The 249,991-nt window shown below is 41.9% G+C and overlaps 1 protein-coding gene across 2 annotated transcripts; it reads left to right on the top strand.

Moving 5' to 3' along the window:
- The first annotated feature begins 8,496 nt into the window (after positions 1-8,496).
- On the top strand, positions 8,497-173,345 carry ANTXR2 (ANTXR cell adhesion molecule 2). Of its 2 annotated transcripts, XM_039541825.1 has the most exons (17): positions 8,497-9,222; positions 12,264-12,335; positions 15,230-15,301; positions 22,403-22,484; positions 23,677-23,784; positions 23,890-23,958; positions 24,888-24,968; positions 46,351-46,411; positions 48,215-48,310; positions 52,916-52,985; positions 79,940-80,018; positions 87,532-87,627; positions 96,044-96,085; positions 98,451-98,549; positions 99,829-99,996; positions 103,630-103,710; positions 171,472-173,345. In XM_039541825.1, exons 1-17 carry the CDS (start codon positions 9,068-9,070, stop codon positions 171,499-171,501), a joined length of 1,461 nt encoding a protein of 486 aa, XP_039397759.1. In that variant the 5' UTR covers positions 8,497-9,067; the 3' UTR covers positions 171,502-173,345. The 2 variants fall into 2 exon arrangements, with proteins under 2 accessions (XP_039397759.1, XP_039397760.1); XM_039541826.1 differs by lacking the exon at positions 87,532-87,627.
- The last annotated feature ends 76,646 nt before the right edge of the window (positions 173,346-249,991 follow it).

Genomic DNA, 249,991 nt, shown 5'->3' with positions numbered 1-249,991 from the left:
CATTAATCTTACGTCTGAAAGCTTTTGCTGCTGCTGTCGGGTTATTTTTCTTAATGTCATTTTGAAAAGCCCCGTTTTAAAAGAATATTGGTTTCCCTGTTCTCCTAGGTCCAAACCGCAATCACTGCATGCAGTAATAAAGATCTGTTATGAATACTTTTCTCTTAGATATTAATTTACCATAGGCAAAATGTGATTGCTTTGCATTGAAGTAAAAAGATGCCTGATCATTTCTTCCTTCATTCAGCAATTAAATTTATGTTTAAATTCATTAAACACGTGCCTAACTTTAAGCACGTGAGCAGCCCCATTGCCTTCGATGCAACTACTCATGTGCTTAAAGTTAGGCATGTGCTTAAGTGTCTTGCTGAATCAGGGCCATACTCTATAAAGTGTACAGCGGCAGGGATTAAATAGAGATGTTCAAATATGTATTGTCAAACCCTGCTAGCTAACAGATATACTTTTTCTAAAGTAGGAAATCATTAATGTGACTGATAGTGCTGGAAGAGAGAAAAAATCACTTATTCCAGTAGCTTAGCTGTCTGATGCATGAGTAGGGTACCAAGATTTTAAGTGACCTCATCCCGGTCCTGGGACTGTCAGGAAAGGACAATGTCACTGATGCTCTCCCCGCTTGTTGACAAACCACTTCATCTACATCTTGGCTGATTGTGGTTATTCCATTCTCCTGGCACTAGAACGACTATGAAACATGCAAATACACATTGGAGGAGAGAAGTGGCTCATTAATAGAGAAAAGTGAACCAAGTCTGGATAAAACATCAATGAACCCCAATCTCCTTTGCCCAGATTTAAAAAAAAACCCACAATATTTTGGAGATCTGAAAAAGTTCAGTTCTCACAAGATATCCAGCTGTGTTTTGTGGACATATGGAGTGAAACCCTGCCCATATTTAGGTCAGGGAGTTTTGCCACTGATTTCAGTAGCACCAGGTTTTCACTCATACTTGAAAAAGGGTTAGGTAAACATCCAAATTTTTGGGTCCTTATCTGAATGGAACCACCAAATCTTTTGAGTTTCACTCTTCACTACTCACAAGTCGAAATTAAACTGGAAGTTTGGTGGTCTCTTGCTAGTCATAAGAACATAAGAATGGCCCTACTGGGCACTTGTATTTCCATATAACCTGCATCCCTGTGCAGTTCCACTCAAGCCTGTTACTACAGCTGGGGTGCCGTAGGTCGAGTCAAGGCTGAGAGGTAAATGGCAGGCAACATCTTCCCACGCTGTCCCCAGTTCTATTTGTCTTTCAATGTCATCCACACAGCTTTTTTTAAAAAAAAGATTAAGCTTTTCTTCTTGCCTATAAGGAACCAAGGGGAAGAACGACATTTTAAGATGCTTTAGTAAATCACAGTAATTTCAGATTAAATCCCCGAGTGCTTAATAATCTGGGGCCATACTCAGAAGAGATGTGGAAGGTGGTATAACTTGGAATCTTATATACTAATTAAGGTTCTTTTACACTCACGTAGTCTCCCTTAGGTTAATTTGTAATCTCTCTGCTGATGTCTAAATGAGTTTAATTTACATGTTGAGGAACAGGAAGAAAGTGTATATTTATTTATTTATGCTTGAAGGCACAACAGACATCAGGGCCCCATAGTGATAGGCACTCTATAAACAGTAAGAGAAAGTTCCTACCCCGAAACGTTTACATTCTCAATGGACAAGAGGGTGGGGGAAAGGAAGTAGCATTATCCCCATTTTACAGATGTGGAACCAAGGCACAAAGAGACTGAGTGACTTGTCCAAGGTCACACATGAAGTCTGTGGCAGAACTAGGCCCTTAGTTTCAGTCAAATACTTTAACCATCTGCCTTCTTCACTTTAACATGTACCTTTTTCGGGTTCCTTGGCTTGTAAGTTGCACAACTTAAAATTCATTGAGTCTTCAGTAAACTGGGTGTTGGTAGCTATAAGGAAGTATACCTTACATCACCTTTTGCACACTCCTGAATTTGGCCCCACACACACATTTATTATGATGACTGTGTCAAAAGCCAGTGAGGCCAGCAACATTTACTTCAATTGCACTGAACAGTATGAAGTATCAGAGGAGTAGCCGTGTTAGTCTGGATCTGTAAAAGCAGCAAAGAGTCCTGTGGCACCTTATAGACTAACAGATGTTTTGTAGCATGAGCTTTCGTGGGTGAATACCCACTTCGTCGGATGCATGACGGACATGCTTCTGACAAAGTGGGTATTCACCCACGAAAGCTCAAGCTCCAAAACGTCTGTTAGTCTATAAGGTGCCACAGGACTCTTTGCTGCTTTTACTGAACAGTATGGTATTCCAAGAGATAAATTAATCTAACTTTGAAAGCATGAATATATTTGGGAACTTCTATGCAATTTCTGGGAGGGGAGGGGAGATTTTTTAATAAATTCTGGGAGTTAAAAAAGAAGTTGCTGGTCATTGTGTGGGCTGTAAAAGGAACCAAAAGAATAACCCTGTGTTTTTCTTGTGTGCACGGGAACCAGCCATATGCTTTTCTTATGTAATTAAGTGGTCATCTTTGTATCATCTAACCACTTCAACAAAACTTGTTTGACTCATCTGCTGCTCCAGCAAAAGCAAAAGAGTAAAAAGGAATTCCCACACTTGGAAACAAGAATATGGGTTTAATAAATATTCACTTGGCAGGCAAAGTCAGTATAAAAATATGGATAGTCAAATGCATTTGAAATAAGGTTTCCTGGCAGACTGGATAATATGACAGATATACTACAGGCCAGACCAAAATTCCTGGGGATCCAGGCTGGGTTCTATAGGACTAAAGACTGTTTTTTCAGCATTATTTTGATGATAATGCTTGACTCTCGTGCTCTGGTACACCAGATGTTAGTTCATAATGCAGCAGGAAAGACAAAGGCCAGCCTTGCCTCAGCATTTCTTAAATGTAATTGATTATAAAGCAGCCATCCCTCCTTATCTAAAACTTGTCTTAGTTTTGTTGGTTATTTGATAAAGCACAGGCTAGTCATTCCTTAATCCTTCTTAATGCTCTCGTGTGTCTATGGGAAATGAGCAATAGAGTTTATTTACTCTTTGTCTGGCTAGCTCAAAAACTCTATAAACTTTATGGGGCGGATCCTGAGGGAGAAGACTAGAGAGGAGGAAATTGCCATAAGGCTGCCTTCGTGCAGTGCTGTCCCTTGTTGTTCAAGAGGAGGGGGATTTACCATCTTCTGTGCAATAGGCTGCATGTCTTGTCCTGCGGTCTATGCAGACCCTGCAAGATCCACACCAATCCTGAGGGATCAGCAGTAAGCCTTGTTGCCTTCATGCCAGGTGTGAGTCTCCAGTGGTCCTTCCCCACCATAGCTGCAGCAGGTATACGGTCATTCCTGTGGAACTGAGATGGGATCGTGTGTGTTTGTGTGCATTCCACTGGCCTTCTGCGCTGCCCCATTGGCTACACATGGAAGATCCTTTGTGGGTCCAGCAACAGCAGAAGGGACAGGTCAACTTGGGGAGGGGTCGCTCCTTGCCTGGATTCAAGGGGCCATGATTGGGCCAGTTATCACTATCTTTTATTTTTTAATGAACATGGGCTCTGATAGGTTGCTAGTGGCTCTTGGACCTACTTCTGAAGTCAATGGGAGTTGTGCATGTTTATGGGAAGAGGGTATTGTGATACTAAGGCTCTATTCTATAATACTTGTGCAACCCAAACCCCTTTTAAGTCAATGGCAGTTTAGGGTATATAAGTGTGTGTGTGTGTGTGTGTATACACACTATTTTTCATTATTCTATTTTTTAATTCCTGTCTGATACAGGCACTTCATTTTGTACTGCTGCATTTGTGCTCAAACCAAAAGTAAACATATATACACACACACTCGTAATAATGTTGGTACATATTTTTCCCCCATGGTAACAGGGCTAGTTTTGAGATTGACCTATGGCATATAACGGAATACAAGGAATGATGACAATAACTTGCAAAAGTCGCTCTTTTAATAAGAAATAACATTTGTTAAAATACCTGTAGTTCATAATTTCTGTTTTCCCTGATGCCATCTTATTTGTTTGATCTCACAAGAGTGGAATTGTGCTGTGATCCCCAACAAGAACACAGTTTAAAATTCCGTGTGAAGTCCCACTGTTTTGACTATCAGTTCAGTGGGGGAAACCATTGTGTTAGAAGTGTCAAGGAAATGATGGATGTTAAAGACATCCACTTTGCCAGCTTATGGGTGGCGTGATTCTTTTTGTATTTTACCCTGTATGAACAAGAAAGATGTTAATTAAAAGACCAGAGATTCAAGGAAGATAAAAATATCAATCGATAATACAGTATATTTCTCTCAAATACATCTCAGTGACATTTATTTAAAGACTCATGATGTCAGGATTCTCTTGAGTTACATCTCCGTGTTTATGCACATAGCAGACTGGAGGTCCCATTGTGAGCACGTGCAGTAAGCAGCCCTTTTGTAAAGCCACATGTAGACGCGTGAGAGAGAGGTGTAAAAGACGAGGTTTTTTTCTTTGAACATTTTTCAGGATTACAAACAATACGCAATTGTTCTTGAACCGAAGGTGTACGATGTTTCGCAGGCTAGGCGGAAAGTCTATTAATCTTAAGGGTGGCCCCGTGGTACAGCAGCTAAGACGTTGGCCTGGTTGCCGGGAAACCTGGATGTGAGATTGTATGCTGTGTCTATCGCAGCACAGCACACACAACATCGGCCTAGGTGAAGGCAACGCTTTAAGCCACATTTTTGGCTTTGGCATTTTGGGTTGATCTGGGTCTGAAACAGCTTTAAATTCCAGCAACCCTGCCTGGGCCATCTGTGGACAGCTCTGCAACCTGGAACAGCCACAGCAGGGCTTGCAAGGGGTCCAGTAAAGGGCACTCTGCTAAGAGCCATAGCCAGCTCTGAGGTTTCTATAGCCCTTGTGTAGGAGGGCAGTAGCAGAGGGAAGAATTCCTGTCCTAGTTCTATTCCTGGCTCTGCCCCTGATCTACTGGGTCACCTTGGGTCATTTAACTGCCCTGTGCTTCAGTTTCTCCATCTATAAAATGAGCATAACAATACCTCTCTCTTTTTGTGAAGTGCTTTGAGACCTACCGCTGAAAAGTGCTGTGTAAGAGCTAAATACTACTAAATGCAAATCACGAGCTAAAATCTGCCGTCATTGAGACGTCCGTAGTACCACTGAAGGCAATGGTGTTACATAGGTTTAAATTAAGCCAGAATTTCCTCCCGTGGTTCTTAATCAAGGAGAATCTTCTGAGTTTTAAAGGGTAGAAAGTATAAAACACCAAAGGGAAAAGTTACAGGTGAAGATGGATTCTAATGAGGAAATTAGGTGATGTTACTAATTCTGGACTGGTAATTGTAGCCTAGAGACAAATGAAAGACTCATGAAAACCCAAATGGAACAAATATCATAGAAATGGAAACAAAAGGGTCAGGCTTAGAAATCCAAGCATCAAATGTTTTAGGATCTTGAGAACAAATGGAGCTTTTAGATTGCCAGTAATGTCATATCTATATGTATATTTCCCAGTATGTACAAATGGTCCATATAAATTCAATTTCATAATAGCCACAAGGCACTACAGACTATGGCTCATCGAAGACAGAGGTTTATTCACAAATGACTTATTTGACAATAGATGGAAACAAAATTAGTTTGGCAAATTGCTCCCAAATAACATCTGACGTTCTCCAGCAGGCCATTCATTTCAGAGCAATTGTCAGGTGGTTAAAGTCACTGGGCTTTGGTCTTCCATCATATATTACCATTGAGGTGTACTATATTCTTCTACAGCTGCACAGTATTGCTTATTGACTGAATGTCCTTGTATATGGAATTTAAACTGAAGATGGGATTTTGGTCAGTTTATTAAACAGTTATAGCAAATGTGATATTAAAAGTCAGTATTATAGTGACCATGCTTTGTTGGGAAACCATAATTTAATATTTTAAGAGGGAATCCTAATTTTGGGCCTTATCTAAGGGCCACTGAGGTGAATGGGTTTGGGATCAGCCCCTTTACGTCTACACCAGGGGTAGAGTTAATGGGTCTATGCTGGTTAAGCGATATGTATGTATCTTTTCATCCTTGCAAACGATATCTGTAACCCCCCATAACCCAAGCCTGACCCCAGATGTACAGTACCTTCCCTCTCAACCTGTGTATATTTCATTTTAAACATTTACTTTAATAAAATTTTTAAACCTGTACGACTTCATTGACGTCAGCAGCATTGCATCTGCATGCACCATAGTTGAATTTGGCCTCCTTTCTGCATTAAAACAAGTCAGTTAAAATGAATTTGGAGATGCATTAAGGCAGTGGAAGCAGCAAAGAATCCTGTGGCACCTTATAGACGTTTTTTGTCTGTTAGTCTATAAGGTGCCACAGGATTCTTTGCTGCTTCTACAGAACCAGACTAACACGGCTCCCCCTCTGATATTAAGGCAGTGGTGTCCTGGGAAAATGAAAGCTGTAATTTTGACCTCTTAGTAGGTCATAAGGGGCTGTGGCAGAATCTCACAAAAATGAAACAAAGAATTAGTGGTTAGATTAATTTATTTTAAACTTTTGCAATAACTTTGATTTACACAATCCTACTTGTGATTTGGTATTGTCATATGCACAGAATGTTCCATCCAGTTACACTTATTAACTCACCTGTAATGTATGCATGCTAGCCTTTAGATAATATTTTAGGACTATTAATCATGTTTGAACTTCTGTAAAACTCTGAAACCCCAGATAGAAAAATCTAAAATGTAACATTTTTTGTGGTACAAAATGATGCTTTTTACAATACTTCATGTTTGCTGTGAATCCTTTAGCTTATGGTCCAAACCAAATGTTTGTTCCACATTTAGCAGTGCAACGTCCATTTACTTTTTAAATTTGTAATTACTTTGTTATTTCAACTACACATTAGCTAGAGTAGATTGAAACTGTTTCCTTGGTACTCTGCAAACTGTAACCACCAAAATGTGATAAGTTACAGTACATAAGAATGGCTGTACTGGGTCAGACCAAAGGTTCATCCAGCCTAGTATCCTGTCTGTCGACAGTGGCCAATGCCAGGTGCCCCAGAGGGAGTGAACCTAACAGGTAATGATCAAGTGATCGCTCTCCTGCCATCCATCTCCACCCTCTGACAAACAGAGGCTAGGAACACCATTCCTTACCCATCCTGGCTAATAGCCATTAATGGACTTAACCTCCATGAATTTATCTAGTTCTCTTTTAAACCCTGTTATAGTCCTAGCCTTCACAACCTCCTCAGGCAAGGAGTTCCACAGGTTGACTGTCATCTTCACACAGCGCACAGTCAACCTGTGGAACTCCTTGCACTGTGGAATTCCAGTCTAGCACTAGTTAAATTTGATCTTGGCAGGTAGCTCTGATACATTATTTAAAGTCACGAGTCTTTTTGTTGAATTGGCTTAGATCTTGTGCTGCCAGGACATCATCCCTTCCATGAATGTAAAGGACTAATGGTCTCTGAGATCAAATTTCTACCCTTCTAAAAGGCAACACTATTTTAAAATGACTGAAAAAACGTTTTCTTTTAATTAGAGGTTTCCTAATTAGCATGGGTTTAAAATATTTCCAAAATATAACTAGTATTGCCCTCTCCTGCAATTTTAGCATGGGTCTTATGGTAGTCTCATGCTGTTCTTTCCTTTCGTCATTGTAGAACATGAGAATCATACCTTTCATTTTTGAAAAATAAGTTCCCAAGCCTCATGGCTGCAGAGCAGAACTTAAAAATGTGAATCCTACAGGCTCAGAAGCCAAAAATAAAAGAAAATAAAATTAGTTTAAAAAAAACCAACCAAACCCTCCATGATTTTTGAATGCTTGGGCTTGTCAACGCCTCTAGTGTTTTGTTCAAAATGCAGGTCAGGAGTGTCCAGAGCCTTGCTATTAAAACAGACGCCCTTTGTTATTAGAATAGAAATAAAAATAAATAATTCTCCAACTGTTGCACTCTTGATTGACTTTTTGACAGCATGAAATTGCACTGACAGCGGAGTGAAAACCCCAGATCCTTTCTGTGCAGTGCCACTTACCAATTGCAGTTCCCATTACAGTTAAGCTCTGCTTTTAAGCCTGGGTCTTGCAAGGTACTGTCCGCTCCAGGACCTGCCCTAGCTAGGTACTTAAGCACTCCCTTGCTTCAGTTTGAACACTGGTTTAAATGCTTTGCAGGATCAGGGCCACAGTGCTCAGCACCTAGCAGGATGGAGCCCTTAGAAAAAATTGTTCTCTTGGGAGTGGAAAAAAACTGACTTCTGCTTTATTTATGGCACCACTTTAAAAAGAAAATCAAGCAAACCAGCCCCCTGAGGCTGGGCTCTTGTGAGGTCAAGTTTCAGCCTGATGTGAATAATAAAAGCAGAGTCATAACTTTTTTTTTTTGCAGTCCGTGGTTTTATATATTTTTGAAATCTGGCAACTGACTCAAAGCCAGGCGCCTCTGGGATGATCCTGGAATTACTCCCTTGTAAGTCCATGTGTGTGTGTGAGTGAGAGAGAGAGAGAGGCTCAGTCACTCTCTATCCCCACCCCTTTCAAAGAGACTCCAGGAGGAGTTGGCTGCGGTTGTTTGTTTTCTCTTCCTTTCTTCCGAGGTGATCAGTGCCCCGGGGGGGTCCGAAGCGAACGGAGCCAGCGCTAGTGCACATTAGTCACAGCCCGGGGAGGCCACGGAAGGCGGCTGTTGGCCAAACACCACCCCGAAAAGTCCCAGCGCGGTTTGTTGTGGGGAGGCGCTTCGCTCTGACTCCGGCGTGGGGTCGCCATTGCGGCAGCGTGTGGCCAGGAAAGTTGGCGAGCGCCGGAGGCGGGCAGCGCCGCGCACCCGGGCAGCCCCCCGGCCAGGGAGGCAAGAGGAGGAGCGCAGCAGCTGCCAGCCAGCGCCCGTTGTCTCGGGGCGGGGGGATCCTGCCTCCTCCGGGATCCGCCGAGAGTTTCCCGCAACTCCCTTTGTCCTCGGAGCGCCCCGGGCTGCCTGCCGCGGCCGGACCCAGCTGCGCTGCGGAGAGGCGCGATGGTGCCGAGCGCGGACAGGATGGGGCCCCGCCGGGCGGCCCCGCGGCTGCTCTGGCTCGTGGTGCTGCTGCTGCTGCTGCCGGGGGCGGCGGTTCGAGCCCAGGAGGAGCCTTCCTGCCACGGAGCCTTCGACTTGTACTTCGTGCTGGACAAGTGAGTGGGGCCCGCGGGCGGGCGGGCTCCCCCCGCGGCACTGGGTCTGGGGAGAGAGCGTGGGTGTGAGCGCACGTGAGGGGGTAGGTGTGTGTGTCTCTGCGGGGGGGGGGGGTGTAGTTGTGTATTGGGGTGTGTGTGTGTCTCTGCATGGGAGTGGGGGGGTTAGGTGGGGTGTGTGTCTCTCTTGGTTGGGGTTCTGGGACAAATTGCATAGTGGGGGTACTGAGAGCTACTGAACCAATCTGTAAATCCTGGATATGATGAAATCACTTCAAGCCAGGAGGTGCTGCTGCACCCCCAGTACCCCTAAGTTCAGCACCTGTGGGTGTAGGGGTAGAGGGGTGTGTGTGTGTCTGCATGGGGGTGTAGTTGGTGTGTATGTAGGTAGGGTGAGGGTGTCTGTATGGGGTGTAGTTGGAAGGCTTGTGGCTACATGGGGTGTCTCTATATGAGGATGTAGATGATGTGTGTAATTGGCGTGTGTCTCTGTATGGGGGTGTAATTGGGGTACGTGTCTCTTTATGGAGGTGTAGTGGAGGGGTCTCTCTTTGTGGGGAGTGTTGTGTGAGTATAGGTGGGATGATGATGTGGAGGTTGGGTTTGCACTGTGTGTGTGGAGAATAGATGGTCGGTGGAAGTCTCTGTTTGGGTTGGTGTGTGTCTGTCTGGGTTGTGGGTATCTGTATGGGGTGTAGTTGGGTTGTGTGTATGTGTGTCTGTCTGTTTGGGGGTGTAGTTGGGGTGTGCATGTGGAGGTTGGGTTTGTGCCTGCTTCTGTGTGTGGAGTATAGGTGAGGTGTTGGGGTTGTATCTGTGTGTGGAGCATAAGCGGGGTTTGTGTGTATGTATCTGCATGGATTGTGTTGTTAGGCATGGTATGTATCTGTGGGTTGTTGTAGGTGAGATGTGTGAGTGGTGTTGTGTCTCTGTGTGTGGGTGAACAGGTGTGTGGTGAGGTTACGTTCTATATTGTGTGTCAGTGGGTTATAGCAAAATGTGATGAATAAACAGTGGAAGAGGGGTTATGTGTTTAGTTCTCTTGAGATTACCACAGGGTGTATGGGGAAGTGGCTGTAGATGGTTAATTAATTCAGTTTGGCATTGTCTTTGGAGGATTGAATTTGCCTGCGCTGGAAGGTGGTGAGGATATCTGCCTTGTGGCCTTCAGTGAAAGAGAGGAGGATTCTCTTTTGCCAAGAGCAGTCTGACCTCTTACTGGAAAATGGCTATCAGTAGAACTGGTCAAAGAATGGAATGTCTGTTCCATGGAAAATTCTGATATTCTGAAATTTGTTTTCAGTCCAAACTAGAACAAAAAGCCAAAATTTCCCACAAAATAAAAATTCTGAAAAAATTTGATTCAGAGCCATTGAAATGTTCCATTTCAATAATGTCAAAATACTTCATTTTATAAAGTAAACATTTTTTGTTTCAATAATGTCAAAACATTACACTTTAATACAATATTAAATACCACACACAAATATAATATTGAATTAATATTTTAACGCCATATAAAAGCATCTGTGTTTGAAGATCATGGTTTGAAAGTAAGCACAAAACAGACGGAAATTATTCAAGTAGAGAAAGAGGAAGAAGACCTGTTGATTGACGATTCAGGAGAGAAGCTGAATCATAAGAAAGAATTTGTCTACTTGGGGGAGGTGCACTTGGTGCCATCAGAGAGAGATCTGGAGAACTGAAAAGAAGAATCCAATGTGCATGGGCAGCAGGAATACTGTAGAACTGACAACTGACTAACAAACAATGGAAAAGTGTGTGCCACGTGTGTTTGGTTTGGAAACGGTGGACCTTACAGAAATGGAAGATAAGATGATATTCTATGATTCTAAGATATAGGTAGTAGAAAATAATGTACTGAGGAGAATGGCAGGCATGAGGGTAGATGGAGTGTGCATGGAAGAAATGAGAGGGAAGATGCACTTGGGATTCTCAGTGATCGATAGGCTGGAGAGTGCAAGGTTGAGGTGGGCTGGTCATGTGATAAGAATGGGAGAACGAGGAACAGCAGAGCGTGGGAGGATGAAGACAGCAAGAAAGGACGTGGAAGACCAAGGATGGGACGGAACGACTCTGTCAAGAGAAGTTTGAAGAGAAAACGACTGGAACTCCAAGACCTATCAGCTTGTGCCAGGGGCTGGAGGGAGTGGCAAAGAATCATGAGCTCCTCTGACCTACCTGGGAAAAGGAGTTGACACGTGTGAGAGAAGTGAAGTGATAACAGTATAAAAGAAATGAATTGAAACAATAATGTCAAAATGAAACATTCTTACTGTATTGAAACATCTCAACTTTGTAAGTTCTCTGGGACAGGGACAAGTCTTTTGTTCTGTTTGTCCAGTGCCCAGCACAAGGGGCCTGGTCCATCACTAAGCGCTATAGTAACATAAACAATAATGATTATCAAAACAAAATGAGAAAATCAAAGTGAATCATTTCAACTTTTCCCATTGAAAATTTAATTGAAACTGACACGTTCCCACAAAATGTTTTGATTTTTAACTCCCGGTAACTGCGTTTTCTGACAGATGACTGTGCCGTAAATATTTTTCTTTTTTTTTGGACCAGCTCTAGTTATCTGCATCTCCTGCCATCTCCTTTTTGGGGGGGATAAAGTTTGTTCATAGTGTGCCGCAGGCAAAGTGGTAAGGTAGAGGCGAGATGCAGGCCTCAATTTGCGAGAGTGAATGTCTCTGTTTTAATCTGTGGACCTGGGAATCACAGAGAAGCACATTATAGCAAAACTGACATGTGCAGCTTCCTGTATTGTGCTGTATGCTGAATGCATCATGCTATGCAGTAGATTGACAGATTGTCACAGGAAGATGATGTGGCAAAACTACCATGAACCTGCTGGAGATCATTTGAAATAATGTAGTAATGTGTTATGGCAATACCTATTCCTGTCTCCCTCCCCCTGAAAAAAATAAATGGATGGAAGTATTTAAGTTGTAATCTTTATTGTCTGCTTTCCCTGAACTAAAACATACTAATCTGTTTTTTTGTTTTCTTTTCAGATCTGGGAGTGTAGCACAGAACTGGGTTGAGATCTATGATTTTGTAAAACAACTCACAGACAGATTTGTGAGGTATGTTTTCCCTTTGGAAGCTTCTGCTTTTAATTGATACTGGGGTATGTTACAAAACAAATCCTCATGGAAGGTTATCAGCTGTAAACCTTTCATAAGCATATAAAGCATTTGAACTCTAGTGGTCAGATAAACTGAACAATAAACTCTCACTTTATGATGTCACCATGTTTACAATTTAGTAAAATGTTAATCTGCAAGCATCTTTAAATATGGGATTCTTAATTTGTTCTTATATCTGATTTGATTATTTTTTAACATTGCTTCTCCCATAAACAATATCAGTGGATTCTGATATATTATTTCTTTGCATCTATTGTTTAGCGTTATCCTAACTTTAGAGGTCACGATAAAGGTATCAGGAAATTTAAAGTGAATATGTGATCCAGACTAAAAGTAAGGGAACACTTTTGCATCTCAAGTGCAGGCATGTGTTTAAAGTTTGCACCAGTTCAATATATGCAACAAACTTTATTTATAAATAACAATTCTTCTCCTCCCACAAATGTTGCTGTTACAATTTGGCTTGTTATATTTTTGTTTAAATTAAGAAGTAGTGTAATGAAACACCTTCCTTTAAAAAAAAATAACCACCCACAGAATACAGGATGTTATGGGAGTTAATTTTTTCCTGTGGAAAATGAAATACACTAGGCAATTGTAAGCTTGGCCAGCTAATGAAGAGGACATGAATAAGGGTTGCGTAATTAAATATTGCTTCCATCCGTCTTGCTAAGGTCACATTTTATGTAAAAGAAGCCTGGGTGACAAAGTTGAAAATCATTCTGTAAGTTTAAAAAAGAGAGAAACTCTGAAGAGGCTTTGGCCATTCTTCCTTTCAGTTAGTGGTGAAAAAAGGGTGTGTTTGTTCATTACAAAGCCACTGGTGCATCCTCTTCTGCAGCCAAGTGACACTCCCTTTTGCAACAGCTGGATTAGACTGTTGGTCTGGCTGGATCAACTGAAGAACACAGAATATATGAGCCTGATTTTCTAAATGATTTACACCCATATTAAGGCTCTTTTATGCTGCCTGAGTAGTAAATAGTGCCCTTATTATACATGACAGTGAGACCCCCCCACACACTTTTTTAAATTTAAAAATATTAGTTGTGGAAAGAACAACAGAGAATTGTTTAGTAGTTGTCTGAGGCTGTTCAGTTCAGCAGGCAGTGAAAACATTGAACAGGGTCATTCTAAAAATTAGCTGATACCATTGTGAGCTGTGCATCTGTTTTCCATTTTGATTGGTTGGCAGGATGTAGGCCTGCAGCAGTAGTATCACACATTTATTTCCTGTGTTACATGCCTATGACTGTGTATGTATGTAGGTATATTGCTCCCACACATCACTCTAGAGTCTGAATGCTTGGATAGTGAAATGAAATAAAGGATGTTTGATGAAGAGGATATTTTATGTATTTCTTAATGACCGATTCAAATAGTCAAATCCATTCATAGCTCCGAGGTAACTCAAAGGACTCACATCTCAAATGAAAAGATCTCTCTTGTGATCTTCATTAGCTGCTTATGTTATCCAAAGTATTTCAGACTGAAAGCATTGTGTTATCTGCTTGACAACTGATTGTGACAACTAAATGGACTTAAGGGCCTGAGTTTTTTGTCTTTTCTCAGGTAAAACATCCGTGGAAGGACTAGGACAGTGCCTTAAATCAAAGTAACATGCTGCAGATCTGTCACATATTCACATTATAATTTCTCTGATACTTGTGATCAAACAAAAAGTTTTAAAAATTAACACACATGAACTAAAATATAATTCAAATTATATTGATGTTTATCCTTATTAATGTTGGCCTAATACATTCACATAGCCACACAAATATTATGAATCTTATAATAATTGTCAGTGTATATTTCTCAGATACATTTATACATTAAAATGTTATGATTTAAAAAAAAAGAGGTGAGATGCTGTTAGAACCCATTTTACAAATGTCACTGTGTTGGCTATCAAAAGCATCAATCAGTCTTAGGAGGGGCTAGTCTTCAAGTGATGTGTGTTGTATAATTACTCTTAACATGAGAGGGCGTTAGGAATATACATCAAGGGAAAAGATTGCTCCCTTACTAAATTTGTGTTTAGGTTGTATTGCTAATTATGGCATACATTTGCCCAATAATCCTTTTGAGAGAATTGCTTTTATCTATTACAAATATCTTTGAAGAACATTGGAACCTGCTCACTGAGAAACTGCAGATAATTAAACTTTGTTTGAAATGAAATAGCCAAATTCAGACCTGGAACAAGTGAGTGCTGCTATTTTAATATTACTAGCGTTGTGCCTTCTCACACCTGATATGAATTTGGTCAAAAGTCTTAAATTGTGTCAGGCCCAAACTTTTAAAATGTAAGCTTGCTTTTGCACAGGTCCAAAAATGCCCTTAACAGCCAGTGCATGTGCATAAATTAGAATTGCACATGTGCAAAAATGGGTGTGTGCAAATCCCTGAGTTGCATATGCACCCATAGTTAGGTGAGTACAAAAATGTACATGCATGCCTTAAAAATGTGAAGCCTCATTATATTGCAATATGCAAACTGCAGTTCTGTGCATGAATTGTTGAGGTTAAATACCTCAGTTTAACTTGTGTTTATCTACCGCCTATGATAAAGCAAGAAAGAAAACAATAATTTTGCTTCTGCATTTTGCAGAACACCAGGGCGAGAAAGGTCTGAGGGCAAGAAGTAAACAGCTTATGAGTTCCTTTTTTCTTCTGCACATTCTTGATTTGTAGTTTGAAAGTGTGTGCTTTGGAAATAGGATGATGAAAATAATGCTAATAAAGAAAGGCAAAAAGATGATGGATGGATATACTGTACAAGGCTTTCTTTTCATTTGTCTAAAATGTATTTTTCTTTTCTTTAAAAGCCCCCGGATGAGATTATCCTTCATAGTGTTTTCCACCCAAGCACAGGCCATTATGCCATTAACTGGAGACAGGTTGGTTCATTATTCCTTTTCTTTAGGGCTTTTACTAGATCAGATGATGTTAGCAATACTTTCAAGGGGCAGCCAGTATGGAAACCTCAGAATCATAAGGCAACAGTTCATGTCTGGGTTTAGTTTTGTGAACATCCCAAAGGATGGTCCACTAAGTCGGAACGAGCGAGGGAGTCAAATGATCTAGGTTCTTTGTCTCAACTCTGCCACTATCTTGATGTGTGATCACGGGCAAATCACTTCACCTCCCTATGCTTCAGTTTCTTCATTTGCAAAATGGAGATAATGATGCTTGCTCATCTTTGTAAACTGAAATCCACGGATGCAGAAGCTTTGTGTAAATGCTGCATTCAAGACAAACCTTGTTACATTAAATTAATGTCTCTGATAAATGTTACATTTGATATGGAAAAGGTACATAAAACCAAGATTTTTTTTAAAATAAAAATTCTGAAAAAAATATTATTGATTTCCAAATAGGCATTAGCTGGTATCTGCGACCACCCTGAATCAGTGAAGGTCTGATGGACCTTGTAGTTGCTGTTTATGGCCGTGAGTTGAAGAGAGGGTTGAGGAGTTGTTTGCTGCACCTCTTGTCATTTGATTTGCATATCCATGCTGGCATAAGAAGAGACTGCTTGCTTTGTTTTCAAAGGGAAGAAAAAAATGACCACCTCTGGGAAAGTCAGGGAAAGCTAGGAAGGAAAAAAAAAAGGAAACAGAAAAGAAAAATACACCATTAGAAGGCAAGACTGTTGCAAAGTGAACTAATAGAAAAAGTCACATCAGAAACAACAGGAAATCTACATTACAGAACATTGCTTCCTGCAGAGAGTCATTGCAGTGTTTTCAAGGGTCACCACTCTAGATTGCTCTCATGTCAAACTACTGAAAACTCTGATATTTTTCCCACACGTGCCTTTTTAATCATGTCAAAACAGCATGAAAAGCCCCAAAACAGAGCAGTTAAGTACTTTGAGAAAATGCTGGTGGGCAGGTCATTTCAAATCGTATAAGGAACAATTCTTGGATTATGAACAATTTGTGAAGTAATTAAAAAGCCACATACACAACTTGTGAGGGGCTGAAATGAGGCGTTCCTCTCTCTCTGCCTCCTTGCAATTGAGTCAGCGTGCTGTGTAGCACTAAGGCATGATTTATCATGTTCACTTTGTTTATTGGTTTTTATAATAAATAAGCAAGTCAAGAAAACAACATTATTGCCAGAGGTATAAGGCAAGATATGCAGAACTGGGTGCCTCAAATTATTCTTCTAAATCCATACTTTGGCAGCTGAAAAAGTGGTCTGACTTTAAAAATTGACTTGACTTGAATTTTTGGTCTATGCTATGGGCGGATGTAGAGAGGTGTGAGGTTATAAATCACAACTCTAAATTACTTCAGAGCGTGCAGGAGATGGCGTTTTAGGCCTGCTGCAGCACCTGTTGAAGTCAATGGGAGTCTCTTTCTCTTGATTTCAATGGACGCTGAATTCTTTTCAATGCCATTTTCCTTCCTGAACACTGACAGTCACGACTGATACAGTAGTTCACACTATTTTGAATGCCTAGGCAGAATTTTGGCATCCTTCCACATAAGCACAAGTGCTGTTTCAGTGAGTCGGTGTAATATGTTCTCAGTCGTGTGAAGGAGTTACAAGATATTTTTCTATGAAAATCAGTTCTAGAAAGGAGAGTTCTGGAGGAGCACATTTCGTTATACGTGAGTTCCTCTTCCTTTCATTTCTGTCATCCAATATTTCCTGAGACATTGGTGCACGCAAATACAGGAAAAAAATTACCCTTTTGTGATTCACTGGGGGTTGCGAAAGAAGATGAGGCAGATGGGTAGTAATCACAGTAACAGTACATACGTGACTGAGTAGAGAGATTTTTAATGCAGATACGCTTTGAAAAACTTTGATTCTCAATATTAAGGGGTCCAACAGCTGAGAACAACTCAGCGTCTTTGACTCCCATCGGCTCCAGCAGAAGATGAGGGGCTCAGCACATTGCAGTATCAGGGACTTAGTACCATTTAGTGACGCAGTATCTTTGATTTGTTATGAATTGTGTTTTGTTACTTGCTAATTCACAAATCTCAGTAAACCACAACGAATTTCCAGTCATTCATTCAAGTCAGTGAAGTTTGACTGTATTTTAATGAGTCGAATGCGAATCCTTTACAAAGTACAGTTCATGCTGATTTTTACAACATATTTCAACTGTATTGACACACATGGTATGAACACACCATAGAAGTAAAAACCTAAAGTTAACGGGAACTTTGTGTTGGTGAGAAGTGCCATATGGACAGCCTTGGACATTAAAATCCTCTTTAGCCACAGAACAGTATAATTTTATCAAAAACCAGTGGCTAGGAAAAGCACATGATACAGGCATCATAATAGACTTTGTATACTCCTGTGGCTGCCTTTGTGCTGCTAGATATAACTGTGGTTTCCATATCTTAGCTTCTGCCAACTATAATTAGTGTTTGACTCAGACCTTTGGCCATATGTATGGTGTGATCCTGCTGTCTTCACTTAGGCAGAACTCCATTTGCTGTTACTGAATGCTTCGCATGAGTGAGGATCACAGGATCAGGCCCCCAGTCTTTACGTGTGCTTTTATGGTATGTGCCGGAATGGGCTTCTCTCCGTATTCTGTTGCACATGCATGTCATGAATACATGCAAGCCCCAACCCAGCAAAGAATTTCTACATGTTTAACTTTACACATATTGATTTTAGCATGGAAGGTCTGCCAGAATTAAGCCGGCCAGAGCAGTATACAGACTGTTGTGCTGCACGTGTAACATTCAGAAGATGCACCTAATTTTCCAGTTACCCACCTTTTTCATACTGAGACGACAAATGAGCCCCAAATGTTGTAGTAGAAACGCATAGTATCACATCACTGAAAATTGGCCAGTTACTGCTGGAAGGGAGTTTTGTGGGAAGTTTGCATTTATTGTCTGAGCTAAGATGTGTAAAAAGCACATGTAGGTAGAGAGGTTCTCATTAATTTATGTGATTCAGCTGAGGAGGGAGATGTGCAGGGGTTATTCTAGGTAGCGCGTGGAGCATATTGTGCACAGATGTGGGATAAAAGTTCCCTGTTTTTGTCAAATGACACATTTTTTCCTTCAACAAGTATGTGTTAGTTTCCTAATACAACTGTTGGATTATAGCAATTTTGTGGCACGGCTGCATTTTGTTGGAGAAGACATTGACAATCCCTCATGCACATTTTTGGGTGATGTACTTATTGGGAATCAGAGTGTACTCTCAAAAGCCTGTTGATGGTGATGTACTCAAGCTATCCTGACTAATAATGCAAGATGCCGGAGTGGGATGGTAAATAAATATGAAATTGGAACTGGCCTAAAAGAACTTAGAGCCCCAATTCGAAAAACTTCATCAATTTTTATGAAAACTCAGGTTCACAAATCAGAGTAATCCTCTGTCGAATTTAACTTGTGTGACCTGAGGCTTATGCAGCAGACAATTCCAGCCAACGCTGACCTGAGCAGTATTAATTTCCAAGGGCAGAGCCTTTCGCTAGCAAGAACTGGCATTCAGCAGTTTCTTCAGCATATTTTTTCAGATGTGCTCTCCATCACTATCAAGAAACATTTTGTTCCATCTCTTTGTGCCTGTTAGAAATACATTTGTTCACACCAATGCAAAGGAAGTTGGTCCCTGCTACGAAGTCAGTCTGTTTCTTTTTATGTGCCATATCCCTGTAGGGGCCTGATCCAGTTGATGGAAGTCTGTAATATCCATTGCCTTTAATGGGTGTTGGATCAGGCCATGTATCTTGACAGAGTACCATCTATGGTCTTGTCTTCATTAGCAAGACTTTTTTAAAGTTGCTAACTTGTTAGCTACAATCAGAGCCCTAATGTGGACAGGCCACTGGCTGCTGACACCATTTTCAGCACTGTATCAAGGCAGGGTTACATGCACGGTGTCAAAAACAGTGTCAGTAGCAGTTGGGTTGTCTGGCCTAGGGCTTCCAGTGTTGTCAGCACCTGTTCAGCTGATAAATACCATGTAATAATTCAGTCCGCATGAAGAGTTGCATAGCTACGCTAGACCAACTAAAGAGGGAAAGTCAAGGTGTGTGCTCAGCTAATGACAGATGCTGGTATGTTGTAGTTTATTTTACGTTGGGTCTCAGTGCTTAGTACCGTTGCATCATTAGACTGTCTAGACCAAATTCTGAATTGAGTCGTACACCACGCAGTCCCAGTGATGGCAGTGCAATGAGTGCAGAGTTTGGCTCCTCTGTGAACAGTATTCTTTAAATCTTATGTCAGACCTGATTCAGCCATCCTTACTCATATTAAATAGCACCTGATTTCATGAATAGACCCGCTGAAATAAATGGGTGTACTCCTGGAAGAGTTCTTTTCACCATAAGAAAGGGAAGCAGAACTGAGACCATAGAGAGGAAAGACATGGGGTGAATGGCAGAACTCCCATTGAATTCAGTAGGGCCAGGATTTCACCGATGGTCCTTGACCTTAGGAGTTTACAATCTAGGTTAGACAAGACATGATGGAAGCCTTGTAAGAATGGTGTTACTTGCTTTATGCTGCTTGTGGAGGAATTATCTAAGTAATTATGAAGCACAGAAGAAAGAACAGACAGGGTAGCTATTATAGATTTAATGTGCCTTTTCTAAAAGACAGAGGTGTGATGCAGCACATATGCTGAATTGAGAAGAGATGTTATATTTGTAATCATTCAGCCCAAACACAGACAGGCTGCAAGGTACAGACTGTAGTGAACGGATTGATCCCCCCCCTTTTGATTTAAGTCACACCTTTTGTGTGACTTAAATCATAAGAGAGGCCTGCAGAGCTCTATAATTCATTATTATGATTATTATTTATTTGTACTGCAGCGGGGCCTAGGGACCCCAACCAGCGATCCTAGCCCCACTATGGTAGGCACTGTACAAACACATAGAAAGATTGTAAATTGTTCAGGGCAGGGAGCGTCTGAGGGCTACAGCAACAGGTACAGAACTGGGGAGAGGCGCAGACTTCTGGATAATTCTGGGAGTACGGGAGTGGGTGGGTGGGGAAGGTGATGGCAGCATGAACCCCCTTGTTACAATGCCTGCTTTGCTACTGGAAGATAGATGGTGACTTGCTCCCTGCTGTTGCAGAAGTGACAATTTTTGTTGCCAAAGATTTTACCAGAACCAACTGTAAAAAAGAGGCCTGGAGGTGCCAGAGTGTCCTGTGAGGCCTGGTCATGAGACATACTGGATAAAACTGAGCTGATTGTTCGAGAGCTATTTTTGCAATATGAAATCTGTTTCAGAAACTGGAACTTCAGCTGCTGTTTGTTTCTTGGCAAGCAGAACATTAATGCCTGTGGACATGCTGCCACTCATTTCTGGCAAGCATTAAGTATGTGGCTTATAATCTGCATTCAGACATAATCAGTTTCAAGTTGTTTCTATAGATGCTGAATGTAAAATATTTGGATCAAACAGATTGTATTGCCTTACGTAACTTGTTCTCGTCCATCTATTTAACACAGAATCTCTTCCTTTGCAATTGCAACTGTCAATATGGATATCAGTTGCTGAACGCAAATTGAAATTTACATCTACATATTGTACTTCTGGAGTAAAGCTTCTAAACACAGAGAAACTTAATCAGTGGAACAAATTACTTGTGCATGGCATTCGGACCGGGTGGCGTGCCAATTCTTTCTTTCTTTGTCTGCCCTAAGGAAGGGTTTCATGCAGTCTGGAAATACTTTCCTAGCCAATCCCTCGCTCTCCCTCATTGTCATCTGTATTTGTTGTGTTCTGTGCATTCTGGACCATATGACAGTCTCCTTACGAGGGCAAATGACTTCATTAGAAGTTTGCCCAAGTGAAAACTGACTGAGACCCTGAGGCTATGGCCCTCTTAATTTAATCCTTTGAGTTTTGCTACTACTGACTGCATTCAAAACATTTCCTTTACTTCTGCCTACTTGCTTCCACAGCCCCGTCCCCATAGTATCTGAGTACCTCACCATCATTGGTAGATTTATTCTTTCGGTTTTCCAGTAAAACAGAGAAACAATGTTGTCCCCTTTTTACAAATGAGGAACTGCAACCCATAAAGGTTAAATGACTTCCCTGAGGTCACACACACAGTCTATGGCAAAGCCAGGAATTGAACGCAGCTCTCCTGAATCGCAGTTCATTGCTTTAACCACAAGAACATCCTACAGATGCTGAAAGAATGAACAGATTTTTTTATTTTATTTAGAAAACGGACTTTAATTAATTATTGTAATACTGTTTTAGCACCTTCCGGCTCATGAATGACCTCCTGTCAGTATTTATGAAGGTATATCATTCCATTATGCTGCTTGCAGAAATAAAGTTGTGGATCTTGGTGGAGTTCGTTTTTAATTTGTGTGTGCCTGGAAGCTAAGTAAATGCAGGCAAGCAAGCTAAGTAAACTTCTAAAAGTATGACACCATTTCCAGTGAACTGTTTCAGAGTTGGTGCACAGACCTTTGTTTTTAGTATAAGCTCCATCGGAAACATTCCTCTTGGATCTGACTCTTTCTGAGTCCCCAAAGCGTAGCGTAACTTAGGCATTCCATATTTGTTGCCAAAGCACAGCTTTCGTTGTGGTTTTAAATTTGTCTCTGCAGCAAGGGAGATTTAGGTTGGACATTAGGAAAAAGTTCGTAACTGTCAGGGTGGTTAAACACTAGAATGAATTGCCTAGGGAGGTTGTGGAATCTCCATCTCTGGAGATATTTAAGAGTAGGTTAGAGAAATGTCTATCAGGGATGGTCTAGACAGTATTTGGTCCTGCCATGAGGGCAGGGGACTGGACTCGATGACCTCTCGAGGTCCCTTCCAGTTCTAGAGTCTATGAATCTATGAATGTTCATGAGCTGAAATGATTTTTTATTTTGGCATGTTTTAATTTCAGGGTCACGCTGTAGCCTTTTTATACAATAGGACATACAGAACATCAAAACATATTAGTTTTACCAGTTGTCAATGTGATTTTTAGCATAATTTATTGATTGAACAACCTTTGGTCTTGTTTTCTAATTATTTGCAGAAATGTAATCATGGAAGGCCTTAAAAATTTACGTAGTGTAAAGCCAGCTGGTGATACATACATGCACGAAGGATTAAAACTAGTAAGTGTTAATACTCTTATAATTGAAATAAAAGTCTGTTCTCCTATGACTTGAATGCCCTGTTGAAGGAACAACAAACCAATATGCATTTAAAACATTTTGCATGCATTTTTTTTGTTACTGGATCTTATATCCAATAGTCTTTAAAGGCCAAATCCCAAGGCCCTTACTCAAGCAAAGATTGTTCTGTTAGGAGAAAAAAACCCTTGTAGGAGCTTGGAAATCCTGTGAGGTTTGCCTTATAGAGTTTCTTTTGTATTGTTTCCTAGAGTCAAGAGGTGGACCTTAGTTTTCCCATATGGAATAAGTAACTAACACTGTATAACAGTTAAAGAATTGAGTATAGTAAATAACCACAGCTTTATAGTGTTGCTATTATTATTACAGAACATTAATAGAGCATCTAAAATTTTCATGTTTGTTTACAAACATAGATAAAGACAGAGGCCAAAATATTCCATAGGACTAGTGATTTTAGCTCCCTTAATGTTTGGGTATGCAGTTGGCAGTGTTGTTAACTCTTGTAATTGTATTGAGAGTCTCACAATATTTGATGTTTAATTTAAAGACCCAGGTCCTGAGGACCAGGGAATCCGTGAGAATCTAACTTTTCATCAAAAAGAAAAAGTAAGTTTCTAGCCATCACGGTTGTGGGGAAAAGATTGACACTGTGACCTAAAGGGCTGAAAAATTAGAACACAAATAAAAAGAACCCCAAATTTGTTGTTTAAAAAAAACCTTATTCTTTTAAATCTGATTTCATTATATTTTGGAGCCTGTCTAATGATTTTTGAAGGTTTGGGGTTTGCAATATTGAAAGTGAGACCCCTTAAAGGGACATGATCATCAGAAATTGCAGAGTATGAAAATCATGCCGCTTTAAATGTGTGTCTGTTTGAGGACCCAAACACTGGGGCTCTTAAAGTCACTAGTAACTTTGGAAAATGTTGGTCATGCTCCTTAGCCTAAACAAGTTACAGTCCAAGGCCGTGATTCAACTCTGGTGTAAATTAATGAAAGGATGATAGGTAAAGGGGAGACGGGGGATTGATTGAAGAGGTGAGTTCTAGGGATGGATTTGATCATTCAGTCTTATTTGGATTATTTCAGAGGGCCGCATTCATGTAGTAGAAGCACTTTGGTTATGAGTTCGGGTATGACTGCAAACTGGATAATTATTGTTCATTTTCAGGCAAATCAACAAATTGAGGGTGCAGGAGGCTCAAAGTTCTCCAGTATAATAATTGCTTTGACAGATGGTAAATTGGATGGTCAGATCCCCTTGTATGCAGAAAAAGAGGTGAGTACTGAACTGCAACTGTCTGTTCCATTCGGCTGTGTTTTTGTGTGTGTATAGCCTGGTGTGTAAATAGTGTATTTCTTTCTTCATTCTATTTTGGAACAGGCAAATAAGGCCAGAAGTTTAGGGGCTAGAGTTTACTGTGTTGGGGTCCTTGATTTTAAACAAGAACAAGTAAGTGCATTGTTGTTATTACTAATTTAATGTCATAATTCAAGTTTTTATAAGGCAGCCATCACTGTGGTAGATGAATGTACTTTACTTATGTTGGAACTGTGCAATATCTTCCCCAGAGCAGGAAGTAGATACTTAGACATTTGCTTATTAATAGAAGTAAAAAGAATGAGTGGATGCCACTGTTCTATTAGAGAAAAGATCTCTCAGAAATTAATTACACTTATTGATTGCCGCCTGGATCAGATAGTTTAGGTAAACTTTCCATTCAAATGTTAACCAGTTCGGACCACAGCTTCCATGAGTACAGTGGCTATAGATAAGCTTTGAGTTGACAGGGGACAATAGTCTTTGTTTTGGAAAACAAAAGAAAGACTATTGTTTTTTTAGGTCTTGTGCTCATATAAGCTGATCCTTTGCAGAATTAGCACTATAGAGCAGATGTAAATGGAGTAGGAAGACTTGGACTTTAAATGGAAAAGTGTACAGAAGGAACCTTAAACAAAGGGTATGTGGGAAAGACTTTGTAAAGTAAGATGAAGCAAACGGGGAAGAAGAATGTTTGCACCATTTCTCTCTCTCTCTCTTAGTTTTAGTGCTGATTTTTAACTCCACTCCAAGAAGAGAAGTAAAATGATTGTCTGAAATGGTCTGTATTTAGGGATCCCCTTACTCTGGTTTTATTTGAATTTGAGTGGTTACCATACAGTGGGATTAGCTGCATGTCATGTTGCAGCAATTACTCCTGCTCAGAAAAAACATAACTGCTCTCTTTAACTCTGGGCCAGAACATCCATGGGATCTAGGATTTTCATTCTCTTGCTGAATGATAGAGCCTGTTGCTTTTAGACCGACGTTTAGATTTTCAGGCTGAAAAATATTGTGCAACGTGTTTGGTCTGCCAAGTTATTTGTGTTTGTTTTCCAAAGCTTGAAAAAATTGCTGATACAAAAGAACAAGTCTTCCCTGTCACTGGAGGATTCCAAGCACTTAAAGGAATAATTAATTCTGTGAGTATTATTGAACACACATTCTCAGAACTTTTGATGGATTTATTCAAGGCAATTTCTTGATTTCTGTGGACGCTTGGTTTTTGCCAGGAAGGCAATTGCATTATAATTAGCTAGGTGTAGCTGGTTGCATCCTGAGAGGTGCAGAGAACCCTCCATTTCCATTGATTTCATTGAGCTGAATTAGGCCCTAAATTCAAAGTTCCCAGTCACTGGTATCTACAATACACTTACCCTTCTTACCTTAGTGACGCATTTCCATACGTTGCTATTGCCTGCCATCCACTGAATTGCATGTGGTCTGGCTCAGTATAGAGTTAGCAAAATGCAAGCGTAGGTGAGTTTTCCTAAATCAAGGGGATGAGGTGGAAACTTTTACAGTTAAGGGCTTAGCCTGGTGACGTGATACAGCTATTCAAAACAGTTTGAGAACAACTGGTTTTAAAGTATTCCATAAGCTAGTTATGGTACTAACCAGAAGTTAGTAAGAATATGGAAGTATTCTGGAAGCATCACTTTGGCCTCTGCTTTTACCCACTTTTTTTTCCCCCTGTAAGAACACAGTCTTTTAGTTTGGTTTGTTACTCCTGCATTTATGCATTTCACCGTTAATGAGTGTGGGTAAACAAACTGATTTGCAGTGATTTGTTTGAAAGGGACACGAAGGGATGAAGCCAAGAGACGTGGTTCATGATTTTGATGTGGCCAGTGGGGAGGCTATATTTGAGTTGGTTCGGTCAAGTAGGCATCTTCCAGTTGTATGGGCCGTAACTTACGTGTTTGCTTTTAGAGGAAATTCTTGGTAGTTTGGGTAGTTGTCAGAGCACCAGTGCCTTAAAAGATGATGGTGGTGGTGGTGGTGGTTGTTAATGATTTGTGTTGTGGTAGGTGCATAGGAGCTCTGGCCATGGACCAGGGCCGCACTGTGCTGGGTGCTGTGCAAACCGAGAACAAAAAGGCTGTCCCTGCCCCAAAGAGTTTGCTATTGGAGTATAAGGCAAAAGACAACAGATGGATGCAGACAGACAGAGGAGTAGAAGGAAACAATGTGACTGTTGGTCAGCGTGATAGGCAGTGATCTCAAGCTGGTTTAAGCTCCATATGTTGTTCAATACAGCTTTTATTCATAAAGGAAAATAGTGCAAACTGAATGTCAAATGTAAGGCTCTAAATATACTAATGAATGAAGCTCTCTTCCCAGACAGACCCCACTGCTGTCCTCCCCCCATGCTTTTTTTTTTTAAACAAAGGACACTACTTATAACTAAGTTATGAAATCGTGAACTTTTCCATTGAATAATGTGTTTTTTCTCTAGAAGTTACTGGTATAGATTAAACTATTTTTTCTTCTCTTTGCTGATATATTGTTTTCACAAGATTCCTCATCCAGTTTAAAGAGATGCAATCAATCTGTTCAGGCTCTTACATCATGTCCCTTAAGAGATAGTAAATCCATGTGGCAAATGCTAGGGAGTGCCTGTTTGTCATTATTTTGAAGACTTTAAGGGCCAGTTCCTCTGCCAGTGACTCCAACTTCAAGGATTTAAATGCTTTGAGAAGCAATCTGAAAAATCCATTGGCAACTGTTTTTCCCCCTGGAAAATGTTATCCATGTGTAAGCTGGACAGTGGGGCACTGTCAGTATCACTTGCTCATTTCTAGGGCAGTGATTGAAACGTCCATCAATTGGTAATGGGTCTTTGGCTAACTTTTTCCACCACAGGGAAAGACTCTGGGGATGGTAGTGGGGAAAGGCTCTGACAGAGAGGCAGTGGGGAAGGGAAAGGCTGGGGGCAGCTGCTGGGGCCTTTTTCTGCTACCTTCCCACTGCCAGAGCCTTTCACTGATGCATGTAGCCACCACCTGCCTTTCATTGTGGTGTGTAGCTACATATACTCCCCATGCTGCCACCAGTAGTGTGCAGTGCAACATAGACATAACTTTAGAAAAATTCTAGCCCAAATCCTGAAGTTCTTTTTTAGTTTTCACTTGCTCCAATTCCCAATGAAGTCAGTAAGGATTTACCCATCTATGTATTGTGCCACATTTCTTTTGAATAATATTCCCATATACTGTATTTGAACAATTGATTTTATTTATGCATGCTTCTGTGCGGTGATAACTCACATGAAGTTCTGTAAGCTTTTCTGGCATTGTTAATATCCAGCTTTACAAAATATCAAATGAACAGAGTTGTCAGAGTAAATAAATCTACGCAGAAAGTCTAGTAGCTTAAAAGAAAAATGCTGAAGGCGAGTTGGTTACCCTATCAGGAATGGTGGACTGATTTAGTTTGGCTGATAATTATGTGGAAGTATGGCTTTATGAGCAAACAGAATAAATACAGTGGCAATGTGAGATTTAGGAGTTTAGGAGTGCACAGTTGCTTTCACAGTGTGATATTTTGGTACCATATGAGGAGCTCAAATCTTTTCTAATGGATGGGATTTAATTAACATATTACTTCTCTATTAAAGCACCATTCAGGAATGGCCATTTAGAGTGTGATAACCACATCAATGTTCTAGGGACCAGTGTCAGAAGCTGCTGAGCACCTCTTGTGAGGCGCTGACCATCTTGAACACCTATGGTCTTTGTTGGGAGTTAAAGGATGGTGAGCACATTTCAAGGAGCTGGCCAGTACATTGGAGGATCCATGTCCTGATTCGGGATGCGTTTAACTTAGAACACTTCAATGGGACTTTAGCATGTGCTTGAGGAGTAGTCTGGGTCCTTAAAAAAATAACCCCAAGCTGCGATTTTCAAAGTTGCCTAGGAGATCCTGGTGCCCAGTTTCCATTAATATGCATAGGAATTGAGTATCCAAATCCCTTAGATGCAGCTTCGAAAATCTCAACCACAAGTATAACTGTTCTTCACGAAGTCGCACAAGAATCAAGCTTGTTCTAAAAAAAGTTGTATTGGAAACAGTCCTATTTATACACATCTGGAAGTTTTACAGCTTTAGCTCTATTTTCTTAATGGTTTCAATTGATTCTGAAATGAACATTGTTGTGGAAGCATTCTACTGAGAAGAAGCAGCAGGCTCTAGTGATTAAAGCACAGAGCTGGGAACCAGATGCGGCCTACATTTTAATCTCTTTCCCTCCCCCTGCACCCCTCCCCCCCAAATCCTAGTCTTCCTAACGAAGCTCTTGTGTTGGAGCTCCACAGGGTTGCGGTTCTTCAGGCTTATGGGGTGAGCAGGGGAGCAGGCGCTCACTGAGATGTCCTCCGTGGTTGAGCCTCTGTTATTCCATTAGATACCCAGTTGTAAATCTTATCGGTTTGAAAACGGAATTCACTTTGCTAGAACCAACTTTCCTGCTGCTGTTGTACTGACTGGAGACTCCACTCTATTGCTGTACTGCTCTTCCAGTGGGGATAGGTGACAAGGATCTCAAAGGAAGGAGGCCAGCAAGGAGGTAGCAGTCCTTGGACATCTTGGCCTGCATGGGAGTGGGTCTCTCCCTGCTGCTTGTTCCTCAGGGTCCACATGATTGGGAGGCTGCACTCCAAATCTTAAATCAATCTGACCTGATCTAGACTTTTCTCCAGCTTGCAGAAAAGTTCACATTTTGAGTTTCGCCTGCGTTTGTGGGATGTTCCATTACGGACACTGCGCACGGTTGAGCACGTGGTCTTGAGATCTAAATTGCTTGAATAAACCTGGTTCTGAAAAACAAAATAAACAAAAGGGTCCTGATTCTATCTTCACATGTGCATGCAGAACTCCCACGGATTTTGATGCAGTGAGTGGAAGTTGCATGGCTGTTTCTGAGTGCAGAATTGGAACAGAGTACGCCTTTAAAAGTAACATTCGTTTTAAAATATGGATTTCTCTTTAGTAACTTCATTAAAGTATGTGACCAGCTATAATTAGACATCACTTAGCTTTCATATTATGAGTTGACAGTGCATAATGTGGGAAGTAAAATATGCTCTCATGTTTAAAACAACCCCAAACACTTATCAGATAAGGCTACAGGAACTTGATGCTTAACAGACACTAACAGGGAAACAGCTTAAAAAAACCCCTCTATCTGAACATTTTTCTGCTGTAACAGGTTGTACCTAAGGTTATTATAACTGAAGGAGATTAGAGAGAGAAATATTTGTCTCTGTTGTTTTAATTGATTATTTTGTGTATAGTCAATTTTACGGTTTCTCCTGGAGAGTAAGTTCAGGGCTTTCATACAGGAAGGAGGGAGAGAAAAACACCGTTTTAAAAACAGTCCAATTTGATTGACAAACCATATAAATTATTTACGAATATAAACAACTTTTAACCGAATCTTTTAAAACTGAATAGATTCCAAATGGACTGGGTCCATTTAGCATGGGATGAAACCCACTCCCATGAAGAGAAAATTGTAGCTTTCTCAGAAAACACAAAAATTAGGCTGAAAGTGCAAAATTAAGATTACAAAATAGATATGAAATCCAAAGTTCGTCACCTAGCATGGAGAGGCATCATGCCAGGGGCCAGAATGGTAATAGTCTGTCTATACACTGCTCTAGCGGAGCTGTGCTTTCAGTCTCGCCGTCAGGTGTGCACACCTCACTACTGAAAGGATATTGACAAATTGGAAGACGTTTAGCAAAGAGCAACAACTGTGATTGGGGGTGGGAGGGAGTGTTACTAATAGAGTGAAATAATGCGGGCCAGATTCTCAGACCCTTACTCTCATTGGGTGGGATTTTACTCGCCCAGTGGTCCCTTGAAATTAGTGGGGCTGTTTGTTGGGTAGTAGGTAACTCTGTATGTGCCACACTATCAGCATCTGGTCCTGTGAGCACTTCTTGACTAAGTGGTGACTTGGGGAAGATGGGGCATGCTAATAGTTTAAGACCAAAGTTGGAGAGGAATTATTTAGGGTGATAAAATCTCAAGGGCATAACCAGGAGTCCTAGAACTAAATTAAGGACCACATACCCAGGTGGAGTAGGTGTTGTTTTTTTTTTTTTTAATGGATGAATAAAACAACATTAGTGTTGAGTTTTTGTTTTTGAATCAGTAACAATGGAAAAAGGCATAAGAATAGATCTTCTGCCTGGACTGGTATAATTTCCTTGCAATTTTCAAGGCTCATATATACAGATACACACAATACTATATTTAAAGCATCTTTGTTATAATTTTAAACGTATGAATGCTCCCTGAGGCAGAGATCTTGTTTGCCAACTTTCTTGTTGGAGCAAAATTTTATAGGCAAGTTATAATCCTCTGAAAAACTGAGTTCATAATGGACATGCTGACAGCCCTTAGCTAAAGTGGTGTTAGCCGGCACTGCTATAAAAGCTTATGGCTTAATTGTAGAAGCTCTTTCCGGTAAAACTCTCATTTATTATGGGGATAAAGCCTGATCTGACTGCGATGATCAGTCAATAAAACCCCCCCTCTATAATTCACATTCACTTGAATAGCAGAAACGGATATCTAATTAATGCTTTTTCTTTCAGTCAAGCTCTTCCTCATCTTGTATCAATAAATGGTTGTGTAACAATAAATTTTTACCATTAAATTATAAGATAGATAAGTGAGAGGATCTGAAGGAAAACAGCTGTGTAAAATACTGCTTGAGTAGCCAAATTATATAACGCCTCTAAATATGTGCCTTGAACACTTCTTTCCTTACACATATTCATAGTTGTTGTTTTTATTATTACAATAGAACCTAGAAGTGCCAGTCAAGCTCGGGGCCCCCATTGGCACGGTATTGAACTCACAGTGAGAGTTCCTGTCCCAAAGATTTTACAGTCTAGATAGACAAAGGATGGGAGGAGAAACAGAGGCACAGAGAGGTGTGGTTAGTGCTCAAAGATAGTCATCATCAGTGGCAGAGATAGAAATAGAACTCAGGTATCCTGGCTCCCAGTTCTTAAGTCTTGTGTACCATGGAGACATTTGCCATTCCAAGAACAACTCACCCCTAGAGCACTTGTAAAACACCTCACGTTCGTGTACAAAAGTGTTCCCATGAGTTCCAAGGACCATTTTGACCAGACTTGCTTTCAGCCGGACTAAGAACTGTTTTCATCTAAACCATTTCAATCTGAACTGTTTCGGTGACAACGTAATTGTAGATTAGTGAATTTCCACTGTTGTCCCACAATCACGTTGCCAGATCTGCCCAGAATCAGCTGATGTGGGGGGATGTGCTATGATCTTTAGGATGGGTAGCCTGTGAACATTTCAGCTGAAAATGAATGGTTTAGCATGGCCTTGGTGGATACACAAGTAGTGTTAAACTGAATCCGTATGGCTAGTGTGAATGCATTGAACCATTTGTATATAAATGGTTTCTAATCCAACTGGTTCAGTTATATGCAGTTCAGTTCTGTAGTACAGACACAGTGATTAGAGACAAGGTTGTTTCAAGGTAGTTGTCACTTGAGACCAAAGCCATCTCACCCCAATACAGGTGAAAAGCTGGTGCCCTTACTAACCTGTCCACCTAGCTCCTGACTCCAGCATTTATTTAAATAATTGCCCTGTTTTTCCTACCTCCCTTGGTTGCAGAGAATTAGAAAGCACAAGATTCGAAAGAGGTCAGTGAAGTGCATGCCGCTAAGGATACCCTTGACGTTTCATAGCCCTGCAACATTTTTTTCAAGAGCAAAATCAACTTAAAGAAACAGCTGATTACCAATTACAAATCTTCCTAATTGGAACATTTCCTGTAGGAGGAAAATATGCTTGGTTTCTGTACTGGGAAGCCAGGAAGCGAGCAATTAAATGTTTAAACTTTAAGGGGGAGGGTGAAGAAAGAAAAGCAACAAGTTGTCATTAAAAAAATTACTCCTATTAGATCAGTCTCCTCCTTAATCCACATGGATGGCCTAATACTCTAGCTGCACTTGGTGCAAGCTTTAGAGCTAACATTGTGCTATGTTTTTCCGTGTGATTGAGATGACGAGTAGATAGTTTTGGGAATTATTGCATGTAGTTGTTAAAGAGACTCAATGGCCCGGAATAGAATGTTTTCTGCTCTACCCTTCAGGATTGTACAGCCCTTAATTTGACATTCTCTGACATATTACAAATCATATCATGTTCTCCTCTAGAACACTGAGCTTGATAAGCCGGCAACGTAACTGCCAAGGTTCCAGGTTTTTTTTTTTTGTGTGTGTGTATGCTCATTGTGTGCCTTATGATTTGGATTTGACTTGTCAGATATCCCTAAACTGTTCTCAGTTACATTACATAACGGATACTGTAAACTGTTTAAACAAAATGAAGCCTTCAGAAGTCCAGCTGAAGTATAGTTAGCGTTTCCTTAGTGATGAGTTGTTTTTTAAGGTTAGACTTTCCTTAACAATGTTTTTAAAGTTCCCTTCTGCTATTGAAGCTAACAATTTGTCATGGCCTTTGTAATTAATGTTTCATAAGCAAGGTTGTTTTTTTTTAATTTGAGGGGAAAGACTGATTGGGTTAAAATATGCATCCCTTATGACCTGCTGTTTCATAATCTGTATCTAGTTTACTAAGTAATTGCAAAATGAGGCATTGCTTAGACACTGTATAATTAGAGTAACCTCACTAATATTATGATATTACATCACTGGTTGTTTTATGCAGTCCATATGTTCCATGTATTTTCATTTTTTTCATTTAGGTGGGGGAGGGGATGGTAGCCCTTCCTCCCCCTCCCACCCCTTTTAAAACTTCCTCCTGGTTTACACGCTACGCTAATGTAACCTCAGGAAATAGCTGTAATTGTATTTGGTGCCCTTGGAGAGTACAGATGTTTGGCAGAAGATAAAAAGTAGGTCCCACAATGTTTGTGACTTTTGCTGTTGCTTTTCTACAGCGTCACTTGAGTGCAATGTCAAAATGGTGTTTCACCATGAATACCCTTGATAAGTTTCAAATTAATTTGGATTGAGTGTCTAACATTTAGTGTAGCGTGGCCATGTTGCCTGATTGCTTTCCACACCATATTTGCACAGTAGGTAATAAGTGGCAAAGACACATGCCTGGGCAAAAATGGGAGATGCCGGGGCTTGTTTTAGCATTATGCTGACATCTGAGCATTGACTATCTCACAGAAGTTGCCCAGAATTTCATCTTGCCCGGGCTGCACTGCTCTGTCTGGCTCATGCATTTTTAAAAAGGATTTTTTACTAGAGCTAAATTCGAAGCGCTCGGCTCTTGGCTTTGCAAAATGCTACACTGAAGAACCAGGTCAGATCTTTGGAGTCAGATCATTTGTTTTCAAGTGATTAACGATTGTTTGGAGTGGGGAAGAGCCCAGCCTGGCCAGAAACAAGATCTGCTGTAAAACTTAAGGCACATACGTACACTTACAGGGCCTAAGTGTGAATGTGTACGGTGGACCATGGTAAATTAAGTCACGTAATCCACTGTACTCATTTACTCTTATGATCTACAATGAATTTTTATCTTTGAAGCCAAATTTGGCCATGGCAAGAGAGGGTCTAACTCCCGTTAAAGTCGAGAAAGCAAAGAAATTTAGAATTAAATGTTTATCTTCCCTTTGGAGTTCTAGGGATAAATTTAGAGGTGCACCTGCCTATACCAGGGCTGAATTCAGCACTAGGGCCCTGATCCTGTGAAGACGTATGCACTTGCTTAACTTTACACATCGTGAGTAGTCCATAAGGCTCAGTGGATTCAGAGCCAAAGTATCCATAGGTGAAAGGCTAGTCTATTAACTCATTGCTGTATGTTGCACCTCTTCCCCCTTAGATTTAATTCTCTGTTCTTTTCACCACCTTATAATAGTGAAAATATTATTTCAACTAAGCTGAAAAAAGTCCGCCAGTGAGGCATTCTGTGACTCACGTGAAAGCCACGTGGACACCTGAGTTAGACAGAGTCCCAGTTCAGCTGGTCAGTGAGAATGAGGCTGAACCATTTTAGAACCTGGATTAAGCACATTTGTAAACTTGGTTCGAACATCGTTTGGCTCAACCCAGTCTGGCTTGTCAGACGCTGTGCGGGAAAACAGTGTAGCTGGAAATGAATTTAACCCGCGCTAATTTTGTATAGTTGGGATGAAGCTCAGAGGATCTGGGTTTAACAGCCTTACTCTTGCCTGATGTTTCAGCATGGGACGAGACGCTGAGAGAGACTTGCAGCCGTTAAACATGACATTTTTGGATTGCGGGGCAGGTTCTTGCGACAGCGTGGCGGCTCTGTGCTGCACTGCTGGAAAAATCAGGCAGGTCATTGAATCAATGTAACCTGCCATCGGAGGGTCACCCTCAAGTAGTAGGGATGCTCCAGTGTTCTAGAATCAACACAGTGACTCGGAGGCCAACCTCCTCTAGGCTGCCAGTGTAGGGGGCCTGGTTGGAGGGAAGGAGGTGCACTAAGGCTGCTCTGGCTGTCATTTCAGTCTGTTGGGAGCTGATGTAGCTTGAAGCAGCCTTCAGACTTGTGCCCAGCACCCAGTGCTTGCAGCGGAATGCCAAGGTTCACTTTTGTGCCACCTTTGCCTTGGTTGTAGCCATGTATCCTGGCCCCTTCCCCGCCCATGTTTTATTCTCTCCTTTATAGATATTTTCTCTGTTACGAGGCTGTGCGATGTCCCTTGAAACATGTTATTGTGGAGTCAATCAACAGACACGTCATTTTGTACTTTGTGCAATGTGGGCTCAGGACAGGAAGCTAGGAAGAGGGGTCCAGTTTCAATTCTAAATTTCTTGGCTTTTGTGCAAATGCCATACTATGGACATGACCCAAGCACTTCTCAGAGTTTAGTTTGGTTCGTATTTTGTCATGGTTCATGGCGCTGCTTTCAGTATGGACCCACTAATACTCAGCTGTGTTTTGCTTGCTGTTCGTGGTCATAGCATTCCTACAGAACATCGTAACCTCTGCTTTAGTGGGTTGGAATTTTCGTATATTGGTCACTCTTGGGAATAGTGTACATTGGTAGAATGGCATTTACCGTATTCCTTGTGCTTTTTTGTTTGGGCTCAGAATTGTGCAGGGTATGTTTTGCAGTGAACGTACACAAGAGTGGCTATCAGGGCATGGTGGGCAGCACTCCAGGCTCCCGAAGCTGCAAGTGCAGTGAACAGGAGTTAATAGTACCGTAAACATGTTTTTTGCACACGGATTGCTGGGCATGACTTTAGTGAAAGTTATTCTACTGCAATGTCAACATAACTTTCACATGCCTGTTTAGGTCATTTTTTTTCTTTCAAAAATTGATTGTGAATGTACAGCAGGAATATAATTGTACTGAAGATGCATTAGTTATGTTGTTGTACACACAGTTTCGCCTATCAAGCTGTTGGCTTCCTGGGAAAACAGTAATGGCCAGTCTCCCTGGGGAACTGCTTCCATTTTCCAATGAGCAATAATAAAGACAAATGGAGGTGTATATTAGAAATAAATCTGTAGTGAATAACATCTACCCACCAGGAATCTTGAAAAGCTTACATTGTTCAAAATATTGATGTGCTGAGTGTGACTAAAATCTCTCCGAGCTATTCCTCCAATAATCTGTGGTACGCTAATCTCTTAATTTAGGGAAACAAATCTCTTGTATGCTCGTCCCATTTATTGTTTTCATAACATTAAATAGACTTGAAAATTGATATGGTTGCTCTGAAAAGAATCCAGCTGTGCTTGATGACCTGCCCAGAATCCTGAACTCAGTGTGTAGTTTTATGGGAGGAACAGATGCCAGGAGATTTATGATTTATGGTGCTAGCTGCTGCCAAAACTTTTGAACTGCAGACTTGGGCTAAGCAAAATCAAATGATGCCGTGAAATGAATTGACACTTAACATATTTTGTTAATTGTCAATGTACAGTTATGTTGATCACAAGTTGTTGCTAGTGTACTGTTTTCTTAAGGGCCCTTGAACGTGAAATGTGTTGAAACAGTGACAGGAAAAGATATTTTTAGCAGGGTGTGTGTAATACCATGCAGTACAATAACATTCTGTAGCACCTTTCATAAGAATTGTACCTGAAATACTTCGCAACTTTACTGCAAACTATATAATTGCTCTGTTACACGTATAACAGCAGCAGAGGGAGAGAACATTAAGAGGAACTAGCAAAGGGGAAAATAGTTGTTTAGCTAGGATTTGAAAAGAGAGAAGCCTCAGTTCTCATATCACTTACACCAATATACATTGATGTCAGTGCAATTATTCGTGATTTACACTGGACTGAGGAGACGCGATAGTAGCAGCTTGTCGCAGACAACAGGGGATTCAGAGGAGAAGGTGTTTGCACAAGCAGTGTCAAGACTGTGTGACAAGACAGAAATGAGGCAAGCGTAGCACAAAGAGGTGACGGGGAGGGGAGTTCCTAAAGACGTGGGCTTCCTTTTCATAATTTATTGTCAGTTGAGCTTCTGTTTTTATACAACTGCTAATGTGGTGATTGGTGTAGGTGTTTTTCCGCGCCCCTCCCGCCCCAGCTGAAATATTTTTAACCAAACATGATACTGTTTTTAATTTACTCAGCTTTAGGCTTCTATGGATTCAGTGCACCGGGTCAAGAACTGGCCATGTTTCTGTACAATGCCTCTAACTGAATTAAATCCTATATGAATGAAGTAGAATGGCTAACCACTATGCCGCTTTATAACATGTACAGTGAAGTAAACACGAGGCTGCAGAACAGGAAGCGTTGGAGCAGAAATTATGTAGACCTATACACTGCAAACATCCAGTCTAACTATTGTACTTATAAACAGCTTATTCGGAAACTAGTTCAATAGAAAGGAATTGCCCCCAAATTCAAGGGCTGACATAGCCGTTGGGCTTTTTTTTTCAGAGGCTTTAAATAATGTCTAGTTGTGAACTTGCACTGAGCTTCAGATATTCCTGAAGGAGCTGAACCACTCCTGAACATACACCCTCCTATGTCTTGGCTGCAGCTGAAATTACTTGAGAATGAGATGTGCTAAACTACAGACGGTGGAACTTTCAACTTATCAACTTTCCAGAACAGAAAAAGTTGTTTAAAAAGAGAGAGAAAAAACTAAGAAGTTGGTCACAGTCCAAAAGAGCCTGATTACCAAAAGCCTATGTATTAACGAGTTAGTAAACCCAGATCAGCCAAGCTTGTAATAATAGTAGATGGATTATGTAGCGGCCATACAAAGGACAGTGTTTCCCAGGAGGGAGCACATCCCAAGTCCAGCACTTCTATGACAGAACTGGGTGTGCACATTAGTCTTGGCATATGACTTTAAAACCCTGATGCAGCGAGGCACCTGAGCACATGCTTGACTTTAAACCAGTGCGTATTCCCAGTGAAGTCAGTGGCACTGTTTACACGCTTAAAGTTGAGTATGTGGTTAAGTGTTTTACTAGATCAGGGCCTAAACTCCCAGCCTCCTGGCTGAGAGGCAAAATTGGACTGAACACAACTGAGGCCTGGTCTACAGTAGCAAATTAGGTCAGTATAACTATGTGAAAAATCCACATCCCTGAGTGATGCAGCTAAACCAACCTAACCCACGGTGCAGACAGCGCAAGGCCGATGGGAGAATTCCCATCATTCAGTCCTGATGTAATGTTATTAAGTCAGTGGAGTTACAGCAAAGATGAATTTGTGCTCACATATCCATGGCTTAGCTTGCATATCTTTATTCTGATAAACTGTGTGGACAAGTGATTAGCCCCTTATTACCAATAAACACTTCTGACTGTGAAAACTATTTGTAGATTATCCATTCACTTAATGGCCATATGCGACTTCGTGAAAGTTCCAGTTTTGTTGCCTTGAACTGTCTCTTGAGATCTCTGCGGTGTCTCTCTTGACAGTGAACACGTGATGTATTGGTGCTGTTTGCTTTTAAGATAGCAGTTAAAACACGCTAGTCTTTAAAATGCATCCTCTGGCTGCTGGAAAGGACAAGGAATTTGCTGTTCCCCTGCTGAGCCTACTAAATTGTGTGTTTGGGAGAAGGGCAGGGGATGTTCTTACTACACCTCTACCCCGATATAACACGAATTCAGATATAACCCGGTAAAGCAGCGCTCCAGGGGGGCGGGGCTGCGCACTCTGGTGGATCAAAGCAAGTTCGATATAACGCGGTTTCACTTATAACGCGGTAAGATGTTTTTGGCTCCCGAGGACAGCGGGATATCGGGGTAGAGGTGTACTCCCAGCTTCCTGGCTTCTGCCAGATGTCTCTGGGCAGGGTTCTCTGATACACAACCTCTGTTCCATGTTTTGGGTCCTTTTCTCCCATGAATAGTTCCTGTTGCTGATTGTGCTGCTGCTCATTCAGCAGCAGAGTGACACTGATGTGATTCTTTGTTCTGACTTGCAACTCTAAATAGCAGTGTGAAACTGACCACATCCTTGTTAATCTCACTCTGCTTCTTTTTTTTGTGAGGTGGGAGGGGGAGCAGCAAAAGCACTGTTATAGTTTGCAGATTCAGGAAGCCTTCTCTGCACTGGCTGACATTGGAGGGTTATCTTCCAGCCATCGAGGTTAGAAATGTAATCGTTTTCAACAATGAAGATTTAATTCTGCAGAAGTAGATGGTTTAGACTGCCCACTTGACATGGCACGTTTATTACTCGCTGCTGGTGAATTGGCGAGTGAATTATTAAAGCCCTGACAATTTTCATGGAGGACCCAATTCTCATTATAACTAAGGGCATGATTTCTAAAGTGCACTAACATGTAGCACGTTAATTGGTCCGTGCAGATCCTGCTGATGTGCGCTAAAGGTTCCTTCCTGCTGTTGCAAACAGCACTATGTTAAAGCACACCAGCAGGGTTTACACAAACCAGTTAATGCACAATATGTTAGCTTGCTTTCGAAATCACACCCTTTTAGAGCATATCACACAATCCCCAAGGCTGCTTAAAGTGGGTGTAAACTACATTTACCCTCAGTTTTAAACCCCTTCACATTTACAGAATGGTGTGACTCAAGGATCAGGCCCTTTAAGTACAATTGTCTTGTTGTCCTCCAAAATCAGACAGCTGATCAGACCTGGCGATGTATTTCCTATCCTCGACTAGTGAATGCATGTTATGTCACCACAAGTGGTGGTGTTTATATTGAGGCAGCATCCAAAGACTCCAGTCAGTATCAAGGCCCTAGTGTGCGATAATCTGTATGGACACGCATAGGGTGGCATGATCTCTGCACTCAAGAACTTACAGTTTAAAAAGAGATGGGGGCCAGATTGATCAGAATGGTGATGGGCACAGGTCTTGCTTGTTAGCTCCATTTCTTTTTATTTTCTTAAAATGATACATAATGCAACATTTTCTTTTCCCTTGTGTGCAGGGAAAAACGAAGAAGTTAGTTTGTTGAGGAATGGAAATCCCCTAATTTTCTGAAATTTAAGCTTATGTATAAAGTTTGTGGCATAAGCTTCCAGGTCTGATATTTACCATCCTACCATCCCCTCCACTTCAGTGGGAGTCTGTGCCCCTGTATTTAGGCTGGGGTACATGAGCTGCATGTACGTCTATGTTCCATGAGTGGGGACAGGGCTGGAGGTAATGTGGTTAAAGGGAATAGCCAGTCTCTGCTTGATTCGACATTCTGGGCTGTGGGAAAATGTGTGTTTGTGGGGCAGCTGGCAGTGAGGAAATTCCCTGGAAGCAAGGCCTTTATGTTCAGGGGAAAACAGGGCTCTGTATTTGGCATGAAACTCTGGAAATAGAAAAGATGACATCAGCTCCTTGAATCTCTCCCCTGCATGCAACTATATCAAGAACGTTTACAGTTTGAATTTGTTGTATGTCAGCAGAGTACTTATTCAAGCACAGTCCTATTCAAGGATGGCCTTATATAGTAATTATTTCAGGTTTACTTGTGTGCAGTGAGTTTGTAAATATTGAATTTGCAGCACAAAGTCATTTGGCTTCATCATCCTGAGCCAGGAAAGAACGGAATTCAAAGTTACGGGTTGTCTTTTGTCAATAGCATCGCAGTGTTGCCGACCTATTGCGCTTTATATTGTGCCCGAGTTTTCCACAACAAGTGTGGTTAAGAATAGATTTTTCAAAAAGGGGAATGAAACTATTGATCGGTTCATTTGCACGTTACACTTTTTCAGGTAAATTGGAGCAGTGGGCAAAAATGCAAAAACACAGTTCAAGTCATTCACTATGGGGCAAATCCTGCCCATCCTCCTTGGTCTGAGAGAATCTCAGATGGAGCAAAACTATCATGGTTCAGCTGTGGGAGGAATTTTCAATAAGCGCTCTGTGTTGGCCAAACTCCGCTCCCTGTGAAGTCTGTGGTAAAACTCCCATCGACTTGAATGGGAGTAGAGTAGGCCAATGCTGAGTGCTTTGGAAAATCCTACCCTATGGGAAGTGGGAGGAGGATTTGGATGAACTGCTCAAGGCCTGTGTCGGGGTTCCCGGTGTGGGGAGGTGCAGGAGTGTTTAGTTGTGGGACAAGTGAGGGCCAGTAAAGGTGTGGGAGCTCTGTCAGTGCTAGCAGATCCTCTGTCCATTGAGATCCCATATGGCGGGGGGCTACTACAGGTTCTGGCTTTCAGTGAGAGCCCTGCAGGGAGCTCTGCAGCCTGGCATGTGTGGGAGGATGTATTTCTTAAGGGGCTGAGGCAAAGCTCATTGAAATCAATGGCAGTAATTGGGGTTTGACTCAGGTCCCCAGTGCATACCTAACAATGAATGGGGCACCAAGGAGACAAATGAGCAAACATAGTTTGGATCAAAGAGTTTGACAGTATTTAGATTTTTTAAAAAAAAAAAAAAAGGAAAGGGATGAGCATTTTAGTGAAATGTAGGTGCGCTTTGTTGACTTCTATGAAATAACATTGCAGAAGGAAGAACAGAGTTAACCAGAAAAAAAGAGTGGGGGCCAGAGAGAGAAAGGGGAAAAGAAAGGATAAGACATTCCCGTACATCCTTTCAAGGTGCAAAAATCTCTCTCTCCCGAGTGTTACAGGATTAATGTAGCTTGCCTGTCTTTGAAGACATTTTCTTTTTTCTATTATGATGGCTAGGTCCAGTTGCTTAATTGTTAGTTGAGCAGCCCAGTGAAGACAATGGCACTGCTCATGTTCCTGGGTATGACTAGCGGGATTTGCCCCATTACCTGGATGATACTTCTGACTTCCACTCTGTGGGAGATGGAGAATCTGGCCCTGTGTGTAAGTATTGCTGTGAAGGAATGTCCAGATTTCTGGTCACATGGGAGAATTGAGTGACCAGTGGGCTCCCACTGACATGGGAGAATTGAGCAGGAAGGGAAAACTTATTTTTGAGGAAAGACAATAGGCTGATGGATCTATTTCCAGTGAGGTCCCATATGTTTCTAATATCAAATGATTACAGGGTGGTTTTTTTTGTAGTTCTGCTCCTGTGAAATGATTGTTGCTCCACAGAAGGAATTTCAGGGATGATACGGTAGATTTCTGTAATGCTGTTACTTTTTTCAGTATAGGCCATTAGGGACTGAAGATTTTTGAAGGTTGGGAGCAGCCTCGTTTGAATGTCATAGAGACAGCAAGGTTAAGGACCTTTACACTGCAAGTCAAAGCAAGCCAGGCAGGTTTTATTCTTTCGGAAACCACTTGACCTTCATATCGAGAGTTAAGAAATACAATTGAGGAATCATGCACACCCAGGCCCTGGTCTTTGCCAAGAACTTTTGAAGCTCTCGTGGAAGAATTGGGGCTTTCTCAAGCCAAGTGAAAGAAAAGAATAGTTTAAGCTATGGAAATTTTGTGTCAAGGCAACTGTTTATTTTTAATGACAGTATTTAAAAAAAAAATCTTTTCACACTTGGAGTCAGATTGTCCCAGCAGGACATCTACTGTTGGAATTGTGAAATAACTGGTGCCAAGAGGATGAATATAGGCTGAACTCTTTATTTACACTCATTTTTTGTGCCTCAGATCTAATAAATCTCTCTAAGCTGTATCTTATCCAGATCTGCTTTTGTGCTTTTCGGTTGTAAGAAAAAAGGGAAATTGGCACATACAAATATGTTGTAATTGTTCCTGCTCGGTACTGGATCTGGAGATGCAGCAATAGAAACCACCAACAAGCAGGGTGGAGTAGTAAAAACAAAACATAAAGGGAGGAAAAGGAGACGTGAGAGAGGGAGTTATTCCACCTTAAAGATGCCACACGCATAAGCACACAAACAGAATCTTGACAAATTGCTATAGGCTGGGATTCTCAAAAGTGCAATGTGTTTACCTGTTCTGTTCATTCCCTCTGGGGCACCTGGCATTGGCCATTGTCCGAAGACAGGATACTGGGCTAGATGGACGTTTGGTCTGACCCAGTAGTTCTTATGTGTTGGCCTAACTCTTCTCCCACTGAAGTTTCTGGTAACAATCCCATTGACTCTTCTGAGAGCAGAGTTAGGCCAATGGTGAGCACTACTCCCACCTGTAGTAGCGAAGGCCCCAATCCTGCAAACAGTTACACATGTGTTTAACTTTAAGCGGCTGAATAGTCCAATGGACTTAAATAGGCCTACTCATGAGAGTAAGTTTCCTTATTAGAAAAAACAGTGCTTTTATTGTGAATTTGTAACTGAAGGAATACCATGCTCTATTTAATTTCCTCACATTTTTAAAAAGGAAAATGGGAAAAATGCCCATACTTAATAATATTCCCATTTAAATGGTCTCCATCTTTTCAAGTCGACACCTGGGTGAGGTGAGCAGAGTTAGTAGGAGGCAGAATGGAGATGAATGGAATTGGAAGCGTTCACACGCTTGCTGCTGCTATTGTGGGACCAAATATGTTTTTAATTTGATGGCTCTGTATTGGAAGAAGAAAAAAAAGAGACCCAGATTCTTCCCTGCGCAACAGTCACTTTACACTGTATCACCATTGCAAAGCGTGAAAGCCAGGGCAGCCAGCATAGAAGGATCACCAGTGCTGAGACTCTTCTCATGGTGTAGAGCCAACGTTGCGTTTCCTGCGTCACTCTGCCTGCCTGCAGCCAGTTTAGTGGGTGTGGCTGGGGCTTTGGTGTGCTCTGACAATCCTTGGCTGTTGTAACAGGTCTCTTAGGACCCATGGCAGCTGGCGTAAGCTAGAGCAGCTTTTTGGCTGCTGTAATGAATATTAATCATTGAACAAAACTGGAGGTCTTCCTTGCCAAATGTACTGTTACACAACAACTGTGAAACCCAATTAAAATGTATATTGGATTTAAGAGGATGAGATTAACTGGCTGCACACTGAGAAAATTGCTACATAGTATGGCTGAGTGAAGATGGCGCCAGACTAGGATTCAGGAAGGCTGGGTTCAATTCCTAGTCAGGCAGAACTTGGGCAGGTTATTTAATCTACCTTGTGCCCCCGTTGCGTCTCTGGTACCTGGGGATGGTACCTCCCTACCTCACAGGGCCGTTGTGAGGATAATAAAATCAATTAGTGGTTGTGAGGTGCTTAGATACTGTAGTAATGAGGGCCAAGTGTATAGGTTTATTCCTTGCAACATATGAACACGTTGGAGGCTCGATATGCTGCTCCCCTTCCATGACTGTAATCCTGCTTAGCCTGGCAGAACCAGCTTGTACTTTTGACTGACTTACTCTTGCTGTTTCCACTTAATCTGCCATTGAGTGGTCAAAAAAAAAATTGGATGTTGAGGAGACTGTATCTGAATGACGTCCACCTGACTCATGCAATGTAGTGGTATTGGTCCCAGCATATTAGATAGACTTGTTCAGGTCAAGAAGAGCTTTGTATAAGCTCGTCTCTCTCTCACCAACAGAAGGTGGTCCAATAAAAGATATTACCAAATCCGCGTGACTTGGCAGGCTTGTTGTATGCTGTCACAAAACCTCCCCTTTAAAGTTGGACCCACATCAGAGCTAGGTTTATGATTCAGTTAAACATAGAGTCAAAGACTCAATACCTTGGATTCTTTTGTAATCTTTTGGCTACCAATGGATGGATGGGCACGGTGCCTGCTCATGAGCGGCCGGGGCTTTGTCTCATGGAATAAGAACTAGGGGTTGGTCTACACTGAAAAGTTATGTTGGCATAGCTACCTTTCTCTGGGGTGTGAGACCTAGCCCTCTGTAGAGACAGCAGTAGGCAGATGGAAGAATTCACCTCTCCGGGAGGTGCACTACCTTCAGCAAAGAGAGAGCCCCTCCTGTGGTTACAGTAAGTGTCTACACTGCTGTAGCATTTTAAGTGTAGAGGGACGTAGACTAGGCAACAGTGGGTTTATATGGCTGGACTGTAAAGAACTTCCAGGACCATTTCCTGTAAAATAAATATCTGTGGTTGCCAGAGATACTGGAATAGTGTCTCATGCTCCTTGACACGGGAGCACAGTGGTTGATACTACTGGGAAGTGAACTTTTCAAGCCCTCGCCACGTGGTCAAGAAAGATTGGTTGCGATGCTGTTTTTGTCTGTGCCAAAAGAGAGAAAGAAAAAAGTTTGTCCTTCCTGAGATAAAACCCAGTGTGTGGCAAATAGCCAGGAAGGTTAGGTGTGTCCTTTTCAAAAACAGGCAAAATGAACTGTTGATCTCTCATGATCCACAGCCTTTGAATGATGATATTTGGAGCTCAGGCAGAAATAAGGAGTAAAAATGTTGAAATTTGTCTCAATGTGGCTGAATGTTCTCTTTGAATATGCTCACTTGGGTGATTTTTTTGTCATCCTTTCAGGGCATGTAGGAAAACCTGTGTTTCCATATCTGTCCACCTTTAAGCCTGCCTGTTTGTGACAAAAGGAATCAAAATGTGTGACAATGACCAGCATGCGTAATACCTGTGTTTTGTTTGCATGTCATGCCAGAATTGCCAGAACATCCTGGTTTTTATAAAACCTGCTTTAAGGATGCTTTTTTCATGGTATGAATTAAATAAACATTTTAAAAAAGAAGACTGGAAAATCAGATTCCATCATGGAAGGACCGCTGTTCCTGGGTCATCAGTAATGTTTGAACCTGTATACGTCACATGCTAGCACTGATCTCTACCACCTGAGTTAAAGGAGAACAATTACCCGGTTGTGGACCAGCTACAAACATTTTGACAGCATCTCACACAAGTATTTGCTAGACATTAGTGGAATGCTGGAGATTGGGAATCTTGGGTTCTGAGCTTGACTCTGGTAGGGGGAGTGTTGTCTAATGGTTAACATGGTAGTTGCAAACAGCCTTGTAACAGGATAGCCAGACTTGCTTTAGATATGCCATGTGTTTCAGTTGGGTAAGACTGGGGTCTGTTATAGTAGAGGCCTGGGTTCTAGTCCTTGCTCTGGTTTAATGATCTTGTTTAGCCTGGTCAGTCAACTTATTTGTAAAATGGGGAATGATCCTTATCCTAGAAGTGAGTCACACACAAAGCATTAGTTAATGAAAAGGACTCTGAGATGCACAGAAATATCAAATAGCAGTCAGTAGAGGTGAGATCAGAAACTTTGGTCTTCTGGCTGCCAGCTGAGTGCACCTTCCCCTAGGTTTAAGAGCATTCTGTAGGTGAATCATTCTCTCCCTCATCTTTGGGTGAGCATTGGTTGATTTGCTGGTGTAGCAGAAAAGGCTGCCTGGTTCAGCTGAAATGCAAAATGTCCCATAAAATCCAGTACACTTGAGATCTCTGGGCATTCCTGTTCTGCGTTACATGGGGACTAATGCCAAAACTTGGTATATGTGCTTTGACACTGACCCAAAGCCCATTGAAAGACTCCCATTGATGTCACTGGGCTTTGGATCATGCACTTTTGGATTGTACATTAGGATTAGGGTCCATGGGAAATAAATTTAGGAAGCTGCACAGAAATTCCAAGGCCATAACCAGACATTAATATTTGTTTTGAATAGAGTCCAAAGTTAACATATTAGTCCCTGTGGTACAATGCTTAGGAAACAGAACAGAATAAACAGGTGTGTAAGAATTTGTAAGATCAGGTCCTTATTTTTATTGCAGAAACATCCATTGTGTTCTCACAGTGCACACGCATGTGAAATCTGTACATTTTTTAAAATATATGCATGTGACAGGGGACCCACTGCTCTCATCCTCAAAGGTTGGGGAAGAAAAGGCGTCTCTTTCCAGTGAACTCCCTTTTCTCTGGGCCTGTCAGACTTTTTCTCTCCTCTGCTTCTTCCCGCACTGCACTTTCTTCCTGTGCTCTTTGACCCAGTCTCCTTGTTAATGGGCCAGTTAGCTCATTAGCTACCCAATCACGATCTGATACGGTAATCAGGAACGCCTCTCCTTAATCAGGCCCTCCCTGTGGCCTAATTGGTTTAAACAGTGACCAGAGTGCTGGCTGAGTTGCTGATTCCCAGCACTCTGTCCCATTGCATTTGTGAAAAACATGTGCATTGTTCATTCTTGTCTCACTGATTGGTGTGATCTCAGTTTCTGATGTTGTCTTTAGAAAGCTTATTCATATTTTGATATTCTCTCCTCTCCCCAATTTCTCCCCCCCCAATAGATACTGAAGCAGTCATGCACAGAGATTTTATATTTGGAACCATCAAGTGTCTGCGTGGGAGGTAAGTTATTAGAAATGGAAAACAATATACAAATAATTATGATAGTGCTGTTTTCCGCTTTGTGTAAAATGTGTAGCTAAAACTCCACTAGACAGAAAAGGAATTAATGAAAGATTGGGTTCTTCCTTCTCCCTCCCCGTTTGGAGGGTTGTTCTCTAACTCCTCCTCTTGCAGCCTAGAATAAATGCAGTGGAAAAATTTTGAGGGATGGACAGACAGCTCTCACTCTCAATCCGGTGTCTGGCAACTCCATATTGTCCAGTGAATGACAAACTGAGCACTGTTGTTGTTACCATTATCAGTAGTTATTTGTACTGAGATAGTATCTAGGAGTCTAGTCATGGACTAGACTCTGTACAAACGCACTGTAGTCATAGTCCAGAAACTCATGTGGCAATACATTGCATGTTCTCTGAACCACCATGCTGGTCTCAAAGCCATGCATTTTACTACCCAACTTTCCACCTTAAAGGTATACACAGTTTTCCATATCAAATGAAATGGATCAAGTTACATTTCAAGTCACAGAAATATGTTACAGTAAACAAATATTGTAACTGTCCAATGAGGGAGTTATTTTTTCAGAAGTTAAAAGTAGTCACAAAACTATTTGTTTATCTGATATTCACTATGTATGGTGAATGAAGTTGAATTAGAGATGGGCTTATAAGTTCCGTGAAACCTTGAAATTAGTCAAACGAAATCAGAATTACAGTAAATCAGTTTCCTTCACTAAGGGACTAGCAGAATCTGTCATGGAAGCTATCCTGTTGCTCTTGCATTCAGGGTAATGATATATTCACATGTAACTCCATGTACAGCTGCTACGATCATTTTGATTTTTAAAGTCCTGATAAGTGTAATCACATACATTCATAATAATTTTTACCATGCCGTGGACATGGACTTTCAACTTTTTTCCATATGATTCTGAAAACAGCGATTTGCTGATTTAGAGTCATAGCCTTTAAGGTCAGAAGGGATCATTATGTTGTATTACTAGAAGAAATATATGTTAAAATGCTAGAGAAGAATTACACAAAATTGCAGCCCAGACTTGAAAGGCAGTGCAAGTGTTGATTTCCCCTGAGTTTGACCCATTCTGAATTTTTTTTTCTTTGCCTCTTTCTGATTTCACAATCCACACATGCTTTGCATTCATGCAAAATAAGGTTATTGCAAAATCTTTTTATTTTGTTGTTTTGTAAAAAAAAAAAAAAGATTACAAAAGTTACTGGATTAACTGGATTCAGAGCAATAGTTTAAATAAATAAAGACTCTTTAGTCACTCAAAGAGAACGTCACGATCACCATCCAGTTTTCAGAACAAATTCAAGCCAGCCAATATCTGATGCTCTCAAAGGGCCTGATGCAAAGTGCACTGAAGTCAACAGGAGTCTTTCCACTGACTCCAAAGAGTTTTGTATCAGACCCATCTACCATCTATTGCAGTAGCTTAATAAGAGCCTGTAGGCTTGCTGTGCTTTACATAATATCTCGTTTGTGGGGCTGAGACCCATGGAGTTGACCTTTCCGTTGCAGAGCAGAAGGATATGGCCTCACCTTACTTGCTAGGTGGGCGTATGCATTTCAAAGACCTTTACGCATAGAAACAAAACTACTCTCTCACTGCAGATGGCTCTCTCTAGGTGAAATGTGAGGCACATTGGGGCACTGTAGCAAGGTGGCATGAGTAGGTTTGCGGTGTTACTGCCTGTTTTGTAGCTGGATGACTTGAGACTCGACTGGTATAAACCTGGCTCCTGCCACACCCGCTAAAGGCTGATAATTTTGCATTTTCAGAGGAGTTTCATGTTGTCCTCAGAGGCAGTGGCTTCACACTGGGCAGAAGACAAGAGAGTGTTATTTGCACCTACCACATAAATGGCACAACCATTAGTAAGTATCAAAGTCTAAGGTAAACTGCAATGAATCCAGGATAAATCGCCACAAGTGTCTGCCATAGACATTTATTTTTACTGCTGTGAATTTTCTCTGTCACTTCTCTATTTTATGCAAATCGAAAGGGAGGAGGGATGAAGTGAAATAATAAAGGAGGGAACTGGGATGGCTCAGAGGACTGGTAATGGGATATAAGTGTTTTTGCCTCTTGTCGGTGATTTGAATCCAGTCCAGGTTGGTATTAGCCACAGGCTGTTGTTAATGTCTGGCCGTCCAGCAGCCTGTAGGAAATGAGTTGGTGGTGTCAGTCTAGCTCCTAATGGGCAGGTCAAACATAGGAGAAAACATCACCACAACTTGCATTGATTGGCAATCCTTTCTTGGCTCTCTCAGCAGAGAGGCCAAGGAATGGGCCCACATTCTCAGCCCAAGAGATGGTTGTTCCAGGTCACACTTGAGTTACATTGGTGGCTTGTGGTGTCATTGTCAAAGTGTCACCTGTTTGAGGTACAGAGAAGGAAATCCAGTTCCTTATAAAAACACTGGCCATCCCTGCCTGGCAGTGGAACCGCTGTGGTTCTGCTCAAGGAGGTGGCTAAGCCACATGGCTCATGCAGGAAATGCATGCCCCTTTTGGCACAGGGTCCAGCATAAAAGTACTAGCTTTATTAGTATAAGCACCAGTATAAAAGTACTTATTCCAGTTCAGGAAGCAGACTAAGCTATACCAGAGTAAGGCACCTTTACGCTGATGTAACAGTGTTCACACTAGGGCTTTTACTGCTATAGCTATTTTGATTATAACCAAAAAAATAAATAAAATCACACTCAACTGAAATAATGATGCTGATAAAACTTTTAAGTGTAGACCAGGCCTAAGAAAAGCAACAAGAGAGAGGAAAAAGGGTTTTGCAAAATGTATTAGTGTATTCAAGTTTTAACTGATTGTACATCAGGATAGACCTGCATGGGTTATATAATAATAATTATATAATAATTATGGGTTATATAAGAATTATTTCACTTTTGATGGTAAGAAGTAATGTGAGCATTGTAGTGCAAATATTTTGCACACGTGAGAGTACATAATAAGATTAACAGAATGGTATGAAAATTATTTTAACATTGCCAGAATTTGTGTAAAAATAATTGACATAAGTGACCTGCTGGAGCTTTGCTGTGAAATTCCCAATAATTATAGCAAATAATTAGATCTGTGCATGGAAGTTCTGCTTAGCAATTTGAAAAATGAACTCCATACAGCCATAAGGTGTGGATAGCAGTGGCTTAATGCGCTAGTTTCACCTCTAGGATCTGTGTATAAAAAAGGTGATTGCAGATAAAAACACCTTTCTATGTACCCTTTTCAGTTCCAAGGGAACAGTTTTCTACATTATATTTTTTGCTTTTATTAATATTCATAATTAGCCAGATCCTACAGTGTTTAGTTCTTACTCAGGCAAAACTCCAGTTGACTTCAGTGGGTGTGATGCCTGAGTGAAGGACTGCAGGAGCTGATCCATAGTCAGACGAGCTCTTAATGAGAGAGAGTGCAGAGTTTATTCTACACAGCTCTTAGAAACTTCAGTTAAACAAATTATAAGGGAAAGAGAATGTAAATTTTCAGGAAAACACTCAGGGCCTAATTCTTTGTTGCCCTTCATCGTGTGCGGTCATTTGCACCAGTGCAAAGGAAATGTAAAAGGCTTCTGTTTTGATTCAGTAATGTTTTTCACCCACTTTGTACTGGTACAAATGACTACAAGCTGGGCCCTCCTAGTAAACATCTGCTCTTTTTGATGTTCGGGAACCAAAGTGAATAGCTAATGGATTTTGCATCTGAAGAAGTGATGTTTTTTACCGACGAAAGCTTATGCCCAAATAAATCGGTTAGTCTTTAAGGTGCCACCGGACTCCTTGTTGTTTTTGCGGATACAGACTAACACGGCTACCCCCTGATACTTGCCTTAAGAAGTAAATATCCTTAAAAATAAACCGTGATTGCAAAATGAGTGAAGAGTGGGCGTATAGAATAAAACACAAGGATTTTGAGTAGTTTCTAATTTATACAGTGCACTTACTTTCCCCCAGATTCCTATCTTACTGTACACAAATGTGGTTCCATCACATTTGTTCCACTCTTCAGGATATGAGGTCCTGATCATGTGTGTTTGTTAAAGATCTCACAGAACAGTTTGTAAGAGTAAATGTGCTATCCCAGGTGGTCTGGCTAAAGTCAAATTGGGTAATTACATTCTGTCTATATAAATTGTCCTTCAATTTCAACTGAACATGACATTCTGACTTCCTGTCATTAACTTGTGCTGATTTGCTCTGACTGTACAGTGTAAATAAGTTGCTGTGATCTAGGTCAGAAGTGGCTACAATTCAGAGGAGGGTGGAGTAATTCTTGCACATATGGCTACAGTATTCTGGTAAAACTCAATTATCCAGATGGCTTGGGGAGCATTTGAAGCATTTAGATCATTGTAGTTGCAGAGGAACAAAATTGACTTTATTTATTCTTTATACACATTTCAGATTTGAGAGAAATATCTGAAGGTTTTGGAAATATGAGTACTTTGGATGTGGATATTGGCATCTACATGTAGACAGCTTCCTAGTGGTTAGGACTCCGGTGTTCTCTTCCTGTCTTTGCCACTGACTTGTTCTGTGACCACAGGCAACTCACTTAACCTCTCCATGTCTCTGTTTACCCATTTAAAATAGCAATAATATTACAGACTTTCCTCCGTTTTAGCATGTATTACTAATAATGCTGCTACCAACATGCAATGGCAGAAGTGCCACTGACACGTAACATCAGATGCTGTTAGCTTTTCTAGAATTATAGGCCAGTAACATTAGGCACTAGAGGCCTGATTCTCTGATGCACTGCATCTTGTTTGGTCATTTACACTAGTGCAAAGTGGATGCAAAACACTACTAAACCAGAATGATAGTATTTTACACCAACTTTGCCCTGGTATAAATACCAACACCAGATACCGGAGTGGCTTGGTGGTGTGCTGCATGGTGCTGCCACGTTGCCAGGGGCAGGGTAGTTTTATATCAGAACACAAGCAGAAGAGAACGACAAAACCCTAACGTGGGCTGAAGATGCTTTGAGCATGGGCAGTAAGAAGAGGAGGAAGGCAGTCCCATGAAGGGTACTGGGTGGGTTTCCTCCTCCCAGTAAACTCCCGCTACTCGTAAGCCTAACGAAAGGGGATGAGACGATACACTTGAGTCAGTGTTGATCAGGGTGAATAGTCGTGATAGAACTGAGCCCTGTTTGTGTGGCACACACCCCGTCGTCCTACATTGGGGTTGCCTGTAGGAATGACCTTGGGGCAAACAATAATTTTGTAGGTTTGTTTGGTTTTTGATGTTAGATTTGGCGGGTTTGTTTTCTAACGTTTGTAGAGAATTATTACCAAATGCTGAAACGAAGTGTAGCTGTAATACTACTGCTGCTAAACTATTAAATGTAACCTTAAGAGAAAGGCATATGGCCATGTGTGAAGCCTGCCCCCACCCTCCCTTTGCAGCTAGCCCCAGTTCTGGCATCAGCAGTTGGTGCAGAATGTACCACATCCAGATGTAATGTGCATCTCCCGCAACCTAGCAACAGCTTCCTCAACCCTCTCTAAGCCATTTGCATATCTGGCTTTATTTATCTACAGGATGGAGTTGCCTCAGAGCTTACTCCCGCAGATAGGTGATTTCCTGATTGTGTGCTGAGTTGTGTCTTTAAGGCGCAGTGCCAGAACAGCCCAGCCCAGGGTGAGTTATGAGAGGGACTTTGCCTCCAGGTGTCAGGCTTCCTCCCAGAGTCCTGTGGTACACATGATGGGAGAGCTCCTTTCGCCCTTTAGAGAGTAGCATAGGCCAGTGTGCTCGGGGATGGGTGGGACAATGGCCTTCCTCTCTGACCTCTCCCACCTCTTTTGGGGTGTCTTGTACCCCAGAGAATGGGTGGAAGGACTGCAGTCATTTCCTGCTGCTGTGCAGGGGCTCCTGGTGTCCTCCCACCTTTCACACCTGCAGAGTGGCAGGGCATAGCCTGACGCTATGGTAGTTAACCTTGAGCTATCGGTTAAAATTCATGCTTTGTAAAGCAGCCATGCTTTGGAGAGAGCTTTGGGAGCCTTCAGAATGAGAAATGCTACAGAATGGTAAGTTATTGTAATAATGGTCACTGGCTATAATGGATAGAAATTAGCAGTACAGGCCTGCTTATAAGAACCTGCCCTTCATCTTCTAATTAGTAGTGAGACTGTCAATATTATTAAAAACACTTTCTCACTAAACCCCCGTTCAAGAAAGTGTCCTTCTCCTGGACTGCACTAAAGCTCACACTTAACTTTAAGCAGTCAGTGGCACTTAAAGTTAAGCCTGGGCGTAAGTGTTGTCTGGTGGATTTAAACACAAGTGCTTTCCTGAATTGGGGCCTTAATAACTTACAAGTCAGGGCAGCTTTGAATCAAACCAATATCCAAAATTCATTGAAGAAAACTAGATTGCATCATGTTCAGACATGTCAGCTTCTCATGTGACTACAGTGCAAAATGTTACCTCATGTGATGTTTTCTTTTTCAGATGAAAAACCAGTAACGGTGGAATCCAATTTTATGCTCTGTCCAGCCCCCGTCCTACATAAAAGTGGCCAGTAAGTATTTGGTGAAAGCTTTATTCTGTATCTTGTCTGAACTATATCCACTGATGCTGAATTTAATTGTGTGGGGTTTTGGCTAAAGGCAGTTCTATTTTTCTTCCTTGTGTTATTTCCCTGGTGTATTTTACAGCTTTGGAATGGACTTTAAATAGTCATCTGCGTCCAAACTGATTTGGACGGTGCTTTAAAAATGAATATTCAGGTAGATTATTAAACCCTGAAAAGGTCTGGCTTGTCATAAGTTTTATGCAGATTAGCTATTCTTTAATAGGATTTAAGATGCTTTCTTCTGGATAATCTTTGGGCTCATTGTTAAACCTCTTACATTATCAGTGACACTTACAAGCTATTATTAAAATTATGTGTCAGGATATGTACCACTGCTCAACATGTAATGATAAAAGGAGGCACTAATTTAACAACTGCAGCAGTCTTCTAACAATATCATGGCTAAACAAGCCTTATTCTAGATGTCACTGGCTGGATGTTATTTCTACAGCCTTGAGATCTCCACCTCCCAAATTCAGAGATGCCCTAGGCTTTTAAGATCACTTTCGCTTAAACTTAATTTCCTGTACTTAGGTTTCCTGTTTAATGCTACCATGCTCATCAGGAATCAGAACTGTGTGGAGATTATAATTAGCTGTCAGGTCATTACACTGTAAGAGGGGGAAGACTCCCAGACCATTAACCCTTGGAGGAGAACAACTACTACAGTAGGAAAGAGGAGTTTGGGATGAGCTTTCTGTTACTAAGCCAGTACTCAGCCTTAGGGGGCTTCACTGGCACTGAAGCATGTGCTTAAAATGTTTCCCTGAATCAGGATGTGTAAGGTGCTGGCTTATCTGCAGCCCAGGAAGGATCCACTGTCACACCCAGAGTCTCTTTCTAGGCATGGTTTTACTTCGCAAACACAAAAACACCCTGGGTTACAGCTCTCAGGGGATTTTCCCTTTTGCCTTTCCCAGTCCCTCCTGTTTCAGGACCTTTGGTAGGATTCTTCTGTGCTCATTTAACGGAGCGCTGCCTGCCAGGGCTTTCTCCTTTTTTCCTGCATTACTCCAGCTTCCCACTGCCTCCCCTCCCAGGGGACTTCTGCCATGCCTGACTCTGGCCGCTCTCCCCTGCGTACTGACAGCCTGGCTCTTTTTAGCCCCAGGTACTGCCCTGCCCTACTAATAGCTGACCAGTGGATGCACATCTGTTTTGTATATTGAATGATGCTTTGGAAGAGAAAAGTTGCAGATGAATAGATTCAAATACTTTCGAGGGGTGAGAGGGAGCCTGCATTATTTTATAATGGTGGAGAAATGCCGAGAATTAGGTTTTGGGGAGAGGGATGAGTTTGTAATCCAGTTATTATAATGTCCTGATAATAAAATTTGCTTTTTCATAACTTTATGTGATGTTGATTTGTCGTATCTGAGATGTCAGTTTGTTAGAGCTGTTCTGCTTGGGATACGTCCATACTACCCGCCGGGTCGGCGGGTAGCAATCGACTTCTCGGAGTTCGATATATCGCGTCTCATCTAGCCGCGATATATCGAACTCCGAACGTGCTCCCGTCGACTCCGGAACTCCACCCCGCGAACGGCGGTGGCTGAGTCGACGGGGGAGCCGCGGACTTCGATCCCGCGCCGTGAGGACGGGTAAGTAGTTCAAACTAAGGTAGTTCGAGTTCAGCTACGCTGTTCGCGTAGCTGAAGTTGCGTACCTTAGTTCGACCCCCCCCGCCCAGTGTAGACCAGGCCTTGGATATGACTCCAGTGTAATTCCCATTGATTTCAGTGGAGTTTTGCTGGCATATCAGTGGTGTAATGCAGCAGCCATAGCCAAACAGATTTTGATCTCAGCTAAGATGAATTGACACCACGCAGAGCTATGAGAAAACCAATTTTATCATCAGGACGGCATGAATTAATCAGGTTTAAAAATGTATCCGCTCCTCACCAAGCATGCGTTAACTAGCTTAAACCTGGTGTAATGGAGTGGTAACTTAGGCCCACAATGTGGCCTAAACACAGGAAATCCTGAACTTGTACCTAATCACCACCATATCTAGTACTAGCCTGACACTATGCCAGTTGAACAGGAAATGCACAGAATATTTATTGATCTATATTAAAACACAGTGTAAAGTATTTGAACATGCTGTATTTTTGTTGTTAAGGGAAGGGCTTGTTGGGCTGTGAAGTGTCACAGCAGAAGACAATATGCCATATGGTAATTGCAAGGCAAACAAAGTACCTAACTGCAGGGCAGTTCTTTCCAGCAGCGTTCAGAGGAAATACAAGCTGTGGATTAAAATATGTACAGATTCTACGTAGCACCACTTTGGAAAAGTTATCCAGCTATAATACGTACGTCCATAACATTGCATGGGAGAAAAAGTCACAGGTTTTGGCCTAAAGATAAGCAGTACATGGCAAGTCAGAAGACTGACAGCTATGAAAGAAATGTACATATTTGAACTCTTGACTTTCCATTGGCACAGCTCAGACTATTGCTGGATACCTCCCAGTAATTCCTTATGTAGTGGATCTAATATTACTTCCTAATGTAGCAGCAATCTGCCTGCTGTCTTCTGGAGTTCTTAGTAATGGAATTAGAAATGTTATATAGATTAAGTACAACAAAATATCAGACTAAGTTCATTTTGTAATTTAACTTACCTTGAGTTGTTTCCTACGTGGATGGGGGGAATACAGTCGTTTCCCCTTTGTTTTTGCTATTTGATACTTACACAATCTTTAATTTTTGTAGACTGATGAATTAAATACTTTTATAAGTACGGCAACATCTATATGGAGCTTGAGAACTGCAAAAAATTCTTAAAATAAATCCATTTGGTTGGCAAACCACTGGTTTTATTGGATTAATGCCAGAACATATTTTTGTTCTCTCCATATCTGGCTGTTGGCTGTAGTTTGTTAGATACCCACAAAATACTGCCTGTAGATTTATAGTGTGGCATTTCTTTCAAAGTGGTACATTTTTAGATAGCAGCATGAAGCAGGCTGATGTGGCAATGTCAGCTGATGTGGCAGTGTAGTGATACAACTTACTGCATACAAAATACCTCTTCATCACAATATCGATGGTATGCAAAATGATGTTTGTACCCAGATTAACTTTTTGGGGGGTAGGTACCTGGTGTGCTAAAAGCAGATGTGACTAGGGATTTTGATATCTGTAAATACGAAGCTCTGTGTTATGCGTAACTAAGAGCTCAGGGTGAAATTCACACCTGTGCAGAAGGCATGAGGCCTCTGCACCACTTAAGCCACCATGAAAACAGCTACATTGGGACTTGAATTCAGTGAGGGTGAAATCCATCCCTGAGCAAAGGAGGTCAGCAGAATAGCTATGAGTTTTACCTGAGTGTTTCTATTTGATGATTCTTGTTTCTTTTTAATTTAAAGGTGAATTGACTTGAAACCAAAAACTGATCAATAACTCAGAGCAGTTACAGAATCTACATTTAGGGCCAAGCTCGGCCCTGGTGTAAACTAGTGGCGTTGAACCATTCATTCCAGATTCACCAAACTGGCACAAGGAGGTGTAAATTGCCATTTGCCCTACATTGGATTCTCTGTCCATAAGGGACAGTGTTAATTCTTGTTGAGGGCTCCATAGGAGCCCATCTGGTGGCGTGCACTGAACCCCGTCTGTTCTGACTGGGCTTCCTTCCCAGCCACCGTTATCCATGTTTGGCACTGTGCTGGTCCCTAGTGGCCCTCCTGGTGGGGATGGAGGTTGGGTTCACTTTGTGACACAGAACCATCCCTTTCCCCCAGCAGATTGGGGGCTCCCAGGGACCTGTGCCTGGTTATACGTCAGCTGATGCTAATATAAACCCTGGCTGCTTCTGCCCAAATGTCTGACCCCTAGAGTTTTTAAAAAAAATGATTCCCCATTACATTTTTAAATAAAATATTTGAAAACCATCTCCTCTTCTTTTTAACGGCCAAAGCCTGAACTTAATTTTCCATGATTCTCCTTCTGTAGCTGCAGGATATCAGAAGCAGCTAAAGCAGAGCAGAGATTTCCCCTTCCTTCCTTCCTTGCAGTAGATATTTCTGAAGTCATCAATCCTTGCAGAGAAAACCCAGAGGCTTTGACTTGGCTTCTCGTAGGCTTGTACAGGAGGAACTGGTGTCTGTTTCAAAATAAATTGTTATTAATCTCTCTTTTTATTTCTACTCGTTTAATAGGCAGTTTTTCAAATGCAGGCTTTGAAACGATATTTGTAGTTGTATCCAGCACAAACAAAGGGTTCCCATTCTTTGAAGTCAGTGGCAGAATTCCCATTGACTTCAATGGGACCAGAATCAAGACCATATTTTTCTACCTTTTTAGCATCTTAAACCGCTTTTGAATTAATCTCAACTCAGTTTCCGCATTTCAGCTGATGTGTGTGCAGAGTAGATGGCAATAATAAGATCAAATAACTTTGGAATTGAAGCAGTGCTCTCACACCGTACAGTATTTGATTGAAATTAAACAATCTGAGTAAATATCTACTGACATAAAAGTTCCATTTCCTGGTTTACATGAGTTATGTCTACTCTGGTTTCTCACTGAAAGATTACAGTAATAGATTTTGAATGTGCAAGCTCTTCAGGCTAAAATCCTGCTTGCTTTCCTCATGCAAGTATTGCTGTAAATAGGGCAGGCAGGATTTGGCCTGTGCAGCGAATCCCAGGCTTTTGTTTAAATGGAAGTAATTGAGAGTTTGTAGAGTAATCGTTGCAATCAAAATAGACTGGCAGAGAAGTACAGGGCTTCCCATAATGCAGCTGCAGTATCATTGGCGTGCTTCCAAAACGGATACTGTGCTTTACATATTCTGCATTGAAACGGACACAGTGTGTTTGTACTTAGCTCGCTCCATAAAGTGAAATAGGAATTTAAGTCTCAGTTCAGCAAGGTATTTAAGCGTATGCCTAACTTTAAACACATTGAATAATTCTATTGAAGGCATGGTGTTGCTCACATATTTCAAATTGGGTATGTGCTTAAGTACCTTGCTGAATAGGGACAATATGCATGCATGCTAATAAGCGCGCGTGTGTGTGTGTGTGTGTGTGTGTGTGTGGGTGGGTAATAGTGACAAAAATAAAAGAAGGGATCTCCTGGAAGGCCTGATCTTATTTAATAATTTTATTAATGATCTTGAAGTGAGGCTTATTAATGTAATTCGCAAATGACTCTAAACAGGAAGGTTTTGTATACGAAGACAGAAAAATATAACAGTGGAATTTAAAGATTTTAGAAACAGTAGCAAAAATAAGAAAACAAAATTCAGTTTGGGAAATGCAAGCTAATGTGTCTGGGATGAGATAAAGCAAAATACAGATGTTCAGATGGTGGGAGAAACCTAAAAAAACAGCAATAGTGAAGAGACTTAGAGTGATGGAAGATGGCAAATTGTATCTGAAATTACCTGGCAGCCCAAAAGGTCAATGCCATTTTGAGTTGCAGGCCCAGAGGCACATCATATTATGGAGAAGTGAAATGATAATTCCTCTTTATACAGGTCTACACCTGGAGATGTTGCGTTCAGTTGTGGGAACTTCATTATCAGAAAGCTACTGACAAACTAGACAGATTTCAGGCACGAGGAAAGGGATTGACCTGTGAAGAAAGGTGATGTAACTAGGAGTAATGGGCCAAAATTAAGAAAGAAGAGGTTTATGATGAATATCAGGACAATCTTGCTGGCAGCCAGAGTTATCAGACTGGCATTGCCTAAGGAAACTGGTGGAAGCTGCATCACTTGGGACAAAACACTGGTAAATGTACAGAAGGGAACAAACTTGAGTTTTCAGGGAGATACGTTGGCAGAGGTGGTTTCCATCTTTAAATTATTTGGGCCAGATTCTGCCACACCCTTCCATTGAGTTTCCTTTACTGTGCATATTCCCATTGAGTTCAGTGGGATTTCTTGTGGCGTTAAGTACTGTTCAGCGTAAGTAAAAGTGTCAGAATCTGTTTGCTTTTATGGACAAAGCAGAGCACCAAAATTAATAGATAGATTCAGATGTAGACTGGTTTGTCTGAGTGTAGGGGCAGCCTTAGTAGTCTTGCTCCCCTGAGCTTATGGACACCTAGTTGCAATGCAGAGATAACATGCCCTGACTGTGCTGCATGCTGTGGTTATAATAACCTGACTTGCTCTGTCTTCAAGTGATGTTGGCTTCATTTTTAGGGTCTATTGCTTACTATGTCCAGAACAAAATGAATTGCTATAGTGGTCTAAGACAAAGGGAGAGGAAAATCCAAGTAAAGCATTGTTTTGGTGGGGTAGGAAGGCAAAAGTTCTACTGTATGTATCCCCAAAATTGTACTTCAGTTCCAGTTTTGGAACATCTTTCTTAGGGCTGGTCCACACTAAGAAGCGGGGTCGAACTAGGGTACGCAAATTCAGCTACGTGAATAGCGTAGCTGAATTCGAAGTACCCTAGTTCGAACTACTCACCTGTCCAGACGCCGCGGAATCGAAGTCCGCGGCTCCAAGGTCGACTCCACCACCGCCGTTTGCAGTGGTGGAGTACCGGAGTCGACCGCGGCGCTTCCGGAGTTCGAACTATCGCGTCCACATTAGACGCGATAGTTCGAACTCCGAGAAGTCGAACTCACCGCGTCGACCCGGCTGGTAAGTGTAGACTAGCCCTTATACTTTGGCCTTTAGTTTGCAAAACACTTACACAAAGAGGCATGCAGGAGAGGGAGGCTTTAACTTGTTACAGCTGATCTGTTTGTTTTTAATATATAGTGAACAGTTTGAAGATCATGGGAAGGAGCACAAGATACTAGTATAGGTTTTTTGGTAAATAATTTTAAAGGTATTTTGTGCACACGTTACCCCAGTAATTAGCTAGGGAAAATGAAACAAATTATCAAGTCAGTCATGTAAAACACAGGAGGTCATTGAAATATCGCTTGGGCTCTTTTAAAAAACTTTTATAATAGTTAATTGTCCCCAAAGGGTAACAAACGTCGTGGAAAATGATCTTGCATGCCACTAAGATTGCATGAACCAGCTAGTGTTGAGTACTTGGTTTGGTATTTTTGAACTGCAAGAACCAATTCTAAATATGCTTTTAGTTGGATATTAACCAGACTCCCCGACAAGAGGAGCTTGTGTCATTGAAATCTTTGGTCTTCCTGTTGACAACAGCTGCTTCATTTGTTTTTCACTCACTTGTGAATGCTAGGGAAGCTCAGAAGGACCTATGAAACAAAAACAGCATTGTGCGGCCTTACACTACCATTCCTCCGGTCTTAATTTTAATATTTTTCTCTTTTGGGCCATTTCTCTTCCTCCCCTTGACCATTTCTTTGTAATTCAGTTTTCTTAGCCCTTTCATATAAAAAAATCACAGAAAAGAGTAAGAACAAATCTGAGTTAAGGAATACAGACAAAAAGCCTGTATGTTAGTTACAGAGGATTTCAGAACATAGTCTAATTAGGACTTTGAAGTCTAATTTTTTCTCATTCCCAGCGTACAATGTCTTACAAATTTCTAAAACTGTTTTCTAGGATGAAAAACGAATATTCTACTGGAATTTTCCAATTTTTTCTCCTAATTTCTTTTGAACTTATTATGAAATAAGTCCTACTTAGTCTTATTAGGTCCTTGCTGGTTAAGGACCCTTTGCTTTTCCTTTTTGCAAGTTCCCCCATTTCTCCTGATCTTTGTTGTTTTCCTTTATTTAAACAGTTTGTCCTCAAACCTGGACCGACTCACTTATTTTCTTTTCTGTTTTTTTTGGTGGCATGTGACAACACAGAAAGGCATATGTATTTTCTCACCTGGTGATCTGTAGTGAAAGTTTGTGGGAACGTGCTACTTGCATTCCTGATGAACAGATTTGAGAAAGAATTAACTGCTCTCAGCAAAAGGTTTACTGACTTTTTGCTCTGAGTCCCATATGTATAAGGCATTTTATTTCTGGGTTTTATTTTGTTTAAAATTTCTCTGAAATTGATCAGTGTTTATTACAAAAATTAAAAAAAATAATAGATGAAAATCAGTGCAAAAAATTAACTTCACAGTTTTCTGGGTAAATATTGAGGTTAATATTTGGGGACAGGATGCCAGAACAAAAAACAACCAATAGAGAAAAATAAGAATATTGAAAGTAAAAGCAGTTTGAGCCTTTATTCTTTATTTTCTTTTAAAAATAGTTTCATGTTGTTACGCTTGATATAAGGGGCTTCAGTTTAAATTCCAAAAGATCTAAGTACTGTAGACTCTCAGCAGTTTTTTCAAATTGTCTCTTCTAAGGCTCTCTCTCCTGCAGCCCTAGAAAATAGTCTCTCCACATCAGCCAGGCAGGACACTGGGGATGCAGGAAGCAGCACAGATCATAAACACATCTATCTAATGTGCTTTCGTGGTCCAAAACTTGGGTGAAAATTGGTTTAAAAACAACGAAGGCTAGCTTTTGTAAAACCTGGGAACGTTCTGGGAAAAACCAATAAAAACTGAAAACGAAAGGCCTTGCCTATCTAGCACTTTAAAAAAATGCAAATTTAGGAATTATGGAAGGAGCCAAATTAGTAAACCAAGTTATTACTGCTATTATTTGGTATTGACTTAACGTCTAGAGACCTCAGCTTAGATTGGGGCTCCATTGTGCTGGTCACTGTGCAAACACAGAATAGAGACAGTCCCTGCCTGGAAGAGCTGACATTCTACATTGTCAGGAGAGGAGATGGGTGGGAGAAGGGAAGTCCCCATTTTACAGATGGGGGAACTGAGGCATGGAGAGATTTTTAAGTGATTTTCCCAAGATCACACAGGGAGACTGTGGCAGAACTGTGAATTTTACCTACATCTCCTGAGTCCTAGTCCACAGAGCAAAATCCTTTATGCGTAGGACAATTACAGCTCTTTGGTACATATAATGCACCAAACTTTGACCCAGGGGAGTTTAATTATAGGGGTGAGAGGGTCTCTCAGCCTCCATGACCGTTCAGCCTTCAGCCTCTCTGGTATGGAGAATTGTGCATTTTTGTGGGTCTGAATGTGTGTGCTGGTTCTCTAAGGGTATGTCTAGACTGCAATTAAAAACCCGCAGCCGGCCTGTGCCAGCTGACTAGGGCTTTCGGGGCTCGGGCTATGGGGCTGTTTAACTACAGTGCAGACATTCGGGCTTGGGCTGGAGCCTGGGATCTAGGACCCTGGAAGGTGGGAGAGTCCCAGAGCTTGGGCTGCAGCCCTCGCCTGAACGTCTGCACCACAATTAAACAGCCCCACGAGCCGAGCTCCGTGAGCCTGAGTCAGCTGGCACGGTACCAGCAACGGGTGTCTAATTGCAGTGTACTCATACCCTAAGAGCTGGGCTGAGAATATAGTTAAGCCCTGGAATAGGCTTTCCAGGGAGGCTTTGGTGTCCCCGTCGTTGGAGGCTTTTAAGAACAGGTTGGCCAAACACCTAGTCAGGGATGCTCTAGGTTGACTTGGTCCTGCTTCACAGGGGGGATCGACTAGTTGATCTCTCAGGGTCCCTTCCAGCCCTACATTTCTGTGATTTTATGATCCACTTGTGTCACAAAGGGCACCCAATAGCCATTCGGTGGCAATGTCTTTCCCTCACTATTGAGCTGGGCAGGATTGAAATTGGTGATGGAGCGTTGAAAAGCTCTGTATCCCATTTGCAGCCTCTTGAGCTGCCCAGTTCCTGCCTTTGAACCACTTAGTCCCTCTTCTTCTTCCCCGTTCCTTATACTGTCTTGTTTTACACCATTCTTCAAATAAGAAGTCCGGCAGATTTGAATGAGTCTGCATATCCCTGGATTGGAGTGTAGGCAGTGGTACACACTTCCACACTCATGCCCTGGGAGGGTGCTTCAGTTCTATTGAAATCAATGGGAATTAAGCGCATGCTTAACTTTGAGCAGGTCTTTTAAAAACTTTTCTGAATTGGGGCCTATGGAACGCTGGCGTGTTGTGGTGGTGGTGGCTCCTAGCTTTACCTGGCCCAAGGAATGGAATGGTGGAGGTGATGTCTGAACTCGGGGGTTTCTGTGAGACACTATTTATGTGCCTTACTCACGTTGTAACCAATGGAATTTAGACACACTCTGAGGATCTGGCCCGAGTTCTGTCCTGACACTGTTCTATCCTCTGTGGTCATAGCTTCATTTTAACTGAAATCAGTTGAAAATAATATATAGTGAGAGTCTATTTAAAATGACAGGTTTCAGAGTAGCAAGCGTCTTAGTCTGTATCAGCAAAAAGAACAGGGGTACTTGTGGCACCTTAGAGACTAACACATTTATTTGAGCATAAGCTTTCGTGGGCTACAGCCCATTTCATCAGATGGCTAGAATGGAACATATAGTAAGAAGATATTTATACATTCAGAGAACATGAAAAAGTGGAAGTACCCATACCAACTGTAAGAGGCTAATTAATTAAGATGAGCTATTATCAGCTGGAGAAAAACTACTTTTGTACTGATAATCAAGATGGCCTATTTTAGACAGTTGACAAGAAGGTGTGAGGATACTTAACATGGGGAAATAGATTCAATATGTGTAATGACCCAGCCACTCCCAGTCTATATTCAAACCCAAGTTAATGGTATCTAGTTTGCATATTAATTCAAGTTCAGCAGTTTCTCGCTGGAGTCTGTGGTGAGGTCATTCACAGTCAGCCGAAAGGTATTCCATAAAACTATTGCTCATAGGTGGACACTCTCCCACCCCTGCCGTTTTTGATCCTTTAAAGAATACTCCCTTTAAATCCTTTCCCAGTCCGTTTTGTCTGATCACCGTATCCATTCCCGATGGAGTACCTGCACTGGACAGCTACCCCCAGCTTACCTAACGAGTTGCGATCTCATAACCTAACTCCCCATTATACCCCCAACCCACTGCGGGGAAGGTGAAAACCCCCCACCTCCTGTTGACCTGGTGGTGAGGGGAATTTTTTTTCCTCAGCCTCCTGAGGAAGGAGCAACTAGCATAATGGCCACAACGGTTCATGACGAAACCTGGTGTTTCAGTTATTTCCATGGCGGGGAGGGGTGGGTACTGTTCAGCTTGGTCCAGGTGAAAAAAGAGCAGGTTTTTGCTGCACAGATGTGGGCATCAATAGCCCCTTTCTCTCCCTGTCGCTTGGGAGGGACACCTAAGTCAGTGTCCCCATGGTGACCTGGGATGGAGCTGCCTCCATGTAGCAGGTAGCCCTCTGGCTTCCCCCCCCTTAAAGGGGAACACACCTTTTCTGACAACCCAGACAAAAGGGCGCCGCCTGCTTAATGTGCGGTGAGGTCATTCACGGTTAGCCGAAAGGTGTTCCATAAAATAGCTGGCAGGGATAGTTGCTGCTGAAGGATACTGGCTTCCCTTTTCCATCCCCTTGGACTCCTCTTGGAAATGAAGCATGTCATATCTGTGCCCCATTCCTGCTTTCAGTGACACGAGTCTGGGAGCCAGAATTTTAAAATTGCTTCTGAATTTAATCTCCTGCATAACAACAGCATGTTACATTGGCCAGTCACATTTGTGGTAAGTTCATTACACAGGCAGACTGCCATAGCAGTGCTTGTATCTTCTGGGATATGTATAATATATGCTGAACCAGAGCAATCATCCTTTATAAAGTTTCTGACTTGGCTCTGCTAAGTAAAACTTTGCCTCCCAATTACTTCAGATTACTCGAGCAGTAGACACTTTAACAGTTCCGTGTAGATGTAAACCTTCCCTTTCTTCCTCCATATATTAGTGTATTATTTAAAGTGTAGTTGTAGCCACGTTGGTCCCAGGATATTATAGAGCCGAGGTGCGTGAGGTAATACTTTTTACTGGACCAACATCTATTGGTGAAAGAGAGAAGCTTTGAAGTTCACACACAGCTGTTTCTCAGGTCTGGGACAGGTACTTGTCTCTGTCTGTTATTTAAAGCATTAGAGAGACAGCTTCTTTTGTGTCCTTAAAAAATCACCCTGTGTATTGCTATTTTCATGGGATGTTAACATACGGCAACCATTTTATATTTGTAAGTATTCAGTATATCACTGTCACTTCATTGCCTGGTGGTTTTGCTTTGTTTTCCTTATATTATTTTTTTTCTGTGTGGGTGTTAAGACCTCCTATGAAAACTGATTAAAGTTTAAAAAAAAAAAAAAAAAGTGCTGCCGCGTAAGGTGACTGATGTTTAATATGTTTGCCTAATTAACTTTTGGCTAAGGATTCTAACCCATTAAATAGCTAGTTAGTATATGTTTCGAATAAACACATCTGGTCCTGCAATGAGTGAAGGTTCTGCCTGTGTGTGGGTGACAGATGTGGCGGTCGTTTCCCCAGTTCTCTCTTTTAAATAATTAACGCCACACTGGTGAAGTAGCCCTAGACAGACAGCTTCGAAGCCAGCTGTTTAGTCTCAGAGCTGTATCTATGGACATGTGCCTCATCTCATTAGTCTGCTCTGTCTATTGTGTTCCCTCTTCTTTGGCATTTCAACAAACATGTTTAGTCCTAAGAAACATTTAAAAAACAAAAAAACAACAACTTTGAATGCTTGGATTTTGGTCTGGAAGGCAGCAGGGAAGGAGGGAATATGTATCAGGCCACCCATGGGGCAGATAGGCTTGGACTTTCAAGCTTTGGAGATTGTTTGGAGATGCCAAACAAAGGGCATTTGAACTAGTCCCGCCCAGATGTTTCATTATTTGGAGTTGCTGAGATGAGTTTGGAAACAACCTTCTTTGAAAGACACAATGTCTTGTGTTAGTGTATTTCTTTGTTTGATATATGACTTCACAGCCTGGAACAGCTGGAAATTCTTATCAATTGCAGCAAAGAGAAAAACTAACATTAGCTGTATACATAAGGGATTGGACTTCCCCGGTCAAATGTTCTTTGATTTTTTCATATGTTCATGTTGGTGGTTGTTTTAAAGTTCTTTTTCAGTAAAGGGTGGGAGGAAAAAAGGTCACTTGCTGGTCTGAATTTATGTATATATTTTGCAACAGGCTAATTTGCACAAAAATAACTTCTTAAAATGAGATTTAAATTCATGTTATCCAAAGGGCATGGTAAGATTTATTCTTACTTTCAGAGGTCCATGAACCCTGATCATTCCATGGCCATACCATAATGGTTAACGTGCAGCTGTCATTAGTTCTAGTGATGTGGGCTCAGTCTGTGACCTTTGTTTTGTAAGACATCAACAATAGCACAGCTGCCCCTGCCTAGTTGAGATCTCAAACCTGCAATTTGGCAAGAAGAACAGAACAAATTGGATAAATATACATAAACGCATTGAGAAAGAAGGAAAAACAGAACAGAATGAACCAGTGCATTATTCTATAACTTGTTTGATAGGGATCATTTATGTAGGCATATGGTATAGTTAAATGTGCTTTCAAAAACATTGGCCTGATTCTTCACGCAAATATGTAATAAATATCTAAATAAAAAGAGAGCTGATACTGTATCAGTAGTTCTCTTGAAGGAGGCATAAGAATGTTTTTGGAAGAGTGTGTTTGTGGGGAAGTGTGTGGGGATGTTACATACATTTAGATTCTCACAGAATGTGTCATTAACTTAGTTTTGAGGTTACACAGTTGTTCTCTCACAACATTGTAAGCTTAAAAAAGCAAGGAAGTAGTAAGTTAAGGCAACAATCACACCCAACTTGATACCCATTTCCAAGCTTTAGTAGCCAATTGTTATTGCAACGCTAGACCACGACCACCTGAAAACCATCTTTAACCTACACACTTTTTCAGTTCAACCATACTGTCACCTTTAACGCATACATTAAAGAACTGAAAATCACACGGCAATGCACATCCTCAGTTTTGACCTTCTAATACTACATTATTTAGAAACCTAATGACAATTGTAAGTTAAAATTAGTCTTCATTTTCAGTATTCCAGATGGAGAGTGAATTCAAAACAGGTTACACACTCAACCTTTTTTAGCTTATTAAAAAAGCACTAATATATATTTAAATTGTGATGCTTAAAAATATCAGATCAGCTAATCATCACACAGAACCTCACAAAACTATACAAGAATACTATTCAAATTATATATATATATATATATACACACACACACACATATATATTTTATATAATAAAATTTCTGTATGCATTGCTAAACACATTAGATAATTATAGATCAAATTCTCTGCTGGTATAAATGGGTGCCACTCATTTACCGCTGCATCAGTTAACACTCGCAGAGCATTTGACCCTGTGCATTTAAGAGGCTGGAGTTAAATGTTGTGTGTCTGTTTGTTTTTTTAATTACATGTAACATATAAACAAGAAGTCTGAGGATGTAAGGCTGGAGATAATTAGTGTTCTTTAGTGGGCTTATTTCTGGAGTGACCATTTAAAATGACAGTATTCTGAATACCCCCCAATTTTTTGCCTTGTTGCAAAAATGAGAATTATGAAGAGCACACGTCAGATATGAAAGATGAACCTCAAGGAGTAAACAAGATAGGAAGTTGCATGGAATGTGTTGTCCTTGAACCAAAATCTTTTTGAGTCCTATAGGAACAAATGACTGAGTGCCTCCTAGGACGTGCTGAGCATGAACTCCTACTTACTGCTTTGCAGGATTAGTAGTGTTCATGTAGCCTAAGTGCTTTTTTACTTTCTGAGTCCAGTTTTGCCCACAGAACAAAATCCCTCATGAACTTCAGTGGGAGCTGCTGAATGCTCTGCACTTTTGAAAATCAGGACATTTTATGTGCCCAAACCTAGGTGTAGGCACCCATTTGTGAAAATCTTAACCCAGATTGACCACGTGTGTTGTCAGAGCTGCCTATCCAAAACCTACCCAATCACCTTTCCCACAGAAAAAAGGATCAATACAAATTGATGATTGGTAAGATTGTCAAGTCAAGACATGGTTTCTTGAGCCATGGTCTAGCAGGTGCTTCCTTAAGGAAAGCAGGCACCTTGCTCTACTTAAGGGAGGTGTCAACAGGCTCCTCTAAAACTGGTTTCAGCACTTTCCCTCTGACCCTCACCATCCATGAAGTGGTGTGAACCAAGTTCCTAGGTTTTCGTCTGAAGTTCCCCATTTACCTTCAGAACCTCAGAGGGTGAAACCCTGCCAAAGCCTAAGTAGAGAAGACCTTTGATTTGTCCCTTTCAGGTACTGTTTTGCTGCCCCCCAGAGCCAAATTGTTCATGCAGGTATGAACAATCATCTCCAAAAAGGAACATGAAAATTTCTCATATTAAGAAAAACTCTTCTCTGTCATTGACAGTCCAGCAGCTGGAGCGATTCCTCGATGTGGGACTCTGCTAGAAGCTATGGTTCAGGTGCTGAATGCCTTGAGCACACCTGCAGCGTATAACTTCAGAAACCCTTTTATTCTGGAATCAGTCATACTTGGCACATGACTTCGGTCACTAGGGCTTTAGCTGCCTTTTCTTTCAAAGGCCATCCTGTACCCGACAAAAATCTGGAAGAGGCCGTTTGTTTGTGTCAGCAGGCACTGAAGTTGTGCAAACCTCCCCAAAAGCAATTTGAGAGATGAATTTGAGCTGGAAGCCAATGGGGAGTTTTGTTCTGAGAGCTGCAGGATTGGACCTAATATCTATTATAAATATTAACTTCTGAAATATTTTAAAAAGGACATTTAGTTTGACAAGATTAGATTATAATGGGAAATATTCACAGCTGAAAACATCTTCAGTGAATTGTATAGGCATGCTGGCTGTTAAGACATGTGGCTCTTATGTTAAGATCACTAGTAATTTCTAATGCAGTCCTTCACTGTGCTCACTAGGGCACACAGTGTTCCCAATGCATTAGGAAAGACTGCATGAGCAGAACTAAGTGCTTAATATTATGCAGTGGCCATAGAATCTTGAGCTGAATTAATAGACTGATTTAACATAATAATGACTCTTCATAGCATGGCACTGCAATTTCCCATGATTCCATGAGATCAGAGCTATTGCATTGCTGTCCTCCAATTCCCTGTCTTAAATTCACAAGTGCTGCCAAGCGGCGAAGTGTTTAAGGGCCTTTGAACTTCTACCAATTCCACCAGTATATCAAACAGTCTGTAGTGGAAGCTTGATATTGTTGGGACTCCAGTGGGGACTGTTTTGGTAGTGTTTTATGCTCAGCTCAAGTAAGGGGGTGGGAAAAGACTGAATTCTGTTTTTAATTCTTTAAACATTCCAAATTAAAATAATTGGCTTTGCATATGGGGTAGGTCATGTTGTTTTGGGAAAAATGCAATATTAATTTTTATAGCCTCAGCAAGTGTCAAGAATCTGAGCAAAAATATCACAATTGTAGAATATTAACCATCTGCAGCACTGTCTGTGCTCACTGTTGAGTCAAGTCTGTCCCAGGCTTCTCAGGCACAGGTGCCTCTGGACACATTAGAAACATATCAAGGTTTGATGCACAGCTCTGTGGGAGCTCACTGCACCTGCGACTTTTGGAGCTGCAGCAGGGGAGCTGCACCAATCACTCCTCCTCCTTGTGGCAGGGAGGTGAGACAGCAGGAGCAGACGCTTCTGCACCAGGAAGGAGGAGATCTGCAGCCATTAGAGAGGTTGCAGAATGGAGGAGCACGCTGTTACCTCACAAGCCCGTAGATCTCCTGATTGCACAACCTGCCACCCGAATACACTGTTCTTCAAGTATCGCTTTGACTTTTGCATCCTCTGGAAATGTTGCTGTTTATTTCCTGCATCATGTGCTTATGCAATACCTCCTTGCACTGGGACCATGATTTGTCTCTAGCTTCATAAATAGTTCTCTGAAGCGCTGTAGATTATGGTCAGATTTTCAAACGGACACCCAGATCCATACTTGTATTTATGACACACACATTGAGCGTGTAGCAACTCTTAGTTGTACTGCTCCAGGGCAGACGAGGGACCACAGTATGACTCAAGGAATCAGAATGTGGCCCCTCATTCCTTACTTGTTCCAGGATGTAATCTGCTCCAGCCTATAGCTGACGCTGATTTCCTTTCTCTAGGTGTTAGGCACTCACATATTGCAAAGACTTCAGTGGTCAGCTCCTCTGAAAAGCAAGCCGCTCATTCAAGTGCCTAAGCATAGGTTTAGATACCTAATTAAGCTACTCAGATTTGAAAATTATGGTCTATAACAGATTCATGGAGCTGGTTTTACACAGATATATGACACCATATTTTCTCTGTAAGAAAGTGGCCTTTAACCAGTCGGAGGGCATCAGACTCAAACAAACAGGGTAGTATTGGTGAGAATTGAAATCTTCCAAACTCTGTTGCATAAAATATATGTTCATTTAGAAACAGTTGTGGGGCTTTTTGGGGGTGTGTGAGATTTTTTGTGTGTGAGAGAAGGACAGATGTATTCATAGATTTAAATGTCAATGGAAGGGAGTGAACTGAAGGAGACAACAGCCAAGCAACTGTTGGTCCTTTATAATGGGACCATTTTGTGTGTGCACATGAAACAAAAACGTTTGACATAAGTCCTCATCCTGTGATTGGATCCACCCATGTGGCCTCTTGCACTATCAGGGATCTGATTGTGGGACTGGGGCCATAGTACTGAACAAGATTATTTGTCAGTCCTAGCTATGTCATGTCTGTCTACAGATAGAAGTATGCAGGCATTATTCTCATTCACCTTAAGTCCCATTTGCACCCCTCTGAGAATGTGCACAGGCCTTCAAGTGAGGTTGACATTGCCAGAATTATGTAAACGAGAATCAGGCCTTGTACATACAGTGATAGTAGTAAGGGCTTGCCTACACTTGCCTACACTTATGGGGGATCAACGCATGGCGATCGATGTATCCGCAGTTGATTTAGCGGGTCTTTGACCGTAGATCGCTCTCCCATTCACTCCGGATCGAGAAGAGTAAGGGGAGACAATGGGAAAGCGTAGTGTGGACCCTGCGGTAAGTAGATCTAAGCTACATTGACTTGAGTTACGCTATTCATGTAACTCAAATTGTGTAGTTTAGATCGCCTTTTCCCTGTAGTGTAGACAAGGCCTACAAGAAATAATAACATGCCGTCATTTAGTTCAGGCAAACCCTTCCTCCATCCCAGTGCCTGGTTATGAGTGTGACACTTTCTCTCTGTCTCTGACTTCTCTGACTCTGTCCTGACTTCTAGTATCAAATATAAGATAGAACTACATGGAGTTTTCTGAGGTAGCTACCTTAACAAAATCCCCCCTATTCCCCCGCCTAAAACTATGTGCAGCATTTTAGCTATTTTAATGCTGGCACTTGATTCCAAAATATCTTTAGTCACCATAATTTTAATAACTTTTTGAGCAGTTGCCAGTTTAATTTTCAGTGTGTGAAAATTGGAGGTAAATTATTTATTACTTCCAGCAAATGTCTTTCATGATTTTATTTAATTTTTTCATCTTTTTTAATGGATTGTAAAATGGCAGTCTTTTATTGGATACTCATAAAGTAAGGAGCAAATGAATACTTTGCAAATAGGTTACTGTGGATTGAAATGTCAGCAGTATTTCACAGGGTATGAAATTCCTCAGACCAGAGCTGAACTGACATATGGCAATGGGCCATGTTCCTCCTGTGTAACAATAAAACATAGCCGGACACACAGAAAAAAAAAGTTGTGACTTTTAGGACTTTTCAAGTTGCATTTTTTGCTCATTATTTAGAATAGTGACCAGTGGTTATGACAGTTGAAGTTGTAAAACACTTTCCATGATAAAATCATGTTTACCCTGAACTACCTGAAAAAAGGGGGAAAAAATGCCTTTTTGGCTGAAGTTTTCCACATGTGTATCTGGAAAAGTTCTGCTAAATCCTCATGGGCTATTTTTGAGCATGGGGATGAAAAAATATGCCTTTTCCCATTGTAAAACAAGCTCAGAAATGTGAACTATTGGGAAATTGCATCCTGGACATACATAGCAAAAAACATGGTTTAACCTGTGAATACATGCACATCTAGCTAATTGTACATCCTTATTGGTTCAGAGCTCACAAGCTCCTCAGACCCATCCTCTTGGGCATGTGGCTGGAGGAGACCATTAGACTGGAGCAGCAGGAGTATCCTACGTAGAGATCAGGGGAATCAGCTGTTGTTTTTTCTTAGCCTATACATAGCAGCTCCCCAGGAGCAGAGCTTGAAGGAGCCCAGCAGCTCCTCCACCAGCCTCTGGAGACTCACTCCAGCAACCCCACCGAGCAGGCTGTGCATGGGGAAGCCACTTGGCTCACAGTGATCCAGAGGAAATGGCAAGCAGGGCTTGAGGTCCATGGTTGGGTCCAGTGGATCTCCATTTCTGAATCTCTGATTATTGTCCCTTGGGACTGCTGAGATAAAGTTGCTGTGGTAACCTTATCATCTACAGTGCCTGACTTTTTGTGATTTCTGATTAGAGCAGACTGGAGCAACTTCTCAGGTTTTCAAAGTTTGTTTTTGTTCCCCATTGGAATGAAAAAAAAACCCTTCCAAATGTTCTTGCGAAAATGGAATCCTGTCCAAATGTCCACTTTCAGTTCAGGAGGAAGTGTCGTGCATGCTGGTAGTTAAGGCCCAGGTTCAAGTCCTTGCTCTTCCAAATTCAGAGCAGAGTTTTCCATCCCAGATCACTCTGAATTGGGAAGAACAGGGACTGGAATGTGGGTCTCCTACCACCCCAGGCCAATGCATTAACCTCTGGGCTATTGAATGTGAGAGTCTCTTGCTCTCTTTCAGCCTGGGACCCACAAAAAGATTTTCCATTAAATGTTTCAGCTTCAACGAAACCGCATATTTTGACACCAAATTTCATTTATTCAAAAACATTCCAAACAGCTTTTTATTTTAACTTCAGATCATTGTAGTTTTTTCACTGTTTCCATAGTTGCTTGTAAAGATTGTGGGACAGATCCTCCGTTGCTGTAAATTGGGTTACATCATTGATGTCAACGGAGTTATGCTTATTTACACGGTCGGAGGATCTGATTCTGTTTTGTTTCCTTTTTCAAAATTTAACAAATCCTACTTGTTTTGATACTGCTTTTGTCATCAGTATGTTATTTCTTCCATTGGTTTGTTAGGAAGCTTCGTGTTCATGTTTGGTAAATGTCTGTATGTTACCTCAGTGTTGTTTGGCAGCTGTGAGATTCCAAATGTCTAGGGAGAAATTCTAAACAGTGATAAAGTAAGGAGCTGAGCGTATTGGGCTAAATAGAATTGTGCATGTCAGAAATAAACTTTCAAAGGGCGTCACTGTCATAAGTCGATATTTGAATGTACAGCTAGTTACATGGGCGCACTTAGATATCCTTAGATTGTGAAGACACAAAAGCAGAGACAGCCCTTCTTTAGTGTTTGGAAAGCAGCTAGCACACTGTAGGTGCTTCCATAAATAAATAAATAAATATTTATTTGATGATCAGTCTATCGGTCTGTTCAGATTTACAAAACCACTTGCTCTAGCAGTCAGGCATTTGAGGAAATGTTACCAGGCAGGGTAAGTCATGTGTTCTCTTAGGCTTCAGTCATGTGCTCCCTGGGCCGAAACCATTAGTAAAGGTCTAAATTCTATAGTCAAGATTTTCAATAATGCAATAATGATTTAGGGTGCCTGAGCTTTGAGTGCCCAACCTGAGACACCTTTAAAATAGTTAATGTATTATGTTAATGTATGCAAATCTTTTCTCTTGGATGTTTGGGGAGGGGGTTGAAGGTATAGATTGATGTATTGTGAGATTATCATCATCACAGTGGGCTGGCATGGTGTGTTTATGGTGAAGATGTCAGTAATGTTTTCTGGATTTTAGTTGTGAAGGGCATTTTTTTAGTTAATGTGAAGTGCATAGGTAGATACTCAAAATCAAAATAAATAAAACATTCTTCATATCCCTCAAACATGACAACTGCAGGAAAGAAATTATTTTGTATCTTGACATGTTGATATTTTTGAGGATGAGACAGTTATCTGTCTGAGTTCAATCTGTAGCTTCAAGAACTGAAAGAATATGATCAACTCCTCTGAAAATCATGGCTGGCTGGCCCCTGCAGCTGTATATCAAGAAGTAAGCTGATACAGAAACTGGTTCTTCTGAGTTGGTTTAATTTGAGTTGATAGCTGATGTGTTCAGTGAGCCTGTTGCTTGAGATTTTGTCAGAACATTTGACAGCTAAAGGTTGGTGGAACATGCAGCCAGGCAAATGGCACTAGGAACCTGATCCTGCTCAGATTGAAATCCGTGGGGATTTTACCCTTGGGCCTGACATAAATGTAATCTATGCCCGTTGAAGGGACACTACATTGCTATGTAAAGAAGCTTTATTGCAACTGGAAATCAGATCCTTTGTCTTCGGTGTGGGAGAAGGATTAAATCGTAGACCGTGTCAGTAGCAGCCTTATCAGCAGTGTCCATACAAGAATATAGGGTGCTCTTTATTTTAATAACTAACTTTTTTTTTTGTTCTGAGTAATGTAGGCCATGGCAGGATACCTAGAGTATGCTCCCCATTCACGTCAGTGGAAAATTGTTTCTTTGACTTCATTTATCCCACTTCTGAGATCCTGTTTCCAAATCACATTTAATAATAAGTATTTATTCATGTACAGTGTCAGTTATGTGTGGTGCAGTCCTCTGAAACCAGCTTGGGAGCCTGAAACTCCAGGGTTCTACCCCTGATACCAGCTGTTCACCACAAAACCTGTGTGGCCTGGGGCAAATCATTTAGGATTAAAATTTGCAAAACTGGGTGCTTTCACTTAGGCTCCTGAATCCCTATTTAGGCAATTCACGGATCTTATTTAGGTAACTAACGTTGGCACCCAAGTGTGATGATTTTGGCCATAACCTTTGCCTTAGTTTCCTGGTTTGTAAAGTGGTGGATAATAATCCTTGCCTATATCTCAGGCACGTAGGCAGGAGTAAGTAGTTAGGCTGAACTGCGTGGGTTCCCTCATCTCCTCTCAGCGAATGGCAGTCTTTGTGCCTCTGGTGGTAATAAGCCTGCTTGGAGCAGGTACGCAGAAGGTCGCAATCTGTATACTGCTAGGCGTCTTACCCTGCTGACACGGGTCACAGAAGGAGTGGGTGGAACCAGAACACTCTGGAGTTGTGCTAATTCAACACATTTCCTGAGCAGCCTCCACTGGCAGGGCTGGAGTTTAAAACCGCCATTCCTGGTGGAAAGCAGTGATTGTATTGCTGCCAGTTCTTACTCTGAAGTATGAATCCCTGTTTGAGCTCAGCAGCCCCAATAGGCACGAATGCATGCCCTGTGCCTCAATATAAAAATATTAGCTCTTATGTAAGATTTTTTCATATGTCCTGTTTGGTTAAAAGGAGTTTCTCGATCCACAGCATTTTACTTGTAATGACTGGAGAAGCTTCTGTACTCTTCAAGAGTATTTCTGCCACCTTCAAGTTTTCTGTGGTGTTCAAAATACCGACTAATGTAACCAGAACAGAGCTTCACCTATTTGTAACAAGACTGTGTGAACCTACCATGTTTCAGCAGATGCTCATGAGGCTCCCAGCTAGGAAAAAATGCCCTAGGAATCACAAAAACATGGAAGCTGCAAGAGCTACGTCCTGGGAAAAAATGTTAACAGGCTCCATAAGAAATCTAGGGAAAGAACTGGTCCCTCCCATTGCTTGTAGATTAGAGGCTGATTAAAAAAATCCAGCACCAACCACATGCATTTCCCCACAATGCAGAGAAGGGGAAAAAGACTGAATGACTTAATGTTGCTTCAAACACTAAGTTAGGGCAAAGATTAAGGGGTTTGATTATAGTCTTTAAGGTTGGGATTTTCAAAGAAACCTAATAGAATAGAATTAGGTACCCAACCCCCAATTCAGTGTGTTCACGAGACTGTCTCTCTCCCCATGTATTACTACAAGAACTGAGCTCATCTGAGGTGTTTGAGCTAACAATACCCTCCTTCAGGTTGTTCTGCAAGCTACATCTGTTTGCTCTTGAGGAGAAGGGAATGTTTGTGTGTGTTTGTGTGAGGGGTGCAGAATTCTGGGAGCAGAATAGGGGAGATTGGTGTCGGAAGGGTGCTTTTGAGCTGGGAAAAGGTCACGGGAGGTGCTTTTCTGGTTTGATATTTACAGGTGTTGTCCATGTCTAGGAGCCTTGTTTTGTGATGATTCTAATAACATAATTAAATATTTATGTCTTTGTAATGAGTTAAGAGGTTTTGAGGTAGGTGTAATTATAAAAGTGAATAAATAAAGAAATAAACATTACCAAACATTATAGATACACATGCAAAGAAGAATACATCTCTAAAACGTCAGTTGCTTGCATAGTTTAGTTTCTGATGTGTTTTTATTTTCCAGTAGCTCAGCTGAAAAAATTAGAACCTGAGTATATTACTGAACTTTCAGTTACTAGGGTTGAAGATGGCATTCTGTCATTGAGGCATTTTTTTCTTACTCTCATGTATGTCTTGGACTGCCAATACCATATTGAACAAATCAGCTAACTTCCAGAAAGTACAGAATATGATGAAATACCGTTAGAAAGTTTTACTGCCATAAGGAAACACAACAGTTTGGTAGGAAGGAAAAAGTTGGCAGAAGGGGAAGACCAAGAAGGGGCGAAAAAAAGAATCAAGAGGTATTCCAGGCTCACATTCAGATTTTAAAAATGAAGTACATAGGAAAATCAAGCAACTGAAAACAGTTTGAATCTTTCACCCATAAATCTGTAGGATGCATTAAAATTTGTGATCGCAGGCATCCTTGCAGTCTACTTGCCAAATCCAGGAGTTCTCAATCCTTGCTCAGTCAAAACTCCTATTCATCTCAATGGGAATTTTGCCCATGAAAGGACTGCAGGATTTGTCTTAAAAATTGTTGAGAGAGCTAAAAATGTCACTTAAACAAATTTCTACCATCACTGGAGATAAAAAAAATATATTTTAGTGGGTATATTATAGCGCCGGTTCTCAAACTTTAAAAATCTAGCGTGTTATATTTAAAACTCAGAAGCATGTGGAGGACCATCTTCAGAACTTTGCTAATATTTTATTGTGTTGCTATACTTTAAACCAGTGTGTGGCCCTTTCTGAGACATGCATCACTGTTTGAGAACTGCTGCTGTAGTGTTCCGGCCTGTGGGTGAATCCCTGGCCCCAGTGAAGTCAATGGAAGTTCTGTTAATGACTTCAGCGGATCCAGGATGTCACCTTATATTAGAGTATTAAACCAGTCCAATAGCTTGACTCCTTGAAGATTCCTGATGCATTCTATTCTGTTGTCGATGTCTATTATATTTAAAAACCAACCATTCAACATTTCACGAGAGGCCTAGCATAAACTTCTCATTTAGATATGTCACTATTTGAAATAGATGGTGAACGCTTCAAACATTAGTATGGGCATCAAGTTCACCTCATGATATTATAGCCCAATGTCTTAGCTAGTCAGAAGTCAGCCACCATCTCATTTCAACAGAAGTCCCCTCAGTTTTGTAAATGTCTGTGTAAGAAGCCAAAGTCAATCTTAGGGTGATGAGTGAAACAGATTGACTCACTCCTGAAGACTGGGGATGTTGACTTGATCTCTGCTGACTGGCCTCTGATCCCGAGTTAGGTTGATTGGGCTCTCTCTTATTAAAAATTTGTCATTGATAAATACTGTCACTAGAGACTCAGCTGACATGCCAAAATAAATTAAGATGTACTTCATTTCCCCCCCCCAAAATAGTAAGACTAACCGTACTTATATAGTGCTGTATGTAATAAAAATGCTGTACGAAAATGAGCTAATTAATCTGCACAACCTCCCCAGTGAGGTAGATATGGTAAATGTTGTTATCCCTGTTTTATTGCTGGTGAATAAACTGATGCTGAGAGGTAAAAATGGCTCTCCCAAGGTCACACACCACAGCTTTGAGTAGAATTTAGGGCATTGTGAGATTTACTTCATTAATGCTTGGGAAATGCTTTGAGACCAACGGATGGTATACACTGTAAAAGGGAAAAGCATTCGTGAATTAGTAATTATTTTAATTACTACCACCAAAGAGTTCAGTTAATGTTGAAGAGGCAAATTGTCTGTTACGCTCATGAAACATAACAGAAATTAATGCCATTTCATGGGTGTGTAAATAAGTAAAATTTGGCCTGGAGTATGTATGTTTTATAGCTCATGTCACTGCGTAACTTGTGCTTTAAATAGGCGAACAAAGCAAAGGGAAAAAATGAAACACGGTGTTATGGATGGATAATCTTTTCTCTTTGCATTTGTGCTCAGTTAAAAATTCACAAGTCAAAAAGGGCTTCCCTGCGCTGAGGGTACATACGAGCGCTTATAGGTTGAATTCTTCTCTCAGTTACACCTGTGCAACCCCACTAGGATTACAAGGCTGTAAAAGGACTTGATCCAAGATATTGAAGTCAACGGAAAGACTCACGTTAACTTCAAGTGGGTTTTGGGTCAGCGTAGTGGAGAGCAAAATTTGGCCTTTTATTTGAATGTCATAGCTGGCGTTTAGGATAGGCAAACTTCGAAAGGTTCAGGGGGTTAGTTCAGATAAACATCCAGAGTTTCTCTGATCACCTGTCAGGAACGTGGGCCAGTTTCAACAAAGCACTAAACAAACGCTTAACTTTAAGCATGTGCCTACTCAGCAGAATTTAGGGTGATATCCTGTCCCACTGAGGTCTATGGGTATTTTGCTGCTTACTTCACTTTTTGTGCTTAAATTTAATCACATGCTTAACTGATAAGTCAGGGGTTTGGCTGTATACATTTATCCAGATCTTAACCAAATTCATATGTGATATTGAAATCGTGCTTGGAAATCCTCATAGGCTTTCTCATGCAACTCCTAGTGTTTTCTCTGGTTTGGATCAGAAATACTGTAAGAATTGAGTATTTCAGTAGTTTTTTTCCTAGACTTGTCTAGAATTGTGATGTATGGGGCAAAGTGCAGAACTAAAAGTGTAGAAAATTGGAAGAGGACAAGAAAAAAATTATGCAGACTTTTCACTCACATCTATTTAGAATGATGCATAATATAAAGAAAGATATTGGGGATTTTTCTTTCATAGCACAGACCATTTAAAAATAAATAAATTGAGCAGTAGAAGCAACCTAATACCTTTTTGCTAAAATCTGAAACAGAAACCAGCTGAGACAAATTAGTTAAGAGTTTCAAATTCAATATTGACTAAAACGCTTGTGCCAGAATAAAAAAATTATGATATCTATGAAGAGCAGTATAAATGATTAATCATTTTAGTTCAAGGAGATCTATATTTCAGAACATACATGCATATTGTGAGCATTCTGAATAATGAAACAAAGACAGAGACGTTTGAGTCTTTTCTGTTTAATATTCACCATATATCATTTTCGTCTAGGATTAATTTGAAAAATGTAAACTATTTAATATTTATAGAACTGTAATATCGATGTGCTATTATAGAAAGTCATGGCCACTTATAAACAGCCAGCATTGTTAGCCTGCTGGTTGCATATTACTAGATTTCTTTTTTTAATGAACAGGGTTTACAGTATTATTTTTATTACTATTTGTAAAAATAAAACCCTAAAAAAAGTATGATTGAGGATGAGTTAATATTTTATAATTAGATAGGTCTTTTTTACCAAGGATATCAAACTTGTCTTCAAATATTAACTCCTGTGAGGTAGTTAACTATTAATATGCCCATTTTACTGTTAGGTAAACTGAGACACAAAAGTTGAAGTGCCAATTACCAAACTTTGGTTACTAGAGTTAGACAGCTAAATCTATATCCTAACTGAATGGCTAAAAATACTGGCAAATTGTAAGGGGTCAGGACTATCTATAAACAGTAATACAACATGTTAGCTTTAGAGATGTCCACATCTTGTTTCCCATCCTCCTGGTCTACCACACTTCCTGCTCTATTGTAATGGAATCTGACTGGTGCAAGATTCCTACTTAATGTGTATATGCTCATGTGTATTTGTTTGCCTTTTCTTTTAATTTCCAGGACACTAGAAGTTTTGGTGAGTTTGAATGAAGGACAATCTTTGATCTCCAGCTCATTAATAATTACAGCTTCGGAATGTGTAAGTCAATGACTGACAGCATGTCATGTAGACGTTGAAATTGTGAGACCATTTTATCCTTGCGTAACTTTTTGGGTGGGAGAATCTCTAATCAGAGAAGAGCTGCATTAGCCTATTAATAAGGTGTGAAAAGGAATAGCTGTGAAAGCCTACCTAAGCACAGGGGCATATATCTTCTAAATCATTAACTGTTGCGAAACGCATGTTTATGTTCTTCATTTAATTTCTCTGCACACAAGCAAGCTTCGCTGATTGGATGTGCTTAATTAAACGATTGTTATTTGGCAGATTTTTCTGCAGTTATAGTATGTGAAATGACTCATGTATTATTTCCCATTAAGGTGGCAGACAACTATACTAGCTAGCATTCCAATTGACATAGGGTTGCCAACTTTCTAATTGCTGAAAACTGGACACTCCTGCCCTGCCTCTTCCCTTAGGCCCCTCCCCTGCCCCGCCTCTTCCAGGAGTCCATATGCCCTGGCCCCTGCTCTTTCGCCAAGGCCCCACCTCCTGCCCCGCTTCTTCCCCTCGAGGCCCTGCCCTCTGCTCACTCTCCGCTCCTAGGAAGCTGGTGTGATTGAGCAAGATAGTGCTGATTCTTAGATGAGACTTAGAGCAGCAGGAGAGGTTTAAAAGAAGTTTGTTCTTTGTCTTTTGGAAAAGGTTTTTCTCATACTTCATTTCTTTCTACAACAAAACTCCACAGAAAAATCATGTAGAGAAAACCTCTAGCCTTAGGAGCATTCATTAAATGGCTCACCTGTTCTGTAGGTAGGCTGTCCACACACACCTTCTCAGGGACTTTTTTATTTTTAAAAGAGAAAATTGATTGCATGCTCAAATGAAGCAAACCTAGCTCTGGTCTACCCTGGGGGCGGGATCAATCTAAATTATGCAACTTCAGCTATGTGAATAATGTAGTTGAAGTCGACGTACTTAGATCGACTTACCGTGGTGTCTTCACCGCAGTGAGTCGACGGCTGCTGCTCCCCCGTCGACTCTGCCTGCGCCTCTTGTGGCGGTGGAGTACAGGAGTCGACGGGACAGCTCTCAGGGATCGATTTATCGCGTCTAGTCTAGATGCGATAAATTGATCCCCGCTGGATTGATCTCTGCCCACCAATCCAGCGGGTAGTGAAGACATACCCCTAATGAACAGATTCAGTGTGGTATTATACAAATAAATATTGACATTTACCCAATGTGCATCTATTTGCAATTGTGTCCTAATACTTAGGGCTTGTCTATATTAGAAAAGTTGTACAGTCTTAAGTAAATTAATTTGAAGTCTGTATAGTTAAATAGGTGATCCCCCCTAATGCAGATGCACTTAAACCCATTTAATCCTTGTTTAACGTGTACTAGTAAATTACTAAATTAAACTAAGCTAATTTAAGTGAGAGTTGAAAAGGTTTAAGTGCATCTACATTAAGTGAGAAGTACCACTAGCACTAATATTAAAAAAAAAAGTGTAAAAATCTTCCTATAACTTGGTTAAAACCCCATCACACCTCTTTTCTATGAGTTATTAGATACCGAATGGTACAGAACCGTGAGTTTTTTCTTGTGGTGAGGGCGAATGAGAAGGTCCACAAACTTAGAAAAGGAAAGTTTCAGCTGTATAAACAAGAATGCCTTGCTAAAACATATCCCAAGATAATGCCAAACAAACCTGGCAGCATTTGTAATTCTGCTATAAAATGCAGCAAACCATTTGCCAAGCTGCTGCTAGCTAGCCGCCCCATTTTCCATAGTCCTAATCATCTTGTTCCTGTTTTAGAATCTCTATATTTGGGACTCTTTTTTTTTTTGGCTCCTGGCATATTATGCACAGAAAGATTTGTTTTGTAGAAATTAAGTCTTTTTAGGTGTCTAAATAGCTCTTTGAAAAGCTGGCAAGTGACTTTTGGCTGGTTAAGAAAGTGTTTTATTTTAAATCTGACTTATTTTTAAAATTGCCACTAGAATGAGGATCTGGGAATATTGTTTGAATAGAAATGTTCTAATCCACACTCTTAAGAACTCACAAAGAAGTAGCCTTGCCCAAAGATGTGAGTGGGCAGTAACTGGCAGTGAGGGGTTATGGGATTCTAGAGGCACTAACTCACATGGAGGGGGAACAAGGTGTGGGGGCACCTGGGTTTTGGGAGAGCAGTAAGTGTCATTGAAGAGGTGTAGGAGATACAGAGGGAGCAGTAACTGGTATTGATGGAGTATGTGGGGAGGACTAACTAGAACTGATGGGGCATGCTGTGCTAGGACACTAAGTGGCAGAGAGGGGGCGCTAGAGTTGGGGGAACCACTAACTGGCAGCAGGGGGGAGGCACGGTGTGTCTGTGTGGTGGGGAGAGGCGGTAAGAGGCATTAAGGGGGGGGCGTGCTCTGTGTGTGTGTGTGTGAGAGAGAGAGGCGGTAATGGGCAGCAGGGGAGCATGTGCTGTGTGTGTGGGAAGTGGCAATAATGGGTGGGAGTAGTCCCCGGCCCCCTCCTCCCGCCCCCAACAGCGGCAGTGCCGATACCTACTTCTCCACTGGAGAGGCTGGAGCCAGGTCTGGGAGCCAGCCAGTTTTCTCCGTCAGCAGCAGCAGCTGAGGAGCTGCTGCTCTTCCTGCTCTCTCAGCGGGGAGTCACGGTTACTCTGGTAAATCTGTGCTGACTGGATATTGCCAGGTTCCCTTTTTGACCGGACTTTCTGGTCGAAAACTGGATACCTGGCAGCACTAAGTCTCTGAATGATTCCATGCAAAAGGAATGTTACCATATGCATTAAGCTAAATTTCCAGATAACATACAAAACATCTTTTACGCTAATGAGGATAACCAGTTAATCATGCAACACCCGACATAGACTGTCTATAAAGAGCTTCCCTCCTTTTCCATCATCATTGTTTCTGGCTTGCTAACTACTTCAGAAACTGCTGAAGATAGACCCAATCAGAGAGCTATTTGTAGAGAGGAAAACCAGGGAGATTTCCCTTCCCCTCTGGGCAGTCGCTTTGCTGCCTCTCAGCATTCCCTAGCTTATCAGCTAAGGGATGTATGTTTTCAATATGTACAGCACATATGTTTTCCCTATATCTATGCATTATTATATGCTAAACGTATTACAACATATTACTTACTACAGTCTGCTGCTGCAGCTCTGAGGCCTTCGAATGACTTCCTCCACCTTTAGAGACCTGCCTTCACTACAAGTATAGTTGTATCAGAGGAGCTATTTAGGATATAATTGTCCACTGACCCAGTTACAGCTTGGTTCCATTTTACAGTGTAGATGGGTCCATAGTGGTAATATTAAGCCTGAGGTTGTATAGATGGAACCTCAAGACTTTAGCCCAGTTATGGAAGATTGGTTATGGACCTGGTCTCATCTACACTACAAATTACAACAATGTTATAATTAGGTCAGGGGAAAACCAAGCTGGAACCAGGTCTCCTGATATAATTGTATTTATAGCTTTCATATAGACTAGGGGGTTTCGGAGTCTTTGTGAAAGGATCAAATACTTGCAGGAAATGTGTGCCCTTTTTAAAGCATGCCTGTACTGTGGCTTTACTTTCAGGTCAGTAAATATATGAGACTGTGCATTCTGCTATTCATTGTGTGTGGACATGCCCAGTTCCTATTGAAATCTGTAGGAGTTGTGAGCACACAAAGGGCAGAATTGACCATTTGTGTTTGTTAAAGGGAGAGAAAAGGAATATAAATAATATTTGTGTCGTGCAAAATATAGATGAGTTCCCCAGGAACCTCTGGTCACTCTGTACTGCCAATGACCCCACTTTTTAACCTATCATTTTGTGTGGTTTTCCACCAACAGATTGTTGTTCACAGGAAGTTAACCCGGAGAAGCTTATTTTTTTCAACCCTTTTAAAATTGCGAATATGGATAATTTTGGGGGGTTGATGTCAGCACCAACTCAGGTTTTAGGATTTGGTGGAGGGAGTCTGAATGACGCTAGAATTGAGGCAGCTCACCAAACCTAAGTCATGCTGAGACACTTAGGCTACAACTCTTATAATGGATTCATCTATTTCCACTTGATGTCATGATGTTGTATCAATGGATGATGATGCAACATCTTGAGTTAATGACATAAGGCTACAGGAGGATTCTCTGTCATGACACCCGATATACTACTCTTCCCTTTTTCTTCATCCTTTCAGAGGAGTGAGTGGGCCACTATATGCTGAAACTATGAATTTACCATGACCACATATAAATCTACATGCTGACAGTGCAAACAAACTTAAAAAAAATACAGCATCAACCCAAAACAAATCATACTCAATCATTTTATTCCTCTGCTCCGTTCATGGCAAAACTTAACCCATTTTGTTTCTCTGTGGTTAAAAGTTTTCAAGTAGCAGGAAGCAGAATAACTACAGATGTGAACTGACAGGAAATCCAGCACTACTTCTGCTCATCCTTTTTCTTTTTTCTTTGCAAACCCTCATGTCACGCATTGTGCAGTGAAGGAAGGGCCATACAAGGAGAACTGTTGTTTCCGTAGTAGCAGATGGGCAACTGCATAGAAATGGGTCACTGCTAGAACACTGAGCTGATTCTAATGGCAGAGCAGCTGATGGCTAACCTGGTACAAGAGAGTTAAAAGTTACAGCCTTCCACAGCAAACTGAAGTTGCGGCAGAGAAAACAAACAAAAAAGGTGTTGCAGCGAGGCATGGGCATTATTTACTTCTGATACCATCTTACATGGTCACCTAACATTTGCACATTATTAGTCATCATTTGAGTAGGGCTTGATTCTCCTCTCATTTACACCAGCATAACTTCACTGACTTCAATACAATGACTCCTACTTTACTCTGGCGTGAGCGGAGAATCAAGCTGTATCCTTTGCCTTTTTTTTTTTGTCCCCATATGAAATGTGAACAGGTCTCATTCACACAAAGCACATCGCTGATTTCCCCTTAATGTTGTCGCGTGCACTATACCCAGGGTTTAGAAGAAGAGTATGCAGAGGATATGGGTTTGGGGCTTTTAGCCTCTGAACCGCGTCTGTTCTCCACGTCCTCCCTTAAAAATAAGGTTAGAGGTGCAGTCTAAGCCTTTGTGAGAGTCACCCTTCACACTCACCATAAAAAACATATTGACAAAAGCGGCCAAATGGGCTGACAGCTAACTTGAAATAGGCTACGCGTAATCCCTCTCTGTGTGCCTCTGATAGTGTGGCTCTTTAAGAGCTTTGTGGCCCAATTATCCTATGCCTAAATGACACCATTTAGGCTTCGGCCATCTTTGCTAGCACGCATGAGCCAAAGCAATGACTTTGTGTGACTCGTAAGACCCTGTGAGACTATCTAAGTTTAAAGGTCTCAGTGCAGTATCTGTCTATTGAGAGAGACAAGGGGTGAGGTAGTACCTTTTGTTGAACCAACAGTCATGGCTCCATAAAATTCCACATGTCCCTTTGGGTTAGGCGGAAACTTCTAGTTATCCCATAACTGTCTGCACTAGGCTCCTTTGCATCTTCCTCTGCAGCAACTGGTATTTGCCACTGTCAGTGCCATGATGCTGAACTTGATAGACCACCAGTAAAGAACTGGAATGGGTTACCTAGGGAGGTGGTAGAATCTCCTTCCTTAGAGGTTTTTAAGGTCAGGCTTGATAAAGCCCTGGCTGGGATGATTTAGTTGGGTTTGGTCCTGCTTTGAGCAGGGGGTTGGACTAGATGACCTCCTGAGGTCCCTTCCAACCCTGAGATTCTATGATTCTATGATCCAGTCCGGCAGTTCTTACATTTTTTTCCCTGCAAGATGAGCATTCAGATTTCAGGACTATAATTAAATCTTTATTTTTAGAATACTAAACACCATGGTATAGGAGCCCTATGCATAGGGCCCTACCAAATTCACAGCCATGAAAAACACGTTACGGACCATGAAATCTGATCTCCCCCTGTGAAATCTGTTCTTTTCTGTGCTTTTACCCTACACTGTACAGATTTCACAGGGGGAGACCAGCATTTCTCAAATTGGGGATCCTGACCCAAAAGGGAGTTTGCAAGGTTATTTTAGTGGGGTTGCAATATTGCCACCCTTACTTCTGTGCTGCCGTCAAAGCTGGGCGGCCAGAGAGCAGTAGCTGTTGGCCGGGCGCCCAGCTGTGAAGGCAGTACACCGCCAGCAGCAGTGCAGAAGTAAGGGTGCCAATACCATACCATACCACACTTACTTCTGTGCTGCTGCCTTCAGAGCTGGGCAGGCAGAGAGTAGCGGCTGCTGACTGAGGGTCCAGCTCTGCAGGCAGCAGCGCAGATGGAAGGGTGGCAATACCATACCATGCTACCCTGACTTCTGCGCTGCTGCTGGTGGTGGCCCTTTCTTCAGAGCTGGGTTCCCAGCCAGCAGCCACCGCTGTCCAGCTTCCCCGCTCTGAAGGCAGCACTGCCCCCAGTACTAGTGCAGAAGTAAGGGTGGCAGTACCGCAAACCTCACTACAATAACTTTGTTACCCGCCACAGCTCCTTTTTGGGTCAGGACCCCTACAATCACAACACTTCGAAATTTCAGATTTAAATAGCTAAAATCATGACATTTATGATTTTAAAGATCGTATGACCATGAAATTTACCAAAATGGACCGTGAATTTGGTAGGGCCCTACCTATACACCCCTTCTGGGACTCTACTTCCTATTCTCTTTCCTTTCAATAGTTGCAGACTGAATTGATGATCTGGCAGGCAGCTTTCCTTAGGCAGCTCTTAATGTAATCCTTTAAAGTCATTAGCCACTGGATGCCTGGTGTACCTGTGCCGGTGACCTTTTCCCCCCTCCATATGAAGCCTGATTCTCCTCTCACCAGTTTCACATCAGTATAACTCCATTGACTTCGTGGAGTTACTCCTGGAGTAAGTGAGAGTAGAATCGGACTCGTTATCTTCCAAGTGCGATTTGTGCAGTGATGGCACACAGTGGTCTGGAACACAGGTCCATAAAATGGCACAGGTACATGCAGTTTCAGTGGGTTTTTTTTTTTTTACAGTTCAAAGTTTTTATGGCCTATCATATTCTATATTGATGCTGTGTCCAGTCCTTTAAAATAGCCTACGCACCTCAGTTTCTCCAAAACCAAGAATACGTAAGGAACTGGAGAACATATACGTTATCTTTTAATCCCCCTTCTGCCCTGTTTTGTAGTTGATACACATCATTCATTTTATCATACAGCTTCTTTAAAGCAGCCTGGTTTACCAGGTACATTCCTCAGCTCACAGAAGGGGAGGGAACTAAACATACAAGGTGTCAGAGGAGCTAACTAGGGGTGAATGTGGCCCAGAGTGGGCCTGATACTAGAGGCTTCATAAAGAGTTTTGTCTGAGTAAGATCTGCAGAAAGAGGATCCGGCAAGTAGGAATCCTCTGTATGTGAACCAATATGTAACTGTTTTTGTGGGGGAGGAAGAGACGGAAAAACATTTATTAATGAGATAGAAATTGTTAACATCATCCAGTGACTGTCTTTTCCCTTCTTGTTTCTCCATAGTCGAATGGCATAGCTGCCCTTATTGCCATTCTTGTGCTGTTACTTTTGGTGGCTATTGGTCTTTTATGGTGGTTCTGGCCTCTTTGTTGCAAAGTGGTAAGTAAAAAAAACGTAAATGGCTAATTTGGACATATGACCTATAACTGTCACCAAACTCTTGTTGGGATATATAGATCATTTTTCATATATGTTTCTTGAAAGCAGGTAGCAGAGCAGCACAGTGGCTGTATAGAATGGATTATGTACAAGAGTTTATATAATATATGAGACATAGGTTTGGGATATCTTTATCAGTGGTATATTGTAAGCCACAGAAGAGGTCAGTTTAATAACAGTGAAGTAACTGTGTTCTTTAAAGCACTTGCTGCTTTGACAGAAACCTAAGCACCGATGAACCAGGATAGGAAGACTGGTGTCTCTCGTTTGGCTTTTACCCAAACGCCATATTTCTGTAAAATCTTTCATAAAAGCTTTTCCTCTATTATTTGAAAGTTGCAGGCTATAATGGTGTGCAGATGTTTTTCTGAAATCAAGGACTATTTTAAAAGCACTAGCACTAAAATTGATATTTGTAGTCCATTATTGACTCTCAAGTTGCAAATCCTTTATTCTCTTATTAATCCCTTGCAAAAAAATGAAATTATCATCCTGTCTATATGACATCTACTTTCATCTGAATATTGAACATTCTTTATCCTTCTAGCAGCAGTCAACAATGGTGCTTCAATTTCCCTCCCACCTCTCTGCCCTCCCACACACATGCATGGCAAGAGTTTGAGATTGGTGGATTTTGATGAGGTGGAAATTCTTCCAACCTGGCACTGTATTCCGTCTACCCAGACTTGTCACAGGGGAGGTCTCATGGGGGTTGGGGCAGTGAAATATCATCCCTCTTCCCAAATGCTCCAAGGCTGTTATTGAAGCACTGAGGTTGCAGTTGTTCACACTGCTAACCGGAAGCAGGTTGTGAGGATGAGAGGTCCTCAAAACTGGCATGGAGGTATGGGACCTCAGCCTTCTGCGGATCCCCCATGTTCTATGGTTTCCAAGAGCAGAGCCAATGGTCCTTCTCTAATGGGAAAATCCCGCCCCTGTCCCACCCTTCACAGGATTGTCCCAAGACGTCTCCGGGTCTCTGCCAGTCTGACCAGGGTGTGGTTTTAGGGCCTAGTGCTACAATAGTGCTGAGTTCTGAACACTCAATGAACTTCTTATCAAATAGTGACACTTCAATAGTTTTTGGTTTGACGGCCATGTCCTTACATTAGAGAGACAAGGCGGGTGAGGTAATATCTTTTATTGGCCCAGCTTCTGTCCTGAAAGACAAGCTTTCAGGCTTACACAGAGCTCTACTTCAGGTCTGGGAAATGTACTCCAAGTGTCACAGCTTAACACAAGGTGGATAGTTTAGCATAGGTTAACACATATTTTGAGGGGCCATTCAAAGTGAGATGTCCGATTAATAACTCTTCAGTCCTAGGGGGCGGGGAGGGAGAAAAAAAGATGTGTGTGTTTGTTGGGGAGGGTGGTTAAGTGGGTTATAGATTGTTGAAATAAGCCATAAATCCAGTGTTTCTATTCAGTCCTATTGAGCTCCAAGGCTCATTTTTTGAAGATGTGCAGGTTTCCTTTGAGAATGAGGAAGGAGAGGTCAGATACAGAGTGATCTCGTTATGAAAAGTGTTCACCAACAGGTGATATGGTGTTTTTATCTTTTATCATTTTTCTGTGTGAGTTCATACAAAAGCATGGGGATTGTCTGGTTTCACCTACACAGTGGTCATTGGGGCATTTAGTGCACTGGATGAGATCTGCCACATGACAGGCATGTGTAGTACCCATGTATCTTGAAAAGTGTGTTGTGGGGGATGTTGATCATCATAGCAGTGGAGATATGTGTACAGGTTTTGCATCTGTTGTTCTAGCAGGGTCTGGTGCAGTTCTGAGTTGGTGTGTCCTGGTCTATGGGAAGCTTGCTTCTGATAATGAGCTTGGAGATATTGAGGGGTGGGGGGCTGTTTGAAGCCCAGAATAGGGGGTTCAGGGAAGATTTCTTTCAGGATGTAGTCCCCATCTGGTATGGGTTTTAGTTGTTTGATTCCTCACATGGATTCCAGTGTGGAATGGTACGGGACAATTAGGGGTGTGCAGTTGGAGGGAGTTTTATTTCTGTATTCTGTATTGAAGTTGTGGTGGAAATCTGTGATGAAGTCTGGAGGATGTCTGTCCAGAGGATGAAAATATCACTGATGTAGCTCAGGTATATCATTGGTTTTGTGGTGCATTTGTCCAGAAATTCTTTTTCAAGGTGGCCCATGAATCAGTTGGCATAGTGAGAAGCCATCCTAGTACCCATGGCTGTTCCCATGGTTTGGACTAAGTGTTTACTGTTGAATATAAAATTGTTATGAGTGAGGATGAAATGGATGAGTTTGATGATATGTTTTGGGTGGATCCCTGTAGGTGGTCCATTATCTTGTAAATATTTGAGGCAGACAGCGATGCTGTCATTGTGAGGGATGTTGGTGTATAGTGAAGTGGCATCCATGTGGCAAAGATAATGTTCTGAGGAAGGTTGTTAATGTTGCAGAGATTCTGGAGGAAGCTGGCCCTTTGTATGATGAGTGATTTGAGGATGGTTTCTATGAGACCCAATATTCCTCAGTAAGAGTGCCGTGGGCAGAAATGTTGGGTCTGCCTGAGTTCCCATGTGTGTATACCTTGGGAAGCATGTAGAACAGGGGTGGGCAAAATACGGCCCGCAGGTCAGATCCAGACCGCCAGCCATTTTAAGCTGGCCCTCGAGCTCCTAGGTGACCAGACAGCAAATGTGAAAAATCGGGACGGGGGGGGGGGGGGTAATAGAAGCCTATATAAGAAAAAGATCCTAAAATCGGGACTGTCCCTATAAAATCAGGATGGGGTTTGGCCCGCTCTGGCACTCCAGCTGGGGAGCAGGGTCGGGGGCTGCTCCACGTGACTCCCAGAAGCAGCAGCATGGCCCCGCTCCGGCTCCTATGTGTAGGCGCAGCCAGGGGGCTCTGCTCTGCACACTGCCCCTGCAGCTCCCATTAGCCGGAAACTGCAGCCAGTGGGAGCTGCAGGGGTGGTTCCTGCGAGCGGGGCACAGTGCTGAGCCCCCTGGCCGCGCTTCTGCATAGGAGCCGGAGAAGGGACATGCCGCTGCTTCCAGGAGCTGCTTGAGGTAAATGCCGCCTGGAGCCTGCACCCCTGAGCCTCTCCTCATGCCCCAACCCCCTGCCCCAGCCCCGATCCCCCTCCCAGCCTCCAAACCCCTTGATCCCAGCCCAGAGCACCCTCCTGCACCCCAAACCCCTCATCTCCAGCCCCACCTCAGAGCCTGCACCCGCAGTCAGAGCCTGCACCCCTTCCTGCACCCCAAACCCCTCATCTCCAACCCCACCCCAGAGCCTGCACCCCCAGCATCTAGCTTGCAACCCTTCCTGCACCCCAGCCTCCTGCCCTGATCCCCCTTCCGCCCTCCAAACCCCTCTGTCCCAGCGCAGAGCACCCTCCTACACCCCAAACTCCTCATCCCCAGCCCCACCCCAGAGCCTGAACACCCAGCTGGAGCCCTCACCCACCCCTGTACCTCACTCCCCAGCCCAGAGCCCCCTCCCGCACCGTGAACTCATTTCTGGCCCCACCCCGGAGCCCACACCCCAACCCCAAGTTTGGGAACATTTGTGGCCCGCCATACAATTTCTATTCTCAGATGTGGCCCTCGGACCACAAAGTTTGCCCACCCCTGATGTAGAAGGTCCCTGGGTTGGTTTTGTGGAGGATGAAGTTGTAGAGTTTCTCTTTGGAGTTGTTTGAGGAAGAATTTTGATGATATCCTTAAATTCCTGGGTAAATTGTGGTGTGTCTTGAGTTCTTTATGGTGGGCAGTGTGAAACAGTTGTCTATTGGCCTTGAGAACATAGTCATCATGGTTGAGGACTCGGATTGTGTCCCCTTGAACTGTCACAGAAGAACAAGACAAAAACACCATATCAACTCTGGGTAAACACTTTTCATAAAGTGATCACTCTATATCTGACCTCTCAGTCCTCATCCTCAAAGAAGAGCTGCACAACTCCTTCAAAAGATGAGCCTGGGAGCTTAAATTCTTAACTTTGCTAGATACTAAAAATCATGGACTGAATAGAGACACTGGATACAGAGTTTATTACAACAACATATAACCTATTTAACTCCCTCCCACAGCTTTCCCCCCCCTTTCTTCCCTCTTTTTTCCTTCTCTCCCCATGACTAGAGGGGTGTTAATGGGACACTTAATTTTGAATGGTCTTTGAAATACACATCAAGAAGTTATGCTAAAAGTCTGATCCATCTTGTATTTAATTGTGACATTCTGATTATATTTCCCAGACCTGAAGAAGAGCTCTGGGTAAGCGTGAAAGCTTGTCTCTCTCACCAACAGAAGTTGGTCCAATTAAATATGTTACCTCACCCACCTTGTGTCTGTAATATCCTGGTACCAATGCAGCCACAACAACACTGCAAAGCCTTAGATTATGATAATGTGCTCTTATTCCTTCCTTCTATTCCACATCCAGCGTGTTAACATTATTCATTATCCCAGTTTGTGGCCTATTACTTACTGTCTTTGATGTTAACTGTCCTTGACTATTGATCACTCCTTCAAGAACATTAGAGAAAGGGTGGATAAAACCATAGACATGGTTGTCTTGCTGATGGAAGCATTTAGTTTCATGGGACAGAGAACAGCCAGGAAGAGAGCAGCAGCTCCCAAACCTAAGAACTGTTGTATCACCAGAATCAAAACAAAAAGGAATAAAGTTGTTACGGACTTTGAACAAAAGCAAATGAGAACTGCAGAAGTTCCTGCCTTCTATTATCTGCAGGCAGTTGGTGCACAACACTGTAGATGACTTAGGTATTCTGCTTAATCATTGGCAGGAGTCAGTTCTCGAGATGTTAGTTGATCTGCAGTCTATGTACAGAACCGTGTTTTTTTTTAAAGGGAGTTCACTGTTGACAGTTCTTTCACTCTTCCTTGAATATCAGAACATATGATTGTATCAAACTGGCTTCAGGCTCTAGTGCTGACATTTCCTAATGCCCACATCACTGGAACATTTGAAAAGTGTTAATGAGTGGATCAAAAGGACTGTTGCCTGAAGCAACTAGCTTTTTCTTTTTTTTTTAATAAAGAAATCGGCTCTCCTCCAAACTCAAGTCTTCATTCTTTGTAACTAAGTAAATGAGATGCAGTCCTCCCTGATGATAAAACCAAACAAAACAAAATTGGAGACAAATCAAATTGTACATATGGTTAAGACAGAGAAGTGCTCTTCAGAACCGTCAGTACTGCATTTTACTAATGTGAATGAAGAAAAAATACAGGCAATCTTGCAATATTATGTCTTTTAATATCTGCAAATTCTCATACTGCATTTGAATAATTTACTACAAAAATTGCCTAAATTCCCTAGACTGTTTTTTAAAATTCCATTTAATAATGGCTTCCCAGTGAAATTTGCTTTAAAAATCAAATTGGAATAAGTACTGACTCTGTGTGTGTGTGTGTGTGTGTGTGTGTGTGTGTGTGTGTGTGTGTGTGTGTGTGTGTGTGTGTGTGTGTGTGTGTGTGGCCTGTCGAAACATAAGGGTGGGAGCATTTTCATACCACTTCCGTCAACAGGGCCAAATATCAGATTATTTTCTCACACCATTGTCACTTAATGGAGGGATACATTTTCAAACAAGTTTCATCTTCTGAAGCTGCTAGTAACTGCAGCTGATTAATGCATTAGCTCATTTTAAATCTAGTTTATCCTGCAACTCCAGTGAGTTTAGCAGCACCATTTTAGGGCCTGATCTCATGTCCAGTATGTCAGTGGAAAGGCTCCCACTGACTCACTGGCTTACAAAGCCCATTGAAGTTGTCATGAGTCTTTTCCTTGATTTCAGTGGGTTTAGATCAGGCCCTTAATGGGTTTTGGATTAATTTTGTTTGTTCAAATCTTGGTCCCATTGAAATTAATAGGTATTTGGTCCTAATGAGCATTAGCTCACATCATAAAATTAATACATATTTTGACACATTTAGTTGTCTCTGCTTAGGAGAGGCTCAAGGGTGTAAGGAAGAAATGACAGAGTTATTAATTATTATTGATAAATATTTATATAAGGCCATAACATTGTATGGCATTTTACTGACATTAGAAAGGTGTTTAAATGTTGCTTGTAATTATTAGAACTGGGAGCACTGGCTGTTGGGAATCTGAAAGGACAGGAAACAGGAAGGAGGAGGGAGGAGTTGAGGAGGCTGAGTGAGAGTTACAGAGGGTGCAGCAACAGCTTGGTAAAGAAGTTTCCACTTTAAAAATGAAGTCCTGTTGAAGTTTGTTAGTACCTTGCCTGGTTGATACAACAAAACGCCTCAGCTCTGAAAAGGCCTCAGACAAATAGCGAAATTTAAGATCATAGATAAAGAAAGTGGAAGGAAAAAGGGAGTTGAAACAAGATAAAGTGAGTTTTATAATATTGAGAGAATCTTATAGGTGTTGATCTTTGGATAAACTTCAGTGCTTCTCGGTGCCTCTGCACATCTTCAGGTTCCTAAATACCTTTGCAAATCTGGCCCTTAACCCCTCTGCTTCAAGTTTCCCATCTATAAAGTGGGCATAATAGTGCTGATCCACCTCACAGGGGTGTTATGTGGATTAACTAGTTAATGTTTGTAAAGTCCTCTGAGATCTGGTGCTGGAATGCACTACAGAAACATTATTTATTCACCCTTAAGTTAAAAAGTATAGGAGGAAAAATCATGTTCTGACACACTTTTGCAAGCACGAAACAAACGTCCTTCCGCTGAAAGTCCATAATTTGTTCTCCTACCCATTGAAGGTTCCAAGAACTAATGAACCAGTTCAAAATTTGAATTCTGAAGTATTTGGTAATATGTTTCCAGTTATACCATGCATTTACTTTTAACTATATTCATTTTAATATCATCCATATATGTGATGCCCAAATTTATTTTGGAAGTAAACTATTTTGGTGGCATTATCATTTGGAATGTCCATGGTGACATCCAAGTTACTTATATCAAGATTTAAAAAAAAAATCTTCTACGTATGATGCCATCGGTCCACTTGTTTACTTGATATTCAGAGGCACTGGTGAAGATAATTAAAGTACTGGAATTAATGGCAGGAATAGGGATAAAATAACATAACTAGTATTTCAAGACAAATGTAATTTTAGGAGCTTTTTAAGTAGCAGTCATTTTATATATTTTAATCAAATCTGTATTGTACCAATGCCCAAAATAATCATGAGTCTTAGTACAGGTGGAGTATTTCTTTTTTCATATCTGCACAATACTGAGGCACAGAAAATCATGACTGTATAGATAAAGTATTTCTTTACTGTTAGCTTGGCCACGGAGTGAGCCCACCTGTCGTCTGATAAGTCCAGCTTGCTTCTGTTTTGTAGAAAACTGTTTCTGACTTTAATTTTTGCAATCATCTTAATAATGCATTGGTGCATTTTTTCTGTTCAATGGCTTGTTGGGGATTTTGAGGTGAGTAGCAGGGGAACGCACACAAGTTCGTGCAATGCATGTGTGTAAGGGAGCAGAAAGAAAGTGGAAAGGGTTTAAGTGGCATAAGTCTATTTTTATGCAATATTGCAGATTAAATTAAAGACTAAGCCTAAATTAAAATAACATTAGGAGCACTTTGTGTAGAGCGAATAGAGGGCTTTTATTACTAACATGAAAGCTCTCTGGCATGTGTTTGCCTTCCTGTTTTCCACTCTGTGGACAAATTGTTAATATTTATGTGCCAGAAACCCCGTGGATGGCTATAAATTAGAAACAAACCTCCTTAACAGGAGGGATTGTTTTCCAGTAGCAATTTAAGAATGCTTGTGAATGTAGCAATGCCACACTGTAGGGATTCCACCCTGAGCACCACGAAGGAAGCCATTTTGAAATTATAGATCTGAAATGTGAAAGCTGCAGAAATAATTTGGGTGGATAGTTTAAAGGCCTAGAGTTGATCTTGAGTTTCCAGAAGGCATTTCACACTTGTCACTGGGCCAGAAATTCTCTATATGACATGAGAAAGCTGGTTTATAGTTAAGCAAGTTCTGAGCTAGGCTTTTGGGCTGCCTTTTGCTGATACTGACTAATTAACAACATAGGACTTCATCGCGGGCTCTTACTTAGAATGACTGCACCTTATCCAATTAGTAATTAAATGGGCAGGCATGTTTGTCCCAAAGAGTGACTGTCAACAAGTTGATTTTATTTTATATTAGGGGGATGATGTTAATCCCCACACACGTTTGGTAATCAGGAGTCCAGGGAGTTGCAACAGCAGTTGCCAGTTTGTGAAGAAACACTGGTGACTCATAGCGGAATGGTTAACAATTAAGATACTCTATCAGATTTTGAAGGTCATTTGCAGTCACTGACTGCTGTCACTCATGCTTGTCTTTGTATTGTTTTTAGGTCATCAAGGATCCTCCACCACCACCTCCAGCTCCAAAAGAGGTACAGTATGAGGGTGTTTATTGACCCATTCATAGAATATCAGGGTTGGAAGGGACCTCAGGAGATCATCTAGTCCAACCCCCTGCTCAAAGCAGGACCAATCCCCAGACAGATTTTTGCCCCTGGTCCCTAAATGGCCCCCTCAAGGATTGAACGCACAGCCCTGGGTTTAGCAGGCCAATGCTCAAACACAGAGAATAAGACATCATCCTAGCATGCCAGTTACATTAATTACATTACACCATCCCATTAAATATTACTGTATATTACGAACCAGTTCTTTTCCCCCAGCTGCTAATTGTCACAGTGGTTAGGGCAATTTCCTGGCACGTGAGAGACCAAGGTTCAGGTCCCAGATCTGTCACAGACTTCTTCTGTGACCTTGGGGAAGCTGCTTTTTGTGTGTCTCCATCTGTGAAATGGAGGTAATAGCATTTCCCTACCTCACAGAGAGGTTTGGAGGATAAATAAATCGAAAAGATATGAGGTCCTCAGATATTACATTGGTGGGGACCATGTAAGTACCACAAATAACTAGCTACTCTAGTCACAATTCCTCCTTAACCAGCGCCTTCCTCGCTTTGGGCTGTATCTGTCCCACCTTTTTAAAAACAAAATAAAATAAAGGGACTATATTTTTGATGCTGATAATAATGATACTTGGTGCTTATCCATATGTGATGCCCAGTTTTATTTATTTAAACTAACAGTAAAACCCACCATAACAAGAAACTCGAAGCTCCCTAACAACGAACTATCTTAAAATAACACTTCATGACATACACTGAATTAACTCAGCCAGACAGTAAATTAAAGCACCAATAAAATCCTTTAATCATCCCCTGCCCCCCCCCCCCCCCCCGTTCTCTTCCAGGCACATATTCTAAACTTACTGCCAAAATTCTTTCAAATAAATGGCTTTCTGTTGCATGTGTGCTTCTGCACAGACCATACTGCTAGAATTCTGGGTGGTATCTGACCCGCCTTTTGAAAACAAAATAATCCAAGATACTGTATTTTTGTTGCTGGTAATCGTGATACTTGGTACTTATCATATGTGCAGAGTTCTGTACAAATAACCGACTACAGATATTGCTTTGTTTTATTATTGAATATTAAGCTTGTCTTAGAAATGGAGGGCACATGGTAATCCAATTTTGCCTGAGAAAACACAAAAAGACTTCGTTAAGGTAAAATTAGGGTTGCAGGCACATACCAGTGTTTTGAATTTCTATCATCTTTGAGGAACATTACAGTTAACACCCCCACCCTCACCTAAAAGCCCTAAATATTAGAAATCCAGGAAATTCAGAGCTAAGGTGACCACTTTCACAAAACCACACAGTCACACACAAATGACAATTAAGGCCCTGATCCTGCAAAGACTTAGAGGCATATGCTAAACTTTCTGTAGTGTGAGCCAGCAGGCCTGATTCTCATTTATACAGAGGCCAGTTTTTACCATTCTGGCATTGTAAAAGGGCATTAAACTAAGCAAAATTGCAGTTAACAGAAGGTAAAATCATAGGCAATTTGTAGTTATTACATGAATTAGCAGGTCAAGTAAAAAACTGTTTCATTTTGAAAAACTTTGTTTCAAATTTTTAGGCTCCCCCCCCCTCACTTCTTTTCCCCATTTTCTTCTAGTGGGGAAAAATTAGGATTTCCCCCCTACACTATGTTAAAAAAAAAATTGTGCACACGAATACATTCTCACAAGCATGTCCTTAAGTCAAGTGTGTGCGGCCACAGCTCAGGATAGCTTGGTCCAAACTTCACATGGGAGACCAGCGAAATGTGTCTGCTACCCACCCTTGGCCTTGCACTAAGAGCTGCAGATCTGCTGCAATCAGTCTACCGCAGGCCGTTGATGATTCTGCCCCTCTGTTCTTTGCCTGTTGCCCTGGGTTTTGTACAGAGAGCAAAGCCATTTTACTGGAGCAGGCCTCTGTGGTTGGGAATCTGGCTCTTTAAGCACACAACGTTTTTAAAAGAGGGAAACAATGTTAATGATTTTTCTCTCTGTGTTTTGTTTGTTCTCATTACTGGAAAGGAGGATAATGGGGTGAATGAGCTCTGATTAGTGGAAAGTCCAGTTTCTTAAATGGCTTGAGAACGCTGGTCACAGTTTGGGACACTTCTCATGGTTGCCAGCGATGTTCTCCTATGTGCAAAAAACATTTCCAAGAGTGGCCAGATAGCAAGTGAAATAATGAAAACTGCTAGACGTGTGAGTGCCTTTAAATTCTGCTGCTGTCACACTAGAGCTATATTTAAGTCTGGAAAACTCTGTTTGTGAACACTAATAAAAGCATGTGCTAGAAAAGGACTTGATGCAAAACAATGTTTTTGAATTTATGGACAGGAAGAAGAAGAAGAAGACCCGTTGCCAAACAAAAAATGGCCGACAGTGGATGCTTCCTACTACGGAGGACGAGGAGTGGGAGGAATTAAAAGAATGGAGGTTTGTACTCTGGAAAGAAAGGCAAACGATGCATGAAAATACAAGTTTTCTGAGGCTCAAGTTGATGGCAACAAAGTGTGTTGGAAATATAATTGTATCATGTTTGCTTGCTTCCCAGTGACATCAGCCTCCTAAAATTTTTGCCCTCTGAAAGAATTCTAAGCGTATCTCAGTAGATTATGGAAGAACTGATTTCATTAGTTCCATTTGATCTGAACTCTAAATAGATGCTGAAAGGCATGCTGATTCCATCAAGCTAATGAGGAGGAGAGTGAGAGCCTTTTTGAGTGTTTTGGAAGAAATTGCAGCGTAACATAAGTACTCCAACTGTGGGCCAGCCAAACGCATTGACAATAGTGACATTAAGGAGAGGCTTGATCCGTAAGGAACGCACAGCTACAACAGTGCCTGTCTTTGAAGAGACATGATAGCACCATGTTAATTAAAACAGAATGAAAAATGTGCATCCTTATGGATATGTCCTTATGTCACATTTTATAGTTAAGTCAGCCTGTATGGAATTTGCAAGGCAATTTTCTTGTGCATTTTAACTTGATTTAAAAAAAAAACAAAACTGTCAGTCTCCAAGGTATCAAAATCACAACTAAACATAACGAGGCCCAGTCCTTCTTGAGTGCTCCTGAAATCTGCTTCTGTAAGTGAGAGCAGAATTAGGGCCTTTGGCAGTTCGAAATGATTAGCTTAGACTAGAGGAACTTAGATGGAAAAAATGTTTTATGCAGCACCTTTCAAATCCAAATGATCTAAGAGAATTTTACAAAGTACACTCAGGCCTCAATTTACATGGTGGTTACGTTCTTGAAAAAATACCGTGCAAATAGAAATCGTGTAAAAAGATACCAAGGGCCTATGGAAAATAAGGGTTTAGGTTCCATGCTCACATGATGACCTCCCTAATTTATCCAATACAAGTTTTATTAAAATTTTTTAATGAAATTTAAACTTGCTACTAGCCTTTACTGAGGCTGAGGATGAACTCGAAATTATGATAATGCTGATGTTGTTGAAGTCAGAACTCTGAGGGTTCACCTGGGGCTGCTGGGGAGTGTGGAGCAGTGGGGTGGGCCCTGACTTTTGGGGCTGGGCAATGGTGGGGGAGGAGAGGCAGGAGGGATTGGGCAGGAGGGATCGCTCCCCTCGTCCCTTCCATCCAGCCTGGCGGAGGGCCATAAAAAAATTGGATTTTTTTTTTTTACCCAGTCCTATTATCTAGTACACATATGCCCACATTAATACCATAAATTCTCATTTTGTTTAGGTTCGTTGGGGTGATAAGGGATCTACAGAAGAAGGAGCTAGGTTAGAAAAAGCCAAAAATGCTGTGGTGACACTCCCAGAAGAGCCAGAAGAGCCCTTTCAACCAAAACCTCCTAAACCCAAGGCTACCTCACAAGCTGCTCAGGAAAAGTGGTATACGCCAATTAAGGTAAGCTTTTAATCTTTAAATGAATGTAACTTTGCTGTGTCTCTATATTAAAGGCCAGATTTTGCAGCCCTTACTCATACCGAGTAGTACGGTACCTTACTCCTCAAATAATCCCATTCAAGTCAATTTTTGGAGTAAGGTACTACTCAGAGGGAGTAGGGGTGGCAGTATGTGGCCCTTAATTTTAGACTTCATTATTCTGCACCAGATTCTGATACCCTTACTCGCAATGAATTATACCTTACACCACGAGTAAGGCTAAGATTTAGTCACGGGCAGGCCCGCCAACAGAAATTCTTGGCCCTAGGGCCAGGGCTATCCCTAGTGGGGTGGGGCCTGGGGCAGAAGTGACGAATCCGTGACTTCCGGGAACGCCTGCGGGGTCCCCCCAAAACGCGAGGCCCGGAGTGGTCGTGCAGGCCTGGGAGTCCTGCAGCCTGCCCACGCGATTTAAAAGGTCCTGGGGCTCCTCGCCGCTGCTACCAAGGCAGGCCTGGTCATGGGTATTTTTAGTAAAAATCCTGGCTGTGTCACGGGCAATAAACAAAAATTCAGGGCCTGTGACCTGTCCGTGACTTTTACTATATACACCCCATACCAAATCTTAGCTGCCCTGAGGCCTCATTGCTCTGGCAGTCCCCTGGGGCGCTGCAGCTCTGGGGTGCCCCAGGACCAGCTCCACCAGCCGCTGCTGCTCAGGTGGTCCTTGGGGCCAGCCGCACCGGTCGCTGCTCAGGTGGTCCCTGAGGCCAGCTGCCCGGAGCCGCCAAGAAGCGGCTGATGTGGCGGCCCTGGGGCCAGTACCAGTAGCTGGCTGCGGGGCCACTCCAGCAGCGGCCGGTGTGCTTGGCCCTGAGGCTTCCTGAGAAGCTGGTCCCGGGGCCGTTGCTTGGCGGGCCTGGGGTCAGCCACACTGGCTACTGCAGTTGTGTGGAATTTCATGGAGGTCCCAGAAAGTCACGGAATCCATGACTTCCGTGCCAGACTCGCAGCCTTAACCCTGAGTACTGAAATCAATGGAACAACTCTTAGATTAAGGTACTACCAACAGAAGAGTATCAGATCATCCCCTTTTGTTGATGTTTGCTCTGTTTCTTTCACCATACATCTCTCATCTGATTGATTACAAATCTAAAGCTGTTTGTTTACAGCTTGTAATAGTTTTTCCAAATAATTTGCTGCGTCCAAGATATTCTTGGGAAAGAAAGTAAAAAATAATTATAGGCACAGAGTCAACAAGAGCAAGAGACAAGTACAGAAACCTGACTGAAATAAATGAAAGCAAAATAAATGGTTGATGCTAGTAATATTATTGAACAAAGAGATTTCACTTTGGAGACTGTATGGGCCACCTCCAGCCCAACAGTAAACATCTTCTCAAAAACTGGATAGGAGTTGTTGGACATCTTTCATTAAAGTGCATATAGGCAAATGTCCAGACAGAAAGCATCCGGGTCACATGACGATTTAATTTAGATGCTCTGGTTTACATAGTAACATGCTTTGGATGTAAAATAAACAGAACTTTTCACCAATGCTAACCCCGTGGCACTGGCACTCCGAGCTTTCTTGATACTATACTTAATTACAGCCCCAAAGGGTTCTCAGCATGTATAGTTTCAGTACCACATTCTCCTAGGGATTAAATAGACTGAAAAGCATATTCTGTAAAATCTGCACAACTTAAATATTTTAAAACCTAAATGCTCAAGAAATATAATGGTTTGGATTCGTTTGAATCATGAGTAATATAAAGGGCAGAAAAACAATGCAATGCAAAACAATCAATAGTTTCTTTTTAATACACTATTAAAACTACCTTTCAGAAAAAAAAAATAAAAGTACCCAAACCTACTGTACTATGTAAGAAAGAATTCATGGACAAGTCAGGCAGGTTGATAGCTAGCCACTTTTGTTGCAGAGCATCAGACTTAAAACCTTTCTTTCATTTTGAAAGACTCATCTGCCTTTCTAGTTATTGCTAGTACTCAAATGGGGAATAGCTTTGAAACTGGTAATTTCACTTGAACAGGAGCTCCTTTTTAAATGGGTCAGCAGCAGTTAGCAAACAGAGAAATAAACCATACAAATGGCTGGCCAGTCCTGCAGAATATCTTCTGACCAGTTCATGTAACCTGGTGAATAATAATAATAATAATAATAATAAATAAACATTAATAATTTATAATAGCAAATAGACATGCGGAGGGTTCAGGTACCTTGCAGTCAACCATGGAGCTGGGGCTCGAACCAGCAAGGAGCTGGGCAATGGGAGTTGAGGGTGCTCAGCTCCCTTGCAGGATTGGGCCATTGAAGAGCGGATATAGCTCTTGAGAGACCTGCTGAACGGCCTGTTTAGTATCACTCTCCGCTAAGTAAAAAGCTGTTTAATAAAGACTGAAAAAAATGTCATCAGAATAAAATAATGCATAAAAATACATGAACAAAAAGCAGTTTCTTTGTTTGATCATCGTGTTTTTTAATTTCAAGGCCTGTCTACAAACAGAATTGACCTGGGCTTACGTTAAATCAGTTTATTATCCCATCTTTAGTTAAACTAGTGCAACTCTGTGTATTGATGAGCTCACAGTCTTAGGGCTTGTCTTAGCTAAACTATACCAGTATAGTTAAGCTACTATGGTTGTACTGGTATAACTCACTGCATAGGCATTCTTATTCTGGAATAATAGTGGTTTTTCCTGGTTTAGTTTAAACTACTTCCAAAGTGACATAAACTAAATTGGAAATAGGCACTCTTATTATGGAATAAAAGTGTCCGTGTGGCGAGTGATACCAGTATAATGCTTTAAATTCATACCTTACCTCACACCAGTATAACTTCCCATGTAGACAAGCCCTTATATTGGAAAAGTCTATAGATAAGGGCTTGTCTACATTTAAAGTGCTGTGCCACTGTAGCACTTCAGTGAAGACGCTACCTACACCAACGGTAGGGAGTTCTCCCGTCAGCGTAGATAATCCACCTCTCTGAGAGCAGTAGCTATGTTGATGGGAGAATTCTCCCATCAATCTAGTGCTGTCTACACTGGGGGTTAGGTCAGTTTAACTGCGTCACTCAGGGGTGTGGATTTTTTTGCACCGGTGATAGCAACGTAATTTCCTAGTGTAGACCAGGCCTTAGAATTTCCCACGCATTTAACACTTTGTGGAGCCACCACTTAATCATTTGTCCCTGGCTCTGTTTGTTCCCATTAATTAGGATTTATGCTTATACAGTCCCAATTAAGCAGCACTTGTCATTCACTGTTGTTAGGGAATTGTCTGCACACAGACTTCCACCAGTGTCGTTAGACTGAAGCAAATTCTGGGTGGACAATTTTATTTTTGTTTAAGGGGGTTTATTTCAGTTTAGCTTAAACCTGTTCCTAATTGGTTCATCTAAACTGAACTAATCCATGGTTTTAAACCAAAATAAAAGTGTCCACACAGATTGCTGCACCCACTTAACTACACCTGTTTAAAATCATACCTTAAGTTAAACCTGAACAATTCTGCATGTAGAAAAGTCTGTGGCTAAATCAGCTCCCGGACAGCAGCTGTCTCGATTTAAATACGTCCCTGTTAATTGACATACACTGTAATGCTCAAAATCAACCTGCTCTATTGTTACAGGGTCGACTTGACGCACTGTGGGCTCTGTTGCGAAGGCAGTATGACAGGGTGTCTTTGATGCGACCACAGCAAGGAGATGAGGTTTGTGTGTGTGTGTGCGCGTGTGCATTTAGTGGGGGTGGAGGGAGAAAGGGAGCTGGTTCTATTTCACAGCACTCCCTGGTGCATTTATTAAATTAAGCCTCTAGGTATAAATAAGAATGAACATTGATAATGCACTCCTTTTAGCTAAACCAAGTTGTATAATTGCTTTACAGTATTAGTTTCTTCATTTTAAGGATGGAAAATATAAGGTTTGTAATTCAGGAAGTCAGATCATGACAGGGGCAGCTCATGGCACCCTCCAGAAAACTCCTACTGAGGCGATAGGATATTCTTAATAAAGTGCTTTTGTATTTCATATATTGTGTCTTTGTAGACTGGTTAGGAGAACAGTCTTCATGTTCTTAACTCTTTGATTCTAAAGCGAAAACAAAATGATGAACAGAGAAACAAACAATCATTTAAAAGTAGTGCCATTAAAAAGATGCATCACCAGCCCAAAAACGCTGCAGATCCTTGGTGTCCCGAAGCAGTTAATTAAAATGAAGAATGCTGTAAGTCTTTTTTCTGTCTCAAATGAGGGGGCAAGGGAGGGAAGATCGGGAGATCGTGCAACTCCATCAAGAGCAACACTCCCCAAACTTGTTGTGTGGGTGATTGATTTCTGGTCTCCATGACTTCAGGTGGATTTGTGACACTCTCTTTATGCCATTTTATGCTGGGATCTGTGACTTATATATTTAATATCTCATAGAACCATTCAGTTCCTTATTGGCTACAAATCTGAGGAGTTTAGAACAGGTTATTCCAGCTAAATGCAACAACACCTTGTACTCAATAAACTTACTCCAATGCACCTGTTAGAGGATACTCAGTGCATGTTTTTTGTGAAATCTGCCCATTATTGGTCAAAGCACACCCCTCTTGGAGCTCTGCCAGCACAAATGCAGATTTGCTGATCCACTAAAATCTGTGGACCCACTCATTCAGCCATTGGCAGAATTTGGCATGGAAATGCTATACTCTAGAAATATTCTTCCTTTCAAGAAAATAAATATCCTTTTATCATGTAAGCAGCAGTACAAGCTGACAGTACAAGTATGCTGTTCACCATTAATTCCATGCCTCCTTTCTTTTAACTTTAATTTGCCATCATTTTAAAACAGCTTATCTGTTAACTTTCTTCCTCAGTGCTTCACTGACTTAGAACTCTCATTCAGAAGTTGATTTTATATATAGCAAAAGTAGGACTTTTTGGAAACTTATGTAAAACTTTTTTAATACATGTCCTTGACGCAGAGTACAAATGTGCAACCTACCTGTTGTTTAATACAAACCCATTTATTATGCATTGTTATCAGTAGGTACTATTACTGATATTATTAGATACTGTTCCTCAAGGTACTTTGGGGTTGTCTCACTATCCTTGAGTAAGGAGTAGTGTGCATTGATACTGTTCCAGAAGCAGACCAAGGGAAATAATCTGCTCCAGGCCTTAACCAGCAGCAGATGATCAGATAGCAAGTGTGAAAAATTGGGATGGGTTGGGGGTAATAGGTTCCTATATACGAGAAAGCCCCATCTACTGGGACTGTCCCTATAAAATCGTGACATCTGGTCACCCTAGCCACTTTGTTCTGGCTTAGTGCGCTGACTGGCACAAAGTGGGAGTGGAATGGAGTCAAGGCTCTGCCCACACCCTACCCCTGCCTGCCTCTCTGTGTGTGACAGGAAGCAGGAGCCCCAACAAGGCTGCTCTCTTCCGTGCACTGCCACTTGTAAGGCTGGTAGTTCTCACAGGGGAGAAATGGGGAGAAGCTTATGTCCTCTTACTTTCTGTGCAGGTGACAAGGCAAAGACAAGACTTGCTCTAATTCAACGAGCACCTTAGAAATGTCTCTACATAAAAAATTGTACAGGGGTATGGATGCGTGACACTTTACAGGGAAATAAAGCTGAAAGGTCCTCATGCCAGGACTTTGCGGTCTAAATTACTCATTCCAGTAAAGGTTGTCTATGAACCTGGTGTAATTTCTGCACCAGCCAAGGATCTGCTCCAAGGTGTAGGGCCAGAGCTCTGCAATGCATTGAACGTGAGGATAAATGTGATAGAGAAGGAAGCTGAGAGCCAGTGCAAGACCTGATGGAGATGGTGATGCTCGAGGTGATATATTTGAAATAGTGGGGTCTGGAAGATGGTTTTGGCAGCAGCATATAGGGTACACTAGAAGGGTGCAATGTGAAAAGTAGGAAGGTCAGAAGCAAGAGGTTGCTGCATTCAAAGGCCAGGTAATGGACCAGGTTTTTTTTTGCTCATAGGGATGGATGATATAGGTTAGATTTTGGAACTATTCTAAAGGAAAAAATGGCAAGATTTAGCTGGAATGGAGGCAGAGAGTGGTGGTGGAAGGAATAAAATGTGAGAGAGGAGAGTAGGAGGTAAGGGATATCCTTTCTGTAACAATGTACAGCTTTGTACATTAACATTTTCAATAGATTTACTGTGGTTGCAAGATCGTTATTGCTAGTGTGTTGGAAATCCAGTTAGGTATAGTAGATCCACGTGGTAAACATATGTGCTATATAGAAAACCGGACAGTTTGACAGGTAAACGCAGCATGTGAGTAGAGGCACTGATAAAATAGTAACTGAACAGGCTGAAAACTATGTGTAATTTTGCTGCCAAAGTTGTTTGTGGCTTTGCAGCTGTAAAAATGGGATTTTTGTAAACTGCTGCTGCCATGGAAATGAGCAAACAATTTTAGAACCAGCAGGAAATGAGACTTCTATTTTATATGAACCTGAGAAGGCAGTGACCAGTGTCTTGCTTTACAAGAAATGGGGTAGGGGGAGGAAAGATCTGGCTGAATTTCAATTGATTCAGAGAGGAGTAGAATTTATAATGCTGGATGAAGCATAAAATACAGTCATTGTCCTTAGGGTGTGACCCGTGGCAACATAAGAACACAACTTCTGTCTGGCTAACAGCATATTTTATACCCCGAAAAAAAAAATCCTTTTATTTATTCATAGATTGTTCAGTGCAGATCTACTGCTATACCTCTTGTGAATTCAAGTCAGTAAACAAACCAACTCTCTTCACACACAGACTGGCAGCACTGTCATGCTAAATAGCAGGCCAAACAAATGTTTTTCTTTTATTGCTTAGAAACCTGGTAGTTCTCATTTGCAGGAGAATTCACTGCTGAATTCAAGCCCTTGATCAAGTAATTAAAGTTTAGGCATGAAGTATCAAAGCAGAGAGAGCTTTCTCCTCCTCCCTTTTGACGCCCCTTGTCTTTCCTACAAGCCAGCTAATGCCAAGGGTGGCCCAGTTTGAGGGCCGCACACCGTCGAGTCAAGAGGCTTTGATTTGTGGATGGAACTCCTTAGAGTCATACATTTTTCAGCTGGCAATCCACAAGGTTAGGGAAGCTTGTCCAGGTGTGAGCTAGCAGGTTGTCGCCGACATCTGTTTAGAGCACAGACCCAGGTCCTCACCAGCCTGCAGTGAGGCTGCTGGATTGTCAGCAGATGTAGTTAAGAGTGGCAGAACAGTTCTGGTCTCCCATTTGCCGCCTGGGGGCCTGAAACACTAAAGGTAGAGTGGGGGTGGACACAGCTGCGCTCCCAAACATGCCTCAGGCACAAATAAAGAGATCTAATATAGTTTGACTCTATTGTGGTGGGGAGACGAGGACAGAGAGCCACTTCAGAGACAACTTAACGCAGCAACATCTGCCGCCAAGTTTCCAGGGAGTGACAGGGGACAGCAGGTACAGATCGAAGTCCCCACGTAAACAGCCTCCATTAAGCCATGAACTCTTTTGATGGGGTTCCATCAAACAGGCTAGAGTCCGCAGCAGGAGTTGGGTTTTTTTTTCAAAGCCCTGTTTTGTTTTGTGCGCTAACAAGGTAATTTATAAATGATGCATTACCATGCATTCATACTCCTTTTTTTAAAAAGAAAAAGAAGTAAAGAAGAAAGAACCACAATACTTTTGGGGTTGCTGCATAAACCAGTTAACTGTCAGAAGTGTGTCTTGGATTTAATTGAGGTTATGTTAACCTTCAGACCATGTCTCCACACTCTCAGCCACACAGTAGAACTGAGTTTGTGTATTGTACCAGTGACGCCTCGTAGAACCATTGTAGAGGGGTGTGTCTGTCTGCCATTGTCTCTGTTGTGAAACTCCTGTTTTGTGGGGTTCATTATTGCATCTGGCAAGAAACTCGGCACAGGTTTGCAACGTGGCTAAACAGGGTCTAAACTGTTCTAAGTTTTTTTTTTAAAAAAAAGGCAAAATAAAGTTGTTCATTTTCAAATGCTCCAAATGACTTTGTTGATTTGCAAAATTTGATACTCATTGAGCTTCGGAGCCTGCAAACACTTCTTATGCTCATGAATAACTCTAAGTATGTGAATAGTTCCATTGAACTCGATGGGTTTACTCATGTGCTTATGATTGAGCAACCATATGGATAATGTTTGGAGGATTGGGGCATAAAAATGCATGTAAAATAAATAAAAATACTATTGGTGGGCTTGATGATACCCTTACTTTTACGATACTTTCACCCTCTTTAAAAAGTGATTTTTTTATAATAAAAGGTAATGTGCATGCAAATTGCATAGAACAAGAATATATGATAAAAGCTAAAGAACATAAGAACATAAGAAAGGCCGTACCGGGTCAGACCAAAGGTCCATCTAGCAGTATCTCTGTCTGGCACAGTGCCAATGCCAGTGCCCCCCCCTGAGAGGACAACCAACAGGGAAATGATCAATCTCTCTCTCCTGCCATCCATCTCCATCCTCTGACGAACAGAGGATGGGGACACCATTCTTACCCATCCTGGCTAATAGCCATGGGAATTAATATCAATATGGCTGCTAATGTATTTCTTTTCATGATAACATTCTTTTGTAAGCAACTATCCTAGCAAATAAATCCTATTCCATAGAAAAACTGTTAAAGTAACAGAGCTTACTGCTATGAGCAGTTCCATTGAAACACTTTTTCGAGTATATGCTCCATGGGGCAGGGACTTTACCTCCTTTTGCACTTGTTCATCACGTAGCAAATTGTGGGTGTTACAGGAAGCAAATTCGAAGTAGCAATTAGAAGATTGTGCCATCAATTTTTGAGCAGAAATCCCCTTTGGTATTTATAGAGATTTCTGCTTAAAAACTGATAGTAGGGTAGCTAGTGTTAGTAATATTGGGCTATATGTGTATCTGTATAAGAGAAACCCCATGATTTTGAGCCAGACTAATCAGTTTTCTGCAGGCAATATACATCACTGTTCCCTCCACCCCGCCTCACCCCTTCAATCTCTTATTGAAACATGAGAGGCAGAGAAAGTTAGCAAGATGATTCATTTTAAAATAAATTTGAAATGTCAGATGATTACATTTACCAGTTATATTTGCACATATAAAAATTGTATTTAGCTGGATGGATCATTTCTTCTGATGCCGCCGATTACCATAATGTTATAGTATCTTTGGAAGCTGCATGCTACAGTGTACTTGAGTCCTATATTAAACCTGCCTTAAAATGTGTGTCTGTTTTGACCAGGACTTTTAGTTTCTGTAGAGTTTTAAGATAATAAATTGGAGAGTATTGTTTTGAGGAAACTTGCTGTAGGGAGAGGTTTGTGTTTGCATTTGGAATTCTTTAAGGATCATCATATTTCACGATAGGGTATCTGTGTATTATGGGTCAGAGCTTGGCCCTGGAGTATTCATGACATGGAGCCTAGATAGACCTGTGTAGTCAAGCTGGACTTTATGGTCTCAGAGGCCTCTTCGTATCCTGAGGGGTTGTCCTCACTCAAAGGTGAACTTGTAAAGGTTTTGTGAGCTTCTTACTCTCTCCCAACCCGAGCAAGGACTTCACAAGGACAAATTCAGAGGTGACATAAGTGACAATATAAGTTGCACATTGGTTGGTATAAGCCAGTGGAGATGATTGAAGTATGTAGACCAACTTACTCTTAGCTCTGCCAATAGGCATCTTCTGCGCCACTTATGTCACCTCCGAATTTGGCACCCAGAAGCTATCCGCAGAGGGATAGCTCAGTGGTTTGAGCATTGGCCTGCTAAACCCAGGGTTGTGAGTTCAGCCCTTGAGGGGACCACTTAGGGATCTGGGGCAAAAATCCATCTGGGGATTGGTCCTGCTTTGAGCAGGGGGTTGGACTAGATGATCTCCTGAGGTCCCTTCCAACCCTGATATTCTATAATTCTAAGCTAACCATGAGGATGCGTGGTGCCTCCCTGAAGCCTGGGACCATCACAGTACGTGGTGGTGTGGAAACTTAGAACGACTGAATCCTATGGCAATTCCCTGCTGATAACTCTGACATGGAACTATTAGCCGGGAGTGGCTGAGAAATAAATTATTCCCCTTCAAAGGTGGTCAGGGTGTTAGGGGAAGCAGTTCCTCCCCAAGAAACCTGTCTCCAGGCCAGTAAAAAGCAAGTCCTTTCTTCTACTCAACTCACAGCAACTCCACAAGGTAACAGCATCTGCCTGCACATTATTACCCTTGTGTGTGTGTGTGTACATGTACTTGCACTGGCGTTCCACTATATTCACGTTCACCAAATATCAGGATGTTTTTTCCTCTATATGGTGTAGTAAGCTTCATGCTCTAGTCTAGGCTCTGATTAGTCCTAGATGCACTAATTTTAGTAACTCATTAATAAATATTCAGTCCCTACCAGTATCATAACATATTGTTCCACATGATGCTGTAACTTCATGTGTCTACAACCAGTCCATTATCAGTGGTGCCACTGAGTCTGCCTGTGTTCCCATTACAAGCCTAGTTTTTCAGGGAAGAGGGGATTTTCCTGATTCACTCATGAATATTTGTGTTAGTATTGAGGGATTCAAACCAGGAACAAGGTTTGGAAGCAGGAAGGTTTGTTAGTTTATTCTTGTCTTTTAAAAAAATTAAACACCTTGGCTATTTTTATGAAATAGGTATACAAAATAAGAGTTTGGCTGTTTGGGTTTGGCTGGTATTATTTTTACATTGTTACAACTGAAAATGTTATCCATCATGTGGATTAGCTCATAAAGATTAAAAAAAACAGAAAAATCATCGTTAGAAAATTATTTTCTTAAAAAATAATTTGCGCAAATGACTTCTTTGTCTTCTAAATCCAACCACACCCAGCGGCATTTTCAGATGTGATCCTGACATAGAGTCAGATCCTGCCCCACTGAATTCAATGGGCATTTTGAAGTGAGATTTTAAAAAAGAATGTTAAATATTCCTTTATTTATTTAACGAAATCTATATATATTTTGAATGTCTGGAATCTCTGTACTGGTATGGAAGTGCAAAAAAAAATTATATGTGTGGGATTAAAAGAGGTTAAAAGGCATCGCTTTCCTGTACATGTTTTCTGTCAATTTGTTGAACCTCTGGCAAAATATGTCAGTTGAAGGCTCTAATATTTTTTAGTGAGAGCTGTGCCTGCAGACTGAAGAGTAAAATTTGGGCCTAAGCTTTTTCTGAAATTTCAGCAGACCAGCAGTTCACTTAAAAATCTCTAGTTTCTCCTGTTCAGTTCTCAGGAAAGTGGAAGGAAATGTTTCAAGAAAGTGGAAGTAAAACTAGTTTAGTGCGTTCTTGTGAAACTCCCCTAGTATTTCCGATTAAATTCTGAAGTTGTGGTCAAATCTAAAATAGTGTGTAAGGCACAGGATTAGAATTCAGGAGACCTGCGTTCTTTTCGAGGGCCATGTCTTTAGACAAGTCACATCACCTCTATGTGCCTCAGTCCCCCATCTGTAAAGTGGAAATAACAATACTTCCCTCCTTTGCAAAGCACTTCGCAAACTATAGATTGAAAATGCTAACTATGAGCTAGGCATCATTATGGATTATTGTTGACATTTCTCGTCCGTTTAGGGTTATGTTTTATTCCCGGGGAGGCAACATTCAGTAGCTGGTGCATCTGAACAGTAACAGTTTCTCAAGAGAGAACTCTGCAGCAGTGTAAATTGTATTGACCCATGGCAGTTTTAAAAAATATTTTAGCCTGGAGGCTCCAGTTCTACCACGTGCTGAGTGTCCACCTCTCCCACTAAAATCAGCACCAGGAAAAAAGACTCTTGTAAGATTGGGCTATAATATATAAATCATTCTGGGAATATAAGGATCATAATTTCTCAGCTGTCAGTCAATAAAGGATGTGATAGGTGCTTTTAATGCAGTGGTCTCCATTAAAAACCCACATTTGTTAACGAACACTAGTCATTTCTTTAACTTGCAGAAAACAGAGTCATTTCAAACACAGCTACGTGATAACTATTGGCACATCCTGCCGTTTTACTGATGATTACTGCAGCTGTGCTTAAAATCAGCATCTAGGAGTCATCTGCAAGAGTAGGCTGAAAAATTGACCTGAACTAAAGAGACATGTACATTTTGATGATCACTACAGTTTTGAAATGTTTGTGTGGTGAGCCCATACAATAAAAATGGGGAGTCCTTGGGCAGGCCTTCGAAATCAGAGTGGCCTTTTAAATGTAACCACCGTAGATGGGCGTTTATAGCTTTTCTGAAGAGTACAGCATGTTACATCTTAAAACACAAAAAGGTCACAACAAAGGTGCTTTCCTCCCACAGCATCCTCTGCGTGCATTACGTGTTTTATTTTTAATTGGCCGAGAGTTGCCATGCTACCACAAGGTGTGGAGCCAGAGCCATTCTTACTGTCTTCATTAGTTTACAAAACACTATGCGGGAGCTGAGCATTTTAGGCCATTTAGCACATTGAGCCTGATGAGTATCAGGGCCGCGCTTGCTGTGCGGAATGCATGGGGAATAATGCCTATTAAGGAAGATAAAGTCAATCTTTTCTGGGTGCAGTGCGAATTGGTTACAGTTACATCTGTCACATGCTGTCTCAGCTGCCATGGAGAGCGTTACAGTGTTTTTTATAAGGTTGAGCAATATGAAGAAATGAACATTTTATTTTCAATGTAGTTTTGCCAATAATTTGTTTGAGTGAATTATTGTTTGTTTTTTTTTAAAATTCACATTTGCTTATTTGATTTCTTTAAAACACCTTTGTATGGAAGTAGATGTCAACAGAACAGCTCTGTTTAATCAGTCTTCCAGGACTGAAGAGCATGCAGTACATATCTAACCTAGCTCAATCATAAAATGCAAACCCTAACTCTGGCACAGCTATTATGTACAGTGGGGGCTGACGTGGTTTATGTTAATGCTGAGTATCTCATTAGTCCAGTTTACGGAAAGGCTGACTACCCTCAAGAAACAGCAAGTAGAAAGCTGACAGTTTAATTCAGTTGCTACTCTCCAGAAGAGACGTGACAGCTTTAACTGTCTTGTGCGCCCAGATTTATGAACTAGTCCTACGCTCTTAACCAGATTAGTTCCTTTTCCATTAACTGCTGAAAGTAGGGCAGCTGTCCAAGCGGCTGGTTGTAAATTCGATAATGGCGGCTGTGTTAATCTGTAGGCTTTTCAGATGGAGAAGGCAGCAGATAACAGGATTAAAGTTTCACGACCCGAGGTTTTCACAGCCCGAGATGGGGGCATAGGGGGATAGAGAATGACTTCTGTCATTAATCTTAATTGATTGCCAAGAGGTTTTAATCGAGGTTATTAATTAGAAAGAGCCTTAACACACTGTCTACACCTGAGCATCAGATGCTCCTTTGTGAAATATGGCTACATTGCGCATATACATACACACACGCACACACACATATATTGTATTTCTGTATGATATATGTACGTGTGTGTGTGTGTGTAGAGAGAGAGAGATTTGTCTGTAAATATGTATATAAGCATCAGGAGTGTTTTGTGAAATACAATATTGATATGCACATCCATATTTCTGTATGATATATGTATATCTATAGATATATATACACCTCTACCCCAATATAACACGACCCGATATAACACGAATTCGGATATAACGCGCTAAAGCAGTACTGGGGGGGGGGGGGGCTGCACACTCCAGCGGATCAAAGCAAATTCAATATAACGCGGCCACCTATAACATGGTAAAAAATTTTGGCTCCCGAGGACAGCGTTATATTGGGGTAGAGGTGTATGTATCTGTACATATGTCTGTGAGCCTCTGTTGCTCTTTTATGAAGTATGGGGATTTATATAAATATCTATCTTTTATGTGTAGATGTAGAAATCCCTGTATTTCACCAAAGAGCACCTCATGTCCATCTGTATCCATAGACACCTCATGTCCATCTGTATCCATAGACACCCATCCATATTTCAAACAGAAATGTTTTCATTTGCATCTTTCTTAATGTCTTTGAACTAATATTTACCTCTTCTGTTCATTCCTTCTGAAACACCTGGCATTGGCCACTGTCAGAAAACAGGATACTGGGCTAGATGGACCTTTGGCCTGATCCAGTATGGCCGTTCTTATGTTCCTAATATTCAATCCTAATTTTTTTTTAACAAGTTACTGTAGGACAGTTAGGATGGATAGAGAAATAACAGTACATCCTGATACAGCCCTGGTTAGGGCAACAGTAATGAATTCCAGTAATTTTGTTTTCATCTTTACCAAAGTACTGTACACCAGAGGAAATATTAAATTAGGGATTGAGCATCTAAATTAGGCAAGAGGATAAAGTGCTATTGTGAAGTCTCAGCATTTGGATTTTATTTAGATTCAGACCATGTTAGAGATGTCTCCAGGCTGTAGGTCCTTTGTGTCCAAACTGAGCTGTGAACTGATGCAGCTTTCTTCTGGTGAACCATGTTACCCTCTTTGTGTACTTCCGGCATTGGCGAGCCAGGAGAATCCCTGTTTGTTGATGAGCATGCCAGGCAGTCTTATCATGCCATCATCTAGTTGCAGTGCCATTGGTGATCTACATCTGCTTTTGCTAGTGAGCCCAGGAATCCTCCTCACTGGTTGATGGAAAGTGAGATTGGGAGTGCAGCTGACTCACATTTTGATCTCAGAGTGGGGCATAATTTCTTTCACTTTATCACTACCTTGGATGAAAAGACTGTAGTGCCTGTACCCTTTGCATACAGCCTGTTTCTTCCCCTGGGATTGCAAAGTGAAGACAGTATTCATGGGCCAGACACATGAGGTAGAAGATGAAAACCTTTGCAATGATGCTGTAAGAAAAGTAGACACCAGAACTCAATGATGTTTTTGATTTAAAAATGAATATGCTTTGGCCATGATCTGACCCCTTTTGTGTTCACTTTCTGTGAACATTATAATGATCTATCTTTACTTGATGGAATTAACACAGAAAGCAGTTTTCATGCTCAAATAATTGCACTGGAAGTAGTATTTTTTTTTTTTATGGGATGGGATATTTCTCAACACATGTGGAGGAGGAGGTTCCCCGAACCCCTCAACACAGTCATGGATCAGGGACAATTAAGAGAATCAGACAATCTGACGGCACCTTAGCAACTAGGACTGCATAGGCATCCACAAGTACTTGTGCCAACAAGCAACAGGATGCTAGACATTTGTTGGTCAGCAAATGCAGTGTATTTGGGACGGGGCATCGTTTGACAAAGCAGTGGGAGAGGAAAGGGTGTGGTTCAAGTTTCCCTTATTAATTGGGCATTGAGTCACACCCCAGTGCCCTGGGGGAAAAAAAAGAGAGAGAGACAATTAAGCCACCGATTCAGCAACATTATTCATGTTTTTAATGTTAAGCAGGTGGTTAGGCCCATCAACTTCAATGAATGTAGCAGGAGAAAATTACATTTAAACTCTGCACCCAGCCCATCAGCTTTAGCTACCCTCTTCCTCCTGGGATAAGACCTATATGGGACAGAAAATACAAGTTTTTAAATGTCAGAAAGGTCCTTCATAAAATGTATATTAGCAGTTGCCAACAGTGCAATAAAATGTTTGGTGAGACTTGGCATATGAGATCTTCCCCTGGAAATGCTGTGTTTATGTGTTGCATACCTTTAAAAGTATGATTACTGTTAATAATAATATTACGGTTCCTTGCATTGGGACTGTGCTGAGCACTGTGTAAGCACAGAAGAGACGACATTCCCTCCCCTGAAGAGCTTACAGTCTACAGACCTAGCCCTGCAGAGAGTTGCAGATCAGTCATTTTAGGCACAAGAATAGTCCCATTGGACTTAAGCCTGAACCATTAAAATTAATGGGGGGAGGAAAAGGGAGTGAAGAGTCATTGTCTTGAATGGGAGCAGGACCTAGCTCATTGAGTTCAATAGATTATGCACAATTCTTTTCAGGATCAGGGCCTTAAAGGCACAAATGGACAAACAGTTGGGGATGGGAGGTAACCTACAAACAAATGTACATGGTGGTTGTAGGTTGCAGGTGGACAGGTTTAAAAAAAAAAAAACAAAGTTAAATTCATCACTTCTTTTTATTCTGCTACTGTGATTCAAAATGATGTTATTTTTACAAATTAATGTTTGCAGGCCTATAGTCCATAATGAGCTATGGATTCATTGAGAATTAGCAAAAAATTAAACAAGTGATGTATTAGCACGCTGTGCTAACAGCTTAAGAATTCATTTTTGGGACTCTCTCAGAAAACCTCTCTCTCAAATCTACGAGGGATGGTAAGGGCTTTTTGGTTTAGTTTGTTTGTTTTTGTGAAAATAGAAATGACTATATACTAAAAGAAATGATTGTGGCATAAAATGCCAAAACCCAGTAGGGTTTGACGTTCAAGCTGTCATCCCATAACTCGGAACGTTGTGCTATTTTTTATTGTTTTTGCCCAACAGTGAGACACAATGGAGTCTTGTCAGCCTAAACATTTCAACACTGAATGTGCTGCCTTTTGACGGTTTGTGTCATAACCTTACTGCAATTTAAACATAGGTTTAAAAATTAATTAAATTACAACTAATGGAGTATTAATGTTGCTTTCTGTCACGAAATATATATGGATACATATGACTCTACTCCTGTTGGGTCATTCTGAAATGAATTTTTGCAACTTCCACTAACTGTGGTGGACAATGCTAAATGAAAATCAATCACTTTAATTTAAAATAGCTAAGCACACTGTCTTTATTAAATAGCCTTTGTCGGACAACTAACCAGATGATAAGTAACAGTTTGACTGACCTTTAGCCTTTAAATGTTTTTAACATAAAGCTCTGAGGACAGTGGTTTCATTATTATAGTATTCCTTTTATTCTAAGATTCAATATTTCTGGTTCACACATTGGAATCACTTTCCTTTTGATCCACATAGATGTAGATTTCTCTCTACATTTCTCTTCCATAATGTTATCATATTTTTATTACTTACTTTACTAACACAAGGCCTGTAATTTAAATCAATCTGACTATTACTTAAGAGGGTTAGAATTTTTAGCTATTTCTTGAGATCTGCTAATACAGTTCCCTCCACTGGAAACAATAGAATACTTTTTAACCTTTTTAAATATAATATTCCTTGCTAGATGCAAATATTACTAAACGATCAGAAAAGGGTAAATGCAGGAGGGAAATACAAGGTAGCAATAGATAATTTTATATCATGCTGTGCCAAAGGAGATGAGAGTATTTTATGTTGTGTTATAGTACAACATAAAACCCGCTAAAAGTTGGAAGGGTTGTAAAATGATGGGCAGATATCTTTTAGGAACTTTTAGAAAATGATCCCAAAGGAATGTTGGTTGATGTTTTAAGGTTGAGTTTTTCATAAGAATCTGATGGCGTTAGGCACCCACTGAAATTCAGGGTGGAGTTGAAAACCAGGCTGTCTCCCTTAAGCTCCATTGGAAATCCCAGCATCAGTGCCTCAACTAGTGGATATGGCATCATCATCTTTGTGAAGTTGCAACAAAGGACAGTTAGATCCTGATCTACAGAAAACCAAAACACATGGTCACGTGAATGTGTGCTGTGTTCAGAGTCAGTATCTGAGTATTTTCATTACTTACTGCTGTATACATTCTTATTCAGGTCATGGTTCAGAAGACACTTGAATACATGCTTAAGACCATCCTTATTCAGCTCCAGTGGGACTTCTGAGGGAGTTAAGAATGTGTTTAAGTGATTTTCTGAATTGGTATGCTTCCCTGTTCAGGGCCTGTATTCTTACTCGGTCAAAACCAATTAAGTCAATGGAGTTTTGCCTGAGTAAGGACTGAGTCTAGCTTACATCTCAGTGTTTCTAATGTCTGAAAGATCAAATTATGACTGTAATGCACTGAGAAGTGGCAGTGGATGGAGACCTGGGATCATGGCCTCAGTGAGTTTGTGTAGCATGAGAAGAATCATCTTCATGGGAGGTTGCTGGTAGTGGGTCTCTGTGGTTAACAGTCCTCTGCAGAGGGTTTGTGTGCCTCTGATCATGCCCTTCCAGCTGCCTGGGAGAGGGACAGAGCTTAGCTCAGCACATCTCTCCCCCATCCCCACAATGTAATCCATAGGCGATGGGTAAGAGAAGGACACAGAGTTCCTTCTCTCCTGACTTTCCAGCTATCCCTACTTACAAAGGCCCGTGATATTAGTAGTTCTGAGGTATTTAGCTTTCTGCTTCTGCAGCAGCTCTGTGGGGATTATGATGGTTCCTCTGAGGCCCCTATAATGGGAAGGGAAAAAGGCAGAAATACATGGATAATTGCATGGGGAAAGGAGTGATGGTGGCAGGAATTCCATTTGTATGTGCTCCTGAGTGGATCCATGGGCCACCAAGCTCATCCACATCCCCTTCTGCCCTGGCCTCAGTCATCTCTTCAAGATCATAGAGCTGGCACATGGATGAATTAGATGTTAAGAAAACATGCTTCTCAGTTCCATATTTAGAGAATTTAGTCCTGATGGTTTGTCTTTCCTAGCAGACTCAGACCAACGTCAACATAACACATTATAACAGGTCTCTAAACCAAAGTATCCTGTGTCTCAAAGTTAAAAACCAAAACTTACAAAAATAAAGGGACTCTGCACTTTGGGGCATGTCATAATTTCAGTGACGCCTTTATCTACTGGTGACTTCCTTCTTGTCCCTCACATTCAGTTTCTACCATGCCCATCAGTAATTCAGAGGGCATTCGTTATTATCATGATAGTATTGAGTTAATTGGCCAACTTGAGTCTCTGATGAATATTTTGGTCCCTCTTTAGCCAGAAATACTTACAGGTTATTTTACTTGATTCCATAGATAATGTTTCTGTTTGCTAGTAGCCACTTCAAATCTCAGGCAGTTAATGGAAATGACCTTCTATTTGTGCAACTATTTTCATATTGATATTCAGAGTTGTGTCTAGCAGCCAAACCTCAGTCATTAGTAGACATCATTGCTTTTGATAATGTGACATGAATGCACCTAAGCAGATGGACAGAGATCATATGTGACTAATGAACTTGATGGTGCATTTTATTAAGGGTCTGTTGGCAACTAAATATGTTGTGTCCCCCTCACCCTCATATAAAAATGAATAACGAACTTTGCAATGGAAGATTTTAAAGAAGCAGTATGCTATTGATTTAGGGTGACCAGCCAGCAAATGTGAAAAATTGGGACAGGGGGTAGGGAGGTAATAGGATCCTATATAAGAAAAAGATCCAAAAATCGGGATTGTCCCCATAAAATCGGGACATCTGGTCACCCTATATTGATTTATAGTTACGTGAAGGCTGTTGAATCTCAGAATCTTTTGATCTCATGGCTTTTCTTTAAAAGGAACCCCTGAACACAATGGGAAAAATACTTTCTCACATTTAATTGCAAAGGAACCATTCAGGGACAGGAGCGGCGCCAGGGTTTTTGGCGCCCTAGGCGCAGGGCCGGCTCTACCCATTTCACCGCCGGTCCCACAGCTCCAGTGGACCTCCAGCAGGCGTCCCCGCGGAGGGTCCGCTGGTCCCGCGGCTGTGGTGGACCTGCCGCAGGCGTCCCTGCGGAGGGTCCGCTGGTCCCGGGGCTCCGGTGGACCTGCCGCAGGCGTGCCTGTGGATGCTCCACTGGAGCTGCGGGACCAGCGGACACTCCGCAGGCACGCCTGCGGGAGGTCCACCGGAGCCACCTGCCGTCCTCCTGGCAAAATGCCGCCCCCCCCCCAAATCCTGGCGCTCTAAGCGACTGCCTAGGTCGCCTAAATGAAGCCAGCCCTGTTCAGGGAGTAAGGTACTACTCAAAAAGAGTAAAGGTGATAGAATTTGGCCCAGTGCTTTTACTGTGGTTCTATCCTCTGATACCCACACCCTTGACATTAAAAAAAAAAAAAGAAATGGCCTGATTTTCATAAAGTTTGTAACATACATGTTCATGCAAATGCATGCATGTTTAGCAAGAACAAATCTATGATTTGCATGCACACATGGCTAGATAGCCACCTGTTTATCAGATGCACCTGCACAATACTAACATGCCACACAATTGTGCACAAAGAGAGTGTAGTTCAGTGGCTCCTTCTAGTGTCTGATCCACGTTACAGATGAACGAGTCAGCTGCAGCTGCCAGGTGTGGGACTTAGTCCATGAGCTCAAGTATTAAAGGCTCATGGTTTTAACCCTGAAAACCCTGGGTTGATACACCTCCGTTGGCCCCAGTGGGGTTGGTTATACACACGTGAAAGGCACTGAAAACAAAATCCCAGGTTTTGATATTTCCCCCCCTGCAACTCATTTGTATGTTTTCATGTCCAGCTTTCACCGTGAAGTTTTATAGCTCTGCATCGAGTCTCCAGGGGCCTAACTCTGAGAGGATCAAGGGAATTGCAGCTCCTCAGGACTTTTTAGGGTCAGCCCCAAATCACTGAACAGCATAAAGCCACTAAATATGAAATAATGTTATTTTCTGTATTACAATTTAAGATCTTGCCAATTGAAAATTTAGCAGCTGAATAAAAGCAAAACTGATCAGCTTTTGCCTGAGAGGTAAATACTGTGTGTGTGTGTGTGTGTGTGAGGGTGGCTCTGTAAACCTCCTATCTCTTTGGGTTGATTGTGGCCGGTAAAGTTTGTAATTTTGGGGGGGTGGGGGAGGGGAGGGATTAAATAAAATTCTGGCGTGGATACCACGGGCAAATGAGTGTTTAGGGTGAGGCAGGCCCATTAAGAGAAGTCTGGTAAGTGTGTTGGTAAAGCTTGTATATTTTTAAATTGTGTGGGGACTTAGAATTCATAAATATAATTAAAAGCTTGATTTTTCAAAGAAGGCAACTCCCACTGAATTGGGGCACCTAGCTCTCTTAGACTCCCAGCCAAAATAGAGAATTAAACAAGCCCTACTCAAAATATCATCCAGTTATTTGTATCTACTAAAGAACTGGCAGCTTTTATAAGACACTCTGGTAAGCAGGCATAACTAAATGATTTACTGCATAGATTTTCACTTAAAATTCTGTTTCCAAAATTGTTCTCATCATCACATTTTAGGTATCAGTGAGATATATCTGAAGTTTGCCATTTCTCCGGTCTTACTTGAGCTGTTGCAATGAGCTATGAAGCAACTGATTCTGTCTGTCAGCCTTCCTCCTAGATCCAACAAAACAAATGTGACTTGACGCAGTCTTCAAACAAACAGAAAGATCTATTTTAGTTTACAGCACCTGCTTAGCGGTGCTAATAAGAACTGAAATGGTAGGTGGGGAGGATGTGGGGTATGGAAGATGGGGACAAGGAAAGGATAAGAGTAAGGGTCCATTCCTATGTTCTCCTATGACTGCAGGATTGTGTCCTTAATTTTTAAAGACGAGGATTACATACTCCCTTTTTGCAATCAGCAGTAATTATGGCTTAGTGAAATTTTGTGACTACTGCAACTGAAGAGTACCTAAAATTCAGCTTTACTATGTTTAAATAGCATCCTAAAGAAAATGAACCGAAAGAAATAGCTACAATTCCTAGCGGTCTAATTTTCATTGTCTATGTTGTTATACATTAAAGACCTAATCCAGGGCAGAATTAGGCATGTGCCTAAAGTTCTAAGTGGTGAGGAGTGCTCCAGGCCACTCACTGTACAAATAGTTGAACTCATGCATAATTCGGGACAAGACTGGGGACTGTAGGCCAAACACTGATGTTTTTATTCATGCAAAACCCTCATTGACTATAAAGAGTTTTGTCTGGATAAAATCTGGGGAAAATTAGAATAATGGAATATCAGGGTTGGAAGGGATCTCAGGAGGTCACCTAGTCCAACCCCCTGCTCAAAGCAGGACCAATGCCCAACTAAATCATCCCAGCCAGGGCTTTGTCAAGCCGGGCCTTAAAAACCTCTAAGGAAGGAGATTCCACCACCTCCCTAGGTAACCCATTCCCTCCTACTGAAATGGAGGAAAGATTTCAGGATTTGGCTCTAAAGAGAAAAGCCATAATGTAACAGGATAAAACAGCGATGCTAAATCACGGAAGCAGAGCTCTTTCATTTGAAAGATTGCTCTTTATCGCCAGACGTGGTCTATAAATTCTTTGGGGGCAGAACCGGTCTTTTTGTTTTGTGTTTGTACACCACCTGCCACAGGGGGATCCTGGCCCATGACTGTGGCTTCTAGGTGCTGTGATAATACAAATAAGTATTAATAATAATATCAGTACTTTTCCACAAACATAACTAAAAGTACAGGTATTTGGCCTGAATCGGCAACTCTTACTCATACAAGTAGTTCTTACACATGTGAGTGGGTCATGTGAAATTTTTGGGACTGTTCTGGTGAGTGAAGATTGCTGTCTTGAGCCAGGGTTGCAGGACTGGGTCACTTATTTTAACATGTGAGCTGTATTTTGGACCGTTACTTCAGAATGGCAGTTTTGTTTATAAGGGCCAATGACCGTGAACACTGGAGTGATTTAGCTCATTATTATAGAGCATTGTGGGTTTTAAAAAAGGTCTTTTAATATTTCATCTCTTAACGATAGCGCATCATTTCTCAATTCATGAAATGAGCGCCATTAAAAGTATTTATTGCTAAAGCAAAAGATGAGCATGCAAAGCATTCCACGTGATGTCATAATGCACCGCATAAAATGACAGAACATTTGTGAAGGCCGGTATTATTTATCCATTGCTAAGCAAGAAAGAACAGTGCTGCTTACTGCAGGCTCATGTCACTGTATTATGGTGGACTCCTCTTAAAGTCACCTACAGTGTTCTGGACAAGCCTGCCACACATGGTAATTACTGTAAGCAGTGACTACTGTAGTGGAATATGTGGGGGTAGATCCTTAGCTAGTGTAAATTGTCATATCTCCACAGTGGTGCTGAGGGTCAGCCCCCCTGTCCTGATTCTTTCTGCGTATGTTGCTTGGGTTTTGCATCTGTTTCCATTAAAAAGTAGCTTTCTGACCCCTCTTCAGTATGCTGTACATGCTTTCCAGTATATTGTTTCCTTTACTAACATGAAACCGATCTATACTCTGCAGACTACAGAAGGGGGATATGATTATATATATCTGAGTGTGTGTGTGTGTGTGTGTGTGTGTGTGTGTGTGTGTGTGTGTGTGTGTGTGGAATATGAGAAATGGAAGGAACGGCTTTGAACTGTGCTTCTAATGGCTATTTTTAGCTTGCCATTCAGCACTTTCCAACAGCTGGACCAATGCTACAGATCCAAGTTGCAGGTTCAGTAAATGCTGCATGTCTCGTCCTATCGAAGCAGTAGGGCTTTCGGAAAGTGACAGTGGTAGTAATTAAGACACAAGAGAGAGGGGGCAGCAGGTTTCTAAGGGTTACATTGTCTGAAGAAGAGGGAGTGATAAAGAATGAAGTCAGTGATGGATCTGACGTTTTCGGAGGGATGATGCAAACAACAACTAATGAAGGCTAAACAGCTTAGGAAAGGATGTTAACCCCCCCCCCCCGGTCCCCTTTCCCCCTGTGCTTTCGTATGCTCCGTGAACAACAGCTAGGGACAGAAGGTTATTAGTTCACACAGGAGACTTTGGATTCCCATATTATTGAGAGAATGTGAGAAAACGAATCTATTACAGCTGAGGCAGAGTGTCTCAATACAAAAGTGCCGTGCTATCAATGGACATGTTTTTATAACTCTGTTGTGTGCAGCTAATTGATACAATTTGTAATTGAATGACAGTGTTGGCATTGCCATTGTCTTTGCTCATTTTCCATATCAGTGATGTATATTTTAATACTAGTATTAGTTGTTAATCTGGGGGAAAAGTAGTTGGCATTTTTAAATGGTGTTGTTAAAAGCCCTGTTAGAGAGCCCAGGTGTTCAAGCACTATGGTGACGAGCGTTAGGGAAGTGCCTAATTAATAAGTAAAACTCTACTTGCCATTAAACTCATCACAACGATTTCATCTTGTGCAAAAAGAAAGAAGAAAAGTGTCTGCTCTTGCCCTAGACTAGATAGGACGGTGTAGAGTCATACGTATTTAAGAGATGTGTGCTGCTCAGTGGCAGATTTTCAAGGCATGCAGGGTTTATGCCTATGTTGCTCTAAACAACAATTCATATTATTCATGTCTTTCTTACCTGCAAAATGCGGCCTGCGCTGTGCCCAGTTAGGCCTCCTTGGAGACTAGAATATGGCAAGCTGGGGTCAGCCCACCTGGGAGGGAGACAGCTGTTACAGCTGACTCCGGTCCTTGTCAGCATTAATGACCTGTATTTGACACCTCATCCCAGCCGTCCTTGTTTTAGTGTACGATGTATTGTATTAGAATAATTGCTACCTGTCATCCTCTATTTAACAGACACACTCCTCTTAGTCAGCCCAGACATATGAGCGAGATGTGATCGTACGCTAAGCCAGTGTTGCCTACTGATCTGTCTATGTGCGCTTGTGTGTGTATATATGTCATTGTGAGTGCACTGGTCAGTATATAAACATGCGGTGTTAAAGTAACATGGTTTTGTTATGTTAAATTAAGAAGAGTGAGGTTGCTCCACTCTCCTTAATTCACCCTGTTGGGTGTAAATAGTGCAGAACAGATAATGGGCCCAATTGGTTCTACCACGACCGGATTCTTTACAAGATCACATGGTGCTGTAAGACTCATTTGCACCCAGCAGTGTGGGCTGCACAGGAGGAAAATACAAAGCATCTCTGCATGGAGTTTTACTCAGATAGTTCTGTCAGAGGAGACAATGAAGTTGCCTCTTGGTTTTAATGTAATCCTGTGCCCAGGACATATGGGAGACTCAGAGAGCTTCACAGATTCTGGAGGATCCACAATGTGAGGATCCATCCATGTGAAGACTTTGTGCCTCTATAGCAGCTAAGGGGAGCCCTGTCCCCCTCTAACTCGCAGGCAGTCCCATGCTGCGGTGGATTTTCCTAGCCCCCCTCTCCCACTTCAGTGTGGGGTATGGGGGACCACACAAAAGTTAATGCCGCTGATTTTTTGTTGTTGTTGTTGAGTGGGGGGATTGCGTTGCAGTGTGAAAGACAGCATGTCCATCCACCCTCGTCCCACCTCCTCCTCCTGCGGCATCCCATGTTAATATCCCTGAACCCATTCAGTGCTCTCCACAGCAAAGGTTCTGTGGAGGTGGCTGGGAAGGAGAAGGTCTGTGTGTTGAGGCTGCTCTCAGTGTGCAGGTCCTGAAGGAACATCCCCTTCGCCTCTTCCCCTTGTAGTCTAGGTTTTGCCACAGAGTAAATACTTCATTTAGCTCTAGGTTTCAGAGTAGCAGCCATGTTAATCTGTATCAGCAAAAAGAACAGGAGTACTTGTAGCACCTTAGAGACTAACACATTTATTTGAGCATAAGCTTTCGTGGGCCACAGCCCACTTCATCGGATGCATAGAATGGAACACACAGTAAGAAGATATTTATACATACATAGAACACGAAAAGATGGAAGTACCCATACCAACTGTAAGAGGCTAATTAAGAGAAGCTTTATCAGCAGGAGAGAAAAACTTTTGAAGTGATAATCAAGATGGCCCATTTCGGACAGTTGACGCGAAGGTGTGAGGATACTTTAACATAGGGAAATAGATTCAATTAGTGTAATGACCGAGCCATTCCCAGTCTCTGTTCAAACCTAAGTTAATGGTATCTAGTTTGCATATTAATTCAAGTTCAGCAGCTTCTTGTTGGAGTCTGTTTTTTAAGCTTTTCTGTTGCAAAATTGCCACCTTAACGTCTGTCACTGAGTGATTAGAGAAGCTGAAGTGCTCTCCTACTGGTTTTTTAATGTTATGATTCCTGATGTCAGATTTGTGTCCATTTATTCTTTTGTGTAGAGACTGACTGGTTTGGCCAATGTACATGGCAGAGGGGCATTGCTGGCACATGATGGCATATATCACATTGGTAGATGTGCAGGTGAACGAGCCCCTGATGGCGTGGCTGATGTGATTAGGTCCTAGGATGGTCTCACTTGAGTAGATATGTGGACAGAGCTGGCATCGGGCTTTGTTGCAAGGATAGGTTCCTGGGTTAGTGTTTTTGTTGTATGGTCTGTGGTTGCTGTTGAGTATTTGCTTCAGGTTGGGGGGCTGCCTGTAAGCGAGGACTGTCCAGTTGAGCTCTTACACACCCTAGTGGCTGGTCTGTGGAGAACCTATGAATGATGCTAATTGTCTGGCTGCGTGACCAGCAAGATCGCTGTTGTGGAGTCATACGTTCATGGATGGAGAAACAGAATATTGTGTTGGGCAGTCTCTGCAAAAGGCCAGTCTAGCTCTCTTATTTGTTAATCCTTCAAATAGGGAATGTCTTACTCCTGACCCTGACATGTTTTACACTTTTCCCAAATAGCATCTGATAAGCTCAGGGCTTTGTCCACTTTATGAGTTCAGAATTTGTGCAGGCGGCCACAACAACCGAGATGTCTGCGGTTCTCTGGGCTTGATCCTGCTTTCACTGAAGTCAGTGGCGAGTCTCCCATTCATTTCAATAGATTCAGGATTGGACCAAACAATTGTAACTTCAGCAGCAAAACAGCAAAGCTTTGGATTGTTTTAAATAGTCTGATCCTACCTCTATGTCCCTGGGTGCAACTTTTTGTGTTCCCCTCAAACATCACTTTCACAGGAGATTATCTGATCAGGAAGTTACCTTTGCATTATAAGCTAAACACGAGTAGAAGACGCAGTGATTGTGACAGTGGATCAGATTCTGTATTCAGTGGACCTTTCAGCTTAGGATACGTAACTCCCATTGTGGTTCATTATTTATCCTGTAGAGCCTGCAATTGAGGGATATTTTACTTAATAATACTGCTTCCCTAGTGCTATGACTATAGAACCTGTATCCTAGTACTGAAAAAGAGAGGGGAAGTGAATATTCACAGCTGTCCATTCAGAATATTTATAGGTGATTGAATTATTTGTATTTTAGATTAACTTTGTATCATATAAGCAATAAAATGGCAGTGGGGTTGGGGAGAAGGGCCAGACTGGCTTTTGGCATAAGTGGATGCATCACCATTGACTGCAGTGGTGAATTTGGCTCCAGGCGTGAGCCTGATTCTTTCCAGCTGTACTATTCAAATTTATTGTATGGAAATTTCAAGCCATCGTTTTGAAAAGAGCCTTTATTTGGAGTTTTAAAACACTGCTCGGGAGGTAATTACCAGTGGATATCAATTATTGATACGCCACTACATTCTGGAAAAGTTGTATAGTCACTGGAAAGTGACCTTGTTAGAAGAGGGAGAGGGAAAGAGACGTACCGTGCCTCTTGAGATCAAGTGGAGTGATGCGTATCAAGAGAAGACACTAAAGATTTATTGTCTGTGGCAAAAGAAACACAGATCTCTGCTTGTGCAGTAAGTGTTTTTGACATCATACACAGTAAAGGATGATTGGATACCGTAGCTTAGAAAGTGTTTCACTGAAGGAAAATAATAGACATTTTCACATTGCTGTTTATATTAGGAGTGTGATTGTCTTGCTGTTTAGCTTTGCTTGTCCTGAGAATTTTATGATGTCCATATTAAGCCAGCTTTGTGTTAAAAGGCAGTTTTACACCACTTAAGATTTCAGCTATTAAAATGAATTTTCAAAACGTATCAACTTTAAGTCAAAAGAAGTTTAGGTTACGAGCAAAATCTGTATTCTTCTGTTTCCTTTTTTTTTTTTTTTTTAAACCAGGGCATAATGTTAATGAACAACAACCCTTAGTACTGTTGGGCTTTTCACAGTGGGTATTTAAAATGTATGTTGAATAACATGATAAATTGTCACATTATTGATTTCTTTCATTGAAGTGCAGTGCAGAGTACCTGAATGGAAAGCCTATTCGGCTGTTGATGTTATATATTGGGTTGGCTGGATTCCTAGTACACTGGCAGACTAAAAAAGAGAAACTTCTGTATGGTATAAGTAATAGCTCAGTTTGCTGCTGTTGTATCTGCTTTGTGAAGGATTTTGAAGGCAGTGCTGGCTTTGGTGATTGTGATGGCTTGCTTGGCTGAAGATCATGGCCATTTCAGAGCCCCATCTCCTTTCAAAAGCACTGTTGCAGGTATCTCTTTGGATAAGTTATGCTCCACCTTCCATGTATTTGCACATGGGGCCTGACACTGCATCCATTAAAGTCAGTGGCAAATCTCTCATTGACTTCAGTGGTGCAGGATCAGGCCCATGCTGGGGGTCTGCCACTGACAGATCAGTGAAGTATTAATTGTGTTTGTTTTAAAATGAGAATTGTACCATTTACAGCCCCAATGTAGCACCTATGGGTGTAAATGGAAAGGCTCCCATTGACTTTAATAGGTGCTAGAACAGGCTCCATATTGTGTGACACTTAGCCCTGTGCAGGGGCCAGTACAAAATACATTCACACTGAAGTCCTACTTGGGGTCCTTAAATGGCACATAGTCCTTGTACTGGCCCCCTGCACAGGGGTGAGTTTCAGCCCCCCCGTGAAGAGTGGTTGGCCTCTGGTATTTATAGTGCATTCTGCTTGGTTTTATGGAATATCGCGCTTTGGAACGTTCCCATTTTCCCAGCCAGCTCTGCTCTTTAATTTGGTAAAAGCTGAATGGCCAATTAAATTAAAATAAATATTAAGCAAAAAAGACTCTGGATGGTTCAAACTCCGAGCTCTCCTTTGGTAACACTGGAAAACTAAACAATACACCCAGAGCTCTTAAATAAACCGTAATTACTTACACGTGCAAATACATCATCTAAGCAGAGGCGCACAATTAGGCACCTAATTATGTTGAAAATGCAATTGCACACTGAGCTAAATAACCCCCCCTCCCCCTCCCTCGCCTGTCCGTTGTTACTGTACTCTCGTTTAACCATGCAGTGATGGCTTTGCCCTTAAGCGCCACCTGTTGAAAATGCTGCAGTGTGTACAATGCGTATCCAGTTGGGCAGGCAGTTGCTGACCTTCCTTTCTTCCAAGCATATCTTTTGGAAAATGTAATCCTAGGGCGGGGGTGGGAGGTTGGGGGGTGGGGTGTTAAAGCCATATTAAAACAGAAACTGCTGGTGGGGCCGGGGTTTTCAATAACCATTTACTGTGCATCATGTTGTATTTAACTCCTATTTTTAGTTTATAAGGAAACAGGTGTGGAGCATCCACAGAGGTACCCACAACGCCAGTGTAAACGAGCAGGACTTGTCAGTGCTCAGCATCTCTGAAATTCAGGCTATCACTGGTCTTGATTTAGCTCATTTTTTGATAACAAGGAAAAGGAAAAAAAAACAAACTAGTGATTTGTGATGCAACGGACAGATAAAGTGTAACTGAAACGGTGTCTATGGTGACTCCAGAAGAAAAATACAGTTTTAAAATAAAATTGCTATATTCGGTGACAACGCTGCTGTTCGCTTAAAGAATTTATTTTAAAAGCTAAATCAAAATCATTACACATGGGGATCTTATCCTTCTCCCTCTGGATCAATTTCCCAGTGATTTCCGTGAGAGTCAGATCAGGTCCAAGATGTAGGGTTGTAAAACTAAAAAGCAACAATTAGAAGGGGTAGGGAGACAATGGATGAAAAACTGTGTTAAAAATCTTGTCTTGGCTAATGCTGGGAAGGAAGTTGCTTGCCTGTTTGTGTGCATTCTTGTGTATTTGAGAGAAAACATTTAAACTTGGATACCTAAACTTAGGTGCCTAAATAAGTAGCCTGATTCTCAGATGTGCACTTTTCACACAATTTCAGTTGAAGTCAGCACCTTTGAAAATGCAGCCAAGAAAAAGAATTTAATCGCTTGGTCAGTGATAGATGAAGAAAGGTGTTTCTGGGAGTCCAGTCAGAGAGAGGAAATGTGGTTATCTCTAGCTGAATTCTCCCTTCCTGCCCCAAGTATTTAGTTGTTGTTTGTTGCTTCAGTGTTGGCTTAGAATTCAATGTGATTCAAGTCTGTTGAATTTCTAATTCATTACAGGTGTAGAGCTCCTTTTTTGTAGATTTTGCTACATGTAGGTTGAGTTTAAAGTCTGTTTTAATGGCATATGTAAACTGACTAAAGAAGTATCAGAGGGGTAGCCGTGTTAGTCTGGATCTGTAAAAGCAGCAAAAAGTCTTGTGGCTCATGCTCCAAAACGTCTGTTAGCCTAGAAGGTGCCACAAGACTTTTTGCTGCTTTGACTAAAGAAGGTGGCACATTAAAATTCATTTGTGCTGTGGTATTCTGCCAGGTAAAGGGAAGGGATTTGTTTCACTCTGCATGGAGGGGCCGCTAGCCTGTTCCCTGGTAATTTCATCCAACTTTTTTTTTTTCCAGTTTCAGCTTGGTAATATTAGTTCATAACTTCATACAAAGCAGTTCATGAGAAACTATTACAGCATCCTAGTGGAAATGAGATAAGTTTTATAGGGGGTCGTGTTTCCTGTGATTATTCCTACATGCGCAAAAAAAGTAGCTTTGGCATATTTGATAATGCTCTTCCTTCCTCTAATTTTCAATGGGCTGCCTTGATGGTATAGATCTCAGTCTTAGATACGGCCGTGAGAGGTAAACCAGATTTAATCTAACTTTCCTCTTCACCCATATTTGAATAGATTCTGCAGGGGGCAAAGGTACTCAAATGATTAATTATTGCTGACTCGCATTTTTGTGTTATATTGGACGTATTTGCAACAGGCAAAAACATCAAAACATAATGGTTGAGGGGCCTTTTTCCTCATGCCTGTTAATCTTCAGAATAATATGAAAAGTGTCCAACTCCTTTCTGTTGATTTTTTTTTAGCTTTCTCCTGTCTTTTTTGCTTTCTTTTGCTCCCCTCATCATAGCGGAGAGGAGCATTAGATCCTAAATGTGGCTTCCTTACTAGTGCTTCAGAAGTCTGCCCTGAGAACAGACATACAACAGGGGGGGCCCAGTTTGCTAACCTTATGATCTCCACAGCCATGTTCAGAAATGGGAAAGGATCGGGCTTTGTGATACAATAGGGGATCTAAGAAATAGTTTAAATATCTATGAAGGTTGGAAACATGAGATGGCTGCCAGACAGCTGTAATTGATAGTCAGCAAAACAGTAGTGTAGAACCCTGTCGTGGAAAGAGATGATGAAACACCATCGGGAAGAGAAAAAATAAGAGACGTACGGGAGTGATGGTGAAGCAGCATAGGTGTCAATAATGCAATGTCTAAACCACAGCATTTAGCCCGGCTTTTCAGATAGCTGGGAGAAGACAGCAAGAAAAAGCAGGGTTTTAAGATGCTTCTTTAAACATTGAAAAGTTTAAATGAAAAAAAAGACAGAAATGGCAATATATAAAAATGTATAAAATAAAAACATGAAAACACCCTTCCCCTAGAGGAAAAGAACTACTGTATATTCAGGCTAGTGTGAGCGAATTGCAGGCTGACTGCAAGTAATACTTCCCAGTGGGGCCTCAAATCTGGGGAGAGAGCAGCATGCACTAAGTGGTAGAATCAAAGACATGAATGATTCTGCCAGCAGTGGTGGCTATGCTTAATGTGTTTAAGAGCTTAACGGCCTATTGGAATTAAACTGCAAATGTATCCCATATTGTGCTAAAGTCTTATGTATGTACCATAGTCGTGTGTGATGCTTTTTCAAGCTACTAGTTCTCTTGCCTTTGTGACATTCACGGAAGTGCAAATTGTTCTTTATCTCCTTGATCAAGATGTTTTAAATTTGTCACTTCTGGGGAGAAGATATAATTTTGTGCAGTACTTAGTCACATCAAGTCTCTATTTTAACAGGACCGTTCATCTCCCCCCCCCCCCGCCCCTTTTCTTTTTTTTCTTTTTTTTTTTTTGACTAGCCTTGAAGTGCAATATTGTAAAACTCGGAACTTTTTCTCCTACGGCAGCATCTTTTTTAATGTTCATGTGATTTAATAATTTTTTATGATTGTAATAGGAGTAATTATTCCTGTATAGTGCTCAATATATTAAGCACCCTGAATAACAAAGGAGTAACACTTAGGATAAAGCAGCCACTTTCTCTCCTTTTTTAACACTGTTAATTCCTCTGTAGGATCACTCAGGATCTGTGGCTGAGGGCTTTCTGTGGAAGTTGTGCTGTGTATGTGGAGAATGGCTTGCTTGATAAACTTCTCTTAGGCTGAAGAGTGAAGATACATTCTTTTTTCATATAGTCAATTTCCAGTACTGTGTTTTCTATTTTTTAGACCTTTTCTAAAGTAAAATGTCTGATGATTTATACAAGCAGCCCTGCTAAGGAAGTTAGATTTCCGCAAAGCCTCTGGCAGGTGTTAATTAGCTTGATCTGAAAGTAGAAATGAGAGGCACACTGTTTCCTCTTAGACCCTACCACAGAAGTTGCCTTATTTCATTTCTACTTATTTCTCCCCTACTTCCATCTTACTGAGCTGGGAAAGAAAATGTTAATTGGTTTAGATTTAATAGTTGCTTTCATAACTAGTACTAATTGCTAAGGAGAGGTTAGTTTGCTTGGATAAAATAAGAATCCGCTATAACTTCACACTTGCCTCCTGGCTCATTTCAGCAGAATGTTTGTATGTCAAAAAATTGGTTATCGGTTCAAAATTGTTTTTCAGTTTCATGCAACTTTTCATTTCTGGGTTTTGGCTGGGACTAGAAATGTCAAGAAAGAGTCTGTTCTTGTGAGATTTCCAATTTGAATTTAATAGACCAGAACAAGAGGTTTGGATAGCTCAGACAAGCATCGTGAAACTTGGGCTGTTTCTCCAAAATATATATCCAAACTTTTTTGCTTTGGGGTGGATAACGCTGGTGGAGTTCAAGGTTTTGCAAGCTTCACAGTCGTTTTGAGTTTCATGCAGTGTGTAAGTCTGTGTAGAATTACTGGGCTATTAAAGAATGACTGGCAGGAAAGAACAGGTGTCCCAGCACCTGTCTTCTTTGTCTTTAGGAGGAAATGAAGAACAGAAGTGCACAACCCTAAAAGCAATAGTGGCCCAAGTGGATACACTTATTAAGGATTGGTTTGTGCCCTGCTGCCCATGGGTGTGCAAGGGTGAAGAGAGAGAGAGCATAAGGAGCCTGAACCCATTCTGTGCAGTGGTAGGAACAATTGCAGTCCTGTGCTCCCCAGGTGCAGCAAGTACTCACTCTGTGCAACACCTGGGACACCAGACATGGACACACATGAGGCAGAGCTGACCAGCGTAGGAAGGCGTGTGCAGTACTTCCTAAGGGGTGTAACAGCAGAGTCACTCCTCTTTTGCAGTGGGGAGTGCCAGGAATAATTCTAAGTTCCTCCAGGACTTCTCCCTTGGGTGTGGCACCTCTGCATTTTGCCCAATGAGGCCTTAGAGCTAGTCTGTGCTAGGATTGTTTTTTCCTAAAATGTTGTGGTGAGGCTGGACTGGCAGCTGCAACAGTGGACAGTTTTAGGGGAAATTTCCTAGACAGTCTGAACGAGCAAACCTCTAACTTGCCGGCCGCAGCTCTTTGGCACAGCTAGGAGGTGGCCACTAACAAATTGAAGCTCTTGAAGCCTTTTCCAAAACTTTCAAGAGCACAAACACAATTGCTCCATTTTCTTATATCTTGTGTTGGTCCTTTACAGCAGGTGCAACACAGAACAGCACCAAGAATGGCAGGACACTATGAGCAGTGGCAAAGCGAGCGTCTTCTATTCAATGTCTCTGTGGTTGTGCACATGACATTTACAGAACTCCTGTCTTTAGTAAAGAATCTGTTATCCACTGTTCTCCTTATCAAGCTCACAGGCATACATCTGGTGTAAACTGACACAGCTGTGTTGAAGTCAGCAGGGCTGGGTTGATTTACACCAGCTGAACAATCTCTGTTTGCTTAATAATGGACTTTTCTCCCACTCTCTGCTCCTTTTCCAGCACCTTATGGCTTAGGAAAGGGATTTTCTCTCCTTGATTCTACATGTGCCCTTTCTCTCCATTATTTCTCCCTCCTCTTCTTCCTCCTCCATTCCTGCTAACAGCCAGCACAGCCAGCCTGGCAGCAGCCAGTTCATATCAGGGAAGTGTCTTTAGAGTTCTTACTCCACTTCTGACCAAGAAGTAAAAGCAGTTTTCAGCCTGGAACTTGGAGCCGGAGTGCTGCAGCCCAATTGCAAACTTGTGATGCTTGAGTGAGTTCAAAACTAGGTAAGATACTTTTACCCATTTCGCCTCTTGAGGTTCACTCATCAGTAGTAATTATCTCTATTACAGAGGAGGAACAGAAGCTGTATTTTCTTAATCTCACTACCGACTCTGCAGTGATTGATTCTCAGACTTGGTTACTGAATTAAAATCTTAATTAAGATTATGCCATGTTTTAATTAGGTGTAGCCAAATCAGGTGTCTGTAGGAGGAAGGAAAAGGAAGGCAGAGACAAGAAGCATTTTTTCCTGATCTGTAATGCCAGCTGAAATGAGAATATTGTGAAGCTTAAATGAGAATATTTCCTACTTATGCCTCTTAGACATATATAAATATTTGTATATTAATGTTGAGAATCTATTCCTTCTACAAACATTTTAGTTTATTATCCTTCCTTGCAGCTATTCTATTCAATGTAGGTTCCTATACCACATTCACCACTGTAATATCTGAGAACCTTCCAGTTGTGCAGTAAGCTGTGTGACTAGCATCAGAACAAAAACAAAACGTGACATTCATCCTCTCCCCGGGGGAGAGGTTTGTGCAGTGGGGTGTCATGTTTAGGTAGGGTGTTTTTTGTTTTGTTGGGTTTTTTTGGAGGGTGGGGCAGGAGTTAATACGCATGTTGCTGTGTGTTTATCTCAGAAAAAGCAAAGTCAAAGACGTGTCTCTTTCACTTGGAGTAGTAAGGTTTGTGATGGTCCTCTACTACCTGGGGAAAGTTCATTTCACAATCTCAGACCAACCCCTGGGAAAGTTGTCTCTCTCATGGACAAGTTTTACCTTTATTGTAGACTAGAGGATTTCATTGTGCCAGAGGAATGAAGTTGTCAATCATGGTCTTTACCCCAGAGCATTAGGTGGCCTTTTAGCTATGCTGGGCTCAGGCCAGGGAACACCCAGCTGTATGCTGAGGAGTTAGAATTCTCAATAAAGGTTCCAACCTCTCCCTGACAATCTCTCTGACAATCACGATCAGCGACCCTCATCTTAGATGCAGTTGAAACGGAGATGATAACGTTGTAGAAAGGACAACTCAGTTTAACAGACACACTGTAAAATTGAGTTTAAAATAGGGTGACCAGACAGCAAGTGTGAAAAAGAGGTGGGGGTAATAGGAGCCTATATTAAAAAAAAGACCCCAAAATTGGGACATCTGGTCACCCTAGTTTAAAATAAACAAACATGGGTGAGCACAACTCAGGAAAAATGCTTCATAAGACACAGGAGATGGTCTCTGAACGGCTACTCAGCTGCTCTCTCAGTCCCAGCTGTGGTTGGGCATGCCCAGAAAGGAGTGCTGAAGAGACAGGGGCCATATAAGGACAGAAATGCTACATAGTAGCACTAGTCAAATTCTTCACATACAGACCATAGAGCTGCCCCCGCCCCCAGGACATTTTCGGAACCCCACTATATACTCCCAGACACTTCCCTTTTACTGTCCAACCAGTTTCTTTTTTTAATGCTGTCAAAAACTGGAAAACTTTGGCCAGGATTTTAAAAAAGTGGTTGCCTGAAGTTAGATTCCTAAATCCATATTTAACAAGCAACCTGATTTTTATTGCTCTCTCTAGATGCTGCAGGGTGCTCAGCAGTTTTGAAAACCAAACTACTTACTTAGGAGCTTAATCATGGAGTCTAACTTTGGGCCCCAGGTTTAGAAAGTCTTGTCTTTGTTTACTGAACATTAAGATTGTCATTCAAAAACTAGGCCATTCAGAGTGAAGGCTGACGCTCAAGGCCAAATTCAACCCTGGTTGAAATGAGCACAACCCCAGTGAAGCCAATGAGGCCAGTCCCACTTACAACTTGAGTGCTCATGTGGGGAAACCAACTTTCTTTTTCTGAAAAGAATCACAAATTCATAACAGCTTATACATTCCTAGTTTGCACAGGTACATTTTGTGGCTGTGTGGAATTTATAAAGTTTTTCCATGCATAAGGAACTCTAGATTTCTTTAGTAATTCATAAGCACATTTTCCATTATTTTAATTAGTAGTTGGGATAATAAAATATATGTTAAAAACTGTCTTAATCAATGTATTAGAATGAACAAAGAAGACCTGATTTTAGAAAAATGCATGTGCATAATTTCACATCTGGTATTACATTACTGCACTTTAGGGCAAAAAATGTGCATGTGCAATCGTAGTAATTGTGCATTCTGAGGCAAAAAAATATCCATGAGTAAAGCACTGGAGCATGTAGCAAAGAGACATTTTGCTAGACTCCTGAATTCTAGACTACTGAATTCACAATTCAGCTTTGTAGCAGCACCCAGAATATTTACTAAGGTCAAGGAAACCACCAACTTCTAAAGAAGGGAATGAATAGACCTATGTCCACTTCTGTAGAACATTCTTATGAGGATGTTGATTACCAAAGGGCAAAGACTACCACAGAGTTCGCACTGGGCATGCTTGGGGCATGTGGTTTTGTTGTCAGTTACCAGAAGTACAACCTGACACTTGGAATAATAATCAGTTTTGAGAAAGGAATAGCATACCTCAGTCCCAATTCCCTACTGGTTCTAGAAATCCCAGTTCACTATAGACAACATCTGCCCATCAATATGGAACTTGCTGACCCAAGAGGCTCTGTTTCACTAGAATTTCCTGGCCAAGGGTCCAGCAGCTCAAAGAGATCCTAACAGCCTAGGGTGAGCAGCATGGCTGCTGAACAGATAGAAGTGAGGAAAGCAGATTATTCCAGCATGATCATCTTGATCCTGTTCTTGTTTCACAGAAAGAATCTCCATCTAGAGTCACGTATGTGTCATGAATGGTTTATAGCCAATCATTTGTCATAAAATAGTTTATGCTACTTCCCTTCAACCAATGTTTACAGGGTAAATAATCTACATTAGACCGCAATGATGATGTTGGATCCTGCAGAGTGAGAGGCGGCTAGCTGAAAAACAGCTCCAGCCTTTCCAACCTCAAACACCTGCCCACAAAACAACTGGGCCCTCAACCCAAGAGCACTAACTTGGAAGAGAGAGTCTGTTGGCAGCCAATAAAATAACTTTGCATTCTAGCTTTAGTACATTTTCATAGTTTTTCTAGAGGTAACCTCATAAGAACATAAGAACTGGTCTGATCCAGTATGGCCAATGGTCCATCTAGCCCAGTATTCTGTCTTCCAGCAGTGACTGGTGGCAGATGCTGCAGAGGGAATGAACAGAACAAGGCAATTTATCAAGTGATCCATCCCCTGTTGTCCTGTTCCAGCTTCTGGCAGGCAGAGGTGTAGAGAAACCCAGAGCATAGGTTGTGTTCCTGACCACCGTGGCTAATAGCCATTGATGGACCTAGTCTCCATCCTCTGCAGTGAAGACTGATGCAAAGAATTCATTTAGCTTCTCCACAATGGCCTTGTCTTCCTTGAGTGCTCCTTTAGTGCCTCGGTTGTCCAGTGGCCCCACTGATTGCTTGGCAGGCTTCCTGCTTCTGATGTGCTTAAAAATAATTAGGTTTTTGTTTTGTTTTTTGTCTTTTACTAGTTGCTCTTCGTGTGTTTTTTGGCCTGCCTAATTATATTTTTACACTTGACTTGACAGCGTTTATATTCCTTTCTCTTTTCCTCAGTAGGATTTGACTTCCAATTTTTAAAAGACATCTTTTTGTGTCTAACCCCCTCTTTTACTCTGTTGTTTAGCTACGATGGCATTTTTTTAATCCTCTTACTGTTTTTTTTTTTAATTTGGGGTATACATATATACATATAGTTTGAGCCTCTATTATGATGTTTTTAAAAAGTCTTCATGTACAATATGTACTTACAAAACGTCCAATAAACCACACCTTAGTTGCCCTATTGAGGAAAAACAGTAAAGCATTTAAAATACACAAAAACCTGCATCTCTAATAGGCAAGCTCTGTTTTAAGCCACCATTGTAAAGTGTGATTTTCGGTACAATTTTATTTGATTTCATAACCATCTCTATTAAGCAACTATTTTCTGATTGTCCCTTTGATGAGGGTGGTTGCTTAAGGCTGGCATACATTTAATTTGATAATCTGTTATCTTAAATACCAAAATGGCAGATCCAGACTTGAGTGTTTTTGGTTCAGCAGTGACTCCATGCAGTGGGAGTTTTGAACCATTCCGTCCAAATAAGATATAGGCAACACAAACACAATAGACAGAAAAATGCTTTCCTTTGCTTTCACTGCATCACATTTGAAATGAGAGAATTTAATAATTGCTCACAGTGAAAGCCAGTTACAGGGCGATTCCTTCCTCTTGAGAGAAGGTTGGCGTGCATACAAGACTTTGACGTCCAAACAGCTAATGTTTGAAATATTTACTGATTAAGTAATAATTACAAGATATTTGAGTTTTGATCGTGATGGAACTTTTTTCCATAAAACCCAAACGAAACAACAGACATTCTGTGGATTTGCTTTGTGATTTATGAAATATTTAAATTAAACCCTTTTACTTTTGAAACATCCTTGCAACATTTTTTTTTAATTGACTATGCCTCAAATTAGTCATTATTGTCAAAACATGTACTTGCAAGAAAATTAAAATATTTTGGACACCTCAACACATTTTGTTGAAGAATTTATATCAAATGTGTTGTCAAAAAGTCTTAAGCACATGTCTCCAGTGATTCATTCACTTTGTCTGTTGCTGAAAAAGATGAAGTACGACACCAGTTTGATGACACAGCTGAGATTGAGATAAATAGTGCATTTGTCATGTGTAGTGTATTTTTTCCTGTCAAGGCATCAACCCACCTGTTATACCAAACAAGATGCTTTAACTCAGTGGTCTATAGCAAATTCATTCATGGTCTTCTAAAGACATTACTGGCCTGCGCTGAAGGGTGAGTGTCTTCTTTTTGCTGCAGCTCAGAGTAAATCCACTCCCACCTTTTACCCCTGTAAACTGTTCATAGTAATAACACATTCAAGTAAGTGTGAGTGCAGAGGAAACCTCAGTACTTCACAAAAATATTCTAGTCACTTGTTATCATAATCATTGTTGCTATTATTATTTACCGTAGGTAAGAAACATTGAAATGACACATTACAACAATGGAGTTATTAATGCCAGAATAATCCCCTAATAAACACCTCTGCCACATAGAGCAATGAATCATAATGACATTTTGGAGAGCAAATTGGGCTGTTTTGCCCTATGTTGTTCTACAAAGGTCTGACGTGGCTATACAGAGTATGTGATCAGCAGTATCTCACCCAGTGCTTTCTCCAAACGTTTTCCATCTTTTCCTGGTTGCTGACATTCCAGCCACACCAAATGTCACTCAGATTATAGAAGGTTTTCTCCAAGTAAATTAGTAGGTTATACTAAGCTATCCAAAAATATCAAATGCTGCCATCAATAAAGTGTGTAAATCCATGTTTTCCATAAAGAAAAATGGGTTTGGTTTGGTTTTCCTCCACTGTTACCCATTAATTTCACTTCTGACTGTATTTATCCTTTGCCACCAAAGGCTGTATTTTTGTGGCAGAAATTCAAGCCAATTCTTTTTTGGGATCTGATGGCGATGTGGATACACTCAGCAAAAGTATAGCATTTCTCTTAGCAAAAGTAACACGGACTTGGATTCAGCTAAAGCATTTGATCAGTCTTGGTTTGAGGGGGAAGGGGTCAGGATGTGTCTCTTAAGAAGGATTTTAAATTGTTCTGAAGTTGAAATTCAGACTTTCCTCGTGATGCAATTCTCTTGCGTCCCCACTTCTCTCAGAATTCAATTTTTTGTCAATATTTTTTATAGGAAGTGCCGATTAATGAATCCTGTGTTTATGCCCCTCAGATGTTTTGCAGAAATTGCCAAAACCCATAGTGTGGCCTTTATAATGGAAAAATGAGAGAGCTTTTTTTTTTTCTTTTCTTTTTTTTTGTGCTAAAGTCAGGTGTTTATCGTGAGACCTTTTCTAAACAGCCTGTCTCTTGTAGTCATCACCAAAAACATTTCTTTCCACATTAACCTCATGATTTGAGTTTAAACTGTGCTACCCTTTGGGAGAATAGGAGTTCTGGCAAGTGATGGTTTTAATGTCCAAGTGGCAGACTTTCAAATATGCAAGCACATCTCTGTTTGGACAGCTTACTCCAATTAAGGCTGACACTCTGTCCTTAACTCATCCCCGTGTGCATAGGTATTGCAGCACATATGGTATGTAACATGGTGTGCTGATCTCACCTAGAGAGAAGCAAAGTAAGTACTGTGGGGTTGATTCTGATCTGACTTATGCTTATTTTACACCAGAATAATTTCACTGGCTTCAGTGGAGTTACTCCTGGCTTACACAGCTGTGAGCGAGAGAGAAGAATCAATCTTTGTAAGTTTGGTCTAGCACCGCAGAAGAATATACTTGCTCACAGCACACCTGGCTATTTTAGTTCAGTAAAATCGAGGCCGTGATTAAAGGAGTAAGGCTCCCAAAGCTCTTTTCATTTAACTCCTTGAAGATCCTTTGAAAATCTGTTGCTTCACATTTGTTTGTTGATGTTTCTAGTTAGTGTCTCTGTAGGCTTCTCGTACACTTAGCATGAAGCTGAAGTATTTGGGTTGCAAACACTGCATGGGAATTATTAAAAGTCCTTAATTTGGAGGCAAATTTCGCCTTTGGATATCATAGCATAGAGATTGACCACCTAGTCCCTCTCTAGCAACTTTACTTATCTCTCATTTGCTTTATTTACTTCTTCTTCTAGACTCACCGCATCGAAGGGTATTTTCTAACTAGAAGTATCTGTAAGCTTTGCACCTCATTGATTTCAGCAAGTCTTACTGAGTCCAACTCCCACTGAAGCCAACATTCAGTCTATTGACTGAAAGGTTTTGCCCTTGTTCTCTCAGTTTATACCTTTGTAGAATAATTAGGGTTCCAGTAGACAGAACCAAAATCTTGAATCAGGACAAGCAGGATATGCCCCCCTTGGCATTTGTATTATTATTTAACAAAGTCCCAGACTCAAAAAGCAAACCACTCTCTTTATTTGTGAATAATTTCCTGCCCTCAGTTAAAGGCATATACAACTCTCATTCACATCGAGGGCCTTAGAAGCTGATCCATTATCATGAATTATAAGACCAGTGCTTAACTGTTTGGTTTTTTTAAATAGCTAATGAATGAGAAGGTGCACACTGCATTTCAGCATTATCGAGCTTGCTGAAAAGTCTGGCGGCCAGTAAATATTTTTACTCCAGTTGGCACTCTGCAATTTCCTAATTAAATATGATTACTTTTTGCTTAGTTCTAATGAGTGGTTGGAAGTTGTGTATGTCCTGATCCCGTATGCCACTCGGTGCATATCACTCCCAGTGAATTTTGTGGGAGTTGCATTTGAAAGGGCATCAGGATTAGATCTATAGTAAATTACATTTTGGATACTACTTCAAAGATTTTGAACAAAACTTGAAGGGTTGTAGACAAAACTTTCTGAATTTAAATTATTACCTTTTTGTTAAGTCAGTTGGGCAAATGACATAAATTGAGGAGAATAGACAGTGGACGTTGAAATACAAAATGCAGCGAGTAGAGCATAGTCCAGTTGGTGGAACATGGGACTGGGACTCAGGAGAAGTGGGTTGTATTTCCAGCTCTTCCATGGCTCCAGATGTGATCATGGGCAAATTTTCGGTGCTTCACTTTGTCTGTCAAAAAGAATGATGATGATCAGCTTTGTGATGTACTTTAAAAATCAATTGGTGAAAAGAGTTTGCTAAGTATTATAATTGTAATTTGACCCATGTATCATGTTTGCAGGTGTATTTTTATAGTCATGTTTGTTTTTAAAAGTTTAAAAACTTCAATTTTATTATGGTTTCAGTTGAAAATAGCTTTCATCCCCAGGAGCAATGTGTAGCTGATGTTTTTAAAAGTCACCAATCTACCTGGATTAGAATTAAATTAATGCTTAAGTGTGTATGTGTCTCCAGCTTTAGAAGATAATTGTGCACACCTCATTGCTTTTTGCTTCTAAACAGTGCTGTGATAATTTGTTCGCTAATTTCAGAGGACAAGTTCTAAATTACTAGTCATTTCATAAAAAATAAAATATTGATACATCCTTAATGGGTAAAGGATGTTCCCCTCAAACATGCAAAATTTAAATACTCAGGAAAAACATCTAAAAACAATTAAAACAAGGAGAGTATGTACTTTGAAGTCCATTGAGGCCATACATTTTCACAGTTTACAGTGGTGTATAACAAAGTAGTTGCCATAGCAATGGCCAGAACACTTGGTGTTTACATTATAAACTACAAACTGCTTCCTTACCTACATTCACCAGATTCAATTTAGCACACTTTTTTTTTAATCTTTTCAGTTTTAAGATACTATAATATTTTTTGATAGGGACATTATCAACTTGTTCCTCTTTCAGTTTCTTTATTAATAAACATTCCAGTTTCTCAGACAGCTCTCTTTAAACAGAATGCCCTGATCGTTACTATTACTTTAAACACTGTTACTATTATTTTAAACACTTTTATAAGGATTTTTCTCTTCCCTACTGATGTTTATCAGTCTTTTTTAGCAAGGGAGAAACCAGATAACTAAGGCCCTAATCTTGCTTTGGAAACTGCTAATTCAGATTCCTTCACCAGTGTAGAATCCTATTCATGTCAGTGGGACTAGCTGCGTAAATATATATATCAAGGCATAGTTGGTGGCTGCTGAGTACCTGACTGAATTAGGTGAGTCTTAGGTGAAAAGAAACCAAGCCATCTGAGTTCAGTCCAGAAAAGACAGAAATCATTCTGGTAAGCAGCTGGGGATGGTCCCTGCACCTGTTGTTCAGGGGTTTGCTCCCCATCCCTTTCCCAAGAGGTTCACAATTCAGAGGTGCTTTTGCATCCGGGTTCCCCTGGATTCCTAGGTGACTAACAGCAACTTTCTTATCTCCATCTGGTGGCATTTGATACCAATTCTCTTGGGCTAGGTCTACACTAGGGAGAGGGGTCGACCTAAGATACGCAACTTCAGCTACGCGAATAACGTAGCTGAAGTCAGCGTATCTTAGGTCAATTTACCTGGCCGTGAGGACAGCGGTGAGTCGACCACTGCCGCTCCCCCGTCGACTCTGCTTCCACCTCTCCCTATGGTGGAGTTCTGGAGTCGACGGAAGAGTGATCGGGGATCGATTTTATCGCGTCTACACTAGACATGATGAATCGATCCCCAATAGATCAATCACTACCCGCCGATCCAGTGGGTAGTGTAGACGTACCCTTGGATTTGACACCACCAAAATTATCAGTGCCCATTCACTTTTAGGGCCTGCTTCTGGTCTCACTTTCCCCAGTGTAAACCAGAAGTAACTTTACACAGGGTAGTGTAAAGCCAGTGTAAATGAGATCAGAACTGCATTATTGCCGTATGGATTACCCCCACTGGTAGTATCTCTACAGTGCTGTCTTTGAAGACTGTTCAGAAGCTCTCCTTGTACAAAATATGCTGCTCCATACTTGGAAGTGTTAGCCACAAGAATCATATCAGAAAGGTCCCCCAACAATTGTACTGGTTTCCTGTCTTCTGGGAGGAACTCAAGGAGTTGACATTGAAAGTCTACATGTGTTGGGTCCTTGCTCTCCGAAATACTGCCTTTCTCAATAGGAATCATTGCCACAAGTGATGTCTGCTGAGATACTCACAGTCCTTAGGTTTGAAGTGGGCAGGTCATTCTTGGTGGAGAGCTGGAATTAGCTTCTCTCACTGATCTGATACAGCCTGGTTCTGTTGACCTTCAGGCTGCTGTATAAGGACAATTAGTGTGTTTTGGTAAAGAGAGAGCCCCTCTTTGCTTTTTTTTTTTTTTTCCCTTTTTGACATTGATCAATATGATCTGTGTAATGTTTTTTTCAGTATTGTACATATGCCCAGAGACCTTGGTATTAGGTGCATTCTATAAATTAATAAATAAATATGCTCATTTGTTTTAGAATGTCTATTGTTGATTTGGGAACAGTAAGCTCTTGCAAATCTCAGTTTTAACCTTGCCAATCACTGTATTCCTGTAAGTGCACTACAGCTATTTGGAACCTTTTCTGGGTTGGCGTTGGCATCCTTTTGCTAGATTACATTTATGCATTAGTACCATCTGTGCCTGCTGTACCTTCTGTGAGTCAGCCCTAGCCAAATGACTGGCATTTATCTGGAAGTGCACTCAAAAAAAAAAGAGAGAGAGAGAGTAAAGATGGTACCCAGAGCTTTTTGCTTGCTGCTGACACTAATGGAACTCAGGGAAGAAGGTGCACCGGTGAGCACAGAACATCTGCAGCTGGTGTCCCTCACTTCAGCTGCTGATAAAATCAACTGTACTCTTTAGCCTTTATCTGGAGAAAAGAATCTATTTCTTTTTAACATGCAATGTAAGCAAATTCCCCATCCCCATATTTTAAAGAAGGAATGTATTGGCAAGGACTTAAATAAAAATAAACTGCAGTTTAAGGGGGAAGTATTTATGTCATGAGGTTCACTCACTTAGGGATTCTCCTCATGGCTGTGTTTGGGGAATCAGCTCTTGTCCAGTCTGGCACCCCCTTCTGTCATTCACTTGTCTCACGGCCTCTCTCTCGGTCTGTGACTCTGGATGCTCTTTCTCTTTGTGACTCAGCCCTCCATCTAGGTCACTATGTAGTCCCCCACTTCCGGGATATCAAAGTCCCTTCATACCAGCTGTTCAGTTGTCGTCTCCCACAATCCTGTGCCGCTTCCTAGTGGCTGGTGGGGAAACCCAAGCCTGCATACTACACCGGGGTTCCAACCCAGGAGACCTACTATCAGCCACCAAGGTCTCCACAATCTCTAATCTCACTGCTCTTTCCCTGGGCTGCTTCCCACTCCTCCCACATGCTTTCTTCTCCACCTTTCTGGGTAAACCCTTCCCTCTGGGCCAGAATCCTAGGGCTTCTATCTCTCCCTGGATTTACTCCTTTCCCCAAGACCAGAGGGTGGCTTCCAGCTTCCACACTGTTTGCTCTTTCTGCTGCAAACTTCCTGGCTTTATACCTCAGCCAGCTTCTCCCCACAGCTGGACTTTATCAGCCATTGGTCATTTTCAATCAATCTAGGTGTGGCCGATAAGCTTAATTAGCCCTATCTGCTCTCCCATAACTCCATCAGGGCTGATGTGGATTGAACATCTTTACCACAATTTATTTTATACATTCTTGATGCATTGCCTTAAATTTGACATAACAGATAACTTGGACTCTGTCTTGTTAAGGACTTGTGTATCCAATGCCCAGCCCTGCAAAATCCTACCTGTCTTCCCTTTTACAGCAAAACCACATAGTTCCTTTTCAAGGAGACCTTCTATATCTATTGTCATTTTAACAGGAACTCAATGTTATTCAGTGGAACTTACCCTGCAGTGAAGGAAATACCAAGTATGGTTGAGGAATTTTAAGTCTGTCTCTCTATATATTATTCAGTCTCTTAAATTTCATTTTTTTCCTGATATTTAGGTGGTGGTGACATTTTTCCAAAAGCAAATGAGTGATACAGAGAAATTTGCAATGTAAGATTAAATGCTCCTAGCCCTCAGGTTCCCTTTTTCAGGTAAATACAGCCCATTCATTTAAGGGCTTGTCTTCAGGGAAGGTTCCACCTGTTTCACTAAAGTTGTGATTTAAAAGCAGTCTAGTTAAACTGGTGTCAGACATCTAAGACAGATATTCTTAGATTGATATAAACTTGATTTATATCAATTTAGCTTAAGAAGATTAGGAACAGGTTTATGCTAAATCAAAATAAACCACTTTTAAAACAAAATAAGAGTGCCTATACTGAATTTTAAACTGGTTTAACTAAATTGGTTTAAAAAATTGTTACAAAACCTGGAGAACTTGGATTTTCCCACCTCCCTAAAATGAAATACATTAAAATTAAAGAGAGAGAACAACTGGCAGATGAGCTCAGAAATCATCTCTGAATCAAATAGCATTCCTATGGAGACCAATCAATTAAGTGCTCCACTCTGCAGTGGGACACGTTCTTGAGGTTATCCAGACAGTGCCAGCATTGATGAGGATATCTCTGTTTCTCATAAGTTAATCATTTCCTTCCCTTGCCTCTCCAAAACTAGGACAATCTTACAGCAGTCCCTCCTGGCAAGAAATGTTGTTGGATTACGGATTGTATTACAACATATCCATCACTGTGCGCTCCACCCCCATGTTTTTACTGAAAACCTGGCATCTTAGTGTAGAATAGTTTCTAGTTTATACGTTGTGTCTTATCCGTGGACCCTTTTATCTCCATCCCCAAGAGTGACATCTGCTTTTCACTATTCACTTGTTTGCTTCCAGACAGCAAACGTTGCACGACAGGAACACTCAGAAGCATTCACTTCAGGTCAGCTGAGCTACTGTTTGTTACCAGGCTATTTATAATTAAACTAAAAACCATAACCTCAATTTGTTTAATTACTAGCTCTTCTTGGCCTGCTATGGGTTGGCCAGCCCTTCAGGAATGCTACTGGCAATATGCTGAAGGATTTAATCAGCTCCCTTCTTGGTAACAGCAGTGTGGTCAAGGTCTTGGCCTGTTCCACCCACTGAGCCTCTAATCAAAGGGACTGTCATTCTTTAAGGCATTGGGTTAAATCATTCCCACCTCTGGAAAACCCCTTTAGAGGCCAGGGTAACGCTAAAGGAGTTTCCATTAGCAGAGTTTCTAAGGTATCATCGCATCACTGAGACTGGGTTCGTAGCCCCATAGAATGGGTAGTGGGGAGTTGTCTTCCAGTCCTATGGATTGTGATCCACATGGAAATCCCTGAATAGGATGGTGCTTCTTTGCTATTCCCTGGGCACGTCTCTCTACTATCCTCATGGAAAATGGTCTGAAAGTAGTCTGTCAGTGTCTTCCTGCCTTCACCTGGTACCTACGGCCTGCATTTGAGAGAGGTTGAAAGTATGTAGTAGGAATTAATTTTGTCAGGGTGAGTTTGCTGGGAGACAATACCATTAGATGAGCAACACATCTTCAAACCAGCAGAACCTCAGCCATGGGTATTTGTGCAGAGGGCTTTCGGTATGGATGGATTAGGTGGGGGGTGAGTGATTTCCCTCTCCATCAGATATTAGACCATTTTAATAGGTTTTCTGCTATGTTCATTCTATGTCAAAGAGCCCTTTTATTCAGATGTCCCTTATTTACCCACCAAAAGTATTAGACTTGATTCTAGTCTGATTTACACCAATTTTACACTGCTGCAACTCTGTTAACTTCAGGGAAAATACTGCAGATTTGCACCAGGGTAAGTGAAAGGAGAATCAAGCCCTTTTAATATTTAATTCTACATTTCCAGTGATCACATTCATTTTTAAATGATCTTATACTGCCACTTCCACACAGTGGTAGCTTTTGTACCAAGAATATTTTGCCGAGAATTCAAGACTGACTTTTTCTTATTTCCATATGCTCTGTGTTAAACATATGCCATACTTTATATTTAAAACTAGCACCACTATATAGATATATATAACATCTTCATTATCAAAAGCTTCTGTGTCCTCATTGTAAGGGATGGGGAGAAAGAAACTTGAAGATAACTTAATGATGTAAAACTAACTTTTAATAACTCTGGAGAAAACAAACATCTGGTTCTTGTTTCGCAACATGTATCAGACTTGTCAGAAAAGCCTAAAAATGACTGGTGATCCAGTTGTTCATCTTTGGAGAGGAGCAGGGGAAATTGTCTGGTTATTTTATGAATTCAACCTTTGAATGTTTAGTTAAGATTTGAACCTGGCTCTGCTGAAAAATTGCAGTGATATGAATTTAAAATGACCAACCTCTGACATATGAGTGCAGAAACATGCACTACACTGAGAAGATTATCTATCAGGGATGTCATTTGAAGGCGAAGAAACTGCATTTAACTGTCTTTTCAGATAAATTCTGTAACTGTCTATACTGATAAGACCACAGGTTGCGGTGATGGGTCAGCTCAGTAGTTCTAATGGCATTGTGCTGTGTCCATGGTTCAATTGGCAAGGTGATGAGATGCAGTAGGTTTTTGAATTAGGACATGCCAGAGAAAGGGTGACTTGATATAGAGAGAGATGCTACCTATCTCCCTTCTGTGCTACCGCAGGGAAAATTTCTCCTCTGTGATCCACACTCTGGATCTCTGTTGCCTGTTCTGCTCTCTGCATGCTTCCTATTCTTCACAATGGAAGTTCCATCCAAATTGAGACCTGATGTAATTAAGGGCAAATGCACACCAGGAATAAATTTAGCCTAGTGACTTCAGGATGGGCAAGAAAGAGCTCCATCTTGCAGACTGGAGATGTGTAACGAAGTATTAACAGGTAGCATTTTTTGTATTTAAGTCCAACTCAATATATTTGGGGGTGGGGTATGTTTAAGGGCAAAATTTGGCATTTGGATGTACATGCAACTCTCACTAAAACCATACTCTTTCCATGGGACCTGCCCATGTGTTTCGAAAAATAGATTTCAGACTTAGATTTTGTGAAAGATCATAAAAGATGCTAGTCACTAATCTGATATACCACCCTTTCTGCTCCTCCTGTTCACGGTATTTTGTCTCTGTACGTTCCGGTTGATTGGTTTCGGGTCACTTGGCCGTTTCTTCACTAAGCACCAAAGCCTGTCCTCACACCTGTAATAGCCCATTACAGTCAGAGGTGTTTCATAGTGTACGTGAAGTCCAACTGTGGCCTGTGATTATTTTTTGATGTAATATATGTTCAGGTCGCATAGCTAAGCCCCCAGAGGTCCGGAAATGCCAGTAGTAAGGTGGCACATGCGACCCCTTTCTGCGTATCATTACAAGGTCATCCTCATTCCAAACTCACATGACAGTTCTCAACTAATACAACACATCAGACAGTATTTTCTACAACCTTATATTCACATTTTGCTACAGGGTAGTTCTCTGTTTGTGCCGAGCTGAGACCATGCAAGTCTTTTGTACACGAGGGTCACAGTACTTGGCTGCTGCTGGGACCATATGGTGCGGCTTATTTCAGAGGGTAGGGGTGTGAAAAGGTCACTTTTGCATTCCCCTGATCCTGTGCTGGCTGTGCACTGATCCTGGTCTTCCAGCATAAGTAAGAGCAACCTAAAGTCTGCTTTGATTTGTGCTAATGGTCCTAAGAGGCTGTTACAGCAGCCAGGGATCATCAAAGTGCCGTAAAACCCTGGGTATGTCCCCCGTTTCTGGCCCCGTCCCCTAAATCATGCAACTGAGTGGTAGCCTGATAACTTGAACACAAAGTGCCAAATCCTGCATTGCTTTCGGGGTGGTTGTGCTAGTGGATAAATGTTCCATCCATTCAACTCAATTCAAATCCTAGATCCCAGTCACCAGTGCAAATGGGTTTAGTAATTTCATCTTTGCCTCCATTTGTCAGCATCACAAGACCAAGGTATTTACTTAGATCGTAAGCTGTTTGGAGAAGGGACCATCTGTGTGTTCTGTGTTTCTCCAGCACCCAGCACAGTGGGGTCTTGGTCCATGGCTGAGGCCCCTGTGTGCTGGGGTAGCACAAATAATTTCTAATAATAATTTAGCACAGTTAGAAATAGGGCCAGGATTGGACTAACAGAGAGATTTGCAGGTCAGGAATAAGGTAAATTGGCAGAGATGTGTGTGACTTAAGGACTTAAGGCTTTGGCCCAAGCAAAAAGGTTTTAGAGTTGCCACTTTCAGCACAGTTCTGAGCAGAAAGGATATTTTTTTGTCAAATATCTGTACTTCAGATACAGAAGTTTGTGATTACTAATCCACTTGGGTTAAAACACATGCCTAATTATGCATCGTGGGGTTTTGTCTGCAGTTATCCTAGGAGGGAATGTTGAATCTCTGACATGTGTTCATTGTACCAGAAAAGCCCACACTGGTTGAGGAGGGGGAGGGAAATAGCTTGGCATTCAGATTCTTTACTGGACCCAGTGGTCAATGTCGTTAACTCTGAATTCATTATAACTGCAAGGGATCCAGCTATCAGATATCGCTGTAAAGGCATTGGTTGGTGAAGGGACAGCTGGATCACAGTGGCATCTAGAGGGCTGTTACATACAGTATGTGTTCATGTGTTTGTGCGGCAGAGCAAGATTTCTGTTGAGACTGTCTTTCCAGCCACAAAGCAATCCAAGTCTCAACTGTTTAGCATCATGTTATAGCTGTGTCCTACCTGCTATGCCAGTGGGTTTATAAATCACACTCACAAATAGGAATTCATTGAGAACTTGTGAACATTTTGCAGTGGATTCCCATTTCCCCACCATTTCTTAGTTATTTTTTCATAATAATCATTACAGAATTTATTAAAAATCACCTGCTTAACATTATAAATGTGCCTGCCTCTTTACAAGTATATAATGAGAAGCTTTCTCTGCTTGCAAAGCTTTATCATCTAAGGGCCAGAGTCTGTAAAACTTTATGGACCAGATTTTCAATGAAGCCTACACCATTTTACACCAGCTGAGAACAGAGTTAGTCTGGAAAAGAAAAGACTGAGAGAGGGCATGGTAACAGTTTTCAAGTATGTAAAAGGTTGTTACAAGGAGGAGGAAGGAAAATGTGTTTTTCTTTAACCTCTGAGGATAGGACAAGAAGCAATGGGCTTAAATTGTAGCAAGGGAGGTTTAGGTTGGACATTAGAAAAAACTTCCGAGCTGTGAGAGTGGTTAAACACTGGAATAAATTGCCTAGAGAGGTTGTGGAATCTCCATCACTGGAGATTTTTAAGAGCAGGTTAGACAAACCCCTGTCAGGAATGGTCTAGGTTATGGTCTAGGTAATGCCTTGAGTGCAAGGGACTGGACTAGATGACCTCTCAAGGTCCCTTCCAGTTCTATGATTCTATGAATATAGCCCTTTGACAGTCAGTGGGATTAGTTCTCTGAGTAAGGGTTTGTAGGATCTGGCTCTTAGACATGTAAGCCAAACAAAGGTATAAAGGTTCAGGAACGGTAGGGTGTGGAGAGAGAAATGAGGAGGAAGAGACTGTGGTAAGTATTCCTGGAAGAAGTAGGATTTGAAGGATGAGAGAATAAGAGCGTGTTTCCATAGGAGAGGGAAACTGTTCCAGGGTTAGGGATCAGTATCACGTAAAGTGTGAAAGCAAGAGTGGGAGATAGATAATGAAGAGAACAGTAGTAATAACAATTGTATCTAGTTTTTATATAGCACTTTTCATTAGTAGATCTCCAGGCACTTTACAAAGGAGGTAAGTAATATTATCCCCGTTTTTAGATGTGAAGACTGGGGCACAAAGAGGTAAAAGTTTGGGAGATGCACAAGAAGCAGGGGGTAAAAGAGCAGACATGTTAGTTATGCTCTAGAGATGTCTGCTCTAGGAACATCATCACCATGAGATTGACTTGCCATTTTCCACTTGTACAAAAGAACAGAGGGGGCCTGATCCAAAGCCCATTGAAGTCCATGAAAAGATTCCCCATTGAGTTCACTGGGCTTTGGACTGGGCTCATATTCCACTTCTACAGGGCACAGAATTATATGAGCGTGAGAACATGTTAGTTTGCCTCAAAACGTACTGTGATTGTTTTTTAAGTTAGCTTTGGAAGCTAATGTAAAAAGATTGCTTTGCACGAAAGAGCTGTTGGCACTATTTCTTCCTTCCTTTTTGGCAAAAAATGGATGCAATATAATGGAGAGGTGAGCAATCCACTTTGTGAAGATGTTTTTTACAGCTTCCGTTGGGGCTTTTCGGCGCTCACGTTATCCAATACCGTATTCTCACACTTTCCAACGTTCAGCCTTTGCAGATATGATTGTAATACACTCCACAAAGAGCTACAAAAAGAAAATAATCAAATTATAGGAATAAGGGTGAAGTAGGACCTTTTTTTTCATCTGCAGATTGAATCATAGAATCATAGAATTCAAGATCAGAAGGGACCATTATGATCATCTAGTCTGACCTCCTGCAAGATGCAGGCCACAAAAGCCGATCCACCCACTCCTTTAGCAAGCGACCCCTGCCCCATGCTTCGGAGGAAGGCGAAAAACCTCCAGGGCCACTGCCAATCTACCCTGGAGGAAAATTCCTTCCCGACCCCAAATATGACGGTCAGCTGAACCCCGAGCATGCGGGCAAGACTCTCCAGCCATACCCTCTGGAAAAAGATTAAGAATATCATATCATTGACCCATTGTACTATTTACCAGTGTGGCACTTAATTGACCTATTGACTAAGCCTGTTATCCTATCATACCATCTCCTCCATAAACTTATCTAGCTTAATCTTAAAGTCGTGGAGGTCCTTCGCCCCCACTGTTTCCCTCGGTAGGCTGTTCCAGTATTGCACTCCCCTGATGGTTAGAAACCTTCGTCTAATTTCAAGCCTAAATTTCCTGACTGACAATTTATATCCGTTTGTCCTCATGTCCACATTAGCACTGAGCTGAAATAATTCCTCTCCTTCCCTGGTATTTATCCCTCTGATATATTTAAAGAGTGCAATCATATCTCCTCTTATCCTTCTTTTGGTTAAGGAAAACAAACCGAGCTCCTCAAGTCTCCTTTCATACGACAGGCCTTCCATTCCTCGGATCATTCTAGTGGCCCTTCTTTGTACCCGTTCCAGTTTGAATTCATCCTTCTTAAACATGGGAGACCAAAACTGCACACAATACTCCAAATGAGGTCTCACCAACGCCTTATATAACGGGACTAGCACCTCCTTATCCCTACTAGAAATACCTCGCCTAATGCATCCCAAGACCGCATTAGCTTTTTTAACGGCCACATCACATTGCCTACTCATAGTTATCCTACGATCAACCAGGACTCCTAGGTCCTTCTCCTCCTCCGTTACTTCCAACTGGTGCGTCCCTAGCTTATAACTAAAATTCTTGTTAGTCATCCCTAAATGCATAACCTTACACTTCTCACTATTGAATTTCATCCTGTTACTAATAGATTGGTTCCACCAGGGAGCCATCCCTACACTGAATGGGACCTCCAGTTGTTGACATTCTGCTGCCTTTCCCAGCACAGGGGCCGTGAGTAGGTCTGATTCCAAAGGTCCTTAAATGGACTTTGGGAAATGAGACTCTGTTTCTCCTGCTGATAGTTCCTCCTCAGCCTACTTAGTCTGAGCCCTCACAAAGAGTAATAGGATCTGAGAGAGCATTTCTTCCTACCAAGGAAACTCTCCCAGAAAATTTTAGAGGAGGTCGGGAAGGAAGACTTCATCTATGAGAAAACATCTAGAATTCTCAGATATTTTCAACTAGAAATCCCCAGATGGTGTAAAAATTTCACCAAAAGAATGCAAGGAAGAGTCCAGGAGATGTCACAGGGAAATGAATTCCTCTGCAGAATCCTACTCTTCCACTGCCCCAATGAAGGACGGGGAACTTCCCAAATCACAGCCCCAAATGTCAGATTGTGAGTCACGGAGGAGAGAATTTGGTGCAGGCTATTTGACCCTGTGCCCTTGGTGACTAGACACTTTCCCTCTGGCAATGAGAAGGAACTTGGTCTTGCCCGCCGAGGGCATAATTAAATCTGAATGGGAAGAACCCTCCATTAGTAGTCATTTGAAGTGGTGATAAAGTCCTGTATATTTCAGAAGGATCAAACTGTGTCAGAGGATTGAGCATTCTTGTGGAGGAAAAGTGTTCCCAAGTGACGGAGCCTTTCTGCCAAGGGATCAGGTGCATGGGAAAACAGAGAAACTAGTGAGATAGAAACATGGCCGCCTCATCTTTCCCCTTTGCATCAGCAATACGTGCCTGGTATAAGGAAATCAGCAAACTCCTGCCCTCTAGAGATAGGAGACCTCCAGCTCTGATGAATAAAATATTCACTACATCCTCCTTTTGAAGCAGATGCTACAAATGGATAGAGTTTGATTCTCCCCTAGGAACCAGACAACCAACTCAGCAGCTTGTCGGTGCGTCATCCTCTAGACCCGGAAGGCCGATTCACAGGAGAAGCAGCTTGTCACAACCATTTCCTTCTAATGCAGCAGATTATTTGGAGAATTGCTGAATAAAGCAGTGGCAGAAAACTTGGCAGAGGATAAGAAATTCCTCCCCTCTCCATCACCAAAATCTTTTACAGGCAATTCAACAAAAGCAGGCTGAGCTGCACCTATCGTGCTAACCAATACCATCTTGTTGTTTCCTTGTGCTCCCCTGTATCCGCCTGCCTCTCTTGTTATACTTAGATTGAAAGCTCCTCAGGAACCCTCTCTTTGTCATATGTCTAGCAGGGTGGCACGCTGGCTTCTAGGTCAAAGAAAGACAAATAATAATAGTAGTAAACAAGTTGGAGTTCCTTTCATTCAGTAGATTAAGCAACCCTTACTCATATTGTTGAGCATTTACACGCACAAGAATTCCCACTGATTGTAATGGGACTGGACATGACTCATGGGTGATGGCACTACTTGGATGAGCTCATCAGTCTCAGTAAGGGTTGTTTGTGTCTTACTCATACGAACTTTGTAAATGCGATTTGAGGCTGGAAACAGTTTAGCAGATTTTTCTGCACTCTGTGTGTGTGTGTGTGTGTGTGTGTCTATGTGTGTATGACATTTTAGAGGGGGAGGGAAATAATTTTGAAAATATATCCAGGAATCGTGGCCTCTTAATTATCAGAAATCTTGGCAAAGGCTGTAAGTTTGGTGCTGTGTGATATATCAAACTATAAAGCCTTTTCTGTCCTGGTGTTCACAAGGTTAAACCACTGATAAATGTGTACATGAGGGTTTTATACAGTGCAGCAACAGTGTTGAAATATCCATATGTCCAGTTACAAAATAAGCATTATTAGTGTAGTAGAAATGCTGTTAATAGCATTTTCCAAAAGCTGCCAGTGTACTGAAAACACTGGAGATAATGCTCCTGGTTCCCCACTGCCTTGCACAAAATTTGGTCCTTTACCTCTATGCAAAGTGGGAATAAAATACTACCAGATCAGAATGCTGGGGTTTTTACTCCCACCCACTCACTTTGTACAGCATATAAGCACATGCTTAATTTTAGACACATCTGTATGTCACACTGAATTCAGTGAAACTTAAGCACATGTTCAAGATCTGTGCTGAACTGCTGAATCAGGGCCTAAATGATTTTACAAGGTGGAAGGCAGTGGAGAATCAAGTCCAACAGTGCTATTCTCCCCAACAGCTGTTAAGTAACATCATAACATAGGAACGGCCATACTGGGTCACACCAGTGGTTCATCTCACCCAATATCCTGTCTTCCAACACTGGCCAGTACCAGATGCTTCAAAATTTGGCATCATATTAGCTATCCGCCAGTCATCTGATACAGAGGCTGGTTTAAGCGATAGGTTACGTACCACAGTTGGTAGTTCTGCAATTTCATATTTGAGTTCCTGCAGAACTCTTGGGTGAATACCATCTGTTCCTTGTGACTTATTACTGTTTAATTTATCAATTTGTTCCAAAACCTCCTTTACTGACACCTCAATCTGGGACAGTTCCTCAGCTTTGTCACCTAAAAAGAATGGCTCAGGTGTGGGACTCTTTTTCACATCCTTGGCAGAGAATACCAATGCAAAGACTTCATTTAGCTTTTTCGCGACTTCCTTGTCTTCCTTCATCGCTCCTTTGGCACTTTGATCGTCCAGTGGTCCCACTGAATTTTTGGCAGGCTTTCTGCTTTGGCAGGCTAAAAAAAATAATAATTCCTGTTAGTTTTTGAGTCTTCTGCTAGTTGCTCTTCAAATTATTTTTGGCCTACCTAATTATACTTTTACACTTGCCAGAGTTTATGTTCCTTTCTGTTTTCCTCAGTAACCTCTTTTCCGCAGTTGCCATTAAACTTATTTTGATCTTATCGTATCTTGCTTGGTGACATTTCAGCCAATAATTAATTGTTAAAGAAAGGGATAGTTAAAAAAGAAATGTTATCAACAGTTTCTTTAGTACATATGCAGCTTCAGAAAATAGTACTCATGCCAACTTTCTATAGCAGTAATAATACCGGGAACTCATTGCTGCGTTAGTCTGAAAATACTGCAAGCCACTGTTCCCCAGGTACTAAATATCCACCAGATTATAATGGTTCATGGACTGTGAATGTCATTCAGGGCCTGATCAGGTCTTTCTTTCTTTCTTTCTTTCTTTCTTTCTTGTAAGTTGCATGAGTGCCTAATTAGAGTACATCTATAGTCAGAAATAACAGCTGGCAGGTATAGAACTGAATTAATGTATGGTGGATTGTCTTGTGTGTAATAATAAAACATATACAGGGATTGGAAATTGAATATTACAATGTATGTTAAACAGTTGAGTTTCAGCTATAACAGATATTTGCAGCAATATGCATCTGCAAGCGTGGTAATGTTAACACTAAAACCTTGGTTGTGCAGTATATTGTTTTTTATCAGCAAAACTACAAAACAGGATTATATGATGTTCCGTCTTTGTCAGCCCTTGACACTGGGGATTATTTGAACCTCTTTATTAGCTAGAGAGTGCATAAGACAGTGCGAGATACAGAAAGGAACTCCAATTTAAAACTTTAAAAACTGTTTACAGCTGTACAGAACATGGATGTTCAATAATCCCCTCTCCAAAGTAAATGTATAAATCAGCTATCGGTGTTTTTAAAAAACTATAAACCGAACTCCAGTTGTATGCTCCAGCTTGTCACCAGAGATTTACGAGGTGAGTGTAATATTATAACAGTTACAGCGGTGAAATACATCCAGTGCAGGGAGCTAGTATAGAGCACAAGAATGTTAATGCCAGTAGAATGTTAATGCCCCGTAGACCAGGCTCTGACTGGTGTTGCTTTTGTTGGCTACAGTGAGAGAGGAAATCAGTGATGTCAGTTTCTAAATACTGCAACACATTTGGGGTCTGGTACTTAACCTGAAACAGATACATCAGCACTCACTGTTGTCCTATCATCAGTCAGGAGCTTGATCTGCACCACAGAGTTAGGTCGATATAAGGCAGCTTATGTCAACCTAACTATGTCAGTGTCTACACAACAGCCTTGCTCCCACCGATGTAAGTGCCCTACTACACCGACGTAATAACTCCACCAGCCTCCCAGTTTGGGCTGTCCCCCTCCCCCCGCCCGGGGTCCCCACAGGGAGCCCTGCTGCCCACCAGGTCCCAGGTCCCCACTGAGAGCACAGCAGCTGACTGGACTCCCAGTGTGGATCTCCCTGCCAGAGGCAAGAAGTTCCCCAGCCATTGTATTCCAAGTCTTTCCCCCAAGGAAAGACCTAAACAACTCAGACCCTCTTGAAAAGAGCTAGATTTTGGAAGTGGCTAACATGGATTTGACCTTCCCAATTGTGATACCTGATAGAAAGTGAAACTAAGGCCAAGTGCTGTTTGATTGATGTGGACAATGTTCAAAAAAATTAAAATGTAGGGGATCCAGGTTCTCAGCTGCTGAAAATCAGCATTGCACCAGTGATCCCAGCAGACCTATGGAAGAGCTATAGAGAGAGACCATTTTTTTCAGGTTTTGGAACTCAGGCTTAACAGAAAGGCTAGTAGATGAAGAACTGCAATAACATTGTGAGAATAGGATTTATATAAGAGAAATCTAGAAAGCTGATTTAAAAGAGTAATATTCCAAAATATTTTCTTTTATTTTTACTGACATTTCTCATGGTTACATGATCTTTGAGGAATTGGCTTGGAGAGTTCACATGGGTAATGGGTATCAGCAGCTGTGTTTTAATCCACAGATCCTAGCGTAGAGTACCCCAGGTGTGATCCTCCCAGGTTCCAAATACCTCCTACAAAATGCCCAGCGTCCTCAGCTCCCACTGAACTGGGCAAGAAGGTTGAATTTGGACTCGGGAGTTTACGGGTCCTATCTTGCTCCCACTGAAATCAGTTGGGGTTTGGACATTGACATCAGCAGGAGGAGGGTCAGGACCTAAAGGAGCCAGGCTGGTAGAAAACAGCTGACATATTGTATGGCATAGTAATAATTTTTAAAAAAAACCAACAAAATCTGTTGTGGAAAACAACAGTAACAAAGAATTCAATAAGTGAAGCTGCTTGAAGAATGAAATTGTTCACATAAGGTATAAGCTGCATGCTGAATCATTCCGTAATGAACAGGGAACATTTTCGGAGGCTGACTGATAGTAGCTCAATGTATTAAAGCAGCAAAATCAGATGCACAAAGGACAATGTACAGTTGTGTGACAGAGTGCTTGAGAATATACAGTTCAGCACTGGAAGAGGGATGGATAACATAATCCATTCCATCTCCAGCTTCCATGATTCTCCAGATTTATGCCCACGTCCCCACCCCTCCTTTTGAATTACTGGAGAATATTGCAAGTGAAGCGAAACATAGAGAAGAAAAAATATTCAGAGATGGTGGGTAGGGAGTATTTCTTAAGACAATATGACTAGGCAGGAGAGTCCAGCTATGTAAATAGTAAGAGAATGATTTAAAGCCCTATTCAGAGTTGAGTGTAATTGCTGCATTCAACTTTCTGCGGTGCTAAAAAGGAGTGTGGGTCTGTCAGCACAACTCTACTTGTAGAATGGTAGTGTTATAAAGGGATAACAGACTAAAAAAAATTATTAGAACCCTTGTAACAACATTAAACAGCCAGCTGTGGGTGCAGGGTTTTGTATAAAGAGATTCTTGTTTGTTTTTACTATTGAAACCACATTGTAGATACCTTTTAAAACATTTATGAAACACCCAATAAAGAAAAGCAACACAGAAAACGTAAGATATTTGGTATTCACAAGTTAAATAATTATTGATTTCAGGATAGTGTTCCTTTCTTTCATTTCCATTCAGTAAAGTCCTTCACAGGGGAAGATGTTAAATGAAAAAGTCTCTTGCAGGTACTAAAAGCATTTCTTGGCGGGGGGAAAAAAGTCCATCTACTCTTGGATTTCAGCTTAGTAGTTTTTGTTGTGAGGTTTATGACAAAGGCAAGCACACGGGGATATGAGAAAAGATAGGAAAGAGGAAACATCTGTCTCCTTGGTGCTTGCTTGATTTGTGTGCAGCAGGCAAGATACAGGGCACCGCCCGGTGAGTTACAGTCAGGTGTGCTTTAACCTCAGGACCCTGCTGGTTTCCTGGTCTGGAAGGCCATCTGGCTGGCAGGCTGAGGCCATTCCCACTAACCCTCCTTCACGCTGGGGAGAGCTGAGTACTCTGCCTTAGCTGTCCTCAATCTCACATCTCCGGTGGCAATGAGCTGACGTCCACATTGGTCTATTTGTGGCCTGGATAAATCAAGGGATTCCCCCAAAGTCCAGAGGGTAAGGTACTGTCTCTTGAATGAGATTATGAGATTCCCCAAATCTGAGGATTTCAGAGTCCCCCAAAGACACTGACCATGTGTCTTTCTCAAAGACATCCAGACAAGGTGTTTTGTCAACCATACCATCTTCTCAGTTTGACCAATCAAAAACATTTTCAGGTGTCTCAAAGTTAGACATTTCTTTCTCTTTCAAGAAATTCTTAGTGTCCTTCCCTCCCTCCCCACCATGTATTTAGTATGATACATATGTACATAAATCAAGAGTGCCTAGAGTTAATGTACAGTGTTTTGGGAAGATAGGGCCTAATGCACCAATGATGTATGTGGGCACAACTCAACTGAAGGAAATGGAGTTGCACTCTGTTCCTCCACTGTGAATTTGGCTTAAGAAGTCTTATATAAATGCAAAATATGATTGTTATGAGTCTTTGGGATCAAAGAACATTTGTCCACCACACATACACACAAAAGCGATTTATCCTTTATCGTTAGAGTCAACAGATTAGTTGAGTTCCAGGCTTCTAACACAGTGCACTCCACAAGACATTCCTCCCTGGTATATTGATTGCATTGTTCCAGTGTAGCAGCTGTTCTGTAGGTCACACAGGAAAAGGAACATGGACATTTCAACAATAGACATTCTTTTGCCTTTTTTGCATTGGTACCTTGTGCCCTATTGCAGGGCCGCCCGGGGAGGGGGGCGGGGGGGCAAGTGGAGCAATTCGCCTCGGGCCCCACAGGGGCCCCCACAAGAGTTTTCAGGGCCCCTTGAGTGGGGTTCTTCACTCGCTCTAGGCCCCTGGAGCTTCTTCCGCTCCGGGTCTTCGACGGCGGGGGGTCCTTCCATGCCAGGATCCACCGCCGAAGTGCTGGGTCTTCAGCAGCAATTCAGCGGCGGGAAGACCCCAGGCCCCCTGAATCCTCTGGGCGGCCCTGCCCTATTGTGCACTTTGACACGTTCATCCGTTCCCTTTGAAAGCAATGTGTGCCAAGGACATGTACCCTTATTGCCCAGTCAGCTAAGAAGAAACATTATTTTAAGATATTCAAATATAGCAAATTATTGTGAAGTGACATAAAATGATCATTACTGCTGTCTGCATGAAACTGTTCCTGGATCTCTCTCTCTCTCTCCCCCACTCCCTTTTAAAAAAAATGTTCAGCATATTCTGCTCCTGTAGTTCCTACAGGAATTACAATTCACCCACAAAACAGTTCTCGTTCTTTTTTTAAAATGTTGAATCCAGTGCATCCAAGTGACTCCCATCTCCTGTTGGAAAATCGTGGAGTGCTTGCATAACTCACTTTTTAATTACTGTAGCCCTAAGACACTCATTTAGTTCAGTTTTATACTGACTACATGTTGGTATTGTTAAGGTTTATGACCCAATGATTTACAAGGCATGATACATCTCAATTCAAATTGGTTGTATTGATTGTTTAATTGAGTACGGGGACATGAGTGAAACATTAAGCCACCACATGGGCTGGCAGCGGTAACATGGCTGTGATGATAATTCATCTATGTTATTAGGTTCATCGTGCAAGCAGGCTTTACTACTGGATGCCAAAAATAACTTACGTTTGATACACTTTAACCAAAGTTCAAATTGGTCAGAACAATAATTTAATATTCTGATGTCTTATTTTAATTATCTAATAAATATCACCACCCTGTTACATGAGGGAGCGTGTCTGCTGATTTAGAGCAGGAGCTTGGGAGCTGCAACCAAGACTCCTGGGTTCTTTTCACTGAACCAACTCACACTCACTGTGTAACATTGGGTAAATAATTTAAGACCTGATTTTCAGAGCTGGTGAGCACCTGCAACTCCCCATTTGACTCCATTTGGAGTTACAGGAGCTCGGCATCTCTGAAAATCAGATTCTTACCTTCTGTATTTACCCATCTATAGGACATTGTACTTTTTATGATTTATTAATATTTAATATTGGCAGCACAGGGCTGTTTTGATAGTTAATATTTATAGGGTGTTTTGAGTCCTCTGATGAAAGGTGTCGTGCAAATAGTCAATCTAATCCCCAGTGCCCCACCTAAATATTTAGCTGAGAGCTGGGATCTGCACATGAGAACATGGGAGGAACCTTCCTCCAAAGACAGTTTTGTCTTTAATCTACTGGCCCTGGCCCATTTGGGGCACTGAGGGGCAACCCATCAGCTAGAAAAATTTCATTGCTACCACATGTTAGACAGGTATCTGGTAGTCACCACTAGGATGGATGGAGATGCTGGAAGTAGTGTAGTTTTTCTATATCATGTAATGTTTAAACATTATCAGGCACCCAATCCAAAAAAATCATAAAATCACAAAAAGAGCCATAACTCATAGAAACGTAGTTTAATTTTGACCAAAATTGGTAGAAAACTTCTAAATACAATTGATAATCATAGAATATCAGGGTTTGAAGGGACCTCAGGAGGTCATCTAGTCCAACCCCCTGCTCAATGCAGGACCAATCCCCAACTAAATCATCCCAGCCAGGGCTTTGTCAAGCCTGACCTTAAAAACCTCTAAGGAGGGAGATTCCACCACCTCCCTAGGTAACCCATTCCAGTGCTTCACCACCCTCCTAGTGAAATAGTATTTCCTAATATCCAACCTAGACCTCCCCCACTGCAACTTGAGACCATTGCTCCTTATTATATATGTAAGATTTGTAACCAGTATATATACACAAATCTGGGGCTAATATATATATATGCACTATCTGGTTGTCCAAGGACATAAGTATAACCATGTACTCTTACGTAACCTCTGCCTATAACTATGAGCTGCTGAATGTCTAATGCAACACCCTTCTGAGCTATATTCGTTACTAAAATAGTGACAGTAATTTGCAGATAGTTGAAACATTTCTACCGCTCCCCCCTCAGAATCTATCTGATGTGTTCAATACTCTGTTGCTACAGTTGTCACTGTCACAGTTGCATGCATTGGAGCACACCAAACTTCTTGCATTTGGACATTTCCTCTGCAGGCACTCTCACCATACTTGATTGATTCTTCATTTATATAATTGTCACCATCAACAGAAGTGTATTGACATTTTAGTCATAAGAACATAAGAATGGCCATGCTGAGTCAGACCAATGGTCCATCCAGCCCAGTATCCTGTCTTCTGACAGTGGCCAGTGCCAGATGCTACAGAGGGAATGAACAGAATAGGGCAATTTCAAGTGATCAACCCCCTGTCTTCAAGTCCCAGCTTCTGGCAGTCAGAGGTTTAAGGGACACCCAGAGAATGAATTGCATCCATGACCACCTTGGCTAATAGCTATCGATGGACATCCATGAATTTATCCAATTCTTTATTTTAACCCAGTTATACTTCTGGCCTTCATGACGCCCTCTGGCAATGAGTTCCACAGGTTGATTGTGTGTTGTGTGAAGAAATACTTCCTTAAGCTTGTTTTACACCTGCTGCCTATTCATTTCATTGGGTGACCCCTGGTTCTTGTGTTATCTGATGGGGTACAAAACACTTCTCTAGTCACTTTTTCCACACAATTCATGATTTTACAGACCTCTGTCATATCCCGCCTTCATTATCTCTTTTGTGAGCCGAACAGTCCGAGTCTTTTTAATCTTTCCTCATATGGAAGCTGTTCCATACCCCTAGTCATTTTTGTTATCTTTCTCTGTATCTTTTCCATCTCTAATGTATCTTTGTGAGATGGAGCAACCAGAATCTCATGCAGTATTTGAGGTGTGGGTGTAGCCCAAGATAGTCCAAGGATAAATGATCATCAGCTGATCAAGGAGCTCCCCAAAAGTTTTGTACTTGGCAGTATCAGTACACACCATCTGCAGAAGCACCATGAGGGCAATAATAGCTAATGTTGGCTCCTCAGATGCTGATAGCTCAACTATTGACAGATTTTTCTCCAGCCAAGACAGTGTGTTGCTCTTTTGGTTCTGTCTTAGAGATCTATCCAAGTTGAAGTGGGACAAGTGCCAGTTTATACTTCATCAGACCCTGGATATCAGCATCTCTGGACTAGCCAATAATTGTCTGCCTGCTGAATATGTGATGATCAATAGTTATTGCTTGTGCTGTGTGCATCTTTTGTTTGATTGTTCTGTTGAGATTTCCAAATGATTTGAGATTATGCCCTTTTATGGGATCAAAGAGGTCTACCTCACTCCTTTGCAGTCTACTGCTTACAAACTGCTTTGCTTGTTGTGTGCCATTCTCTCTCATAATGCACAAACTTCCTGCAGTTTCAGGTGGGTCCACAGTAGACGTTACAGTGTTCACAAGTGACTGTTTGTTTTCTGAGCTTGTCCCAGGTTCAGTGCTAACAGGATTTGTCATACTTTACATCTCAACTTTTGGACAGCACTTTCCTCTGCTGCCATATTCTTTGTGGTAGCTTCTTTGTGGAGATCTGTTGCTGAATGCTGCATTCCGCACATTTGTTTTGTTAGCTGTTACAGCTGCCTTAAAATATGCAGTCAGATACTTGGTCAGAGCTTTATCTTTTATACAAAGATGATGGCACTTCCCATAGTCCTTGTTGAGAGACTGTTTGATAGTCATGTCATACCATACCATACGCCATGGAAGGGTCTGGCAGTCTAGTACACTGCTCCCTATCAATGAGGGCATGATACATATCAGGCTTCTGCTCCTCTGGAAGTCTGGCTTTTGCTATGTTTGTACAACCCCATCTAGCATAATTCACATGGCTGCACTGGAAGTCAAGTGGAATCATCTCTGCAAAATATCCCATATCAAGCTCCATGGACTTCTAATTGTCTCTCTTTACTGCTACATAATCCATCAGTAGTTGGGTGGGAGAAATCCATTACGTAGTTTTCCCAGAACAGAAATATATCTGAACAATTCTTTTCTTAGATAACACAAGTGTCCATGGGCTGGTGAAATGATTGGGTGCTGCCATGAAGTCTGCCCGAGCATTCTGTGCTTCCACTCTGGTTTCTCTGTGTGCACATCTTCAAATACTTCAGTGCATGTTCAAGCTTTCTGCAAGCTGCATCTTTACTCATCTTTTGGGAGCACATCATTGTTTATGGAATCGCCTCGTACCATCTATTTCAAGCGAGCCATTGCCTCATTCCTAAGCTTGTGGGTTCTAATGCCATGCTTATATGCTTTCCCTTTTAGAGCACGGCTGATGAATGAAATGCCATAGATACTGTCTTCAAACCCATTTTCCTGCATCACGCTGCCTATATATCCATGACATTCATTACACGATGCATGCCTCCTATCTCAGGGTGGTCATTGTCAAATTTGTGTTGAATCAACTGGGCTTTGCAGTAAATTATTTCATCATGCACGACATAGGTTCAGTATTGGCCCAGAGAGTGGAATGTATCCTGAAAACATTTCATCATGGTGTACACCAGGGGTCGGCAACCTTTCAGAAGTGGTGTGCCAAGTCTTCATTTATTCACTCTAATTTAAGGTTTCGCATGTCAGTAATACATTTTAACGTTTTTAGAAAGTCTCTTTCTATAAGGCTATAATATATAACTAAACTATTGTTGTATGTAAAGTAAATAAGATTTTTAAAATGTTTAAGAAGCTTCATTTAAAATTAAATTAAAATGCAGAACCCCCCCCCCCAGACTGGTGGCCAGGACCTGGGCAGTGGGAGTGCCACTGAAAAGCAGCTCGCGTGCTGCCTTCGGCACGCATGCCATAGGTTGCCTTCCCCCAGTGTACAATATATTAAACATCAGTTGCCGGTGCAGATATCATTGGACTGTAGCCAATATTCATAAAATATAAACTAGACAGAAAAACATTTCTCAAGTCAGTCCATTCTACAAATGACAAATATTTTGATGCATTACAGGGTACAAACACACTCATACAGTCATGTTACTAAAGAACGTTTGCTTTAACCGAAGGCCAAAAAGTACAGGAAAATGCATAAAATATATCACCTGCGGCTAAATATTTCCCAAACGTCCCAAAACAGTACTATTCTGAGTACATAGTGGCATTAGCAATTGTATTTAGAAGCGTTCTGCCATTTTTGGTCAAAATTAGAGTATGTTTCTTTGAGTTATGTTTCTTTTTATGATTTTTTTCAGATTGGATACCTGATAATGTTTAAATATTACATGATATATGTACCTATCATATCACAGCAATGACATTTTTCTAGCTGTTGGGTTACCCTGACTCATTAATAAGACCCCTTTTTAAATCTGGCTACTACATCCTGGAAGTTACTACAGTCTGCCTGGCCCTAGAACCTCAGAAGGGTGAAGGACAACTAAAACTGAAGGATACGAGGCCATAATAAATAATAGGTCAGATCCCTTCATCCACCACAAAGCTCATTGCTCAGCTACTACAGAACCGGGCACCTTGCCATGATCCCCAAATCCCACCAATCCTAGCACAGTGGAACAGAACTAGTCCCTCTCCCAGGGGAACCTCCATGCTGGTCAAGGCGAGGCAGGATTTGTAAACTATACACCCAGTACTGCAAACCTGCAAGTTAAAGTGCTTGCTTAAGTATGGGTTTGAAGGATTCCATCATGCTTAAAAAAAGCACACGGTAACGCATGTATTCAAAATATAGCTTTTAATTGAGTGTGTTTACATAAGTGATCTATTTACTCTTAGGTCATTTCCTTTTAACTCCTTGCTTCCCTTGCAACTATAAGAATTATCTAAATGATTGAGCCTCTTTTTTGTATGTTTTCCTTTTGTGATTTAAAATTATAACGTCAAAATGGCTTATATTTTCCTGTAAAAATAAAAAATACTTTTCAGCCATTTCAGTAGTATTTTCAACTTGCCTAAATAGGAAAAAAGTAATAGATTATTGTGGTACCTGTTAACATAACGAAGTGCTAGCCGTGGGCCTGGATATCCTGGTAGCAAAATAAAGGGGGAGAAGTTGTTTGCTAACCAGGTGGAAAAAAGAAAGAAGGGAAAACTGTTTTCGGAAAACTAGCCTTTCAGGTGTGGTCCTGATTGCAGGCACACCGATCAGGTGACCCTCAGTGGCCTAATCCCTCAACTGATAGTTCTGCATCCTTATCAGGGGACAATGCCATTGTCCGTCTTCCCTGTCTGAATAGGAGGGCTGACGTGTAAAGGAGAGAAATAAAATATAGCCCCAATCCCTGCTATCCACTGTGCATGGAGCACCACTGATGTCTGAAGGGCTCTGTGTGGGTGCAGCAAACTGCAGGATTGCAGCCCAGGATTACTATCAATTTGTTAAACATCTTTGGAGGCTAAGACTATTCCACAGATGTTTTGGCCATTTCTGTGGCAATTTTAATATATCTAAATAGCGGGGAAAGTCATGATAATCTGCATGTTGCAATTACTTTTAAGAATTTGCTTCTTTCCCCTCCTCATCTGTATTATAAGGCAGCATTCAGTGGAAACAATTATGTAAATGTATTAAACTTGCAAACAAGATCAAGAAAAAGCTTTGCTAGCATTCCTATTTTATCAACAAATAGCGGTAATCTATAACATATGTATAGTAAAACACTACATGTTAAAGTGTTTAATTACAACAGGCCACTTACATTGGCTTCATACGGTACCTTTTAATGTGCCCTTAGTATGTGGGCATTATAAAGATGCACTCCTTGTCACATTCTATTACCTAAACATGAAACTTGTTCTGTACAGTGTTGGCATGGAGTACTTGCAGTTACATTAATGGCAGTACAACATTCCTGACCTTCAAAGTAATTAGCACTTTCACTGTCTTTTCCAACATCCTGATTTCAGATGTCTTATGTGAGTATCAGTCTCTTCACAAAAGATTGCTGCTTCTATATTTTTTTTCCATTTAAGAACTCTCATCCGCCACTTTTTCGATAAGAAAATGAGAATAAACATGCAGGCAAATAAATATTGGCAGTTACAACTCCAGGTGCAAGTACCTGACGATACATAATATACACCAGCTAGCATGGTGGCATGGTGATAGTCTAAGCTACTACCAGATGTGGGTTCATAGATAAAGACTGAGAATCAGCTCGTGCCTTAACTCCAGGGATAGCTTGGCTGTGTGGGCAGAGACCAAACTTTTCAAAAGTTAGGCACTAAAATCCATAACTTTCAATACCCGCGTGAGAAAATATTGGCCGGAGTTCTCAGCCCCAGAAGAAGGGGAGTACTTGAGCACTTTTAGCTAACTCAGGAGTTGGGTTGAATATTTGACCAAATCACACCAGTTATTATTTTGTTCTTGCCGTTTAGCCCACAGTAAGAATTTAAGACATTTCCATGTTTTTAATTACAAAATTAGCTCTGTTTCAACACTGTTTTGCTTTCATAATAATCTGAAGTATTTTTTAAACAAATAAGAAACCAAGCACACCTCCAGTATGATATAAAAAGTGGAAGTGGGTGGCCAACAGTAGATCAGGTTGCAAAGCTGCCACAACTCCACTTACCTGGGGATGGGTGGGGTGAGGGGTCAGAAGTCTCAGCAGCCACTTTTCTGGTGGGATCCCAGTGAGAACAGAGTTAGAAACACAAGTTGCCCTCCGCCAAAATTACTCCTCATAGTATGTTATGATTTTGGCTGGTGCAGGAGGATGTAGTTTACCAGATTTGCTGCACATGGTCCACATTTTGAAGTCTCTTATATGGCTAGATAGTGTGTCTTTCCTTATAACTAAGGAGTTATTTTGTATTTAGAAGTGTTAAAGCTCATGAATGCCAGGTTTTTTTAGTGCTAAGCAAAGTGTTCACAAGGTCTCATTGACTCTGTGCAGGAAGACCTAGAGTAGCATATTTTACTGATGGTCATTTTAGTCCTTAAGTAAAATGTTGGTGCACTAAAACGCATTTCTCAGACCGACCAAGAATTGTCCCTCCCTGACGACATTCAAATCTGCACGCTAAAGGGAAAGTAATCTAAGTATTTATCCAAAATTCATATACATTCTTGTGCCAGTAAATATATCTAAAGAACTATAAGGCTATGACACAAAACAATCAAAAGCAAGAATTTCGAGGTGAAGGGTAAATTCCAACATGCTTCTCTTCACCTAAGGTTCACTGGGGCTCGCCTAAGAACTAATTTCTGCAAATGTTTTATTGTGTCTCTTTTTCACATACCACATTGCACTTTGGTGTGAACTTCCTTGCTTTTATTGTTTCTTTAGGGGTAGCTTTGTTATGGGAATTTGCATAGAGCTTTTGAGCTTTATGCTCAAGAAATGCGTTACTACAGCACTCATTTTGTTATAGTTAATTTTTTTTTAAATTGTGGCGCAAGATGTGAAAATGTACGGTGCCTTTTATCTTCTACCTTCAATGGAATATTTTAACGCTCGCACACTTTATCTTCTCTCCATCTTCTCTGCATTTATAATCAACATTGTGGCAGCAAGGAAACTCCGCAGTTAATCCAACCTTGCATTCACTTTGTTATATTTATCACAAGAAAAATAGGACATAGACTCATTAGAAAAGCATTATGAAAAAAAGACTCCCTTGGTCTGTGCTGCACTGTATATTTATTCTTCCAGTTCATCTGGAGAACACTGCCTCCATACATACCACTCAAAGTCTGACATCTGTTTATGCTTGCTTGAATGGTGCCAAATAATACTACCGGTAAGTTACTGTACGTAGTACCCAGGTACCCTTTTGTTAGAAGTATTTTAATAAAAAAAAGTTATAAAATAAATTAATTAAACATGGAGTTTTGGACTGATTTTCCTGAGGACCCAGTGCATACTGTTAAAAAAGAAAAAAAAAAGAAAGAAACAGTAATAGTGCCAACAAATCATTTTAAAAAAAGGATCAAAACACTGGTATATCTGTTTACTCAAAAACTAGCTCATTTTACCAGTGATTTACTTTTAAATGTCTCCTTTAAATGAATTCAAACGCATCATTTATTAGTAGTATTGTAGGAATTTAGAGAGCTCTAAAATGTGCTGAGTGATACAGACAGTTAAGAAGACAAGGTCCCTGATTTCTTCCAGCCCCCCCCAAAAAGCTTTAAAGCATCTATTAACTAAAATGATTTTTGAAAGGCCTAAGGGATTTGAGAGCACAAGTCAATGAAACTCAGTGAAATTTGTGCTCCTAATTACTTTGACACTTTTGAAAATCTCCCTCTGAGTGTGCAAATGTCCTTTTATACAAGATCATTATAAAAATAAAGTTGTGGTTAATCTGTAAGAGAGATGGGGTAGAGTTTGCTCAGCACTCTAAAATGAAAATGGTATCCAATCTGGCTGGTTTATGGCAAAAGAGACGCTCTATGGCAAACGCATAAGTATTGGTGCCTGCTGGAAAGCCACACATTGCATTGACTTCTGATTAGGGCAACAAAAATGATTAGGGGGCTGGAGCACATGATTTATGAAGAGAGGCTGAGGGAACTGAGATTATTTAGTCTGCAGAAGAGAAGAATGAGGGGGGATTTGATAGCTGCTTTCAACTACCTGAAAGGGGGTTCTAAAGAGGATGGATCTAAACTGTTCTCAGTGGTGGCAGATGACAGAACAAGGAGTAATGGTCTCAAGTTGCAGTGGGGGAGGTTTAGGTTGGATATTAGGAAAAACTTTTTCACTAGGAGGGTGGTGAAGCACTGGAATGGGTTACCTAGGGAGGTGGTGGAATCTCCTTCCTTAGAGGTTTTTAAGATCAGGCTTGACAAAGCCCTGGCTGGGATGATTTAGTTGGGGATTGGTCTTGCTTTGAGCAGAGGGTTGGACTAGATGACTTCCTGAGGTCTCTTCCAACCATAATCTTCTATGATTCTATGATTGAGGAACCAGACCATGATTTTATAGTACACAGCCATACCCAACAGTATCAGGAGGTCGGTGGGGAGGAATCTTTCACTAGTGGAGGACCTAGAGATGAAGTATTCAACCAATGCTGTGACTTAGGCCATGTCTACACGTACAGTGCTGCAGCTGTACCAATGCAGCTATGCCCCTGCAGCACATCTGGTGAAGACGCTCTGTGCCGATGGGTATAGCAGAAGCTATGTTGATGGCTGACATAGCACTGTGCACACGAGTGCTTACATCGGTGCAACTTACCTCACTCGGGGGATGGTTTATTCACCCCCCTGAGCTACATAAGTTATGCCGAAATAGGCTGTAATATGGGCATAGCCTAACTAGCAGATGTTAATAACACCGTATTCATTTTCAGAGAATACTAGGACTGTCCATAACAGAATTCTGAACTAAGCTTCAGTATAACTTTCACTTTTCCATCCTGGAAAAGGAAGGTGTTGCTTCTTTGCAAGTGAGACATCTTTAAAGGGAGCTCCTTCTGGGAAGAGTACAACACAGCTGACGAGTGGCCATCAATACGCTCTCTGGCCAGAGCCTTAAGTAAAAATTATTTTCTATCTCAAGCTTGTGGAAATAACTAGTCTCTTCTCAGTGATCACCTCCCAGCAGGATGAATGACTTTTGGACCAAATTCATTCCTGATTTAAACCCCCCTAAAGTCAGTAGAGCTACACCAAGAATGATTTGGCCCATTGTGTTTAAGTATGATATTCTCAGATCCATATAAACCAGACAGTATGGGGAACAGTTTCAGTTTGGTACAAAAGCCTGTATGTAGATGTGCAGCTCTGGTTATTTTTAATAAAATTACTGGACCTGCATCAGCCACACAACATCAATGCTTTACTAGCAGTCATGTTTATTTGGAGCAAGTTTAATGGGAAATATGTTGTCCGTTACAGGGAAAATCTCCAACTTTGAACATCATCTAATTTTATTGTGTTTAAAACAGAACAACAGAGTTGAGTTTGTTTTTGTGTCCAGCAATTATTCAGAACTTGATGTGTTAAATCTTCCTTAGCAATGACCTCTGGAGGATCCAAAACATGGCACTTATCTTCTCATTGCTCTTAATAAGGAAATTATATAATAAATCTGTACACCAAATGTGATGGAGTGCTCTGGATGATTTCCATCTTAAGTTTTAACATATTTGTTTATGCATGTTATTTCCAAAATCATACCCATTTAAGTAATTGTTTGTATGTGACACATTAGCACTGGTATTCAAGGATCCTTACTTTGTATTTATTACTTCACTCACCAATTAAAATTATTGTCTCTTTGTTTTTTCCTTCAGGGCCGATGTGTTAACTTTACCCGCGTTTAGACTCAGTAAAGGAGGCTAAGAGGATACGAGGACGAAAAACTTCCACTCTGCCATTCTTTAAGCAACCAATGACAACTGAGCATGTTCCCGAATTTCTTCGATCAGCTTGAGCCTCTTAGCTCAGAAGCGTTTTCCGTTCCACTCTTCCCCAAGCCAGTGTTATTGCACCAAGTTCTTGTGTTCTACTACATTACAACCGTACTCCATGATTTGCAACGGTGACAAAAAGAGAAGCGTTGACCTGCATGCTTAGGCTTTGATAGAAAATCCAGTACGCATGTGCAGGGGGAGGAAAAAAAAACAACCAAAGATCATTTTGCTTTGTTTTGATTTTAAAAGGACTGCAAATTCTCAGGACGCAGTAGAGATGCAAAGTCTCTCAGATGCAAAGTTGGCACTTGTTATTTAAATAGGGACTATTAGCCATAGGCGGAGGGTAAAAAATCCCACTAGGCTAAGCAAATACAAAAGTTCATTGTCTTACAGCTATGTCAGGTCACAAAATCCTTCTGAGTCCCCCATCACATTGTGCCTTACGGGAACCTTCTGACTGGAAATCTTGTCATTCTAGCGCTGAAAAGTGCACACGCATGACAAAATGTAGACAGGGTGCCTCAAGGTATTGGTAGCAGGCAAGACTTTGCCCTTTAGTTTTTGAAGACACCTTTCTTTCATTATGCACCCAGGACAGGAAGAAAATTAATAGAGCGTTATTCTACAGGAAGACAGCCTGTAACCAGAGATCTTGAGCAGAGTTTGAGGGACTGATGCGTCAAGACCTTGACACCGAGGCTGGTGGTTTTTTCCCCTTTCCTGCATTCAGAGTTCAGTAGCGCATAAAACATCATCATCTATAAACATACCTAGCAGTTCTAGGCTTATGTATATATATATTTTTTTTAGATTTAAAAAAAAGCAGTAGCCACAAAGCTGGTATCTCAGGGGTTTTTTCCCCCCCAGATCTCCAAGGGCTCTTCAGCGTCACAAGCCAGCAACTCTCTTTGCATGAGAATTTCAAAGTTTAATTAATATAATTAAAAGCAACAGCAAGCAGCAGCCTGTGAAGATTTTGCTCATCTTTTTTATGCCTTTTGACATTGAATGACCTATTACTGTATGCGCATTACTCGGTTTTCGAGGGGGCACTGTGCATTGGCTACGATTCAGCAGTGGAAAAAGACCTCCTTTCATCAATTTACAAATTAAATTTACAGGAGAACTGGCCATCACAAAACATTGACAATGTATGTATTATAATTTTTTAGAAAAACCAGCGTCGTGTCACGTCGCCAATGCCAAATTATGTTAGCGTGAGCGGAAACACTGTGGGGGAGGAAGGAGGCAGCAGCTGAAGAAAAAGGCTCAAATGATCCAGTCACTTTCGATACTGTACTTCAGATGCAAAATGGATATTCGAGTCGAAACCTGACAAAGCGCGCCTGCTTTGATGTGAACTGGTATAGACAATGACCAGTGGCTGGGTCAGTGGGATGTCTCTCTGCGAGCAGGGAGGCTTATCAAATGACACTAAAAATAAGTTCAACAACCATCACATTTGAGGGGAAAAGGCGAACATTTCACATTTGGTGGGCATGCATGTGCGCAAGATGGAAAGAGCGATGCGAAGCGTCCTGGTCTAATTATCCCCTTTGTGCTCTTCATCGAAATTGCAAGGGACACAAATAATTCTCTTGGTCGATGTCCAAATTTGCGGCACTGCCCAAAGAAGCCTTTACATATATCCACTTGCTTACATCTTTTGCTTGAGTTTATTTATGTCACTGGTAGAATCATCAGCATCAGCCATGTGTGCACAAAGATTATAAATAAAATTCTTAGATAAGTTTCTGTGATCACTTCTTTTTTTTATTCCCTCCGCGGTTAAAGCATTATTTTGCTGGCTTTACAGTCTTCTTAGCTACCAGCTTAAAACGATAGACCCACCTTCCTGTGGGATCACATGTGTTCCCAAGAAGGCATGTCACAGGCTAACTCCAATGGCTACTGTCTTATCCCACAACTATTTCAGATTTGTCAGATGCTCCCGTATGTATGATATGTAGCATTAGTAATATAAATAGAACAATAAAATGCCAAAAGAGCTTTCTGTCGACTGTAGTATTCACAGAATTCTAGCTCTGATACCAATGCCACAGTGGACTTTTTTTTTCTTTTGAAGGGGAGGAGTAATGACTTGCTGTGTTTATGTACAAAAGAGTGATTTGTTTTTTGCATAGACCAACCACAAGCAAATACTCTCTTGATTTCAAGTCATTGGTTAAATCGATGCACTTTTATCCCTTAATTCAAGACGATAATCAAACTAAATAGGTTTGCCAAAACACAGGTGCCGTCCCACACTCACCTCTAGAATGTTGAGGCAGAACAGGCAGAAGTTCTTGGGCCATTCAGGCAGAAAGTTAAAATAAACCCGTGTTTTCCATTTTTAATGAAATCCCACATCTATTTTGAGGTACATGGAAAATAATCTTTATTTACCAACAACAGTGCCCATAAAAAGCCAGTTTTTCTGGATTAAATAGTCTGTATTTCAAACTAAAACAAATAATTTAAGAAGATTTCTTTTCTAACATATCTTCTGTGTATAAATCATTTTTTCTAACATATCCATATAAATGTAAATTCCATGATAATGGCTTGTTCTCTATGGCTGTCTACCCAGGATTATTAAAAAAAAAACCACCGAAATTTTGAATTTTTCATAGAGCAGTTGGTGCTGAGCAGAAATTTTTTTCAGATATCTGCACTGGTTTCCCCTTCTAAATGCTGTTATATCATGATGTGTTACACTTTTGACTCAATCGAAGAGCAAATCTTAAGATTTTCATTATTCTGTAAGATGGAATATCTGTCACTAATACATTTTGGGGGAAGAAATTGATAGCACAAGTTTAAAAGCCATTGTTTTAAAATGACACAAAGTGAGATTTACTTGACATGATAGGCAAATGTATACACACTAACTTCAATCAAAAGAATTTGAATAAAACTAAAATAACTGATTTAATGCAATTTGTGGCTTAATACAATGAAAACCTTGTGTATCACTTTATGAAATACACCATGTTCTGTTACCAAAGTCTTAATATTTATTTTGGATTGCACAACAGAGGCACTAGTACCTTGGGAAAATAATCAAATTAAAATGAAGTGCAGAGAACTGTACAGCTAGAAGTAGATCTTTAAAAAAAAAAGTGAAAAAACTTGTGTGGGAAGATGCACACTATTTCTTCAATATCATATTTCTAAAGCATGAAAGAGGAAAATATAGATGACAGCACATCTAGAGGCATTAGGAGATGTAATCCTTTTTATGTGAAATTATTTTAGGTCACCCACTCCTGTAAGAGTTCTCATCAAATTATAGAAGAAGGAATATAAATAAATATATTTTCCCCATGAAAAAGATAACTATTATCCATGAACACGTGCTCCGGTTTCCATATTATGTAAAGTAAGCAGCTAGTTGTAAAGGGCTCAGATGGTTATATTCTTACATACGTAGGAAAATAGACCATAGGAATACCATTCCAGTGCAAGCCTTAAAATGAATCCAGGCTTCTGTGTATTATACATTATGGTTTGGATACTGTAATCAGCTTTTGGGACACAATATTTTGATCTTGAAGGAGGACAGAGTATACCAAAAACATGTAGTTATGCATTTTTCTATAATACTAAGTTACCATATGTTGCAAAACATAAAAATCAGTATAAAACAAAGATTTTAAACAAAAGAATAATAGGTTTTAAAAATCTATTTCCAGTTGTATTACAATTAAAAAAAATACTTGAGATGGTATTAATAATTAACAATATTGAGATTGTATGTTACTTCACTTACCTATAGTCTCATGCAGCACAGACCTTTAACATCCATTTTGCTTCATTATAAATCTAATTACTAGTTCTGCATCAATACCAGCTTTGTAAATGAGCTCCATTTTCATCACAAAGACTGTGTTTACAACATACTGTGGATGTATAACAATGCAAATTAATTATGGAGTGGAATGACCAGTTCCAGGGGACAGGAAATAAAATGAAATGTTTTTTTACACAGATGCTACCGGTTAAATTAAAATAGGTTTCAGATAGACAATCAGATGTGGTGTACCAGCTCAAGAAACAAATCAAATGTTAGGAAAATGGAAATCTGGGGTCAGTATCTTTATGTTGGATTCCATAATAATCTAATATGTCCACAAATCCTATTCCTCTGTAGGAAGCTACTTTACATTCTAAAGTGCAAGCTATTTAAACAAAACTAGGTTTAGAAGATTCATATACTGCACTCTGTAGCCAATTTATTTAATTGAAAAAAGGATCAAAATTCACTGATGCTCCTGAGAAAGGTAGGAAGCATTACTGTATCTCACATGAGAATGACACCAAGAAGGGTGCATCAGAGAAATATCTTTTAAAGGGAATAATGTACAGAACACGTAGAAATGCTACCAGCCTATCCCATAGGGGCTTTTTTTTTTATCACCAAGAAGAATAAACAATTATGGCATCTATATCATAGAAAGAAACATATTTTATACAAATAAGGCATCCTAAACATGGTAAGTTTGCTTTTATTGTAAATGTTTTGATAATATGTGGATGTAATTGGCCAGAAATAATCGGAGATACAGTGAAACGGAATTTTGTAAGCATTCCATTTCAGTCAGTTTTTAATTTAATAAGAACTATGCCTTTCATCAAATATTAATCCGTGGGACTTAAAGAAAGAGAGCGTTCAGGCTGATCTTTGTAAAGTAAAAGGTAAGGGAATTTTTTGAAATGCAACAACTCTAGTGCATTCTTGGTCACAAATATTGTGTGACAACCAAGGCTGACTCATAGTAAGTCCATGATAATCTTTTATACTCTTGTGAACAATTGTAACTTATTTCTTTTGTTCTAATCATCCTTAATTCAGCACCACAATAATATATTTTCTTGATGATATTAGTTTACTTAATATTGTTGTATTTGTTTAAAAAAGAGGTTATATTGTAAACACAATCTTAAATTTTTTAAACAAAATTTGAAAGAATTTTTCAAAATGAAATTATGGAAGAATTAAGACTTCCTGAACAACAGTCCTGAGTCAGGTTTACAGTTCCTTCCTGTAATTTTGATAGACTACCGTTGCTCACCTGTACTAATCAGTGGAGCTACAAAATTTTGTACTGCGTGCTGTTTTCACTTTTTAACACATCTTTGTAATTTAAAATCATATTAATATATTTTTTAAAAAGTGAAAGCCACTAAGTAGTGTGTTTTGCCCTCTACTGCCTCCTTCATGTGCTTCTAGAGGAAATGCAGTTCTTGAGAGAGAACTTGCAGTCATTTTAGCCCTAGTATAATTTTCCAGCAGCTGGAGAAATGCACATTCCATTGTGGCCTGTATTTCATTGCTGCTTTGACTTCAGAGAAATGAGGACTTAATGGACAATACTGATTATATTTTTTACAGGTAGAAAGGCACAATATGTTTTCTACCATTGCTTTGAAGGGTCTCTCATTATTAAAATGACAATGATAATGCTACTCTTGTCTTCCATAGAATTGTTTTATTTTTCTAGCCCATTGGAAAGCACTGATGCTAAAAACCACCACCTGGCTTTATATTTTTCTCTTGGAATTTTATAATGCAGTAGAACCTGGCGCTAATGCTGTGAAATATAACAATGTATTACAATTACAATGATGTAGGGCCCGATTCTGAGAGGCACTCAATGTCTCTTGTGCAATGCCGAATGCTCTCAGTTTCCATTGAAAGTTCCACACAACTTTAAACACATGCTTGAGTGCTTCGCTGAACTGGGACATCAGTACCCAGCAGGATTGTGCCCTGAGGTACAGAGCATCTATAAGTCCCGTTGAACACAACAAAAGATAAGAGAGGTCAGAGCACAATCTAAAACTCAGACATCACACAAAAATACTTTCAGCTTTTATTTTGGCACATGTAATCCACTTCAAATTGTTTATGACAGTGGATCTCAAACTTTTGTACTGGTGACCCCTTTCACATAGCAAGCCTCTGAGTGCGACCCCCTCCCTATAAATTAAAAACACTTGTTTATATATTTAACACCATTATAAATGCTGGAGGCAAAGCAGGGTTTGAGGCGGAGGTTGACAGTTCACGACACCCCATGTAATAGCCGCGTGACCCCCGACGGGTCCCAATCACTACTTTGAGAACCCCTGGTTTATGGTAACTTCATAGAATGAGAAGTACTGGAGTTCAGCCCTCTGTTCAGGAGTAAATCCCTATTCAGGGTAGCATTTAAGCATATTTTAAGTCTCATTGAAGTCAATGGACTGAAGTTTTTCTTAACATATGCCTGAGTGCCTTCCTCAACAGGGTTAAGCACATGCTTAATTCGTCTCATGAATTGGGGCCTCAGTTTGCGCCAGTAATTAAGATTTACTAATACAAGACCACACTAAAGCACCCAGCTATTAAATCCTTCAGGTTTTTTGATGAGACTGATCAGTTTTGGAGGTTAGCCAAGCTAGACTTTGCGAGGCTCTGCTGTAAATCAGTTCTCAATATAAAAAAGCTCTGAAAAGGGAAGATACAATCCATTGCAGGCTGCTATTGATTTTAAAAGTCAAACCCCTTGCCCTTAAACCTCATATAATCTGACCTTGAGGTAATGATTATGAAAAGTAGAGAATGGTTCAAGTCCAAATCTGGATTTTGAACATCCCTAATTTTATAGGGGTTTTAGATTTAAAATTTTGGATAGGACCCATCTCTAATAAAAAGAACATCTTTCACTCGTTACGGTTATTTATTACATGCAATATGGAAAGCCAAAAATATAGAGACAGTTTAGCAATGTCACTTTATAGACATGTATAAAGACAAGGGGCAAGACTTACTGTGGTGTAAATTCAGAATAGCTCTACTACCTAAAAGGGAGTGATTCTGAATTTACATTGGTGTAACGAAGGCCAGATTAGGGCCTTTAAATATACAAATATTTCTACATATCCCAAATGCATATATGGTCTGGCGCTAAGAGAAGAAATAGCTCAAGGTCCCTGCAACAAAGAATCTAACGTATGTAAAGAAAAAAAAACGGGAGGTTGGGAGAAGAGATGCAACATAAAAGCAAAATGTTTTATCAGGTGGTGGCGAAAAAGCATGATACGACTTTTATTAGAGCCATATTTTATTTATGAACAACTCACAAGATTTTTTTTACTAACTCAAATACAAATTTCACCTGCAAAAAAGCTCCCGTTGATCTCAATGGCACCACCAGTGGGCATTTCACCAGCATGAGGGCTACAAGATCAGGACCTAAGAGCCTTGTCTTCAATGGGAGCAGAGTTTGGCCAACACTGAGCACTTTTGAAATTCCCACCCTAAATATCTCTACTTGTTGGGGGTTTGCAGCTGCAGAATGTATGTTCCTCTTATGCCGTACATCTTAATCCTGCCCCGTGCTATTTGAACAGGAGCAAATAGTGAAATGAATTTCTGTGAAACCCACTCATATGCTTTGTCCCAACTGGTGGGTCCCATCCTGCTCCCTTTAAAGTCAATGGGAATTTTTGCTATTTGACTTCAGCAAAGAGAACCAAAGAGCTAAATTTGAAAATGCTATGATCAAAATGGCATCAAATGTCAAAACGAAGCAAGAACAATGATATCAACCAGAGAAAAATTCATTCAGGTAGAAACGTATGTATCAAGAATGTAAAGAAACTACGCTAAGCAAGTAGTAAAGTTATAAAGTAATAAAGTAAATATTTTATTTGCTAATGAATGTCTCCTAAATATCTCTCATGCTGTTGTAGAATGACTTTGTCATAATTTCTAGTAACAGCCTTATTAGACCTGGCATGAACTATTTTATTTCACAAATCTGTTTTGTGTTGGCTCATTTAAAATTGTTATATATTTTTGGGTCTTGAGTAGGTGCCATCTGTTTAATGGTGCTAGTGGGTCCTGTGATGCACTTGTCAATTTCCTGCTGTAATAATTATTTAAATATAATGAGAGGCTTTGAATACAAGAGGCCCAGTATATTCTGCAATTTATTTTTTGGCAGGAAATTTGTAATAATTCTTACCATGTAATATGGATGGCTCCATATCCTGTGCAAAAGCAAACAGTTGATCTACATTCTACATGTTTTCAACGTATTGATGTTATTTCATTCTGACTTGTTTTTTCACTTGTATGTTCTGCACCATTTTCCACAGAAACTTTTTCATAAATGGAATCCTGGGGACTCATTCTAATTTCACTTGTAGTTTTACATGGCTGTAACTATACTGGCTTCAGTGGAATTACTCATAATTTACATCTGCATAAAGTTAAGTACATGAGTGTTTCCAGGATCGGAGCCTATCTTATAGAGTATCAGGCATCTAATGTTTGTTTTAAGAAAAATGATCATTTGTACCATTGTTCCATGTTCTGGTCAAAGAAAATATGGCAGTCAAGAGCCATGACCAGTTGGTTCCACTCTAAGCTCATAAAAAGTCCAGGTCTGCTAAATTGTTCCTTAATCCACAAGTATTAACAAAGAAGTCCTCACCCCAGCCCAGTCTCTCTGGCTCCTCAGCACCTGCAGGGAGGACAGAATAAGGCAGGGCACAAGCCCTGAGGTGCTGCAAAGCCTATCTCCCTTCCTTGAATATTTCATGAGTGCCTGGGGTGTTTGTGAAGCAGGTTCAAATCCCACCTTGTGTTCCTAATAGTATAGCTGTCCCATGAGTGCTAAGTTAGTCTTTGAAGAGGGAGTGCCCTCTAGTTTGCCTGTTGAAACTATTCCACTTTACTTTAAGGGAGGAGGGATAGTTCAATGGTTTGAGCATTGGCCTGCTAAACTCAGGGTTGTGAGTTCAATCCTTGAGGGGGCCACTTAGGGATCAGGGCAAAAATCTGCCTGGGGATTGGTCCTGCTTTGAGAAGGAGGTTGGACTAGATGACCTCCCAAGGTCCCTTCCAACCCTGATAGTCTATGATTCTAATATGAGTATTTGTGCCAGAATTGAACACAAAGATCTCCTTCTAGTTCACATCACAAAACAACTAGATGGTGTTTCACCATTGGCAGTTCCTGCTCTGGAGACTGATGATACAGTTCACAACCAACATGCCTGGGGAGAATCTGGATCTCAGATACAGTGATGGATGACCTTATGAAAACAAAGAAAGATTAGACAGAGGGAGCTCACATAGCAAAGTATCTGCCTGCACTACTCATTGCTGGTTGGGAAAAAAAAGGGACACATTTTTCATGAAAACTTTTGTGAGAAATTTTTCCCTTATTCATTGAAAAAAATTGAGTTTCAATATTTTTCATCTAGCTCTACAGCAACTGTTCATGAAAAAGTTACCTTTTTGGATAATTTTTCTGTCATTTGAAGGGGTTTTTTTTCACCAGCTGTTGCTGTTAGTCTCACCAGCATTAAAATTTGTTCCCAAAATGCTAAAAAGAAATGATAGTAAAACTAGAAACAGAAGGAACTTTTCTTTGTTTTTTGTTTTAAATTCTACTCTCCAATCTCTTGTGTAGAAGCATCTTTTTGTGTTGCTCCAGAAGTGGTATTTCCAGTAGCATGGAGCCGTTGGCTTCCGTACAAACTTGTTCCTATTTTGTACCAAAATCTGGATCAGACTCTTGAGTGCAGATATCAGATACACACACATTGAATTTTTCCTCTTTTGCAGACCACTTAGGACTGGGTAAGATAATCATGTTGATCAAACACTATATATGGTAGTCAGCGAGAGAGTCTCTCCTAGGGTGACGTTCCAGTACAAGTATGGCTGCTTTCAGAACTAATCCCACACATGGATTATTTATGTGTGGGATTATACCTTTGCTATTTCTGGTGCCAAGACACTTCCTCTGCCCTTCCTTATTAGAGGAGATAACCAAGGAAATACGCTGAATTTTTACATACCTACACGTGAAAAATTAGTTTCCCTTCACAAGAGAAGAAACTAGGAGTTGTGGAGATCTTAATTAATATTTACTGTAAGTACAAATTCCAACAGCTTCTATAAAGTCTTAAAATCTGACCCTCCAAATAAAAGTCTGGAAGGAAGAAACAGTTATAGATAAGGTCATGCTTTGTATATTTTTTTTCAAGGCACTGGCAGAGAGATGGGCATACTTGAAATATGCTGTCATCTATTTCTTTATTTTACTTGGAAAACTGAGCCTTGTGATGAAAGATTTTTTCATGATTAAGTCAGTGGCATGTAATTTATTTTAAATAATACAAACTAAGCAACATATTTTCCCGTGACAGGCTAACAGGGCAGTAAGATGTCATCTGTTTCTGTTCTTAGGCTTCATATATGGTAAAGGGGAACATTTGGGGCTATTTTGATTGCAATTTTATAACAAAAGACTTTTTAAAGGGAAGCTTCCATTTCACAAGATTTCAATATATGAGATAAAAAAAACCAAGCATATGCCATGAACACAGATTGATCCCTTACTTATTTTATTGTGTTAATATGCAGCATTCTGTAATGGTTTCCCTCATTCAGCAATCCTATTCACATTTTCCATATTCTTCCCCATTATTTGATGTTTTGGACAGCTGCACAGGTACTGTCAAAGCCCTGGATATAGTATCTAGTGACAGCACTGTAAGATGCTAGTTAAATTATGTGCTTTAGCCAACATAAGTGCAAGGAAAACAAGTTGAACTAGGAAACTGATGGGCTCAGTGCTACCCTGTTAGAATGGGGAGGTTGGGCTCTTCTAACGTAATGCTGATTTTATTTGATTAGCCAAATTATGAAACAACAGTGTGAAATGTGTTATTGTACTAATATGATGTGCAAAATGTACATCTCATTGCAGCTTTGGCCTGCTTTTTATTTAGATTCTGTGTGAGCTGCGCAAGCTTAAGTTGGCCAGAAATACTTTTTTTTTAGAATACTCTAGTAAAATTATGCCATAATAAACACTGTATTTAAATACAGTTTCCAGTCACTGTGACCTCTACCTATCATATATGTCTCCAAGCGTCTGTAGAAATTAATGCTAGCTGAATTGGAGGTGAGATGGGAGATGCTGGGGGTGTGGCAGAGATGCAGAGTTTGTCATCTATTGGTGTAAGGCCCTTTATTGGGATAAGCCAGAGCAGATGCTCAGCTGCTGTAATTTATATCAGAGCCAAGCAGCACAGGACCAGAGAAAGACAACTGGCTCCCTGCTGCCACTCCCTTCTCCTGGGTTCAAGGAGAGCAGGGCTCAGAAACAATGGAGAATTGAGCCCTACTTCTTTAATCCAGGTCACCAAAAAGTTCCCTTTAGCCCACTGTGAAGGCTCTTTCTATGCTTTGTATTTTATTACGGAACTCTGGTGATATCTGAAAGTATTTTACTGTGACATGCTTCTTTTCTAGGCTATATGTGGCTTCAAGGTCAGTTCACAGCATTTGATGAGAACGAACATATGGTATAAAAGTAGAACACCACCAGGATTCTATCTGAAGAAGTGTTTTACATGAAGATCCAGTTGTTCAGATAAGTTGGTGAAGGGTCACTTCACAATATAGTCCTTTCAAATTGCAGTCCAAACTGAGAATTAATTATCCTTTAACTGTCTTGGGTTTTCTTTTCTTCTTTGCTCAACATTAACTGCAGCTGAAATTATTTTAAAGCAATGATCTTGAACATCATGTCCTTCAGCTGGCCCTGAAAATCCATTTTCCATGGAAAGCCTCCTTTCTCTTCCAAGATTTCTGTTAGCCTATAAAGCTCATCAAGGCTCAGGTTCTCTAGGGGTGCAAAATGCTGGAATCACACCCAGGTGTCTGCTGGCTGGACCAGTTCCAAAGTACTCTATTACAGAGAATAGGCCAACTTGAATATAGGTTAACCCCTTTGGATTTCTCAGTTGTGCAATGTGTCCAGTGACAGGGGAACTCAGATATCTGTTAACATAGAGGTCATATCTTGCCCTGGCCAGAACAGCTAGTGGACCAAGGATGATACTCAGTTCATCTTCTGTTCAGAAATCCTGCTAGCTGGTGCACATGGCAGATTTGGGGGGCCAGCAATGGGTTGCACTTTGCTACTGTTCTGAAATGGAGCAGTATTTGCATGTTGCTGGCGGCAACGTGTGGAAGTTGGAAATGCCCCAAACTTGGCAGACCATAGTGCATGGCAAGCCATGGTAACTTGTCCACCTTCCTTGTTCTTTCCCATGGGCTAAATAGAGATCCTGCCTTGCTACTCTTAGGGTAGGAAGGAAAGGGAACACCCGGGGTGTAGAGGGCCAGGGTCTGCAACGTAACGTTTATGGATGAGATTTTCACAAATGCTCAGCATTGACTGAGCTCCAAGTTTCACCCTTGACTTCAGTGGGAGCTGAGTTAGGGCAACACTGAATGTGTTTGCAGATCCCAACCTACATATCCTGCCATCACATGCATTTTCTTGGATCTTCTTACAAGCCAAGGGTTTGACATTGGCTGTGCCAATGTTAAGTGAGGGCTGGATGTCTTGATACTGATGGAAGGCTATCCAAGAGTTAACATACTTACTTCATGAGAGAGGTGTGGCTATTTTCTGTTGAGAACATGAAGTTCCCAGGGTTAAATCTAAACTTTTAAATTAATAAGGAGAACATCCAAAATGATCTGGACAAATTGGAGAAATGGTCTGAGGTAAACAGGATGAAGTTTAATAAAGACACATGCAAAGTGCTCCACTTAGGAAGGAACAATCAGTTACACACATACAGAATGGGAAGAGACTGTCTAGAAAGGAGTATGGCAGAAAGGGATCTAGGGGTTATAGTGGACCACAAGCTAAATATGAGTCAACAGTGTGATGCTGTTGCAAAAAAAGCAAATGTGATTCTAGGATGCATTAACAGGTGTGTTGTGAGCAAGACACAAGAAGTCATTCTTCCGCTCTATTCTGTGCTGGTCAGTCCTCAGCTGGAGTATTGTGTCCAATTCTGGGCACCGCATTTCAAGAAAGATGTGGAGAAATTGGAGATGGTCCAGAGAAGAGCAACAAGAATGATTAAAGGTCTAGAGAACGTGACCTATGAAGGAAGGCTGAAAGAATTGGGTTTGTTTAGTTTGGAAAAGAGAAGACACAGAGGGGACATGATAGCAGATTTCAGGTATCTAAAAGGGTGTCATAAGGAGGTGGGAGAAAACTTGTTCATCTTAGCCTCTAAGGATAGAACAAGAAGCAATGGGCTTAAACTGCAGCAAGGGAGGTTTAGGATGGACATTAGGAAAAAGTTCCTAACTGTCAGGGTGGTTAAACATTGGAATAAACTGCCTAGGGAGGTTGTGGAATCTCCATCACTGGAGATATTTAAGAGTAGGTTAGATAAATGTCTATCAGGGATGGTCTAGACAGTATTTGATCCTGCCATGAGGGCAGGAGACTGGACTCGATGACCTCTCAAGGTCCCTTCCAGACCTAGAGTCTATGAATCTATGGTATTAATGGCAATCTTCTATAGTCTTCAGTTAGAAACTGGGGTCCCAGATATTAAAAACAGTTGTGCTAGAGATTTTTCTTCCTTCATTTCCTGGTCTCAGTCTGATTATTAGGTGAGGAGGGCTGATCACAATCCACATTATCTGTTCTATCCAATGGAATCTTTTCTCTCTTTAAACAATGGATAGTTGGGCATGCAACTCTTAGCACATCAGGACAAGACTGAACACAGTATATACTCCCACACCAATTTATTCTAGGTTTTAAAGTTCAAGCAAAGATTTCAACAGGTTTTGGATGCAGCGAATGGAAAAAAAAACCATACTATTCCTGTGGTAACTAAGAGTTTTGGCATCTTACTCATTGTTTCTGTAGTTCAGGGAAAGTACTAATGTCAATGGAGCCTTCAGAGCTAATAGTTTATCAGAATTTTTGCCAACAAGCTACCAAAGAGAAGGGATTGTTAACCTCAAGTTAGCCGCACGTGTTGCTGTTGTGATGTTGCTCTCTTTTGCTTGGCTTCTTAGGGAAAGACTGGCAGCTCCAGGCTTGAAAGAGGGCTCCTTCTTCCAGAGACCAATGGCAGCTCTGTTACGCTGACCACCAGGAACTTCTGAGTAGCAAATTTTTCATTCTGGCACTGGCATCAGCTGGAGGTTAGAAATCTTTGGCAGCTAGTGGTGGTAGTTTGACTCATGGTGCTGCTTCCTTTGGTCAAGACTTTTAGGGTGTTATCTTTTTTCCCCCACTTTGCTCTTATGCTGGCTTGGAAGCACTGTAGAAAGCTGTTAAGTTAATAATAGGAAAAAATTAAAGTGAACTCAGGAGTCACGACTGAAAAATTTCCGATCTATAGAAAAAAAGGGGCAGAAATGAGAGTGCAGAGCAAAATATGATGGAAGGGACTCCCATGTCAGGACAAGCCCTCCGGCCTTTATAAATATATTGCTGAAAGGGCACAAATATATTGCTGAAAGGGCACTTGTACAGCATCTTCCATCTAAAAGCCAGAAAGCTCTTTATGGACATTGATGACATAAGCTTCACAACATCCATGTGAGGTCCATGAGATTGTGATTCACCCTGGTTACTGAAAAAGCCCATGGAAAAGCTGGGAGGGGAATTGATCGTCTGACCACCACTCACTCCCGACTCCCCCTAAGACAGTCCATCTCCAAGGTACAAATATGTACTGCAAGTATGCCCATCTTTCCAACCAAACTCTTCATACTAAATGTGATTTAGATCCACTGCAAATGGTAAATAAAAGGCACACTGTTTAACAAAAAGAGATTGATTGCAAAAAAAACAGTAAAAATTGTGCACTTGTTGGAACACAGATTCAAAAGAAAGGAACTTAATAGAACTGAGAACATGGGAAATCCCTTGTGCAATTATAATATTAGGATCCTTGATTTACTAACTAGTGCTGTGTGTAAAGTTCCAGGGTCCTTCTGTATCTAATCTGTCTTCTGCCAGCCAACAAACCCAGTGTATTTCTAAGACACCAATCAATTTAGCATCTGATAGCCAAGTACAATTAGGACTTTCATAGAACTGTCTCTAGCAAAGTTTGTTTTAGCATGCCCTAGTGCTTTTGCTTCATCCTTATTGCTGCCACAATTCCTTGTCTTCTTTTATTGTGTGGGCCTTTTTTGGAAAAATTGATCTTGCAATATACTCTAAAAATGGTGAGCCTTAGGATCAGGCTTCACTCTTCCGGAAGTATGCCAGAAAGTTGTCCCTGGCCTTGTCTTCTCCTGCCCAGCCTACTCAACATAAACCCACGAGGCTCAAAGTGTGGAAACTGAAAGACTGCTGGCCAGATGTTAGAAAATAAATGCATGTGTTATTTCATGGAACTGTTGGTTCCAAATTCCTATCACTATGATATTAGGAACATGTGCTGATCAGCTGAAATGAAAACAGCTTTAAAGCAGAGAGAACCTCTATCGTGTCTTCTTTCTATGGAGCAAACTGCTATTCTGAGGAAAAACGCTTAGTGTCATTCTATAAGATGAATAAACCAGTAGAGCTTTTGGAAGCACCATGGTCCACTGTATAGGCCGTTTGACTGTGGTCAGGAAACCTGGATTATTTTCTCAGCTCAGCCACTGAGCTTGTGTGTGACCTTGCGCAAATAAACTAATCCATTTCACCTCTAATGCTTTGTCTTTCTTGTCTAGTTAAACGGTAAGATCTTCAGGGCAGGGGCTCTCTGGACCTTCTGCATGGAAGCCTTGTAGTAGACCAGAGGTCATCAACCTTTCAGAAGCGGTGTGCCGAGTCTTAATTTATTCACTCTAATTTAAGGTTTCACATGCCAGTAATACATTTTAACATTTTTAGAAGGTCTCTTTCTATAAGTCTATAATATATAACTAAACAATTGTTGTATGTAAAGTAAATAAGGCTTTTAAAATGTTTAAGAAGCTTCATTTAAAATTAAATTAAAATGCGGAGCCCCCCGGACTGGTGGGCAGGACCCGGGCAGTGAGAGTGCCACTGAAAATCAGCTTGCGTGCCGCCTTTGGCACCCATGCCATAGGTTGCCTACCCCTGTAGTAGACTATTCCAGCAGGCATGCATTAATCCAATGTGCTGTAAAATGTAAATGGAATGATCCTTTCCCCTGATAGCCACCCTTCTGCACCACTGGAGGTGGCATAGGGTTGGCAGAGGTGATTCTGTGCCTCACCACTCTGGGTGCAGTCTCTGAAGGAGGGGACTGCCAGGGGCACAGCCAGGTGTGTCAAGGTAGGAGGGGTGCCTTGTTAGAGCAATGTGAGCGTCAGCTAATTTGTGTGGCATTGATGGCCAGCAATCCCCGTGTGATTTTGTTGGTGGTTGCATCAAGTGGCCTCTTTGCAGTGCTGCTGACTGTGAAAAGGTAAAATAGTGTTTAAAAAACGAATAAAATGTTGGTGCCTACCATCGCTCTGATACAGAGAGAATATTAATGCTACTTTCTTTGTGGGGAATGCCCTCATTTCCCCTCCACCCACCCCCAGCTCTGCATGTTGACAGCACTTAAGTTCATATGATGAGAGACTGCAAAAATTAGCCTGGAGGAGAAAGCTTTTTGATGGGACTTAATTGTGGAAGTTACGATGATGGAGCAAATAGTTAAAACTAGTTGTTCAGCCTGTCAAAGTTAGACTCAGGACTCACAGTTTGTCAGACCACTCTGTTTTATTAGCACAGCGCTCTGCTAATAACACCCAGATAATGTGAGCACCCTGCAAGACACAAACTATCTTATTTATACAGATAAAAGGGCGAGAACTTAACAAGATAACAAAGGAAGCAGAATCTGATAAATTTACCTGGGCTAGGCATGCATATCTTATTTCCTTACTAACTACTACCCATCTTCTGTTAATGTTTTGCCATTGGCACCATTGTTTATGCCTAATGTTTCTTTTCCTGGCACCTGTATTTCAACATTTCTTATTTCTGCTTAAAGGTACATACAACATTTCTTTAATCTATTTTTATTTTTACAATATAATTCATTCTACTTTCACAAGCCCTTCCCCTTTTGCACTTTCCCCTGGTATAAGAACAAAGAAGAGGTCCTGTGATACAACTGATAGCAGATACATGACAAACAAATTCAATTCCTTTTCACAGTATGGCATCAGCAGTAAGTCACAGGGTCAAATACAGTAGCTGGTGTTTATAGCTGGGTAATTTTCTGAGCAACAACAATATTTGCAGCTACACATGCTAAAGGAGTGGTAGCGAGTGGGGTCTGACACTTCAGGGAAGCTCCTGATCATTGCAGGGGTGGGAACGAATTCCTGACTCCCATTTTGAGGTTTGCACTATTAGCCACATCAGGGAGGAAGAACAGTGGTATGATTTTTTCTGAAGCATCAGTTTGGGGCCAAACTGATATATTAGTTATTTTATCTGGTATGTTGCAATATTATCATACTTACAGCTTCTGCTTGGTACAAAAACTGTGAATCTTGCTAAGCATTAGTTGGATTCATGATGCATAACTGATGCATTTGTTAGCATTGCATCCTTAAAACTTGATTACAGCAGATTATAACACTATTACTTCTCAGTAACTAGAACGATACCTCACTGCCTTCAAAACCTTCACAGCCATTTTCCTGTTCACTAACACAGGCATCTGGCTACACTTCGCTTGCAAAGATGCTAGGTTATAGGAATCCTGAATTATACATCAGATGGACTTTCTAATAGCCAATCAAACTGCCGTGTAGTTGGCCATTAGTTCCTATTCAAAGTGAAGAATCCTAAACCAATTAGAGAATAGGTTATAAATTATGCTACAAAAATATAGAGTTGGTTGAAAATTTTCACGTTAAAGCTTTTTCCACTGAAAAATGGCTTGTTTTTTTAAACAAATTTTTACAGAAAACTTTCACTTTGTCATTTCTGCTTTCTTGATGAACTCTCCCCCCAATTGTTTTAAAAAACTGACATTAACTGAAAATGTTGAACTTTTCCAAAAAAAAACTGAACATTTTTCCATTTTCAGTTTTCAAAAAAGGGCATTTTATTTGTGTATCTTTGGGGGGAGGAAAAACACATTACACACACACACAAAAAAAAAAGAAAAGAAAATAATATTGTATGTGTTTAGAAAATTTTATTGAAAAACATTTTTATAGAGCTGGTCAGGAAAAAGGATCTTTTATCAGGCGTCTTCTTAAATTCTGTTATCACCTCTCTCACTGGCATAGATGCAACCCAGCATGAGCAAGGGTGCACGAATTGGGCTTTTATTTAGCAATTATATACACAGTGGGCACTTAAAAAGTTAATTCTGGTTCTGGAGCTATAACAGGTTTCAGAGATATTGCCATTTTCATTTGCAGAGGTATGTCCTAATGGATAAAGCAGGGAACTAGGAGATGAGCCTCCTGTGTTGTATTCCCAGTTTTGCCACTGACTTGCTATCTAGGTATGTTGGTTAGACAACCTTTTCAAACTTTGAAGTTGGGCAACTAAATTCATAGGTAGGCTCCTAAATCAAAGGGGCTTGATATCTAGAGGTGCTGAATATTGTTGATGGGAGATGGTCGTTCTCAGAACCACTGTCAATAAAGCGACTTCTGGGCCTACTTCTCGCTCAACTATATTAGGCCCAACCTTGTGAACCTCCATTTTTTTCTATCTCTAACGTTGATAATAACGGGCCGTGTCCTCAGCTGGTATAAATCAGCATAGTACTATTGATTTGAATTTCTGGCTCTTTTTTTTCCCCGTTAAGCATTTATATCAAATATAAATCAAATAAATTTGGTGATCTCAGCTTAGTGCTCAATGAACTACAGTGGGGCACCAAACAATCACCGAACCCGTCTTTTATGTAACTAACAAATCCAGACAAGATTAGTCTAGAATGGGGAAGTTAGCTCTGCTTCAACCTCCCTGTGCCTTGGGTTGTTTTATAAAGTGGGAGATTCGTTTACTAGATTATAACCTCATTTCCTGACAATGAGGGACATGAGCCGTTTGGTCTGGGTTTTTTAAGAGCTGGTGGGAAGTAATTACTATAACACAATTTCCTACAGAAACACAAGATCTTGTTCACCATACATGTGTTGGTGAGTCAGCTGAAAACCTCTTTCCTCCCCTGAACTTGGAGTAGGGTAGGTGGTGCTCCGCTACCCAAGTGCTAGGCTGTGAAACAGATTGTTAGTCCTTTGCTTTTTCGTTTCCAAAGCAGCTTGCTGGAACGCTAATGAAGGGGCCAAAAAGTTCAGCAGTTCCCTGAGTGCCAGGTGTGTACGCTCACTGTTATTTTAAGTGAGCGATGATAGGCAATGTTCACACCCTCAAGTCCACAGCTGATGATTTTTCTTTTTGATCACTGACGCATTCTCAAGTAGCTCTTTGCAAAACATTCCCTGTTCATTCTACCCTCCCATCCCCCAGCCCTTTACTTTTTCAGCTGGTGAGATGGGCAGTCTATCAATCTATCCATGTGTCTACTTGGCCTGCACCTGTTACAATGCCTCTCATACCAGGAGCATTGGCTGCTTGTTAACAAGCAAAAGCAACCTATGTCAAGTTACTGGGTTACAAGTCACTTCCTCTTCTGTCAAGCCGAACTATTTCAGCTCTTCTAAATAAATCATCCATCCATGTCTGCCTTGCAGCCAGGACAGAGACGGTGAACTTATGGCAACAGGCATTTTGGGCAAGGAGTGAAGGAATTCATTTCCCCCGAAACTAAGCATTGCTAGGGTGTTCTTTCTCCCCTTCCTGCCTTTTGGGGATAAAAAAATAACATCACATAGTTTGGGCTCAAACCACATAGATGGGCCCAGACCAAACCCTGCATCTGAACACCTCTGAGCTCTGGGGAAGTTTGGCATCAGATCTGTACTTTGTGGGTTCTGCTGCATCTCTGCTTTATTTAGTGGAGTTACACTAGGAATGAATTTACGCCATTGCAAAGACCGAGCCTGTTCTTCAGCCCCAAAGATATTTCAAGAGTGGTCTGAGCACTCATGGGACTAAGGCTCTGTGTTGTTCATTTAGAAAAAAATCTAGTATGCTGCAAAAGCTGCACGTGCAGGATATTGAAGGGATGGGTCTCTGTCTGGGACGCTCAGCCCTGAATGGTGCAATCCTCAACACCGAGCCAAACTTTAGTAACAATAAACACTTAGACCCCAACATTAATGTAACACACAATTACACTGTCAGGAGGCAGCAAGTCCACTTACTCTGGTTGTTCCATATCTTGGGTCTCTGTTGTCTCAACCTGCTGTGGTCGTTGACTGTATGAGGCCGTCTCTGAGAAAATGTCTGAGTCACTGTCCCATATCTCCCTTTGTTCCATGTCAGGTCCCACTCAGGTTCCCCCTCATGGTAGGAAGGTGCCATGCAGGCACCCAGCCTCAGTTCCTCTCCTTCTCAGGGTCACTGCAAACACTCCTCAAACATTTTCTTGTGCTGAGGACCCCTCCGCATGAAGTACTTTATTATTACACATCTCACAGATATAAAATAAAGTCCCATATTGTAATTCAGAAAACCTCCGGCTCGGCCACCTTCTTTCACTCTTGGCTCTTCTTCGGTCTTCAGTCTTTTTTCAAACAAAGCAATAGCCACGTCCTCCTACCCTGGGCTTAATGAAACTCTCATGTCCCGCCCGGGTTCTTTCTCTCCCTGGCCCCTGTACTTCTTTCACCCCATTACTCACAGAGATGAGCACCCCATTACTCACAGATTATCCCCTCTGCCAGGCCATGGCTCTCTTCAAGCTCAGTTCTCTCACACTTCTCTGCCCCGTATATGAGAGAGTGGCCAGAGGAGCGCTCCCTGAGGCCTTCCTTCCTGAAGTCTTCCCTGATCCAGGGTCTACTGCAGAAGACTGTCCCTTCCTGCAGCTTCTGTCTGCAGATGTGACACCAACACCTTCCCTGCTCCCTCCTGCTGCTTCTTGCAGCTCTTCATAAGGAACACTCTCCTCTGCTAAGCTGGATCTGATTAATGAACTGGGCTGCCTGGCCCAAGGCCTCTGGCCCTTAAAGGAACATACCACCCAGTTACACCTGTCCTTCTGGGAGTGGGAGATGGTGTTTTGCCTATTCCTCTGTTGTGCGTGTTTGTCTTGGATGGCAATCTCATATGACCGTGGAGCAACCACTTGTGACACCACTGCTGTTTGCAACCATTCCATCCCATCACAGAGACAGAGTGTCATTTTCATGAACTGGTGGCAGGTCAAATCATGCTGAGCTCTGTGTCTGGCTTTATCCATCTCTTTATACCTCTGCACGTCCCCAGTGATTCTGGCATCAATTTCTAACAACGTTCAGTGATCACTCACTGCTTAAGGTGCTTGCTTTATTCTGTGTCCAGTTCCAACTGGCTGTGCATTACAACAAAACAGTGCCTCGCCTGGATGCTCTGTCTGGGAAATGCCTCCCTTAAAGACACAGCCCCTAATGCTGCCATTTAAAAGTCAACATTTATCTCCAGATACCATACGGTACTATGCAATTTTTTCCTAGTCTTTACCACTGAGGAAACTGGTAGCTTCAGGGCTGGCGCAACCCATTAGGTGACCAAGGTGGTCACCTAGGTCGCTAACATTTGGGGGGCGGCAACCATGGCAGCCGGATCTTCAGCCGCCCTGGTCATCGGTGGTATTTCGGGGGCGGGACCTTCCGCCACCTCTGTTGGGGGTGCCATTTTGGGGGCGGGACCTTCTGCCATCTAGGGTGCTAAAAAAGCTGGTGGTGCTCCTGGGTAGCTTAGAGGCCACTTTGCTACTGTAGGCCATATGCCCTCTTCTAGTTCAGATAAGGGCTGTGTGAGATCTCCAAGCCAGTTTTGTAGACCCAATGGGCCAAATTCAGAGGGGATGGAAACGATGTAAGTTGTGCATCAATAAGCCAAAGGTAAATGGTGTGGTGAGGGAGCAGAAAGGCAGGATGGTAGCTTGGAAATGGGAACCAATGGGAAAGCATGAGATAAAGAAGACATTGCAGAGCTTGCATAAGACAGCTGAGGTGAGCCAGTCTTTGGTAGGAGCCCCTAGTCTCTGACAAATGGTCTTTTGGAATCCAGTCCCAGACTCAGCTGTGTCCAAAGGAGCTGGTGGATAGCTCTCATTAAGACAGATAAAATGGAGACTGGAAAGAATGTTAAAGACAACTGGAGATCTGTCAAGATTATACGTAATGAGAGATTGCAGAAACTACATTTATGGAAAGGAAAAACACTAGAAAGGTCTTGACTGGGATCTTTTATATTGGGCAGTATGGGGAAAACCAATTAGTCTGTGTTATAGGGACACTTGATGAAATGGAAGGTCAATACAATATAGAGACAACAAAAGGAAATACTAAAAGGGCTTTTTACTAGCTCCCAGAATACGGTAAATTTCATCCCCCAGTGGAATTTCATAGTCAAGAGCCTTCAGGCCCCACCTCTGCTGGAACACCAGCCCACCCCATGCATGGTTCCTAAATCCCTACCTTCTTGCCTCTTCTGCTGCAGAACCACGGCAGTTTCACTGGCCCAGGCCCTCTGGGGCCATTTAGCCTTTCAAACGGGAAGCACTGATCTTGTGATGCCATTCTGCTAAAAGGAGCCTTTCTGTTACATGAAATGATTATTCTAGTATTCTTTTCTAGAGCACATGTAGTTGTCTTTACAAGATTACAGGGCGGGGAGGTGTCACCGTAAACCAAGCTTTTCTGGTAGTTCTGTCTTCATCCAGAAACATATGGACTGAAGGACTTTTCTGAAAGTGGCTGCTAAAGTTTCTGTATCTGTAACCAAATCAAACCAGCCAATGGACTGTCTCTACTCCGGCAAATGATTTCTTCTGAACAGGCCATATGGTGATTACCAAAGTCCTATTTTTTAATTTAATAGGGTAGTGGTGTTTTATGATGTTTCACTTTTGGGGCCTGATCCAAAACCCATCAAAGTTAGTGGAAAGACTTCCACTGACTTCATGGAGCATTGGATCAGGAACTTAAAGCTTTAAATGTGTTAGATTTTAAAAGGGGGAAATATATTTGACTATTTTTGCATCTTTATGATGTATAAAGATGATCTGAATACCTATGTTTTCCCCAAAAATTTATTTTAGAAATTCAGTGCTTGTTTTAACCTGCTTTTTCCCAGGAAGACTGGACAACTGGAGAAACAATGAAGCTTATGACATCACAAGAAACGAGAGTAAAATCTGAAGAGAGTTTTGGTCGGACTGCTTAACACTTTGCTCTTTGTTTTTAACACCTACAAATTACTGACAAATTGACAAACAGTTGGGAACAAAGATGATAGTTGGAATTTAGTGACAATTAAGGGCTTCTCCACCCTGCCCTTTCAATTAAGGGGTAAAACTGTTCTCCCTACAGTTTTTTGACCCTCCACAGTGTACCTCAGCAAAAGTAGGGAAGATCAGCCTTAATATTCCAGGTATCTTTAAGGCTCAAACCTCTCATCAGCCTGATGTTTACTCACTCGATAGGATCAGCTTTCTTGGCAATTACACCTACTTTTTTCATTCTCAGAATCTCTTTAGCCTTGTAGTGGATTGAGCACGTATTATGATAGCCCCTGTGGTATCCGCTTTAATCTTGTATTCCCCAGGAAATACAAATAAATACATCTTTGTGATGAGCTGGGTGTAAGAATATGGCCCTGTTTCTGTGTTTCACGGTGTAAATATTTTGCAATCTCATTGTGTTTTAGTCTGCAGTGCAAAGATCTTACATCCCATTAGTTCACTTTCATACCGAGGCAACGTTTGGATTGTGAGTATGATGGGTTCATCTTTGAATGTCAGGGGACCCAGATTCCAAACTCTGTATGATACCTGATTTTCTTCCACTTCTCAGGAAGATTCATACTTCCCCAAATCATTGATTCCAGCAAACTCCATAACACTAATTCCTTTCCTACTTCTGTGTTTACGGGATTCCTGACCCCATGTAATGCTTTTGCAATGTAAAATGCTTTATCTGCTTGCATAAACAGATGGTAAGTAGCTACTCTAACATCTGCATTGTAGTTGTAACCATGTAGGTCCCAGGATATTAGAGAGAAAAGTTGGGTGAGGTAATCTCTTTTATTGGGCCACCTTCTGTTGGTGAGAGAGACAAGCTTTCAAGCCACACAGCGCTGTTCAACCTGAAAAAGGGCTGTGTGTGGTTTGAAAGTTCATCTCTCTCACCAGCCAGAGGGCAAGATTCTCTGTTCTTCCTCTCCTGAGTTTGCTCAAGAAAGTTGGGGGATGAAGGGATGGGCACATCTGGTTTTCAGCTACCATTGTACTTCCTTGATTCTGGTTCTGTTCAGCATAATTTATAGCCGCCCCCTTTGGGTCATTGTGTGAGCACAGGATAACTAGAGCACAATGCACTCCCAGCACAATTCCTCCCTCCTCCAGCATGTTCTTAGTACTTCGGGAGCCAGGAATTGGGCTGGCATAGAGCATTACCTAGCTGTGTGCTGGCCACAGAACCATGCTCTAACAGAGGTATTCAGAAGGGGTCATCTAGTCCCTGTTTAACACTTCTGAAGCAGCGCAAAGAGGCTACAACATAAGGGAGAATAGGGGCTAGACAAAGAGGCTCAGGCTATGTCTACACTTAAAACACCACAGCAGCTGCACCACTGCTTCAGTGTAGTCACTCACTACAGCAACAGGAGGGGTAGTTACTGTAGTTAATCCACCTCCCCGAGAGGTGGTAGCTAGGTCAACAGAAGAAGTCTTCCATTGGCCTAGTGCTGTCTGCTCAGGAATTTAGGTGGGCTTAGCTGCGTCGCTCAGGGGGGTGGGTTTTTCACATCCCTGAGTGACATAGCTGGGTCAATTTAATTTTCTACTGTGGACTAGCCCTCAAACAGGAGAGAGTTTGCTAGTGATATATTCAGTGTTTAGAAAGACCTGTATCACAACTGACCTTGAGCATTCCTTTCTCCCATTCTTTGGATCTCTGGTTTATTTAAATTGTAAGTCCTTTGGGGAAAGAACTGTCTTTTACCATATGTTTAAACAGTACTTTGCATAATGGGAGTTCTGCTCTCTAGTAGGCACTCTAGAAACTACTGCGATATTTATAAAAAAATGCAAAATACTATAAGGAATGTACAGACACATTAATTTTGCCCAGTGAACGATTGAAACTATAACAGATTCGCTGCCAGCTTAGGTCACTGGATCTGGAAACTTGAGTAAATACTATACGGTATTAGACAACCTTGGATTATCTTGGCTAGGTATTGAGAGGCAGGGACCAAATGCATGGCTGAGGAAGCAACAGGCTTCCTGGTTGTATTAGTGATACAGTAACCCTTTCCTGCTCTGAGGATCTGTGCTGTAGTGTATCTTGGGACTATATTAAATAACAAAAAGTCAAATGCAAGACAGTGAGGCTCTTTTTTAATTCACATTTTGTTGTTAGCCTTTTGAACAGCAGCTGAAATTTAAATAGGACTGGTTTAAAATGTAAACATTGCTCACAGCTTTTTTATCAGCTGCATTAAATATAGTCCTTAAAAAAAACAACACAGTATTTTCTGTATTTGCTGAAGGATGACGTCCCTCTATGCCTTAAGCGAGTGCCAGATTACTCATAAACCTGGACCATATGCCACTGCAATTTGCTGATGGGCCCAAGCTGTTTTGGTAGATATAAAATCCGAGGGGATTATGGAGGCTCGATCCTCCCTGAAAACAGAGCAACAGTGGTGGGGCAGCTGCTTGCTCTCTTCTCTCTCTGTCTCTCAATTTAGGTCAGTATTCAACAGAAAACCCAAATGCAGTGATTGAGAATGGCTCTCATATGCTGTGCATGTGCGCAAACAATCACCGATCCCAACCCATACTTCCTCCGACTGACCCTTCACAGCCTGTGTCACTCAGTGGGACCCAACGTCCACGTCAAGACATGATGAGAAGGAGGTCATGCATAAGCAGATGAAACTACTTATATTTCATACCAGATTTAGGATGCTGAAGCTGATAGTGTGCACAAACCTTGTACTCAAACCACAAAGGTTTGCTCCCTACTTATCCTCTCCTTTTGCTCACTATTAAATACTTCCCATTTCTTTAAAAAAGACTAGTGATTTGCCTCGATTTTTGGATGCCCAACTTGAGAAATGTTCTGAGACTTGCGGCCATGCGGGTTTTTTTCCCAGTGTAGATACATCATTTAAAGGGATCTGATTTTCAGAGGCTGAGCACTCACTGAAACTCAGGCGCTTTAAGGTGCCCGAAATTGGGCACCCAGAAAACGAGGCACCGTAAATCACTAGTCATATTTAAAAATCTAAATTATTTGTCTCAGTTTCCTAAACATAATAATATTTACCTGCCTATTGGGAGTGTTATAAAGACATCTTCAGGCGGAAGGTGGTACAGAATTGCAAACTGTTAACTTGATCGTTTTGATGCAAGTCTCATTTGCTTACATTTCTTGCAGTGACCCTTCTTTAATTATTTTATCTCTTTTTCTCTTTTTTTCGATATTTTTGTCTTATCACGTTTCTGAAGGCTGAAACTCCTTTTTAACTCCTCCAACTATTTTCAAGCATCAAGGCTAAGATTTTTTTTTAAATGGATTCCTGAGATTAGGCACCTCAGTCCAGGCTGAAGTTACTAAATTTGGCCCTAATTCAGGAAAGCCCTTTTGCACATTCTGAAGTCCCACTGACCTATTTTCAAAGGGACCGAGCGCCAACAGCTGCCCCGGAGGTCAGCTGGAATTGTGGATGCTCAACACTCCTGAAAACTCAGCTTCTTTTATTTCATTGCCTAAATGCAGTCTGTTCTTGGCCCAAAATATTTAACCGTTTTAAAATGCGGGGCTATTTTCCTTAGTGCTTTCAATACAGTAGAGAAATAGATCAACATGTAGAGCTGGACAGAGAGTGAAAAAACGGTGTACAGCATTTTCACAAATAAAGTAGTGTGTTCCCATCACTATGATTCCTAGGGCTATTGGGTTAGTTATCTGTGAGTATTCAAACAGCCAAGGGTATTCAGGAAAATGTTTCAAAACCCAGAAAGTTTCCCACGTTTTAGTATGAATGTTTATTTATCCCCAAATTGGAATTGCAAGTTCCCTATTTGCTATTGCTTATGTGCTACTCCTCCATTAGAAATGTTTCAGTCACCACCTAGGAAGAAGACACTGTACTATGTGACTTAGGAAACCAGCCACATGATATGATTAATAAGTAATCCAAATGTATGTTTGCTAACAACCTGCACTATGAAAATTATTCCTCCTAAATTTAGGAATAATTAACAGATTCAAAAACAATCGGAATTGGTTCATGAATGATTTGCTGATCAAAAGAGTGTCAAATTCATACTCAGTATCATATGCATAATAATTAACATTTTGACCAACTCTGCCAACAAATAACTGTACCTTAAGTATCGTTTAAAAAAACAATCTCACCTGGTCATCAAAGACTCCTTCTTTATTTTCCTCTGACTGTCATCAAACTTGCTATACGGGGTGCATTTCCCCACAGTATGTGTGTATAACTGCCATTATATCTAATAAAAGAAAGACCTAGATCCTCAAAGATATTCAAATTCCGTAGAATTCAATGGATGTTATGTGCATAAATAAGGTTGAGGATGTTGGCAAAAGTATCCATACAGTATAGCATCAAAGAGGAAGCAGACCCATGTCATTAAATAAAGCACTTCCACTTTTAGAAATCCTAACAAACAAGAAGGAGGAAGCTGCTGTTGGATTTGTGCTATCTTACGCCAACAAAATAAAGTCAGAAAACCAGGTTACATTCTCTTACCTGACAGCCCTTTCACATATGGCCATATATTTATTTTAAACTTGCCTCCTGAGTGACAAATTGAAGCTGCTCATTGCTCAGGTCTCCTACGTGAGCAAGCCAGACATGCAACATGATGATGGGCCCCAGACAGCAGGAGGGCAGCTGGGAATTACAGCATCTTTCCATGCATAGGCTAGAAAGCAGAGAAGACATGCACTCTGAACAGCTCATGTGTCCTCAACTGTGAAAGTAAATGGAATTCCAGGTCTGAGATACCATGTATTATGCACCTAGTTTAAGCATCCTCACTCTCATTTTTAGGTTATCTGTTAATTTGTGATAAAACTTCCCACAACTATTAAAAATAGCTCACACTTGTCCCTGCCTGCAGGTATATGGGATCTTGGGGAGCAATTACCACACGGGTGGGGTGCAAAACAAACTTTATTAAGCAAATGCAAAAACAGGGAAAATTCAATAGTGAGGGGTATGGGGTTGTTAAGGTAGACAATTGGGGAGGGGTTTCTTTTTGGTGAACAGTAAGGGGGTTTCAATAGTGGGGTACAACACAGTAGGATACAATACAGTTGATAAACAATTAACACTGAAGTATAAAAGTAACAGGTAGCTAACAATTTCTATGTAAAAAGGTGTGTCACGGCAGCATATAACCAACTAACAGTTATGGAAAAATATGTTAAATAACAAACAATTTTAGGTAAAATGTGTCACAGGGGTGTAAATGTAGAATGTGAGGGGTATCAGAGAGGAAGAAAGTAACCAATGGGGTTTTATGCTAGAGATTTAAACTTAGTGAGACAGAACAAACAGGCTGCAAGCTTAAGCAGCAGAGAGAGTGTAACAAGGTAGAAAGACACAGAGAAGCTGGGGGGGTGTTGACAGACAATTACAATTATACAGAACACAGCAAAATCTTATCTATGAGCTAACTTAACCAAGACTACACAAATTAAAACACAATGCAACAATTCTCTAAGCCTAACTTACAAAGTATAATGCTAAACTTAACTTAATGGGTGCACCTTATGCTAAGGGTAGTTTCAGAGGGCTGAGTGGTGTGTGTCCAGGACACAGCTCCAAAGGGGGGGGGGGTGACTGCAGCACTGGGGTGGCTGCAAGCAGGCTTATTTCTAGCAGCAAAGGCACTGCAGAACTAGAAACAGATTACAGATACAGACCAAGGAGTTAGATAGGGTCTGTCTGTTGGGGAAACAGAACCAGCAGCCAGGACAGGGGTGTGTGTAAGAGAGGTTTTAAGACACAGACCAAGGTTTAGCTTGAGTCTGTGTGCTGGGGAGACAGAGCCAGCAGCTAAAATAATAAAATAAAAGTATAGAAAGTTTCACAGAGGGATTCTTACCATCCCCCAAGGCAGCAGCAGTGGCAGAAGCAGCAAGAACATCAGAAGGCTCGGTACAGTCTTGATAATCAGGAGATCTCTCAGGCAGCAATTCGTTCTTCGTGGGTTTTTTTTTTCAAAAATGGGGGTACGCTCAAAAATAAAACGAGAGCGGAGAAAGGACCCCCAGAACCCCTGGTTGATCAGACCAGGCAGCAATGCAAGAACCTTTCTGAAGTCTGTTCAGAAAATGTCTGTTTTTAAAGGCAAACCCTGGCAGCTTCCCGCCAGTAACTCTGATTGGCTCCCCCTCTTGCAGGGAGGAGAGAAGGCAGAGAAAAAACTGCAGGCAGCCACAGAGGCATGTTTGGACTAGCCCTGAGCCCAGAGGTATGACTCATGCCCAGGATCTTAAAAACACAATAGGTCTTGCAGCTCTGGACAGTGCCCACCCTACACCAAGCCCAGGTTTTAACAAGGTGATAACAGGACTAACCCTTTGAACAGGGCAGTGGTCCCACTTAGCACAAGTGGCCATCCCTTTGAGAAGGGCAATGGCTCTTGTTAAACAACTTAAGGGGCCCTGGTAAACAACTTAACAGCCAGGGAGGGGAGGCCACAGAGGAGAACAAGAACAAAATGGAGTAAGGGGACAGCTGTAAGAAACAAAATGGAGCTGTGACAGACAACACTGAACAATATTTGTCTGTTTTTCTTTTTGTCCATGTTGTTTTGCTTAATATAGGGCCAGATTCTTATAACTGTTCATGCTGGGTAATATCCATTGAGTTCACTGGGACCACTCCTGGAGTAAGGTATTATTCAATGCAAGTAAGGGCATCAGAATCTGGTCCTTATTGTTTGTATGTTAATAGGCCAGCATTTTTTAGTTCATTATGATCATCCTGTTGGTTGAGATGTGTCTCTGAGCCACAGAATTTCGTTCAATTGATGGATTTCAGTAGGAAACGTAGCTACATTAGAGATGGGCTTGAACCAAAGCCCCCAGACCCAACCATCCTGAACTTTTGAGAGAGTTCATATTTAGAAGCAGATCTGAATCTAAGCTTCTGGGATGGCACCTCTCTTTATAACGGATCAAATGAGAACCCTGGATCCAAACACTCCCTGATTTCACCTGAAGGTAAAAATTGGGGCACAAACCCATCTCGTTTCCTTCAATTCCAGCTGAACCCGCCAGGTAAATTGGAACCTATGTGCTCTCTGTAGAGATTAAGAAAAACTGCGATGGCAGTAAGGTTTCTCCACTGGGAATGGATTGGCCGTAAGGATTGATCTAACAGCAGTGCTTAATTTGTGCCAGGGCTTGCCAGGGCCGATCCCCGGTACCTCTAGGCTGGGCAGTTCATAGCCCCGGCACCTCTGGGCTTGCTGCATCAGTTATGAATGTAAAAAAACCTGCTTGAGCTCTGGCACCTGATTTCTTGAGCCCCAGCACCTCTTTCATTACAAATTAAGCACTAGCAGAAATAGAAGCCTATGAGTTAATAAGGCTCCTCCCTGGTGACAAACTCCGCTAAAACATTATTAAAAATTGGGAGCCATTGGAACTACTAACCAACTAAGGGTATGTCTACACTACCCGCCGGAGCAGCGGGGAGCAATTGATCCAGCAGGGATTGATTTATCGTGTCTAGTTTAGACGTGATAAATCGACCTCCAAGTGCTCTTCCGTCGACTCCTGTACTCCAGCGCAGCGAGAGGCCCAGGCGGAGTCGATGGGGGAGCAGCAGCAGTTGACTCACCGCTGTGCAGACAACACGGTAAGTCGGTCTAAGTATGTCAATAACGTAGCTGAAGTTGCGTAACTTAGATTGATCTGCCTTCCCCACCACCACCACCATCCAGTGTAGACCAGGGCTAAGAAACAATTAGCTTGATTCTCCTCTCACTTACACCAGTGAAATTCCATTCACTTCAGTGGAGTTACTCTTGAGTCACATTGAGAAGACAACAAGGCCTCATATGTTTGTGGTCCAGCTGCTTGTCAGCTATAGTGGCTCTAACTCGCAGTCGTAGGGACCTGCGCTTCCTATCGTATATATTTCTGTACCTGTGGCCAGCAATTATTGCACACTTTGGGGCCAATCCCTACTGATGCTAAGGGACCTTTGCACCACTCTAGGAGTGCAGAAGGGCATAAAGAGCATGTAAATAACATTCACTTTAAGCCCCATCCCTCTACACTGTTCGAGCAATATAGAAGGGCTTTAGCGTAAATGGGAATTGGGCCTATATATCCGATAACTGCCTGGATACAGAAGCCCATGTTGATGTGAATGATTTTTGTTTATTATATTTGAAGACTTTGTGTGTGTGTGTGTACGTGTGTGTGTGTCTGTCCCAGACTGACCTAGAAACATGCAAACCTTCCCCTTTGGACCATTTTATCTGAGATGATTTACTGTAACTCCCTGTTTTCTCATGCCCAGATCTGAGATGGGGGTTTGCAACAGAGGCACTGCTAGGCCTGGCTGGTGATTATTGTTTACAACTTTTATGAAACCCATTTCCCAATTATTATGATCGTTCTGCAAACATTGTGTATGATATTTATTAAATGGTTTCATTATTGTCTATTTTAAAATTAAAACTATGGAATTAGTCCCAGTACCATGGTGCCCTGCTGGCAACGAGCACACTCAAATATTTAAATAAATGTATCGGTTGCAATGGATAGATTCCCCTTGTGCCTCATTACAATACCCTGGCTTCTGTGTCCATTAAATTTCATTATTACAATAATGCCTCTTAAAAACAATTGGCCCAGCTCTGCAGAATGGTTTTACACTGAGATGAGAAGTGTATATAATGTATACACATGTTGAAGATTAACAGCTACCCACGGAAGTGCTACCCAAGGAAGTGAACTTTGTGTCTGAAACACAGATTACCCACATGTTTACATACTTAATGGAGACATTTTTCAAAGCAGTGCACTGGAGTTCCATATATAAATCCCATTTAACAAAAGAAGGGGAAAGAACTCCCATGTAGCCCTTTGAAAATGTGCCAGATATTGCTGAGTTCAGCTAGTGAACCTACAGTACGTAATGAAAACCTGTGGCGTTTATAGTACAATATCTATAAAATGATTAATTCCCTGGGTGAGATTAGTAGGTATTTTTTTCATTCTTTCTCTCCAGAGATGTTCTCTGTTACAAGGCAAAATACACAAACTGGGCCCAACTTTAAAAATTAATTTTGGGATGTGTGCCAGACCAGATGGTTAGAAAAGCTAAATACCATTGATTTATTTCTTACCCTTTACGAAGCCATATTAGAGACAATGGACCTTATCAGAACAAATGAGAATAAACAACGGAATGCAGACTCAATACAGAATTAACAACCAAAGCTACCAGCTTTTATTATGCTATGATTAACTCTGAATGTATGAAAGCATTAACAATCAGCAGAAAAATGTTCAGCTTCACCTAATGGAATCATGCCAAGCTATATAGCCCTTTGGTCAGCCATCTCCAATTTGTAAGATACCACGGTGGTAAAAAAACAAACCTTGGAAGTGAAATCTAAGAGCAAGCCACAACATGATGCCTGCCTAAAAACCTAGCTAAAAGACATCAGATGAAATGCCACACTGAAAGTCTGTACCACACGAGGCCATGGGGATTTGATGTCTCAAGACAAACACCCGAGAACTAGTCTAAAGTCTGCCATCCTTCTGTTTCTACCCCCTCCTAAATCAGTGAACTAAACAACCAATATTTATATAATCCAATGACTTTTTTTCTGGTGATCCCATTGGTACCCAAGTGGGAAGGTGACTGAGGAATTTTGCTGTATTATTTCCATTTTCTTTAGGTTGGGCTTTTCACAGGGGCCTAGAGGAAATAGGCCCCCAGCTCCATTAACCTCCCTAAAACCACCAGTTTTAGCCTAACCCCTCATTAGGATTGATAAAGTGTAACATCCCCTTGGCAGAGTGCTCTCTAGTCAGAGGCAGGATTCATGTTCTGTTGCTGGCTCTGCTCTCTGATCCTGGGCACATCACATCATCGCTTGGTGCCTCAGTTTCCTCATCTATAAAATGTGTATGATATTACTACTGTGAGTATTATTACGCTACAGATGCTTTCGTTAATGAATTGTAAAATTCTGAGGTCTTTAGATCACAGTAGCTTAGAAGCTGTACGTGTAAAATATTATTGTTTCGTGTACTCTCTGTTGTCGTGTACACTTTGATAGTAAACAGGTTACATGTTATTACTTTAACATACCAAATGTTTGCTACTTGGCTCTGTCACCCAGAAGTTCAGCACTTGGTTAACTGCTGGTGGCAACAAGAGGAAATAGCCTTTCTGATGGAAAATGTTCAAGGTCTATTATTTGTGAGATGCAGCTGAAATGTTATATAATGAATTTAGCTCTTTTTCACTTCATTTACCACACCTAACACATACAATAAGAGTTTAGTTTATACCTTTACGCTACCATGCATGAATATCTCATTATCACTGCAAAGACTTTAATTTTTATTGGAACTTGTAACTACATTGCGGTGTGTTCATTTTCCAAGGGGTAACACAAATCTAGCAAGTTATTTTAAAAACCCAAACTCCTGCATGGAGATAACAATGGGGTTCAGTATAAAGGGAAAATAGCATTTTTGTGAATGAGTTTTATTTGACCGATTACTGCGTTAGTTAATATGGACCAGATGCATATCATTGGCCAGACTGCAAGGCCTCCATTTTGCGTGTCCCACGCAAGGGCCAGGTAAAAATGCACTGAGGGAATTACCCCCTCAGCTCACCCTGGGGGCACACATCACCCTAAATGGAGTGGGGAGTATAATAATGGTCTAACACACAGGAGGGCTGAAAAGAGACTGCTCCTTATTTCCTGGCCCCAGTCACATGAGTCAAGGTAACAAAAGGTCAGTACTCCTGTCACCAGGGCCACCTGGGAGGGGGCAGGATACGCCATTTGCTCTTGGCCAATGTATTGAGAAAACCAAGTGACCTTCTGACATGGCACATGGGGTCGCGGTGCCACTTAGGTTCACCCTGATGGACCCTACATCACCATGGAGTGGCAGCCTAACCAACCCTGAGTAGCGTTAGGATCCTACAGGCAGGGTCCCAAAGCCTGGAGTGAGGAGCTGGGCCTACCCCCATGGGCCAGGAGCCCAGTTGCTGGTGCGGGGTGAGTGCAGCGTGAGCTTGCTCTGAAACAAATGGGAGTTAAGTGCCCAAATACCTCTGAGGATCTTGGCCTCAGTGCAGAGGCTTCAGTACTACCTTCTGGTCCTCTGGTAGCCCCCCTCCCCTGGTGTGGGGGTTTTCGACCAGTGGAGCCATGTACTTACAGACACACTCCTCAGGCCTCTATGCCGTGACTCCTTGATCTCCACCCTCCATAGCTCTGTTGCATTTGGTGCTTTTCATGGCCTTAACACCGTTAGGAAGATTTCTTCCCCTCTTATAAATAATTGATTTGACGATCAGCTTGGTGCTAAACAACGAAAAGGAAAAAAGGCCAGTCCATTCCCCACTCAACAAGATAGAAACAAACACCTCAGGATCCTATTATTAATGCACATGTGAGCCGCAAGGCTAATAACATTCAAAACTGAACACACCCGGGCACCACAGAGTTAGGAAGTGGGACCATATGTATCACATACATCCTGACCAGCTTTATATCCTGGGTAAAAACTACTGCTAGAGCTCCACATGGCAGGCTCGTCAGTTGTGTACAGTGAGAGTAATATAGTGCCATCCGCCCTGAGATTTCTACAGCAGCAAATACTGGATCGTAATTATAGCCTGTTTGTGAACGGAGTGTTTCCACTGATAATCTAATTGGCAATACCATTTTGAGAAGAAGGCTACACTAGCTTCAGAATGTTGTTGCTTTTACAAAATGGATCCTTGCTGCTTTCTGATTAAAAGTCTGTGATTGGGTTAACGTTCATCTCTATGGACTGTAACTTCTAGTCTGGTTATATCTGTACAATCAGTCTGGTTTGTGCAGTCACTGCCAATGATATTTTTGCAATACAACTTTTCCACTGGTAACGCCAGTAAGGTCACATTTCCTAGGACTTGCATCATATCCTGGGAGCATCGCCAGGTGGAAAAGGAGCAGCTGGAAGAAAGAGGATTTTTAAGGTTTCCCTGCAGATGGTACATAGTGCAATGCAAAGATTTTTTTTGAGTAAACTTTCATGGATCTGGTGGTCAGTTTTGTTATGTAAAGTAGTGTGTGTGTTGGGGGAGGGGGGAGTTAACTGAGGGGAGGACAGATAGACCAAAACAAATGTAGAGCAAGGTGGATCCTCCTTTAACAAGAGCAATATCTATATGCATATATCACAGATAGGTCCCACTGTATTAAAGATCTCACTAAGAAGTGGGTAATATGATCCTTTAACCCAGATGTCTTTTACAGCCTTAGTTTCTTAAAAACTTGTAGTGTCTTTTTCCCCCCATAGTATTTAGGAAATCTGCATAGTGAATGTATGACTCCCCACTTGCAGAGTCCCTGAGATCAGGCTCCAGCCCGAGTCCGAATGTCTACACAGCAATTTTACAGCCCTGCAGTTCGAACCTGGCGAGCCTAGGCCAGCCCACGGGTGTTTACTTGCTGTGTAGGTGACCTTTTGGAGGCTCTCTAAGGCCCTATGGAATCAACTGAAACGATGCCAGGAAAACACGTCAGTCTTCTTTTTGGTTTTTCCTTCTTTACAGCCTCAGGATCAATGTCAGATCTGATGTAAACAGGTGCAATGCTACTGGCATCAGCAACTTCGGCCCCGAACAGAAATGATTGTCCAGATTTCTACCCAGAAGAGAGGGAAATCAGCAATGATCCATTTTCTGTTCCCTTCACCCTTTGGAAATGTTTTTGTCACTCAACTTCAGACGTGAACTGTGCAAAATTCATCAATTTAGACACATGAAATCCTGCAGCTTGGCAGGGGGTTAGACTGGATGACCCTTGCGGTCCCACCTAACCCTATGGTTCTATGATTCCATGATTCTAATTTTACTTCTTAAGGGTTCATGCGAACTTTTGCGTTGGTTTCCGTTCCCTGGGATTTGCCCTGCCTTGCTGAGTTTTGCTTTCAGTGTCCGGTTCCAAAAAATCTTGAAAACCTCAAAGCACTTGAAATGGCCACGTTTCACCTGATTTCACATACAGGCAGTGGGGCTCAGCATAATAAACCCCAGGCCTTCATGCCCTAAGTTCATGCCTCAGAGACGTGAAGGAGCTTTTGGAGGTTCTCTACCATGAAGACACAGCAGAGTGTCAAAGAGATAGTCCTCATGAAACACCACACACGGCTCTGCATGCAGGACAGAGCCATTCAGATTAGACAATGGAATGAGCAGAAAATGAGACAATACAAATACATGCAAATGTACTCTACATACCATGGAGATTATACATCTGTTGCATGGAACTGGGCCTCTACTAGAAACTGCTAGAGAAGTACCCGAAGGCCTGTGCATCTACACCACGCTAGCCATGCAAAATGGCAAATGTCCTTTAACGAGCCCAGGCAAGGACAGTGTGGGCACGCTGCACTGCCAGAGCCCTAGCTGGCGTACATTACATGACTGTAGTTTCACTGAAGTCAACAGAGCTATGCTGATTTACACCAGCTGAGGATTTACCCCTCTGCATTTGTACCCCTGCAATCCCGCCACTTCAGTTAGTACTGGTTCAACATCCTAGCGTAGGCATGGCCTCTGGGAGAAGTTATTGCTGATGTAACCGGCGTGAGAGGAGAATCAGGCACTGCTTCTGCTTCCATGTAAGACAAGGGACCTGATTCTCCCCTGGGTAAAAGTGGGTGAGGTCTGGTCTACAGTTACTCTCCAGTAGTTAGTGAATATTACTTACATCCATATTTGGTACACGTGCCTGTTGACGTTTAGAACGCTATCCCTGTGAGCTAAAATATATATAGCCTTGCGTGGAAGGGACTGAGGGTCAGTTTGCTGAGTTGTGCCTATTTGTGCTTTCATTGTGTGAAATGGTAGCGTACAGCGTGATACCATGGTGTAATGCTTGGAGTGTTCTGTTTTGTTTTCAGATTAAGTTTAATATGTGCTCCGTCTCCAAAGACATGCTTGAATATTTCTCCTTAAGTGTTTGGAGTGGAAAAAAATTCTCATAATTAGCAGACAGTGAACAGTATAGCACAGGGACATAACATGGCTGAAGGAAATGCTGAGTAAAAGGAGCATTTCACCTGATCCCTGCATGTTCGGATGATTTTTGCAGTGATTTCATTACTGCACATAACCATTACTGTAGCTTCTTAATAACTATCAATGTTGTTATTTAGCAGTGCAAGAAAATTCTAAATCTGAAGCTGAATTTGACGTCCACATAGTTTATCCAACTGAGAAGAAAATTGTATGGGGCTAATAGGCTGATTTTAATGGAGTGTGTATACTGTCTGCTGGATAGTGAAAGGGTTAAACTCCCCACCCTGTAAAGACTGCATTAGCTGCCAGGACTAATCAGAAGGACCTTCAGCTGTGGCTTATTATGAAGCAGCTGGAAAGAGGGTGGACTATCACTGAAGGGAGAAGCATATGGTTATGAAAAGCTGATTGTGCTGAGTAGGAGGGCTCTGATCTGACTTCACTACAGCTGAGGGGCTAGACTTTTTCATGTTTATTTGGCTAGCCTGTAGAAAAGGGAGCCTCTTTGTGCTACTGTGCCAAACAGGGAATCCTCTGTGGTTGTGGTTTTTTCCACCTTGCCAAAGGGCCCCCCTTCCTCTGTTAATTTCTCTACCTTCAATGCAGGAGGAAATCAAGATGACTATCTGAGTCCTGATGACAATGGAATGGGGATGCTAGGATGGGAGTCCTAGCAAACTCCTCACTGCCTGCTGGCAAAACAAGAAGTGGTTTGTTTTGATCAGACTCCTCTTCAGTCTCTTTTTCTTGGGCTCTTTTCCTTCAATGGATTAGTGACCCCTCCCAGTAACATGGTGAATCTATGTACAATTGATCAATTCTGTTTGAGAACATGAACTCTGTATGTATCTGTGTCACGCTACAGACTCCATTTTGAATGTGGGACTTGCTGCTTTTGCTGCTGCCATTTTTATCTCTATGTTGGACTGAAATTTCAAGTGATGGTGGCAACAGGGCTGACAATAAACAATCTTGTGTAAAGCTTGATGGGCCTCTATTCAAACAGAAGTGTTCTTGGATAAAGTATTGGTTACCAGCCCATAGAGGTGGACTGGTAACTAAGCAGGGGATCCACCTGGTAAGCTGAAGAGTGTCACCTCACAGGGGATGAGAGGTTATAAAAGAGATGGTATCTCCACCAGCCAATTTGAGAAGAGACCAGAAGCAGAGGAAGCTGGGGCAGGAGCATAGAAGGACTCAGACCATAGAGGTCAGAGAGTCCATGATTCTGAAGAGAAGCCATCAGCAAAAGGGGGAACCTGGACTCCTCAGAGGATGCCGCACTAATCCTAAATGTCTCTCCAGAGTGTCGAGGAAACTGATGCAGGAAAGTGAGTACAGATATGTTTATTACACTAATCCAGAGAGTGTATTTCTTATGCTATCAAAGTGAAGAATGGGATTTAGGATTTTGTGCAAAGCCTACCTGTGTGGCTGTTGGCTTTGCTATCATGTGCCTCTGAAGGATTATACTGTAAACTTGTATGGCAGGAGTTCTGGGATAGACTGTGTTAAACTACTGGGGAGTCTGGCAAAGGCAGTACTAGTTGCAGGGGTAGGCAGCTGGATGGCTGGTTTTCAGAAGGGGATGCTAGACAGAGGGTTCTGTACCCTGAGGATACCTACAGGCCCACAGCGAGAGACAGTGCCACATATGATATTCTGAAGTAGTTAAGTAACAGAGAATGTTTTTAACCTGTTGTCACAACTCCCCCAAAGCTCCCACTAACTTCAAGGCAACTAGACATTCCATCCCCAGTTCCAATGGTAGATCAGCTTTGTGTGAATAAGGATTTCAAGGTCAGGTTCTATATTTATAACCTGTTCTCAAAATTTGACTTGAATGATGAATATATTAAAATCACTAACATACCTACTGCTGAAGAGGAAAAAATAGATGTGAGACATTCAGTGATTTGAGTCCTCGCTCTTCTGGACTCTGCTGTATCTGCAGGGATTCACTGAGTGCTAGATTTTGCATTTAGATATTTAATTTAATATTAAAATATTTTAATAATCATGTAGCCAGAGAGCTCCTTAGTAGCTACTCATGTACTGTGCCCATGAGTTGTACGCAACTGTTGTTCCAGCTAAGGTCAACAGTAATTTATACTTAGCAGCTTGTCTCCAGATCCACATTTTATAGCTGGCAGCATATGAATAACTTTAGAGTTGGGATAGAAACACCTGCTTTTGGGCTCTGCCATCAGAAAGGCTTGAGAGATACAGATCTGGCACTGCATGCTGTTGGCAAGACAATTGGCAGTTCGCAAGTTTGGCCTTTTACTTCTTCAAAGGAAACAGTTTGTGCAACTTTCCGAACCACGCATGTGTGGATGGGAGAGAGCGGAATTTCTCCCAAAGGGCTTTAGTGAAAAACAAGTCCTTACTAATACCATATGAAAGTTGTTTCTCAAATAATAAAGTGGTTGCCAAATTGCTAAGAAATGGGGTTGGGAGATACACACTGAGTGGTGCTGGAAAGACGCTTTGGCCTGAAAACAAACAGCATTTTTAAAAAGAGACATAATTATAGTGCTTTATTCTCATGCTTTGCATTTCATTATATTTGACCAAATTCATCTCAGTAGTAAGTCAATTGACTGCAGTGGAAGAAGCTGGCCCCTAGTGTGTTTTATACATTCAAATGCAAGGCAAAGTCCTGTCCTGAATTGTGCAGATGCATTATGGCTTGAAGAGAATACAGGGTATCCTCTTCTCCTACTCTAGCACGCCTGGGCAGTGGCAGGGCCGGACCCACACTTCTAATGCTCTTGAGAACTGGTGGAGGAATGCCTGGTGTCATGGATGCAGTTTTCAGGCCCCCGGAAGGCTTGTTCTCTGCTGCTTTTTTGGGAGTGTAGTTAGCCCCTTAGCCTGTGTGAACATCCTAATGGACCTGAACCAGAAAGTCACTTAACTTCTCCTAGTGGGGTCACCTAAAGTGTTTTCTCCCTCACAAAGTAGCCCCTGGTTCATCCCCAAGCAGGTATGCTGAGCTGTTTCCACAGGAGGAGCTGCCCTGCTCTGCCCTTTTCAGAGAGAAGCACACGCTGCTCCTTTTCAGTCCTGGCAGCCCTTCCCCCACGCAGTCCTGAGCCATCCTGTACTGAATTAGCAGGAAGACTCAATGACCCAGTGTGAGAGTGGCATCCTCTTCCCCTCCCTGCAGCCTCTTTGCAAAGCTCAGACGCATAAGGCAGGATTTTGCAGTTAATATCAAATTAAAAACCAGAAACTTGCTTCCTGATGCTCTGGCTCCCTTTCCAACTCCAACTCTGACCCTCTGAGACGTAACCGCCTGTTGGATGGGGATGTTTCTATACTGCCAACTTGTCGTCCTCCCCCTGCAAAACCCAGCCAAACAAAGCATGGAAAATGTGAAACAATGACTTTAACAATTGCATCGGCCAACAATGACTGAATAACTAAATACAATGGGGAAAAGACTGATGTAATAGAGCCTGCCACAACTGCATAGCTTATGAGTGTTCTAACTCGTGTCTTATCCATGTGTGCATGTGCACAGATGGCTGTTTAGGAGGGTATATTCAGTGGAGCTTTCTTGATGCATGAAACCAAAAACTACAGTCTGTCCTTATGAAAATACAGAACCACCAGGCCTCCTCTGCTCTAGAAGTGGAGTGGACAGGGCTTGTGTTGGTATGGGAGGAAATCTGCACCTGGGATGATTTGGCAGCTGGTTGCATGTTATCTTTGGTCTGGACTACACGCTGACCTTTTAAGCTTTCTGACTTCCAAATGTTTATGTAACGAGAGCTGCCCTTTGAAAACTGACAGGGAATTAAAAGTGAAAGACGAGAGCTGAGCTCATTCTTCAGGCTGGATATGATGATGCATCTGCCCAACAGAAATGATCCAGGCAAAAGTAGGAGGCCACATTTAAATGCCTGTGCCACAAATTGACTCTGCCACAGACTTTCTGTGTGTTCTTGGGCAAGTCACTTACTCTCTCTGGCCTCGTTCCCCATCTGTAAAATGGGAAGCGGCAGCCAGCATGTCCCTACAGCCCGTGCTGCTTCCCACAACGCCCAGTGGCCGGGAACAGCAAACCACAGCCACTGGGAGCTGCAGGCAGCTGTGGCTGCGGACGGTCAATGTAAACAAACTGTCTCACGGCCTGCCAGCAGATTACCCTGGCGGGACGCAGGCTGCCCACCACTGCTCTAGATGCTACATGAAAATAGTAAATAATTATAATTAAAAATGTCTTTGCTAATACTTGGAGGTTCTGTAATGCAGGGCCGCCCAGAGGGGGGGGCAAGAGGGGCAATTTGCCCCCCCCCCCCCCACAGGGCCCCGCCCCAGTTTTTTTCGCCCCGGGCAGGTCTCACTCTCTCGGGGGGGGGCGGGCGAAAAAAGGCGAGCGCGGGCGCGCGCTGCTCGCGGTCCCGGCCGGCGGGTCCCCTTCTCTGGGGCGCGGAACCCCCCCCTGGACCCCGCCAAGACAGAGCCGCGACGGCGCGCGCAGCCGCGCGCCCAGCCTTCTGCGGCGCGGGCGGTCGGACGGGCCTCGCCTCCCTCGCCGGGGCCGCCCTCGAAGGCCCCGCCCGGCGCCCCCGCGCCGGCGCCGCGCTGCCGCGGGCGGGCGGGCGGGGGGGGTGGGGGGGCGGTGTGGGGGGGTGGGGCCCCCGGGTCGGCGGGTCCCGGCCGCGGGGCCCCGGCCCCGGACCCCCCCCCCCTCCGGGCCGGCCCCCTCCCCCCTGCTGTAATGAAAGTAACTGATGCTGCAGTGGGTGCTAGCCTGGGCTCTGAAAGGCCCAGGTTCAATTTCTTGTTCTGCCTCTGATTTATTATGTGATCTTGGACAAGTTAGTGTCTCTCTGCCTCAGTTCCCCATCTGTGAAACTGGGGTAACAGAACAATTCCCTACCTCCTGGGGGCTATTGTGAGGAGAAATACATTAACTAGCAGAATGAGGTGCTCAAATCCTACAGTAGCAAGCAAGATACTTTACTGTAAATTATGGCCTAGATTGTGATATCTGTATTCATGTTGGGTAGCACCCTTACTGCACAAGTAATTCATTTATTTCAGTGGGGCTATTTGTAGTGTCAGGTTCTATCTACCATGAAAAAGGTTATCGCAATGGGATTCCACTCTCTCCTTGTTTCTTACTGGGTGGACAATCGCTTTCCTGCTTCTTCATCTTGTTGACACACATGGAAAATAACATTCTATCTCTGTTTGGTGAGTGGAGTATTCAAGAGTTGTGCCTGAGCTATTTCTAACAATATAGTTTCAGTTGGGGAATCTACGTAAGTAACCTGCAAATCTTTTTTTTTTTTAATCTATCTCCCAATTTTATGAAGATTTTCTCTATCCAATTTCTTTCTGTAAGTAGGCTTGGATTTTTTTTTTTAAAGAAGCCAACAAACTGCTGTATGCTTTGAAAGCTTTCCTGATAGCTGTAGAAATGGATGCAGAGCTTGTATTCCTCTAAAAAAAAAATATCATTTTTAATATCTGCTTACATGATTGGGTCTTTAAGCATAGATACATTCAATCACCATCTTGGAGTGTGTGATAAATCTGTACTCAGTATTAGAGAAATAAGAACAGAAAAAGGGCCTGAAATGGTTGAAGGCAGAATTTCACCATTAGCTGTGCTCCTAGTAAGGGTTTGTCTTCACACAAAGGTTGCAATGGTTTATATCTAAAATCTGTTTTTACAATGGATTTTTAGATAAACTGGTGCAATCTCTTGTGTGGACACACTTAAATAAATTTAACTCTGGCTTATATCAATTGACCTTAAATCAAAAAGGAATCAATTTAAGCTAAATCCTCACGAGCCAGGTTTTGAATTGAAATGAGTTTCCACACAGGAGTTTGCACTAGTTAACTAAACAGATCAGGAAACATAACTTTAGTTAAAGTAGTGCAATTTTGTGTGTAGACCAGGCTAGGTCTGAGCCTTGCATTCTTTGGGCAAAGTTCCTGCTGATGTCCAGGACCGGTAAGAACCTCAGGACTTGGTTACTGTATTGATCTTTGCTAGAAATGTTTCACCCAGTTATGCAATAAGGGATTGATTTTTTTTTTCTTCAGAAGTGGTTGGTCCCAGTTCTCCTGTTAACTTCTTCCGAAGCTGTGGGTGCACAGCATGTCTGAATATTATGCCCTAAAGCTTTACAAGGGAATGAATGAGTATGCCTGGAACTGGCCCTGTAGCTAGCACCAGCCCAGCAAGCAGCTGCTTGGAGTGGCCAATGGTGAGGGGCGGCACGTCCGGGTCTTCGGCAATTCAGCGGCGGGTCCCTCACTCCCTCTCCGAGCGAAACACCAGCCACCGAATTGCCGCCAAAGACTGAAGTGATGGTAGAGCTGCAGATCACGATCATGGCTTTTTTTTTTGCTGCTTGGGGCGGCAAAAACCCTGGAGCCGGCCCTGGCTAGCTACAACAGATAGAGAGAGAGAGAGAGAGAGAAAAAATCAGAGAAACAGTGTTGTCAACTCTCATGATTTTATTGCCAGTCCCCTGTGGTGGTTTCCTTAAAGCCCCAGTTCCTGGAGGCATGTGATTATGGGAGAGTCTCACTTTTTTTTAAAAAGTGAAATCTCATGATTGCAGAGAAAAGAATGAAAACATGATCTAAGTGCACCCTAAAGACTCAAAACCAGAAGCAGGAAAAAAAAATCCACCCAATTTTTGGCTTAAAAATGAGGAGTGGGGAATTAATTTCATGATTTTTTGGCATGCTGGATTCATGATTTTTTTTTAAAGGCTTTGGGTTGGCAGTACTGGAAAAGATGCAGTGTTCTACATTCCCTGCATTGTCCAGGAAGTACACCACACAATGGACGTTTAGATAAAATGTTTGAGGATTATTGTACTCCAAAGAAGACTTGCATTCCAGCACCATGTGTTTGATTCTCTAAGCAAGAAGCAAATAAAATAGTTGGTGAATTTATAACACACCTGCCTACACTCTACTCAAAACTAATTATGGTCATCTTGTAAATGGTGTGATTCATAATAGAATTATAAACGATATTATACTACTAGTGATGAGACGACACAATGATCACTCCGTGAGCACAACTTAACTCAAGCGCAGATGTATGTTGGCTCAGAAACTGCACAACAGAGGAAAACTTTGACTAATGATTATACAGCAAACTGCAGTTTAGAAAGAGATCCTATGCCATAGATGGAGTTCAACTAGAAAATGCTATGCAAATGTGTGTGAATGAGGATACAAGGATTTAATGGAAGGGAGCTATTAGCCAAGATGGTCAGGGATGCAACCTCACTCGCTGGATGTCCTACACCTCCAACTGCCAGAGGCATCTGGCACTGGGCACCATCAGAGACAGATACTAGGCTACATCGACCATTGGTCTGACTCACTATGGCCGTTCTTGTGTTGACTTCGCAGAGTGGGGACAGCATACTGTACAATGACACAATATGGACAGCAGGTAGAGTGACCAGATGTCCCAATTTTATAGGGACAGTCTCGATATTTGGGGCTTTTTCTTATATAGGCTCCTATTATCCCTCACCCTCTGTTCCAATTTTTCACACTTGCTGTCTGGTCACCCTAGTGGCAGGATATCTCTCTAACTCACTTGGCCGCATCTGTAAGAAAAGCCTTGACCGTGAGACGGGATGGGAGTGGATGTGGCCGCTATCTTTCTGTTTTGTTCATTCGTGGCTTGCTCCAAAGCCCATTGATATCGATGAGGGTCTTTCCATTGACTTCAGTGGGCTTTGATCAGGCCTGTCTTTCCCCTCCCCCACGGACTGAACACTCCATTCTCCATAAGGGTCCCATGAGACGGAGAGAGCACCAGAGTGCTTGTGGCAACCTGTGAACTATGCAATCGGATGAAGTCCTGGCAGAGGCAGTGCGTGGAGAGCATAGCCACAGCGATGCTATTTGGTGCTCTAAGGCCTGGTCTACACTAGGACTTTAAGTCGAATTTAGCAGCGTTAATTCGAACTAACCGGTCAACCGTCCACACCAGGAAGCCATTTAATTCGAACTAGAGGGCTCTTTAGTTTGAATTTGGTACTCCACCCCGACAGGTGGAGTAGCGCTAAATTCGACATGGCTAGCTCGAATTAGGCTAGGTGTGGATGCTAATCGAACTTAGTAGCTCCGGGAGCTATCCCACACTGCACCACTCTGTTGACGCTCTGGACAGCAGTCCGAGCTTGGATGCTCTGACCAGCCACACAGGAAACGACCCGGGAAAATTTGAATTCCTTTTCCTGTCTGGGCACTTTGAATCTGACGTCCTGGTTGGACATTGGGGCGAGCTCCGCAGCACCTGCAACGATGCAGAGCTCTCCAGCAGAGGAGTCCGGGCAATCCAGGAATAGAAAGAGGTCCCCAGCATGGACTGACCGGGAAGTCATGGATCTGATCGCTGTGTGGGGCGAGGAGTCTGTGCTCTCGGAGCTGCGCTCCAACAAGCGGAATGCAAAGACCTTCGAGAAGGTCTCCAAAGCCATGATAGACAAAGGATACAGCCGGGATGCGATGCAGTGCTGCGTGAAAGTCAAAGACCTGAGACAAGGTTACCAAAAAGTCAGAGCGGCAAACGGACGCTCCGGAGCACAGCCCCAGACATGCCGCTTCTACGAGGCACTGCATGCCATTCTCGGTGGGTCTGCCACCACTGCCCCACCAGTGACCGTGGACTCTGAGGATGGCATAGTGTACCTGGACAGTTCCTCGGCGATGTTCGCCGATGGGGAAGATGAGGAAGGGTTTGTGGAGGACGGCGCAGGCGACAGCGAACACAATACCACTTGCCCTGACAGCCAGGATCTCTTCATCACCCTCACAGAGATCCCCTACTAACCCTCCCCGGCCGTTAACCCGGACTCAGAATCAGGGGAAGGATCAGGCGGTAAGTGCTATAAACATGGAAACATTTATTTTTTAAAAAGCAGGTATAGAAAAAATAGAAATACTATATAAAAAATTTAAAATGTCAAACTATATAAAAAGTAGGTCCACACATATAGGGATAGAACAATAATCCTCTTGGGACAGTTCAACAAAGCTCTCAGAGAGCTGCTCGAAAAGCCTCCGCAGGAGGTTCCTGGGGAGAGGTGCCTTCTTGGGTGCTCCGTGGAAGCACACTCTTCCGCGCCAGGACATCCTAATGTACAGAGGAACCATCGCCTCCACCAGCATTGCTGCATATGGTCCTGGTCTGTGCAGGGCTTCCCTTAGCATCCGCTCTCTCTGACTCCGAGTGACCCGCCTCAGGGTGATGTCGTTCTGGACAGGCTGCATCTAAGTAGGGCAATTAGTGTATTGTTAAAATTAGGTTGCATAACAATGACCCTCGCTTAACAGCCACGTGCTGGAGGCCACAGAGAACAAGCATACATTGATCTTTCCCGTGCACTGGCGGGAGGGGCTGGAAAAGGCTCAGCCTTTCTGCTTTCCAGATTGCCTTTAGCAGGAGAGCACAGCTATCCACTATCTGATAAGCATTATCTACTTTAAGGCTTACCAGGACTGTCTGCAAGACAGATTCAGCTGTCTCTCCCCGCTTGTCCGCTCTCCTGTGCAATGGCGCCGCCAATGAGAGCGTATTCCGAAATCTCGAACTTGTCCTGAGATCTCGTGGAACTTGGTGCCCTGTATGGTCTTGTTCAGAGAAACTGACTACACTGTGTTCACTGTTCGCAAACATGTATCTGTTCAAGGAAATCACTTACTGTTTCCCATCACACAGCTTCTGCTCTTTCCCGGACTGCCCCGGCATCCCCCTCGCAGAGGCTGGCTCAGATTAGGCGGCGAAAGAAAAAGACTCGGGACGAGATGTTCGCGGAACTGATGGCCTGCTCCAGAGCCGAGGCGGCCCAGCAGAGCCAGTGGAGGGAGACCCTCTCTCAGCAGCAGCGCTCACACAGCGAACGGGAGGACAGGTGGCGGCAGGAAGACCAGCAGGCGACTCAAACGCTGCTTGGGCTAATGAGGGAGCAAACGGACACGCTCCGGCACCTTGTTGATGTTCTGCAGGACCGCAGGCAGGAGGAGAGAGCCCCCCTGCACTGTATCTGCAACCACCCTCCAACGGCAAGAAGTCCTGTCCCCCCCTCACCGAAAATTACAAGACGGAGGGGCGGTAGGGGCTGTGAGAACTGTCACTGCACCACAGCTGAGCGCTAATGTACCACACACCTCTGACGCTGTAACTGTGTAGAAGCGCTTCCCTTACAGGATCACCCAGTCCCAAATCCAAGTTTCATCACCCCACTATGTAGTAGATTAATAAAAGCTGTTTGCTGTTGTTCACTCTTTCCGTCATGTCTTTCGTGTCAGAAGACTGTGTGTATGTGGGGGGGGGGCAGGGGATTTATAATTGCACAGGATAGCCTACATTAGCAGGGTACAGACTATCGGGGGCAGGATCAACTGCAGGGCACACACAGACTGCAGTCAGTAGTCACCAGGGTCACTCTGTGTGGTGTATGCTGCCCCGGGTCATTCTGTGATGTGTACGCTTGTCCACGGTCCTAGCGCCTGCCACCCCCTAATATTAAGGCATGCTGCCCTTACCATGCACTTCCACTGTAGGCGCGATCCTCTCCGCTGCCCTGAGCCCCAACAAGAGCCCTCATCCACGGACAGATACTCACCCTTCCCCCACACCCATCACCCCTTCCTACGCCCAAACCCACAGCCCAGAGCCTGCATCCAAATCCCTATCCAAAGACGGCACCACTCGCCCCTTCCTGCAAACCCACCCCTACATGCACAACCACTTGAAACCGTCCCCCACCCCAGAGACCTATGTAGGAGCAGGAGGCTGTCCGTCCTGTATTGTACAAGCGGTCTGTACATCAGTGCACACCGTACCCAGCACAGTATGCGTCCATGTTTCAAACCCTGAACAGAAATGCAAAGTAAAAGAAAGATTTATTAACAATAACTGTTCCGTTTAATTTGTTTTAAAACATGTTTGGGAAGTGGGGGAAACTTGGAGAACGGGGTATGTAACTGCACATCTCACTCAACACATAGAGACACAGGCCCAGGATCAGCTTCTCTTAAAATCAAGTGGAGAGTCATAGGTTACCCTGCTCTCCAAGGAAACTTGCTTTCAAAGCCTCCCGGATACACAGCGCTTCCCGCTGGGATATTCTTTCGGCACGGGTGTCTGGCTGAGCGTAAACAGCAGCCAGGCGATTTGCCTCAACCTCCCATCCGGCCAAAAAGGTCTCGCCCTTGCTCTCACAGACACTGTGGAGCACACAGCAAGCAGCAATAACTACGGGGATATTCTTTTCGCTGATGTCCGAGTGAGTCAGTAAGCTCCGCCACCTCCCCTTAAGACGTCCGAAAGCACACTCCACCACCATTCTGCACTTGCTCAGCCGGTAGTTGAAGAGTTCCTTCTCACTGTCCAAGGCGCCTGTATAGGGCTTCATGAGCCAGGGCATTAGCGGGTAGGATGGGTCCCCGAGGATCACTGTAGGCATCTGCACATCCCCAACTGTTATTTTGTGGTCCGGGAAGAAAGTTCCTGCCTGGAGGCGTCTAAACAGACCAGAGTTCCTGAACACACGCGCGTCATGAACCTTGCCCGCCCACCCGACGAAGATGTTGGTAAAACGTCCCCTATGGTCCACCAGTGCTTGCAGCACCATTGAAAAGTAGCCCTTTCGGTTAATATACTGGCTGGCCTGGTGGGCTGGTGCCAGGATAGGGATGTGAGTCCCATCTATAGCCCCACCGCAGTTTGGGAATCCCATCGCGGCGAAGCCATCTATGACGACCTGGACGTTTCCGAGAGTCACTACCTTTGAGAGCAGTTGCTCAACGATTGCGTGGGCTACTTGAATCACAGCAACCCCCACGGTAGATTTGCCCACGCCAAAGTGGTTCGCTACTGACCGGTAGCTGTCTGGCGTGGCAAGTTTCCAGAGGGCTATGGCCACTCGCTTCTGCACACTCAGGGCTGCTCGCATCCGTGTGTCCTGGCGCTTCAGGGCAGGGGCCAGCAAGTCACAGAGTTCAAGGAAAGTGCCCTTACGTATCCTGAAGTTTCGCAGCCACTCTGTTTCATCCCAGACCTGCAGCACTATGCGGTCCCACCAGTCCGTGCTTGTTTCCCGGGCCCAGAATTGCCGTTCCACACCATGAACTTGACCCATTGCCACCATGATCTCCACTGCGCGGCGTACCCTGCTTTCTGAGAGGTCTGCGCCACTCTCCTCACCGCGCTGCCGGAGCCTCCTCGCCCGATTTCTCAGCAGCTGACTGTGCAAGAGGTGGACGATAAGGTGCGAGGAGTTGACAACGGCCATAAGTGCAGCAATGATCGCAGCGGGCTTCATGCTCGCAGTGCTGTGGCGTCCGCGCTGTAACCGACCAGAAAAGTGCGCGAACAGATTTCCCGCCGGCGCTTTCAGGGAGGGAGGGCGTGATTGACGGTTCGATGACGACAGTTACCCAAAAACACCCTCGACACATTTTTCCCCCCAGCAGGCATTGGGAGCTCTACCCAGCATTCCAATGGGCAGCGGGGACTGCGGGAACTGTGGGATAGCTTCCCACAGTGCACCGCTTCGAAAGTCGATGCCGGCCCTGTTAATGTGAACTCAGAAATTCGAATTAGTGTCTTTACTGTGGATACACAAATTCGACTTCATAAGGTCGAATCCACAAATTCGACTTAAGTAGATTCGAAATAGTCTTGTAGTGTAGACAAGGCCTAAGCAGGCATACTTGTAAGAGAGAGATCCCCCTAAACAAATAAAGATCCCCCTTTGAAAGGCCTCAGTTGGCTGCCAAATAACTTTCTAAAGGTGTTTACAACGGTTCCCTATAAAATTAGATCATTTGGAAAAGCCATCGTTTAATTGTCAATGTAGGTTTTAAAGTGATACGCCTCAATGGGCGAGCAGTGAAGGTTTGATTTTTTTTTTTTTTTAAACAGGCCTCCAAGTGGAGGATCTCACCTATGTATGCAATTTCAGGCAAATATTGAAACCTAGCAGTCTGAATGAAGTCTCAGGATTGTAGAAGTGCTTCATGGTAAGAGGCAGTGGAGTTCAAGAAATCAAAATAAATATGAGCAGGACCCACTTTTGAAAGGACTAAGAATAAACTTTACTAGAATAAAATCACTCTGTAGGTTACTAGAATAAAATCACTCTGTAGGTTGCTGTTACTCTAACTATGGCACATAAAATGTTATAAAATAAAACACAGAAGTCGTATAAAAGCCACAAAGAAGGTAGAAGACACAACAGAAGGGGTGGAAAGAAGATGCATAACTTAGAAGGAGTTATTTTACTATACCGTATACCCTTTCTAGGGATTGAACAGTGACCTGGTATGTCCGTGTATTCTAGGGACTTCCAAAGGATTCATGGGTGTGGTCTCTAAGGGCCACATGCATAAATTCATCCAAAAAGTGCATTACCACCATCTCTTCACTGTCTGTGCTACCCTGTTCGGTGAGGTACTACTCCTGCTCAGATGCCATGGTGATGGGGACCACATAAGAACCTAGGGTTGATGGGCATTGTCCTTCACAACAACAACGCTACCTATTATTTTGCAATCCTTGTTACTGAAAGCAGGTTTGTGCAAGGAGAGGTCTTACATTGTACCCTGTAGGTGGTAAGATTGGGGCTCAGACTGATGCTGGCAGGGAATTGCAAGGCAAAGGGCCTGTTGCCCTATTTCTGAGCCAATCCCCGGCAGTAATTTACTGGGCACTTGGGGATTGCACCTGTGGTAGCTTTTATGCTCTTTAAAGAGTCTGAAAGAGGCAGTCTCTGAGGTTGCCAGGTCCAATCTTTCCGACTGCTAGACCCTGATTCTGTGAGGTATTTAAACGTGTGCCTAACAAATCCCATTGGCATCAGTGAACTTCACATGCTTAAAGTTAGGCACCTGAACTGTGCTGAATCAGGGGCTAAGGGGGTGGCCTGCGGTGTATAAAGAATGCAAGATTGGGTCACAGGTAAACCTAGAATAATATCTGCGTTTAGAAGCTTTGAGCTACTCCATACTGATCTGTCTACCTCCCTGTAAAGGCTGAGGTCTGGTTGTCTGTGCACAGGACCCGCTGACTGATCTATCTGTAAATGCGTTGAGTGCTACTTTTATAACAATTCACTGAGTCTGAAATGTCACAAGAGGGCTGAAAAGACCTCAGAGAATCATGTTGAGCCAAATGACACCACTAATAACATCATGGACCCAGGAGTGTGTGATTATCAGTGAACTGGGGTTTCACCGATCCTCTCTTCAGCTGCACGGTGTGGAGCAGAATAACCATGCGTTAACCTCACAGAACTAGGGCGAAGGAATTATACACCTATGAGACAGGCAGCTATGGTATGTGGCGTGTTATTCCTCTCACTATCTCCATGCTAACATCCGTTGTAAAATACGTGCATTCTGGGAGCATGCTGAGGCAGTGCTAGGCAGCAGTCACTTTACATTGTCTGCTGCCATAGTAACACCCCTGAATGCTAAATAAGTCAAACCTGTAGCATTAATTTTTCTTCCTCAGTTTCTAGTTCCCTTGCAAGAGGAAGCCATGGGCGCGAACGGGAGCCTGACACTTGTGCCTGCCAAGCTGCTAGTTCTGAGGGAGCTGAGGCTGGCCGGAGGCACATGAAGGGCAGCTGCAATACATGCATGACCAGTGATCTGTGGGTTTTGGCGGTCGGTTCCTGAAGGTTCATGTATTTGGCAGACAGTGTCTCCTGCCCCTTCTGTGCTGAAGGACTTGTAGGTGCCAAAATGTTTTTCGCATCATTTTGGACTGTGGGGTGGGGGTGGGGGCGTGAAGAACAGAATTGCACCATGGCTTACAGATTTTAAAATCATGATGGCTTCTGTTTAACAAATAAGTACAACATTATTTCACAAAATGTTCGGGTTGAGTTGGATTTAAATTTTGCTCACCTGCCCTGCATCACAGATGGTGTAGCTAGTTGTTAGGAGACACTCAGGAAGCCCTTTGCAGGGGATAGCAACTTTATTGAAATGGCTGACTTATGAGCAAAGATGCTTATTCTAACAGGCCAACAGATGATGCTTCTTATATTAACTAGCTACGTATACCTGTCTATATGTAGATAACGTATCCCTTCTATAGAACTCCCCTAATACCAGTCTCCCAGTCTCACCATCCCCATTTTGTTGGATGCTGGGATGTTATGAAGAAACTATGTAATGGAAGGTGTGTCTCTGCAGTGAGGGAACTCATTTATTAAAGCAGCAACTGGTGAAAAATCCTTTTTGGCCAGTAGAAACTAATGCTTCCAACCACTGGGGCATCCAGAGATGCTGGGCTAGAATTTCCCATGCTTGGTCTGTGTCTGATGATGAAATCCTGGCTCTATTGAAGTCAGTGGGAGTGTTACCATTGGCTTCAGTGGAGCCAGAATTTCACCGAGAATGCCCGCAGTTCTCCAGTTTGGATGTTCTCCAAAGTTGGAGGCCTACATCCATCTTTAGGGCAGTGAAGGAGTGGCTACTTTGTAGAGGCACTGAGCACCAGTAGCTCCCACTGAAGTTTGTAACACCTAAGTGAGGTCAAAGGGAGGTTGGGTAATGAGTGAACCTGGGCCTGCACTGGGAAGACATGACACAAATAAATGACATTACACAATAACATAAGCCAACCTCTGATAAAAGTAATTCAGCGAAATCAGCTTCTGCTGACTCTAACAAGGAGGGTGTTACTGAATAGTTTTTGATGATGAATATGATGAAAACAATTGTATTACATTAGTGCTACTGCACATGATCCCATATAGGGCAATTTGGTAAACGTGAAATAAATAACATATCACTAAGGCTAATTAAGTGGATTTGCTTTGCTGTAGCATTCCCTGGCACACAACTGCAAGTGCTTTATGAAAGGCAAAACAGCATCTGGATTCGCTAGTTCTTTGAACCTCTCCCACCAGCTCAGCAGCCTCACCTAGATAGTCTTTTTTCCAATCCCCCCTGTAGACCCCATGATCTTCTGACTGCCCCGTCCATCCGCACTACTCAGCTGTGTGCTTCTCCACTTCCTACTCCTCAGCTTCAGACTTACGGCCTCTTCTGGGGGCCTCCTTCCCTGCTCAAGCAGAGCAGAGTCAAGGAAGGCTTGAACTTAAACAACAGTGACCTCCGCTCCATCCAATTCCATCGAAGGTCCCATTTATGGGACTGGATTGGGGAGGTAGAATTGCTGGCCACTCTATGAAGCTTCAGTCCCTCTTCCAAATCTGCCATGAAATATGGTTCAGCCTCTGAGCATTATAGTGTATGGACTCCGACTTCTCAGTGTGAACCTCCTTCCAGGGGTCTGGTTCCAGCACGTTTTGCAGGACAGCAGTTTTCCATGAGCATTCAACTGCAATAGATGGTATTTTGCCTTTCCGAAGCATTCAAAAATGACTCAGGCACCAAAGCTCCCCAAAACCCCCACGAGATTGGCTTAAAAAAATCATAAGATTTTGAAAAATAAATGTGGAGCTCTTGATTTGCCTTCTTGCTTTTGAGTCATTATGGCTCATATTTCCGAGCTTTTCTCTGCACTCAGATGCAAGAAAATAGCTGTTGGGTTTTTTTAAACAAAAGCGGAGAGTCTTGTGTAATCACATGATTCCATTTAAGAAAAATGCTGCATATCACAGAAATTGTAATAAAACTGCAACACTGTGAGCAGATGGGATCCTGAGCAGTACTTTCCCCTTCCTTCCTCCTTACTCCCCAGCATCTTAGGCCTGGTCTACACTAGGACCTTAAATCGAATTTAGCAGCGTTAATTCGAACTAATCGCTCAACCGTCCACACCAGGAAGCCATTTCATTTAATTCTAGGGGGGGGCATTTAGTTCGAATTTCCTCCACCCCGACAGGTGGTGTAACGTAAGTCGCAGCACGCTCTCTCTAAATTAGCTAGTGGACTGGAAATACTTACAGTAGCTCTGGGAGCTATCCACACACACTGCACCACTTCTGGACACAGCAGTCCAGCAGGATTTTCTGAGCAGCCACACAGAAATGACCGAAATGGCCGAAAAATTTTCCCTGTCTGGACAGTTAGAATCTCATCTCTTTATTTTTTGGGGCGGTGGAGCTTAGGTTTTTCTCAGTGTCCCTGGAAGTGCTCCATGCTCTTGCTAGTTCTATAGTTTTGCCTTCTGTGCCCCATGAGAAAGGTGGGGCAACAAGCCCATTTCCTTCTGATGGGGTGTCAGTAAGGAAGTCTGCAGTTGAGGCATGGATATGCCATAGAAGAAGCAGTGTCAGATTTAGATTATACTTTGCCTTAACCACATTTGTTAATTTCAATGACATTTCAAATTTCTAAATTAAAAAAAAAAAGCCCCCTCCTAAGAAATTCAAGCATTGCCATTCTTCCCCTCTAGCCTGGGTTTCAAATGATTATACAGCTGATTGAAAAAATGCATACTGGAATTTTGAAATCTGGGGAGTGAGAGGGAGGAAAGAAACAACTTTGATAACAATTTAGTTATTCCCCCTTTTTGACCGTCTCTAATTGAAATGAAGAATTAAATATGTATCATGACAACAAATACTACGCACTTATCAAAACCTTTCTTCAAAGACATTAAAAAACGGGCATTCAGAAAAGTCATTATAAAAGTGATAGGTATACATCCATGCTTGCTAAATAAAGCTAAATGGGCAAAGAAATCAAAGAAACTTTACAGGCAATTCCATTCTTTAACAAAGGATATAGAGAAAAACAGATACATGGTATCTGTCAGTTAATGAAACATCATATAGGGAAGACTTTGTACATAGGGAAAAAATGAGTAAGTGTGGGGTTATTTAGCAGGAGATGGGAAGCAGGAATCTTGGTTATTTGGTTTTGGAAAGGAGGAGCCATGATTTACTCACCTGTTGAAAATTTGCACGGTTGAAAGGTGCTTTGGTTGGTGCGAAGGGTGCAGTGAGCATCTTATGCTGTTATTTGAAGATCCATTAGATCAAGGTCAACATTGGAAGTTGCTGTATAACTGGACCTGCTCATAATAAACTTGGTTGTCCAGTAACACAAATAAGAAGAAATCTTTTGTGCTTCTGAAGTACTTTTCATCCATACACCCCTAGGTACTTTACAAAGATGGGTAAAGCATCATTAGCACTGTTTTCACAGATGGGGACAGAAACATGCATGGTTTGCTAAGGTTAGGCACTGAGTCAATGGCAGAGTGCGGCTAGATCCTATAGACCAGAGCCTCTGACATTCCTCAGCTGGTGGTGGGGAATGTCATTTTCCACCACCTTTCCCCCCTGACCTTGGGGAAGGCAAAGTACCCTTAAGGCTTTTCTAATGTGCCTACATTGGAACAGACCCTTTGGGGGCACAACTGGAGTGCTATTCCCTCTCATCTCCCACTGTACATCCCAGAATTCCTGCTCTGCTGGATGGGCCTAGAAGTGTGTGACATAATGCCACATGCAGTTCCTCTATGCTCTAGCTACCAGACCACGTGGCATTCATTTAGTGTAACCCTACTTATTATAGAATATCAGGGTTGGAAGGGACCTCAGGAGGTCCTCTAGTCCAACCCCCTGCTCAAAGCAGGACCAATCCCCAGACAGATTTTTGCCCCAGATCCCTAAGTGGTCGCCTCACGGATTGAGCTCACAACCCTGGGTTTAGCAGGCCAGTGCACAAACCACTGAGCTATCCCTCCCCCCTGCGTTATCATGATGCAGAATGAAAGTCAAGTTCTTCTGTAAGTGGTGGGGGGATCTCTCTGCTGTAAGAGGATTCCAGTGTATTTGGTACAGAATAAGTGGGCAGTCAAATCACAAGGTAGTACAATGACTTCAGTTAAACCATTTTCTCATGTTGGGAAGAACTTATAAGTAAGGAACCAGATTTTTTTTTTTTTACTAGGTTCCCAACTGTCTACATGTAACGGAGACCTAGAGGAAAGAGTAAGAAGCAAGATATCCAGGATTGCAGATGATGATAAAGTCAGAAGAACTGTAAATAATGAAGAACTATGCAGTCAGATGCAGAAGGGCTTAGATCATTTAAGTACCTGGGCTAAAAGATGGCAAATGCCAGGAATCCATGTAGATATATGTAGAATACTGAATCTTAGGCAAAAGTAAAAAAGAACCAGTGTCTACTAAAATAAGTGTGTGCCATGGCATATCAGCCAAGGAAGATATTAGAGAGTTAGAAAAAATTCCCCAAAGCCTCCAAGACAAAGTGCATCTCTGTAGCGATGGAAACAAAAAATGTGCTGTGATGTTTTGCTAGTGTAAATCAAGAGGCAAGGGGTATTATTGCTAGATAAGGCAGGACTGTAGAGACATGTCTTATTTAGAGCACTCTGTCAATATTACCCATACCTTAAGGCACTGGAAAAGGCATGTCTGAGGAAAGGAACATGAGAGGAGATTTTACAAGTGTAATTTATTAAAACTAACGCTTGCTTTCCCCACCAAAGACGTGCATTTATTCTAAGTACTATACAACATCTTTCACTTTTTAATTTTGTTTTTCAGGTCTCAAATGGATAATTGATTTGACAGCTTTGCTTAACAATAAGCTACAAATAAATGGTCTCATTTCAAAGGGGTTTTTAAAAAACAAAATTAACACTGATTTGGTTCTTTGTTGAAACGGATGTGACTCCAGCATCCTTTTCCCTGTGACCATCACAAGGATACCTTTGATATGAGAATAACACCATTCATACCTTTCAGTAATATGCTTCTGAGAGACTGGAGAAGATACATTGCTCTCCAGAGGGGAACGTAAGGTTCTTAAAGATCCTATATCCTAATTAAGAGGATGGTCAGCACAATGCCAGAGAGGAGACAGAGAGCCTGTTTCTAGTTAGAGCCTTGCATACATGAACAAAAACTTCTTTTTTGGATGTCAGTGTCACAGGAGCTGCTCCAAAATTACTCTCTTTATTTTATACTTGAGCAAAAGCAGGAAGAGGGTCTTTGGCATTGGCTCGTCTGGGGGAAGCTGGCCTCTTTAAAACAACATGGATCATTCGGTGAATGTTACTGCCAATGTTATTGCCATACAGATATAAATATGTACATGGGCTATCATTTTCTTGTAACAAATGGTAAAAGATATGCTGGTGACAGTGAGGTAGTCATGGAGAAAGAACTACTTTATCACCTACCTATGACTATGTTTCCCAAGCAGCATTCTCGCCAATCACAAGCCCTGTGCGATCATTAGTCCTTGCACATGGAAGCAATGAAGTTGTCTCTTAAAGTAAATCATTCAAGGATTTTTATAATCCAAAATAAAATTTTCTAATATTTTTTTTCTAAGTTTTCCAGGTTTAAGGTTTTAATCTTTTATTATTTATTGTACAGCAGTTTTGAAGGGCATGATGAGAGAAGCACTGTGTAAATAGTTGTAGTTGGGAGATTTGTGCATGACAATGCTGTAGTTAAAAAGTTAACGTTTATCATCATCGGGTTATTTCTTGTGCCATTCAAAATAAAAAATGAACTATGCGTTGGTTTATAAGTGTTTTGCTACCCTGTCAATTAAAGTTGCTGATAAATGTTTTTTAGAAGAGGGAGGATGGCATATACATTTTTGTTTCTTCCTGCAAGACTAAAGGCCTACCATTGAAAAGAATATACATTCTACTGTTCTGTATGATTGTGTGATACAGAAAGTTACACTAAGTTTTCCCTCCAGGATTAAACAGTCTTTTAAACTACTACATGCAGGATTTAAGCTTTGCTATCTTTACCTCTTGTAATTAAAAAAATAAATAAAAATCCCACCTGAATCTCAGTTACATGCTAATCATTGCGAAATGCTGGACATTCTCTAACTGAGGGCTTCAAAATAATACTCTTTAATTGGAAAAAGATACAAAATATCTCATTAGATAAATGGCACTACCAGGTATAATCTGTCCTACAGTATAAAAAAGATTATGCTACACGTCATTTCTTCCCGCCTGCATTCTATGACACCTGGAATTTGGCAGCTGAATACCTAGTGTGGGTTAAACTCTTTGCTCAGTTAAGTAAAATAACGACAGTATATGCTCTTAGGGCTTCATCTTGCTCCACTGAAGTAAATCACAGTTTTTCAGTTGACTTCAATGGGATCAGGATCAAGGTCTTTAACTGTTCCACCCCCTCACACCCACACACTTAAGCTGTTGAAACAACTTATCTATGGGCTTGATCCAAAGTCCAGTGAAGTCAGTGGGAGTCTTTCCATCTACTGCAGCGGGCTTTGCATCAGACTGTATGTTCTGTGTATCTTTTTTCCTTCCATATGTATTGTTACTTATTTAATATTTCATATGCAATATAAAAATCAATAGCTCAGATGGCCTGGATGAGTTTCAACGTGGATCCCACACACCCTTATTCATGTGAGTAACCCTTATGCACACAGGTCTTTAAGGCAGTAAGATTTGTTTGCCTGAATAAGGGGTTTTCCAAGATTGAGCCTCAGGAAATTACATTCCATCTTGCAGTTTCTACTGGGTGAAGTAGCATTCCTTTTGCTGACCTACGCTGCTTTGAGTAACTATGCACTGCTAAGCTGCCACCACACGTCACCCCAGACATGTCAGTTTTCTCAAGGCTTAGTGGTGTGTAAGTGTGAGAGGATGCATGTTTCCCCCACCTTCAGTCATCTCTCTCTTCCTCCTCTACCCAGCCTGTTAAATGCCTAATCTACCCCTACTCAATCCTTAGATACACTAGCTCCTTCTGTACCTGTTATCAGCAATAGGTGCAGTTGCACTGGTGTTGGCCTCAAGCAAAGAACAAGCTGGTAAACAAGGTTTAAGGGAGTCCAGCCCTGCAGAGGGCACAGTGTTATAGAGGTTGATGACTACCCACCTCCCCCAGCCCCCCAAAAGTCTGAGAGATCTCTGTGGTGTGGTTGGACCCATTAGTATGCAGAGAATGTCTCACTTGTGAATACGTCAGTCGGTTCCCTTGTGATGTGGAAGGGTGCTGCCTGATGTGATATAGCTGGCATTTTGATACTTGCATGAATGAAAGAAAATCACTACGGCGCAGATCCTCAAAAGGTATTTAGGCTCCTAACTCCCATTGTTTCAATTGATTTCTATGGAAGTTAGGTGCCTAAATACTTTTAAGGATCTGTCCTAGACCTGCTGTCCTAGAGTTAGGACACACATTTGATAGAGCTGGTTGATTTTCTTTTCCAAAACTCTTTTCAGCCAAAACACAAATTTTCATTGTCTAAATTTCCTGCATTTCCAATGGAAAATGGAAGTTGTTCGGTTTTTTTTTCTCATGGGAAACAAGAAAAAGGGAAATGGGGGACCCCAAAGAATGACAGTTTATTTGGTTTTAACTTACTAGAACATCTGCAAGTATCTATAAAAATTTGAATCATGTTTTTATTTCCTTCCAAATGTTGTCTGGACAATATACATTTTTGAGCAGCTCTTGGTCTGTTCACTTAGGCTCATTCTCAACATATTCCTTATTATAACTAAAAGTTGTATTTTCACTTGGAACTTAAAAGGGCGTGATCAGAGTAAATGCCTCAATTTCATTTTGTACAACTAAGCCTTACAAAAATTGAAGATTATTAAAATATTTTAAATAGAAGAATCAGACCTCTCCACTGGAAACAGTTTTTATTTCAAACAAAGTACAATGCTTCTGCAGTCTTTGCAGCCCAAAGACCTGAGAATGAAATACTAGATGAGAAATCTGAAAGTGGTATTCACTGGAAACTATCCGGAAAAAGAAGTAAAACTATTAGCCAGTCTATGTTCATTGTCCAAGCTTAGAAAGCAAATGGCATCTATAGTGAAAAGTAGCTTATTTTACACCATTGGTGGAGAAATTTGGCTATTGAAAACAGAGAGGGCCAGATGGTCCCCTTTCCACAAAGAAACGTAAGGGAAGAGGCCACAGGGACTAATAGGCCAGTCAGAGGGAAAGGTTTGGCACCCTACGAGTTCAAAGGAGGCAAAACCCAACCCCACTTCGCAGATGCTGTTTACGTTCAAATATTCTAAAACATATAAAACTGAAAACCTTCTTTACAGATCTTATTTGTACGTTTTACTGGCTAACATACCACGCTAAGCATAAATGCACTTTCCTGGCCCAATGCCACAGAAATGTATGATGTGAAGAGTCCCAGTGATTTCATTAGGACTAAGAGCTGCCAGATCTGACCCACAGTGACTTTTGAACCAGATGTTGGCATTGTAACAAATTCTGGGGCTGATCCTGTTCCACCTATGCCAGAAGAAGTGCGGCCAAGCCTTCCCCCACCGCCAGTATTTTACATTGTTTATATGTCCTTCATATTTATTCTTAGCTGTGATAGTTTGTTGTACATTAGGACCACGTCCATACAGTACTAAGGATATATACACATCCCAAATGATCAAGGATAATTATATGCTTAAAGAGCAATATGCAAAGGTTCTCCTATGAATAATGAAGGAGCAAACTCAGTTCACCCATGTGGGAGTCAGACATCCTTTGGGAATTCATCCATTATTTATAATCTGCAGTGTCTTGTCAAACACCCTACATGAGAAGCTAAAGCATTAACACATTCTCTAACACACTGCGGGCCATGGCCCCCATTGGGACAGACACTGCCTTGCACCTGCTAAAACCCTGTGCCCCTTAGGACTTTGAACCTGTAGCAGCTCAGGGGTTGCATCCACACACCCTTATCGCCCTCTGGATTTCTGCCAGATGTGTGAGTGTGTGGCTTTAGCTTACAGCCCCACTGACTGCGGAGGGGATGCAATGGATCAGCACACCCCCAGCACCTGGGCCATGTACCCTCCACTAAGCCAGTTTTTAGCCACTTCCTGTCCAGTACTGGTACACTTATAGGAACCTGGCACCACCCAACAAATTGGCCCCTTATGGCCCTCCAGTGGCAAATGAGGCTGCAATTATTTTGTACTGTTCCCTCTTCCCTTCTGAAGACTTCCCCCATTATGACTCTTCCTCAGGGTATCCTGATCATTGGTTTTTCTGGAAGAAAGCTACATTTAGTTTGACTCAAGTAGAAAACTGAGGATTTATCTTATGGTCTTTTGATAAATCTAAAATTCACAAAGCACTGAAGACTCTTTGCTCGACCTACAACCTGGGTATTTGAATCAGTTTCCCAGCAAGAACAAACATGTTTCCTTTTAAAGGCTCTAAAGAGCTGTGCCATAAAACGCAGGCATGCACATGCAGCCCCACCTTCTGCTAACATTTTTAGAGAGAAATCACCTGCAAGAGGGATTAAGGGAAAGCTTTTTTGAGAGCTCTACCCATTATGGCAACAGGCAAGGATGCTTGGAAAAATGTGCCCTCTCCTAACATTGCAGCCATCTAGGCCCCAAATCAGCAATGCACGTAAGCATGCCCATATTTTTAAGCATGTGAGTAGTCTCATTGATTTTGATGCAGCTGCTTGCAAGCTTACAATTAAAGTATATGTGTACCTTGCTGAATCAGGGCCTCTGTGACTTGTATACTAAAAAGTGGAAAAGAAATCTGCAGATATTATTATTGCTGTTGAAATCCTGCCATCGCATCTCTCTGGAGACAAACCCTTCTTATTTTTCTTTTCATCTTTAAAATTGTTTTTAATGCAAGGTGTTCCCATCTCCACTGCAGAACGATCCTACAGTATTTCAATTAAAGCAGCCAGCCTTCAGACCCATTTTCCCCCTCTAGTACCCCTACACTTCCATTCACAGCACAGGCACAAAACCCAATTAGTTATTAATTGATGCATGTTAAAGTTCATTAACTTTGCGTATGAAGCTTAAGCTATAATTAACTGTCTTCCAAGCCTTTTGTTCTTTAATCTCCAGGTAGAGGTTCCCATTGTTAATAAGAAAGAAAAGAGGCATCCTGAAATCTCTCAAGTATTCACTCTCTGCAGCTTCTGTGGAAGCAGGCGGCTTGGTACTGGTGATGTGACACTGTACCAGTGGGGACATCACTTTGATAATGCTTTCATGTCAGCTACTAAGTATTGATTTCCAGGTGTGAATCTGATCAAATCTAGAATGGAAGGTGTATGGGTCAGTGGGAAATTCAAGGTTATTTTCAGAAAGCCTAATGTGCTGCTATCCTACTTCCTGAGCTCCACAACATATGTGCTTTTTCCTTTCTAATATATTCTGCAAAGATTTGTGTTTTTAAAAGTTACCAGAAAAATGGCACAAGACAAACTTGTACTCCACATACGGGACAGCGTTCAACCAAAATTTATTTTAAAATAAAATGAGCTGGGAAATTAATTTACATGTCAGTCGTATGTCCCAGTGTGTAACATGGAATTTCCATACACTTGTGTTGCCTCTCTCTATACTCTATGTACACTCAGGTTTGTGCAGGAATAATGCATTATTTCTTATGTATTTCCACCCCTTCTCTCCCCCGCCGCACACACCCAACCACCAGGCATGTGTTTCTAAGACTTCTATACACTTACGGTGGGACTTTTCAAAGCTGCCTAATGGATCTGGATGCTCACTTCCCATTCCCAATGCCATAGGCAGCATTGAGAACCCCAGCCTTAAAGCCACAGACTGTTAGTATCATTGATATCATTGAAGCAAAGGAGAGGGGACAGTATCAGGAAACAGGAAAGGGAAAGGAAGAACATAAGACTGACCATACTGGGTCAGACCAAAGGTCCATCTAGCCCAGTATCCTGTCTTCTGACAAAAGCCAATGGCGGGTGCTTCAGAGGGAATGAACAGAACAGATAATCATCAAGTGATCCATCCCTGCCCATCCTGGCTAATAGCCATTGATGGACCTACTCTCCATGAAATTATCTAGTTCTTTTCTGAACCCTGTTATAGTCTTGACCTTCACAACATCATCTGGCAAAGAGTTCCACAGGTTGACACTGCATTGTGTGAAGAAATACTTCCTTTGTTTGTTTCCTATTAATTTCATTTGGTGACCCCTAGTTCTTGTGTTATGAGAAGCAGTAAATAATTATGTATAGTGGGATTATGTTTTCCAGTGTGTATTACTTTGCATTTATCAACATTGATTGAAGGGGAGGGGAAAGGAGCAGGAGACCATCTCTTTGTTCTGTGTTTGTGCAGTGCCTGGCACACCGGGGTCCCGGTCCAGGACGGGGGATGCTAGGCGCTACTAGTGGAGGAGAAGCAAAGGAAAGAAAATCAATAAACTATGGATTGGCCTGATCCATCCATTCCTTGACTGTGGGTAGGCTGCCCCCGGACCAAGCCACACTGAAGTCTTAGGTTCATAAAAGCTCATGCTTCTATGGAGGGGTCAGGAAGGGAACCCCCCACCCCGGGGTGTTTGGGTTTTTGGTTTGTTTTATTTTTTTAATCTCCTTCCTCTGAAGCATCAGAGATGGTCATAGCTGGAGAGGGGCATTGGTGGGTAGGGCCCAGGCTCTGAAGTGGCACCAAGCATTCTCTCTCTCAGGTGTTTGGCTGGCTGGTTCTTGCTCGCAGGCTCAGTCTAACTGATCGCCAGAGGTGGGGTCAGGAAGGAATTCCCCCTCCCCCCACACTCCGATTGGCAGTGACCTTGGTTTTTTTCACCTTCCTCTGCAGTGTGTGGGTGTGGGTCACGTGCCAGGATTATCTGCACTGAGGGTACGTCTACACTACGGGACTATTCCGAATTTGCATAAACCGGTTTTGTAAAACAGATTTTATAAAATCGAGTGCGCGCGGCCACACTAAACACATTAAATCGGTGGTGTGCGTCCATAGTCCGAAGCTAGCGTCGATTTCTGGAGCGTTGCACTGTGGGTAGCTATCCCATAGCTATCCCATAGTTCCCGCAGCCTCCCCCGCCCCTTGGCATTTCCGGGTTGAGATCCCAGTGCCTGATGGGGCAAAAATCATTTTCGCGGGTGGTTCTGGGTACAGCCTCACCCCTCCCTCCCTCCCTGAAAGCGGCAGACAATCGTTTCGCGCCTTTTTTGCTTGGTGAACTGTGCAGACGCCATAGCACAGCAAGCATGGACCGTGCTCAGCTCAATACCGCAATCGTGGATGTTTTAAACACCTCGCGCACTCTCGTGCAGTATATGCTGAACCAAGACCTTCGAACCGAGGCGAGTAAGAGGCGGATACGGCAGCGCGGCGATGACAGTGATGAGGACGTAGACACAGAATTCTCTCAAACCGCGGGCCCCGGCGCTTTGGAGATCCTGATGGTAATGGGGCAGATTCTATCCATTGAACGCCGATTTTGGGCCCGGGAAACAAGCACTGACTGGTGGGACCGCATTGTGTTGCAGGTGTGGGACGATTCCCAGTGGCTGCGAAACTTTCGCATGCGTAAGGGCACTTTCATGGAACTTTGTGACTTGCTTGCCCCTGCCCTGAAACGCCATAATACCAAGATGAGAGCAGCCCTCACAGTAGAGAAGCGAGTGGCGATAGCCCTGTGGAAGCTTTGGAGTTGGAAAATCTACTGTGGGGGCTGCTGTGATGCAAGTAGCCAAAGCAATCACTAAGCTACTGCTACGAAAGGTTGTGACTCTGGGAAACGTGCAGGCCATAGTGGATGGCTTTGCTGCACTGGGATTCCCTAACTGTGGGGGGGGCGATAGATGGAACCCATATCCCTATCTTGGCACCGCAGCACCAGGGCACCCAGTACGTAAGCCGGAAGGGGTACTTTTCAATGGTGCTGCAAGCACTGGTGGATCACAAGGGACGTTTCACAAACATCCACGTGGGATGGCCAGGGAGGGTTCATGACGCTCGCGTATTCAGAAGCACTACTCTGTTTAAACGGCTGCAGCAAGGGAATTACTTCGCAGACCAGAAAATAACAGTTGGGGATGTTGAAATGCCTGTCGTTATCCTGGGGGACCCAGCCTACCCCTTGATGCCATGGCTCATGAAGCCATACACAGGCAGCCTGGACAGTGGTCAGGATCTGTTCAATTACAGGCTGAGCAAGTGCAGAATGGTGGTGAAATGTGCATTTGGCCGTTTAAAGGCGCGCTGACGCACATTACTGACTCGCTCAGACCTCAGCCAAACCAATGTCTCCTATGTTATTGCTGCTTGCTGTATTCTCCACAATCTCTGTGAGAGTAAGGGGGAGACCTTTATGGCGGGGTGGGAGGCTGAGGCAAATCACCTGGCCGCTGATTACGCGCAGCCAGACACCAGGGAGATTAGAAGAGCACACCAGGAAGCGGTGCGCATCAGAGAAGCTTTGAAAACAAGCTTCATCAATGGCCAGGGTACAGTGTGACTGCTGTGTTTGTTGATGAACACCCAACCCCCTTGATTGACTCAGTCCCTGTAAGCAACTCCCCCTCCCCCTTCGAGTACAGCTTACTTATGCAAATAAAGTCACTCTAATTTAAAAAGCATGAATTCTTTATTGATTCATTATAAAAAGAGGGAGAGAAATAAGGGTGTGCTTTGGGAGGAGGATAGGAGGGATGGAGAAGGCCATTAAAAAAAAAAATTCAGAGTAACGACATCCTTCTGGTTGGGCTGTCCACGGGGGTGGAGTGGGCAGGTGCACGGAGCCTCCCCCCACGCGTTCTTACACGTCTGGGTGAGGAGGCTAAGGAACATGGTGAGGGGGGAGGGTGGTTATACAGGGGCTGCAGCGGCACTCTGTGATCCTGCTGCCGTTCCTGAAGCTCCACAAGACGCCGGAGCATGTCAGTTTGATCACGCAGCAGCCCCAGAGTTGCATCCCGCCACCGCTGATCTTCCTGCCGCAACCGCTGATTTTCCTGCCGGTCTTCCTGCCGCCACCTCTCATCTCGGTTGTCCCTCCTGTCCTCACGTTCACTGGCCTCTTTCCTGTAATTTGAAACCACGTCCTTCCACTCATTCAGATGAGCTCTTTCATTGCGTGTAACTTCCATAATATCCGAGAACATCTCATCTCGCGTCTTCTTTTTCCTCCGCCTTATCTGTGCTAGCCTTTGGGATGGAGGAGGGATGGTTGAAAAATTTGCAGCTGCATGAGGGAGATAAATATTTAGAAAGATACATTTTACAGAACAATGGTTATAGTGTTTCACAGTGAACATCACTATTCACCTAGCACATGTGATTTCCCTACAAGGTCGCATTTTTCATCTTAATAGTGAGTGCTTGCAGCTCTGGAGTTACGGATCTCACAGACACAGGTCCAGGCATCAGAATTCAGCTTGCATGCGGCCATGGTAAGCCACTGTCTCAGTGATTTACCCCTCCCCCCCAACGCATGGCTAATACCACGCTAGCTCCCTGCTAATCAACAAACTTCCCCCTCCCCCCCACCCACTGCGTGTCTGGTAGCTTGGGGAAGATCGCCGGTGACCAAACAGAAAAGATCATCGGCATTTCACTCCTCCCCTCCCCCCGCTTCGCTACGTGCAGGAAAGTGGTTTTTTTTAAGCTGCTGCATTCCACGAACCCAGTAGAAAAATGGCCACCCCCCTTACTTAAATTCCTGATTTTTAACCAGGTTATCCTGAACGATATCACTTTGCTGAGGATAACAGAACAAGATAAAGAGCGGATGCTTCTTGAATGCCAGCAGTCACCGGGACCATACGCTGCTATGCTTTGCCACGCAATGATACCTGATTACTTGCTACATGCATGGCATGGTAAAGTGTCCTACCATGGTGGGCGGAACAAGGCTGCCTTGCCCAGAAACCTTCTGCAAAGGCTTCTGGAGTACCTACAGGAGCGCTTCATCGAGATGTCCCTGGAGGATTTCCTCTCAATCCCTGGACATGTTAACAAACTTTTCTAAGTAACTATACTGTCTGCGAATGTATCCCAAGTCCTCAGGGCAAATCAATCATTAAAAAAGGCTTGCTTAAAAAACAATGTTTGCTATTTGCAAAGGTACACTCACCAGAGCTCCCTTCCATAGCATCATTGTCTGGAATAGTTGCTTGTGAGGGCTGGGAGCAGGGTAATTCCGTCAGGGTGATAAAAAGCTCCTGGCTGCTGGGGCTCACGGAGTGCTGTGTGCTCTCTGCTAGGTCTTCCTCCTCTTCTTCATCTTCATCTTCCCCATCTGCATAATCCTCAGACATGGCAGAGATTACAACCCCCACCTCGGAATCCACGGTCAGGGGTGGGGTACTTGTTGCACAGCCCCCTAAAATTGCATGCAGCTCAGCATAGAAGCGGCATGTTTTTCGACCTGCCCCGGACCTTCCGTTTGCTTCTTTGGTTTTCTGGTAGGCTTGTCTGAGCTCCTTAACTTTCACTCTGCACTGCACTGAGTCCCTGCAGTGGCCTTTATCCGTCATAGCCTTAGAAATTCTTTCAAATACTTTTTCATTTAGTCTTTTGGAACGCAGTTCTGTTAGCACTGAATCCTCTCCCCATATAGCGATCAGATCCAGTACCTCCCGAGCGGTCCATGCTGGGGCTCTTTTTCGATTCTCAGGAGACTGCATTGTTAACTGTGCTGATGAGCTGTGCGTGGTCACCTGTGCTGATGAGCTGTGCGTGGTCACCTGTGATGATGAGCTCTCCACGCTGGGGAAGCAGGAAATGAATTTCAAAAGTTCGCGGGGCTTTTCCTGTCTACCTGGCCAGTGCATCCGAGTTGAGAATGCTGTCCAGAGCGGTCAGTGGTGCACTGTGGGATACCGCCCGGAGGCCAATACCGTCGATTTGCGGCCACACTAACCCTATTCCGATATGTTAATCCTGATATTAGCGCTACTCCTCTCGTCGGGGAGGAGTACAGAAACCGATTTAAAGAGCCATTACAATCGATATAAGGTGCCTCCTAGTGTGGACGGTTGTGGCGTTAAATCGGTTTTACGCTCCTAAAACCGATTTAAACGCCTAGTGTAGACCAGGCTTTACTCATTTCCTGCCATTGTAGGAATCTCAGGCACTGCACCTCAGTCCCTCCTGTTCTCTGCCTGTGGCACATAATAGTCTAATCCCCCCTGGGCTGTAATCCTTTGGTCTCATTTCGGTTGTGGGGTTACTGTGCAGGTGCTGGGTGGTGCTGGTGGCCTGTGATTTACAGAAGGCTCAGATTAGCTGGGCCAGTGGTCCCTTCTGGTCGTAACCTCTGTGACTCCAAATCACTGGGGTTCTGTGTGGATGCAGTAGTCTGAAGCTGCAGGAGTGGGACTTATGTTCCTAAATAAAACTCTGGAAATCTGACCAAGGTTTAAAGAGCCAACTTGGGGTTTTTATTTTCATGTGGTTCCCAGCTACTCATCATTTATTTATTCCGTTATTATTATGAAGTAAGGACGGATGCTCTGTTTTGGAGTTCGGAAGGACTCATGGTGGAGTGACGCTCCAAACGGTGGGAAAGAAAATAGTTCAGGGTAGGCTTCCGCCCCATTCTTATTCCTGCCAAGTGGCTTTTGTGTCTAGTCACAATGTAAACTTCTGAAAGCAGCAGGGTTTAGAAAAATACGCAGCTCTGCGCACATCTGCTAAGCGGTACCTGTGTGGGATGGGGGAAAGAGGTGAGAGCGAGTTCTTGATGGGGTATTTTTGGGCTGCCTATAGATTTCAAGGATCATATAAGGGAGCTCAATCATGAGCCTGTTGTTCTCCCAGGCAGGGGAGTCAGGGGGCACAAGGAGACCCCTGCTCTCGCTGTGATCTACAGGCTTCACTGGTGTTTGCGGTGGGGCAAAGCAGCTACTATTCCCTCCCACCTACAAGCCTGATCCTGCATCACTGAAGTCAATGGGAGTTTTGTCTCGGACTCCAGTGAGCGCGGGATCGAGCCTTAGGTGGGCAGGCAGTGAGTGGGTGTAGCCAAGGCCCCACTCTCCTCAATTCCCTGCTTCACCAGCAGGCCCAGCGGGGAAGTAATCTGTGCCAGAAAAAAAGGCCAGCAATGGTGACAACTGTGAGGCCAGTATCTATGTGATTATACTTTAGATCTCATTCTCATGTGGCAGGGAAACCATCAGGGAGAATCCCTCATGTTGTTTTCTCACTCCTATAGCCGATTCAGCAGCAATACTGATGGGGCTGTTTTCATGGGTGGGGGCTAGAGGTAATACCCAAACAGTGCCAATGGGTAATGGTGGGAGTTGAGGAACATTAATGGTGATCCTGGGAGACCCCCAGAAGAGAATCAATTAGGACCTTGCACGATTTTCTCATGCTATAGTATCAATCATATATGTTCTCTTCTTGTAAGCTTGTGAAAAGTAACATGAATAGTGATATTAAAGATGCTGTCAAGCCACCACAATAGGCGTTTGACAGCACCATGCAAACCAGAGATAGGGACACTTAGTGCAATCAATAACTTCAATGGTCTCATACCAATTCAGTCACTTAATACAGATATAGAAAATGATGTGTCAGGGTCTCTTTCTTTCTGCTTTCTGTCCTGTAAGGGTTAATGTTTAAGGGAGTTACCTAAAGCTAATCTGCTGGAAATAGGGTAATTTTTACGATTGAAGAGCGTAACAATTAAGCCTAGTTTCTGCCAAGGAGCTTTTGGGATTTAGAATTAGCAGCTCTCTGTTGTGAGAAGAAGCAGAACATAAATCAGATCATAACAATCACATTCAACTTCTAGCGACGAGTCGTGGGAACACGGTGTTAAATTTGCTGGCCACGGGTGGATTTTCATTGTGCAGGTCTGTAAACAAACATATTACCTTAGCAAGAAGTCTGAGCTTGGTACAAATCCAGGTGGTTTCATTACCCTATCAAATCTTAACAGTGGCACTATAAGATCAACCTTTGTTTTGCCAAGAGCCATGAAAAAGACAAACAGCACTGCCTAAAATCGTTATTATTTTATTTAGCTGAGAGCCAACCTGATACGGTGCCAAAATTAAAAAAAAAAAAGTGTTTAGGGCTGGTGGAAGGTGACAGATAAAGACGATAGGGAATAAATGCCTCAATTTATCAACGAACAGTTACAGTAATAGCCGTGCAGGTTTCCCCCAACTACTCTGCAATATATGTACAGGTTTTCTTGATTGAGCCTCTGTGCAATGCTGTTGCTGATGGATCAGATATACATTGGGAACAGTTGTACTCAAAAGGGCTAGATTCAGGAAGGGTGCATAAGAAGATTGTTGAGACTGTAAGTTCTTTGGGGCAGGGACTGTCTTTTTGTTCTCTGTTTGTGCACAGCCTAATACGATGGATCCTGGCCCATACTTGGGGCTTTACTGCAATACAAACAAATAACAGGAAAGGAACTAGAAGTTATGGGCTTAATAACTGCGGGCAGGAATTACTGGGTGAAATTTTGTGATCTGTGTTATACAGGAGCCCAGACTATGGTCACAGTGGACCCTTCTGGCCTTAAAAATCTATTAAAGGTACAGTAAAAAGGCCAGGAAGGGCGCAGAGCATTGAGAGCTGCTACATGCAATTCAGATCCAAATCTTCAGAGCATGCATGTGCTCCATATCAGTGCCTAGGGACCTAGACCCTCAAACAGTGTAAACAGGCACTGAAGTTAAAAGAGATACCAGCTGAAGATCTGGTTCTAGATTTTTTTTAACTTACTACTGTTACAAGTATCCTCTGGACTGAAAGCAATTAGAGAGCAAATCTCTCTTATTCGTAGTAGTATTTTTCAGCTTGTTTATATTGTGGTGTCACTGTGGGCCAGATTTTAAGCCATTTAGGTCCCTAAAGATGCAGATAGATGCCTAGTGGGATTTTCAAAAGCGCCTAAGCACCCAACTCCCATTCAGATCAATAACTAGAAATCCATCATTGATTTCAATAGGTATTAGGCACCTAGTGGGATTTTCAAAAGCACCTAAGCAGGTTAGGTGCCTATCCGGATCTTTGGAGACCTACATATCTGAAAATCTGGCCCTGTGTGTATAGTCAGTTTCATTCTTTTCCCTTGTGCAGCCACTGAGTTGCTTTCCACCTTGGTTGGCTAAGTCTATCACACAGCAACAGGGAAGAGGAAGAACATTTAAAAAATAGGAAAACATGATTTAGAACTACCAGAAAGTGTCCAGTGGATAGGAGCGAGTGTCATGCCTCAAAACTATTTCAACATTTTTTTTTGAAAATTATTATTTGTAGCAATATATGTCCAGGATCTTCAAGGAGACCCCATCACCAACCAACACCTCACTGTGCTTGGCCCCACAGAGGCATAGAACAAAACCATAGTCATTGCCCCAAACATCTTACAACCTACACTGATGTGAAACTGACTAGATTTTGTGATGACCAAGTCCCTTTAACACACCTAGGACACTGAGATAGAGCCAGATGTTTCAACTGCCCAGCACTCATAACTAGGTCAGATTTTCAAAAGTACTCGGCACCTTTCATTGTTGCACTTACCCCTGAGCACCCACCATGATTTTGAAAATCTAGGTGCCTAAATGGGAGCTGAACTCTTTTGGAAAATCTGGCCCTCAGTAAATAATATCAGTGATTAATAGTAATTAATAAAGAAATGGAAGAGGCCACTATGACCATTGACTTAAAACAAAGTTAAACGGCTACTTTAGCAAAAAGTTAATGGACTGTGCCCCTTTTGGAAAGAGAGGAAGAGGCAAAGAACAAAAATACACCTAATTATGAAAAACACTCTTTGCATCCAAATGAAGCAATGTCCTTGCCCAGCTGTTAAAAAGAAGCAGAACTTAAATACGAGTGGTTCCAAATATGTAAGATGCAGAAAGAAGTTTTTCGGGTTGCTTCGCTCAGGAAGCAGTGACCCCCAAACTCCATCATTAGTAACAATAATTAGAAGGTGCTATAAGAGGGAGTATATGGATGATTGCACCTAAAACAAACAGTCTCGTTAATTTATTACAGATTTTTAACTTGGCTTCATTAGGACATGTCTGTTGAAGGCCATTTAGGACTCTGGGGATGTGCCTGTATTTTAGATTCCCTCCATGTTGTCTAGCAAAAGGAAGGCAAGAGCTCTTTGCTGTCCACTGTGATGTCTTGTGCATAGCCACTGTCAGTCTTCTAATCAAGGGCAGGTGGTTTATGGAAACCAAGCGCCTGATTCCCCACCGCCTTGCTCCTTGTGTAATCATTTGCACAGTGAGTGCATAGTTTCACAGCCACTGTCTCCTTCTGCTTGGGCAGCATCTTTCCTCCACTTGGCACTCACTTTGAACAGGTGCAAAGGACTGCATGAGGTACAAAGCCCTGTGGAATCAGGCCCCAGGCCTAAAGAACAAGTCTCAGCAAAATAATGTATTTTCCACCTTCAGATTCAGTTCTTTACACCATTGTTTTGTGTCAGCTGGGGAGCTCTGTTCTCTTGCTTTCAGTCTGAAATCATCCAAGGCTGATCACTTTTTTCTTTAATTTTTATCATCAATCCTCCCTGTGATGGCACCTGGTCCTTTGCTATTTCTGCTGCTGTGATCACAGTATCATACCGTCACCTGGGGATTCAGGTGAGCTGCTCCCTTCTGTGCTAATACCCATACTGCTCAGTGAACTCTCTAGTGGCAATGCTCTTTGAGTGCTGCAGCTGGTTGCCTTATTCCCAGTTGTGCGATGACTTCCCCCTAAGCGTGTGGCCACCAGAGCCACAGCCTGCCTTCCAATGAAAAACACAAACGGCAATTGCTTTTGTCCCATTGGACTGGAAAAGCAAGTATATAGGTCCCTAGGATAACTCTGTTTTATGTTACCGTGTCTCCTGTGGCCAGTTTGAGTTTAAAGCTGTAGGCTCACATTAGACACCACAATAAGTCGATCAAAATACGTCGACTTCAGCTACGGTATTCATGTAGCTGAAGTTGCGTAACTTAAATCGATCCCCTCCAAGTGTAGACCAGGCCTGAGCTGCACTGGGTTTGACTGTAGATGGTGGGCACAGTCTCACAGATAGATAGTAGTTGCTTGTTAGAAACTACTTACAAACTGGTCTTATGTTAAAAATCCAGAAGAGAGAACTGAGGATCTTTTGGTCCGTGCGGCTCTTTGCTACACTGACTTCCCGAGTTGTTTTTCAAAGGCAGGACTAGTCATATGCAGCCGGTAAGGGTTGCAGGATTGGGCCCTGAATTATTCACTTTCTTAATACAAATCAAAGGAACCTTGATTTCCTGGTTACATTTTATTTAAAGTGTTGGGAAAAAACCCCAGTTTCCATTGTTGTATTTTTAAAAGACATTTTGGGTGGGATTTTAAAATGTGCCCAGCATTGCTTTAACTATGAAGTCAATAGAAGTCTTGCTTATTATTGTTGATTATTCGTATTGTGGTAGTATCTAAGGGCCACTATCAAGGGCCCCACTGGCTAGGTGCTACAGACTCATAACAAAAGATGGTACGTACCATCATGACAATCTAAGAATAAGACATGAGACAACAGGTGCACATAACAAACAGACGAGCCCAATGTAGCTGTGAGACAACTTCAATTAGCGTAATAAGCAGCAGTCACACCGCACCAGCTATCTAGCTGTTGTCAAGTGGTTTGTAGGCATCTTGACGTAGGAGGGTTTTAGAGACTGCTGTAAAGAAGGATAATGCAGTGGCTTTGTGGGGTTTTATTTTTCAAACAGCAAGTTCTTCCCAAAAGAGGTGACCAAAAAAACCCCATGAAGATGCTTGTTAGAAACTACTGACTTCAGTTAGACCAATGCTAAGTGCTTTTGAAAACCCCACCTTTAGCTTCAGGAACTGAATTAGGTGCTTGTGGTAAGTGCTGGATGGGGAAAACCATAGTGCCCCTGAATTGGTACAACACAATCCTTGGCAATAGAAGCTCTTCTGCACTCCCCACCAGCTTATCTCTAGCCTCACTTAAGGTAATAATTGGAGATATACCAATCTCCTAGAACTGGAAGGGACCTTGAAAGGTCATTGAGTCCAGCCCCCTGCCTTCACTAGTAGGACCAATTTTTGCCCTAGATCTCTAAGCAGCCTCCTCAAGGATTGAACTCACAACCCTGGGTTTAGTAGGCCAATGCTCAAACCACTGAGCTATCCCTTCCCCTTGAAGAGAGAGGGTAGTTTGCTCCATTTCCTTTGCTGCTTTGGTCTCTAGCAGATCCTCCTCCTATCTGAAGCTGTTTCCTCTACACTTCTGACCTCCAGTTTTTGGTGTATGCCTCACAAACAGGTCTTATGTTAAAAATCCAGAAGAGAGAACTGAGGATCTTTTGGTCCGTGCTACACTGACTTCCCGAGTTGTTTTTCAAAGGCGCTTAAGGGAGTTTGGTATGCACGTTTCAATGGAATCTGGGCACTGGACTCCTTTATGGTTTTTTTGGAAAATCCCAGCATAGGACTCTTTAATAATAAATGATTCCAAAACTTTTCTCTTAAATCTAGTTTTTGCTAGCGTGTGAAAAAGACAAAGAAACCCCACAAATGGTAATGAGTGATACGCACTTCGGAGAAGTTAGGCTGTTAGACAATACCCATCATGCAGAATTTATGAATGGTTAACAAATCTAAGTATGTAGCCCCCATCTAATGGAGCAGAAGACAGGGAAATATTAAAGACGTGCTAACAGCTAATACTCTGAGAGCCAACTGCTTACATAAGACACAAATGGGAAGCAGAGAGGCAATTCATCTATTTTAAGATAAATGGGAGAAAAATACCTCGTGAATCAATATCATAATCCCATCCAGCAACTATCTATCTGTGAGATTGTGCTCACCATCTACAGCCAAACCCAGTGCAGCTCAGGCCTGGTCTACACTTGCAGGGGATCGATCAAAGTTACTGAACTTCACCTACATGAATAACGTAGCTGAAGTTGACGTATTTTGATCAACTTACTGTGGTGTCTTCACTGCAGTGAGTCGACTGCCGCCACTCCCCCGTCAACTCTGCCTGCGCCTCTTGCAGCGGTGGAGTACAGGAGTCGATGGGAGAGCGCTTGGGGGCTGATTTATCGTGTCTAGAATAGATGCGATAAATCAACCCCCGTTGGATCAATCACTGCCCGCTGATCCTAGGGGTCCGCAAGCAGGTTTCAGGGGGTCTGTCAAACATATTAGACTTGCTAGGGCCCAGAGCAAAAAGCCAAAGCCCTGCTGTGCAGGACTGCAGCCTGGGGCCCCAATCCCACCCCCCAGGGCTAAAGTCGAAGCCTGAGCTACTTAGCTTCTCGATGCCCCCTGTAGCATGGGGGTCTGGGCAGTTGCCCTGATTGCTCCCCCTTAACACTGGCCCTGGCTTTTATATGCAGAAAAACAGTTGTGGCACAGCTGGGCCATGGAGTTTCTATAGCATGAGAGTGGAGGGCTCAGAAAGGAAAAGGTTGACAGCCCCTGATCTAAGGCACAGAGCAATTTTCAGAGGTGCTCAGCACCCAGAGCTCCCAGTCACACTGCAGGGATTTGAACCAGTGGTTACAAAAGTCTAAATGATACAAATGGGACACTTGGGACATTTAGTTTGCAGCAAGCGCGGGTGTGAATCTACCCTCCGCTAGCCCACCACGCGTTAACTGTCCATGTGGATCCTGCAGAGACGTACTCACACGTTTGTTAGTGCGTTTTAATCTACTCCCATTTTAAAGCTACAAGTCTTCTCCCATTTCACACCCCAGCTTGCTGCAAACTAACTGTTCTTGTACACAAGCCCCTAGGTAACCACACCAGCTCATAAGCAATTTAAGTTTGTTCCATCCACCTCATATTTCATAGTAAATATGCTTCTGTGGAAAATAATGTAGTGTTCTGCGTTTTAGTGGGGAAGGGGGGGGGGAAATTAATCAGCAAAATATTAAAATAAGTATTACATTTAATTTAAACTGCTCTGGTTTTGAATTTCAGTTTTATTAGGAACAGCTGGCAGAACGTATCAAGAGAATTGTTCTTTAGTTTTTAAAAAATGTATCTGCTTTAGGTTTTGAAAACAGACTTTTTCCCTGTGTACACTTTTCTTCTAATCGCAATCAGAAACACATTGCTGGGTACTGTTAGCAAAGAGCACTGGGAGTCAAGGTTAAATCCAGCCTCCAAACTACCACTGAATGATACAGGCAAATCAGTTTAGGCTGATAGGTCTCATGCAGAAGTAATTATTTACCACTCATCAACTAAACCCTGATCCTGCAAAAACATATTTGTTTAACTTTAAGCACAGGAATAGTCCCATTGACTTCCCTTAAAGTGAAGCCTCTCTGCATTGTTTATTTCAGGATCAGGGCCTACGAAATGAATTTTGAAGCTAATATAAACGTTATATGTATAATAAACAGCTAAGAATTTTGTGCAATGCAGATTTTTTTGTTGGCTTAAAAGAATTATTTCTGATACTTATATTTATATTTGACCTAAAGCAAACAAATGTCAGTCTTTCAAGTTATATACATTATCGATATTTTAATAGAAAAACAAAAATGAGAATCAGAACAGTTGAATGATACAGCGTATCTAGTATTATATAGAGAAAAATGTGCATTTCCTGGTTTTCTAATGTTTGGGGTTTGTCTCCTCCTTAGGTTATGTACACATGGCACAGTCCACCCAGGCTTCTACCCAGATTTTACGCTTAGCCTCCCTACCATCCACATAGAAAAACTCTGACTAGCGTTTGGAGGTGATTTAAACCCAGGTTAACTGACCCAGCAGGGGGTGTGGGTTATAACCATGCTCTTCTTTAACTTTGCCTGAAACCCGCTAACTTTGCAATGAGGACGGAGACAAAATCACTTGCGTGCTGATAGTCCTCCAACGCGCCTTCCCACAATATGGCCACAAAGGACGTATACATTTTCTTGTAATTGACAAGGATCCTAGAGTGCCTCAGCACAAAGAATCATGAGATATGTCTCCAGAAACATAGCGGTAAGTGCAGACATCGTGAGGGCACAGTAACATGGATAGGGCTTTGCAGTGGGGATGCTCACACCTAAGCTAGACTAACCTGGGTGTTCAGACCCAGGTGCTAATCACTCAGGTTAACTGTGCAGTCTAGATATAGCCTAAGTGGAATGTGCAACAGTTTTGCCCTAAAATACATGTTCTTCAAACTCAGTGGGCTAAACTGTTTGACTTCTCACATGAGTCCTACAGTGTTTCCATTGGTATCAATGGAAATATGGGAATTAGACAATAAAGATTTGGTCCAATGTAATGTGTTCCACCGTGTCGATGACTGCAGGAAGACAAAGTTTTCTGCTGATATGAACCCTTCTGGCTTTGCAGTGTTTGCCTCTAGCAATTGGACAGCTGTAACTCCAAAATCAGGTAAAGGGAAAAGGAAAGACATTCATGGTTTATGGCCAGGATCTAAACAAATTTTATTGGAAATATTTATGTTTGTAGGTTTGAGGAGTTTTTATAGTGAGGAGTTCTGAAAACTGCCATAAAATTTTGCCTTGGGGGTTATGATTACATTTTTTGTATCTGTCCCAAACTTATATAAATAAAAAAGACAGTTTTTACTGTAGAAGCTTAAAGGGTTAGAGTGGTATTTGGTCTGTGCTGAACCTTTTATAGGTATGATGTTGTAAGAATATTTTTTAAAATAGCAATAAAAATACAACTTTACATTTCTTGATAAAGCAATTTTACCTTTGGTGATAAGAAAAGGATAATGTTAAAAATGTAGTTGCATAATTCGTGCTACACTATGGCCTAATGAATTTTTGTACATGCAAACTGCTCTAAACAGGAACTAGCTTAGAGTATTGTTCAGAAGAAATATGATTTCAAGAAAAACAATGAAGAGTCCGGTGGTACCTTAAAGACCAACAGATTTATTTGGGCATAAGCTTTCGTAGGTAAAAGAAACCCACTTTTTGAAAAAGTGAGGTTTTTTACCCACAAAGCTTATGCCCAAATAAATCTGTTAGTCTTTAAGGTGCCACCGGACTCCTTGTTGTTTTTGTGGATACAGACTAACACGGCTACCTCTCTGATACATGATTTCAACGGAAACTTTGTGAACTTCTGAGATTTCATGTAAGAGTCACATTTCTTGGCCACAGACCTCATCTTCCTGGTTTTTGATCTGGCTCCATTCCCGAGCAACCTGTGTGTTATGTTAAGAGTAGTAGGATCATAGGGCCCAGATGCCCATATGATTGTACCTGATGATGGTCTGTAGCCTTGTGGAGAGTAGGAAGAGTCAGCAAGCAACATGGCGAGTGTTTCACAAACTGCATGCTAGGTAATACCATGAGAGAACCCCATCAGTGCGTTCATCAGCCATGTATGCAAATTTTTTGAATGTGGTCAGAGAGTTCTTCACTTTTTCAACTGTCGAGTCTTTCACTGTTGCACCACATGCTTC

The sequence above is a fragment of the Mauremys reevesii genome, linkage group 5 (assembly GCF_016161935.1).
Source record: "Mauremys reevesii isolate NIE-2019 linkage group 5, ASM1616193v1, whole genome shotgun sequence".
In the NCBI taxonomy this organism is placed as follows: Eukaryota; Metazoa; Chordata; order Testudines; family Geoemydidae; genus Mauremys; species Mauremys reevesii.
Note: the sequence above shows the minus strand (reverse complement) of the source record. Positions and strands in the feature narration are given on the sequence as shown.

Bases quoted from the DNA above. Each gene is read 5' to 3' on its own strand.
- ANTXR2 (XM_039541825.1), top strand. From the start codon at position 9,068: ATGGTGCCGAGCGCGGACAGGATGGGGCCCCGCCGGGCGGCCCCGCGG. The intron at 12,336-15,229 runs GTATGTTTTCCC...TTTCTTTAAAAG, and splicing joins CTCACAGACAGATTTGTGAG to CCCCCGGATGAGATTATCCT. The intron at 103,711-171,471 runs GTTTGTGTGTGT...TTTTTCCTTCAG, and splicing joins GACCACAGCAAGGAGATGAG to GGCCGATGTGTTAACTTTAC.